Below are 281429 nucleotides of genomic sequence, written 5' to 3'. Positions count from 1 at the left end.
ATGGTTATATAAAGTATTTTTTTTAATCAAATATCAACCTTAATTTCAGATGCCCAAGTCATTGAATTACCAAAAAAGTCGGCAATATTTCATTTTTTAATTCACGAAATTAACATAAAGAGGGATGAGAACAGGAATGTTGGAATGACCCATGCAACAAAGTTGCTTTTCATCCTTTTCTTTTACTGGAAAACATTGCTTTTCCATCCATTTATATAAGGTGAGAATTCTTAAAACTATGTGCAAGACATTTTCTTTTTACACTGTATCATTGAACCTATGTTTTTAGTTGCATTGGTTATTATTATATTTGTAATATATACATGATTGATTATTAGCATTAGAAATATTAAATTTTGATTAAAGTAGAAAACAAAGGTGATTGGTGTTGTTTACACTCTACCTAGAACATGTTCAATGTAAAAAACATTGTTTTAAAAATGACTAAACTCTTATTTTGGGCTTTGAAAAAGTTTGCTTTTTGCATTATAGTCTCTAAAAGATTAAAAATATCAAATCAGTCATTGATTTTCATTTCTGTCGAGTATTTAAGTCTTTAAATTCAGATGCTATTAATAGATAATAACGGAATGCTGATATGTTATGTTAAGTGACATGTGCTATTGCTTATGTGGTAAAATAATGTTGACATGTCATGTTATGTGTCACATGTTATTAATTAAGTGTCAAAACATTGTCTTATGAGATATAATATATGTTTTTGTTTTATTTTAGTCTTTAAAATTATAACTTGTTTGACATTTTAATCCTTGAGATTGTTATTGACAAACATTTTAGTCATTGAAATTATAACTTGTTACTTTTTAGATTTGTTTTGCATTTTTTTTCATTTTTTTTTTATATCCTCTTTAGCTTCTTCTTGTGGGGATGTGATTACACATTCTTATTTTTGTAGCTTTCTTTTGTATATATGCATGCATTCATATCCAATATTTAGGTTTCACTTGAATATAAAATCTGGAGTTATAAGTGATGAAGTTGTTATTTGTGTGAGCGCAATTTATTACATAGGTGTGACTTGAAGATGATGCGGTGGGTTCTGAACAGCAACGACTAGTTTTAATAATGTTGCAGTTTATAAGGAGTTAGGATAATGACAAATGTTTCAACATAACTTTTCTATCATTTGACAAGTGCAAGAATTTCAATTCCTCTTCCTATCTTTTCCCTTTCTTGCAAAGCCACTAACCATCTTGCAAATGCAGTTTCACATGAACTTTCTCTATTATCTTTTTCACCAAATCCTCTTTCGATAGAATCTCAACCATCCTTCACTTTCTCTCTCTTAAGGGACTAAAATGCTCGACTAGTTATAATTAAAGGATTAAAATGAAACAAAATTATATATTATATCACATACGACATTATTTTTGTCAAGTAATCAATGACGTGTTACATAACTTGACACATCAACGTCATTTTGCTCTGTAAGCAATGACACGTATCACTTAACATGACATGTCAATATTTTGTTACTGTTCATTAACGACATTTGGATTTAGAGACTTAAATACCCAATAGAGATAAAAGTCATGGACTAATTTGACATTTTTATTTATTTAGAAACTAAAATGTAAGATGCAAACTCTTTTGAAGATAAAACAAGAGTTTAATCTTTTAAAAATTAGATTAGATTGGCCGATTCTGTTGAAAATTTGATAAGACACAGATTCAGACAACTTACATAATTGGAGAAGAAAATTTGTTAACAATTGGGTACTAAAGGTGGTGTTGAACGACTTTGAACAGATTTTTTTTTTTTTTTTGGAAAAATGGTGGTTTTTGCTTTTGCTAAATAAATAATTTTAAAATATTTCAAAAATAAATAAGGGGTCATGCATGGATATATTAATGAATTACTATTAACCTATTTATTAATTTTTTTTATCTTATACATTATGTAATATTTTCTTTTAATGGTTTTTTTTTAAAAATTTATATTAATTTTTTATTCAGTATATCATATAATATTAAAACTTATATTTATTTATCATTGGTTTGATCCATATTCAAATCGTAAACTGATTATATCGTATATAGTTAAGAATCTATCTTCCATATAGACTAGTTTCTTTTTTCTTTTCTTTCATAAAATGGCAACCCGCATAGGTATCCTTTATTTGTTGAGATATTTTTGCATAAAGTTCTTGCGATGGACCAGTAAGATCGATTAAAGTCGAGCAATTTTTACATTCCATAAAGCATAATTTGTTCCTTTGGTGGGAACAAGATTTTATATACAGGATTCGGTGGCGGGGCTTTACAGGTTATTTTGAAGGGGGCAAAATAATTAGTTGATATAGTCAAAATTTTAAAAGAATACAAACTAGCTACACACGCATGCATAAATTTTACTATCGTTAAACCATTAACACAAAAATAACTACAAAATTACAAAAATTCAAATGTTTGACATCATCAATAATTATATCTAAATTGAAGTTTTCAACTACTTTTTTAATACAAAAATGACTATTTATTTGCAAGAAATTTATCTATTCATCTTTTTTTCCTATAATTTGAAAATTTGTTAATGTTTAGACCTAGCAATAAACTGGAAAGAAAATTTAGTTTAATCTAAAAAGTTTAATCTCAATTTATTGAAAGAAACTGTTAGTACAAAATGTATGTACCTGCTGCTACAATACTCTGCCACTGAATGTATTTCTTGTTTTGAAAGTAGTGGGGAAGGAGTAAGAAAATCAGAACTCATAGGGCAAAATATATTATATGTATGGTGTTGCTCTGGTAAGGCAGGCATTAACACCCTAACATTATTTGTGTAAAAAAAAACCTCTCTTCTGCATAGCCAAGCATGTGTGTCTGTGTGGTTTCTACTTCACAGGTGCTGGTGCAGGAGCACTTCCACCACTAGTAGGCCTGAAAAACCAAACATCAAAGTGATTATCAGAAACTTCGGACATGTGATGTCACATCGTACATCATGGATCAACTGTTTGATGAAACCAGTAGATAGAAGCAGCCACTTACAGCCCCACAAATACTTTAAATGAATCATAGAGTCCCCACTGGGCTCCAGTTAGTGTTCCAATCATTACTATACGAAGAGGAAGGCCACGAGTGAAAAGACCCACAAGCCCGATCTTCTTCACAGCCTGCAAAATCAACAGTTACAAGACTCAATTTAGCATTACACAGAAGATGGTGAGTGAGTGCTGTGTTTGTTGTTACTATATACTCACATCACCAACAGTGGCTCCCTTGGCATTGTTGAGAAAGGAAACAAGGTTATCAGCAGGGTGTGAGACAATTGCACATAGTACACCTGCTATGTATCCTGCTGCAAAACTGACTCCAAGTTGCAAATTTTTGCTGCACTTTTCTTTAGGAGTTGGGATGACATTTTTGTATATCATTTCCACAACCGTCTCAAAGGAAGCAAATTTCATCATTGTGTCTGATAGGAGCCAAAAGTGTAAGAAAAAAGAGCAGAAAAAGAAAAGATATAACATATTGGCAAAATGCAAGTTAATGTTGCATAATATAGTCATGATGTTTTGCATCCCACAGAAGTGTAATGTGTATGTAGACACAAAAAATACAGACATGACTAAGAGAAATATTAGTGTTTATTTTCTTCCATAACAACAACCAAAGGCGAAATGGAAAAACCAATTTAAGGCATCATCCATTCATCCCATGCAACTTTCTAGACACTAATTATTGGAGAGAATACTAGGTTACTCTTTCTATAGTGCTAAAAATGTTATAGACTATTCATGCGATCATACCAACCAGAGATTGGACAAACATATGGAGTAGTTTTAACTTACATGGAATTTGACGTCCCCAAAGAGGAACGAGTCCTTTATACAACCTATATATACACATATCAATCATATCAAATTCTGATCGAAGTTGGAGATTGCGAAGTCTTAAAACACTGATACATGATAAAAAAGCAAAAACAAAATAATAGAGATAATTAAGGATCAACAACCATACCCAGAAGCACCCTCAGCCTTGATAAACTTGGGTAACCCATCTGACAAACCTCGAGCATAGCCAGGTTGAGTTTGTACACGAACTTTGACTGCCTCCATGGGGCAAAGTACAACATCGGCAATAACTTCTGCTGAGGCAGAACCAGCTAAATATATGAGTGTTTTGTACTTGGCTGCATTCTCAGGTCCTGCAAGATCTGAGTAATACTTCTTGAAGAACTCATAAAATCCAAACTTGCATGCTCCCTGAGCACTGTATCCAAGCAAAGTAGGCACCCATCCCCTGAAGAAACCCTTAGCTCCTTGCTCCTTCAACAAAACTCCAAATCCTGATGTGATGCTCTTGTACTTTACAGGGTCAATCTGAAATTAAGACCAAACATTAATTTGTATATAAATTTAAGTTCTGCTCATACTTCACGCCACTTATGCTAAGCATATGATATGATTTTGAAAAGAAAAAAAAAAGATTGAATGTTGTGATTCAGTTAAAAAAAATAATTAAGAAAAAAAGGTGAAGAGAGTCATGTTCATATGCGAAATCTGGCACAACACAATCACATTGATCATAGAATTGATAAAGTATGGCACTAGAATTGAGATTTTCTTTTCACATTACTTTGAAAAAGCCAAAAACTTTTGGATACAAACTTGAGGTAGCATAATATTAAGAGAATAATTTAGAAACTGGACGTAAAATTGTATACAATTATTTCTCTCTCTCTCTCTCTCTCTCTCTCTCTATATATATATATATGTATGTATCTTTTTTGTATGTATGCACGTATAAAAAAAATATTCCCCAAAGTCAAAGGGAACAAATTTTGGTTGGTCATCAAACATTTTCCTTAGAAATTAGAGTTCATATGAAACACGATTCATAGTACCATTTTCTTTTGAAGTTTTTCATATATATCTTTCCTAAGAGACAATTTTGTTCGATGTAGATGAAGAAACAAATCCTAATTTCTATTACATGCAACTCCTACTGGCATGTGGAAGCCACAAAGAGTTGGGAGGAACCATTTAAGGGGGTAACTGTTTTACTCTATTTCCCCCCTCTTTCATTAGACTCAAAGACTATCTTATTTTAAGGAAAACCAAGCTTTCCTTGTGACTAAGACCAACCGTCTCATTAGTATTCATTGCACCATTTGGAAAAACATCCATATAAAATGGTAGATAGACAAATAGTAGAATGAATGAAAGTGAGTTATGGAAAGGAAAGAGAAGAACCTGCATGTTGCACTTGACAAGATCAAGAGGAGTGACGGCCATGTGGGTGAGGCCACAACTGAAGACGCCACCAGCACTGCATGCAGCGTAGTAAGCAGGAGAAAACATGCGGATTCTCTCCTTGGGTGCATGGATCATGGGTGGTGATGATGTTGATGAATGTGATATAATGGAAGATGATGACAACCCATGATTGGTTTTATCCAAAAGGGAGAGTGCATTTGATGAATACAAGAATGAAGGGACAAGAGAGTGGTCAGAGGGAGCCATTGAGAATGGAGAAGAACAAGAGAGTTGGTGTGTGTGTGTGTGTGTTATGTGTGTCTAACTTCGTTTATGTACGTAGGAAAGTAGAAAATAAAATGTTGTTTGAATGCAAGAAAAAGGAGGCGACAAAAAGGGTGGTTTGTGGTTAGGAAATGAAGAGAGGATGAATATTGAATTTGCATAATGCATGTGATCTTCTCATCTCCCTAATTTTCGTGCTCTCTCATGGAGAACCCTTTGACTCTAACGCCTTCAATTTCTTGTCACTACAATTACGTTTCTTTTTCTCTACAAAATTAAATAATATAAAATTTGTGTAGTTGTTTAAGCATCGTTTCTATTATTTTAAAATTTTATTTTGATAATATTAAATGTATATTTTTTTTATCAAAGTAAAATTTTGATTTTAATTAAAAATAGGATATAAAATATTAATAGAATTGTAACTAAATTTTATCGAATAAAATAATCTTTTATAATATATTTGGTTCAATGGAGAAAAAAAAGAGAGGAAAGGAGATGATTTTTAATTGAGAAATAACAATTAAAATTCCTTGTTTGGTTTGATTTAAAGAAAAGGGTGGAGACTATTATAACTTTTTTTTTCCTTTTATTTGGTGGGTAAGGAGATGGAAGAAAAAAAAAGTTACTGACTTACTGTTATTCCTTATGGCATAATTATAAACAAAATAATTTTAATAAATTATTTAACAAAACACTGTAAGAGAAACTTTTATTCTTAGTCTCATACCATTCTTATTCATTGTTTGATAAGGTTGTAATTCACACCATAATTAGTTCTTAAAGCATTTATGATTTATCTATGTAATGGATTGTTTATTGTATCTAAATATATTATTATTTTTTATGTCACTCGTTTTTCTCTTCACATCACTTCTTTTTTTATTTTTTTATTTTTAAAAATTTATTTTCTAACATAAATTCTAAAAATTCAACTTTCCATTTCTCCAATAAAAACAATCAAAATGTTTTTCAGTGGCATTTGTACCAATTTTGTTCCTTCTGCGTAGCAATCCTCAAAATCGAAGTTTGTGTAACATTTAGTACTTTTCTTAAAAATAACTTTTAAACCTTGTTTATCTGATAAACTTATCACACATATAAAATAGGATAATCCAAAGTTTAATTCCACAAGTCACATCACCCTAACATGGTACGTTGCATTGCACTTGTTTTCATTTCAATGGAAAAAACGTGCATTGCTAAATTGGGCTTCATCATCAGTAACTAACTGATAAATGCCACGTAATTTTTGGATAGAATATTTGATTCCAAGAGCAATGTGCACCACTCGTTCATTCACATCTCTGATCACCCATAGCCACAGGCCACAAGAATTAAGATTATGCTAATTCCTAAATGACACTTTCTAAGTTACATGGATTTACTTTCCAACTAAGCACAACCATTACACTACTTTGTTGGGCCAAGTATCAAACACTTTCCACTTCATTAACCCAATCCCTATCTCTTATTCCTCTCTCTCTCTCCACCCTTTACCTTAGCTTCAATGGCCTCTGTTTCAGCCACTTTTCTCAGCTTCCAACACTCTTTCAAGCTCTCTACAATCACTAGCCAGGTTCGAAATCCCTCTCTCTTAATGCATACCCTTATTATTTTTAAAGAGAAAAAAGTTAAATTTTTAATATTTAAGTAAAGAAAAATATAGAAAAAGAAAAAATAATTAATTTTTTTTCTCATCCAAACAAATGTTATGCATGCGGCCATGTATCTGTTCACAATGGAGGGCACGAGTGTCAAAAGACTCTGTTGTTATAAATACTTAACAATTTATAGCATCCAAGAAAACTTACTTTCGGTGATTTTACAACTGAAAACAAACACATTTGTCTCTAACACTTCAATAGATTCATGTGCTTTGGAAAATGATGATGCCGTTTTGGTACGAGGGTAAAAGCACGAAATTACTTGAATGAAGTTTCACAATCAGAATGTACCTGTGAAACTTTCCTTGTGCACAAGTGCAAGACAGTGATAGAGATAATATAGGTACAGTTGCGAGCAATAGGAGCTACAGTGTATGAATTAAAAATAGGCAATAAATGCCTAAGAATAAGAGACTCCAACTTTTGTTTGGGGAACTATAAATTAGAAAGAAGAATGATAGAATATAATGTAGTATCTATTAGATATAAAGATGACTTAATACTGTGATCAAAGTCTTAAACCACGTGGAATTCTTCTTAATCAGCATCATCTAGGTAATACAATAGTTTTAACTAAGGATACATAAGATAAGGTACATTGAATATATTCTATTAAAAATTATAATTATTTTTAAAAAGTATATATCAGATCCAATGTATAAAAAAAAATTCCAATGTCTTTTGCTATTATAACATTCCTAACCACGATTTTTTTCTAAGTATTTAATTTAACTTTGAAATAAGAAATTGTATTGATGACTTATATTTTCTTTATTTTTACTACATACTTTTATACTTTTGTATGTCTATTAATCAATGACTTATTGTATGTCCTTAGCATTTTCCCTCTAATTATAACCTTATAAGGTAACTTAACAGTAAAAAAAAAAAAAACTTGATTTGGGTGATTAACAAATGCAGGCTTCTTACAGAACTTCAAGTTTGGGGACAGTTTCTATGGAATGGGGTAGAAGGAGTTTTCCTTCTTTGAGATCTTCCCGTTTTTGCATTTGTGCAGTAAGTTTAATTCCCTTCTAAACAGTAAATACTTTTTATCCCTCTCAAAACTTGCACTAACTGAAATTAACTTTGAATATTGTCAACTAACTAGGTCCAGGCACAACCTGAGACAATGCAGAAGGTGTGTGAGATTGTGAGGAAACAACTTGCTCTTACCCCCGAAACTGAGCTTACCCCAAAAACCAAGTTTTCAGAACTTGGTGCTGATTCCCTTGACACTGTAAGATCCAAATTTATCATCAAGCATCATTGATCTTTAATTCTCATGGTCCATTTGGTTGATTACCTATAACAATACTATACTCATTTCAATAAAAATATGTCTAAAATTAATTTTAATATCAATTTTTTAAATGTGAATGATTTATATACTGTATTTTTATTAAAAATTATAAAATATTACAAAATGCAATGTATCAATAACATTAAGTATTATAATTTTTAATAAAATTTTCTAATTTATTATTTTCTTATCATGTATTTTTAGACACACATTATTAATATATATCCTAATTATTTTAACATTCAAATTAGTGTTATTAAAATTAATTTGACCTAACTTTAAAACATAATTTATGATGTGGCAGGTGGAAATAGTGATGAGTTTAGAGGAAGCGTTTGGCATAAGTGTTCAAGAAGATGGCTCTGAAAACATCACAACTGTTCAAGACGCGGCTGATTTAATAGAGAAGCTGGTTCAAGAGAAAGGTGAAGCTAATTAAGAAGGAAATTGCATGGAAAATGCAGAGTGAGTGCACAAGTGTAACTCAATGATGAGGTTAATCATTTTGCCAATTTACGTGGCCTTTTTTTGTGCTTGGGCGTATTCTTTAGGGAGTAAATTTTTCTTCTGTGACTCTTTTTAACTTACTATTTGTTTGAAATGGTGATAACAAAATCTTTCTTTTTATCTTCTTTGATTAAAAACAAAAGTGAAATTGATTCGAAGAATATCTTATTAAGAAAAAAATTATTAGATAATTCAAAATCATGTACTCTCGGCTATTAATATTATGCCATTGATAAATTTTATAAATTATAGAAAAAATATGAATATGAATGTGTGTCACAATATAAATAATTGGAATTACATGATTTTAGACTATCAAACAATCACTTACTCGGATTAAGCAAATTTACAAGTAATGATTACGTAACTTAGGCTATTATTAATTTTTGCACAGAATAATCCGAAATAAATTAAAGTCATATAATATGTTTTGGAAGTCATCATGCTCGCGTTTCACCATTGTTTGATTATAATTTTAAAGAAGGTATTTAGTTGAATTACTGGAGAAACTTAACGGACACTTAATAAGATGTAAATTTTGTCATTTTTAATTTATATCCTTTAAAGTAAAAGATTATATTATATCTTTTTAAATACAAGTATTTCCATTATTTTATAAATTAACATTTAATATTGTGATTATATTTGTATTTGCATAAAAAATTATAAATTTATTAAAATTCTAATCGTCAATAACACTTATAAAATAACAATTATGGTGTATTTACACAATATACAGATTTTTTTTTCACTTTTTGTGTACTGCTCATTTGTGTTATTAAGCTATCCGTTTTTTTTTAATATACTTCCCACATTTTAGCGAAATTATATCCGGTTTAACTAGTGTATTTGTCTTGTATTACTTTTTTTTTTTTAAATACCTAAATTTGATAAAAAAAATAATTATTTTGAAAATAAACTAAATCAAATACAAATTTAAAAATGTATAAAATGAAAAAATAAAGTTGGAAGAGAGAATTTTCAGCCGAAAATATACAGTGATCCGCGTCCAAACGTAGGAATTAATATTAATTAAAAATTAAAACTCCGAGCTTCAGGCAAAACGACATCGTTTTGAAGTTTCTGCGCCGCCAAAATGTTTTTTTGTCTGCGGTATGATAAAGAACGTCATGGGAGTTTCTTTAACATGTAAGCGTCGTCGTTTACTCTTATTGGACTCACTACAAAACTGAGACAGACCAGTAACCAAGAATGGAACAACCTCTCTGACTCCGTCTCTAACTCAATTTTTTCTTCCATTTTCTCGAGAAAATCTAACTCCCAGAAAATCTCTCTTCTCCTATACTCAAACACATTCGCAGTGTGAACTGATGGATCGAAGAAGAACTGAGAGTTCAGTGTACCCGCTGCAGTGGAGCGGTTCAAGCATCGCCGGCTCATCGTCGCCGGCGATGTCTCCGGCTCACCCTCACTCGCGGCCGGCTCCCGATTCTACCGTCAAGCAGCAAAACATAACCACCAAAGCAGCCGCGCAGCGTCTCGCTCTGGTCATGGCGTCTCAAATGGTCGACAACGACGGTGACGACGGTGATGACGATGATCTCGTGTTCCGGTCCAGTGCTCCTTCTTACTACAATACCATTAGAAACGGCAACGGTATTAGTTCCATTCCTCCGATTTCGGCCTCGAGGCCTAATAGATCTCCGTCTCCTGTGGTAATTCCCGCTGCGATTGTTTCTTACGCTGCATTTCTTTATCGTGCTTATTTTCTTAATTTCGCTTGTTCAATCGTCGAAGATGAATATGGTTGTTTGTCCGAATTTTTTCGTTGATCATTGACGTGTAATTTCGACGTGTTTTTGATTGGTTTGGAGTTATGAATATTCAATTCTTTCGATTGAATTGCTTTTGAATTTAAGTTTAGGCAGGTGGTGAAGCTTGAATTCAGTTATGCTGGTGATAGTAATATTTGGTGGATTCATGGTTAATTTTAATTGATGCTGTAAATGAAGATTGTAATTGAGTGTTGGCTATTATGGATTCTTCAATTGGTCTCTTTAGTTTTCTGATAGGCTAATATATTTTGATGTTTTTATTAGTTAGGTTGGAACGTTGCAGAGGATAATCATTCAGTACGATCAACATCAGCTGGAAGATCGGCAGTGTCTATGAGCTCACCAACAGTGGTGCAACCCCGTAAATCCACTCTTCAAATGCCAGTGGCTATACCTCCAATTGATCCTTCTACCAATAGAAGTAGAGGCAGGTGGTAACATGTTCTTTTCATTTCTTATGGTTTTGAAAGCTGAAGTAACACGGAATAAGTTTATGCCTTATGGCTAGTTTATCATAATTTGAAAGAACAAGGCTGCTGAAACTGTGTAACTCTAGAGGATCTGTAGTTCTAGACTTCTAGTGGCACCAACCTCTCTAACGGGTGGAGGTCCCAATCCCTAACTTATGGTCTTCATGTTGCATGTGTTCTAATGAATTTCACAAGGAGGTCAAATACATGGGCTCTTGTCTTTAAGCTGATCAATGTTACCCTTTTGATGTATATGTAATTTACGCCTTTTGATGTATGTCTATGAGCTCAACCCATATTTATTTATTAAAGTCGTACACCTATCTGTATCTTTGTGTCTGTGTATATAGTGATGCGTAAATTAATTCTAGTTTATCGGCCATGGTAATATTGGTGACTCATGCTTCTTTGAATTTAAATCACTTGTTACAAATTCAGGTTTCCATCAGGTATTAGGCAACTTAACTCAAAAGACACAGGCTATCAGCGTGAAGTTTCTGCACTACGAGATGAAGTATAATATTTATTTGCATTAATTTGTGTCTGAAAACTAAATCTGATGACTGGTTCTCCTTATATGCTATTTTGTGAGCTTTATTTGCATAGATTTTGCATTGTAATCCTCGAGGATTAGTTTTGAAGTTGATTCATATTGATATTGCAGATCGATATGTTGGAAGAAGAGAATGAAATTATAATAGAAAAGGTATGCTCCTTTTCACCCAAACAAAGCTGGGTTTTTTTACCATGTTATTTCATGCTGAATTGAACACACATGCCTGATATATTTACAGCTAAGACATGCAGAGAAAAGACGTGAGGAAGCAGAGGCTAGAGCAAGGGAGCTTGAGAAAAAGGTGAATCTTGCTAGATAGTAACTAAACTTTAAAACCTAATAAAGAGTAGTACCAATATCAACATCAGATTTTGAATTACTATACTTTTATGAGCAACAATGTGCAAATGTTGGAACTAAGATTACTGTATACCCATCGTTGTTTCTCCATATGTTGAGTTTGCTGATATCTATATCATTTTGCTTGTGGCAGGTTGCTTCTCTTGGTGAAGGTGTATCCCAGGAAGCCTTGAGAAGGTAAACTTGCTTTAAAGATCCTTCTCCTTTGGTTGAACTTCTCTCTTGGGATTATTATTATTATTATTATTATTATTATTATTATTATTTAATGGTATTTTTGCAGGAGAGAAGCTGCTTTGCGTCAAAGAGAGGTATGCTGAAATGGATATTCGATTCCACAGAAATATGAAATGATGATGATTGAAATTTCATGTTCTGTGATCCCCCAAGCTGAATAGCCTCCTATTAAGCTCTTCTAATTTTAATCTTGAAAAAAAGTCTTCCTGCTTTACCATGAAGCGCTATGTGCATATTTGTGTAAAGGACCACGAATAGGAGGTAGTTATGCAGCCAGTTACATGATGATCTCTAAAATTTTTTATACCTAAACCTCTGTACCCGGCAACAGATTTCCCCCCCTTCAATTGTAGGTTTTGAGCGACAAGCTCATCAATGCTAGTTCTTTGGAACTTAGTGTTCTGTTTTTGGACTAATTATTTATGTTACAGGTTGCTTTCAAGGCTGCAAAACAAACACAGGATCGGAGAGATGCAGATATGAAAGTCCTTCGTGTGGAAATTCGGGTGATTTAGAAGAATTACGAATTAATTTGTAATATATGACTGGTCTGCCATTTGTTCTCTGGTCTAAATTATAACTTGTCTTTTTACTACCAGAACCTAAAAGATGATGCTGCAGCAGCTATAGAACAACAGCAAGAAGCTGAAGCTGAAGTAAAGGCTCTGAATACAATGACACAGAGAATGATTTTTACCCAAGAAGAAATGGTTTGTGCTTTCCAAAAAAATGAAAACTAACAGGTATCTTTTTTGCCGTTAGTTTCAATTCATTTCGTGTCTGTATTTCAGGAGGTAGTTGTTCTAAAAAGATGCTGGCTTGCTCGCTACTGGGGTCTTGCAGTAAAACTTGGTACCAAATAGCTGTTGCTTTCTACTGTCTACAGACAAAGAAAACTTAGCATAGCATTTTTCTCAAAATCTCTGTTTGCCTATTAACGTTAGGATGCTTATAATTATTCTTCCTCGCTTTATAGGTATATGTGCAGATATAGCACTGTCCAAGCATGAATATTGGTCTTCTCTAGCTCCTCTTCCTTTTGAATTTGTCACTTCTTCTGGACAGAAGGCTAAGAAGGAATCTTGGAACAAAAGTGAGTGTATTGATACTCCAATTCATTTTGAATTTTTTCTCTTAAACCGTGAAGTCTAATTGAAGGGCATGAATCAGGTGCTGATGATTCAGATAGGAACAATCCTGTTCGTGATTTGAGTGATCTCACTGGGGAAGGAAACATCGAAAGCATGCTTTCTGTTGAGATGGGTTTGAGGGAGCTTTCTTCACTACAGGTTCTCCATCAATATTATTAAATTTAATGCTTTGTTTTTGTGTTCAGTTCTTTAATACCACAGACATTTAAGATAGGACAAAACATGTTAAGGCCTATAATTTTCTTTTCATAGCATGGAACATCAAGAAACCAAAATTTATTAATATCATGTGTTTGGTCGAAATTTGACGTCATTTTTTTCTTTTGGTTTTTGGGTGATCTATTCATCCTTTATCTTCCTCCTCGATGAATATTTTGACAAAATTTGATTGTTTATAGGTTGAGGATGCTGTTGTGCTTGCATTAGCCCAATATAGGAGCCCACATTTTATTCGGCAGTCCATTTCAGGTATATTAATTCATCATCTTGTATCATTAAATTTCAACTTTTGTACTTGTTAATCAAACTGGTATACACTATTCTTTCATTTGATCTGTGACTTTGTAGTCAACCAGCTGTTAGTGCTACTTTGCACCATACTAACTGATCTTGGTTAAGGTAGTGTTTAACTTTTATTGTGGTCATGTTGAACTGGGCTTATGTAAGTAGAATATGATTTTATTAATATTGTTCACATTTTTACTCATTTCTTTTTAGATTCCGCATCACTTGGTGATCCCGAATTTGTGGAAGCATTTGGTAAGCAATAATTTTTTTTGTGTTTAATCTGATTTGCTTTACTTTCCTTGAGCTTGTAAGAATACAAACCTGTAAAATATTGTGTGTATGTCTTGTACAAATGCATTGTTGGATTTCTCTACTTGTCTTTTATAATTCATATGTCGTTACATATTTTCTTAATCGCATCTCTAATCTCTGTATTTTTATCCTTTTATAAAGGGTAAGATGGGATTGACTTTAAGACAACATAAACGAGCTATTTCTTTTAGATATATGATGGCCGTGTGATCTATGTTGGACGATGGCACTTCTAATTGTAAATTTCACGGTTTATTATCATTTTCACTATCTATCAACGAAAAAAATGAAATCACCCCATGCCAACTACAAATGAAAAGAAATAAAAATGACAGTATTTCACCCAACCCCAGGTTTAACGTATACAGCAAAGCATGTGAAAAACTTAATTGGTCATATTATAAGGGCGTGTGACAGTAAAGACCTTTGAGTGGAGCGTGTAAAGCGTAAACCTATAAATTAAGGGTGCTTTTCTTTGGGATATAGGCTTCATGTATGAGGCCAATGTTCATATTTCTGTTTGGATTATTTTCACTTATGATTCATTTAATGTAGCTATCATGTGATTTTTGTACGATAGTAATTTTTTACTCGAATTTAATCACCCAATTTTAAATTGTTACTGTCTTTTCATTAGTTTCCCCTACCCAAAACCCAGAAATCCTCATTCTTTGCAAAAAAAATTGCCACAAACTTAACTGAGTGTTTCCATTTTAAATCTTCACCCCTCAAAACGCCTATCTTAACATTAGATTTCACTTAGAAAATCAGAGAATCCCAAATTTTCTCCCTCTTTGAAACCGTAACCTCACTTCATGTATCCCTCAAACTTAATCAAAATTTCACTAAATTTTTGGTTTTTAAACATTTCAAATCATTTCATAAACCTTCAAATATTTTTGTAGAAAACGAGAATTTGTGGGTTTTAGGTAGAGGACAATTGGCAGAAAGATTTGACTGTAACAATTAAAAAAATCAGGCGACTTGACTCAAGAATGTGTTTATTTGGGGACTATAGTGTAAGTGAGCCAGAGCCTTTATTTTCGTTAATATATTACATAGATAATACAGATGCGACCTTGATGATTCTTCGTTGATTTTCTGTTCTGGGTTTCATCCAGAGTTAAGTGACGAGGAAACAGAAGATGTTCTTTTCAAAGAGGTAAGTTGGCTTATACTTGGAAGATTCTGACATTTGACTCACTGTTCTTTGCCAAAGTTATGTAAAAGAAATAGCACATTCATATCTACTGGCAGTTGTCTCATGTTTAGAAGATGCAAAGAAGGAACAAGTTTTCTAAATCGGATACTCCTACAAAATTGCGCCTAATTGACTAGATAAAATCGGAAATATTTTATCTTGATGGAGCTTTGTTTTTGTTTGTTTTTACTCTTAGAATGACAATATTCAAGATGAAATCTTAAAAAACTGTGTTAGAAACATTATTTTTTATATACTGTTAGTCTTACATCATGTATAGCAAAAGTAAAAAATTGCTGCATATTTTGTCAAACTTTTGCATGTCTTTCGGTGGCATTTATTGTCGAAGGCTGAAGCTTTGCCTATAAATAGCAAGCTTCCTTCGTTCATTTTGTGCATCCAACACCATTGAGTGTAATCCTACTAGAAACAATACCTAGTATATAGGGAGAAAAATACAGAGAAATAAAATAGTATTCTCCTGTGAGGTGTTCCTAGTGAATGAGTTTTTCTTGTTTTTCAAGAGAGAGTGTCATTGTTCTCTCCTTGTAAATTAGAGAGAAAGTGTAATATTTCTTTCACTTAATAAAATTATTTCTCTGGTTTTACCTGTGGTTTTTCCCTTATTTGTTGAGGGTTTTCCACGTAAAATTATTGTGTTCAGTTCCTCTTTTCTCATCTCTATTTTAGCTGTGTGATATTACTTAGTTGCTCTGATACCTAACAGTGGTATCAGAGCCAATGGTTCGGTAGGATATTCTTAGTATGCTCTGTGGTTGCAGCTTAGTCTAATTTTTCACATCAGAAAAGATTAATTCCTTGTTGTTAGAAAATCATCCTTGATTGTTGACGCTGCAATACTATTTACAGTTACTATTCACGATGTGGTTGTATACTTTTACAGTGATTGTTAACGTATACTGGAATTATTCTGGTGCGCGGTAAAAATATACAATATTGTTCACGTATACTGTACTATTTACGGTAAATTTGTGTAAACCGGTTTAGTTAAAAATGACGGTGAAATTTGAGATTGAGAAATTCAGTGGGAGTAACTTCTCTCTGTGGAAATTGAAGATAAAGGCAATTTTGAGAAAGAAAAATTTGTTTAGCAGCAATTGAAGGTAGACCCGCCGACATTACCGATGAAAAGTGGAAAGAAATAGATAACAACGTTGTTTCTACCTTGCACTTAGCAATGACAGATTCAGTTTTGTCAAGCATTGCAGAAAAGGATACTGCAAAGGAGATCTGGGATACTCTCATCAAACTATATGAGGTGAAATCACTTCACAATAGAATATTTTTGAAGAGGAGGTTGTATACTTTTCGGATGAGTGAGTCCACATCAGTAACGGACTACATCAACAATCTGAATACGTTGTTTGCTCAGCTTACAGCGTCAAATTTCACAATACCAGAAAATGAGCGTGCCGAACTTCTGCTTCAGAGCTTACCAGATTCGTATGATCAACTCATCATCAATATAACAAATAATAATCTTGTTGGTTGCTTGCACTTTGATGATGTCGCTAGAGCCATTCTTGAAGAAGAATCCAGACGCAAAAATAAAGAAGATAGTAAAGAAAGTTCAAAGCAAGTGGAAGCCTTGACGATGACGAGAGGAAGATCAACGGAGCGTGGCCCCGGTGGGAGCCAGAATCATAGTAGATCAAAGTCCCGAAGATGGAAGAACTTTAAATGCTACAGTTGTGGCATGAAGCGGCACCTGAAGAAAGATTGTTGGTATAACAAGAAAAATCCAGAGAAGTCTTCTGGAGCAAGTACATCTCAAGGGTGTGTTGCTAGTACCTCTGATAATGGAGAAATCATGTATAGCGAAGCAGCAATCAGTTCTAAAGGAGGGAGACAACTCACTGATGTTTGGATAATGGATTCAGGAGCGACATGGCATATGACTCCACAACGAGACTGGTTTTGCACTTATGAGCCTATCTTGGAAGGATCTATGTACATGGAAAATGATAATGCCTTAGAAATTGCTGAAGTTGGTACTGTCAAATTGAAAATGTATGATGATACTATTTGCACAATTCAGGGAGTATGCCATGTGAAGGGATTGAAGAAAAATCTATTGTTTATAGGGCAATTAGATGACCTCGGTTGTAAGACCCATATTGAAGGTGAGATCTTGAAAGTGGTGAAAGGTGCTTTAGTAGTGATGAAAGCAGAGAAGATTACTGCTAATCTATACATGCTTCTAGGAGATACATTGCAGACAGCAGATGCATTAGTTGCTTCAACTAGTCAAGAAGAAATGACGATGATGTGGCATCATAAATTGGGCCATATGTCAGAACGTGGCTTGAAGATTCTTGCAGATCGCAATCTCCTTCATGAGCTCAAATTGGTAAATTTATCTTTTTGTGAGCATTGTGTGACTAGTAAGTAGCATAGATTGAAATTTAATAAGTCTACTACTAGAAGCAAACATATATTAGACTTGATTTATTATGATGTTTGGGAGTCACCAGAAATGTCCCTAGGAGGAGCAAAATATTTTGTATCTTTCATTGACGATCATTCCAGGAGATTATGGGTGTACCCAATCAAGAAGAAGTCTTATGTATTTCCAGTATTCAAGGAGTTCAAAGCACAAGTGGAGCTTGAAACTGGTAAGAAAATCAAGTGCTTGAGGACAGACAATGGAGGAGAATATACAAGTGGTGAATTTATTGCATTTTGTAAGCAAGAGAGTATTCAGAGGCAATTCACAGTGCCACATACACCTCAGCAGAATGGTGTAGCAGAGCGGATGAATAGAACTCTCCTGGAGAAGGCAAGAGCTATGTTGGAGACTGCGGGTCTAGCCAAGTCTTTCTGGACAGAAGCAGTCAAAACTGTCTGTTACTTGATAAATAGGTCACCATCAACTGCTATTGGTCTTAAGACGCCAATGGAGGTGTGGAAAGGAAAGCTAGCAAATTATTCTTCTCTACATGTATTTGGTTGTCCTGTGTATGTTATGTACAACACCCAGGAAAGAACAAAGCTAGATCCAAAATCCAAGAAATGTATATTCTTGGGTTATGCTGATGGTGTTAAGAGGTATCGCCTGTGGGATCCCACTGCCCGCAAGGTTATTGTCAGCAGAGATGTAATTTTTGCAGATAATGAACTGCAAGGTGAGTAGAAAAATGATAGCACTTCTAAAGAAGCTACTACTGTGCAGATAGATAGAAAGTCTGGAGAAGATGATTCTTCTGAAGCAGAACCAGAACACGAAGAACAAGAACCAGATAATGTTGATGATGGAGAAGTTCAAAAATCATCACGTCAGACAAGAAAACTATCTTGACACTCAGACTATGTGATGGCAAGCCACGATGCATATTGTCTTCTAACAGAAGAAGGAGAACCGTCAACATTTCAAGAGGCTGTGAGCAGTTCAGATGTTTCTCTGTGGATGGCAGCAATGCAGGAAGAAATGGAAGCCTTACATAGAAAAAAGACATGGAAACTTGTAACACTTCCAGAAGGTCGAAAAGCCATTGGAAACAAATGGGTTTACAAGATCAAACGAGATGGCAATAATCAAGTGGAGTGGTATCGTGCTAGACTAGTGGTCAAAGGATATGCTCAGAAAGAAGGCATTGATTTCAATGAGATTTTCTCTCCAGTGGTTAGACTTACCACTATCAGAGTAGTCCTAGCTATGTGTGCTACATTTGATTTATATCTTGAACAGTTAGATGTAAAGACTGTTTTTCTTCATGGAGAACTTGAAGAAGAAATATATATGTTCCAATCAGAAGGCTTTAAAGAACAAGGAAAAGAAAACTTGGTTTGCAGGTTAACCAAATCTCTGTATGGTCTAAAGCAGGCGCCAAGATGTTGGTACAAGATATTTGATTTCTTCATTATGAGCCTCAAATACAATAGACTGTGTTCAGACCATTGTACATACTACAAGAGGTTTGATGATGATACTTTTATCATTTTACTGTTGTATGTGGACGACATGTTGGTTGTAGGCCCCAACAAAGATCAAATCCAGAAATTGAAGGCACAATTGGCTAGGAAGTTTGATATGAAGGACTTGGGACCAGCAAACAAGATTTTAGGGATGCAAATTCACCGAGACAGAAAAGATAGGAAAGTTTGGCTCTCTCAGAAGAATTACTTATTGAAAGTTTTGTGGCGCTTCAACATGCAAGACTGTAAGCCAATTTCTACCTCTCTTCCTATCAATTATAAATTATCCTCAAATATGGGTCCTAGCAATGAAGCAGAGAGGATGGAAATATCTCGAGTACCGTATGCATCAGCGGTGGGAAGCCTTATGTATGCCATGATTTGTACTAGACTAGACATTGCACAAGTAGTGAGAACAGTCAGTAGATTCATGGCAGATCCTGGTAAAGAGCATTGGAATGCTGTAAAAAGAATCCTGAGATATGTTAAAGGAACCTCCAGTGCTGTATTATGTTTTGGAGGATTAGAGTTTATTGTCAGAGGATATGTTGATTCTGATTTTGCAGGTGATCTTGATAAAAGAAAATCTACTACAGGCTATGTGTTTACACTTGCAAGAGGAGCAGTAAGTTGGTTATCTAAATTACAATCTATTGTAGCTTTATCTACTACAGAAGCATAATACATGACAGCGACTCAGGCATGCAAGGAAGCAATCTAGATACAAAGATTATTGGAAGAACTCGAGCACAAGCAACCAAAGATTACAGTGTATTGTGACAATCAGAGTGCCTTGCACATTGTAAGAAATCCAGCTTTTCATTCCAGGACAAAACATATAGGAGTGCAATATCATTTTGTTCGAGAAGTAGTGAAGGAAGGAAGTGTGGATCTACAAAAGATTCATACAAAAGATAACCTAGCAGATGTTATGACAAAGTCAATCAATACTGACAAGTTTAAATGGTGCAGGTCCTCCTATGACCTATCAGAAACGTAATTGCAGCAGGAAATGGCAAGAAGAAAATTTTTTTTTTTGAAAAGATCACAAAAGTGACTTTAAGTGGGAGATGATTTTGGATTCAACATAAAATTGTAATGTGTGAAGATATGATTAGCTTAATCATAATCTTCAAGTGGGAGAATTGTTAGTCTTACATCATGTATAGCAAAAGTCAAAAATTGCTGCATGTTTTGTCAAAAACTTCTGCATGCCTTTCGGTGGCATTTATTGCTGGAAAAAGAAAGGCTGAAGCTTTGCATATAAATAGCAAGTTTCCTTCGTTCATTTTGTGCATCCAACACCATTGAGTGTAATCCTACTAGAAACAATACCTAGTATATAGAGAGAAAAATACAGAGAAATAAAATAGTATTCTCCTGTGAAGTGTTCCTAGTGAATGAGTTTTTCTTGTTTTTCAAGAGAGAGTGTCATTGTTCTCTCCTTGTAAATTAGAGAGAAAGTATAATATTTCTTTTACTTAGTAAAATTATTTCTCTGGTCTTGCCCGTGATTTTTTCCTCATCTGTTGAAGGTTTTTCACGTAAAATTACTGTGTTCAGTTCCTCTTTTCTCATCTCTATTTTAGCTATATGATATTACTCAGTTACTCCGGTACCTAACATATACTATTTTTAACACTTTCATTGTTATTGATTGAAATTTATTAAAAACTATATAATGTAAGTGAGAATTATTAAATTAACAGTAAGAGCACATAATTAAGCTGATTTTCAATGAATTTTAGTTAATACAGAGGGTGTGTTAAAGAGTTTATTAATAGTGTTTTCTCAATCTTAAAAATAAGTAACCATGCATTTTCGATGACCTGTTTTGTTTAGAGTTGAATGTAAAATATAGTTTAATTTGAATTATATCGCATGCATATATAATTTAACATCCTTAGACCTTAATTTATAAACCACAAATATTTTCAGGCTTGGTTAACTTATTTTTGGAGAAGAGCTTTAGTCCATGGTGTGGAAGAAGATGTTGCAGAAGAGCGGCTTCAGTTTTGGATTAGCCGCAGTGAGCAGTCACCAACTTCACTTGATGCTGTCAACGGTAAACTCTCTTTATTCTTGTCATCTTCTTTTGTAGTGCTAAAGAGATTAAACAAAGGATCTTACCGACCAATGTCTTAACATGCTATTAAATACTTCCAATTACCTAAAATTTTGAAATTATTTATTTATTTTCAGTTTAATAAATATTTTCCTTTTCATTAAATATTTTTTCTTTTATTTCCCTGGGCAGTGCCCTCAAAGTAGTCGTTCGCATTTTCCTGAGTTAAAATTAAACAGTCCTGAAAGTACATGAGACTTTGTTCTTCCCTCTTACCAAATTGTTTTTATACCTGGTTTAGGATACCTGGTTTAGGAATTGTGTGCTGATTGGAAAAATGTTGTCAGAGGAAGCTTCCTCCATGGTTCATAATGCCATATAGGAAATTTTTCTTCATTACTTTCCCTGCATTATTTCCTGGATTTCTTGCCAGTTATGGAAATGAGTAATGGTACTCACATTCTAATCATAAGTACAAAAATCAACTCCAATTTTTGTGTTTTTTTTTTCGGACGTGAAAATAATATTACTTTGAATCAGGGTAGGATTACTAGGTTTCTCCTACATGCTATTGTGTGCTTTATTGCCGTTCTTTCATATATTCCAGAACACCATTGGTCAGGTGCAATTAGAGATGGTGAAGTTATTGCTTTAGATAAACTTGAATGTTTATTTGTTTATGAACTTCAAGCTGACGCACTCTGCTTCACTATAGTTGAGCGAGGTTTGTTGGAGTTGAGGAAGCTGGGAATAGAACAGCAACTTTGGGAAGTTTCTCGGAAAGAAATTGATCCGCGTCCAGCGTTAGCACTTGCCAATCATAAACTTTCCACCGAGTCGGAAGCATTATCCTGAAGTGGGAGTCCTTCATTTGTGGATTGATTCTTTGTCTTATGTGCATATTATTGGTTTCTTTTTTTCAATGTGTTTTTCTTTTGCGCACCATTTTTTTGGGGTCTTATACAACGGAATTAAGAATCTTTACGCTGCAGGAGAGACATTGGATTCTGTTCACCTTATGAGACTGAATTTTTCTTCAGCCTTTTAATTGAATTTTGCAGTTCCAGAATCCCAGCTTACTCCTTTGTCGTAAAATTGAAACGCCAAAGGATTAGACGCCGTTACTCTCGCTTTTGGGATTTTAATGTAAATTTTCCTAGTCATATATATTGTTAACTAAAAACTTAACATCCAAGCTGGTTCAACATGCTAATTAAGGTAGTCATATATGTTGTTAACTAAAAACTTAACATTCAAGCTGTTTCAACATGCTAATTAAGGTCCAATTCTAGGCCGTGCTGTTGGCTAGAGGATACATTTGATGCACAAAAAAAAAAAAAAAAAAACGTAAAATATTTACTAAAAACAATAAAAACTGGAAATGCTTTATTCTTTTAAATAATAAGAATACAGTAATAATATAATTTTAAAGTTGTTTTAGCTGTTTGATCACTGGACCCGTTCTAGTGAGCGTGATTTCTTTTCGGAAAACTTGGATACTCTACATAACATTACACGAATTAACGATTCTGAATATTTGTTCAGGTGGTACCATGGTGCTCAAATCAAGTTTGTACCAATCCCTTTCTCTAACCTGGTTCAGCTTGGTCGACGCCAACAGTGGCGGGTGACAGCACCCCAGATCATAAAAAGAAGGAAAACCTGTGTAATTAAATAGGGAAAAGTGGATCAGCCTTTTCTGCACAAGTTAGAAAACAAAAAGAGTGAACAAAGTAAAACTTTAAGTCCTTACTTTACTATGCAACTATCCAAAAGCAGATAATAGGTTTTGCTCTCACTCTCCAACACATTATCCAACTTCGCTGCTCCAAAAGGTCTTTCTAACCACTTCTACCGTTCTACATTATTTTAAATATATATTCAGCATGTTGTTGTGACACAAATTTCCCCCAAGCATGAAGAATAAACCTTGAATCATGTGGGTGTTAGGTGAGAGTGGAAATTGTGTTTGAGAGTCAATAGAATATTTTGACAATACAATAGAATGCCAAGAACACCAGTGACACTAGTGCAACTAATGATGAAAAATCTGAAGCCTTCTGAAAAAGCTATTAAGGTAGGGACCATTTTTTCTCCTTTACCAGTTCTTTGGGCTGCATGTATAACAGAACCCCACCATATATATATATATATATCACATTTGTCTTTTAATAGTTTGTTTGTTCTACAATTTATACTCACCCTCTTCAATTTTTTTCATCTTTAGCTTAAGGGAAGTTCGGTATATATTGTGGTGCAATGTAGTGACTTAATCAATTATGTTATGATTAGACCATTTCTTTTGCTCAACTGTACTTGGATAGGGTCCATTAATATCTCTCGAATATGTTTGCCAAACCATAAACATCCATAAATTGAGCAACTGCATGGCTAGCATACAGATTTAACACAGCTGGTGACCAACAATGAAAAAGCTAGCATGTAAGTGTTGAGGCCACGATGGGGACATGTGGATCCGTATAGGGTAGCATGTGAGTTTGTATATGAAAAGGAAAATAGAAGTGATGGATGAAGTTGGGGGTCGGAGAATAGTTGCTTAGTATCACCAGGACAAAAAGGTTTGGAAGAAAAGAGAAGAATCAAGGTTTACCTTATCATTATAAGAAGAGCCTTTTCGCAACTGGTCAATGGAACAAGTTCATTTCCACATAACTACATAAAGAAAAGTCTTATAACTACCAGGAAAATTTATTCACTTTGGATTTTAAATCTATTCATGTTTCAACAGTGTGGTCAAGAGGAAAGTCTAATCATTGAGCTTACTTAGTTCTTAAATATATACTACATTCCTGTATGAAAGGCAAGTAGGAGAGAAATTAAATGGTAAGTATATAATTCTAAGTCTTTTATGACTATTTTTTATGGTCAATGATGTATTTGAGAACTCTATATCACTAACTTCTCTGACATACCACGATACATGTAAAATACAGTGCCCATTACAGAACTAGGATTGCCCAATATTTCTTGGAATCTCCATGCAGTAGCTATTTTTTGCCCATACTTGTTGATCAAGAAAATTTAATCCATCAAACAAGTTTTTGGGAAAACCCAAAAGGAGCCGTGTATCTCTGCCTGCAACCTGCAATATCCCCCAAGACGCCATGAAGTACTCATATTCTCTGATGACTAAGGCAGGAATACAGAAAAATGAGTTTTTTTCTTCTTCTAAAATGTGCTAAATTAGTCATTTTAACGCATTATAAATTAACTCCCCCCCCTCCCCCTCCCCAAAAAAAAAAACATATTCTAATGTATGAAAAACAGTACTGAGACTGCGAAGCCATTTTCATAGAAAGTGACATTGTCCAGTTGGTGTGGTCAAAAACAAAAAGGTTACAAGGTATTTGTGGTCGATGTATCAACACTAAATAGAGAAAAATACACAAAAGTAGAAGTCTAAAAGAAGATCTACACACTGTAATTCTCTAGAGGGAATATATTAAGGCAGCCCTTATTCCAATAACAAATTTCTTCTTCATAGCTGCAAACTTTATACACTAACTCAGTTTCAAGCATTTGGAGGTCCAACCATGTCTACATACAGTTCTCTTTTTGCTTCAAGGTATATACAGACCCAATACACTCAGGTCCATACCCCTCATACATCTCTTTCAACACCATTTTCTAACCAGGCTGCAACTAAAGAATAAAGCAAAACTGTAATCATAGAATGAAGTAGAGGACAGTGTCCAATCACTTAGTGGCCCACATTTAACCCCATGCAAAAGTACTCAGTAACATTGTAACAATTTAAACACACTACACACTCCCATCTCTCTCTCTCTGATACCACTTTGCCTTACGTAGTCCTACTCTGTCCTGTTTTGTGAAAAATGATGAAATTGCCAACATGGAGAACCATGGCAATGACTGTGGTGTTGCTTCAGCTGAGTACCTTGAAGATCTTCTGTCTCTCTTCTCATGCAGATAGAATTGTTGGGCTTCCTGGGCAACCTCAAGTAGGCTTCCAACAGTTCTCAGGTTATGTTACAGTGGATGACATGCATCACAAGTCTCTCTTTTACTATTTTGTTGAATCAGAAACTGATCCAGCCTCAAAGCCTCTTGTACTTTGGCTCAATGGAGGTGTGCAATCCCTCACTTACTACAACTATATATAATGTAACGATACATGAAAAGTTAGAATTGAAAGTTCAAGGCTTTGGATAAAAAATATACGTATAATATTAGTATATAATATAGATAATTTAGTTTCAGAATATGGTTTTAAAATTTTTTAAAGATTATTTAAATGTATAAGCCAATTCCTGTTTTGTACAGGACCTGGTTGTTCTTCTCTGGGAGTGGGTGCATTCTCTGAAAATGGACCTTTTAGACCTAATGGGGAAGTTTTGATTAAAAATGAGTACAGTTGGAACAAAGGTACTCCATTGACCATTCCATTATATAAGCAAGAATTGCCCCAACATGATCTAGTTACTTTGTGATGCAGAGACAAACATGTTGTATTTGGAGACACCAGTTGGAGTGGGGTTCTCTTATGCTAAAGGTGGCTCTTCCTACAAGACTGTGAATGATAAGACTACAGGTAAACTATCTTCCATTACTATCAATTACTTTAGGCCTTTGTTTTTCTTTTTTAATCTTTTGAGACAAATATACTTCTCTTTAGAAAGCTCCTTTGAATCATATCTTCTGTCGAAAAAGGCAGGTACAATATGTATGAAGCTTAGGCTTTTAAAAAGTTGAGACAAAAACAGCAATTAGTGCTAAAAAATGTCACTCAACTTTTGCATGATATGATATCCTCCATTTGATATTCGTCGTCCCTTGTCCTTAACGGTAGCATTAGAATGTTATTATTCTAGATTTCAATATGCTAGTCCTTTGACACTCAAATAGTCATTATTCCCATCTGTCATCTGAAGCAGTACTTTTAATTTCTTAAGCCAGGGACAATCTTGTATTCTTGCAACGCTGGTTCAACAAGTTCCCCCAATACAGACACAAGGATTTGTTTCTAACTGGTGAAAGTTATGCAGGTATGTATGTCAGTCATGTTTACCTATCATTTCTAGAAAACTCCATTTCCTAATACAGCAATCACTATTATTTATTGTTACACATTTTTATTTGTAAAAAAATCAGGACATTATATTCCACAACTTGCCAAGCTCATGATTGAAATAAACAAAAAGGAGAAGATATTCAATCTGAAAGGCATAGCAGTAAGTAACATACTATTTATTTATCCAGCATGTTTCTTTCTTAGACTTAAGACTTTGCTAATAATGGTAATGTTAAAATGGTCTCTTTTATTGCAGTTGGGTAATCCAGTACTAGAATATGCCACTGACTTCAATTCAAGGGCTGAGTTCTTCTGGTCTCACGGGTTGATATCAGATTCAACGTACAAAATGTTCACTACCGGTTGTAATTATTCCCGGTATGTCAGTGAATACTATCGAGACTCAATTTCACCTCTTTGTTCGAAGGTTATGAGCCAAGTAAGCAGAGAAACAAGTAAGTTTGTGGACATATATGATGTCACCCTTGATGTTTGCATTTCCTCAGTGCTTTCACAGTCTAAAGTTATTTGTCCTCAAACCCAAGTGAGTCTTGGACTATCTCTTCTGGATATTTTTTCTATCACTTATTTTTTACTATTTTACTTATGCTAATTGTTTTTCAAATTGGCTTGTTCATTATGGCTTAAAGAATTTTTTCTCCTGTTTCCAAACAGCAAGCAAATGAGAGTACTATAGATGTTTGTGTAGATGACAAAGTTACAAATTACTTAAATCGACATGATGTACAAGAATCTCTCCATGCCAGGCTTGTTGGAGTTCGAAAGTGGGATGTTTGTAGCAAGTAATTTCTTCCGAATTTAGTGAAGAGTTTATCATTTATCAAATTAATTGGTTACTCTAATGGATTTTCTTAATTGGTCTTTGGAACATGAAAGACTAATAATCATAATCAGTTTATTTCTTAATTTACCAAAAAAACAAGCATTGACCTGCATTGTGTTGTTAACAGCATTCTGGACTATGATATGCTAAATCTGGAAGTACCTACGCTACCTGTAGTTGGATCACTTATAAGAGCTGGAATTCGGGTCCTAATTTACAGGTATTTGTTACAACTAAAATATTTCTTTCTCCTTGTTGATTGTATTTTTTCAGTTGAACCTGAAGGCTAACATAAGTTACATTACCATGTTTTGTTCTCACTATAGTGGAGATCAAGATTCAGTAATTCCACTGACTGGAAGCCGCACCTTGGTTCAAAAGCTGGCAAGACAACTAGGACTGAATACAACTGTTCCTTATAGAGTATGGTTCGAAGGCCAGCAGGTTCATACTACTTAACAACTTTCTTAACTGTGTTAAATATCTGCATGCACAACAATGATGGAAAGCATTTTTCAAGGAATTACAAATCCTTAAAACATAATTCAAATCATATAATTTATGTACACTATAAACTAATCTGAGTATGAAATATTTTAGGTTGGTGGGTGGACTCAAGTTTATGGTAATATCCTCTCATTTGCTACAGTCAGAGGTGCATCCCATGAAGCCCCTTTCTCACAGCCTGAAAGATCACTTGTTTTATTCAAGTCATTCTTGGAAGATAGACCCCTACCTGAATTTTTCTGACGCAACATTTTAGTGTTTTACTGATTTAGTCGGGAGATTATAAGTAAGCTTAAATTTGTACTACATAAATATTAAACGGATGTATTAACTTTGTAATATGTCAAAAGAAAAGTTGGTAAAAACGATTTGAAGGGGAAAGGGGTTGGTTTGGGGTCATAAGCGTTAGTTAATTAACAGGAAAACAACTTGAGTTCAAAGACATGAGAATTATGTGGTTTCATGAGTCACATGCCAATTAACTTCTATAATGGAGCCAACAAGGGGACCCTCCCACTTGTACCTTTGTTTTTGTGTGCTTGTTCGTTCATTTGGTTTATCAAATGTAACGGATCTTTGGTTTAAACAATTTCTATAAAATTGTAGCAAGAAAATGCAACTGGGTTCCTTTTCTAAATTTCTAAGCAAGCATAAAGAACTATTCCTGTTACATAATGTAATGTAGTACTGCCTTCCGTGCCAAGTGGTGCATAGACAAAAGTACTTCTCAAAAAGTAACAAAACTATTTTAAATTTTGGCTTAACAAACTTCTGCTGTTCTGCTTCTAATAAGTAATAATCACTCAGAAAAGTAAAAGCATGCAGAGTAGCAGTAAAATCCTTTATCCATTTTGCTCAGAGCTGGGTCAATAGGACTACTCCAATGCATAAGAAATCTAAAAAAAACAAAAAGATTTGAACTCAAACTTTTGTCCAATAGGGAAAATTTACCATTCACTATTAACATTCCACTTTCTAGATTATCATGGTAACTCAAAACAGTTATCATTTTTCAATAAAATGTAATGTACGTCCGTATGTATCATATCATACCAATTACTTTCATGAAAGATGCCTTGCTTTGTCCGTAAACAACAGTATGATTTTCAAGATTCAAGACAAAATGGGGTAACCCGCCCCTGTTTATGATCAGAATCTTTCCAACTGTCCACGTTTTAATAATAGCTCTAAACAGTGACCTTAATCTAGGGATCTATTAGCTCTTAGGCATTGACTTTTTTCCATTCATAATTACCATTTTGTAAGATTTTAATTGTACTTTAGTTTTTTATTTTTTAAAACTCAACACTTTAATCTTTGATAATAATGTAATTATTTGAGAAACTGCTTTGTGTCAATGAATCATATTATTATTAGAGGCTAAAAGTAATAATTTTAAAAAAAAATAAAAGATTAAAACAAACAAAAAAATTTAAAAGAACAAAAATTAAAATATCACATAAAAATATAGTAACCAAAAAATATATTTAACTTTGTTTCAACTATGTTATACTTACGTACCCTCAAAGTTTAAAACCATGTTTTGTCCTTCATGAAAACTGATGACATCGCCAATTAGAAACTAAGGATTATTCCTGTTTCGGCTGAAGACAAAAAATGGTTTATTGGGGGGAGCTTGTACTAGTGATTGCCTTCACTTTGACCCTATTTCTCTTCTGAGCAAATACTTGCAAGAAACAGTATAAAATATGCAATGAAGTGGTTTGCTTTACCAGCTCTTTACCGTACGAAGATGCCAACAAAATAAAGTTAGATATCTCATTTTGGTATCGAATTTGATGATGCTGCATGCTTAGCAGACTGCGTTTCTTATTAGTTGTCAGTATCCCATTTATAGGTATAGCTTATATTGATGGGTTTCTTTAGATCCTTTATTTTGAATTAATGTGTATATCTATATCTTATATTCAAGCCAAGTGTGTGTTTAGATTTATATTAAAAAATTTATAAGTAGATTCAATAGAAAAGTATAATAATATAGCGTTGATAAACATGAATTAGTCATTTAAACGTGAAATTAAATACACACTAAATATTAATTCTTAAATGGGAATACTTTTAAAAATAATTTCAAATGGCATTTTTATGAATTTTTTCAATGTTGCATATCTTTTTTGTATTGAATATTTTATTTTTATTATTTTATATTCTTTTTAAATATATATTTTTATTTGTTCAAACCAAATAAGATTATTGTAAATAATAAATACATCGAATTTAAAATTATTGATTGAGCTAAAATAACCCAATGATAGTTAATTTAGGGCCTCTGAGATGATTGTCTCGATTAATCATTACTACTAAACATTAGTATTAACTAATAACACATATAATGACTCTATTTTTTACGTACATGTAATTTATTTCGATAATCAAATATTATTATTATAAGTTTTTAAAGTACTAAATAAATAGTTTAGTATTTTTCTCTTAGTTAGTTATAACAATATATTCATAATATACTAATATAAATTAATAACTAATTAATAATAAATTACTAATGATTGATAATTTAAGTTAAATATTACACATTATGTAAACATGTACACCCATAACTATGAGATCTAGCTACTTTATAAACATAAGCAAGGACTCCATCTATTTATGTTGAGAAATGCATTAAGACTTAAAAAGAAACAGATAGACATTTAATTAAGAAAAAATTGTTTTATTGATAAATAAAAATACTTTATTTCTTAATTTTAAAAAATTATATAGAAATAAGACAAATAAATCTAGTTCACGAAAAATAAAAATAAAAATTAGGAAGGTACCAAATGAATCACCTATGGCCCTTTTTGAGTAAATCATATTTCCCTCGAAATATGACCCAAAATGCTAGTTCTGTCAAGCCCAAGAAGCCATTCGACACATTTAAAATAAATTATGCAAATAAAATTCGTTATTCGACGAAAATATAATTATTTTTAATAAAAACATATGATTTTAAATAAATAATTCGTATTAAAGTTTAAAGTTAAAGATTTAGGATATTAAACGTGTGATGTCTTAAGTATAGAATTTAATTTTGAACTGTGTTAGAAAATGATTTGTTGTGAGATATTATATTCATTTTAATAGTTTCTTCATCTCAAAACTCTTTTGTCCACCACAAAAAATAATGTGATCCCAAATAACCAGTAATTTACAGTTTCATTGTTAACTAAGACACATAAGAAACTTTTGTGAACATTATTTTATTTAGTTTCACTGGAGACTGTTACACAGTAAGCTATTTCGAGTAGGAACAGCCTCGTTACACATTTTTTGTTCAAACCCTTCAATTTTACTTAAATAAAAATTTTGATTCGATTAGAATGTTAAAAGAATGTTACTTTTATTCATATAGGTGCTTTAACCAAGGAATTTTATACAAAAATTTTTTGAATTAAAAATTAATTAGGCAACAAAAAATAAATTTTCTTAAAAAATGATGATCGTATATTTTTAATATATTTTTTATACAGTTCTATCATTAATTAAGATTTATGTGATTTTACTGTATGTATTTAAATAAAGATCTTAATTACATATTTATTTGATAATTTGAGCTTGTCATAAATTCCATAAAATAAGTTTAAAAATTATTTTCGTATTACATTCTTTTAATTATCTCTCACTTGAAATGATATTTTTTTATGTTGCTATAGAGTATATCATATTTCTTATTGTAACAGAATATATATATATATATATATATATATATATATATATGGAAAAAGATATTTTTATATGAGTGTAAGTATAAAAAATTTTATATTCAATTTGAACATTTTATTTAACTTACATCTAACAGTTAGTGAAGTAATAAATTATAACTCGTTAAATATAAATTAAATGAAAGATTTAGAATTAGTATAAAAATTAAATTTACACTAATATAAAAGATGACGTCCATTTATAATATATATATATATATATATATATATATATATAATAAACAATATACAAAAATATACGTTAAAAATATATCATTAACATTTGTGTTTGAATAATTTTTTTTGTTAAGTCGTCTTATGAATAGATAAAGTTAATCTTTTATTTTGATTGTATTTAAATTCTTTCAAAAATAATTTAACTTGATTACATTTAGATTCTAATCAAACAACATAAACATAAAATTAAAAAATAAATTTAAAATAATTCCATGCACAGGCATCTTATAATTAAAAAAAGTCCCGGTACACCCAAAAGGGGACAAAAGGGACCGTTGCAAGACCTGAATATTCATAATAAAACTTCATAAAAAAATCATATAAAAAATTAATGTGATGATGGTACTATAAGAAATAATAAATAAATAAATGAATCCAAAGGCATCACTATTCTATTCACCACAGATCATAACCATCATGAAAAAAAAGAGAAGGATCTGGCATATGGTGAAATAGTGATGATGCTCAAGATTTGCTTGGCTGAGACCTTTAATCTTCCATTCCATTCCATTTCCAAGGCCAACCAAACAATCTCACCTTTTTCTATGCACTTAGTGACCCACCACACCCTCAACTCAACAACTTCATCAACTTTTTCTAGTTCTACTTCTACTGTACTCTATACTGTTACTAATTTGTTCTCATACAACACCTGTATTCTCTTAAGCAGTGTTGGATAGTACAACACTTGGAACAGTATCCGTAGTTCCTATTGTGTTGTGTATCTTAGCTCCAAAATCTATGTGCATGAAGTGGGCATCATCATTACCATAATTCACAACCCTCCCAATTCTCTCTCTCACTCTCTCCCCTTAAAAAAAGCAGATTACTTTGCCTGATATTCCGTGCAATTTTTCTTTGGAATTTGACTTTGCAATCCCACGAAAACCAAATCTTTATTATACAAAATAACAATACCATATGGCAAAGGAGCAAAAACAGGTTCACAAATGACACCCTCTTTTGTCTACATAACATATTATATATATATATATATAATATAAATGTAAAATTTTAAAAAAATCTATAATATACTTGTATTCCTGATCATGGCTTTAATTTAGATCTTACATGCATGTTTTGTATTGAACTGTGATTGTAATCTGAACTAACTGGTAGTAGTGTATAGATAGATCCATTATTGGATCTGGTTAATGTTTTACATGAACATTAACATTTTGCATGTGGGAGTGGGAATTACAGGGCAAAGGCCAAGAGAAGGAATTGGAACTCCAAAGGGAAGAAACTGAGGTTGAGATTGAGGTTCCATTGCCTCTCACAGAGACTTCACGGGTCTGATACTTTCTTTTTTTAATTGGATATTCAATTTATGGCATTTTGAAACTGCCAGTGTAACTGCATGGATCAATGATGGAAAGTTCAAAGTTTGAAGCTTTTTGGCGTTGTTTGGGGAACATGGGACTTGGGCAATGCAGGTTTTGTATATGTTGGGAGATATCACTGCTGGGCCTGCGTTTAGGTTCACGCAATGGCTCCAATTGGTTCGTAAACGCACTGCTAAGTATCGTTCCTCTGGCTTCCCACACCGCATTTCCTCCACTATGCCTTCCACTTCTTGGTTAGTTACTGCTACTTACCATTTTCTTTCATTTTCAACATCCCTTCATTGGTTCTGTTAAGTTTTGGCGTTTAAGGCTTTTATTGGATGCTACAATAGTTTTTAGGTTTTTTTTTTCATTTATTGGGTGCTATAGTTATAAGGTTATTTTATTCTATTTTATTTAGTGGATGATGTAGTTTTAAGGTTATAAATGGGGGCATAGTTATGTTGCTAATGCTCATAATTTGTGTGCAGCATCAGAGAATCTATTGAGGATCCAAAAGAGGACCTTCACCCTGATCAAACAGAAATTAGCTTGTGGGAGAGGCTTGGGAAAGCTGCAATGTTGGATATTGAATCGAGCTCCTTTTCTTGGAACATGCTCTCTTCACTGCACCATACTGAACACAGCAGTAGCAATGAACATTCTGAGGATGAGATGAACAAAGCTCTTGAGGTTCATCGTTTTCTATAGTCGTTATGTACAAGCACTGATACAACAAATATTTTGTGTTTAATTCAATGTTGAGGAGTAAATAGCAAGCAGGGTTGATGTTTTAGATGTAACTTCTATGTCATAGATTGCCAACTTAGGTTTCACATACAAGCCAATGTGCACCCTGAGGATATCAGAGGGAGTAAATGTGGTTTTGAAAATGTTGCTAATAGTTTTAAAAGTTACAGAAAAAGGGTAATGATTTCTTGCTGGTTTAGCTTTTGTCCCATATTTTTTTGATTTGGTGCTTCAATGTAGGCATGAGCACCTATGCTGTTCATTCATTCTAGTGGAGTGTTAATATCCATGTAGACAAGTTTTCGTTTTTGGACAGACATAGTTTTGTATTTCTTTGTAGAACAAGATTCAAGAGAAAGTAAGCTTACATCAAATCTTTATTTTCTTAACTTCTCACTTAATGTCACCTGACTCTCCTCAGTTGTGTGCACGTAGGTAACAGTAAATTCTGGAGGGGTTGTCTTCTTTGTCTTTTTCAATTTCCCTGGGAATGCTGACGCTAGTCCAAAAGAAGCAGCAGCTGTTATAAAGATATCGTCATCAAGAATGGCAACACAGTCTGAACGTCTTGGTTATGAATTTGCCAAGTGGATGGGAGTCCAAACTCCACAGGTTGTTCCTTAGGTTTTATAACACACGCTCCACCACATCTGCAAGCTTAGGTTATCAGACTATACTTCCGCCATATTCACTCTTTTCTATTAATTGGAAGATGCAGGGTAGAGTCATTCACAACACAAGTTTAGAATGGCAACAAATAAAGGAAGCTGCAGAAAAAGCTAGAGAAGCAGCAAATTTTGAAGGTGATGAACTTGGTGAAGTGACTTGTTTCGAACTTTTGGAAGCACTCGAGCTCAGCCGATGTCTATTTTTTATGAGGTATGATAAAAATATGATCTTAATAAGTTCAGGTTTATAACATAATACCTTTGCTTCTTTGTCACTTCCAATTAATCTGGCTTAAACGAAGTGAACATTGCCAATATACAGCTTCTGATTTTTACTTTTTTACATTGAATTTCAATAAGCTCAGCACAGGACTGTTTGACTGATCTTGACATGCCTAAAGCAAATCTTTGAAATAGATCGTTGGTTTTTCTCATATACAAAAGTCCCATCACCTTGTGTAAAGCAAGTGTTTCGCCAGTTTCTCAAGCATGCTTAATAGAAGGCAGTTTTTCCTGGCATTTATAGGAAAACCAATGAAAGGTTAATTCTTAGGAAATTCTGATTGGTTTTTTATGTCCCTATGCCCTTTAATGATGCTGATCGTCAAGATTGGATGGGTAGAAAGCTGTTGTCTCTCTGAACAAAGGAAGCCTTTATAAAGGTTTCCACGACAAATAGCAGGCTTTGTCCTGCCAGGTGTGGTTGCATCAACATAAGGGCATGTTTAAAAAACAATATGCATAAAATTCTATTTTTTAAAGAATACACAAAATATCATCCTCAATTTTGTTACTTTTGCCACATAATGATGATTTTGTGTTTAGACTTGGTGTTGCTATTTCTAATGTGGCTTCTATACTGTCATATCCTCTATATTTACTACGTTCTAATGCAAGATTAAACCATCCAAGAAATGGTATTTTCAGATAAATAATTTAACAGTAATAATGTGATTTCAAGCGAGAACCACCTAGAAATAATTCACTGATTCTCTTGTTTTCTTCCACTATGAAACAATATATCAGAAATTGGTACAATGAAAAGAAAAATGTTTTATTTCTAAACCATTTCTGTGCTCACCTCATTAATTCCCAGAGAAGACAATGAAAGCAGTTAATATGGTATTTGTAGAAAGAGTTGTTATAGCTGGTAACTCATTTGCATCTTTTGTTGACAAAACATAGCTGTTCTTCTACAGAATAAATTTTGAATTTTCATTCTGAAAATTCACTGTCTTCTTGCAGTTATGTACATGGTTCACCTTTGCTTGAAAACTCCAGCGCATTTGAACGGGAATCTGCAGATAGAACATCAGCAGATCTTGGCAGGGTACTAATGCTGGACCTTGTCATCAGAAATGAAGATAGGCTTCCTTGCCGTGAGCTCAGATGGCGTGGGAATCCTGCAAATTTGTTGTTAGCTGAAAAGGCGATCTCTGGAAATACTGATACACTTGAAACAGCTTTTGATTCAGCAATTAATCGATATAGACCGAAGGTGATTAGAGCACTTCAAAAAGAAAGAAGGTCAACTTCAGTAGATAGCAGATTCAATTCTCATAATCCCAGTTTGATATCACAATCCTATGATATTTCAGAGATAACAGAATCACCAAGATCTGCTGACACAAGCATTAAAAGCCAAACATCAGGAGAATCACAGTCTCCTGACTTTAACATTGTAGCCATTGATTCTGGCGTTCCTCGGCGACCCCCTGCTGGAAAACGTGCAAATGATCAGGTCAATTACCCTAAGTTGGTTGAGTTGCTGATCAATAGTTCTGAGTATGCCTCAAACCTGTTATATGATATAACTGGAGGGAAATTAGGATATCCTCCACCAGGAGCCATGGATACAACTGATGTACATGCAAGTGAAACAACTTCAGTAGTTCATGCATTCCGTACTGGTTTCCGTTCTGCTCTTAGGGATCTGCAGGGATTCCATATATTCCTACTCACACTTCACCAAAGACTTGATACTTTGTTACGATCATTTATGAACATTATAAGCAAAATATCTTTGGGGGAATCTGACAAAGAGGATTATGTGGTTCCAGACTCACCTTCACTTGCTGCTGGCGGTACTTCCTCTCCAACAAGTAAGGAGAGGCCTGCTACTGACAGTCATCAAGATTTTATTGATTCAGAATCTCAGAGAACTGCTTCAAGGGCATCACCTTCAAGCAATAGAGATTGCAATGACTCTACTCCCATGTCAAGAGAAAGTTGGCATGGAAAGTTCTATAAAGGAAATGGGGAACCACTTCGTAGTCTCCGCTTGACAGCTAAGCTCCGTGACTTCCATAAATTTGCCAAGGTTGGTCTTGTAGGAAACATAACCTTGTTCCCTATTCACATGGTTTTTTTGCTGCAGTTGGCATAATCTGAATCGATGTTTTGATGCATTTGTTCCAATTGACTTTTTGGATAGATCATAAATAATTAGTCAGCAGCATATTGCTTTACTATGCAAAGCAAAACAATAGGACTTTTTTGCATGTCAATGTGCCCCTGTTGCTTTCATAAATGAATGCATGGATATTGAATTAGTTCCAGCCATTCTTATGTTGAAAATGCATGTTATTTCTCTGTTTCCTTGACTTCTGCTCTTGATGTTATCTTATTGCCTTAACAGATGTGATTACACTAATGAACATAGACCAGAATGTTGCCTGTTACCAAATTATTGAAAAATGGATTTTAAAAAAGTATTTATCAGGAGTTCCATTTCCCCTTTTCTCTGCATGTGCTAATATATAGGCAATCCTATGACTCTGGGCGATTGGTCAATAGGAATAGAAGAGCAATGTAATTATCTGTTTTCTTTTCCATATAAAACAGTATTTTTACCATGTTCCTTATTTTTTTTTTGTATACTGCTTCATGGTTTTCAGGTTGATGCTGAATCTAATAAAGAATTGGAACAGTGGAATGAAATGCTTAAAAGTGATGTCATCAAGCTATGCCAGGAGAACAATTTCAATGCAGGATTTTTTGAGGGTAGTGATAACAACAGTGTTGTTGATGCATATGAACTTAAGGTTATCTTCCCTTTAAAAGATTCAAAACTGCAAATTATAAGACTCCTTTCATTTGAGGGATTTCTAGTCATGATGCATTATCCTTTTAAATTTCAGGTTAGACTTGAGCATATCCTTGAGAGAATCGCATTGATATCTGATGCTGCAAGTACGGAGAGACCATCTGCAGTTACAAGTTGTCTGTTCATTGGTGGAGCACTGGCTGCAAGATCTGTATACACACTACAATACCTGGGAATCACACATATTTTGTGTTTGTGTACCAATGAAATTGGACAGTCAGAATCTCAGTTTCCTGATCTATTTGAGTACAAGAATTTCTCTGTAAGTCATATCCACTTGTCTACTTTTTACCCTCAATTATTCTTTTGTCTTATTTGTTGAGATTTTCTTTGAGATTCAGTTTAGTGGGAGTCCTTGACACCCGTCTTTTCTTTTCCTTGTTGATTATCCATGCATTTAGGATTAATCAAGTTAAATTTTCATTGAAGCCTTAGTTCATGTTCGTTTCTCACTTTAATAACTTCTTGAGTTTCTAATGACTATTATAAACTACCACTTATCCTAAAAGTTTATGTTCCTAGGTACATACATGACCATGAAAAATGTAATTATGAAGGATGATGGAATTTAATGTAATTATGAAGAATGGAGATGACAAAAATGTAAGAAGTCCATGTTCATGCTCTAAGCATGGACAATGTCTTGCTCTCGTGCTGAAATTTAATTTAATGTAATTATGAAGAATGGAGATGACAAAAGTTACATTGTTGACCAATTATGCAAAGAGGTTCTCATACCGTGTCAGCAAACAATCATCTCAATCCAAGTGCTTGAGTTGTTAGGTGCAAAGCCCATGAATGCTTTTTAGATCATATTTAGATTAAGATTTCTACCTTAGTCAAAATATCCCTAATCCCTCTCGTTAACAAATGATGGAATCGAGAAATGGCCAGGGTAAATCAGGTTTAAAATTTTCCTGCTTTACTAGCATAATAAAATTCATATTATGGAACTAGAATTTTGTATTATGATCTTCTATACCCCTGTTCTTATGCACTTTCTAATGTTCTTTTCTGTTAAAATTTTACTTTTAAGTTTTTAATTAGTTTCCTTTTGGGAATATGTCTTCATGTTGGTTATATTCACTATCCCATTTGTAACAGGTGTGTGACAGTGAAGAATTTAATATCAGCACCGTATTTGAAGAAGCATGTGACTTTCTAGATTATGTTGAGCAAACAGGTCAAAAAGTTTTAGTTCATTGCTTTGAGGGGAGAAGCAGAAGTGTCACACTGGTCCTTGCTTACTTAATGCTCCGGAAGTAAGTAAAAATGAAAATTTATCTAAGATATAGCAGAGATTGCAAAATGATACTGTCACCTAAGCCAATCACTGTTGCAATTGTAATTAGATAAGAGAATCTTAATAGCAAATATATTTACCACTGGTTTTTTTGGGTGGTGAACTGTATTAGTAGTGTAGTCATCAATTCTTTCATGGTTAAATGCTAGGAAACAATCTAATTATAATTTACCATTTGGCAATCATAAGCTCTTTGATGTGTTACATTATTACTGCTAATGAGTGACAGCTGCAAAAGGTTTTGGACTGAAGCTTTTCTGGTGCAGGAAGTATACTTTGTCGGAAGCATGGCAAGCAATTAAACGAGTTCACCGTCGAGCACAACCCAATGACGGTTTTGCAAAGATCTTATTGGAACTCGATAAGAACTTGTATGGGAAGGTTTCAATGGAATGGCAGCAGCGGAGACCAACAATGAAAGTTTGCCCCATCTGTGGGAAGAATGCTGGACTGAGCAGCAGTTCACTCAAGCTACATCTTCAGAAATCACATAGAAAGCTATCATCTGGGAGTGTAGATAGTGCCATGACAATGGAGATCCAAAAAGCATTAACAGCTTTGAAGATTAGTCGCAGTGGGAGTGTCAGTCCCACACAAAGGTCTTCTCATTCAATAATAGATGAATAGAAACAACAATTTCATATGTTTTTCACTGCCAAGGTTAGAAATTGATGGGGGTAAAAATCCAGCAGTCAATATTGCCCAAAGTGTGTTTTCTTTAGTTTTTCTTCTACATCAATAGAATTAGGTTCGGAAGTGGGTCTAAGAGCTGTCCCATTAAATATGTTCATTTAGAGTTGCGAATTGTCATAATCAAGTTTTTCCACAGGCCAACAAAAGGGTCAGTAAGGATATGATTGCCATTCTCTTACGCACATTCATATAATGAAGCATATTCCATTCGGAGAAATTGAATATTATAATCAATTCTACAATATTTAAATATTTTATCATGTAATATTGTAATCTTTCCATAATTTTATAGAGGAGTTGAATCTTTTTCTCATAATTACTCTAATGGTACATAATCAAAAATAAAATTAAAAATAAAATTATATTAAAATTTTATTTAAACTATTACATATTCAAACGTATAGAAAAAAAAAATTACAGTACATTCTCTTATCTACCCATGTAGATGAAGTTGTCAAGTGGCTATTATCATCATGCAATGGATGAAGATAAAAAAAATTTCAGATATAAATTTAGGGATCACATGTCTAACTAATAGTCTCAAGTGAAGCCTCAAGGGAATTGTGCAACATTAAATTTACAATTAGGTTCTTCATCAATTCAAATTTGAGTGAGATAATAGAATTTTGTAACTAGTGAGTTCGAGTTCTCTCTAATATTAGCTTTTTTTTTTTTTTTACCAAATACAGCAATTACATCTTATGATGTTATTTGATAATAATTTATTTAAGAATCAGTCAAGTTTTTCTTATGAAAAAATTAATTTATTTATGGCAGAAAATGCGAATATGTCAATTTTAACTATTTCTACTCAAAGTGTTATGACACCTTATTATAGAAAAAACATTTTTTCAAACACAACTGCAAATATTATTTACAAGAAAATTTTGGATAAACTTTTGTAATGTTTAGTTAGTTAATACAAATTAATGATATGTAATTATAAAGATCTTTTTTTAATAAATTTTTTTCCAATCAATAATTGTTATTTTCTTATCAAAATATTGCACAAGTGAAATACTAGTTAAGTTACTAAAATATTCTTATATTGTAATAAATTAGGCTGACGTGATTTAATTAAAAACTCATGTAATAACATTTTAGTAAATCATATTAACAACAGAAATTAAAAATAAAAATATATAAAAAAATAAATATTTTTTAGGAATATTTTTTAAATAGATTAATAACAGAGTTATTCAACACGTATTAAAAGTTTTAAAGGTCGAATACATTTTTATAAAATATTTTGAGACTAAGATCCACGTAACTCAAATATCAAATATGTTAATTTATAATTTTTATAAGTATTAAATTTAAATAAGCCACACATCACTAGGAAAATAGCTTTGCAATTTAGAAATAGATAAAATTATTTACTTAATTTTTCACTACATTTATTTTTCAACATTTTGATCCATCACATAACTAAGTTTTTAAAAAAATTAAAAATGTTACAATTTTAGCCCTCCAAAATATTTATTATTAAATTATTTATATTTATTAGCTTACGTTTATTCAAACACCATTATCTTAATGAACTAAATTTAGAAATTATATTTAATTATTTAATCAACTGATATTATCATAAAATAATTTTATACTTATTTAAAAATAAATCATTAATAAATTTTGATTGCCTTACAAAGAATTCAATGGCTTTAATAACAGTAATATGTTCAAAACTTATTAATTAGTAGTCATGTCAAGGACATGTTTATTTGGTCAAGTAGTTTAGACAGAAGTTATATAGCTAAACATGGTTTTAACTAACTCGTTGGTAGAACTCCGTACTAGTACATTAATTGGACATGGATTTGACGCTTTCCTTGTGTGAAAAATATTAAATTCCTAAATTTTAGCTTATTTGTTGTTATGTCCTTCCAACAAATTACTTAAGACATCACAGGAAATTATTGTCTTCACTAATTTACTCAAAATGTCACACTTATACTGATGACACTCTTCACTGTATTAGAGAATATTTGACAGTTAAGAAAATATGAGTTTATGCAAATATATAGATTGGAGAATTTGAAACTTTTTTTAATATGAATGATTGGATTATGACTCAATATAAAATTAATCATCCCTTATTTTTAGCTACACTATGGTAGATACAAAAGGTTAAGAATGATGTTTGCATTATTGGAAAAAAAAAATCTCAATTTATAAAATCATGTTTAATGTTATGAACCTTACCAATCAGCTTCATTTATGTGAATAAGTCCAACAATTTCAAACCTGCTTGGAGCACTAGGTTCATTGGAAGGCTTATCAAAAATTTGAATTCATTCTTAATGTTAATGGAGTGCTTAGAGGAGTCCAAGAAGAGGTGCTCTCGTTAAAAATAGGAATGAAAATTAGCTTAGAAGAACTTATGAGTTTATTAACATTTTTTACAATACACATGTTAAACTCAGTCATGCTTCAGGGTTAAAAATAGCTTGGAACATAAATATCAGACATCTCTTGTATTACTCTAACATAATGGAGATCATAAAACAAGTGATGGAAATTATTTCATTTTTTCACAAGCATGCTACTCTCATTTGAGATATAAACCCTAGTAATGTATATTTTTTAGTTAATTTTAATCTTCTTTTATTCTTTTTAACTTTCTATTTTTCATTTTTCTTCCAAATTTATTAGAATTCTAGTGTTTATAAATTTTCTTACCTTATTACTATTTTGGTGAAAATTGTTTAAGTTTGGATATTAATTGCAGGTTATTCAGCGCCAAGACACAGACTTATGTGTGCCAAGGCGCCACTCAAGTGTTACAATGTGCTCTCGGGTCATCCTGTGCCAAGGTGTAAGCTTGTGTGTACTAAGGCGCTTATCACGATTAGCTAATAAGGTTACAGGACTTTCAACGCCAAAGTGCAGACGTTTGTACACTAAGGCTCAAACTTACTGACATAGACAAGAATACATATTATGTAAGATAAAAGGGATTGTGAGACACATTGTTGAAGCATGATTTTTTTGCGAGAGAGAACCAAGGGGCAACTCTTTTAGGGCAGGAAGACCAAACCTATATTTGGGTCTTTGGAAAGAAAAATTGGAGAAGATTCTTAGACTCATTTTCTTCTCAAGAACATGTTTAAGGGAACTTCTATTTCTTTTCTTGTTTTCATTTCTGTGATGGATTACTAAACATTTTGTAGTTAGGGTTGATGGATCTCTTTGGGATTATGATGTAATTAGATTCTTGACTCTAGTTTAAACTTCTTTTGATGTTAGTTTGTAAATTTGTTCTTAATGCTTGGTATGAACTAACTAATCATGCTCTGTATTGATAAACCTTCTTGACATTGAAAAATAGAATGCGTGATTGTACTTCTTGATTTACTTGCCTTATTATTTAATTTTCTAATAATAGAAATTATTGGGTGTGTGATCTTTCGATTTCCTTGTACTCTAAAATTTCAGACTTATACATTTGGAATTAAGGAATTAATCTTTGTGTATGAGTTCAAAAGAATTTATATACCAAGGAATTAGATATGTATTAATTTAGTAGAAACTTTTTTTAACATCTTCAGAACTTGAACTAATAGGAAAGTTTAGTTTATCACATGAACAATGAGTGAAGTCTAATCTTAACTATCTTGTCATTGAATTTTCTTATTTTATTTCAAATTTTGTTGTTTATTTACTTGCAAAGTAAATTAAATCAATTTATAATTTAGAGTCTCATTCAATCTTAATCATATTTAATTAGTTCGATTTAGTGAATCAATAAGTGTTTGTATCAATCTCTGTGGGAATGATATTTTCTTTTTACTATATTACTTATACGATTCAATACACTTGATGAAGTGACTAAAAAAAAATAAACAAATTACCATCAGACACACCTTAAATAATACGTGCAAATTTTTTAGTTAAATTAAAAACTTTTTTATATTATGATTTCAAATGTTAAATCTGACCGCTTAAAATTATTTTTTCAAGCTAATGTAAGGAGAGTATCATATTTAATACTATAATTTTTTTTATTTTTTCTTCAGTTTCTTTGTTTTCCTCTTAAAAAAAAGATTGTAAATAAATTAAATAGACACATTTCAATTATTATTCTCGCAACCTTAAACATGTCTAACAATGATTTAAAAGTTAAATTAATATGAAAAATATACTTTCACTAAATCTTTGTATTGTTTGTGAAAACTTTAATAAGAACAATTGAAAGAGATTTAGCACATTATTTCATAACGAATCACTATTAAGAAAAGAAATCCTAAGAATCATTGTCAACGCTTGTTAGGCAAATGTCAGGTCACTTCGGTGTTCGGCAAAAGTTGAAGGACACAAAAAGGATCCTGTTGAACGACGAAAACAAAACATGGATCATGATACGTTTGAAAGAACATCACACGCATGCACCACATTCAATGCCCAACATTTTATATAAATTTTATACTTAGGAACCGCCTACAAATTCAAACGAGACCTCGTCATATCCATTCATAAAAAGTTACAAAAAGATTATCAGTTAATATGAGAACTTGTGACTAAATTATGGATTATTTAAGTGAAAACTGAGTTTGAAGATAGCAGCGATTATCTTACTTAGACGTCCTAATTACATTGCATTTTAAATGCCCATGGTCATATGCCTCTCTACCAAATGCCGCTTTAGCAATGGAAAATTCAAAGTGTAAATTGGAATGGCTCAGTGGCAGGATGAAGAAAAAACAAGAACTTACAGTTGCATATCATCATCGAAAAAAACTAATATACTGTAAAATCTAAATGCATTATATCCAAATCAGTGCAGATAAGTACATCATGCAGCCCAAACTGAGGGTATTAAACTGGAGTAAAGATCCTGGAACCACCAACGAAACATGGCAGATATACATGATAATAGCCACCCAACTTAACAAGTCTACGGCATAAGAAGTACCACCGCAGCATTATCTAGCCCCAAGAGGGAAGAGGGTATGCAAGAATGGAATAACCAACTTTACACATCAAAAGGTTAACAGTGGTTCAAATAAAAGCGTATATACTCCAAAAATTGTTGCTCAGGATTCTTCCTTGACAAAGAAACTCTGAGGCAAACAAAAATCTTCTTCATGATTAAGCATTTCAATCTCATCATCATCTGTTTTCTGAGGAAGAAAGATAAATCACTTTATCAGCTCTCAAAATCCAAAGCACTATGTTAAAACCCAATCCACAAACTAATGTCTTATTTGAGGGATAAATGATGAAAGTAAAAAATCGCAACTTATTGATAGCATACCAGCATTTCTAAGTTGTAGAACCGATCCAGCAATTGAAGGACCTCCTCAGAAGAGAAGGGTCTGTCAAAACTGAATGAAGTATATATAATACTAAGATTATATATCAAAAAATAGAGATCAAGCACATTATGTTTGATAATCAAACATGCAAGATAGACTTAAAAGTGGAAAGAACAAACCTCCTCCTTAGAAATTCCATCAGACCATAAAGAACAAAATGGCGATGTACTCCTTCATGGAAGCAAGACATTGATTGTAAGCATAAAAGTTGATGAAATTGGCAATAGCTTCTCTATGGATGAATCTTGACTGAATACAAAATCAATTTTATTAAGAGTAATCTAAGATAAGGCCATCTACCTTGATCTCATGAATCTGTTATTTGATAAACTGATGTAACCAAATTGCAACTTTTGAAGTTCATGCTTTTAGGAATGATTTCATGAAGGCCATACTGCCCCCACCCCAACCACCCAAAAAAAACATATTCCTCTAACTAAACCTCATTTACTAGGCAGCATGATGCCTAATCCCATGATTTAGTAGTACAACATATTACCAACTTCTATCAGGTCCCGACATCTTGCAACCTTTACTCTTCAATTAACATTACTATTTTCATTCTAGTCAGACAACATTACTAATTATTTCCTGCCATTTATCCATTTCAAAAACAAACCATATATTCACTTATCTATAACAAAATTGTTAGATCAAAATAATTCATGATGCTCAAATTAAAAGTGTTTCAGGGAATGTTAGCCCTTGACATGGTATCAGAGCTTATATAACCAAATAATAAAATTTTATTCATAAATTGTCCCCTCTTCAAGCCCAAATGGCATGAGATTGCTTATGAAAGATATAAAACCAGTTTTGCACCGTTATCACCCTGGTAAGACCAACTCTCCCAAAATATTACACATCACAGGCCCCATATCAAACAATTATGCAAATAAAATGATTAACTACAAAACAAAAAAATAAAGATATTTTTTAAAATACCTTGTAGTTTTATTGGAGGATAAATTTCAAGAGCTTCTAACAATCTGAGCTCCAGTTCAACCTGTGCTTGCTCCTGTCACCATAATCACATGTCAATTCCATATTCAAATTCAAATTTCAAAGTGAGTGAGTTAGAGTGAGAGTGAGAGTGAGAGTGAGAGAGAGAGAGAGAGACCTTGGGGAGAGAGGAAGCAGAGGAAGGAGGAAGCTTGCAGGGAGAGTGTACAGACATGCCATCCTGTTCCTCCTCTTTGGGTTTCCCAGCTCTTCCCCCGCTGCTCATTTATTTCTTTATATACTGATCACAAGACATGTCACATGAAGATAGAAACAGCACAGATTGCAATTGAAAAAGCAAAATGAAAAGAAAACGCAGCACTTCACATCCACAAAAAAGAAATTAAGCAATTAGCCAATGCCAATCACAATAAAAGTCTACCTCATGCCTTCACATAAATAATCTAGCAGACAGCATGCACAACTTCTTAATATCAAGCTTATGAATTGTCAAGTGTGTGAATAACCTCAGCTAATTAAGGTGCATTTTGATACTGAGCTTATTTAAATGCTTATTCAATAAGATTTTTTTTAAAATAATAGCTTATGCTATAAATTTAACGATGAAGCTTATTGGTATATGCTGAAAATAGTTAATTTTAATAAGCTAAGAAGCTTGTTAAAATAAGTTTAAAATGGCTTATATGAGAGTCATAAGCTAATTTTTATAAATTATTCGTAAACTTCTTCAAACGAAACCAGTGGAGCATATACTAAAGTGACAAAGCAGCAATTTGTTTGCTCCATTTTCTTGCAAGGACATTAGAGTGCAGATATAACCTGGATTATTTTTGAGAAATCAGCATGAATCATACTCACTGTTCCCAACATTCTCTTCCGATCGGAATAACTGTCATCACTTTTATTCGAACTAATTACATATTTTCTTACGATAGCAGAAAAAATAGTGTTTACAAATGAATAGAAATCTGGCCAAAAGAATCAATTATCTGTATTGGTAACTACATGCAACTACTCTATTTGTCCATGGATTGATCAATTATTGAGATTACGGTTTCCTTCTGTTTCGGGAAAAAAGGGGAAAATGAATCGGAAAAATAATGAAAGAAAAGAAAACACAGGGAACGAGAAAATTACGAGCCACAACGAGAAGTGAATAGGCTTACCGATTGAGGGGACGAAAGCGGTAACGGAATCAAAAACGGGGAATGGTGGCTAAGGCTAAGCACCGTAGCAACGACGAAGCGGTGTATAGCAGAAGAAAGCGTCTCCTCAACAAGCTCTTGCTATTCCTTCTTCTTGTTTCTTTTTAGAGTTTTATGAATTTTGTTCAAGGGAATAAATATAATAAATTTTTTATTAAATTTATAGTATTTAAAGTTATTAAAATTTAATGCAAAATATTATATGAATTTATTTTTGTGTGTCATTAAATTTATTAAAATCATTTTTTATTTTCATAAGAATATTATTATTTTTGGGTTTTTCATATTTTATTAAATTAAAATAATTATTTTGAAGGAAAAAATTAAAACATATTTTATAATAATTTTTAAATTTAATAATTTAAAAATTATATTTAATAATAAATATTTATTATATTGAATAAATTAAATTATTTTGCATATATAACAAAATTATGATCTTATTTTAAAATAATGTAAGAAACAAATAGTTAAATAACTTTTAAAATACACCAAAATAATAAATTAAATATATTATATTATATTATATCTTATATTTATTTTTAACTTAAATTATAAGATGTAATTTATATTAAAATATATATTTAATAAACTTATAAGAAAGATTTATTATATCTTTTAATTAAAAAATACTAAAAATAATTATAACATAGAAAAATTTATTATATCATATTATTTTATTTTTTTTGCTAATTTATATCATATTATATTATCATATCGGTAAAAAGTATCCTTAATATAAAAGTAGGCATTATTATTATTATTATTATTATTATTATTATTATATATATATATATATGGGAATTATTTTTTTTTAAATTTTTACATTCAATTTAAATTTTTTATTTAATGAATTATAATTTATTATTTATTTATTATTAAATATAAATTAAATAAAAGACTTTTAGAAAAGAGACTACTTATATAATTTATAATGAACTCATTCATTATCTTTATCAATTGTTGCAGAATAATCAGTCTAATTGCTGAGAATTTGCAGGATGATGCCCTGAGCAAATGCTGGCAGGAGAGAATATAAAGTGATAATGAATAGTGTATATTTAAACCAAGGCATGTCATCTTGATATTTATTAATCTGATATCGCATATCAATAGTTCAAATTTTGTTTTTAGATATAATTAAATTAAGTAGAAATATTTTAAGATGGAAAAAAGTTAAAAAAAATTAATGCATAAAGAATTACAAGAGAATAAAATTAACTTAAAAATTTATTTATTTATTACTGTAAGTACAAAAATAAGTAAAGTAACACTTAAGATTACCATGGCCTTGAGGATGATATTTTCTTATTATTAATTCCTCAACAAAATATGATTACAGTATCTATTTAAACTCATGCTAAAATATAAATGTAAACAACTGATAAAGCAAATAATAATAATAAAAAAAAACTGCAGCTTATTAAGCAAACAAACAGGAAATGTTGCTCAAATTTTAAGAGAGTTTTTATGATATAATTAATATTGGTAATAAAAAATTAAGCGTCAATAATGATGGAGAAACTGATATTAAAATTTTATCTTGATTCAATAAGTCTAAAAAGTAATAATTCAACTGCTAACATCGTCACATCCACACATGACGTACCCTATTTTGATAAGCCAAAATTAGAAGTTATTAAAACCACTAAATATTATGTGCTATCTTTATTTTTTGGCAAAGAAAAAAAATTACATTAACCATTATTCAATCTATAAAATTGACGAAGATGTTACCATAAACACCAAACAGATTAAGTCTAATTTTTATGACTAAGCTAAGCTCTTAGGTTTCTTTCTAAAATTCTAACACCAGGCTTTACCTTCCAAAACTTGTAACAATACCCGAAATCAAATGAAAACTAGACTTAATATATTTGTGAACATCAAGCATACAAAAAATTAAGTCAAAAGCATTTGGCACACGCGACCAAGAAGAAAATCAAAGCTTTAACAAAAGCATCACCATTGAATTTCACCCAAATCTTTGAAAATAAAAAACCACTCCCTCATGTTTAAATTATAATTCATAGAAACCAAACAAAGCACTGGACAGACAAACACAACAAATGACAAAAAATAAGTGAAAAGCTCGTCTCCTATGATCTCTAATGATTGCTTGTCAAAACTCCACTTTAATCTTTGATGCTCTTCAATTCTCTCCAGTTAAAATCCATTAGGTTTAGCTTAAAATATTAAATCCCTTAGCCCTCTACAGCAACCCACTTTCTAAAGCACTTTAAATTACTCTCAATTCATGATCAAAGATCACTACCCTGAACACCAAAAGCTTGGACAAGAGTAACTGAACTAAAAGAAAGAATTTTCTTCCTTAAAATATCTAAAAGATGGAATGTTCAAGAGTATTTTATATCAAAAGATTTATCATTTTCACATAATGCTCTCAAACGCATTTTCTTTTGGGTCTGTATCAAAGCCATTTTACCATAACACAACAATCCACAGGAGAAGGTTACGTATGGCCCAAATAAAGAGTATTTCTTTATTTGGTCCATAAAAAACAATGCTGGACATTCCCATTTGCCAAAAATGACACACCAAAAAAAAAATTGCAACCATGATGTTTATTCTTTATTTTGATGATAAAAAAAAAAAAAAAAAAAAGTGATCCATATGTAAAAGAAAAGTTGATAAAAAAAAAAATTCCTTCGCTAAAAGTTTATATATTTGTTAGAAAACATTTCGATATTTTAGAGGAGAAAGAAGATAAGATGAAAAGAACACTTTCCTTTGCACTCTTGATTTTATTTATATCAGTTAAAATTGATAAAAAAAAAAATATCAGGTTTGTTATTTTCCCTTTTTTACCAATCATTAGCATTATTTTTAAGCATGTGTTATAATTTTTACTGAAAAAAAATGTTAAAAAATCAAATTTGAAATTTATAATTCTTATAAAATAAAATAAAATAGTAAAATTTTACATAATTCAAAAAATACTTTATACTCTTTCAAAAATTAATTCCCCGGAGCTTGTTATAGAGTTTGGGATAGAAATACTAACATCTGTTGCTCGGATTAATCTAAAAGTTGCATTTCAACAACAACTATATGGAAAAAAGAAATATTGCATCAATTACTTTTAAATATGTTGGCTAAATAATTATAAATTATTTTCAAATTTAAACTGAGGATACCTAATTGTATTAAATATTTAGAGGGTGGGTTTTATTGACCATGTATACAGTTGCACAGTTTTATTTAATTATGAAATAAACTTTTATAAACATTCTTAACAAATCATTGCTGTTTTTTGAGTTAAACATTTATAACGTCCTGTGTTATTGTCTATCTTCATTCGGAAGTAATTTAAAACTTGATCTATTTCAACATCAAATTGTCGAGAACAGCAAAATGAACAGTCTTCAGATTTGAGGAAACAACAAGTGCAAGGGCGCAATTTAAGATTTTAGATGCATCACTGGACAAGTCGTTGAGCACATTGTAGAAACAAATAATGTGAGATGGCATACCCCACAAGACAAAGGCAAATAAAGTTGTATGTCCCATGATCACGAGGTTAGTAGAGAAATAATAAAGTGAAGTATCTCTCCTTTCACATACCTACACCACACTGCAAACTTATTTAAGATTCTTGTCTCTCTCTTCTTTTTCTAAACTTATTGGGTATATCTTATGATTTCAAATTTCTATTCATTGCATTCAATTCTGTCCCTGAATTACACATGGATGATGCAAACACATTGAGATTCACTGGGCCCAAATATACAAGTTCACAAGATTTGGTTTTATCCATTATCATGTATAATTTTGAACATCATGCCACTGCCCAAGAAAAAAGATTACAAAAAAGTTAAATCCATTTGGTTTTTTCTATACAACAAGTACGATGAGATTTCAAACATATCGTATAAATTATCTAAGTACAATTTTGGTAAACGATTGTTTCTAAAAAATACTCATTTTGTTTCATTAAAAAAAATTAGGTGAGAAAAATAATGATTTCTTTAAAAATAAAGATAAAATACTCTTATAAGATACAGGACATTCCTTTTGTTGTAAGCTAACATATGAGGGTAAATTAGAATTAAATTTCTTAACGATAATACTCTTTACAAAAATTATAAAAATAAAAATTAAATGATATTGATAGGGCTATAACAGATGTGTGTCCCATACCGAGGTGGATAGAGGTGAAGTGTTACGTACGGTTTTTGGGCAGTGACTGCGGCGACGATGAAAGGGTTCACGAGATACTTGAGATTGAGATTTGACATTGTTGTGTTCTGCTTACATTATCCCTTCAATATTCTCACTTCAAGCTTCTTTCTGTTTTCTACCATCTTCCTAAAATCGATAATGAAATAAAAAGTACCCTTTTTTAAATGCCAAAATCAACAAGATTTTAAGCACTATTTTATAGTAAATAATTTTCACAATCCATGAAAGAAGTATCATATCAGTAAAAGAAAAGGAAAAGAAAAGAGGTTTAATAAATAATATGATAGAAAAAAAAAGTTTAAATGAAATTACTTTGATTTTAAAATAAACATAACAATATTATTTTCAATTTTCAAAAGTGACATTAAAATGCTGAGTACAAATCATGAAGTCACCCATTCATGAAACTTCAAAATTAAAGACTACATATTAACATCATTTCTTAGGAATGAGTAATTATAGTGAAACGCTGGAAGCCTTTGCCGTGTGCATAAATAAAGTACCAAACTTCGTTGTACAAATTGTATTGATAATTAATTTTTTATAATAGGAAAATGCATTTTTTTTTATAATTTGGAGAAATGTTAATAAAATTAATGATTAAATGAGAGATGCAATAAAGAGAAAGCTAATGAGAAAAAACAGTTATAAAAACAAGGCAACTAAAGAGTGGTAGAGGAAGGGGATAAATGGATGAGGGTGGGTGGGTGAAGCTCTTGAGTCTCTTCCACGTAAAAATAATAATAATAATATTAATTTGAAACACTCACCAACCAACAAAATTCGTACATATGGTGATTTATTACACATTGTAAATGATACTCTTATTCTTACTCTAATACATGACACTAAAGCCAATGTTGATGCCCTTTTCCTCATGCAACCTTCTCTCTAGCTTCCCTTTGACTAACTCTACCACTTTAGCATATCACCAAACTCTTGTCTTTTCTTTTCTTCTCTTATCTTCCCTATGCAAAACTCACCATAAGCTTTTCTCAGAATAAAAAAACAAAATGATGTCTAAATTAGCAAACGGGGTTGCTTTGGCTCAAGACACAGAAGAACAAGACTCTGCTTCCGTTTCATGGACAAACTCAAATGCCAACATCAACACCGACGAATTGAGCCGTGTATTTGTATCATCACTCTGTGCTTATAAACCCATCATCTCTGGAATCAATGAAGAATGCTACGTGGCCAACAACACTACCCAAAACCAAAACAACCCTGATATAACAAAGGACATGGTCTTCTCACAAAACTTTGGTGACAATCCATTGCTCCAATCATTGGACACTTCCTCATCCACTGTGTTCACCCACCTCGACTCATCTCAGGTGCACAACTTCCTTACTCCAAACCCCATCTTTTCTTCTCTTCTCAGTGCCATCAACAACCCTTTAGAACATGGCTTTGACATGGGTTCTGAGGTGGGTTTTCTTGACCCTCAAGTTTCCTTTACTTCGAAAGTGTTGAACAAAGGTGATAATGCCTTCTTGGGTGGTGGCTTCATCACAGACTTCACCTCAAATAATAATAACCTTTTAGACTCACACCCCAACTTAGAAACTACGTGTATAATGTCCCAAGTGACACAAGTTGGTTTTTCGGGTCTTAAGAATAATAATAATAATAATAATAATTTTGATCACGAGGAGGGTTCTAGAAAGGCCTTGCTTCTGAACAAGTCCAACATATTGAAACCCCTTGAGTCCTTGCCTCCATCAGGTGCACAACCAACTCTTTTTCAGAAGAGAGCAGCACTTTGGAAAAACGTGACAGGTAATTACAAGGGCAGGTGTGAACTTGTTGGTGAAGGGAATGATGATAAGAAGAGGAAAACATGTAATGGAGAAGATGTTGAGGTTGAGGTTGAAGTTGAAGATGGGAGTTTTGATGGGTCAGGGTTGAATTATGATTCTGATGAGATGATTGAGAGTGATAACAATAAGACGGAAGAGAATGGTAAGGATGGTGGAAATAGTTCAAATGCCAACAGTACCATCACTGGTGTGGATCAGAAAGGGAAGAAGAAGAAGGGTGTACCTGCTAAGAATTTGATGGCTGAACGCCGCCGAAGGAAGAAGCTCAATGATAGACTCTATATGTTAAGATCCGTTGTCCCCAATATTAGCAAAGTAAGACTTCATTTCTTATATTATACACCCATCACTCTTTTATTCAATTATGGACTAGGGTTAATTAGTCACTTTTTTCTACTCTTATAGCGTGGCATCAACTTTATATTGTGTTATAGACCATGCATGATTCGTAATATATCCAATAGTAACTTCATCTTTAATTTGTGTCTAACATATATTAGGACTGATTATGATACTATTTGAAGAGGAAGTTATATATCATATCATGGCTTCAAAGTTTTAATTGTTCAATTTGTTTTAATGTGTTCTAGGAGGTATAATAAAAAATTAAGAGAGTTTGATGTATTGAATATTATAACATAATGTAATTTTTAATAAAAGTTTATTTATATATAACTTGTTACCGTTGTTTGCGCTGGATATGTATGATCGTTTGACGAATTTGGATTGAAATTAAGATGGACAGGGCTTCAATTCTGGGGGATGCAATCGAGTATTTGAAGGAACTTTTACAAAGGATTAGTGACCTTCACAATGAATTGGAGTCAACACCAGCTGGCTCTGCATTGACACCCACTCTACCAACACTACCATGCCGTATTCAAGAAGAACTTTGCCTCAGCTCATTGCCAAGCCCTAATGGCCAACCTGCCAGGGTAATATTGCTATATATATTCCCATGGCCTCCTTAATTTCTATTGCTATTTCTGGTTATGGATAACACAACTAGAAGCTATGATTTCTGTGTGCTTCAACGAGGAGTTGAACTCTTGCTTGTTCTTGGAATGGCATGAATAGTGGATCTTTTCTGGCTTCCTTATATATTTTTTCAAATAAAAAAATGATACATCAATTAATAATACTAAAGAACAGGGGCAACTATCTTACAATGAGAGAATTCTCTTTATTAAAGTATATTCCATCAAAGTATTTTTATAAGTGTAGTTCTCAACTTTTTTTATATAATTAGCATTTTTTTTTGTTTCTAATGATCATTAAATGACAACATGACTAATAAATGATCAGTTGTCGCATATTAATTATTTGCGTTATTACGTAGGGAGTGCACCAAAATATGTAAGTTGGATAAATAAAATTACAAAAAAAAAATTAAATTTTATAAAAATGTATATATTAAAATATATAATTTATCTCATTGACCTGTTATAAATATAGAATGGGACAAGTTAAATTTACTAAATTATTTTAGCATTAGGCTAGTGTCACAGTAAAGCCAAGCATTTATTTTATGAATACTATGTACGAGTCTTGTTCACAAGTAGTATTTTATTGTCATTACTTAATGACCAAAAAAATAGAAGATATTTAAGAAAATACACAATATTTAATATATTGGAAACTTAAAAAAGAAATCCTTAACAAATAGATGAGGGTAATAATTAGTATTTGACATTATTTATTAGTATTATTTGAGATAAACATTGTCTTGATGAAACCATTTAATTTGCTGGTGGTGTTTTAGGTTGAGGTTCGGTTGAGCGAAGGAAGAGGTGTAAACATCCACATGTTTTGCGGGCGCAAACCGGGTCTCTTGCTGTCAACTATGAGGGCTCTGGACGACCTTGGTTTAGACATCCACCAGGCAGTTATAAGCTATTTCAATGGATTTGCTATGGATATTTTCCGAGCTGAGGTGAAATCTTTATTCTTCAATCGTATGTTTCCCATTTGGAACTCATACCATGTGCATCCACCCCATAAGCTTAATAATAGATATTATCTCCAATCAATCCCCTATATATTATATGGTAATTGCTTTCATGTGTACATTCCCTAACTTTCTATTTATTGCTACGAACCTGACATGATAACCATAATCGACCATCGTAAATTCAATCTACGACAATATTCTATTCCGTGTATGTTAATGGTAGAAGTGTTAATAAATGCTATTATCTTTTTGCTTTTCCCGGGAACATTCCCCTTGCTTTGTTAATAAGGGTCAAATTCTATTGAAATAATACCTGGGAATTAAAAATAAGAGTTTGTCCAAGTTAACCTCGTGGATAAATAATCTCATCCTAGGTGAACTAATGAAATTAAAAAATTGAATTGAAAATTATACCAACTCCTTATTTAACTTTTTATAGACAAAAACTCATTAATCTAGGATAGAATTATTTATCCCATAAAGTTAGCTAGACAAACTCTACAAAAAATGAACATTAATAAAGTATTGAACATGTTTTATTTGATTTTATTTTCTGTCTGAGGGCTAACCGTCGCTCTCTTTCAGCAATGCAAGGAAGGTGAGGATGTCCATCTGGAGCAAATCAAAGCAGTACTAATGGATTCAGCTGGGTTCCACGGCATGACCTAGTGTTTTGTCGACAAGCATACTACTTACCACCATTTGAAATAGTCAATTTAACGCAAAACGTTAAGGTTTTTAATGCCAAGTGTATGATACAGGCTTTCTTATCATCCTTTCAGTTGATCTAGGAAAGCAAAATTTGACTTGTTTTACCGATTGAAAGCACTATTACTGTTGACACCCTTTGCAAGTTCAAGTTGAAACGGAAGTTGATGGTCTCCGTTTAGTTTAGCGACATTCTGAATTTGCATGTTGATGTCAAGCTTGATTCTACAATGTCACTGTCTTTCATCATTGTACACTTAGTAGGGACAAAGCTTTTTAAGCACTGATTTCCCTTTTTTCACCTCTTTAATAAATCAAGCTCACCAAAAAATTTGTTAATCTTTCCTTTTTCTAAGAACAAAAGGTGACAGATAAAAATAAGATAAAAAAAAGTGCTTTTACCAGACAACTGAAAATCCAATGCTGGCAGAAGCCAGGATAAATGGGGTCTCACGCATCTGCGGCAAAAATTAAAGGATTCGCCAAACAGAGTCCCCACTGTAGCCTACTTTTAATCTAAATAAATAATGAATTCCATGGGCCAAAGCTTGCTAGACATAAAGGACAGAACCTCCAAAAATAATTGGGTCCACAACGTGCTAACATAGTGTGTTTTATCAGCTGAAAAGTACAATCATTTTTTTAAAAAAAACTATTATTTTGGTATTCAACGATGGTGCTTTCAAGGAATGAAATTTTATCACGTAACCACTTTCCAGAAATCGCAGAGATAAGATGACCACATCACAACTAGCAGTGCCATCACTACGATTAAGCACGAAATACGTTTCACAAAAGAATTTTCAAATCCTCCATCAAGATTTCCAGACCCAAGTGTCCACTTTCTCCTCCCGTGAAACGACTTCAACTTCAATCTGCGCCGCTAATGCCAAGGACACGGTGAAATGGTGACAAAGCCCAAACAAACGAGAAATTAGATGCGAATTTTAATTACACGTCTAGCCAAAAGCATATTATACTTTAATATCCACAATGATTTCCACGGCACACATTACTATCACAAATTACCACTAAGACAATCAAATTTAAAATCAGATAACCGCCCTTGTATATGAACTTAATTACATTAATGGGTTGGGGTTCTAAGGATGCAAAGGTAAACTATGTACAAGGCAGGATTGATGAAAAATGCAAGGCCAATACACCCCTTATCACCTCGCTCAAGGCATAAATTACACATACTATATTAGGAGTGTATAACAAGGAAGGCATATATACTAATGCTACGAATTCCACGACACGGTCCAAAATTGGATGGATACTCATTCATGCCATCCATATTCTGATTCCAAACACAAAACAGTCACTTAATAAGCAAGTCAGATTCAGAATTAGAATTCTCTTCTTCAGGTCATATTCTCCAACTGGATGGCTTTATGACAGTCACCTACTACTTCCCACTCCAGTCTGGAATCTGGATCAAAACAAAACATATATACCATGAGATTCTTCTAGGAAACAGGATTCAAAATTATGGACAGCTTAAAAGTAATAAATGATCAAGTCACCTGGAAGCTATGGAAATCAAACCTACGGATTATCAGGTATCTGAAGCTGAATGATTGAGCTGACATTTAATTTCTTGTGCATCAGCCCCTTCACTAGCTGACTCTTCATTTCTTGAACTTAAGGTACCGGGGCTCATTTTCTGAATCTCCTCTTTGGGGTAGATATAGATTTTGCGGACCATTGCAACAAACTCCCTGAATTGATTATATAATTGTGCAACTGATGTCAATTTCAAGAGAAAAAAAAAAGAGTAAAATTTCACTTAAATAGTAAATCAAAAGTACAGTTACACAGATCCTTACTGCCACGGATCATCACCAACAAGCATCATATCACCCTCATTGTCAGTGTAGACAATAAGCCAGTCCTTTTGTGGAGAAGATAATTCACCCCCAAAATCAAACAGCTGATCCAATTCAGCAATTAATTCATCATAATTACTGAACTTTGTAAGGTCCACGGACCTACCAAGTGCAATCCCCTTCTTGTGAACCTAAAATAAAAAGCACTTGATTAATTTTCCTTGCAATCTTTAGTTGTTATTTAGTTAAAATCCAACATTGAAGGAACTCACTTTAGTGCAACTTCTAGCAGAGCCACCATGAGGCTTGGATTGAACATCATTTAAATGCGGCTGCGAAGTTTGCAGCAGCTTTTCATGGTCATCAGTCAGCAGACCATCAGACAGTTTTGATCCCCTCGAATGCTCAGACTTCTGAACATTTTCAAATTTGCGCTGTTGGTGTGATGAACAATGCACGTGGCCAACTGGCTGCTCACTTGCAACATTCCTTTGTGAAACAGAAGGCTCTGGTGCAATGGGGCTACTGAGAAGTGAGATGCCAAACAGCTTACAATCACCATCTTTATGCCTCGCAACCTCAGAAGGTTTTCCTGATACTGGTTTGGGCAACAGTTCTCTTGAATGAGGACTTTCAAACTGAGTTGAAGTTGGTGGTGGCATCAACAAGTTTCCGTGTGGATGCTCAACTTTATGTCCATGAAGAACAGGGTAGTCACCAAAGGCACTATTATACCTTATATTCCCTCGAACTTGGTAAGTTGTATCACTGGCTTGAGCAGAACCTTTTATATTAGAGTCCAAGAGACTGAGCGATAGATTAGAGGGCATTACAGACCATGGATTGATAACATTATGTTTTCCTTCACGATCCAACAGATGTTTCCTACCAGGGTTAGCTACAGGACCAGTTTGATCAACATACGATGGATGGGATGAAAGATCTCCGTGGGACCCAAAGCCTGAAAGCAGATCTGGATATGCTGGCTCGTGTCTTCCCATTGACATCCAGCCCTCTGATGCATACCTTCTTGAAGTAGAAACAACATCAATCTTTTCGTCATCTGCAACAGGTGGCCACGCAACAGACTTCTCTGCAGTATCAGATTCGTTGCTTTCAGCAAAATTACCTCTCAAGGTCGATAATTCTTGACCTTGCAAGACCCTTTGAAACCCACTTGCTGGCAAAGGGTCTATACTTACTTTAGAAGATGCTGTTAATCAACAACACATCAGGCTTCACACAATCGCACAACTTGCAATGATGTAACTCAGAAATATCAAAACCACTTAACCATACCTTCTCTGGTAAGAACAGACGAATCTGGGGATGATGGAACTGCATTAGATCGAGGTCTTTTAGCCCTGGGCATTGGTAGAGGATTTAGAGCCGGTGGAGCATGAGCAGGCTCTATTTTCCATTGGGAAACTCTTTCAGGACGAGGTATGTTAGATGTTTCATCCCATCTCACCTGGCAGACACATCACACATGAGGAACACCATTAAATCGTGTCCAATTACACAGTCACAGTGACAAGAACCAGAATACAACCTTAAGACTTCTCCATTTGGATTTTGGCCACCTTTGAGGGTCAGCATCTTCGATTCCAACAATGGTACCAGTAAACCTACAAATTTAACACATCAAGTCACGGAATTTCGTCTTTTCAAATTGTATATTCAATAACAATACAGTAATTCCCGGCACATAGACTGATCCGAGGCAGGAAAGAAATGAAGACAAACATACCTTTGCTCTGGAGCCTCTTCACCTTCGAATCTCATCTTAAACCTCATCCCAATGGTGTAATTGCTTTTAAGAGACTCCATGTATTGATCATATGGAACAATGAATTCAGCCGGACTAGTCCTGCAAAATAACATTTGACATTATTGCTGTAAATAGTGGGATAATCAACAAAAAAAACACTCAAATCACCCACAAGTAAGAACAAGGTGCAAACCTAGGCTTGTAATATACAGTGAACATGGTCCCGGTCCGTATGGCATGCCAGGCAGTTGCAAGGACACCTAGATGCATGCTATGGCTAGAGATAACAGATGATGGAACATTACCCTGCTGTCTCATTGCACGCCTAACCCCAACACGAAGCTCCCCGTTCTCACCCCTGGAAGTCCTAAATTACCTTAGTCTGATACCAGAAAAAGAATACCAAAAGCCAAAAACCGGTGAAATCTAAACCCCATTCACTATAACAAACCTTAAAAATATAAACGCATCTCCGGCGACAAGCCTCTTGGAGCTGACAAAAACACTCCAACCACTTTGCAGCAAATGTCTACGCGGTTGACCTGGAATCCTCTTCACTCATCAGTCACAAACGAAAAAAAAAACCAACAAAAAAACACATAGTACAAAAACAAAACCTTGTTTCACACATATTACAGAACCTCAAGACATAGATCCATAATTAGTAATTACCACGAAAGATATGCCTGAATCGCCACTCATTCCCATGCAGATCCTTAGCGACCAATTCCTGAGTAGGTGGCTGCTTTGACATATCCTGTCAAGAAACAACAAACAAAGGAGTCCTCGAACTTCAGCTTCAACAGAACATAAACACTAAGCACGTGGAAGAGCTAAAAGAGAAGAAAAACCAAACCAACCAGCGGAGGAAGGCATTCATCAGCGTGTCTTCTCAGCACGGAAAACCCACCATGAGTGCTTGTATCTGACGCCGTCAGCGTTTTACAGAAGGAATGCACGTGGAATCTTGGAGGCGGAGTCGGAGGAGCCTCTTTCTCCACCGCATTCTCATTTTGCTATCATTCAGATCCATTGCCCAAAACAAAGAACAAAATAAGAACCAAGTCGTTGCTCAACTACTACACAACAATAAACTACAGAGAGTGAATATCTTACATTTGACTCAGGAACTAAGGTCACCTGAGCAAACACCTCATCCGTGTCTGGCTCCGCCTGAAAAATTTAGTCCAAAACATAAGAAAAATTCATAACAATTCCATTCACCATCTTGGTTCAAAAACCAAAAAGTAAAGAGAACAGTACCTTGAGCATCACGTTGATAACCCGACAAAGGATCTTAGGTGGGAGATCGTACACCGGCATATGCTGTTCCGCTACCTGATTTGTCGACGCTTCCACCTAATGCATGTTCGTGCCATGAAAACAAGCCACCATGTTTACAAACATAAACCAAAAATAGATACCCATCTACAACAAATTTCACAGTACAACCCGAGTTCAAGTGAAAAAAACCCAACCTCCGGCGAAGAAAATCTCATCCCGGTGGCTACAAAAACACGATTAGCACTTACCTGCTCAATATGTCCTTGAGGAAAATAGAACACGCGCTCTCCTTCTCTAGGCACTGTGACGAGAGGACCCGCACACGCATGCCACAGCTCCCTGTAAAGGGCAGCTTCCGCGTCTGAAAAACCAAAAACTCGTTATCCTGACGCCAAACACGCCGCAAACTAACTATTTCTAAGAGGAAAGCCCCTTACCTCTTGTGGATGACGAAGAAGAAGCATGTTGACACTCTCCTGCACTATTTCTAGCATCGTTGTTTTCTCCTTTTCCGTTAACGGAATTTCCCTTGATTGAAACATCTGATGACGCCATTTTTTTGCTCACAGATCTCTCATACGAGAATTCCCTCGGGTTCTATGACATCTGAGGAAGGGAACAAGTTCTCTCCGATCGGGAAACGAAATTCTGAAAACTGGCAAAGATAAGAAGCAGAGAGGAAGCAGCACCAATTCCCAAAACCCTTCTTCAATTGACCCTTTCAACTACTCACTTTCTCTTTCTCTTTCTCTTTCTCTCTCTTGTTTTTCTCTCTCTTTCTGAGCTGATAAATGGTTGCAGTACCAGAACCACTGTCGGAGGGGGAGACTTAACCAGAGTGGTCAAAACAGCGTGCAATCATTTCAACCGCGGTCAATTCTTAACCACTCTAAGCAACCGGCTTCACCGGTGGACCCTGGCCTTTGACACCGGCTACAACAGGTGAAGCACTTTTCCTGCCAGGGAAACGCGAACAACGCGATCTCTTTTCATAAATAAAAGGCGGCTTCTCAGACACAGAAGGGGATACTACAAACGGCGTTAGTGTAAGTTGGGGATAGTGGAGAGGATATAGGATGGGGCATCAAACGGCGTGTGTCTTGACGGTCGCAGGAAAGTTGCTCTGTTTTTATTGGGAAATGGCGTTGTCGTGCTGTGGACGGGCAGGGATATGCTAATGTAATGAGGGTACGGGTAGAGAGGGCGCATTTAACACCCAACCGCGCAACTTAACCATGGTTTGGTTTGTTTCTTTTTCCTTTTTCCCAATTTTATGCATTCCATTTAATAAATCATAAATTCGTACTCTTATTAGCTGTTTTTTATTTTCTTTTTCCTTTTTTTTTTAATTTTTTGCGATAAGAACTTTGATGCGCCAGGGCAGTAGGGCACCACACAACTGTGAAGACTGAACAGCAGTTGTCGCCCCCATTTGTGCCCATCCCATCTTTCTCTTATCTCATCTCAAATATTTGCCCCTCTATTTATACAATTTTTAAAATAACTAATATTATAATGTATTTTACCATAATTTTGGTCATTAAATAAATCACTAGTTAGACGAACAAAAAGTCCACCACATATCCCACTCTTTTAACATAATTTATATTAATTTTTCCCGTTAATCTAATAAAAGCACTATAAATTAGCTGTTGATAATAGTAAAAAAAACAAACTTTTGCTGCTGTAAAGATTAAATACATTAATAAATAATAATTATATCTTAATTAAAAAAAAAGAGTTTAAATCTTAAAGCAGATAAATATTGAAAATGCTTATGCGTGTGCGACTTTAAATTTCTATATTCTCATATGTTCTCACACAAAATGACGCATGGCTATAAAATGACCCCAAAAAAATATATATCTTTTTTCAAATTAGCAGTTTAACATAGTACCATAAAATTATCAATGCATGTTGTAATAACTGTGAAACTCGTTTAAGTCAGATAAAACATTAATTAAACATTCGTGATCGTAATATAAAATTTGAGAGGAGGACATTCAATGGTGTTGAAAGATGAAATTTGGAAATAATTTAATTTTACCATTCAAACTAGAAATTTCTAGGTAACAGAACATCCTTTAAATTTGCAGTTGTTTTTGTAAATATATATTGCTTCTTTTTTCCAATTCTAACCTAGTCTCTGGTCAAGTTCAAGAAAGTTTATAAAGAATATGCAAGCATAAATAATTGCAAATACTCGTCAGCAAATAGTGAATTGTGGTTTCCTTTCTTCTTCTTTTTTTAATACGGAAGCATTTTTCTATTTTTAACGTTATGAAAGAGTCATAAAGCTAGTAATATAGATATGTACAAAATCGTTGAAAGATATTATGCATTAAAAAATCATTTAAACTCATCCATTATTTATGAAAACTTAATTAAATGTTAACTTTTTTCTTTAATAACGTCACAGGTGATACAAACATAAAAGTGTTGTAACTAAATAATAATATTCTTCTCAGTTTTGGTTTTTTTCTTATTCAAGGGAGTTATACTCCTAGGTTCAACCATATATATTTGAATTTACAAACGACAGATTAAAAAAAACAAAAATCAATGTAAACTGGCAAGATATGAATATTATTTTCTCAAATTTTATAGAGCTAAAAATATACTTAGTTTTTATATATACATAATCAGATTATCAAAATTAATAATATTCGTATATATATATCTTTATTTTTATGAATGCTCTGGCATTCTAAAGAGATCTATTGCTTTTTTTTTATTGAATCAATAATAAAAAACTATTATTAAATATAAATAGATAGTATTATATCATTAGACAAATATCGAGAGTTGTTTTTTATTTCTATTATTTAAATTTTTTAAAATATTAACATTTTATTAAAAATAAATTTAAAGTATAAAATATTATAACTTGTTATAATTTTAAAGAAAATTAATAAGTTAAAAAATCTTTAATCCAATTGACAATCCATTATGAAATAAAGAGCAGAGAAGGACATGTGTTGGAGTATTTGAAGAGCTAAACATTACAGTGTTGGAGTATTTGTTGAGTTAAACGTTACAAATCATGCCACCTTTTCTCCGAGAAAATATCTTCCCAGAGTCATGGTAGCCACGATTCCTACATGCATCGAATTTTCGCCTACAAGTTAATTACAACACGACACGTTCTCTTTCAACTTGCCAACACATTTACGTACCTACAAACCGTGAGAGACATGTATATATTGGGGGGACAGGTGATTAAATTGTAATATTACGCCAGATGGCAAAAACTTCAACAAAATTCCCTATCAGCAATGAAATTCAAGTCAAATAAAACTATATATACATATTTACATACACACATATTCCACTTCTAACTCAATTGAACCAACGTTGAGAAAGTTTAATTAAAACCCAGACACATCGGAGAAAAAAGTGAATTGTCATACGTGTTTGTTTGGTAATCCATTTCCTGTTTTGCCTCTCATATGAAAACAAAAATGTAAATATTTTTTTATTAAAAATTTTAGGGTTTGATAATATTTATTTATTAAATATCATGATATTCTATAATTTAAACAATTTTATTATAAATCAAATTATATTGTATGATTAAATTGATTTTTAAAACAAGTTTACCTTTTCTCCCTATACTATGCCAATTCAACTTAAATTTGTTTGTTTAATATTACCGGAATATAATTAAGGAAGGTTAAGGTGAGTTTTGAACCACGCAAAAATGTTGTCGCTAGCCTGTTGCCAATTAATGGCTACTTGTATGTTTGAACCATGCCACAAGAATATGTGGCAAGCATCAGACTTGTCAACACGCAAATAAATAAATGAACAAAAAATGGTTCCAAAAACTAATGACCAATGACACCAAAGTTTTTTCCCTTTATTTAATTTTTATACGCTATTGTTCCCTTGTATAAAATTAAGAATACACTGTTTACAAAGAGATGTAACGTGCACGTAACATTTTTTCCAATTACCTGTTATATATAACGAAAGGAACATGAAATGCTTGTCTAAAATATCCTAGTATTTTGCCACGATAAGCAGAACAAAAGTTACCTGAATTTTCATTTAATGATTCACTCGGGTTTGCTGGAACACATTTTATACTATTTTTTATACGCGGGGTATAAATAACATTTATCCCTGAAAACAGGTGATATAAACAAAGCCTATATATTTTCCTACAAGACTGAAAAATAATTAAGTTTATAGATATATTTACTAAATTTAATTAATTAAAGTATTTTTGAATAATACTTGTTTAAGAAATTTAAATTTCATCAAATACAACTAAATATAAAATAAATTTTATTAATTTATCTAGATATTTAAGTTTTTGTTTCTTCTATTTGTTTATTCTACACATTAGGTATGTAGATAAAGGATAAATTAAAAATGAAAATATTCAAATAAAAAATTTATTACATTAAATGAAACAATTTTATTTGTTTCATTAAAGTTATACACGGTAGTAATGCACATGCACACGTATGCACGCTTAAAATATGTCTAGTTGTTACTATATATCAATATTTTATGACACTTTTTGTGTTTTCTGTAAAAACATGCTTCTTGATTGCATTATTGGGTTTTGTCCATGCTTGTTAAACAAACTTTTGATATTCTTATACTATTATATTTATAATTAATATTTTTAATCAGATAAATTATTTTTTTTATCTCAATTTTTCAATAAAGAAAATTTATTCATACATACATCGTAATTATTTGTTTCAGAAATAAAAAAATTATAGAAAAAACTGCAGCAATTTTGAGGATTTTAAAGTAGAAGTCCAAAGTATGTAGAATTGCAAAATACACTTCCTTTCCTTATATCTTTCTATTATATTTATCATAAGTCCTTAAATTCTTTGTTAAAGTGTTAGTCATAATTTTCACATTATTTTCATTTTCAGTTATAGTTTCTCTTTCACTCTACTACTACATTTTCCTTTTTTTTATGACATTATCGCTAAAATAACCTTGAAGCCACATTCTTTTTATTCCCTAAAACTTTTCTTCTCTGCTTTTTTTTTTTTTTTCTAGAACTATTCTCCATTAAATCTTATGAGACATGGACACCGTTAGCAACCTTTACTCATCGGTTATCGAAACTATTTTGCTTTCCTTTAGCCCCTTGTATATAACAATTGTTCCCTCTAATCATCTTTTACTTCTCTTTCTCACAAGTCCCAGAAAATCTGTTTTATTTTATCTTTGAGATATTGTATTTTACATTTCCATTTTATTCTTATTTTATTATTCAGTTCCCAACCCTATTTTAATAAAAGAATTATAATTCTTGAAAGATAAAATATATGATTACTTTTACACATATAATTAATTAAATTTTTAAAAATGGTTATTTTTAAAAGAAATTTTGATTTGCGAAACCCAAAAATTTACCACAATACTAGACAACAAGTTTTAAAAAATTGAAGTTTTTATTTTATCTACAAAATTGAATTATTATTTTTTTGCTTTTCATTTTTTTATTTTTTACACAATTAAATATTTAATAAATCATGTGTTTGTATTTATTATTATCATTTTTCAGTTTTTAACTGCTGCTATTTAACTAATCTGATAAAGCAGAAGATGATTAAAAATGGTTTTAAATTTTTATATAAAAGATACTTTTAATTTCAATATGGATTCATTGACCAACCTTTAGTATTTTCAACAGATTAAAAATAGTATATATAATAATTTTGTTTACTTATTTATACAAGTAGAAAGAAAAATACATAATAAATTACAATTTTTTATAAAATTTTATTTCATTTTTATAAAAAATACTCATTTTCTCTACTTTTCTCCACATTGAGAGCTAAGTTTTTTATGTCTAAAAAAAAATCTTTCCCTCTCATTTGTCCTTTTCAAAAAAGAAAAACAAAAAGTTAATATTTTTATCTTAACTTTTTTTAATTTGCACCAACCTAACCATAGCCGTAGAAGAGTTAATGTCTAAGTTTTAATTTTATTTATGATTATATTTAATAAAATATGGAAAATGGATGGAAGTGGCCAAAGAAAACAAAGTATGTTGCCAGATTTTGATAGGAGAAACGGTAAAATTAGGACACAGGAGAAAGTGAAGGCGAAGGCATGTCACGTGGAGACACGGACTAGAGATTAGAAATGGGACCCACCTGTATTGTCTATTAGCACTATAACAGCTTCGTATGGTCCAATGCAGCAACCACAGGAATATTCCCTCCCAATAATGTTTTTTTCACAAACCCTCAATTAAGTATATTCAAGAGAGAGATCAAAAACTATATATAATATAAATAAATAAGTCATATATGCAAACTAATATTTAACTAAGGGAAAATGCACAATTTCTTATTTTATCATAAAATAATCCCTAGCAAAACCAATTATGAGTCAAGAAAGTGAATGCAGAAACTGCAATTCTCCAACCTCCCTTAGCTCCTGCGCCTGCTGAGTTGGTGTGTACTTAACTTTCTAGGCTAGCCTGTATATTTTTTAGGTATCAAAATATAAAATAAATTTTGATTTGATTAAGATTTGTTTTGATGATTATTGGTCACATCAATATAATAATATGTTATCCATCTTGAAAAAAACAAGCCTTTTTTTTTTCATAAAGACAATGTTTGAGTAAACACACATTTGAACCATCCAAAGTTTAATTTAATCGTACACTTTTCAAATTATCTTTTACTTAATAATAAAATAATAATTTCATAAGAACTGTGATGATTGATGTCATTATTTTTTAATTAATTTATGAATTTCATTTAATATTGCAATCTTTATATATATTGGTACTTTCTAAGTGTGGAATTTGGTCAAATTTAGGTTCAGAAGGAAATGTCCTCGTCTGGTGGAAACAAGACATGGTTGTCAGGTTACAAGTGACTCTATGCAGTGTTAAGACAGATATCTCTGCTAAAAAAAAACAATAATAACGATTATTATTAAAAGTTGGTTCTCTTAATTTTAATTATTGATTTTCAAATATTAAATTTTATAATTTGACTATTAAATTATATAATATATTTATAAAACTTGGAAAAATTAAATGTTCACAGACATATAATTTTATAGTAATATACGTTTATATTTAGATAATTATACTGCTTATTCAAATAAAGTTATATTTTTTACAAAAATTATATTTAAAGACTTAATTTACTCACTAAAATTTTTTAAGTTAGTAGTTAAAATAATAAAATACAATACTTATAACAAAATATTAAACAGTTAGATAAGTAATCTCTTCCTTTATTATTGTATATTTGTATAATTTTTATATGACATTACATTATTTATTATATTACTGTGTGTGACCGGTATTATTGAAATAAAAGAAAATGGCAGGAATATAAAAATGTAAAGAAGGTTAACATGATCACTCTTGAGTCAAATTAGTCTGAAATTGATCGAAGCAATTTCACAAGATTGATTAAAGTTATACATTTCAAAATCAAAACGATAAGTGTGTTTTTATTTATTTAGTTTTTTTTCTCTTAAATTTAAGTTCACCCTGGCCTCAAGCCATAAATGAAACAACCAGGTAAGGATCATTTTTATTCAGAATCTTAACATTTATTTTTGCCTAAGTGAGGAATGAGAGATTTAAATCTTTAGCCAATGCATAATAGGACCCATCTGTGATATTGTTGGACTAAATCGTTGTCTCTATTTGTCAATGCTTTCTTCTATAATGTGTACTTTTTTAAAATTTTAAGTTATATTTAATAAAAATAGTTTGTAATTTTTAAAAATGGTTTAAAATAATATTTAACTTTTAAAAGTTAATTATTAATATTTTTATTTTTTAGCAAAATAACTTATTATTTTATAATTAAAAATTTCGTATATATATATATTATTGTTTATTCTTTTCTTCACTTACACAATAGTCTTGTTTTTATATAATTATTTAATTAATTAATTTTAAATAAATAAATAAAATAATATTTTTAACATTATATTAATATAAAATATATTTTTTAAATTATTCAATACAAATTAATTAGTTGCATAATTAGTTTGTCAAACTATTTTAATTTTATAAACTATTTATACAGATAAATATAAGTTTTCAATTAAGCTCACAGATTTTAGATATTTTACTAAATACAATTTTAATTAACTTTTTAAATTACAATTTTAATATACCAGCTATTAGTATAAAAAAATATAATGTATTATATTGTTAGTACAAGTATTTGAAAATAATAATAATAATTTGTTTTGGATTGGTGTAAAACACGGAGATTAAATTTGGAGTGATAAATAAAGGTGGGAAGTTGAGGGTAGAGTGGGGTTAATGAATGAGTGTAAGAAGAGAAGAAATTGCAGTTAAGGAGGGGAGGGTGTATTTGATGTGACTGGGCCAGACATAAACGTCCACGTGTTTGAAGTATTCACTATCCTGTGTGGATTCACTTACACGAAAAAGAAAATAAGAAGAATTAGGACAAATCGAAGATGACAATGGAAGCAAGCAATGTGCGTTATTTCTTCGTCCCGTCTTCATCTGCACACGTGAAGGAGCAAAAACAAACCAGTAAAGCTATTTTTGAACCAACAGATAAAAAGCAGACACCTACAATTTTGCTCATTTCAACTCATTCACTCTTCATTGCTCAATGTATATTCAGACAAACACGTGTCACGCGTTAACCCTTTTCTTTTTCTCATTGCTTCCAAACACTTTTTTATTCCTTCGTAATTTTAAATGGATTCAACTCACAAGTCAATTCACGAGTTTCATTTTTAAAAAATTCCATTTATTTTTCAATTTTTAAAAAATCATTTTATAAAAGTCCTTGAACATGGGACCTGCTCTTACCAAAAGTGAAACAGCACACTTTGACTCGATATTTTTATTTATTTTTTAAAAACAGTAAATTTAATGCCGATGACGGTGACTGACTGCTAGTTATATTACAGATATAAAAAATATATTTTTTTAATAAAAAGCTTATTTAAATATCGTCAATAGCAAAGAAAAGCGTACGTTACGGGTAATTAATATTGCGGAGGGAAAATTAAAGCATTAAATACAGTTTATAATAGTTGCATATTTTAATTTGTTTTTTTAAATGTCTGATTGATTAATAACTATCCATTATGTTTCTTATAAACATCCATGAGTTGATTTGTATAAATGATTTTTTAAAAGTGTGTTAAAAAACATAGAATAAAAAATTGAAAAAGAAAAAAGAAGAGAGGAGAGAGATAGTTGTAAAGTGGGGCCGGAGTGGATGTCGCGTATTTGGATTACACCTAATATAAGTTGTGCTTCCTCTCTCCTCAGCAACAGCAATTTCCACGATCCCCTAACTATCCCTCTTTGATCCCTAACCTACAGACCAAACTTCCATTAGTTAATTTCAATTTAATCCCTCTTTTTCCCTTTTCAATTATATCTCCACACCTTATATATACCTATTTATTAATATCATTCACCATTAGCTTCACACATGCATAGGCTATTAGGTACACAAACGTTGCCATTATTAATCACCAAAGATGCCACCCGTTACTGTTATTATCATGTCATTATTATTTTGTAACAGAGATTAACACATAAGAATATCTATTTTTAAACTAAAGAGTGCCTTGAAACTATGATAAAAAAAAAGATAAAAGTATTTTTTTATTATATTAATTAAAAATTATGGAAGAAGTATAATCATATATTTAAAATTTATTTAAATAAGTAATTTAATTAAATATTTATTCAATAAATCTTGTATACAGAGATTTTCACCCATCAATGTCTTGTGGATTAAAATAAACTTACTAATTTTAAATCAAGAAATTTTATAAGAAAATAATATCTTATTGTTTATTTAAATTTTGAATTCTTTTCTTCCTCTTTTTACGAGTGTAATAAAGCAATCTTGAGACCACTTCTTCAAATACGAGTACTTGTCATAGTTCAAGTTAATCAAATGTTATACTAACTTATGTCGTTAACCGTGATGATCTTCCAAATTATTTTTAATGGATTTTACACAAAATTAATTATCATTATTTTTCTTCTTCTAATTGTTAGATGAAGATGCTTTCAAATATAATTAATTTCCATTATTATGTATTGACTATCACTTCAAAACTTGATTAGCTCTCTTTTTTTACCATGTGTCGCTTGAATGAGGGAGTATAATTGACACGTATAATAAGCGAAATTAGTACTAGTAATTTATATATCTTCCAAAATCAAACTAAGTTGTGTAAGAAATAATAAGATGAAAAGCAAAAATTATCACTTCATTTGTTTTTCTGTGTATTTATTCTAGAAAAAAATATCTTGATTCAAGGAGCAAAATAAGCTCGTCGATTAAACATGAACGACTCACTCTAAGAACCAAGTCAACCATAAAGTAACAAAATTCAAGCATATGTACCTTAAAGAAAAATGAGTTATTAGTCCAAAACTCAAGTTCTTTCTTGAGACAATGGGTCCTTCAACTCCAAAACCTGAGCATACCTCATAGTAGTGAGTTCTCACTCTAAAACCCAAGTCCTTTATTGGGACAATGAGTACTTTTATTAAAAAAAACTGACATTATCTATAATAATTAATTACTACTCTAGAACTGAAGTTATTTTCAAGGTAATAAGTCAGTCAAAGGTCAATAAAATTTAGTCGTCTAAACTAAGATAAAGAGTCACACTGCTCTAAAACATTGTTGTCGAAACCAAGGGAATGTATTGAGAAGTTTTAAAAATAAAGAACAACCTTAGGACAAGTCACTCTTCTAAACAATACGAAAACTCTAAAAATTAAGTACACCTTGAGGCAATAACTCACTCTTGCAAAAGATACCAGAACGTTTGTTTTAGCATTTCCACGAATGATGTTTTAGCAAATTTTCTTCAAATTATAAATTTGGTTTGAGTATAGTCAAACGTTTGTTTCAACGTACTTGTCCATTTGTAGTACATAGACTTCTATATAGCATGACAAAATTTTCGTCCCACAAATTTCTTAAACCTGATAATGCGTTTATCAAACCTGTTTTTGGTCAAATACTAATTAAAGTATAGAGATATTGAGCTTTTCCATTGGAGAATTTCACGGCACAAAATTTCAACTCTACACATCTTATGCCCACTAAGGTTTAATATTTAACACTTTGATATTCTAAGCCCATTGACATGAAGGAACAAAATGTTATTAACTAGTTGAAGATTGTATATATAAAAAATTGATTGTAGGAAAAAATGAAACGAATGTGAGTGCATATTCTATTTTGTCGGCGGTCTTGATTGACAAATAGTCCGTTACGGGGAGCTACGAGAGGAACGTTACGGACTTGAAACGGGGTTTGAATGTGATTAGGGGTGGAAGTGGAAGAGCACGTGGCGATGGAGCGAGTGAGTGGAGCAGTGCAGTTAATCCATTGGTTACGTCCCAATCCAATCACGCAGGTTGCGTGACGATGGTTGGGTAGAGATGGAGCAGCGTTACGTCATCCCCCACTACCCATATGCTACGTGGACCCCTTCTCTTTCATCTTCCTACTTCTTAACATTCAATACTACTCAATTAATATTTGTATTTTAAATATTTCTAAAATTCAATTATTCATTATGTTTCCATTAGAATTTTGTTCAAGATTTATAAATAGTTAAAAGACTTGCAGAATAATTAAATTTGTGACTTAATGCATTAAGAACTTTAAATTTCCAATTACAGTCATAGTTTTACTATTTTTAACATGTCAATTCAATTCAAAAGTTAGGCCTATTTACAAAATAATGCAAGAATATACTGATTAATTTATTTTAAATTTTAATATTTTATGTTACTCAATGCTTTTATAAAGCCAGCTTAATATTTACAATAAACATATTTTTACAATACTATTGTATGCACCCATCATTGTTTGTTTCTTTATAAATTTTTCAATATTTTGAAAATATTTTTTAATCATTAATTCTTCATTTTTTTTTATCGTTATTTTATATCAACAGAGCGAGCTAGATACTTTGTGTCTTCGACTTCACTAGTGCATAAAGACAATAGGATATTTAGAAAACTTGCCCTTATTGTTTGGTTCTATAATGAATTTGTTTAAAATAAATAATCTCATCTTTACTTAACTTTTTATAATTTTTTTTATTGATTCATCTGATAAAGTTATCTTATAAAATAATTCAAACAGACCTTTCTATGATTTAGATTCTTTTTATTGACAAGAAACGTAAAAACCAAACGAACTTAATTAAATTATTCAATAATATTATAACCAAAACTTAATGGCTAGATTTCACACACTAAAACCGCTACTCCCACAAATCAATTAGCCACCGTTCGAAGTCTAGCACAACTCTACTTGTTATTGATCGCGAACTAAGGTCGATCATGTCTAAATTTGAAACTAATGTTGATGTGATTAAAAAAAATATATTAATATTTTCTTATTATAATTTTTTAATATATTATCTACCGTTTCTTATAAAAAAAAGTTTATTTAGTTTCTTAAATAATACTTTAACATGACCTTAAAATAATTAGCAAAATTAATTCCACAGAACTAATATCCATAACATACCTTTATCTCACTTTATTTATTTGTATCACCATCACATTTTTGAAAAAAAAAATATTTTTATTTATAAAAAAAGATGCCACAGGAAAAAGCGGTGAAACGTTATTTTAAGATAAGGGTTTTTGGTTTTGGTTGCAAACTATGTCTAAGGACAATTTTTTTTTTTGGTTTTAGGAAATTACAGACTGGGCCCAGCAAATAAAACCAAAAAGAGATTAAAGAGAAATTCTCATTGGTGTAAGTAAAAGCAGGAAAGTAACAGAACAAGATGGACGGGGTTTTAGTTTTCCACCAAAGCCAAAGTCGAGAGGGCAAAGGGTAGTGGTGTACACGCATTAGAGTTTAATTATAGGAAAGTAGAATAATTATAAATATTTAATCACACGGTCTTTAATTAATCATCACAATTATAATTGACTATGGGTGTGAGTTATAATGCAACAAGACGCACAACTCCTTCACTTTTGGATGGCTTCCTTTGATTGATTTTTCTCAGGATCTCCAGTGATGGAATAAACTTTGATTGATTCTTATGCCCTGATATTTAAACAAGACCACCTTTGGCATCCTAAAGTTTTATTAATAAAAAACATATGTTTAATATATGAACATGCACGAACGTTTATTTTAATTTAGGTACAGATGCACGAGGGTTTCTGTCGATGTTCTGATTTAACCGACCGAATGTGGAATTTAAGATTTGAGTTGAATAGAAAAATTGCAGAAATTTGAGGTGTGACCAATGAGTATTGAGTACAAATACAATAGCAATATCACTACCGGCCATGCGAGCAGGTGGCTATCCATGTTGCCCACAATGGTGGGGTTTCAAACTTTGAATAACATTTTTTCACAGAGAAAAATAAATTTTATTCCTTTGACGAAAGCAATGCAAACGACTTGGTATATTATTTATAATAATGACCAATACTTCAATTAAAAAAACATTGTTGAGTTGAATTTAGAGTAAGTACATGGTTTATCTATCTCAGACTCGACTTTTAAACTTTGTAATCACTAGTGAGACCAATTCAATTAAAAAATTACGAGGGAAAGGTTGGTGTTATCTGAAACTTTAGGTAATACATCTTTTTCTACGTGATAAATTTAGCAAGTTTCCAGGAATCAGCATTAAAGAGCCGGCAAAGGAAAGAGAAGAAAATGCTCAAAAGCTTTAGCATTATTTAGGTCAAATTGAACTTACAGGAAAGTTTAATTAAGGAGTTTTGATGGTCAAGGGGGTCTGGCTACTTTGAATTTTGACTCGAGTAATGTCATTAACTTACTTTTTAAAGTCTGTTTTTAATATATTTATTTTTAAATTAAAATAGTTTATAAAAGTGATTAATTTATAGACAAATATTTTATTTATTTTAAAAAAATCAATCACAAAGAACGCGTGAAGATCATGTTAAAAAAAATGTGTCACTGGTATTTTTTATATGAGTAATTAAGCCTCCTACTGCACCAACCCCATATGTTGAGTATGCCCTTTAAACTGTGAGTAAAAAAAAAAAACTCAATACCTGTTTTTTATAATATATGTAACATACACACGATGGTGAAAGGTGGCTTTGATTAATTCCAAACAATGGTGAAAGATGTGAATATCGAAAATTTTGGAAAGATAAAACACAAGCATTAGCCCACAGTATTCAACTCCTTCTTATAGTCTCCCTCAGCTATTGACCAAAAAAAAAGTTCTCCTTAGCTAAGTCCATCACAGCGCAATTTACATATTTGTTTAGATGCAATTAAGATACTCTTATTTGTTAGGTATCCATAGATTTACTGGATGAAAATTGCAAATTGGATTTAAAAGAATGGTGCTCCACTTTATAACACTGTTTATGAAAAATCATAGGGTCTAAAGATAAGAATAAAAAGGGTAAGATGATTATTATAATTCTATATTGTTTTCTAGTGTTAATTGGGATCGCAATTAGTTTTTAAACAAGTTATTATAAGATATTGACAAGATTAAAAATAGAGACAAAACAGTAGAGTACATGTGCATAATTATTTACTTGGGCCGCTGCTGCTATTTTATTTATTTATTTTTTGGGATTATTTACTACCAAAAAACTTGGAACTCAGAGGACAATTTTGTTGGAGGTAGAAATAAAAAAAAAGGGTTAATTCTGCTTTGCTGTTTTTAGTTTCACGTTTTAGAAAAAAAATAAATATATTAGTAGGTTAATTAAATTTATATTACATTTAAAAATATATATAACTTTCAATGTACTTGTTTTAAAAAGGTGTATATCACTAAAAAAAGGGGTTAATATTGGCATGGCATTTGAAGTAGTAGAATACAGCACATAAAGATTAAAAAGAAAAGAGAGAAGGGAAGGCAGTAAAATTGAAAAGTGAAGGTCTCCTTTGTATTTATCGAAAAGCACAAATTTCAATATCCATCCCTTCATATTGAGTGAATGATGAAGATAATATTGTTATTTCAAAAGGAAGAAGGTACAGATCTTCAATACAGGGATCAAACAAGACGAATATACCATTCCTTTTTATCCAACTACATTTTAGCATAATTAATTATACCACTCCCTCCCTCATTTTGTCTTTTTGCAATCGTTCACTTTATATGCACCTATATATATATATATATATAGAGAGAGAGAGAGAGAGAGAGAGAGAGAGTCCGAATAATGTTAAATATAAATAGAATTTAGACCAAATATAAGTCTCTGAAGAAATTAGTACATGATTTACTTGTCTAAAACCGGTAATGATTTAATATTTATTTATTTTCAATTTTTATTTTTTTACATTCACGACAGATATTTAAACCGATTCATCCAAATTATAAATTCCACAGCCTTTGTAAGCAAAAGAATAGAAACAGAAACATCAGTAAATGTATTCACACAATAAATTTGAATGGGTCATCTAAATCTCTTTTACATTAATAAATTTGGGGAGGGGATCCATTCAGACCAATCATTTCAGAGGAAACAGCATAGTACTTTTTAGCTTCGAAGAGGTTGAGTGAGTAGATCTAACAAACATTAATAAATAATGCATTTTTGTTATCTTCTTTTCCTCATTTTCTTTGGTCATGGTGGATAACGTGGAAGAGTTAGGATGACAAGGTTTTTTTCAACATTGCTCGCATCATTCATTATCCTCTTAGAATAATGAATTATAAGCTTGCAAGTTGTGAATACTAAAAATAGGATGGCAAATATCACATGATTCAAATGCATGGTTATCTGAATTGGAAAATTGATTCTTCTTTTTTTCATTTATTGAAGATAAATTAAATGGGTATATATATATAAATAAAGGTCAATGAGGTACGTAGCCTAGCTACCATAGTTGTGATTCAAGTGTTGCCCCTCAGGCCCTCCCTCATGAATATGAAGCACTGAAGCAATGTTTATTCAACCAAATTGACATATTCTTTGTATATCAGTTACAATACCCATACCTTATAATACTGAACCATTCAATGTTTTGCTTCGTATTTCAAGTCATGACATGCATCAAAATACTCTAATAAACTTGTAATAATTATGAAGTGAAAAAAGCTGCATGACTGTGACCACGGAAGAAGGTAATAAGTAGTGAAGAGAAAGACAGTAGAATGAGACACAGAAGATTAGAAGGAATATATCAAGTTTCTATTGTTAGTCAGACAACTACCCTCCTTTGGATAGTGCTTCATTACACAGACCATCCGATCAAGTGCAGAATATTGTACACCATTTATTGCTAACTCTCCCTAACACCAATCCATCTGTTTATCTAGTTCAACTTGTATTCTCCAATAGTAGCTTTTTAATCAATCTTCCTAACATCTTTCTTCTGGAATATTTTTTTTTATCGTCAAGTCTGACCATTTTATTTAGATTTTTTTTTATCTTAATTATATATATATATATATATATATATTAAATAAAAATATTATATTAATAATTTTTACTTGCTTTGTAAATTATGAGTGCATTCTATATTTTTTCATATGTCGAATAATTTTTATAATTCATTTTATATTAAATATGTATAATACATAATAAGTGTTAATGATTGTTTAGAAAAATAAATATTTTTTTATTTCTAAGATATTAAAAAATTATAACTATAAATTTTGAAAAAGAGTATAAAATGTCACTTCAAATTTATGTGTATTGTAACAAATATTTATTATATTTAATTAAAATAAAAAATTATTATGCTTAAAGTATTTAGTAAATTTTATTAAGAATTCATTAATCAATATTTTTAAGAATTAAGCCACTCATTAACAAAGCCTAGAAGGAAGGGGTTAGGATAATATTTTATCTGCTGCTAAAAATGGAAACTCTAAGATTTTATTAGCCATTTATTCTCAATTTTAAAGGTTAATATTAACAAAACTCTAGTTCAAATAACAGTATTAGTATATCTAAAGGAAAAGACTTATGCATGATTTAAAATTTTGGTTAAGAAGCAAAACGACTTATTTGCATCCCGTTGGCTAAAAGTTAAATAAATAATATGTGAAAAGAACTTGACAGAAATGGTGGGCATCAATGATTCACATTGACACTTTTGATACACAACAAAATCGTACAATTCGGCAATTATCTACGTTGTAAAGTTTTATACCCAGGGAATGTATATGATAACGGTAAGGACTAGTTAATAATTGGAAACATGTTTATTGAACTCTTCGACTTGAGTAACTGCATCTAAACATGTGGACATGGGCGTAAGCACCTCTGATCTTCCATGTTTGAATTGTCGCGTGACTGTGAAGAAACAATGACACTGACAACAGAAGAATGATAATATTCAGTAAAAGCACGGATTATTGTTGGTCAGAACGGTGACAAAATGCTTCCGCAACAGTAAAAGTGCATTGCTTATAATACACTATCCGGGCATCAATCAATAGGTATCCCTCAAATTCATCCACATAGCAGAGGCATCACATATCTTAACATAGGCACGTAATTATTATGGATTTAGGGTATTAGATTGGAAGGATAGTTAAGCTTAGACTATGAGGAGTGGACTCAAGTAATTTAATGAGACGGATATGAAATTTATCCAATAACAGCGTGTGCTAAAAATAGATAGAGAAAAAAAATATATAACTACTTGCTACCGTAGTAATAAATTTGAAAAAATATTTTATATTTTTATAAATTGACAATTATAATTATTTTAATATTTTAAAAGTTAAAAATATTTATATATTTTTTAAGATAAATTACTAAACTTATTGTTTATAATATATATTTATCAGTGGTAAAATACTCACTTAATCATTAAGACTATAATAAAGACAACAATATTTTTATAATAAAGACATGTAGTTATTAACTAATTACTTAAAATATGTTTTGGAGAAAGTTTTGAAAGAAAAAAGAAAGACATATTTTTTAATTTAAAATTAAAATAATTATATATTATTTATAATAATAAATATATTAAATTTATGTCTTAATATTAATTTTAAATATATTTATTTAAAATATAAATTTATTTTTACCTCTCATCAATCAAATCCTTAATCAATTAATTCAACAAAAGTCTAGCTAATTAATGCCAACCAAACTATAACAAGAATAATACAGCATAAGTGGTTAAACACGCTTAATTCATCTTGCACTCAAGCCACTCATAGGATCTTAACTCATCATACTGCCATGGCCATTGAGAATACCACTTTGGTGCGAAGCACTATATATATAATTATTTCTGCAAAAAGGGTGACGCAGGTCACATCAGATGTATATCGTATCCATTTCCGCGGGCATCTACCACCTAAGTCCTTGATATAGGTTGGACAGGAAACGAAAGTGAGAAAGGAATTTGAAGTTAAAAGTAGAGAGTCATAATAGGAGGAGCTTGGCAAAGTGTGCAACTCATACGGCACTTAAAGCATTGGGTATCATGGTACCATTGAGGTATGATTTTCGATTTGGGCAGTGTTAGTTGCGCACACTAAAACATTACACTAACCTCAGACTCATTTATTTTAGTGGTATTTTGGGGGTTATTTTTTTCTTTTCTTTTTGGTTAAAGGACCTAGCTTCATCTCTATTGATTACAATTTGGGAAATTCATTCTTATTTTGGGTGTTCCATTTCAAAATGCTTATCTAGACGTATTATATATTCAATTTTGAAAGTAAGAATCAATGTTTTAAAATAAAATAAATTATATATTTTTTACAATAAAGTTTATTTATTAAAAGATGTAATATTTTTCACAGCAAAATGATGGCAATTTTTCAATTATTACATTCTAAAGACGTTTGTTTTAAAAGATGCATTTTACAAACATTACGCATCGATTTGTAATGTTTGATTTACATTCCGGAATAACATTTAAAAAACATTATGGACCTAAGTTTGACACATGGAAATGTTAGTTAAATAAACATCTCGAATTGTCAACACATCTTTGGAAATGAAGCAAATAGAAATCGAAAAGATTTATACTAAAAAAAACTCAGTCGGATTTTTTTCTTGTTTGAAAATGAGGTATTGATGAGAGTCAATTTTTTTAAAATTAAAGTAACATATAAACATCTCACATTTGAAAAAGTTACAAGGTTTAGATTAGTAATGAGAAACTTGAGCACTTCGCATGATACCGTATATTTAGTTTCACTATGTACGAAAAAACAAAAACGAGAATCACATCTAAATATCACTCCTTTTAAGTATGCATCATCATCGCCAAGACTAGTCCAAATTAAAAACTAATGAGTTTATATGTTACTACCTAATGAAACATTGAACCTAACGATTCTGTCATAATCAACAACTTAATTATGATCCACGTTTTGGGAACGTCGTCCCTAATATTTCTCTTCTTAACTGGGCCATACTTTAGATCCATATTTTATACTCTCTTTTCTTTTTGTTATTTTGTCTACTGTTTTTTCTTTTTCTTGTTTCGGTAAGGAACTTGCATCGTGCTGCATAATCATTAAAGTAACTTATATACAGTCCTTGGAATAAATGTTTATGATTCCCGTCCCAAAAATTTAAAGAGGATGGAGGGGGGCTGCAAAGTTGAACATTGGAATAGACGTGCAACTCCACAACTCCTTCAATTAAGAAGATAATAATATACAACATGACCCGATAAAACCAAACTGCAAGCTACACCTTCCATCGCGCTATAGTTAATACTCTACGCATGACTAGTTAGTTGGTCCTCAATTTTGTCGACAAGTCACAAACTAGTGGTATTTCAATCTGAAACATGGATTTATTGACTGCTTATAGCAACGCTTTGGGAATGTAATCTGCTTGCCAAAATAGTGAGAATTTCGTTGTCAACACGGCCAGATTCTGATGCGAGCTTAAGAGGAGTGTTGCCTTCTTTATCTGCGACATGTATATTGGCCCCCCTGTAGATTAATGGTAAACTAAGTCAATTTTCTAAGTAAACTAGTATTGAAGTCAAATATGAGTGAAAAAGTCTAACATTGGACAAAAATGAAGAAGTTGAGCAACATGAGCGATAAGGACCTAACAACTAGAACATATCAATCACGAACACAGCATATCCAGATAATATATGAAATATATTTCAATGAAACTGAAGTTTGAAATTGAAATGCAAAATTTCTCAATGCTAAAGCTAATTCATGGTCAAGCATAAATCTTATTTTTTGAATGAGATTCCAACAGCCTAATCTCAAGTCTCTGAGCTCTTGTTGTATGGTTATGGTCTACATGAATTATAGAAATGATATCTGCATATTAAAAATCTTACACCACCTCCGAATAGTAATAAAAACACACATTTCAATGCACTCTTTCTATCCACGCAATGTACACAAGTGATAGCATAGATGACATAAAGAGAAATGTTAGCAACACACTCTTATGCATGCTTTTTGTGAATGACTATTTTTTAAAAGGTTAAATTGTCTAGTAAAAATTGATCACTTTTTAAAATTTACTTTGACATTTTAAACACTAACTCCTCTCAAGAAGTGTGCTCAAAAGAGTGTGTTGCTAACATTTTTTATAGCATAAATATATGTAGCGCATATGAAATGATGCAGAATGCTTTAGTATTCAGGGTAACGAGAATTTGGGTATACCATATGATGAGTGAAAATGTTTGAGATATCTAAGGAAGTGACCAATTAATTACCGCATGATAAGCACATTAGCAGCTGCGGTCTTCCCTCTAATAATACAATAATGTAGTGGTGTCTGGCCTCTTGAATCACAAGCATTTATATCTACCCCATGCTGTAGGAGCAGCTCCATCATGCCAATGTCACCAGTTAGGCACGCCAGGTGAAGCACGCTAGAGCCATTTTGTATGTCCTCAATGAGCTGATTTCCACTTTGAGATGAAATGTTTAAATTACTTGAAGAAGCCATGTTTAAAGAGTCACCTGCACAACAGCTAATTACTTACTGGTTTTTCAACAACAAAATCTTAGCTGGAGTTGACATCTGGAATAAGACAATACCAGACAATGCTTGCCGACTGATGGCATTGAGATCCACATCCGACATGACAATATGCTGGTACACTGCTTTCTTGTCATTGGCACAGATGCTTTCCCGTACCTGTTGTGCCAGTGAAAGGAGAGGGTGGTTTTTCTCTGTGTGGCGAATAAATTTTTTCTCGGAATACTGCAATAAGAAACTATCAAATTCTCTTTTCCATATATTAAACTTCCGTCAACTAATGCTTCAAGAATAAGATTACTACTAAATACTCCCCAAAGGATTTTGGTATGCCCTTGTGTTAAACACAGTTGAAGCCATAAAAAAGACCGTAAACAGAGAATGAGACAATTCATGGTTAATCGTTCGAACTTTTCCTTCCTGTTTTGTACCAACATAACAAGTAACTCAAACCTTATTGGTAATATCACATTTAAAAGCAATTTTAGATATTATAATCCAAACAAAATTCATTTGGGTATCAAATATTACCATTGACTTATCTATCTAAACATAAAACTCATTCTCCTAGAATTAATTATTCTCAAAATAAATTGTACAAAAAAATTATCGAAACCCCCATCAACTTATTCCAAATTCTAGAAAAGAGAAAGGACCAAATGGGTTGAGTCTTGATAAAGAATACATGGGCTACTTTAGAGCATCTGTTCTCCACTTCACTTACTATAGTGGGATAACATCTGTTCCTCTATTTTTATTTTTTTTTTGGCAAAAAATAAGTATGCAACTTGAAAGTCCAAAACTTGCTGACCAAAATCTGCAGTCTGAACTAGAACACAATGTTGGCCGTTTAATATAACAAATTTATTAAGAACCAGCTCTCTCATAAGCTTGAGCTATTATGTGAAGACTGAAGATTCACTAATTGCTTTTTCACCTCTCTGGTACCTCTTCATCCTAGGATTTAAAGCATGCGCATTGCACAAACCCATTTTTTCAATGTTCTGAAATTCAACTTAAATTTAGGAGAATAGGGGAGGTGAGGATTGATATCTTGACCGTTCATGAATGATTTAATTTAATGTCTAACGACTATATAATGATTCATTTCTTGGATGAACAAATAATTCAACTGAAAGATATTCTGAAAGATATTGTCATATAGGTCACATAACTGGATATCAGCACATCATATATGACATATGCTGCACAGATCAAAATATCAGGTGCCCAACTTCCAAGAAGAGTCAATACCATAGAAACAGGTAATCAAAGGTAGAATTTGTGATTGATTGGCTATCCCTTTGGTGATTCCTTGGCATTCCAAAATTCCTAGGTACTAAAATATAATACATTTATTTACTGTTATTCTAAGTTGGAAAAGAAGACCAAGAATTCTTGAAAGGTTCTTAGATTACCTTTGCGTGAATGAACCTCTCCTTTAATGAAATAGCATCGTCATGTTTTGGTTTTCTTGCATGAAATAGCTCATCTCTGTTCTCCTTGGACAAACTACATTGCAAGTGGTTATTAGCATAAGTTCAAACACACAATCCCATCAATTTTTGCAGTACTTACTCAGCAGGGGCATCAACAATTTGCAAGGTACTTGTTGAATTCAACAGCTCTTCCCAAACTGAGTTTGCAAAAAGATTGCCTAGTGACTTGAACATACTTAAAACAGAGGGATCCCAGACTTTGACATCAAGTGTCAGTGATCTTACCTGCCAAAAATGTTTTCCAACTTAGCCACAAAAGTGAGGATTAAAACAGAAAGATCTTGTTTTCCCTTTTTAACAATATAAAATTGCTGAGAAATGAACACTTTTGAAAAAAGGGAAAAAAAATGAAAAGAGAGAAAAAAAAGAAGAAAGCATATTTAGACCCTCATTTTGAAAATGGATCTATAATCAATTGGTCAAACTGCTGGTAGAGCTTATATTTACAGGTCTTAGATGACTGTCAATTTACAATCACTTTTATAAGATTATTTTGCACAATCTTATTTAGTTTGCATCATTTAACTGTAGTCACTTTGTCTTCACATTTTGCAGTGTTTAGACTTGCTAGATGCAAAGATTAGAAAAAAAAAAAGAGTTCAAATATCGTGTCTAAGACATGCACTTATTTTCTCCGATTAATATCTTAACTACCGTTATCATTTTCTGTATATACATAAACAACAAACTTTAAAGTTTAGCTAGAAGTGAGGGCTTTGGGGTAGCTGGTTACAGGTTCTCTAACCCTGTCTCCAACTTGTATTCAGTAAAAGTTGACAAGACATGAAGAATATACAACACTAAATTGCAAGATTAAATGTGAAACATCAAGAACTTACTTTTGATATATGTACTCCAAGATTACGGTGAACACCAGAACATTCAATGCATATAAGGATGCCAAGGTTTAAGGAAGCCCAGTCTGGTTCAGGTTTACCACAATCAGCACATTTGTCATTCCCGCTCACCCTTCTAAGAACATCAATTGGCTTTTCACCTTTTATATTGTGTCTATGCAAATGCAAACTTCTAGATGCACGTAAGTGATTGTTAGGGGTAGAATTCTTGGATGCAGGTTTCGTAGTTACTGAGCAATCATCATCTGGAGAACTTTTCAACTTATCGATTTTGTCGTTGTAAGAATCACAGTTCTCTGATTGAGGCTGTCACATAATTGTTTTATAATTATAGTATTCAAAATAATGTATTTAAAAAAAAATATGGGTGTCAAACAATGTATTTAAAAGAAAGATCTACATACTGATCCCAGTGTCTGGACACTCAACAAGGAGGCAATTACTCCATTTATCTTTTCCATCCAATCCATCTGGTCCAATGCATTTTCTGCCTGCATTTCTTCGCTTACTGTTGTCAAAGGTAATAATAAAAGCCCAAATTAAGTACTGATGAAGTTTCAGAGCAAGTACCTGCAACGTATAGTTTTTTGATGGTGAAATAATCCTGAAGCAGAATCTTAAATCTGACTGATCGGCATCAACCTTGATTGTTGATGTCAGCAAGTTTACTGTATGACGTGCTATAGATTTTTCATCATGGACACCCCCATGGTAATGAGAAGAAAGCCATCGACTAAGAAGTCCAGAACCATTTTCACCACCATTATTCCTTTTTGGAGATGGTTGATTGCTGCCCTGTGATGATAAGCTCAGCTTTTATTTAGAAGAATAATCATAACCTAGTTTAGTGTATTAAAAGGTGAGTTATTCTTGGTGACTTACATGTGATGCGTTCCATGGTTTGCGGTAATAGTACAACATTCCTCGACTATCAAGAACAAAATACCTTCTTTTCCAGTCACCTCTCAAATTGGACGATCGTTTTGAAAGATATCCTTGTCGAATGATTTGAACCTAAAATTTGTGCATGGAATGCACAAATGATAATGGACAAGACTCAAAATATTTGTTTTGGATAGTAAAAGGACTCAGATTGAACGGTTGTAAATAGAACATACTCTGAGTGAAAGAGGAAAACATCATACTCTAAAATACCTTTCCATTGGCAGCAGATTCCATTACTACATCTACCACTTCATTTGATATCCTAGAAAACGGATGCGCAGAGTCTCCACTAGGAGAACCGTAAGGGCCATTTAAGGACAATCTACTTTCTTGATAAACTTGTCTTTTGTAGTCTTGCATTCTTTTATACAGTGCAATCTGCTCCTTATTGTAACTTTCTCTAGATTGATGTGCATAATCCATAACCTGCAACACAGCAGAGTCATATTTGGCATTCTACTCCTCACCTCTAAGCATCAAGTCAAGAAAAAAGGTTCACAAATTTCAATGACCATTAGTTATGCCCAGTCTTTGGACCAATGTCATGCCTTGTGTGAAGGACTAATAGGTCTTATAGTTTCTAAAAGAATTAAAAAAAAGGCACTTCAGGCGAAGGAAAGAAAATCTTCCATTCAGTCGATAAAGCAGGAACACCAATTGTAATTTCAAATAAAAATTTGTTCTATACTTGAATGGAAACATGCCACTATGGTTAATTGATGGGTTTCCTGTTTGGATGACCCTCCCAATGATTCAAGGTCTTGAGATTTGATGAAGTACACTATACTAACAATTCCAAATGTGTTATAGTCAAATGGTAGATACATTAATTGTGTGTTTTAGCTGCCTGATAAAAATGAATAGAAAAAAAATGTATATGTGGAAAATAACTAAGCATACTATCAGCAGTCAAGTTAAAATTAAAAATAGAGAACTAATGACAAAAAACCTCGCTAATGAAAGGCTCCATCTGATGTAATAGCTGATACCCCTGTAAAAAGGAGAACTTTTAGGCACAGCATAAATGCAATATTACAAAACATATAGGAAAAATGCCAAATATTTGACTATGTCATACACCTGTTGAAAGTATCGGAGATGACCGTCCATAATCCCAGCGACAGCCTCTAAAAATTCAAATCTCTTCTTGACCTCAATATTATTAAGAGCACCGACCTAGATGATTAAATATGACATGTAGTTAAGACCTAATGATATAAATCTTTTATTTTCAAATTAGCTTCTCTTTTGCAACTTAAATTACCAGATTGAAACGGGCCTCCTCAAACGATGCTCTTGCATCTTGCAATTCCTGGAATGTCTCTATACCAAATTAGATTCAAAAGGATCATAGTAACTCATGACATTCTATTGGACTAATTTATGCATCAAATATGCCAAAGAAAAGCTACTGGACATACCTCTTCTATGACAGTGGCAATATCAATCTTAGTGCTTTTTCTCAGTGACATGAACTTCTCACGTGCCTGTAGCACAAAATTCACATTGCCTGTGGGTTATGATCAAGATTCAAGAGATATGTAAGCAAACTTTCCATAATACTATACTACACACATACACGTGCGCACACTCATGCATGAGTAAAAATAGGTTGGGCCACTCGTGAAGAGCCTATGACCTAACCCCTATAAGACTTTGGATAGGTCAGACCTATTTACTAGACAAATTAGGTTAAGGGTTTTTATTTTTTTATTTTTAAAACTTCAGTAATAGTAATAGTAATATTAGTAACCCACTAGTCAAAATTTGCGAATTTTTTACAGAAAAAATATTAAAAAAATAAATATATACTAAGATGAATCCAACTCCAATATATTTACCCAACTTGAGACCGAATTCTGACATGTGTTTTGCTTAAATAGCCAAATTTTTATTTTTTATTTTTTTATTTTTATATAATAAAATAAATATTATGTATTTTTTATGTTTATATATTTATATATTGTGAAATTTAATAAATATTTAGTTAATTTTAAATAATAAAACAAGTTTTATTATTTGAATTATATTTATATTTTTATATTATGTGAAATAATAAAAAATATTATGTTAATATATTTTATTGAATATGTAAATCTGTGTTATGAATTTTTAATATTAATATTATAATATTATTTTGAATAAGTATTTGCTTTTTAAAAAAATAAAATTTGTATATCAAATGAATAAAAATAATAAAGAATATAAGGGTATATATTTTTTGAGTATTAATATAATAAAAAAAAATTAAATTAGTATTTTATTAAATAAAATAAAATTTGTATATAAGATGAATAAAAATAATAAAGAATATTTTGTTTATATATTTTTTCGAATATATAATTTTGTGTTATGAATTTTAAATATTAATATGATAATAATATTTTGAATAAGTATTTGATTATAAAAACATAAAATTTGTATATAAGATGAATAAAAATAATGAAAAATATTTTGTTTATATGTTTATTAAAATATATACTTAATTAATTTTTAAAATTATGGCTATTTGGGCAAAATACAGGTCAGAATTCGGTTCCTAAAATCACGAATTCTAAATCTGTACAAAGAATAAGTCTAGTTGAGTAAATATATTAAAGCTGAGTCTATCTGTGTATATATTTATTTTTTTAATATTTTTCTGTAACACTTTACTTTATATAAGTAGTAGTATCTATTAAGTGAGTTTCAATTTTGAAATGAATTTATTATAACTCATAAGAATCCATAAATATCTACAGATATTTATTAGAAAAAGAATTATAGATTTTTTTTAAAATAACCTGATTTAAATTATTTTATGTATAAAATTATAATTAAAATAAAAAATAAAATAATTAAATTATAAAATAGCATAATATTTTATTTCAATAACAATAACATGATAATAAATCAAACACATAAAAAAATCATAAAATAACTAAGTTAGAATATACTGAAGAGAAAAACGTCAAATTAGTCCTCCGAAGATGAATATGTACCAAATACATTCTCCAAAAGATTTAAGCCACCAAATTAGTATTTTAAAGATTTAAATCATCATCAGATAATTCCTCAAAGATTGTCAATAAATTTGTCCTTTAAAAAATTTAAAATGACACTATATTGGTTCTAAAAATGATTTAAGTCATGAAAAAAAGAATTTAATTTAGTGAAAAATTAAATCTTCAAAAAAAAAATTTAAAATTTCATTAAATTAATCCTTATAAAAGAATAAAGTGGTAGTAAAAAGACTAATTTAGAGACAAAAACTATAGAAGACTAATATGGTAATGATTCAAATCCTTGAATGATTAATTTGGTAGCTCAAATGTTTTTAGGACTTAGTGGTACTTTTATTTTTGGAGCACTAAGATTTAGGACATTTTAATAATTTTTATGTACATGTGTACTCGTGGGTACCTCAATACCCACCACCACCCCCATTACTAAGCAAATAGAAAAAAAAAAAGTATTAAATTAAACCCACAAGTACTTTTACCTGTAGCAGGTTTTTAATTGCAAATAGCTGCGAGTATTGATAAATTTTGTCATCTCTAAATAGTAGTAATATATTATTGCATTTAAATTTTTACTATAATGTTTTAATATACTTGATAGTCTACTTTTTTAAGATAATGTGTAAGGCTTTAAGTTTGTGTTAGCTAGGCTACTTAGAGGAAGATGTTTTGATCTATTTAAAAGGTCTTAATACAAAATAAGCTTTTATATAGGCTTTCATACCAGACCAAACTTGTTTATATAAAATCAGGCCAAACTTAAAAAAAAGTGCTATGTATGATAAAAAAACAGCTAGGTTCTAGCCTTAGATTTGAGAAACAAGCTAAGCTTAAGCCTTACAAAGTCTAAACTAACGCCAGTCATTTCTACCCCAAAATTGCAGCAAATTCAAATTGAACTTGAGATGTAAGCCACCAAATTAAATGCAAGTACTTCCTGAACGTAGCATCTCTGGAAATTGTGTGAGCAATTGATTATACAAAAACAGAAAAAATGCAAGTACTTCAAGATTCCATCAAATGAGAATAATTGAAAAATCAAACTTGGTATTGAAGGAAATTTGTCCAACATGCAAGTGCAAGGTCAATTTCGGTTTTTTCTTCAATTATCAAATTTAGATGTATATGCATGATGATCATTGACTAAGAAAGATCTTAACACTACATATATTGACAGAACAACGAATTGTGAAAAATAAATTATATTGATTATCTTATTCCTGGTATCAGTTAACTAGAGAAGCACTTATGCTTCTTCTCATTTAGTAAATTGTATAGCTCACAACTAGACACATGTAGAAGCAGCAAAGAAAATCTAGGGATGAAGAATTCATTACACTGTGTAACCTTGGAACGAAAATGAGAAATACCTGGTCATATACAAGGGCAGCTTTATCAAAACGCTTACGAGCTTCCTGCAACCATTGCTTGGAGTATTAGAAGAAAAAAAAGCTATACCAGTCATTGGTAATTTTCACCGTGAATAGTTTTGATTGATATTCTTACAATGAAGTTATTTCATCACAGTTTTTAGAGTAGTCATAATTTTGACTACATGGTTTCATTACCAAAATAAGATTGCAGTTACAAGCAAAAAATGAGGACATCTTTTAAATTTTAATCTTTTAGATTTTAATTAACAGAACAGTTATTCCCCTTGTGATCCTAGGAAGTAAAGCATTGTTCATTTTCTTCATAATGATGCTAACAGACTATGAGCAACATCTGAATTTTGGTTAAGAATACATTGTTCAAGATCTTTTCTTCAAGGAGAGAAAGGAAATGTTTGAACCTGTTGCTGTTTCTCAATAGTCTACAGTGAAGCTGCCTCTCCCTTTACTTTTGTTCACTTTAATGTTTGGGATTTTGTAGTGGGTAAAAATACTTTGTTACATTTATGGACAATTAATCAGTAAATTTGGTTATGATGCAAAGCAGGTTTGTTTGATTGAATTTATCCATTTCTATGTTATAAATGAGTCTTCATTTTTGAACAAGACTCATTTAGGAAGTATTTCTTTCATAATAAGTCACATGACTCCTCCTACATTGAGCACTTTAACTTTTTATTTGTTTCAAATGCTTTTATTTAAATTTCATTTAAATTTTAAATTTTAATTTAGTATATCAAATTAAGGATATATTTCCTTTTTAAATAAACTGAATTTTTAGATTGTTATAACCTTAATCAATTATAATTTGATTTTGATTTTTAAATTTTGATATAAACTTAATTTAGATAAACTTCTCAATAAGTATTTATAAGAGTAAAATATTATGTAATAAAATAAATTAAACTTCTAAGTTAAAATCAATTCATACTTCTTTATTTTTTTTTAAAAATTTCTTATTTAACTTTTATAAATTTTGAAGGAATAAGTTATTTTTAACTTATAAGAAATTATTTATTTATTTTTATATTAATTTTTTTCTTTTATAAAGACTTAACTAGAAGCTTACTCAACTTGATATTACCATATAAAAACAACGTTCTTAATTTCCATAATTTTTTTCCGAATTACCCCCTCAATTACTTCATTGATTGATTGTAGTCAAGGTATCTATATAAAAAAGTGAGTGAATGGGCTGCACTTGTTTATGCATTACATCATTTAGTGATATATATCCCTAGAGATTGAGTTAAATTATTAAACTTGTTTATTCTTTTCTTGTGTGCATATATGCTCCTATTTTCATTGATTATTTAAGTTGTTCCTTCCTCACTGCACAAATTAGTTAATAGTTACCCATCCCATTGTGGTATTAGTTCAAATATGTAAAACAGAACCAAACTTAGCAATTTCATTTCACTTGAGATTCCACATTGTGAAATACAATTGAAGTCTTGAAAGAGGAAGGGAAACATCATACTGATTTGCAACTTATATAGATTGGCCAGAGAAACTACTGGAGCTAAGCCATATCATTAAATATGATACCTTATGGTTGCATCGGTTTAATGTATTATAACCAACACTATTATGTATAAACATTTAAACAAAATTACTACTTACAGTATACCTTGACTTCATGGATGTCAACATTGACAATGGGTAGTAACCGACCATTGAGCATGTGTTCTACCTAAGAAGCCATATTAATTATCGTCAGATAGAAATATCAATTAGAACACTTTCCTCTAATTTAATATGGAAAAAAACCCCAGCCATCATGTTTCACCGATGTTCAAGCATTTATCTTACTATTATTAGTCAAAATTTGTTACAGCCTATGAACAAAACTGCCCTAGGACCAGGACATGGAACAGAGGCTATGTAGCAAGTTTTACTTATGATTTTTAAATGCACCTGAGCATTATAAATTTATTATTCTTCAGAATAAGTAAACTAACAGGCATATGTTACAAACAAGATGGTTGGAATTATACAAAAGGTCATCTCTAAACTCTATGCAGCCAGCAAAATAAAAGATCTGCCCTTAACAAAAGTATACATTGCAAAAGAACGAGAAAGACTGACAAAATCAGATAAACCATTACTTGTGACCGAAGAAGTTCCTTGTATGTACTGATTTCTCTCAAAGCAATAGTAAATTTGGTCATAACAGGTCCTGGAATCCCAAACAAAATTTATCAAAATCAATAGCATAGATAAAGTTTCATTCAATATAACTTAATGCAGTTATGTATATTCAGATGAAGCATCGAGGTTAGTAAAAGCATTGACATAGAGTAAAAATTTGAAACATGCTTTAGAATCCTACAGCAACTTCAACCATATTTCCTAAGGGATTTTGGAAGCTTGTTTATTGACTTAAAGTATCATGCATAACAATAGAACATACCTCAGCAACATAATGACTTGTTAGACTCAACATTTTCATGTCAGCCCAAGGTTTATATAACCCAAACTAATCTTCAAATAAACATATTTCCAGTTATCACAAAGAAATTCATTTAGCTCTCTATGAAACAAGACAAAAAGTGGGGAGAGAGCTATAAGGCTTACCTCCCAAAGCAACAAAATTAGGATCGCTATGCCCTCCTCCAAAATTTTCTATGGCACTTGCGAAAGCAATGTCTCCATCATATGCCTCTCCAAGCCCTTCCCTAAAATGTTTTAAACAACAGGCAATAAGAATTTTTAAGAATGCAAGGACTATGGCCGTATAATCAGTCATAGTGGTCAAAAGTCTTTCTAGATCATCATGATACAAATTTTGCAATACATGTAGGCGATATCTTTTGACAAAAAACATTTTTGCAGTCCATTTAGAGGGCAATCCTTCGTGCAATGCCAGCAACCTTATGACTCATTGAAAGTCCTCCTCAAACCCCGATAAATGGGAGCACTGTATACTGGAGTGCTTTTAAATCTCACATTTCACACAAAACAAGAAAGCCATTAACTTTATTTTTCCTATTCATACTCTATTTTCTGATATAACTCGTGAACTCAAGACCTTTGTGTATCCACCCCGTTCAAACATCTTTTTACTCTAATACCCAAAAATTGAAAAATTTCCAAAGTCATATGCTTAAAGAAAGACTCTTTACACATGCTTTGAGATATTTTGGTAAACAATGAAGCAGTTAGTACAAGAGAGGGATTTTGGCAACTGGGTTTTTTAAAAATTTCTAGGGATGGAAAGAGGATATAAGAAGAATCTCAATACAAGGTTGTATTTCATTCTATACGCATTTGCTTGCTTGCAATCATCATTTGTTCAGATATCAACCCAAGACAACAAGAATTATAGTGCTGATTGGATAACAGCATGTCTAAATTATCCTAATCTGTTTAGCGGTGGAGACCTCAAAGGTTAAGGGCCTCTAGTGAAAGGAAATAATTATATTCTTTAAGCTATCACGAATCCTTAATTGAAGGTTTGAAGTTTCAACTTCTACTCCCAGTGGTAGAACGAGTTAAAGGAAGTCAAGTCAGAGTGGAAGAGGGGTTTCCTAATCCTTTTTTTTTTTTTTTATAAATTTATTTATTTAAGTACCTTCCCAGTTTAAGAGTATAAACGAGGATCTTGTTGTCATTAAAACTCCACGTTCATCTGATCTTATAACTAATCCCACATAAAAGCTTAAAACCACATAACTCAAGTTAACAATGAGATCAATATGATGAAAAACTCACGTGTACTTTCGGCATCCTTTGTAGAATTTGCAGCATCTAGCGCGCAATGATTCTGCACTTTCCTCCAAGCACTGGAGCTGCATCCACAACCATTCACACGATTTATCAATTATAGCAACCTATTAGTTTTCAACCCTACCAACCACAAAACATTCTCTATCAACACTTTCCACAATCAACACAACGCGTCCTCTTCAATTTAAACATAGATGGATAACATCAATCGCAAAACGCATAATCTGGATATAAACGGCACCGTTTAGCGTATCGTAACATCAACGAACACAATCGTTCAATTCGAGAATCAAAAGAAGACATCGCCGAAAATTATAACGCGGAAACGAAAGAATAACAGGATAACCTGTTGGCGGAACATTGGAGTGTCATCGAGATTTGCGAATCGCATTTTTCAGAATTGAAGCTGAAGAGAATTCTTCTTGTTCTTGTTCTTCTTCTTCGGTTGTTTCGTAGAGAAAGGAATCGCTAATGTATCTATCGGTTGGTTGCAGAGAGAGAGAAAGGAAAATAAAAGTTAAAAAAAAAATGGTTCTTATATTAATATTAATATTTAGAGCGCGTTTGGAGGGAGCTTTGAAGGAAGGACGGTTAAGAGTGCTTGCGACATTTCATGTCTGTCGTTCACTCTAAAATTCACCCGCCTTTTTTCTTCTCTTTTGGGTTCCTATATATCTCCCATTTAAACGACGTGCCTTTGCTTTCGTTTTGGCAGTGCAAAACGACGCTGGAGCAGACAAGACACCTCTCACTCTCACTCACTCTTACATTCACTTTCCCTCCACAGCAAAGCTGCTTTGTTCTTTGAGGCATGCATGCATCCACCGTTTTCTCTCGGATGCATTAAAAATGGGTTGCTTTCATAATGGGTTCAGTGTTTAATGCTCCACGTGAAATTTGGAGGTACCATCCTTGTCCCTTCATTAGACACGGTAAATGTTGTCTAGAGATTCATCCATCGCTTGAATAATAACTAATTAATCCAACTCAGTTGAAGCCGATGAAAGCTACGAATCTGGAAAGCTCTAATTCAGCAATTACGTATGGGAGATTTAAAATAAAATAAAATAAAAACCAAGTTAACGACAGCATGTCCTCGGTGGTGGTACCAGGAAGTTGGCCGTAACTATATTCTTTTGCATTAAATAGTTACGAACCGAGACTTTAATGGCTAAGTACTTGGTTGGCACTATATTCTTTTTTTAATATATTAACATTAGTCTTCACATATATACTTTATTATTATTTTCATTACTTCTTTTTTCAAAATAAGTTAGCTAATTCTTATCAAATGATGACGTGATACATTAAATCTAATATAACAAACTAACGTGTTTTTAATTATGTAAATAAGAATGTCCCAACATATAGTTATTAAAAATATATTATTATTATTCCTTATATAATGCTTCTGCACGAAAATAAAATATTTAGGTTACATTTTAAATGTGCCACACTATGGTATGTGAGAGTTTATTAACCTATTTTAATAAAAAAAATTAAAATGAATGATAAATTACATATTTAAAATTAATTTTAATTTGTTTTCGATAATCAAATTAAAAAAAATATATTTTTATCTTTTAAGTAGTAGTTTAAAGTTTTAATTGCTAATTAATATAAAACTTCATATAACTACTACTTACGGTTTAAATCGCGGCTATTTACCAGCTTATTTGTTATTAACCAACGGGTAATTGCAAGTTAAGAAGCATTATCCATCCTTTGGATTATGGTATACGGGACCACTTTCATAAAGTAGAAGCTGTGTTATTGCTGGTGCTGGAGCTTTCAACATGTTTATCATTATTTTGGAGTTTGTTCTTTTCCTTGAACTTATTATGTTCTCTCTTTTCCTAAACATTTTGGGACCTTTAAAAACAACACAAGGTAAGCAACTGAGGGCATCAAGGAAGGGGCCAACCCTCATTATTTGTTTGCCACATGATGATCCAACAAAGCAACCGTGAGTTTAAACTATAATTTTTTTTATGTACAGATTTCATCTTTAATCTTGCGTTTTTTTATATTAGAAAAATAATTTATGTAAATTTTAAGACATTTTAATAAAGTTTTATTGTTAAGATTAATTTTAGTACATATTTTAATAATGTTAGACTATTGAAAACTAACTTTATAAAAAATAATTATACTAACTTTAAAAACACAAACATTTGATAGATCTCTTCTGTATTCATTGATGTGCTACCAGAAAGGTTGGTTTTTCGCTGAATTATTATATTTGGTACTTGATTTTAAATTTGATGAGTTTTGTGATTAATTTATGCAAATAGGAAATAGTAATGGATGATGAAAATACCTTCTTAAACACTGAAAGGGGTGGCTAGCTTTAAGTACCTACCACTTCACTTAACAAAAGAGTATAGGCCATGTAAATTTGTTGCTTTGGCAAGTAACACTCAATTTGAAAATGTTTTGATTTTGTTAAGATGGGACAACCTATTTCAGCTACGTTTTCGCGTTTTTTTCCCTTCAATTAGACTGACGTCAAGACAATTTTTGTATCAGGTTTTTGATTTGGGTGAAAAGCTACATATAAGGTGCTGCAAATGTAAATTGATTGCTATATTTTCAAAATTCGATATACCTTTTGTTCCTTTACCATGGGGAAAGTGCATGATGCAAGATTCACGTTTCAAAGTTTCTAGTCCCTTATAATACCCAATTTTCTTTATCTGTAATTTATTCATAGAAAATCTGATATTAGTATTACGAAACAAGGTGATCAAGCATCACTATAGTTAAGATTTCAAATGTCACTAATAATAAAATTTACATGTTATGCACGGATGGGCCCCTGTTTACATAATTTACCTCAAGTGTCACAGTTGCATGTTGCCACGTTCCAAATCTGTAAAAAAGTATAAAGTTTGACAACTTCATATTATTGCTTTTATATATTTATTTTATAATATTTTTAAAAATTAAAAAAATACTAACAACATATTCTTTTTAACACTTCTACTATTGAGTAAAATTTATTAAAAATTTGAAAAGTATAAAAACATTACACATAATTTTTAATAAAGTTTAATTAATAATAAAAAAAATAGTACATATGTTAAAAAGTATTACTACACTACACATCGAAAAAAGCAACCAACCTGAAAGTAGAAGAGGAAAAGGGATCATGATTTGTTGAGTAATATTGTCATTTTCTTCATGGGGGAATAACATTAAGTTGGTGGGTCATATTAAATATTTTGTAGTGTTTATGAAGATGAATTGTACAAAAAGATTCTTCTGTGGGAAGACGAGCACCCCAGGTAGCAGCTGGGGAAACCACAAGAAATTATAGAATATCTCTGATTTTTGTGTCATTTCTAAATTAAAACTAGACCTGTATCTCCATAATCTGCGTAACAAGTGGATATTAGAAGTCCACTTACAAGTTAATAAAACAAAACTTCAATTTTATTTCTCTTATTTACAAAAAAAGAAAAAATATCATGCACTAAACAGCAACACAAAATCCCTAGTCTTTGGTTCTCCCTTCCTAACCACCATGAATCATCTTTATGAGGACTGTTAGAACACCTAACTGGTCAGTGTTATCACCATGGATTCTCAAATACTAAACTTGCTAGCCCTTATACCCCTTTTCCTTTTCATGATTGTGGTACTAAAATTAGGGAGGAACCAAAACAAAACTGAGTCACCTCCTAATATACCCCCCGGACCGTGGAAGGTGCCTATTATGGGAAACATACCCCATCTTGTTACATCTACACCACACCGAAAGCTAAGAGACTTGGCCAAAATATATGGGCCCTTGATGCATCTGCAACTTGGGGAGATCTTCACAATCATTGTTTCCTCACCAGAGTATGCTAAGGAGGTAATGAAAACTCATGATGTCATCTTTGCATCAAGGCCTCAAACTCTAGCTTCAAATATGTTGTCCTATGGATCCACAAATATTATTGGAGCACCTTATGGAAATTACTGGAGACAACTACGAAAGATATGCACAGTAGAGCTTTTCACCCAAAAACGTGTGAATTCATTCAAGCCACTAAGAGAAGAAGAGCTCACCAATCTCATCAAAATTATTGATTCACATAATGGGTCACCCGTCAATCTCACTGAAGCAATACTATTATCAATGTACAATATCATTTCAAGAGCTGCCTTTGGCATGAAATGCAAAGATCAAGAAGAATTCATATCAGTGGTGAAAGAAGGAGTAACAGTTGCAGCAGGTTTTAACATAGGAGATCTCTTTCCTTCTGCTAAATGGCTTCAACTTGTCACTGGTTTGAGGCCTAAGCTTGAGAAGTTGCATCGAAAAATTGATCAGATACTTGAAGACATCATCGTTGAACATAAAGAAGCAAAGTCAAAAGCCAAAGAAGGCCAAGGTGAAGCAGAGGAAGACTTGGTAGATGTTCTCCTAAAATTCCAGGATGGTAACCAGGATATTTGCTTAACAATAAAAAATGTCAAGGCTATAATCCTGGTAAGGATAAAAGGTCATGCAGATCCTTTTTGTAAACATAGTCTTGTTCCTTGCTGTAGAACATAGATGAATGTTTAACACATACCCAAGAATATTTCACGTATAAGCTCTTTAAATTTGCGCAGTATTTGGCATATTGCATTGTAGGATGCCATCTTCTTCTCTCACTTGGATTTGGCTCCTAAATTGCACTTCAGAAGATAAAATGTAGAATTATGAACGGTGATTGAAAAATCAACAATTGATATTTTAACAATTACATGTAGTTTTATTTTTATCCTTTGATTTTGAAATAACAGTCATAACTCTACAGTTTATCATTAAAAGTTCACCCTCATTTTAAAAGGAGTCAAATCCGTGATTGTTTCTTTGGATATCATTGCATTAGCTTAACCTTATATATAATTACTTTTCAGGACATATTTGGTGCTGGAGGAGAGACATCAGCAACTACAATAAATTGGGCAATGGCAGAGATGGTAAGGGATCCAAGAGTAATGAAGAAAGCACAAGTTGAGGTGAGAGAGGTATTCAATATGAAAGGAATGGTTGATGAAATTTGCATTGACGAACTCAAATATTTGAAATCAGTTGTCAAAGAGACCTTAAGGCTACACCCTCCAGCTCCTCTTCTAATTCCAAGAGAAAATGGACAAGCATGTGAGATTCATGGTTATCACATACCTATCAAAAGCAAGATATTTGTAAATGCTTGGGCAATTGGAAGAGATCCAAACTTCTGGACTGAACCAGAGAGGTTTTATCCAGAGAGATTCATTGATAGTTCTATTGATTACAAGGGGAATAATTTTGAGTACATTCCATTTGGTGCTGGAAGAAGAATATGTCCAGGCAGCACATTTGGTTTAATAAATGTTGAGTTGGCCCTTGCATTTTTGTTGTATCACTTTGATTGGAAGCTTCCAAATGGAATGGAAAGTGAGGAGTTGGACATGACTGAGGAATTCGGAGTGACTGTTAGAAGAAAAGATGATCTATACTTGATACCTATTTCTTCTTACCCTTTTCAATAAGACAATTACAGTCTAAGCAAAAGCTATATAACCTTTGAATTTGTAATTTACCCATTTAGTACTGAAATAAGGCTTGGTTTATCTTCGTTGGTTTTTGAATTGAAAAGTTTATGATGCATCAAAATTCAGTGACAATCATGTTAAGGACCTTTATGCTAACAAGAGAAATTTAGTTGCAACAAATTGCCATGTTGCGTTATAAGATTAAATGGGGAACACACTACAAGGAAATATGTGCAGCAAAAGGAAAATGAATATTTTAATGAGGGTTGAGAAAGGTCGCATTGGTGTGAATGATTCTTTTTTTTTTTCTTGGTACTCTTTTCCCCTCTCCTTTTAGTGTATCCTCTTCATATTTCACTACTCTGATCTCTTATTCTCTGACTCACTTTAGCAAGTTTATGAATTCTAATTCGCGATATAAATAAAACTACAATATTCACCTCAATTTCTACTTGTGCTTCTCTAATTTCACTCAAGTGCTGCCATTACAAACTGATCATGGAAAATTTTGAGATTAGTACCTTGTTGTTTGAACTATTCAAATAATATTTTCGTATGCTCCATTTCAAATTTCTCCTTCAAAATTTTTCTGAAATTACATCCCAATCTCACACATCTTCCGATTCACCTCCAACCATTGTGTAAGAGGAAATGGGAACATGATTTGTTAAGTAATATTTTCATTTTCTTCGTAGACAATAACATTAAGGGTCTAATTAATTGGTTTGCAGTTAGGAAATGTAAAAAATAATTGTAGAAGAATTGACAAATAACCAAAGCCATGGATAGGGATGATAATGGGTAAAGTATCCAATGGGCACCCACAAAATTTATCCACAATAGGTAGGGTATTTACCCGCTATACGGGTACGGGTATGAGTGTGGATAAAAACTTACAAATTTTAATGGGAATAGATGCGGGTATGTATCTAAGTACCCATCCCACTCCGCATATATATATATATATATATATATATATATATATATATATATATATATATATATATGCTTGAACTTTATTCTATAATTATGTATTGAATTTTTGTATATATTATATTATTTATGTGAAGTTATATAAGATTAATATTAAAATATATTTAATAATAAAGTAAACCAAAAAATTTATTTTGGTTTATATTTTTAATAGAAAAATTTATTTACTATTTTTATATCATTTAATTAGGCTAATACAATTTAATTATTACATAGTTAATATGAGATTGATTTTTTTTAAAATATTATTTATATATGACACACATAAAATATTTTTTACACAAATATTTTTGTTAATAAAATCATATTGATGTTTAAATCATAAAGTGAATGATAAATAATAAATATTTTGTAAATATTTTATAAATTTTACAATCACCTACTATTACTGTAAACTTATTATTTATTAATAATATTTAAATTTTATTTTTATATTTTAATTTAAAATAATATTTTTTTATGCAACATATGTATTACAAGTACAATTATAGTTTATTGAATTTAAATAATATTATTCTTACTATTTATTCACGTTCAAAAAAGTTTTTGAAAAGATATAAATATAAAAAATTATTGTTAATTTTTATTTGTTAATTTTTTTCAGATAAAAAAGTATAATTTTTAAATATACACGTATATTTCTTTATTATAAAATTTTATTGTAACTATTTATCTTTTATTCAAATTCTTTCTTTTAAAATTTATATTTTTGATAAAATACTTTCGTATAGTATATGAGTTAAAAATACTAGTATTAATATATATATATATATATATATTATATTATTTTAATTAAATCTATTATTTTTCTTACAATTTTAAATTCAAAAGAAAAAAAATATTTTATGTATCCACTTTCTGTTGTTAGTATTGAACTTCTTTACTCTAACTCTATTCTCATTCTCAATGTCTGTTTTGTTAAAACCTAACAACTATGAAATGTTATTTATTAGAGTTAGTTGTCAATGTCGTCACAAGAAGTCACAAAGTGATCTCACACGAAGGGACAACCATTGTACAGATCTATTTCGTTATCACTCTAACATTACCAATCGATCAAATCTCACACAAGATAGGGTTATCACTGACAAATAACTTGTGTGTTTAGTTTCGCTTATTTGTTTCTAATAATTTTAGTTTAGAAAATTATTATATTAAGATACATTTAACATTTATGATTTTTGAATATTTATTTTTTATCTATATTTGTACCTTGTTTGGTAACTACATATTAAATTTTTGTATTATTATGCTATTTATGTGAAGTTATATAAACATATTTTTCTTTATAAATATTTTTTTCTCAAATAAGTACGGATAATGGATATAAGATGAGTATGCAGATATCCAGAGAATATATGTATGAGGATTAATATTTATACCTATACAAGTATGGAGCCAAATATAAATTTTTTTTTAAAACATAAATATAGAGATGAGTATTATAATAATACCTTACGTATACCCTACCTATTTTCATTCTTAGCCATGGAAAACTATTGATAAACAATGCTGATAAATGTCACCATCAATTTCAGTTTCGGCAACTTCATTACAGTGACGAATGAAAAAACAAACCGTCTCTATGATGATGGGCCATATTAAATACTTGTTAGCGTTTATGCAAATGATACAGACAAATATTCTTTTGTGTAATAATTTGTGTCATTTAAAATCAGAGCTGCACCTTCTTGTTTAATATTAAATTTTGAATAATATAATTATAAATATTTGAAATGAGTTATACATGATTGTTAAATAATATAAAATGATTTAATAGCTGAATCAATAGCTAAGTTTTATGATTTATAAAAAATTATTAAATAATACAAATTTAATATATATATTATTACTTTTAATTATATTAATCAATTAATTTTCTTCCTCAAAATGACCTGTTAAGCTCCGCCGTCACTGTCTATATTCTGCATTATGAGTGGATATTAAAAGTCAACTTACAAGTTAATAAAGCAGAATTTCAATTTGATTTCTCTTTAAAATAAATAAATAACACAAAATCCTAAATCTACAGTTCTCGTTCACTGTCCACTATCAGTCATCTTTAAGAGGACTATTCGAACTCTTGAGTGCTATCATCATGGATTCTCAAGCACTTAACTTGTTAGCCCTTTTATCCTTTTTCCTCTTCATGATTGTGCTGCTGAAGATAGGGAGGAATCTCAACAAAAATAAGTCAACTACTAAAATACCCCCAGGACCATGGAAGCTACCCATTATAGGAAACATACCCCATTTTGTAACATCTACACCACATAGAAAACTAAGAGACTTGGCCAAAATATATGGACCCTTAATGCATCTGCAACTTGGGGAGATCTTCACAATCATTGTTTCCTCACCAGAGTATGCTAAGGAGGTGATGAAAACTCATGACGTCATCTTCGCATCAAGGCCTCAAACTTTAGCTTCAGATATATTGTCCTATGGATCCACAAATATTATTGTAGCACCTTATGGAAATTATTGGAGACAACTACGAAAGATATGCACAGTAGAGCTTTTCACCCAAAAACGTGTGAATTCATTCAAGCCAATAAGAGAAGAAGAGCTCACCAGTCTCATCAAAATGATTGATTCACATGATGGGTCACCCATCAACCTCACTGAAGCAGTACTTTTATCAATATACAATATCATTTCAAGAGCTGCGTTTGGCATGAAATGCAAAGACCAAGAAGAATTCATATCAGTTGTGAAAGAAGCAATAAGAGTTGGAGGAGGTTTTAGCATAGGTGAATTGTTTCCTTCTTCTAAATGGCTTCAACTTGTTACTGGTTTGAAGCCTAAGCTTGAGAAGTTGCATAGCAAAATGGATCAGATACTAGAAGACATCATTGTTGAACATAAGGACGAAAAGTCAAAAATCAAAGAAGGCCAACGTGAAGCAGAGGAAGATCTGGTAGATGTTCTCCTAAAATTCCAGGATGGTAGTCAGGATATTTGCTTGACTAATAACAATGTAAAGGCTATAATCCTGGTAAGGTTAATAATATCTTGCAAATCTATGAAGATATTTTTGTTCTTTATGTTAGACAAATGTTTAAATACTAACCCCAGCATATTTCACACGTGATCTCTTCAAAATGGTGCAATAAGTGGCAATTTCCATGTTTTATTATTGAATGCCTTCAGCATATACCTTATTGAGTTTTGCTTCTTCTAAGTGGAGAGGGCACTTTAGAGGATAAGTGCGAAGTGATAACTGCTATTGGGAAAATCAAATTTTGAGATATTTTCATGACTTCATAGTTTGTTATATAAGTACACGTAATCTCATACTTCCATTTATAACCACACTTAATCGTCAAAAGTGCACCCCTCACTTGTTATTTTTTTAAGGACAAATCTTAGTTGCATTTGTCTAGATGTTGGTCAGTGTTATTTACTAATCAAAATTAGAGTTTTATTTTGGTAATTTACTATAACATTAAATGCAAATATTTTTCTTGAAATAAAACTCTAAATTTAATTAGTAAATAATATTAACAACAGCTAAAGAATAACACAGAAATGTTTTCCTTCCTTGGATATCCTTGCATTAGCTTAAACTTGTAAATAATTACTTTTCAGGACATATTTGGTGCTGGAGGTGAGACAGCAGCAACTACCATAAATTGGGCAATGGCAGAGATAGTAAGTGATCCAAGAGTAATGAAGAAAGCACAAGTTGAGGTGAGAGAGGTATTCAATATGAAAGGAATGGTTGATGAAGTTCTCATTGATGAACTCAAATATTTGAAATCAGTAGTCAAAGAGACCTTAAGGCTACACCCTCCAGCTCCTCTTTTAATTCCAAGAGAAAATGGACAAGCATGTGAGATTCATGGTTATCACATACCTATCAAAAGCAAGGTAATTGTAAATGCTTGGGCAATTGGAAGAGATCCAAACTACTGGAGTGAACCAGAGAGGTTTTATCCAGAGAGATTCATTGATAGTTCTATTGATTACAAGGGGAATAATTTTGAGTACATTCCATTTGGTGCTGGAAGAAGAATATGTCCAGGCAGCACATTTGGTTTAATAAATGTTGAGTTGGCCCTTGCATTTTTGTTGTATCACTTTGATTGGAAGCTTCCAAATGGAATGGGAAGTGAGGAGTTGGACATGACTGAGGAATTTGGAGTGACTGTTAGAAGAAAAGATGATCTATACTTGATACCTATTTCTTCTTACCCTTTTCAATAACACAATTACAGTCTAAGCAAAAGCTATATAAACTCTGATTTTGTAATTTACCCATTTAATACTGAAATAAGGCTTGGTTTATCTTTGTTGATTTTTGAGTTCAAAAGTTTATGATGCATCAAAAGCCAGTGACAATTATGTTAAGAAGGGAAATTTAGTTGCAACAAATTGCCATGTAGCTTTATGAGCTTGAATGAGGAACCGACTATAAAGGAATGTGTGCTGCAGAAGGAAAATGAATACTTTAATGAGGGTTGAGAAAAGGTTGCATCGGTGTGAATGACTCTTGTTTTTTCTCAGTACTCTTTCCCTCTCCATTGAGGTGTATCCTCTCCATATTTCACTACTCTATTCTCTTACTCTCTTACTCTCTTTTAGCAAGTTTATGGATTCTAGTTCGTGATATAAATAAAACGACAGTTCCTGAATTTCTACTTGTGCATCTACAGTTTTTCCTCTATTTGTTGCCATTACAAACTGAAAATGGAAAGTTTTGAGAATTAGTACCTTCTTCTTATTTGACTTTGAACTATTCAAATCATTTTTTTGTGTGCTTGACATCATATTTCTCCAAAATTCTTCTGAAATTCACCTGCAACCATGAATTCGTGTTTGAAGAATTAGCATCCCCAATAATGCGTTCATCATTTTAACCATCTTCGTGTTAATTGTCTTCATCATCATCATTCACAATTGAGCACATCGTAAATGTCTAACATTAGTACTCCTTTCAAATTCAAGGGAATCGGATGATCAGCCTATTATTATATATGACATATGTAAATAAGGGGAAATGTGTACCAAAATATGCGTTATGTTGACAATTACTATAATCTATGAAGTATTGTGTTAAGAGATTAACAGAAAAGTTGTTCACGGTGTAGTTTTAGGGGGTGTTCAGAGTCCCTAAAATTGATGGCATATGTTTAACATTGAGTTGAAACAGTTTATATTATTTTATATATTTATCATGTAAAAAATATTTATTTTTACTTCTATTAGAATCCTCAATATCACTATTACTATACGCATGATAATCTTTGCCTTATTAGAGAAATATAATAATTCTATTTTTTTTATCGACCATTCTAATGCTATTAGTATAAGGCTGCAACACAATGGGCCTTCATTTTGAGTTCAGGCTTGAAAAAGATGCGGACTTTGCGGCTTATCTTAGAGCTGAAGCCTAACAGATTATATTCTACAAAATTAAATGATAGATTGAAAAATGAGTGTGGGGTCCTTTTTTCTACCATTTTCTTCGGTGCGCGTTATTCTATGTTTGACCGGAGAGCGAAGAGAGGTTAACCAAAAAAAAAGAAAGGAACAAAAGAGAAGAGATAAATGAAAACCTCCAAATTGGCCTGACAGGGGGGATGCACATTCTTCCCCCCTTCCCCATTTAAGCTTTTAATAATTATTTTTTTATAAACAAAAAAGAATAAAGAAATGTTTAAAGAAAAAAATAGAGTAAAAAATATTTATTTTTAGATAAAATTTAATTGTTTTAAATTAGTATTTTTACATTATTTATTTTCACTCTGTTTTTTAAGTAAACGAGTGAAAGAAATTTCTCTACTTTTTCTTCCTTTTTTTTTATTCCAATAGTACATTTGTTTATTCTATTTTGATCCTTTGTTTTCTTTTCCCTTCATATTTTACATCTCTTCAAGCAAATCGATAATCATGTCGTCATGGTTGCTATTGCCACGTACCAGTTCGATCTAAATATTTGGAAACTATATAATATTGCATCCAAGAAAAAGATAAAAGAAGCCAACGAGATGGCTAATAATGCTACAAAGAGTCTTAAGAGGAAATGGGGACATGCCATGATTTGTTAAATAATATTTTGTATTTTATTGGACGGCCATATTAATATTTTATGAAGATGAAATAAACCGAAAGATTATTTAATGTGAGGTGTGAACTCATGCAACACGAGTAGCAGCACAAGAAACCACTAAAAAGCATAGAAACAAACCAAAACTGGCAAAAATATCCCAAGTTTACGATTCTCCTAAACAACATAAATCATCTTTATGAGGACTATTGGAACACTTACTAGTGAGTTCTATCATGATGGATTCTCAAACACTTAACTTGCTAGCCCTTACATCCTTTATCCTATTCATGATTGTGGCACTGAAAATAGGAAGGAATCTCAAGAAAACTGAGGTAACTCTAAAAACACCACCAGGACCATGGAAGCTACCTATTATAGGAAGCATACCCCATCTTGTTACATCTACACCACATCGAAAATTAAGAGACTTGGCCAAAATATATGGACCCTTGATGCATCTGCAACTTGGGGAGATCTTCACAATCATTGTTTCCTCACCAGAGTATGCTAAGGAGGTAATGAAAACCCATGATATCATCTTTGCATCAAGGCCTACTATTCTGGCTTCTGATATTTTGTCCTATGAATCCACAAATATTGCTTTTGCACCTTATGGAAATTATTGGAGACAACTACGAAAAATATGTACTGTCGAGCTCTTCACTCAAAAACGTGTGAATTCATTCAAGCCAATAAGAGAAGAAGAGCTCACCAATCTCATCAAAATGATTTATTCACATAATGGGTCACCCATCAACCTCACTGAAGCAGTACTTTTATCAATATACAATATCATTTCCAGAGCTGCTTTTGGCATGAAATGCAAAGATCAAGAAGAATTCATATTGCTGGTGAAAGAAGGAGTAACAGTTGCAGCAGGTTTTAAGATTGGAGATTTGTTTCCTTCTTCTAAATGGATTCAGCGTGTCACTGGTTTGAGGCCTAAGCTTGAGAGGTTGCATAGACAAATTGATCGGATATTAGAAGACATCATTGTTCAACATAAAGTGGGAAATTCTAAATCCAAAGAAGGCCAAGGTGAAGCAGAGGAAGATCTGGTAGATGTTCTCCTAAAATTCCAGGATGGTAATCAGGATATTTGGTTGACTGATAACAATGTAAAGGCTATAATCCTGGTAAGGATGATAATGTCTTGTAAATTGTTTCATTTATGAAGATAATCTTGCTTTTTGATGTAGAATTTAGATGAATGTTAATAGTAACCCCGGAATATATCGCATATGAGCTCTTCAAAATTGTGCAGTAAGTGGCAATTTTCCATGTTGTATTATTGGATGCCTTCTACATATCCCTGTTGAATTTTGCTACTTCAAAGTGAGGAGTGCACTTTAGAGGATAATGTGAAGTTATAACTGCTAATGGGAATATGAAATTCAAGATATTTGATAACTTCATAGTTTGTTACATTTCTGCACGTAATCTCATCCTTTTTCAATCAACAGTTACAACTCTACATTTTATCCCCAAAAGTGCACCCCTCAACGAAAAAAAGGAGTCAAATCCGTAATTGTTTCTTTGGATATCATTGCATTAGCTTAACCTCATATATAATTACTTTTCAGGACATATTTGGTGCTGGAGGTGAGACAGCAGCAACTACCATAAATTGGGCAATGGCAGAGATGGTAAGGGATCCAAGAGTAATGAAAAAAGCACAAGTTGAGGTGAGAGAGGCATTCAATATGAAAGGAATGGTTGATGAAGTTCTCATTGATGAACTCAAATATTTGAAATCAGTTGTCAAAGAGACCTTAAGGCTACACCCTCCAGCTCCTCTTCTAATTCCAAGAGAAAATGGACAAGCATGTGAGATTCATGGTTATCACATACCTATCAAAAGCAAGATATTTGTAAATGCTTGGGCAATTGGAAGAGATCCAAACTACTGGAGTGAACCAGAGAGGTTTTATCCAGAGAGATTCATTGATAGCCCTATTGACTACAAGGGGAATAATTTTGAGTACATTCCATTTGGTGCTGGAAGAAGAATATGTCCAGGCAGCACATTTGGTTTAATAAATGTTGAGTTGGCCCTTGCATTTTTGTTGTATCACTTTGATTGGAAGCTTCCAAATGGAATGGAAAGTGAGGAGTTGGACATGACTGAGGAATTCGGAGTGACTGTTAGAAGAAAAGATGACCTATACTTGATACCCATCACTTCACATCCATTCCCGGTCAGATAAACCAGATAAGCAACAGCTATAATCTGTTAATTTTGTTATTACGCATTTACTACTAAAATAATGCTTTGTTTCAATGTTGATTTTAGTAGAACTGAAGATTTTATAACGCATCCAAAGCCATTGACACCTATGTTAAGAATCTCCATGCTAACAAGGAAAATTTAGTTGCAACAAATTGGCATGTTGCTAGAACTGTGGTTTAATTATTATGCTTCACATGACGAAGACCGCGTGTGTGTGTGTGTGTGTAGAGTTTTTTGCATGCATTGTCTGCTTCACATGCAACCATTGGTAGAGGTCCTTTAACTGGCTTGGAATGCTTATGCAAACAGTTAAGAGGCCAACAAATGCAAAAGCATAAACCTGTTCAGTGGTGCCAAACTCATTGTAACCGTCTTAACTGTTTAAGATACTATATTTAATCTTTTTAATTATTAAAAAATAAATATTTAATATTTTTATTAAATATCTTTAATGTTTATTTTCTTTATTAATTCCTTTACCATTCACTATCATTCTAAATATATAAAATTGAAAGATTATTCTATTAATGATTAAATTAAATTATAAAAACATAAATCTTTAAAGTTTTCAATTTAAAAAGCAGCACAAATTATTTTAATTGATTAAAAAATTATTTTACTATGAGTTATAAATATCTTATAATGTTTATCGTTAATCAAAGAAATTTGTGCATTGATAAAAAAATTATTACAAATAAAAATTTTCTTAGAATAAATACTCAATTAAAAATATTTATTTAATTTGGCATGGAAGCTTAAAAGACAAGTATCACTAAACAAAAGACACTTGATTATGTAAAAATGAGAGTGCATTGAGTTAATCTCGCTGTAAAAAATTAAAACTCAAACTATATAAGATCGAAGAGCAGATTTATTTAGTACCAAACTTTTCAATACAAATAAATGCAAATTCATGCCCAATAATTTTTATTATTTTATTCATAAATAATATTAAATTAAAGTAATGAAACAAAAATGGAACCATGTAATTTGTATCATGTTTCGTCCAAAAAAGTAATCGTATCATCTGGAAATTTTCATTTTAAATTACTAGCTTTCAATGTGTTGATACTGAATAATTTTTACATGCATCTCATTAAACTGAAGCTTACTTTCCTTAAACGAGACTCGTACAGTTTAACAATATGATTGAATAGAGTGTGGTTGCTTTTCTCATACAAACAACAGGTGATTTGAAGATTTCACAAAGAAAATAGTTTTTTAATTACTAATTAAAAGCAGTAGCAGAGATTATGATAAAATGGTAAAATGCATGAATATGTATAAGAAAGTATAAAAACTTTTGAAACTTAATCCTTATTGTGCAACGAAGTTATAATCTTACACTATTTTTATGAGCACCCCTAGTTAAATAAATAAAATGATTATACATTGATGTAAATATTTGAGATATGTAAAATTGTAGCCATACATGAAGGTGCATTCATATGGATTCCTTTTGAAAAAATTACAAAACTGATTTTCTTAATTTACGTTTTAACATCGACAGATCTTTCTTATTCACGTTGGTTTGTCATACTTAGACATTTACTTTGATTTAATTTTATTTACTTTTCATGATTTTTAATTATTCATTTACTACACACATGCAAATTATAATTATGAAAAGAAAGATTGAATAATTAAATGATAATTTAATTAAATTTGTAGCCATGATTGTTCAGATTTTATATTAGTGATAAAATACATTATTGCATTGTCTATTCTAAATTACAAATTTAAACCCCTGTTATTATTTTCTTTTCTTCTTTAAAGTTTAATATAAATGTATTAATCATTGATTTTTAAAGTTTAAAATTAACATATTGATAGTTAAGTTGTACGTGGTATCAAACAGTATAAATACAATACAAAGTGCCGAAACACCAAGATTATTCTTACAAGAAACTTAATGTGAAATCATTCGAATTAAGGGATGCCCAATGGAAGGGTTGGGCGATTCTCAAGCAATAAATCAACCCTACGAAATTGCATTTGCAACAAATCATCATAGACTATGATACGTTTATTTAGTTCAATTGATTAGTGAGTGTTTGATTGAATTTTAACCAATAAACTTGATTTAAAATTCAAAGATTCTCTGCTGAAAGAAGAACCAAGAATTCAGTCAAAGCAAGGGTAAGGAGAATTAAGCACACCTAATTCAAGGTTAATTTCAGAAGCAGAATCAACCAAACTAAACAATAAAAACAATGATTGAATTTTGAAATCCCAAAACAATGAATTTTAGTTAAGTGTGTGTGTCTCTCACTGACATCATAATCAAATTGTATCCTAGCACAAATTGAAACAAGAACCTAACTAAGGAGACAAATTCAAAATTGCAATCATGATCTTGACATAAAAAAAAATAGAAAGCAAACTAACTCACCAAGAAACAAAATTAACTCCACGAGGCAGAAACCACCACAGAAAAAAAGAATCCTAGGTGGACCACAGCTCAAGAGAGCATGCATGTCCACGAAAGATTAATAAAAGGCACTTATAAAATTTGTGCTCTGCCCTAAATAACCAAAAACTTAACCCACCATGATATTTCAGTTATATTTCTCAAGAAATTGTTACTGTAAATATTATAACTGCATCTGTGGTAGAAGTAACAGCCTGCCCTACTTAAATCAAATGTTATAACAAAATCAAAATTATGACCGAATACAATCTCTCCACTGTAAATATCCAAAAGTGAACCACTCAAAAATTTTATATCAACATCTCAAAATTCATAACAATATTCAACAACGTAAACCACCAGATCAGTCGTTAATAATTGTTCAACTTGACTAACCAAATATTCTACTCATAAAGCTGCTCTTTGTTTTCTTCATCCTATTTTCAATAGGTGGGAATTCAATTGCGTTATAAGCCAGATCCAGCACAATAGGATTACGAGAAATTGCCTGGAAAGCTGGGGGAAAGGCTGCAATGCGTGGAGCACACTTCACATTTGAATCACCCACAGCAGACTCATAAACATCAAGTTTCTCAAGAAGGAACTTCTCCAACTGAAACAGGAATACATGATAGAATATATCAATAAATGTGAATCATGCAAATACTATTCAATCCCAATATGTTACAAATTCAATAGAGTCAAATCCTTCCCATATGATAGATAATGTAAAACAAAATGGGATCACATGAGAAATAGAAACTTATGTACCCGCTCAACTCCAGTCAATGATATATTGGAGATCCTTTCAGATATATTCTCTTGAGTTCTCTTCTCCTCCATGATCCCCAATGCATGCTCTATACAACTGTTAGATCGGCACTCACTGCACAAGTCCTCTAACTCTTTTATCACAGTCTGCTAAACCAAAAAACACGAAAAAAATTAAAGAAAATACAACAGTGATCAAATCAAACGCAAGGCTTGACTATTACTGGTATGAATGTTAAAATATGAGATTTGGCTCCTTTAAAGTGAAGGTGCAGAATTATATATGTTGATTTGAAAATTAAGGGAATGGATGTTAACAACATAATTTGTTATATATGCTTATTTAGTTTTTTATCATAATCTCAACTATTGATTTTCAATCAATAATTTCCCAGTAAAGTGCACTCCTTAATTTAGATGATCTAAATCACAAAATATGAAGCTAAAACAATTACCATTAACCCAATTAGCTCTCATCATAAATTTCAACATGCAAAGCATATCCCCAATTTAGGACAGATTACAAAAAACAAATTGGAGGAATTGACTTTACTAACCTGGAAACATTGTGAAGATTCTAAAATTGTGTGTGAAATCGTGTGAAGTCAATTGGTGACAAGAAGGAATTAAACAAAGGCTACTTGAATAAATATCTCCACTGACCCAAAATGGGTACAAAGATGGTAGTCTAAAGGGCCGGTCATCTGTCTAAGCTAGCCACAAGCCCCATGGATTGTCATCTTTAGATCAATGCCTGGTTAGAGATCATTATGCAGAAAGTGAATGCCAGCAACACCCTCTTTTGGCACTCTCTTTTCAATGCATTCTTTATTGTGAGACTCAAAATAGAGTGGGACCCATGTGATTTTGCAGGTCTCGATAAATTTCAGTCAATAATTAAAAAAATGTGTCAAAAAGAATAAATTAGAAAGTGTGCTACTAGCATTTGTTTAATACAAAATTCTTATGTTTAATTCTTTCCCTGTTGACAACATTTGACTTCACACTAAAAACTTCAGGGTCTCCTAATGGTTGCCAGTGTATGAAAAGATAGAATGGAATACAAGACAAAGCAAATTTTAGAGCCCAACTAGACCAAGATTGGCGTTCAAAAAACATATCACTGCAATAAAATAATGCTCTAGCATTGATCAGTATGGTGTCCACTAATCTGATCTTAAAAATTAAATGATTAAAATTACCTTATTATCACCATCTAACATTTGAAGCTTTCTTAAGGCATCATCAGCCAAATTTCGTGCATGACAGTACAAAGCATATGCTTCAGCCCTCTTCCCAGCCACACTATATGACTTTGCAACATAAAAGCACCTGCACACAGGTCATAAACATGTACATCAAAATAGATTACCTTCAGTTCAGGTAGCAACACCATCTCTTCAAAACACCAAGCACAGATTTAGCTGTAGTGGCAGCTAGAAATCACATATCTGCCTACCAGTCCACCACTCAATCCCCCCTTCCCTGGGGCCGTTAAGGAGGGGAATCTTGTAAATGGGATGAACAAGATCGGTAAAACTTAAAAGCATTGCAAAGGTAAATGATCATCACAGTTTGTCAAAGAGACAAACAGCAAGGCTTGTTGGTTGAACAGTAACTGGTGTGGTCTCTGCTCTTTTCTTTTACAAAATCCCAGAAGTGCTATTGGTATAAAACCCTTTTTATTTTAGAATACAAACTTTACAAAGTAACTCTTAGATTTTCAAAAAAAGATGAAAATACCATGTGTAAGCATGTCTACATCTGGTAAGCAATTGATTAAATTTTTAAGATCAGTAAAAGTATTTGCACCAGAAGCAAACCTTTCTGCTCGAAAAGCCAAACTTTTGCATGAACAAACTTCAGCAAAGCTAACTTCTTCTGTCTTTTTATCCCTTCCAGAACTGACTAAATCGGATAGATCAGCTGTATTCTGCCAAATATAAGAACCATACAAGCATTGTCATTCCATTTGAGGAGCATAGCATTAAGAAAAATGCAGCAGCCTGGTGGATCTTCACACAAAGAAATGTGTTCCAAAATGTGTTCATTAATGCAAGTTCACAAACAAAAACATGGATATCAACCTGTAGCAAGAGATCATATAAGCGAACAAGCTCTTCAGGTTTGGTGACTTTTTCATTTTTATCATCATGACGCTTTGCAAATTTACTCTTTGCAACCTTAACCAACAAGAGGTTGCGTTCAATGGTTCTTTCTCCTAGAACAGCACTGACAGCCTTATCAAGACCATTCAGATCATCTTTCACGCTTTCTGCACTTCCTGTAGTGGCCTAAAATGTACAGAATATAGAACATCAATTACATGTAAAATTTGTTGATAATTCATAGTTAACAGCAAAAACAAGAAGTTATCATACCAAATCAGCCCGAATATAGCCTCTGGCTTCATGATATGCAGAAAATATTTTGTCAAAAATAACAAGTCTTTTGTCTGCTGGAATTGAGTCTGCCAAGGGACCATGTATATCTTTCTCCAGCTCCTGAGCTGAGAAAATTATTTAGATAGAAGTGTTACTTGATATAGCTAGAACTATGTTGAGTTAGAGGAAAGGAAAGATACCATACATTAATTCACAATCAAATACATTTTAAGACTCTCCAAATAATTGTTGCATGATTCATAAATAAGAACCCCTCTCCCCCTATATTTGGCAAAATATAACATGTTTGAATTGATAATATATTTATCACAAACAAACAAAAAAACAGTATGCAATTGTTATTAGAAATTTAACTTACAATAAAATTTTGGCAATGTGAAATGAAGTCTTGGAAAAATAGATTGCAACAAATTTAAAAGTTGGCTCCAAATAATTGTAAATTTCCATTGAGCCAGACATCCACCATATTTAACAGGTTTGCACCACATTGGCCACCACATTAGCAATATATTCCATGAATCGATTTAATATCTCCACATTAACTAAGTGAAAATTTCAAAGTAAGGACCAAAAGGAGCAATATGGATGTCAACAGTGGGATAAAAGTCAAAAGAAAATTCCCACAAATTCAGGGATCAAAAAAATAAATTTTCATTGACCAACTATATTACCACAAGGAGTTACTTTGACTGCATCTACTATGATAAAAACCAAACATACTTTTGTTTTGCTGAAAACTCACCACCAAAATACCATGGCACTGTCACAGTCATTATTTGACAACATTGACAATAACACACAAGTTTTAGATGCAAACATTTTCAATAAAGAATTTGTCCAGAATTTGCATCATCAGCATCCACAAGGTGGAAAAGCAAACTTCTAACTCATCACAGTAGATGCCATCTACTATAATCAATATTGTAAATAATTAACTTTTAACACAACATACTCAAGAAAATGATGAAATAAAACACATGGAAAAGAATCACAGGCAGACTAGTAAAATTTATTTTGCAGAGTGGAAAAGAGAGTGCTAGGTGGATACACATGGGACAAAAGTGAGGTTAAGATTTGAAAAGATGATTGAGTTAATCAACAAATCACTTCATTTTCAACTTACTTGCTCTCTAATTTATAGCAGAAGAAAGCTACCAACCTTTCAAGATAGCAACCCTTGTTTTGGCATTTGATATAGGAAATCTGTGGCCAAGCCAAAGAAATTCTGTCATGGAAGCAGCTTGTTGAGATCTTGCCTCAGCCATGACAGCCTGGAACAAACACAATTAAATTATTAATTTTTATCATTGAAAGTGCATGCATGAAGCCTGTTATCTTTCAAAAGAGCAGCCTTCCAATTCAAATAATAGAGCTGGTTGAGACTCTTGAATGAAAATTGTAAAACACTGTACAAAGAAAATAATAGCAAAAATGACCTTAGGAGTATGAGAAATTACACAATTTTCTAAATATTTGAAAGCAAGTTGAATATGATCAACCACATTAGTTGCAAAATGGAAGGAACCACACATCAAGTTGAATATGCATCCACTTAGGTGTTGAAAGATTAGGACTTTTAGGAGTTCTTGAGTATTAAGGGGGATAATCCAAGATAGTTTATTAACATTTAAAATATCATCTTGTGTGTGCATTATTGAGCCCCCATTTGAATAAACATAAAAATGAAAGTCTATCTCTAGGCAACATGTAGTCATAAGTTATAATATGAACTTACTGATTTGCAAAGATATGCATATTACTTTAGTTGTTTTCTATATGAAAGAAATCTATACCAACCTCTAATTTAGCTTTAAAAAGGTCTAATGCGGGACCTTCCATATCACCAATGTGCAAAAGTTCTGAAGCTTGTAGATTTGACTGGCCAATTTTGTGAAGGCAGTAACGGATACTAGGTTCTAGTTCCTCAACTCGCTCACGACACAAAACTTGGTTATCAAGATCTCCATATTTCCCCAATTCCTCATATACAGCCCTATCAAATATGGGCATAATTAAAAACTCAAGGCAAGGTGAGCAAGAAATAGAAGCACTGCTAGATCAGACAAAATAAACAGGCATTTGCCAGCCAAAACATATATCATCAAATCATTCAAAGAATTATCTCATTCATCTAAGCATAAGCCTGCTCCTTTAATCTCCATTTCAGAAAAACAGCATCTATTTTGTATTCTTTTCAAAGCAGTATGATAGATCAAAAAGGTAGAGTGAATGTACCTAGCACTTTTGAAGTGCATTAAAGCCACATCCCAATTCTGATCTTGCTCAAACAATAAACTCCCCTTCATGTAGGATTCATATGCCTAAAATCCAGTGAACAAACAAAAGTGAAAGAATTTTCATTATTCATCAACAAAAGAAAAATAGCTAAAAAAAGAGAAACTGTAAAACCACCAAAGTATACATTTTGAAAAGCTTAAGGCTCCTAAACATTTTTAATAAATTGATAAATAATTATCAAACAAGTACAGAATAGGATATACAAATTAAAAAGGAACTAAAAACCATTATTTTTGGAATAATTTCTTTAAAAGTTAAATTTAGGGTGATTTCTAACTATTTGACCATGTAAAAGTCTTTTATGGTGTATCAAAGTTGAACTCTAAAATATATTCCATTTCCTGTAATTTTTCGTAGGTATCAATATGGTCTCCAAAATACTTTTTACTTGGAAATATTTCGGTGTATATTATTTCAGTCAAACAGTACACTCGCACTAATAGAGAGGGGAAAATAATATTCCATAAAGGCTGGTTACAACAAGGAAATAGGAGAGATTCCTATCACAATATCAGAGCAATTAAGGCTGATTACCCAATTTACAGAATATTTACAGCCAAATCTAATCAATCAGAATATTTACAGAAATAAAATCACAATAATATTTGTTGACAGATTATAACAGATATTGACTGATTATAACATTTTTTATTTCAAATTCATTCTACACTTCCAATTTAACACTAATTTTTGTGGATAATCATAGAAACAAGAGGCAGAATTTTCCAATTTGAAACCAATGTATTCCAGTAAAACTCATCAAATATCTTATCTATTTGAAAAGGATACAATATAATTTTAGTTTTAAGTTATTTATTCATCTAATGCTCTGTTTACAGCAATATCGCAAGATTATAGAAAGAATCAATAAGCATTTCCTCTTATGTATGTGTAACAATTTTTTTAAAAGTAAAATAATCTATATTACAAGGATTATAATGAACAACTGGAACTAAAATGAAATTTATCCGTGTTCCAGAACAGAAAGTGCATTTTAACTTTTTTTATTCTTGTGCGTTTATGCAAATCTTACTTTTGTAGCTTTACTACCTAAGATCAAACTACACACATAAAAAGCCTTAAAAGAAAACACAACTAAAAAAATTGATTCTATAAATAAAAAGAAATATAGACATTTGAAATGCTAGTGATCTTCTCTGAAGAAAAGGATTGAAAAAAATCTGTACCCAAGGAAGGGGGAATGAATAAAATACAGCAGAAAATTAACCATAATTAGAGAAAAAAAAATTTTGATATCACATATTTTTGTTGCAAAAAGTGACTAAAAGACACACCTCAGCCTCCAAAGATGTTCTAGAATCTGCCTTGACTGCACACAATTGTGAAAACAAAGTGGCCCATTTTACTGCTTTCCGCAACCGACCAATCAAATATATGCGTTGACGTGCGTTTGGGCCATTTGGAAGCTGTCTTTTCTCCATAGCATGACTCCAAGCTCTCTCTGCTGAATAGAGAATTAGGTGAAGAAACCTGAATTGAAACCAAAAAACTTTCAACATTAAACATGCATTGATAATTAAAAAGTTGCCAGGCAGACGAAATGTTTATTTTCCATTTTCCAGAAACTATTAAATACATTTTTGAAAAACTAAGGAAAGAGCAACCAAGGTCTAAATGATGGTTTATGGATAGTTTAAGATTCAGATAGTGACACACAAGTAATATGAGCTACAAAACTGCAAAGAGAGATATCTAAAAGTGGATCAAGCACAACAACCCCAGGGAATTATTACTCTACAAATAAAGAGCATATAAACCTTCAATCAGCGTAATCTCATCACAAAAATTCAGCCTACTAATGATTATTTTATCAGTGAATGCAGTAGAATATTAGACCTCTGATAAAGGTGTACATCAAAGTAGATACAAGAGGTGCCAAAAACCAACCCAAGTGACCAAAAATTTTACTAAAGGAATGACAAAAAAACCCCACATGGCAGAGAGAGGGGGGAAGCAAGGAAAACCAGGTTTCTGGTTTGAGAACATGGGGTGCTTCAGTATAAATAAAGTAAAAAAAATTCAAAACAGTCCTTTCATTCCACAAGCAATTTGGGCAAAATGTAAGGAAGACAATTTTAAATTTGACTGATCTAATAGATGGGAAATCCCATCAAAATGATTCTAATAAGACATTGACCATTTTTAAGGACACTGCAGAGGAGTCGCCATACCTCTCCACTTTTAAGTAGAAAACAAAGATTATCCTAATAAAATACTCTTGGCATTCCCATGGCAAACTACATGTGCACATCAGATGCTTCCTGGTAACTAAACAATAAAAGGTCAAGGATATTTAACTTAGGAGGCACTTCACAGAGTTCATACCATTTCAATAAAAAGTTAGGAAGTTAACCAAATTAAGTGGGTTATTCCTGAAGTACAGTGCAATCTTGCTCCTACAACAGGACTGCTGAGTGCTGAACTAATTTAAAATACTATATCTTTAATATTAACCAGGAAAGTAGTAGATTAGATTCCATAACTTTTAGTTTCAACTTTCAAGCCCCATCTTTAGAGTTTGGTTAATTGCACAATGACAACCCATCAACATATTGTTAAATTATTCAACAGGTGAATATCACTACAACTTCTTTTAAGATTTATCGGAGTTTTAATTGCTATATAAGTACCAGCACTTCATTCTTAAAAGAACCCAGACCTAGACACAACCTATTACAGAGAATGATCCCAGAAATAACTTGACAGCAACAGAGATAGTTAAGCCTAACAACCAACAGGAACCAATCTTTTACATCATTGCTTCCTATAGCACAAATTCAAAGTCAACAACAAAAGGATGCTAGACTTCTATAGGAAAAGAAAATACATTGTAAGTAAAGCATACCTTACTTCAGTGACAGTAGACTCAGTTATGTTTCTTTTTGCATATTTGCCACGACCATGGGTAAACTTCAATGATTTATATAACCTCCTCAAACGAGCTGTGCAATACCTCCTACAGCATAAAGGAAAACAAGCTTATCCATTACCAATCTATACATATTTTAACTCGTTAGTTAAAGCAACAGCTTGAATCAAGGTTTCCATAAGTTGTCTTGTTACAACTTCATAAATTGAACAGATAGTGCATAGTGCTAGGAGACTCAAGGTGTTGTGTTATATAGGAAAAAAACTGTTATCCGCATCATTCAGAATAAACCCAAAGCTGACATGTCCTCAGCCATTTTCACTGGTACAATTCAGTTGTTCAGTAATAGAACTAGTACATTGTACTTGTGGCTCTCCAATATTCTTAGGGATGCAAAATACATCTAAAGACAGAAAATAAAATAAATAAACAAAATGTTAGTTAGCATCAATTAATCAAATATCAAAATACGTACCGATAGCGAGTGTAATCTCCATGGCGCAAGCCATGCTGCATTTGCGCAGATTTTAAGAGCTGCAATACTGAAAATAAATAAATAAATAAAATATTAATTACAGCAATCATCAAAGTTTCATAGGTAAGAGGAATGGCATAAGAAAATGAATGGAACAGCATTGCACAGCGAAGGAGAAGACACACCGTTAATGGAGAATTTGGGAGCGATCTGATCAGAACTGATCGAGTTTGGAGCGTCGATTTCCATAGCGGACACTTGACTCTCCTTTCCCATCAAGTCTTGATTATTTCAAAACATTCACCGATCACCGATCAGAAAGAGCGAATTAGAGGAAGCATTGAGGTTTATACGATGCATTTGATTGGAGAGAAAATAAAATTAAAGCTCCGTTTAAGGAGCAACCAAAAACAGATCTCGAAATAAAGATAGGAAATGAGACAAACCTGGCGTGCGAGGGTTTCAAGTATCGTGAGAGTATTGAAGTTGAAGTAAAGAGGTGCAGCCACAAATGTGAGGTGCGTTGTGAGAGAAGGTCCCTCCGATTTCTGAAACTGAATGGAATTGTGGATGGGAGGAAGGAAGGAACAGAAAGACCCGCAGTAAACAGATACAGTATAGTCTACCCCAAGTATCCATGAGTTTAAATGGGCCGGGCCAGCATGTCTACTATGCTGTTGTATTGTCATTGAGTCACAACTGGCCCAACAACTTTCTGACGGATAGTTTTTGGCCCGTGATTAAATCTAATTAATTATATGATACTAAAAAAATCATCTCCACATAAAACTAATATGCAGTTTGATTCTATTCGGACATAATTTAAAAATCCCAACAAATTAAACGGTACAATATCATTTTTGTTTGATTGATTTCTTCCATTTTTATTTATTATTTTTTACATTAATTAATTTTAAATTTTAAAGTAAGTAGAAACAAAAATTAAAATGAATTTGTTAAAAAAATACAAAGATAAAATCGTAAAAAAAAATAATAATAAATTCTTAATGAAGAAAAAATCAATTGAAAAATGTAAATAGTAGTAATTGGTAATGCAATTCAATTTTTTAGTAGATAAGAGAAAAAAAATCAAAATAAAATGATTATTTTTTCATATATTGAACTTCCCTACCATCAATTTCAATAAATAATCTTAAATTTACTGGAGACGATTTTCAATCTTTAAAAACCAACAATTAGAAAAGCTTTCAACTTAATTAAAAAATATGCATACATATGAGTTTCATGTAGGATGTGTCTTATAGTAATTTATCAGTATTTTTTCAATCAATCTTTATATTTCAAGTAATTTTTAATTTCTAAAGCATAGATATAAGTTTAGCACGAATAAAAAATGCTTAAACTCAAAAGCTCATTTTAATCGATTTCTATCATTATTTTTAATAAGAACAATGAAATTAGGAGAGTTCTTCCAAATATTCTTATTAACATTAAGAGTGAATTCAGTTTAGTTCAATTTAAAAATAAAAGGTGAAAACTAAACTGAATCTTAGTACAAAATGTGATTTTGCGATTTTCAAATTCTTTAATAGATTTAACGGTTTAAAAACAAATTGGTTTGATGTTTAACGATGATACTTGCAGCAATGGATGAAATTGGGGTGATATAGGCTAGTTTAGGAGTAGGACCCACGAGAATCAGGGAAACTGGAATGCTATCTTATCCTGGATAACATTCCAACCACCTACTTCACTCCCTTCTTCACACTACAGCCCCATCACAAACCAAAATGGCGTTCTCATCATCCTTATGGTCTTCTCTCTTCGTTCCAAATCCAAACAGAACCAGCGTTTTCCCTCCATTTTCCCCCACCAATCACAAACCACATAAACTCCCTCTCTCAACCGCATTCGCCATCCCTCCACTCTCAACCGCCACCGCCGCAGACGTCTCCGGCGCCATCGACGGAACCACCATCGCGGTCGTAAGCGGGGGCTTCGTGGCGGCAGCGGCGGCGGTGCTCTCTCTGACGGACCCGGAGAGGCGGCGGCAGATGCAGGCGGAGGAGGTGGGCGGGGGCGACAAGGAGGTGGTGAGGGAGTACTTCAACAACTCGGGGTTCCAGCGGTGGAAGAAAATTTACGGCGACACTGATGACGTGAACCGTGTTCAGCGAGACATTAGGTTGGGGCATTCGAAGACGGTGGAGAACGTGCTGAAGATGTTGAAGGACGAAGGGTCGCTTGATGGCGTTACGGTTTGTGACGCTGGGTGTGGCACCGGTTCTCTCTCTATTCCACTAGCCAAAGCGGGCGCTGTTGTTTCCGCCAGTGATATCTCTGCGGCCATGGTTGCTGAAGCTGAGAAACAGGTTACCTTCCTTTCCTTTTCCGCTCGTTAACATTTTACTGTTTCCATAAGTTTGATCGACTATTTCTTCAAAAGAAAAATTGGCATACTTACAATTACATGGATGTGGTGATATATGAGATAATAGCTTAGTAATTAATAATAATGGCCCGTTAACTAAGTGGTTTTAAGATATTAGTAAGGTAGTGATTGGCCGGAATAAAATGCATAGGAGGTAAGGGTAAAAGCGAGTGAGTCTTGTAAATCTTTTGAAGGAAACACGGTGGTGAAGGGCTTCATTCAATTTGGTTTCCGTTTTTAATTTAATATTTTGTTATATTTTTTCTTTGTGAATCAGTCAAGATATTTCTCTCTTTTATTAAAATTTCTTATTTTTCCTCACATTTATTAAAATCTATTTCCGCCTCTTTTCTTCTTGAAATCAAACAGTCAAACATTGCAATAAAAAATAATAAATAAAAATATTTTATTAGAATTTCTGCTGACATTATTTTTTTTTATAAAAAGAGTATGTTGCCTTTTTTAATATTTTTATTTATTTATTTAAAGTATTTGTTAGTATTTATCATTAAATTATAATATTTAAGGTTAGTCAAGCATTGAATTTTGGGCTTATTTTTTCCTTAAATCAAGAAATTTTAGCTTTGATGGTTTAATTAGTTTATAATTCTTTTTTTTTTATTATTATTATTTTCATATTAATATAATATTTAATAACCGTTTTCATTTAAGAGAATGAAATAAATATAAGAAGGAAAAGAAAGAGAACGGAAGTGAAAGAATCTTCGAGCATCAAGTTTAGTTAAATGAGCTTGTTCAAGGAAGTTAAGCTCAAACATAATAGTTGAGCTAATAAGTAAAATGAATACCTGAGCTCCTGTTAACATGTTTGGATTCGTGTTCAGAAGTCCATGAATCTACGTTTAGTTCAATACTATTAATTCTAACTTCTGCGCTAAATCAATATTCATAGCATTATTAACGTATTTTCAAACACACGTTATTGTGATGAAAGTATGCTATTGCGGCGTGCCCTGATATAAAAATTAGACGAGCTCAAAAAATAATTCGCCATTCCTGAACTAAAACAGTGACTTCCTATTTGGTGCAGGCAAAGGAGCAGCTTGTAGCGAGTGAAAATGGAGCTGTGCCTGTGATGCCAAAGTTTGTAGTGAAGGATTTGGAGAGCTTGGATGGCAAGTATGACACAGTGGTTTGCCTTGATGTTTTGATTCATTACCCTCAAAGTAAAGCGGATGGGATGATTGCCCATCTTGCATCATTGGCCAACAACCGATTGATTCTGAGTTTTGCCCCTAAGACATTTTATTATGATCTGCTAAAGAGGGTTGGAGAGTTGTTCCCTGGGCCTTCAAAGGCTACAAGGGCATATCTTCACTCTGAGGCAGATGTAGAGAGGGCATTGCGAAAGGTTGGTTGGACGATAAGGAAGAGAGGCTTAATCACTACTCAATTTTACTTTGCTAGGCTAATTGAGGCTGTTCCTATGTAGTGTGGATTGGGAGGTAAGTTTTGTATAATTAGAGGAAATTCTTAGTGTAAATTGTAAGGCCTTTTATTTCGTGATTTTGTATGCTATGATTCTCCGCATATAATTCTATTATGTATATTTCTTCATAGTGTAGAAGATGCTGATGAATTGAGGCTATATTTTCTGGGGGAGTTGTTTATAATAAATTTGTATGGTAGGCAGTTACCAGTCCATTGTGTTGACGGAGTAGAAGCGAGCTCCCTTCATGTTGTTCCGAAATTTACAATGGTTATTAGTGAAGAGAAGTAGTTAGTTCTTGTATTGCCTTTTTGTTATAATATATAACAAAAAAATTTGGTTTCAGGCATGTAAGGTGATTAACAATATTCTGAAAAAAACAATGCAGATAACAATCATTCTGACACTTTAGTTTCTCTATTGTGTAAAATCTCATGGTGGCATGTTTAATGAAGAGTGGACCCTTGTTACTTTTGCATTAGAATGATAATTTTACATTAAATTTTACTGGAAAAACATAAATCAGATTATGCTAAATTCATTTTAACTAAAATTAATTTTTATAAAATCAAGATCATCCAAAGACAAAACATACACTTAAACTTTTTTTTATGACATGTTATATATCAGCTGATCACGGTAATGTATGTAAAGTATCAGTATAAGCTGTATATTATGTTATATTGGTAATACATATATAGAGTACCACAGTATGAACGAGAAGCAATGGACGCTATACTAACAAATGAAAAATCAAAATGGTTTCAGGTAAAATGCTGCCTTAAACACCACACTCTTTCTAAATCCTAAAAGGAATTTGGAAAAAATAACAGGTTTTGTGAGCTGCATGTAGAATTGAAAGAATTAACATTAACTTCATGAGAACAAATGTTAAGAAGGATAGTTTTCACGAAAAATAAAAAATATATGCTTTATAAAACTGAGGAGTACTAATGAAAAAGGTAAAAAATCGATAACAATAAACTTTAGTGCCAAAATCAACAGTAATAAGCAGATCCTTGTAAAAAGATGTGGTTTAGTTGCCCCAAAGGATCGGTTCTTCTGATCTGAAATCATTTACAGCTTGTCAGCAATTTTTGTGAGAGCATCTGTGAGCTTGCCAAGGGCTGTAACTAAGCTGTCAGTTTGCTGCTTCTGCTGGTCCCTAGCTAATTGGCAATTTATGTTCTGTGATCCAATATGGGTCTTTAGTATGTTAGAATTCCTCCTTAGAACTTTGATAATATTGTTGTTGAAATCTGTGTTGTCGGCGCTATCGTCTGATGTTAATCGCTTTCTCTTGTATCCCTCTTGGAACATAGCTTCTTTATGACATCCTGAACCAATATATTTTTGTTGAGATTACCATAAAAAAAGAGGCCAATAATGCTTAGGTTTTTATATGTTGTTGAATCACTTGTCAATCAATTAAACAAAAATAGACTTCATCATGAGTTTAAGGAGTGACCATGGACGTACAATATCAATGACTAAAGCAATATTTTCACATGCAGTTAATAGCTTGCAATAGGCAACACACGAGTAAAATACATGGAAATAACAGTAGACAGTGTCTGTCTCAAATGATATTCCACAAGTCCACTTTAGTTGATCCAGACTTAGTCAGAAAAAATAAGTTTTGTTTTCAACTATCAAATGCTCAATATATATTGCATTGGCTTGCCAAATGAAATACATATTAATGGTAATAAGCAATTTGATCTTTTTCAGCGACAGATGCAGAGGCAGAGCTTTATGGAAAGGGGTGTGTTAACAAATAGCTTTTTTTAAAAGGAAACGAATAGCTTTTGAAAAAGGGAAAACAGACAAAAAAAAATATGCAGTGATATATAAATATGCCGACCAAACGTTAGTGTAACCGCTAAATTTGCTTGATTTGTAACATCATGAGTCAAACTGAACAGTTTGAACAGCTTAAAAACTTGTGGACTTAAGGCTATAGGCTATGAACAGGAGTGACCAGAATCCGTAAATGACCACAACTGAGATGATTGGATTTACCAGGATCGTAGTTTCCTTGGCAAGAAGATGGTTGTTGCTGTTTCTCTGCAAATCAATCCAGAGCAACAAGAAAATAATAGGTCAATAAGAGAAGGGTAAATAAATGATAATCTGTATATCCTTTGGAGAAACAGAGAAAAAATTAATGAAGCTACACTGAAACACCAACACCTCTAATATTTGAAGTTTCATAAGTATTAGAACTTGCATACTTACACGTGCCCTAAACTATTAGGTATTCAATTAAAAAAATATTTGGGTTTGCGGTTCAGATATTTGAGTCGACACCTGCATTTGAACACTTGAACTAATACTCTAATATAAATGATCGCACATTAGTATTATTAAAAAAATTATTTTTTAACTTTTTAAAAACTTAACTTGAAATATAATGTAAAACATTTTTTAAAAAATGCTACTTATATTTTGTAAGGCTTGATATCATTTAAAAAATATATAAAATGTAATATAATAGTGTGAGAAGGTAAATATGATATAACTTTATTTTAATTTTTCATAAACAATCAAACATGTACATTATAAAATAATATCTGTTGATATTTGTTCTTAAAATTATTATTATTATTATGTGTGTACCCGCGCACCCTGTGTCCCAATATCCTATATTTTAGATATAAGTTTTCTCCAAGTGTCTATGTCGTATTTGATGTGTATGTTAGAATCCAAGCTTCATTGACAACCACATATTACAACCACATATTTTATTCCTAGTTTATTTAACCATTATACTAAAAACCTACTGAATAATATTTTCCCCACATCGTTTGAATTTATTTTATGATCCCTGTTCTGGGCAATAAAAATTGGAAAAGGACTACTCTCTGTCATTCTATTCTCTTAACATTGTAACTCTTTCATGTCAATTATTAATTTTGAGCAATACAAGCATACAGAACAGACTGTAATGGAATAATGCAACTTGGTACCTGAAGCAGGCAACGTGAGAGTGTGTGTCATTTTGAGACTTCCTCTGGTGCTTTTTTCCTTAAGACTTGATATTTTCAAATAACCGTTGACCATATTGCCTGTTATGTTTGTCTCCATGTTCTCCTCATCAGTGCTCCACCCCATTTTTTCACTTTCAACAATGGCCTCATCTTCCTCTTCATGATCATCATCCTCATCCTCCTTATATTTCCCTCCCACCATTCCCTCAACTTGATCACCATTCTCCACCTTTGATGTCATCTTAACCCGTGACAATGGAAATGCAGCAGCAGTGCAAACTCCTCCATCTAACACATTGTACACCACAGTATCAAAGAACCCTGGCAACTTCTTTTCTTTTCTCACATCACTTCTCATGATCCAAAAGGACTCACTCTCCTCCTTTACGCTTGACTCCCACTTCTTGATCTTCCTGAAATCAGTGAGAAGATTGCCCCATCTTTTTCTGCACTGAACAGCACCTCTCTTGACACCTTGTTGATGACAAAATGATGACACCAAATCCCATTTTGGATCAGTGTGAACAAACCCAGATGCTGATCTGTACCTACAAACCTGTTCTCCATTTTCGACCATTTTCTTAGCCTCTATGAGAACAAGTGTTTCTTGTCTTGTCCATCGAGGATGTCTTGTGGCTTTGGTTCTTTGGCTTTTAGGGTCACCCTCTATTGCTTGTCTTCCAACTGGGGCATTTGGAGACTCAGCAACACCCTCACAACTTTTCTCTGAATTTGGTGCCATGACTTGTCTTGATCACACGCTTTGTGTCACTGGAAGATAGACTATGAGGATATGATGAGAATAAAATGATACATATAATAAAATGTGCCTTTACTGTGAGTGAATGAACTTCCAAAGTAGGATGCGATATTTTTCGTGTAGGTAACTTCTTTCCCACATGTGATTGTTTTCCTAATATGACACTCATTTATATGGACACTCACAAGGATGCCCTTTCCTTCCAAGTAAGGAACCATTCACAATGGGCATCAAGAAAAGACCAAAAACTTTCTTTGGGAAAGTCAACGGAGACTTCATAAAGGTGCCCTCTACTCCCAAGTATTGAGCCATCATATTAGTATAAATACTTGGAGCTTTTACCAATTCTAACTCTTTCCTAAGTTTCTTATTTTTTTTATTTATTTTCTATTGGATAATGTTTTCAGAAAAGGCAAAGAATCGTATTTTCAAGACTTGATATCAAGAAATTATCTTAAAAGAGTAAGAGGGGTCTAATAAAATTAATAAATTGTAGCACGCTGCGGGTTTGGCAAGGAAATAAACACATATCTCACGTAAAAGGAAAAAAACTTGAAAAAAAATCGTCCATCAAAAATTGACATTGATTATCACACATTATTTTTATTCCATTTTATATCATCCTCTTTTCGGATTATAAAATAAGATAAATTTATTTTCAATGCTATTTTTTCTTTACCAAATATTTGCGTAAGAAAAGTATAAAAGAAACAAGTGTAAAAATAATTTTGCATGAAACATAAACGGCTCTTAATAAGAGTGCAAATGAGCTAAAATCTACCCAAAAATAATAAAAAAGGAGTGGTGGTATATGCTTTGCTATTAACGCCCAAGACAAGTGCCAAATTAGGTGAATATTTTATTTTATTTTTTTGGAGAAAAAAACAAACACAAAAGAAATGTTAGATAATACTAGTCAGATGTATGTTAACTTTTACTGTGGATTGAGCTTAAAAGTAAATATGTGTGATTTTAGTTTTCTCTAACCTTTTTCTGAAAATATCAAAAATTTCGATATTTTTACACAAAATCTTAATAAATTAAAATTATTAAATTATTTTAAACCTTCTTTTTCTCAAAACAACTTAATTCAAACATCAAATTTCAGTCAAATATTAAAAAATATTTTTTCTTTCATTGAATCCTAATATTATATCTTAAAAAGAATTCGAATCTTGTAAAATTGTTACTAGATTTTTTTACTTTTAAACATTCAAAGTGATTTCATATGATAAATTTCTCAAATATTTGGATAAAAAATAATAATTAGGTGGTTTTGGGTAGAGTAAAATTAACAAAAAGACCAAATTTTATTTTTCACAATTTTAAAAAGTAAAAAAAAACTTAATTAGTTCAAAAATAATTAAGATGGTCAAAAATAGATGTAAGTCAAAGAGACTAAAAATAAAATTAAACTTAAATTTAAAACAAACATTTATTCTTTTTGTGTTTTGTAGGATTATTTAATAATCTTGTTTAAAACGTGCCTTTATTCCTTTACATATTCAATCAAATTAAAATATGAAAAAAAGAAGGGAAAAGCTGTTTTGAAGTTAAGTTTTTGGTGAGTCTACTATTTGGATAAGATCTGAGCTTCTAGGTTCTAATGATTTACAATTGTTCTATAAATGTCGTCTTCTGGGAATATTTTTATGAATCATGGTTCTTAATATAAAAAAAAAAAAAATCGTAGGCTTTTTTATTTTGGGCCAGTAAGAAATCCTCTTAACATAACTAGCGGCCTACAACTACAACCCACTTAATGGTGTTTTTATAATCAAATTTCTTTTTCTGTTTTTTTTTTATGTATAATCAAATTTTTTAATGAGACGTTTTGTCTTTAAAAAAATATATATTATCTCCGTTTATCCCTTATTAAATTTAAATTTCCGAGTGATTATACAGAGAAAAAAAAAACCATTGAAGATAAAGTCGAGTTTTAAATTAGTAGAAAAAAATTTGTTTACCCAAATCATAAATAGGAAAAAATTTGTCCTAACATAAATCATGTGATTTATTCCTAATTGTCTTTTCTATCCTAAACCCACCACCGTACAAAAGACTAAATTTTGGAAAGGCAATGGGAAATTTCACACTGCATGTAGTCATTGTCATTGCTTTAATTGGATCCTAAACGACGAGAAATAAATATAATGAAATCTATTATTTTTAATCAAAATGATATATGGATTGAAAGAATAATAATGCCAACTAATCATATACATAAATATGGAATATGATATTTTTTATGTTCCATTTTGGAGTGTCAAATAGGTGAACAAAAATAAAGAAATGATATTCTATAGATAATGAGACGTGTATTTACAAATAACTAGTAAATTTTTTTATCAATCAAAATAATTGTTGTAGTTTTCAAACATTTGTATTATATAACAATTTATATTTATTATTAATATTTTTTATCATTTAAATACTATTTTTATGTATTTTCTGATTTTATTTTAAGTTATATTTGGTATGAAATTTTGAAAACTAAAAACCAGACAAAAATTTAAAACTACGATCATAGAATTGAAAATTATTTATAATTCGTAAAAGCTTCCAAACTTAAAATTGAAAACCATTTTCAAACGGCCATAAATTTCTCAAAGTTTTCTTAAAATACTGACAAAGTAAATCAATTGAATTATTTTAACCTTCATTCTACTCAAAACTATAAAAAAGAAAACAAAATTTTATATTCAGATTTTAATATTACATCTTATAAAATCCTTTAAATTTTATTTAAATTTATTATATTTTGAGTTCTAAATTTTTAAATAGTTTTAAATCCCAAATCCATCACAAATTTCTAAACCATGAATAAATTTATAATTTAAAACTGCAATTAGAAAAGAAAAATATAAACAGAATTAAATTCACATAATTTTCAAATATATAATTAAAATACATAATACAATGTGTGTAGTATAAATGGATTATATACAATGTCAATATGAATTGCAGAATTTGCAGTGTCTACATTCACTTAAGTGAAAATGCAATCTTATTCTACTATTCTTCTTTCTCCTTTCACTCTTAGATAATTTATATTGCTTAAGTGAATGTACGTAGGATTAAGCAAAAATTAGATAGAAAGTGTTAAATGATTTAAACAAATTTTAATTCACGTAAGTGTCTCTAATTTAATTTAAACAAAAAATAGACCGAAACAAATATTTATTAATTATTGTGAAAAATTTAAGCAAAACAGGAAATATTTAAGCGAATTTAAATGGACTTAAATGAATTATGTAAAAATGTTAATATTATTATTCTTTTTAGACATCGTTGACATGACCTTTATCTGATTTGGCATACTTATTTCATCTTCAAACTTTAGTCAAATAATAATTACTTTATCTTGGGAAGTCTATTCGAAATACCAAAACGGAAAGCTGAAAGCCTATTAAGCTTTTACTTTCCCGATAGAAAATAATAAAAGCATCGTCGAGTTTTGTGTCAGTCCAGTGAAAATGGTTTGTCACTTTATTCTACATGAAGAGGGCAACATCCAGTGCCTATTTTGAATACAGAATATTAATATTGTATTTTTAATATAAAAATATGAAACAATGCTACTAAATATTTACACTAACTTTGAGAGTTGAAAGTGAGACAAGCATTCATCGGGGGAATGGAAATTGTTGCATTCACTGGCAACAGCAATTGAATTTCCTGCAGCATAATGGATAAGGAGACAAAGGAAGCATTGCACAGATTCACTTCCCACTTTCCCAGGGTTACTTAATATTTTCTCACATATATTATTTTTCTATCACGATTGATTTAAAATTTATTCTCTTTTTATTTTTACTTACCTTCTAATATTAGGAGAATTCAAAGGAAAAGGAGAGTAATTTAAACTTTGTAGGGCATGCTTATAAAAATATATATCTTTATAATAATATTTTATTTTCTTATCCCTTACTAACCAAATTAGACAATGAGACTCACTTCAAATTTATCTTTTTCTTATTACTATCTCTTTTTTCTCTTCTCTTATCATCTGTTTAAACCAAACACATTGTTAGTAATCGGGAGTAATGCGTGAAAGACAAAATTATTCTCACGACCATAAGTTAAATCGAACAAATACTTAAAATTAAAATTCATATATATATTTTCTCACATATATTATCTATAAGAAGTAAACATGCTCGGAATATTAATAGCCATCATGTTAAGATGAAAAGTTGTGATTGATAATTAAAATATAATTTTATTAATTTTTTAACTTTGCTTAAAATTATACTAAGAAAATTTATTTTATCTTGAAAATTTATTCATTAAAAAACATTATTTTATCTTGTTTATTAACACATTTTCCCTGATTTATCTCGTACATCTCACTTTTTATGTGTCAATTCAATCCCAAACAACTCAATTGCTAAGAAAAAACCAACCACAAAAGGTTAGCCATTAACATACGACATACATACGACTCATATAGAATAAAAATATACACAGACAAAATAGAAAAACAAAAGGGATAATAACTGTTTCCGAGGATGATAATGTATATAGCCAATTTTATAAAAATGTAAAGTATTTGGATAATATTATCTTGTACCTACACTTCTAGTAGATAATTTTTTGGCTAAATACTAATTTTTTTTAATTGAAAAAATTTCACTATCAATAACATTATTTGATGAACTTTGTACTTTCTTTTCATCACAGTTGGTATAAAAATTTTACATTATAAAAAATAATAAATTTATTTTAATAGATACACATCACTTGTCATCAAATATCATGATATCATTTACATGGTCTTTGAAAACAAATTATAAACTTTACTGTAAAAGGATCTATGATCAATTAAATTGAGTTTCTGTCTAATAAATATTGTGTCTTCTTTCTTTAATATAATCATATTATATTACTCATATTTTAATTATTTTAAAAGTATACGGTAATTATATTTCAGTTTGAGCACAGACATTTGCTCCTGTTAAATAATATGTTAAATTTAAAATTTTACTTTGCAGGTGAACTGGTTTAAAGTTGTAATGTTTAAATCTTGTAGCTTAAAATCGGTTAACTTATAGTATTACAACTCAAGGTATTATTACTGATGAATTAATACATCATTCGTAGGATATTAAATATTGTTGGCTTACATTTAAGTCTATAGATTTGAATTGATTTTGATTCTTATATTCAAAAAGATTATTATTATTATTTTGTAATTGAAATTTGAAAGGGTAAACGATCAATTTTTAGTTTTTTCATTTTCTATGATATTGATTTAAATCTCTATCACTAGCAATGTATTAAAATATATATATCCAGTAAGATATAGTTATTTTAACCAATATTTAATACATTATAAACACTATAATTTAAACTTGTGAAATTATAAATTCTAAAAGCAAGTTTTGTAAAAACAAAAATGTGTTTCAACAAAAATAAATGTTGCTATTTTCTGTATTCTAACTAGTCTATATAATATAACAGAAGAGGAACATGGTGTACATAGTAATAAGCATAAAAAAAAATGAATGATAGTTTCAGAATAAATGATTGGCCATGTGATTGGGTATACGCGAAAATTTGTTGCTGATTGGTGGGAACTTGCAGGTTCATGAGCTAAGATTATCCATTCACACTACCCAAAGGAAGGAGAGAGGCGACATGCTCATATTCAATAGTTTGTTGCTTAAATAAACAAATCAACTATAATAGATAGGATTGATGAATAAAAAAATAAAATCAATTATTTAGCTGTGAATAAAAGGAAATAAATAATAGAAAATATAAATAAATTTGTTTATTGGAGGAGAATTGAGATGGAGATCGAATCCCAAATATAATACTGCATCAAACAGAACAGCTATTTTTTTTTTTTTTTTTTTTGGTAAACAATTATATGCATAGAAATTGTGGTCTTTGATCCCAAGCAAAACATTTTCGTACACGACACTCACCTTGATTAGAAGATGGTGAATACTGAATTGGGATATGAAACAAGGAACCCAAGAGATCCAATGTTCAAGAAAAATATTTATTTTTTCATAATTTGTTTTGCAAAATTTCTGAGACAATGCTCCTTTTAGTTGACTAATGGACAAACAGGAAATGAAAATGGTGTCATATTTTTCCAGAAAAGAAGGAGGAAATGCTCACGCACAGTGACTTTACCTTCATCTCATTTCAAGCACATTCGAAAACAATTTATAGTGTAACATAGTTTATTAGAAAAAAACATATTTGATTAGGAAAAGCTTGCAAGTTGTTACTAATTAATTGACTGGCAGAATGAAAGTGAATTAAAAATTTCTTATTGTTTGCAGCTTTCTGACAAAACACTTTGTTGACTATTGCATTTAATAGTTAAAGATAGAAAATTAGTTTAAGCCATTAAGCGGTAATTCGGTAAGCTTTGATGTTTAGAGGGGATGCGCATTGCAAGGTGTAAATGAACAAAACTTTACGATGTGTGCATTAAATTGATTGACTCGCAACTATAATTCAAATCACCAAGTTATTTAAAGAAATAATTATTATATTTTGGTATACGATTATTCATATATAACTTTTTTCAAGCACTTCTTTTAAAATTCCTTTTTTTCATTACAGAATCTAAATGATTATGAATGATTTCAAATACTTTATTATGAGAATAAAATCACCAAACTGATGTATATAATTACAAGAAAGATGCATGTATTTAGGAGGAAGCATATAAAACAAATAAATTACAGTAAAGAAGTAGGAGATGAGAAAATGAGGGAAAAACAGTAAAGGACAAAGAAGCTTGCAATGAAATTAATTTAAAGTTTATCCAACAAGAAAAGAAAAGAATCAAAATAAATTTACATCAGACGGCAGAAGAAGTAAGACAAAGAAAAAAAGAAAAGAATACGTGAACTCGTTAGGTTCCGTGTAAAAAAATAAATAAATAAATAAATAATAATAATAAAAAAAACAGAGTAAGAAACGCTGGTCGTATATATAGGGTAAGGTAAAGTGTCCCATTTATACATTTGTTTCCGTGTCATGTGCGGTCTTTAATTTTCTCTCCCAATTTTCATTTTATTTTCAAACCTAAAAAACACACGCAGAACACGACCGCCAGTATTTAGTATTTTTTTTTAATTGTTTCTTACAATTTTCTTTTTTAATTTTATTTATTTATTTAATCAAAGCCAACTAACACGCCTTTTCTCTTTCTCTTTCTCTTTCTCTTTCTCTTTCTTTCTGTCACAAGTCTCAAAACTCTGTTGTTGCGTTGTCTGATTCTCTCTGAACCGGAGCGTGACCGGCGAGCTTAATCTCGCCGGAAAATTGCCCTACGCTGGCTGGAATCTCCATGTTTTCCGGTTTGAGCTACCAATTTTGATTCCTTTCTCTTGCCCTCACGTTTTCTCGCCAGTGTTTGGGGTCCTCAGAAACAATCAAAAGTTAAAAGAATAAACAAAAATAAATTTGCTTTTCTTCTTTTTGTCTGAGGTGAGATTGCAAGGAAAGCAATGCGGAGAGAAGAGAAGAAATTTTTGAAGAAAAAAGCATGAGATCCCTTATTTCTTCTGAATTCCTTTATGTTGTAGGCTTGCTACAAGATTCAATTTTTTCCCTCTCTCTCTCCCCTTTCAAGAATTTCCTATGATAAGGTTGTTGAATTTTGTGGAGAAACTGAGAAAGAGAGAAATTATTGGTGCTGGAGAGAGACGGTGTTTGAAATTGAGGTGAGAATTTTGCTTGGTTTGAAATATTATAATTTTGTTTGTATTTTGATTTAGATAATAAAAGCCATCACTTTTGGACTGGTTTTCTCTTGTGCTCCAGGTATTGAGATTATATTTTTTGATTAGAACTTATTTATGTTCATCACTGTGTCCTCCTTTGAAAAATTGGGTTTTTGCCCTTGATCTGTTCATGTTTAAGGCTTTTCTTCTAAAATTCCATTTGTCTCATTAGGAAACCAAGGTGGGGCTTTGTAAGCTTCGGCTGGATGCCTTTTTATTTTATTTGTTTTGATTTTTTGGTTGGTGACAAAAAAGAGAAGCTGCCAGTTGTTCCTTTTGTGCTGTTGGATATGAATTTCCTAATTTTAATGGAGGTTTTGTTTCAATTTCATACATTTTCTTGGTTACCGAATGGTCCAATTGTATTAGGTGGTTGGTAGGTCAGCAACGATCTTTCTTCTTTTGCCAACATCAACCCTTTTCCGGTGGTGTTTAGTTGAAGATAAAACTGTTTTTGGCCTTGTTTTTTTTAATGATCTCTTTGAATTTTGAAATTAGAATCTAGGTACCATAATTCAAAACTTTAACTGGTTGGTTCTTCCCCACTTTTCTTTTTTCTTGTCTAATAGTCAAGAGCTAAAGTTAACTATATGTTTTGGGTTTCACATGGCCTAAATTTTTCTTTTGGGGGAGGGGGTGGTGGTTCAACATTAGCAGTTTTTGTTGGAGTGGCATGTTCACTGTTATATGTACTTTCCTTTGTCAAGCAATTGACCTTAATTTTATTTCCAACAGATGAGGATGAGTAGAGTTCAAAGAAGCTAGCAAGTGGGAAGTTTTTCAGCAATATTACTCTTTTTATAGATTCTCTGGACTCTGAGGCTGCAGGATGCCTTTTCAAATCATGGATCAGAGGGGTGTTTCTGCCTCATCTCACTTTTTTGATGACATCTCCTTTCGTTCTGAGGTATTTGTTATCCTGTCTATCTCCTTTTAGTTTCTTGGAACTCCTATAACATGAGCCCAAGAGTTTAATGATCATCAGATCCATAAAACATTCTACAGTTTTAGATTTGGGGTCTCCTTTTTCAAAATTTTATTCAGCATTTTTATGACCTTTAATGCTATTGCCGTTATGACCTGCTGGTTTTCTAAACTTGTCTTGAACTTTTTTTTGTGGGCAGAGGAATGTTGGAATAAGGAAGCCAAAATCCATTAATGAACAATACCCACAAGGTGAGGTCCAATCAATCCTGTATTTGTTCAAAATGGCCCTATATGTTGTACTGGTTTTCTCTCCAAGACCATCATTAATGCCCCCAAGATTTCTAACTAACAAATAGTTATTTTTGAGACATTCAACGAACTATTACAACTTAAGAAATTGACTAGTCACTTTTGTTTGGACATGTTAATTTTTGGATTATTTTCTGTATGTGCACCTTTCTGTATACTTTATATGATACCTCAGGTCTCAATTTTGAAATTTAGTACATTTCCAATTTATGGCTTTCAGCCAATATTTCTTTCACCTCTGTTTTGGATTTGTTCTAAATGTTTGGGTGCACATGGAATAAAATATTTTGGGACGTTTTAGTCACTATTCCTTTTTATATGTGTTATGTTGCCCCTGATATAATGATTATCAGTTATCAATATAATAAAGTACTTTGAATCTAAGTGATTAATGTCAAGCTAAAATCCGAAACTTTTTCTCCTATTTGTGGTAAACACCTAATTGCTGCAATTTTTTCTGAAATAATGTATGCATAAGCCTGCACCATGCTCTTGCAACTTCATAATTGTGGTATTGCTATTAGCTAAGCTAAGACAATAAAGGTGGTTTCATGAGTATAGATACTGTGCTCATGTATTTTCTTTCGATATAGATGTTATATGTGATTTTGTGACTTTTTATCATACTAATTTTGAAGGTAGCAGTATTCCCATCAAATTTTGTGTTTGCATCCATATTTGTGTTTGTCATGCATGTATATCAATTACTATACTACTTTAACTGAAAAACATGTTGATAATTGCTGGATAACTAAGTTGTACTCTATTCATTTTATCAGGGAAGAATGGAATTGTAGCATCACCTGGCAGCATTTTGAATGCTTCATCACCCCTTGATGTAACTGCAAAATCTGGCTTGCTGATGTCACAAACTAGTCTATCTGGGGAGAATATAGATTCCAAGGAATCATCGCATTATCATCCCAAATCATGGTCTGATGGTTTTCTACAGTCAGCACCTACCTCACATGGTTTAATTGGGAGCAAGATTGTCACCAATGCTGCCCCTTGTGAAAGTAGTTTATTCTCAAGCTCACTGTCTGATATATTTAGCCAAAAGTGTAAGAATTTGTTTCATGGCTACTGAACAATCATGTATGGTGGGCATAGTAGCATAGTTAAGTGATTAGCACTGATGTCCTTTCATCTTTGTAATACTTTTGAAACAATTTTCTGTTGCATCAGTTTTCTTGTGTATCATTGCTGCATATGAGCTTAAATGTTTGCTATTTTGCCCAATTTAACTGAAAAAAGAAGGGCATCTCACCCCAACCCCCATTGTGCCCCACTTAGAAAGTTATATTTTATCTGTTTAAGGTTTTCTGATTTTACATTAGTTAATTTATGTCCTTATCTGTCTGTTTATTTGCATATCTTGATGCAGTAAGGTTATTTGGGAATGATGTTCTGTCTGATCAGCCCATTACTGCTGGTTCTCCTCCTGAGGAAGAGCCATATAAATCTCTTGAAGAAATGGAGGCTGAAACTATAGGAAATCTCCTTCCTGATGAAGATGATCTGTTTTCTGGGGTTGTTGATGAGTTAGGATGCAGTTCTCATACCAGAGCGAATGATGACTTTGAAGATTTTGATTTGTTTAGCAGTGGTGGAGGCATGGAGCTGGAAGGAGATGAACATTTAAGTTCAGGAAAAAGAATGAGTGGTTTTGATGGAGATTATGGTTTCTTTGGAGGTTCAAAAGGAAAACTTCCTTTTGGTGAACAGCCTTCTAGAACACTTTTTGTTAGAAACATTAATAGCAGTGTTGAAGACTCTGAGCTAAAGGCTCTCTTTGAGGTGCGTCTTTATTCTTCTTTGCTTCTGGATGTTATCTTAAATTCTCAAGATGCATATCTGATAATCAAGCATAAATGGTAAATGGACTATTACGTTTGTTCTGGCAGCAATATGGAGATATCCGGACCATTTATACAGCCTGTAAGCATCGTGGATTTGTCATGATTTCTTATTATGACCTAAGGGCAGCACAAAATGCAATGCAAGCACTTCAAAATAGGCCATTGAGGTCTAGAAAACTTGATATACATTATTCAATCCCAAAGGTAAAATATTAATATCTTATCCTGAATGCATAATTCCATTTCCATTTCTATCATTTGGATAAAGTTGGTTGTGTTATTGCTTTCCTTATCATCTTAGTCCTAGCAGTTTGCATTACAACTATGTGCTTCGCCTTTTCAATTTCTTTTTGTTTCTATCTTTTATTGCTTTGGTTATATATGTATTTTAACTTGATGACATGTTAGGTCAATGCTCCAGAGAAAGATATTGGTCATGGTACACTGATGCTATCTGCTCTTGATTCATCTGTTTCAAATGATGAACTTAAAGAGATTTTTGGATTTTATGGAGAAATTAAAGAAGTAAGTTGTTCATTTGGTTTTCACCTGTTTTTGATGCTTGTGTTATATGAAGACAATATAAGATTCCTTAAATTTTATTTCTTTGATTGCAGATCTACGAATATCAAGAAATGAATCATCACAAATTTATAGAGTTTTATGATGTGCGAGCCGCAGAAGCTGCTCTTCGTGCATTGAACAAGATTGACATTGCTGGGAAGCAGATCAAGCTTGAACCTGGCCATCCTAGGTTTGCAACATGGTGGCTATACCCACTTTTTTTTTTAGTTTTAATTTCTTCTCTTATTTGTAATACACTTGTTTAGCTTTTTTCTGCCTATCTAAATGATATTATGTATATGATATTATTTCGGGCATGCATATCTATCCGCACCACTGCCACCACCTTTATTTTATTTTTTGGCTTTTAATGGGGTAGTGGAATGCAAAGTTGTACTTTTAAGATTTTTATTTTATTTTTTGGCCTTGATGGAGAATTAGTTATACTTTTAAGATTTTTTTTCTTCTCTTAACAACTATGGAAACCTTGCTTTTGTAGTTTGATGCAGCAGTCTCATAAGGGGCAAGATGAGCGAGATCTTGGTCAAAGTATTATTGACAACTTATCTTTGAGACAAAAGGGTAAGATTTCATCTGCCTAAATATATATTTTTCCTAGGAAGCAAAAGCTCCTTCTGGTCTCACTAGACATCATTTACAGCAACTGTGTCTTCTGGACTAATTGGGTCTGGCTGCTTGGAAAATGGATATAATCAGAGGTTTCAATCTGCAACACGGCAACCTTTGAATGCATTTATTGATAATACATTCTTTCATGCAAATTCTGGGATTCACAATGCTGTGAGAGGGGCATCTGCTGGAAAAGTGTCTGGCATTTGCGAGTCCAGTAGCTTTGTTGATGCAATGAAATTTGCATCTAGTCCAAGATTTCACCCTCATTCCTTGCCTGAGTATCGTGACAGTTTAGCTAATGGCAGTCCTTATAACTTCTCTAGCACCATTAGCAACATGGCTAGCAATATAGGTGCTGCAGCCACAGAAGCCTCTGATGGCAGGCATATTCCGGGAATGGGCTCAACTGGGAACTTAGCAGATTTTAGTTCAGGAGGTTAGTGTTGAAATGGTTACTGTCTAGAAATATTTGTACAGGAAGGGCTAATTTATTACAAAGGATAAAATTGTTTACATGAACAACATCCTAATTCCTACCAATTTAAATTTTACAATATTGGGCTTGATTGTTAAGGAAGATGCATAGATTTTTATCTTTCCTATAATTTTTTTATAACACCAAAAATATTGTTTCTTTTTTGGTAATACACTTAAAATATTTGCTACTGTCAAACGGTTGATTTGAATGAATTTATAATTGCCTGGCTATCTATGATTAAGCATTTTAAATTGATTATAAATCTTCAAGTTAGCTTTTGTACCAGCTTCTAAGTGGTTGGAAGTGGTAATTTAGGCGGACAGATTTGTAGTGCGGATTTAGCAGTTTTACATTTGAATCCTTGTGTGACATCTTTGTTTTATTTTGGGTCATTAGGAAATGGGATCCGACCACATCATGGACTCTATCATATGTGGAACAACACCAATTTGCATCAGCAACCTTCATCAAGTACCATGCTTTGGCAGAAAACACCATCATTTGCTAATGGTGCTTGTGCTCCGTGCCTTCCACAGATGTCAAGCTTTGCAAGAACACCACCTCATATGATGAGAACACCACATATTGACCATCATGTCGGATCAGCACCAGTTGTCACAGCGTCACCCTGGGAAAGGCAAAATTCCTACTTGGGAGAGTCCCCTGAGGCTTCTGGTTTTCGCTTGGGTTCTCTTGGAAGTGGAGGTTTTCATGGTTCCTGGCAATTGCATCCACTGGATTTTCCTTCTCACAACATGTTTTCCCACGTTAGTGGAAATGGCACTGAACTGACATCCAATGCCGGACAGAACTCTTCTAAGCAGTTATCACATGTTTTTCCTGGGAGACATCCTATGTCTTCAATGTCAAAATTTGATACTACCAATGAACGAATGAGAAATCTTTATCATCGTAGGAGTGAAGCAAACACCAACAACATTGATAAAAAACAATATGAACTCGACTTAGGTCGCATACTGCGTGGGGAAGACAGCCGAACTACACTTATGATAAAAAATATTCCCAACAAGTATGTTAATTGTCTCCCTAGTTTTTTGGATCTTCTTGCTGCTTAATTTTCAATCTACAACTGAATTTTGTGCTGGTAAAACTGTTAGTTACCTTCAAGCCATTATTTTATTTTTATGGATTATTTTAAGAGCTGACAATATATTTAGATAATTATGTATTTTACATTTAATGGTTTTATCCAGGTTGACAGCGGAGCATTTGGCTCTTGCCTTTTTTATTTTGAAGTGTTATTGCTCATGCTTGCTAATGCTTCCATACACACTTATGCATGCGGGTGTTCATTTGACATATACATTTTTTCATTATTCTCGTGATTTGAACTATTTCTGTATTTTATTTGTTATTTTTTTGGTAGATATACTTCAAAGATGCTTCTTGCTGCCATAGATGAGCAATGTAAGGGAACTTATGATTTTCTGTATTTACCAATTGATTTCAAGGTAAGTATTTATTTTTGGTTGGCTGATTATTTTCTTTGGAGAAAAAAAAATCATAAATATGTTTCTAACTCAGTTCTTCAATGATTGCCAGAACAAATGTAATGTTGGCTATGCATTCATAAACATGATTGATCCTGGTCAAATCATTCCTTTCCACCAGGTTATTTAGAAGTTCTTATGTAATTTTAACTCCCGCTATTTATCTGTGTACTATCAATTTGACTTCCTCAGTATTGATGGAGCTAAATAAGAAACGTTTTGCAGGCTTTCGATGGTAAAAAATGGGAGAAGTTTAACAGTGAAAAAGTAGCCACACTTGCATATGCCCGAATTCAAGGAAAAGCTTCTCTTATTGCTCATTTCCAGAATTCAAGCCTGATGAATGAAGATAAACGTTGCCGTCCTATTCTCTTCCATACAGATGGGCCAAATGCCGGTGATCCGGTAAATCAAGTTTGTTCTTCAGTTATATATATTTTTCAGTTCCTAACTGTACTTTACCAAGGAGCTAAATCTACTGTATTACATCTATGTTTCCCCCATATTTTGCATCATATATATGGTTTTACTGGTATTCATGGGAACCTATTGCCTGGTATAGTTAAAATGACGTGTTTGATTCCAATTAGAGGGGGATAACATAATTTTCAATCATAGTTAACCAAGAAGATTTTATATTTGGTTTCTATATCCTGTTCCTACCCTGGTACAACAATGATCTATTTTGTGTCTGCAGGAGCCTTTCCCTATGGGCGCCAATATTAGATTGCGACCTGGAAAATCTCGCACTTCTGGCAGCGAAGAAAATCGCAGCCAAGGGAGTCCTTCAACTTTGGGAAGTGGAGAGGAGTCTGCTAATGGGATAGATTCTTCAAGAAACTCTGACTGATATGGTCTGGGGCACTAACTGTTCAACATTGCAGCATAATGTGATATCAACCTCCCAAGTGTGTATATTGACATTTTCCTTTTATTCAAGAGAGAGAGGTAGGAGTTGGAGCCAGGAGGAAAAGAGGCTCACAAATTTTTTGGCCTATAGAGGAGCCTTGAACACAAGTTTTTTTGAGGCTGAGGTACATAACCAAAATGAAGTAACTGATTCTAGTAATTTTTTCTTTATTTTCATAAATTTTTTGCATTGAGTCCTCCTACCTTTCTCACAAGTTTAGAGAATGGCTTAACTGAAGCTCAAAATTTTGGCTAGCTGTGAACGGACGATGTCACAATTTGCATCGAGTTCCCTTCAGAATTGCGGGGTTCAAGGGGACTTTGCTGATTTTGTTCTTCATTATTGTTGTCTTCTTGTTTATATGTATTTGTTATTTTATTTTATAAATTCCAAGGCGTTTGTGCCCTTCTGGGATCATTTTTTGACTTTTTGTCCATAGAAGTGAATGTTGAGGAACATTTTAGTTTTATGTTACGTGTTATTTTAGATTTTGCTACTTCTCTTGCATTTCCAACCTCTGAATTCTTACGGCGTAAATCTATTTGTTTCTCAAATGTAAATAATGCCAACTCTTGGCACTTATTCTTTGTTTTTAATTTTAAAAGTTATAATAAAAATGAAAAAAATCAAATTTTAATTTTTTCAATTAAACAATAATTTGTTGTTTAAGGTGAAGCCCCTAAAAATTAAGATACAAGGAGCTACTTGAACTGTGCAACTCTTCAAGTTGCTTAGCTTGGAACTGTTTGTTGTATAAGAATACGTTGCTTATCTTATTTGTCAAACAATGCAACTCTACTGGTGGAACGAACAGTAGAAAGAACGATTGTATGGTTGAAAAAGCATCTTAAACACGTTACTAAGTTGTTATTAACACTCATCCACCATATACTTAGTACATTCTCAACAGTTAAAACCTTTTTTTTTATCCTTTAACCAATGTAGAAGATTTATATTTTTATAGACAAAGCTTAGATGTTTTTCAAGTGATTGCTATTTAATTAAAATGAGTTTTATATGAATAAAAAGTTGGCTTTTAAGGTTGTTGTAAATTATGAGATAGAACTTTAATTTTGATAAAATAAAAAATAACTAAAAAATCATAAGAAAACTATATCTAAAACTTGTTATTGTTTTATTCTATTTTTACAAGAAAGAAAAAAGTCGAGTTCCTTTATTAAAAAGGTTGCTTTTAAAATATTTGTTTAAAAATGCTAATAAAAATAAAGTTTAATTTTGATATATATTCTCAGTTTAAGTTTTACGTTTAATCAATTAAAATACATGATAAATATCTTTTTATATTGATTATTACAAAAGTAAAATTTTTTCACTTACATGACAATTTATGATTGAATAACAATATAAAAAATATTACATTATCAGTGCATTTTAATTAATTTCATAAAAATATATTAACAATATTTTTAATAAAATTGTTCTATTTTTAATTCTTTAATCAGACATTAATTAATATTGCAAGGGGAGGAGTAAACGACAGAAAAAAATTCCCAGTCTTGATGAATACTATATATTTTGTTTTACCCATAGGAGAAGACAAATCTGTAACCTCATGGTTTCTTGATTTATGATAGATTCCGCCATTCAAGGCTTCTTCTGTATTAACTAAGCAAAATGTGAGAAAGTCATTTAATGTCAAAGCTGTCATGATATTTGTTTTGTTTTTCAATGTCCCTTTCGAGATATGAAGCCCCAAGCATTGTACTATTGGACTTCCATTCATAATTAAATGAAAAATGCTAATCAGTCTATTAAGATATTGGTTTTTTTAATACATTTTTTATGTAATTCTTTTACTTTTAACTTCTTTAAGAACACTAAATATCAGTACCCTTGACTAATGACCAGATTAATGCGTGCAATGCACTTTCTTGAGCACCTCTTGAGAATGATTAGGCAAATAGGACAAAAATGCCTCACTGTTCGATTTGGTGATTATGAATGGCATTTCATGTGATGTGTTTGAAAGAATGTGTCGTAACACTTCCTATTGCAAATTCCATATTTTATATAAAAGAAATGAATCATCCTTTTCGATGTTCCTCATACTAAAAGTTGATTTAATGTTACTCAAGGATAATGAAACTCTGAATACCTGTGTTGTGTATGGGAAGCTTTTTATTTAAGTAAAATTTACTGAATCTTTTGTAAAATAATTTTAATTCTTCACTCAAATTCTTTAACTCCATTTTTTTTCCAGACATTTCTGAGAGGAAATTTATTTTATTCTCTCATAACGGAATTAAATTTGCCTAGCAAATATATAGATAAACAATTTTAAGAAACTTACAAGAATTAATTAACTTACTACATTGTTAAATTTAAAAAATTTAAATATATTGTAGGATTGCTTTTAAATTTAATATTTTTTATAAATTATAAAGAGTAAGGTTTTTAGAATATGAATCAATTACAAATAAACTGCAAGAAAAGAAAAAAAGAAGAAGAATAATACGTAGGAGCACATAGTTGGGAATTATCTTTCACACGTCATTCATCTAGGAGTTGTATGTTAAAGGACAATTTTGGAGGGAAGAATAAATTTGTATTTTTAATAAATATATTTAAAATAAATATTTTTTAAATAAAAATATTTAATTATATATTTATAATATAAATAATATATAATTTTTTAAATTTAAAATAAAAGATTGTTATTTATTATTTTCCCCTCAAAAACCCTCCAAACGTACCTTAGTTGGCAGTTACTATTCCTAATTATCAGTAATCATCCATATTACCACTAAATACAATATAATAACAACAATAAGCGCCTCTTCCCTTTCTTTCAAATTTGAAGAAGGTGGAGAGAGCAACGAGCAAGAGTAATAGAACTACGAACCCAAGAAGAAAAGGAAGCGAATGGAACTGCAGCAGAACGACGTCGTTGTGAATGGCAGGGATGAACACGAGGAAGCATTGCTGGCTCTCATACTACACCGCACCCGTGAAGTCAAAAGCCTTCGTTACTACATCTCCTATTACACTTCTCAGGTTCGCTTTTCTTTTCCTTTTTTCTTTAGTCATGTGAACTAAACATGTTGACAACGTTACTTGTTATTTTTTCCAAGTAAAACAACACAAAAATGGAATATTTGTATGGAAAATTATGAGTTGATTGCATGATGGTAAAAGACATGCAGCTTGAAGAAGCAGAAGCAAGGTTGCAAGAATCTAAAGCTAAATTAGCTCACTTTAAAGGCACTAGTGCAAGTTTACTAGATGTTGAAACTAAATCTTTGAAGATAGAGCATGGACCAAAAGGTGCCATTCATAAAAATGAAGGTTCCTCCAACAACTACCATAATACTACTTATAAGTCCAGGGAAGTTTCTAGTGATATGGAAAATGTTGAAGTCAAGGAAAGAGGGATCAAAAGGAAGTTTGGTAAGACATTGATACGAAGGGTAGCCTTCATTGTTGTTATATAACTTTGATCAGATCATAATCCATATCTAAGGCTAACTTTTGTCAATTATTTCTTTAATTTTTTAGGGCAGAAAGAGCACAAGGAATTGGCTGCTTTAGTATGTAAGAGTTCTTCCCCAGGCTCTGTCAATTATCAAGCAAGCAATCACTTCTCAAGTCTGCACAAGAGGAAATTGCGATGTATTGCTCTCTGTCCTGTGAATGATCAGCGTTTTGTGACCAGGTAGAAGGATAATTTCTCTATGAAAAAGATTAGGTTATGTTTAGATTATATAATCATTTTCTTATTGCGAAAAAGGTTATGGATATGTTAGGATTATAGTTTGCAAACCATTGTTTAGCACAAAGAAGTAACTATTCCCTCCCCCCCCCCCCCCCTCTGGTTGGTAGCCGAAGTCATGTTCAAACAAAGCGCATTATTGTTGATTGAAAGTTGACTCAACATCAAAATCAGTGTCCCTTTTTCTTTCCCTTCTAATTCTTCGTTTGCTAATCTCTTTTCATCTCCCATCTTCTGGTCAAAGGCATTTCATGCATTATTGGCTATTAGTGGTTTAAAAGCTCTTTCTATTAACTTGGGCATTTTTTCCCATTCTCAGTTTAAATTACAGTATTATGTCCATTATTTTTCTGGTGATACAAGTGTGTCATAATCTGATTTGCTTCTTTTTGGGCAATGATTGCAGTGCTTTAGATGGTGTGGTCAACATGTGGGAAGTTCAATCTTCGGGGTATGTTGAGTTTCTTTTGACCCTATTTATTTTATAATTTTTCTTATATGTTATATGTTGGTTGACTCAAGTATCAAATAATCTACAAGAGAACCGTACAAATGAATTTAAAATATGGATCCGCTTGTTCTTCAAGATAATGAAATATGTGCTTCTTGCTTATAATATCGTGATACGCTAGTGCATGAAGACATTTTTTTAATGTGTTTTTATATAATTTCCTATAAAAGAAGAGATTCATTGTTAAAATTACATGACTATATATATTTGATTATTCCTTTGAAATCTAGTTTCGAGTCACTTTATTTCCTCTTCAACATATTCATTTTCTTTTCAGGAAAATTCTTGATCATTGAATAGTAGGTGGTAGTAAATTTTATGAATGATTTGGTGCGTTCTGTGTAATTATCAAGTCAGTATCTTACGGTGTTCTAGCAATTTGCGATAGATCAGGTTACTGCATTGTTTGATAATTAATTCTGGAGAGCAATAAGATGGTACAGATTAAGTATTGAGAATTTTCTTTGGGGTCTTTTTTTTTTTATTTATCTTTTTAGCTTTAGTAAAAATTGTGACATCTGTCCAGTTCCTTCTTATTTTGTGCATGGTAGTTTAAGCTATGGCACTCAGTGGACTGTCATTTTATGAAACTTGGTTACCTGGTTTATTATTGCTTTTCTCTTTCCTCCCCCGGTGACAGTTTGTCCCTCGGTGTATATGAAGTTTTGTTGTAGAAATAACTTTTGAACTTTAAAAGATGTTAAATATTGTCACCTTATTATATATTTTTCATTTTATTTCTCTCCATCTTAATTTGTAGATCAGGAGCCTCTTTGCGTAGAACTATTGATTGTGTATCCCCAAAGCAAAGGAGATGGCCAGAAGATATAGCGTGGCACCCAGAGGGAAATCGCCTGTTTTCAGTGTATACTGGTGACAATCAAGACTCTCAAATATCAGTTACAGATTTGAGTAAAGAACAAGGAGGAGGGGTAAAATACCACTTTTGACACAAATATTCTGGCATGGAAGCAGCAGTTTAGAATTTGGGTTTTTTTAGTAGTTGATTAATTTGATATTATGTAAAATATTTTTGTATTTGACAGAGAGCACATATCAATTTCTTAGAGGACAAGCCTCATGTTAAGGGTGTTATCAATAGCATTGTTTTTCTGCCCTGGGGAAATACCAGTTTTGTAACTGGAGGAACTGACCATGCTGTTATACTGTGGAGTGAGAATGGTGAGAACAAATGGAAGCCGAAATCATTGCATAGGAATTTTCATACTTCTGCTGTCATGGGAGTTGCTGGTATGCAGCAGAAGCAACTCGTATTGTCTGCTGGTAAAGACAAGAGAGTTTTGGGGTATGATGCTCATGTAGGAAGGCAAAATTTCATGCATCTGGTTGAGAGTAAATGCTTGAGTGTACTGCCAAATTCATGTGACTTCAATTTATTCATGGTTCAAACTGGGTAAATTACATCTGCCTTTGGAGTTCTCTTTTGCTGTTGAATTCATTTATTAACTGAGTTTCTTTATCTATTCATAAGCTTTGCTATATTACTATATTAGCAGAATTTGCCTCGTCTAAAGTGAGATCTCACGTTAGAGAAAAAGAAGTAAAGAATCTCAATCATTGTTAAAAAAGTCAAAAGTTGGTATTGCATGTATAAAGTGAATTATTCACTTTACACATGCAATAAATAATGAGTTTTTAAAATCTACTCCTTGGGGATTTTTCTAATTAATGGTTGAGATGCCTCACTTTTCTCTCTCTCTCTAAAGTGAGTAATTCACTTTAGAGAAGTTGAATCCCATATCATATGATAAAATTAATGTTGTAATCAACATTCTTATGTTGTACAGTTCACTTTAAGTAATGGAAACAAGAAGGATTAGGTTTCGATTCCTTCAACCTGTAAACTTCTCACACTACTTGATGTGGTGCACACCTACCAGGCTACGAGTTTGTACCTCTTCATATGATATTTTAGTAGTCGGAACTGCAATCTTTGTGACAAATATTGAAATATTGACATGCTTACGACACCATAATGGTGAAAAACGCTGTTGTTAATTGATGGGATCAATTCCTAGACTGATGGTACCTTATGGTAGTTGCTTACTGGCCTATGGGCATGGCTTTATGCATCAAAGATGCTACATATTTAGGATGAGAAAATTTGTCTATGATATTTCAGCCTTCCCTATGCTTTCTAAATAATGACTTCCCACAGGATAAGGTTGACTACAGATTACATGATGACACCGTTTAGTCAAAAACCATTTTTTTTTCCTTATGCTTTCTGAACACACAAAAAATGAGAACATAACCCATAATTCAGTAGGGCTTTTTCCTCTAATTTTCCAATCAGGAGAAAGATTTTATTCTCACAATTCAATGTGACAATTAGTGTTCAATTTTGCCCTTCTGTTATTTATATTCTAGAGTGGCATGTGATATAATATAACGATAAGTTAATTGACAACAATTTTGCTTGTACCTTTTTGTTGCATGTAAGTTTATAGGAGATATTAACTGTTTTTTGTTTTTCCTTTTATTTGTTGCAGGACCCCAGAGAGGCAGCTTCGACTATTTGATATTAGATCAAAAGGGACAGAACTTCATGCTTTTGGATGGAAGCAAGAAAGCAGTGAATCTCAGTCAGCACTGATAAATCAGGCTTGGTCCCCCAATGGACTGTACATAACATCTGGTTCAGCTGATCCTATGATTCATATATTTGATATTAGATATAATAGTCGCAAGCCTTGCCAATCTATAGAAGCTCATCAGAAACGAGTCTTCAGAGCTATGTGGCTTCAATCTGTTCCCCTTCTGATTTCCATATCATCTGATCTCAACATTGGGTTACACAAAGTTGTGTAGAACAAGTCCAATGCTCATGTAGAGTGTCCTGTCTCATTTTTTGGGTGATTGAGAAGTTTGGTTGGAAAAGGAATGGCCAGTTATTTTATTTTGTAAAGGTTCTTATTTCACCATTTTTTGTGGGGTTTACATATATTTTCTAAACCAACCTGTATGTATGATTTTAATGACATTAGATAAAAAGGAATTAAGTATCTAATTACTTGTTTATACGATAATGACAAATATCCGAATTGTGCTTCCTTTCCTTGAGAGATGTTAAAGTAAATATTTATTTTATTTCAAGAATATGAAAATTTGGCATGATTTAATTCATTTTAATATAAACAGATCTTGAAGATGATTACTTATGAACAATTAAGTGCCTGTCTCCGAAGCAACTAGAACCAATTCCTTTCACATTTTCAACTGTCAACTTAACACATTGGGATGTGAAATGAGATCATTCAGATAATACAAGTCACTTGATTATATAATAGTTGTAATGTTATTTGTTTTATCCTTAATGGGTCCGAAATATGCATATTTCACATGATTTTGTTAGACACAACACGAGCCGTCCGTGGTTTCAGCAAATTCATATTCTCGTCCAGCTGCTGAATCACGTGTTTAAACGTTAAGGGATCTTAATGTCTCTGATAATTCCATTTACAGTTGAAGCCATGAGTATATGCATGTTGGTCATAATTTTTTTTTCCTTTTAATTTTTGTCGTTGCATGAAGGGAGGGACAAAAATTTTAGCGGAGGGAAGAGATGCCTTATTTAGTTATAAGAAGAGGAGAGAGAAAGTAAATGAGTTTATTATAACATATATAAGATAACTAAATATATCTATTAAATTAAGGATTATTTTATCTAACTTATTTAAAAATTTCTTTTCCTTCCGAATCTCTCTACTCTTAAGTTGAGCGAGAAGAGATTTTGACCTCCTTTTATTTATTTATTTATTTTCGAAAATATTAACCTAAACATATAAAAAAATATAAGAATTCCTCACCTGACCTCTCTTTCCCTTTATTTTTCAAGGGACGTTTACTTCAAAAACCAACAGGTATATAATGCCATATTACTGTGTCTTGATGTGCATAAGTGTGAGAAACTCATATAAGGTGCTGCAGTTATGATGTTGCAAGCACAATGGTATCAGCTACGTGTTTGATAAGGCAAGTTTTGAAGATGGAAGTCCAAGCATACAATTTGACTTTGTCCATGTGCTTGTCACTATCATGCATCCCGTCCTCTAGTGGTTGACTACTTGACTCCATTATCATTTTGCATGTTGACTAGGTGACATTTTGGTATACTAATCACTTAATAATGCGACCATATGTATTACCATTGTATTTGTCAACATGCTCTTTGGGCAGCAATTTTTTCTATGGACTCCGAAGATTCCGGTTTCTTCATAATTCTAACCTCATAAGCATAGTTTATAATTGGCCAAAATTGAATAATAATATATGGCAGCTAGGAAATTAGAGAACTATTAGTTTGTTAAGTTATGGATCAATTAACATCTAGATAAAAATAATTTAATTCATTTTTTATTTAAATAAGTAATATTTAGCGGGTCTTTTTACAACTAGAGTTGTTGTTTAAAAGGGGTGTTTTTAAGTTTAAAGGTTTAAAATTTTTGTTTGTGGTTTGTGGTTGCCGTAGAGCCGAAAAACTTTGTATAAATACAGCGTTTAAATATAGGACTTTTTATTAAATGTATCGACCTCGTACATGCAAACACAACTGAATCTTACAATATTATATATATGTTAATCCTTAAGATTTTCGAGACCTGAGGTTGATTGACCTGTCAAATTTTTTGACTTTATTTTAATACTCAATTTTTATAGAAACTGTCAAATTCTGTTAATTAATGATTGATTGTGAAAAATATTTTTTAATATTTAATTATTTCAACTAATTACATTAAATAATTTTATGTTAAAGACTAGCGTAAGGTTTGACTTAAACTTATTTCCTTTTATAAGACTGTATTTCTTAATTATAATTGAAACTAACAAGCATATTTAAATCTTAACACAAAAAGCTTTTCAGCATGAATTAAATCATACTATAATATTGGAAAAACAATCGAGTTAAACGCAGTAGAGGGAGGGGTGGGACCGTGTGAGGAAATGGTAGATGGAGGTGGGGTGCAGTGATGGAACACGTTCATGAACATTGAAAGAAAGATTAGAAGAAGGATCATGCGTGGTGTTCTACTTTTAGGGGGTCAGCAGAAAGCACGTCAAGCATTGCAGCTTATACATGCTCCTTCGCCACAGACATGCATGCCACTTTTCTCCCTCACACTTGTCCGGTTCCTCTCTCTTTTTGCTTGGTTTATATGTGTATGCATTATGCAAGTAAAAGAATGTCCCAAATCTCCAAATGAAGTAACTCCTTTCTTCACATCATCGGACGTGTATTATCATCAATTAATATTTTCTACCATTAAAATCCAAAACCATTTTCAGAATCAAAAGGAGAACGCTTATGATTAATTAATGGTTTCTAAATTGTCAATACATTAACGGGACCATTTGTGTAAGTCGACAAATCAAAGGGGAGGAAAAGCCCGTTGCCATGGATGTTTCGTGTTTGTAGGGTTACTCAATAATTTTTTATTAATTAATTCACGTATTTAATGGTGTTTCAATATTATATTTGACATTGTGTATATATATATATATATCCATGTCAAAAGTACTTTTTCAAATTCAAAAGAATAATAAATATTATTCCAAACTTACTGTAACAAAAAATATTACTTTCCCTTTTACTACTTCATAATGTGCTGTCGTCTAGACCTCAACTAGATAGTAGCTACCTACCTATATGTACAACATGATTACATTTACTATGAGAAGAAAATATGAGCTGTTTCTGCATGTCTAAAATTGATTTAGAGAAAAAAAAAATAGCATCCAATATATTTAATATTTCTTTTATGGTCTAGACATGCTACCTATATATCGAACAGTTTGTTTTGGTAATTCTGTTTGCAGAATAGAAAAAATAAATAAATAAACTCTAATGTATTTTAAGGGAATATTTTTTTAATTTAAATTTAGTCTAGTAAAAAAGGTACAGTTGGTATATCAAATATTAAGTATGATACTTTTTTTATATACAAATTAGATGTAGTTTAACATGAGTGGTTGAATAAAAATAAAATGAAACACATTTTTTAAATTGTACCAACTGCATCATTTTTTAGTTTTTGTAAATTCAAATTCAAAGTTTTTACTATTTTAGATTATACACTTTCTTCTTTTAAAAGTAAGACACTTAACTTAAAATATGTGGTAAAATAAAATAAAATAAAAACAGAGAAAAAAATTACTAAATAAAAAAGAACTATAAAGGAGTAGATATTATAAAAATATAAAAAAAATTGTTAGTTTTAAGGATGTTAGAGAATAAGAGTATGTTTGATTATCACAATAGTTATTACACACATTGCAAGTGAAAATCGTGAGAAAAAAAATTTCTTTTGTAAGCTTTTTTTTTTATTTAATTTAATCTAGATTTAATTCCAGTTGTGCACCTGAATGTGATAAATAAATCTATTACAAAAGATTTTTTATATACATAGAGACTTAAACTCGATATTTTTCTTAAGCCAAATTAAGACTAACCTTCGTCCTTCTTTTGTAAGCTTTATTCATACCAAAAAAACATACACTAATTCATGATAAAAATATAGTAGAAAATAGGCCTTTAATTGCAGGGTACAACTCAATTGATTTTTCTTTAAAAAAAAATCCATATAATCAAAGGTCAAAATAGGAAATTAGTTTTTCTGGAATGCGCAATAAACAACCACATACTTGTAGAAACCGCTATGGAGAAACTTAGCACGTATTATAGAGTAATAACATCATTAAAAAAAACGTGGAGACATTTTCATTATTAGGCATGATAGCATTCTGGGATTTGGGTTTCATTTGATACAGAAATTGTTTGTAGTTTTTATTTTTCTTAATTCGAGCTTGTTACTAAATATTCCAGTTTAGCGAAGGTTATTATATGTTTAATAATAATTGTACAAACCACACACACAATATGCTTAAAAATAATTAAGTAAGGGTCATATGAGGAAATTAGATGTAGATTTATAATCAAATAAGGTTTAAATATAATTAGTTAATCTCAAAAGAGATTTAGTTATCTACAAATATTATATCTTTTTTTAAAAAAAATTCAAAAGAAGACAACTTTTCTCAATATACCGTGAAAAAAAGTGAAGTTAAATGCAGTTAACATTTCCATAAAATTAAGGCTATTTAATAATTTTAAAATCATTATATGAAACCTTTAACGATAATAAATTTAAATTTGAGTATTAATGTGTTTATAAAGGGGAGTGCACTAATGCTCAATAATCAGACAAAAATAATTATGATTTGATATCAGATATACTTATTGGATGAATAACTGTTTGCGTCCTGCGTGCAATAATATTAAAGTTATCGTCTTTTTATTTTTTAATCACTCTTATATACCAAAAATATACAAAGAGTTTCATGGAAATTATATACCTTCTTCGTCAGTCAGTCCTAGGCTTAAGGAGTTACATGATAATGATTAATATTTTCAAATTGAATTTACTTAAATATATAATAATTTACTCTTGATGAAACATTCAGAAATTAATCTTAAATTCACAAATATACAATTAATCTATTGCCTTTTACAGACTTAAATATCTTTTTAATTTATATATTTTTGTAGTCTTTATACTTTTGGTTTTGTTTTTGTTTTTTTATTAATTTAATTTCACTAAAATTTAACGTATTTAAGTTTTCATTTAATAGTTATCAAGATTTAATTGTTAATTTTAAAAAAATGGAATTAAAGTTAAAAGAAAATAAAGAAACTAAAATGAAAAGGCTGTGACAATATAAACATCAAAAACATATTAAACTGAATTTATTGTGATATTTTATGGGTGAAAAAATTTCATGTAAGCATTACTTTACCAAATATAAATAAGTAAAAAGAAAAAAACTAAGATGTTAAAATGAAAAAGACTTTTGAATAATAATAAAAAAAATAACTCTACCTAGAGAGTTTTGGTATTTACAGTAATTTTAGTAGACTCAAATAGAATTATTTTTCGTAGACAAGATTATGGTGTTGATAAAATAACAAAGAGGGTCATGAACATGTTGAAAGAAATAAGAGGCAGAAGTCGATCGCTGCATGTGCTTTCCACCATATATCTTTTTTGACTTTGTCCAACGCTTTTAATTCCTTTTCTTTTTCATTTTTAATAATAGTCCTTTACCTTTTTTTTAATAAACCCCATATATATTATTTTTCAATTTCATTTCTTTTATTATATCTAATTCCACCTTTTTTTCTTATACAATTTACAAAGATAACCTAAAAAGGTTATTAATAAGTAGTTAGATAGTAAAAACTTTAAAAGCTTTATAAACAATAACCATACTTATTGTAATATTTGTATATTTTTAACTCATACATTATTAAAATAATTTTAAAATAAAAAATAAAACTCTTCAATAACATAGAAACATCTAATTCAATGAATAAGCATGGCCAAAATATGAAAGATTAATCAAATGTCAACTTCCTATTAATTTATAGCTTAAACTAAATGTTGATAGAGTTGCTTCTCAAACTACTTAAACTGTTGTTACGAAAGTCTCATTAGAATTGGAAATAACAATTTTATTGCTAATTTTTATAATTTCTTTGAATATATAATTTTTTTACAACAGAATTTTAGGATTATATTAGAGTTTAAAACTAATTTTTTGTAAGAAAATTCAATTAATTTAGATTGAATGTGATTCTATAAATACTATCTTCTTAGTTGTTAATTATTATAATTATAGTAATCTTCTGTACTTTGTAGTTAGTGAAATTAGAAGATTGTTGAGATGGATTAAATTTATCCTATTTAACCATGTTAAGAGAGAAACAAATCAAGATGTGAATTAGTTAGCTGAACTTTAAACTTAAAATAGCTTACCTTTCTTGTATTTTGATAAGGCCCTCCATCCTATTCTTCTAATGTTTAAATTTCAAGATATGTTATTTAAGTCTTTATTTGTTTTTTAACTTTTAAGCTTTATTTATTAAAAAAATAAAAAATTACTTATTACTTTTCTTTGTATTTAAATATTAAAATTACAAACAAAAAAGCTAAAAAGTAAAACTTAACTATAATATTTCAATTATTTGTTGTAGTATTTTCAATAAAATAAAATAAAATTTTACTTTATCAATGTATATTATTTTTATGTTGAAAATTGTTGAAATAAAATTATAATTATAATTTAAAATAACACAAAAATATTATAATTTCTTTTTCTGAAAATGGAATTTACTTTCTTATTATCTTTATTACATAAAGAGTGATAAAGTGTACAAGAAAAATAAAAGATAATTTGGCAAATTACAAAGTAGATAAATAATAGGATATTCAGGATCCGGTTTTCTCGATATTCCTTTCAATTTCTGAGTTCGTAGTCTTCGCGGTCACCTACTACACGTTTACTTCAACGCCTGAGAGAATTCGAATGGGTAACTGCTGCTCCGATGTCGCCGGAGGCCGTGCGGCCGTCGGCGGCACCGCCGGCAGCCACTTCAATCCAGCCAACGCTCCAAACGACGCCGTCGATAACTTCCTCAGGTCTCGTGGCTACCACGGTGTCTTCTCTCAGATCGAGGTTCTCACTTTTATTTCCACTCTTTCTTCCTATTTGTAAATTGGTTTCACTACATTTGTCTTCAATTCGCTCTTAGTTTAGTGGCTCTTATGGAAAAAGAGCGCGTAACGGTGGCCTCTTTTCTCTCGCAGTTGTCGTTTTCTGCTTCTGGCTTGCGTGATCGTGATGTACTCTCCAAGGTTTGTCGTTTTAACCGTTTCATGAATCTCAATTGTCAAGCTCCTTGAAGGCGTTTTATATGATCGTTTTTTTTAACCAAAGATAAATTAAAAAGTTAGAGGAATCCAATTTTCCCTAATTAATGTGAATCTCAGTTTTATGCCAGCTTAATTGTCTCTTGTTTGGACTATTTATTCGATGCGTGTCTTGTTATGCACATCCAGGAAAAATTAATACTAGGAAAATTCCTTAGCACTTCGAGAATAGTTGGTTGTATTTTTCTTCTAAAATTTCAGGCAATAATGCAAGGTGATTTTCTCCCTTTTTTACGAAAATAATTTGAAGTGAGCATGAAAACTGAGGCAGATTATCTCAAACAGAAAAACTTAATAATGTACTTTTTGTTCTGGAGGAAAAGAAAGTATTCCAGTAATGTATCCTTGCATCATTGTAATAGATGAAGGCATACTAAACCACATGGATCAATGAGGACAGTCAATTGTCCCTTTGATTGTACGGATTGGTATCCTTCAAATACAATGTTATGCTTTTAATAGCTAATATTCTCATCAATCAGTAGCATGATTATTGCATGACTGTTCATTGCTGTAGAGTGATCCAATGGTGGTTCTTTACTCAAGAGGAAAAAACAGAGCGCTTGAGGAACTTGGCCGGACAGAAGTAATTTTGAATTCGTTAAATCCTAAATGGATTACTAAACACACTCTCATTTATCATTTTGAGGTTGTTCAGGTTTTAGTGTAAGTTTAAACAACATGTTTTTACTTCTTAAAAGGCATATGAGGATCTTGTTGTTTCACGAGGAATTGTTCTTTGATATTTCTTTCCTCGCAGGTTTCGTGTATATGATGTTGATACTCAGTTCCACAATGTAGATGTAAAGGTATAGTGTTTTTTACATCATGTACATTTTATTTCTTTTTTTTTTTTTGGGGGGTAAGATATGGTTCTAATATATATTTTAGGCTATCTGAGATTTTTTTAATGTACCAAGTGTCAAGTGGTTCTGAGAATCTTGTAATCTTATTTGTATTAACTTACTGCAAAATGTATAAAGTTATTCACATTGATAATGATATCACCTGACTTGAGATTTCACATGTAACTGTTTAGATATAAAAAAATTTGTTTTAAGCCTCATATGTTGCTATTGTATCAGTTACAGTTTCATTATTTTACCCTGGAGACTCCAACGTTCCCACCTTTTTTAGTTCAAGATTTTATTCAATAAAGAAAATTTACATATGCAATATGCTACAGAGCTACCTTTTCTATGGATGTGTAAATTTACAGTTTTGCAGCATTTTAAGAGAGAAGTAAAATTGTGCATGGTTGATAACATGGATCATTGGATGAGACTTTTTTATCACGGCTATTTTCACAATCAGACCATTTACCAGTTGTTTCCCTGACAAAAATATTAATTTGCTATCTGGACATTTTTACTTGCTTGTTCATTAGATGTGATATTCATATGATGTTCTATATTGCATTATTGTAACTCTAACTAGTCCACATTAGATTCAATAACATGTGGATAGAGCACGAGTATGAGTCCACATTGTAACTATCTGGATGACTTATGCAGATGCTTAGGCTAGAAGAGCAGCAATATCTAGGTGAGGCAACCTGTGCATTATCTGAGGTAATGTAGAGACTGTTAAACCTTTGTTGACTGATATCTGACACCTAATAGAAAATTCATTATGCACTCAATAAAGTTGTTTCTTTACAACTACTCTATCTCACACTATTACTGTTTTTCTCAATATATGGTGCTTGAAAATGCTTAACCTGTCAATTTCTGGAGTTAATAGTTGATTAGGTAAGTACCAAGCATATTGAAAGGTTTTGAATCCAAGAAATATATACTCAAATTGTATGCCCTATGAATTTCTGAAATAGCATCCCTGTGAATGAACCCATCAACGGTTACAATTTGGCCTGTGCAGATAATTACAAAGTCTGATCGATCATTGACATTAGATTTACACAGAGAAGATTCTATCAGATCTACCCAATCCCAAAACTGTGGAAAGCTCTTGGTGCGTGCAGAGGAATGTGTTACCTCAAAGACTACAATAGAGATGATACTTAAGTGTTCTGATTTGGAATACAGGGATCTCTTCTCAAGAAGTGTATGTCTTTATTTATTTATTGTTTATTTGTTTGTTAGCCATTACAAGGAACACCAATAATTGCATAAGACATGTTTTTCTTTATCCTGCAGGATCCCTTTTTGTTGGTATCAAAAGTCGTGGAAGGTGGTGCCCAAATTCCAATTTGCAAAACAGAAGTTATTAAAAATGATCACAACCCAGCATGGAAGCCAGTGTTCTTGAATATTCAACAAGTAGGAAGCAAGGTATAAAACTTACATACAGTCATGTTTTGGTCTGTTGAAATTTAGGGAGTATTTGAAAAAGAGAAAAGGGAGAATAATTTACTAAATATAAATAGGACTGTAAATAAATGTAATGTAAAAAATTCACTTAATATTCTGATTCATACTAATATTTTATAGTTCATCTAGTACACTATGGTTTTCTGATTGCTAAAGACAAAGCAGAATCAGTGGAGGAGAACATCACAGGATAGAACATGATAAGATTGTTAAAACAACAATAAGACTTATCTTGTAACAATGTGCATAGCTGGCATATTCTTATATAGTCATATCTAGTTTTGGTTGCCTATTAAAGTAAAGAACCATAAAATGTTCCTTTTGTTTTCAAATATTCTCTCAAAGGAAAGGTCACTGGTTCAATTTGTGTTGTGTTTCAAAAATTGCACTTTTTTTTTAATAAAAGAAAATGATATATTTCAAAATGTTCTTTTTTCATTGTCAGTGACTCGATAATCAATTACTCTAAAAGCTTAAGCTGCAAGGTTGAGGGGTGACATTTTATCTAACACACCTCTGCCTCCATGTAAGGCCCCATTTAGCTTGAAACATGCTTAGTTCTACTTTACCTTGTGTTGAAATTCAACTTTTGTTTAGAAGTGTGTGGCAAGGAATGAACTCTTGATCACTTGTCATAAAGGCTTTGATGCCATGAGTCATCTCAACAATTGACTCTCCTAAAAGCTTAAGCTATTAGGTAGTGGCTCATGAATGCTTTATATCTAATAGTTATCTTTTCACTTCATGTCAATGCTTATTATCAATAGTTTGGGTTCTGGTTAGTTTTAACATATAATGAAGGTATACTGGTATTATTACATTGACTACAGTCCTCTGGAAGCATGAATATATTGTTATCATAAGGTTGGCTCAGTGCATGAGACTCCCACCTCTATAGGGTCCGGGAAGGGTTGACTTACACAGCCTTATAGTGTGAGGGGGATGTTGTTTCCATGATTAAAGTGACCACTGAGTCAGTGGAGCAACAATGATGTTGCAGCAAGGATCACTCTGCATTTATTGTTACCATAAATAATTAAATATGGAAATTTGCCCATACTTTATCACATAACTTCTAACTCTTTGGTATAAACCAACTGAGGAAGCTATCTCATTTTCGTTTTTATTATATACAGGAAAGTCCTTTGATAATAGAGTGCTATAACTTTAATAGCAATGGCAAACATGATTTGATGGGGTAATCAGAAGTTTCTTTTTTCTTCTATTTATCCTTTATCCCTTAAATATATTTCTAGGATGAAATGGATAATATGATTGTTTATTCTTGTTTTATCAGAAAAGTGCAGAAATCTTTGGTGGACTTGGAGAAACTTTATTCTAGTGGCCAAGGAGAAAATTTACTTTTGCCCACTGCTGTGGGTCATAATTCTCACAACAAGGTTTTATTATATTAAAATAAGTGTATTTTTATTAAGAATTCCTCTATCTATTCCTAAAAGCATGTTTAACTATAATGCAGATGTTAAAGAGCCAGATATATGTGGAAAAATTTGTTGAAAGTATCCAATATACTTTCCTGGATTACTTGACCGGGGGATTTGAATTGAACTTCATGGTGGCCATTGATTTTACAGGTACATCATATATCTCCAAACTTATTGTGCCTAATTATTTCTGGATTGCAACAGATGTCGTCATCACTACTGTGATATATTTGTGCACGAATAAAATAATCAAGTGATGGAGGGTGAGACAGTAAAGTTTTTGCTTATGGTGTTTGTAATATGAGAATTTGCTTTTAGTTGTTTGGGTCTTAGTATGATATTATTAATTGAAAATTTTATATTCTATTCCTATCTTGGATTTGGATTTTGTGAGTTTTAAGTTTATGCCACAATCAGTAAAATTATGTTTAGTTGAATCCCCTATATCTATCATAATTCATAGGATTTTCAGTCTTGGCAGTCGAATTTATCCATAAGAAGTGCTGGTGTTTATCAATATTTTCTTTTCTGTTTTGCATCACTAAGATTCCCATATAGCTATATTCACTGTCCTTGCTATTTCTCGTAAAACTTGCCTGAGATGAAATTGTTAACTTCTCTGAAATGTTATTCTGATGGATGGATTGTGCTTTTGAAATTTCATCTAGTTACTATAGATATATTGGCATTTTCTTAGTTTTTCCAATAGCCTTGTATCATAGGATTGGCCTTGGAAAAATCTTTCTTCTTATGGTATGAGCTTTACAATAATTTTTTATTATGAAAGAATTACGTTAATGTTACAAGTCTGAAGTTCAGTATGAATTTACTATTATTTAGCAAATTTACTCTCTGGTTTTGTCGTCCAATTTACCAGCAAGCTAGTGGTTTAATTGTTAAACGGCCATCATCCCCAGTCGTCGCTAACACTTAGATTACAGTCTCCACTAGTGTGCATGGTCATCAGGCTGTGTCCCGTCTGCCTTTAGGGGAGCATTTGTGGGTTCCCCAAAGTGGTAGTCCTGTGGCCCCTGGTGTCCATGTCCATAGCTGATATGAGGTTGACCATCTGATCATCCTCTCTTTTTCTTCCCCCACCCCCCAGCATCCTTTTACTTTGAATTTTACTGGAAAATTAACCTTATCAGATACATTTTACACTTTTTACTAACCTGCTGATTATGTATGAGATGACAGAGATCCCATGTATTTTTATGGACTAACCTCTTGTTAACCAGCTTCAAATGGAAATCCACGCCTTCCAGATTCTTTGCATTATATTGATCCGTCAGGACGGCCAAATGCATACCAGAGGGTAAGAAATGATTCTTGGTTTGAATTTCTGAACTTTATTTGGTACTGATCCATGTTGTACGGAATTTTCTTTTGTAGGCAATTTTAGAGGTTGGGGAGGTGTTACAGTTTTATGATTCAGACAAGCGATATCCTACTTGGGGATTTGGAGCACGGCCTATTGATGGTCCTGTCTCTCATTGTTTCAACTTGAACGGAAGTAGTCATTACTGTGAGGTAGAAATGCTAAATCTGATCTTCCTTTTGTTGTCATATTGAGATAGTTCTATAATAATTATAAGTTTCGGTCTTTTCCAGGTGGAAGGCATCCAAGGAATTATGATGGCATACACAAGTGCCCTGCTTAACGTTTCTCTTGCAGGACCTACTCTTTTTGGACATGTCATAAGCAATGCTGCACTGATGGCCAGCCAATCGGTAGCAAATGGGGGAAGAAAGTACTTTGTTTTGTTAATCATCACAGTAAGAATTAGAACATGCAGTTTTAAATACCATTTTTACATTAGTTATAATTTATGTTAAGTTAAAATTTAAGTGCAACATTATAAACACTTTTAATGTTGTTTCCTAATCAGAGTTAGAGTTTCATCTCCATAATCTATTTAATGAAAGTTAATATTAAAAGTCAGCACATCAACATAAAATATTTACTCATATCACTAGGGTAAAACTCTAACCCTAATTGAAGAACACTACCAACCATACTGATGTTAAGTTTCTCCTTTTATATTAAGTTTGGGAGGTGGAATGGGGATTCCATTTCATGCCCAGTTGAGCCCATTCCACGGAACAAGCATTCTTATGTTAGCAAAAGAAAACATGGATTCAATGTCTGGTTTAGTGTATTTTGAAAAAAGAAAATTGTTTATTTTTGTCGACTTGTTGAGAGAATTTTTAAAAAATAAATTATTATTTCTCTAAATTTAAGGTGTACCAAACATCCTACCAATCTCATGCTTTGTTCCATAGAATCAGGAATCACCGTCTGTTCTAAAGATGTGGGGTTGGTGTTTCCATGCCCCCTTTCAGTATTGAGATTTAAGTTCAGTTTGCTAATGCTAACATACCCTAATTTAATTTATAGAAAGACATTAATTATTTATGTCGTTTGTAAATTCTAATTTTGTTTTAAGTTTTAACCTACCTGTCATGTCTTACAATTAACTTTAAATGCTTTGTAAAATTTTCAATAAGAATAATTGTGTACATATATGAAAAATCATAAAAAAATTAAAATTTCATGAGAAATTTATGAACTATTTTATTTAAAATATTGAATATTATTTTCCTCAAATAAAACAATTTTTTGTTCTTTATTTTGTTGTTAACTTATTGTTATAAAAATTTGATTCGAAGATTATGATGAGAAAAACTAACATTTGCTTCTCTTTAATCTTATTTTGTAAAATCAACGTTGTGTGTACCAAACGTGACTAGTGCTTCTTCAATTGTTTCTCTTTAGCATGGCTTGACTTATATATATGTAAGGCATATCCGAGGTGTACCACATCATTTTGTTCCGTATACCAAAAATCCATGTCTCCCTTCTGTGAACTTTATAAGATTTTTGCATCACCTTTTGTTTTCCATTGCTGGGGCTGAAATTTAGCTGATCCCACTAGGATGGAGTGGTGACAGATCTCCAAGAAACAAAAGATGCTCTTGTTAAAGCATCTGATCTACCCCTATCAATCCTTATTGTTGGGGTAGGAGGAGCTGATTTCAAAGAAATGGAGGTATTTAGTCTAACAGGTTGCTCTTTGTACACGCAGTTATGATTTTTTTCATCTGTGGCTTTGAGCGGTGTGTCTGATATAGCACCCCAGGGCTTAATGTAAGTTTTTTTGTTCAATGTCACAGATTTTGGACGCAGACAAGGGAGAGAGGCTTGAAAGTTCATCTGGTCGCGTTGCTTCACGTGATATAGTCCAGTTTGTTCCATTTCGGGATGTTCAAAGTACGTATTACTTTGCAAATTATGACTTTGTCAAATGATTTCTAACTTATCAATCTCTCCCAAACTTCTTCCTTTTGCAGGTGGAGAAATTTCAGTAGTTCAAGCACTTCTAGCTGAATTACCTACACAATTTTTAACTTACATGCGGAGCAGAAATATCCAACCGACTCTCTAGTCGTGTAAAGTCTGTACATTAAAAATTGTTCTATTCATTGATCATTGTGTAATTTCAACGCTTCGTTCATTTTCAATGGAAAAATATCGCTTAACGGCTGAGAACTCAGCGTTGTGGTAAATGTTAATCAAAGGGTCAAAAAGGGTTCGCCAAGAGATTTGTCCGGATCAAGCGGTGTGGTTGGAATTTCCTCTTTTTTTTTTTTTTTTTTGGGGGGGGGGGGTTTCTACTGTCTACAAAATAAATATATTTTTTAATTTTTTTATATTATTTTTTTCTTTCATTTAAGAGGTGACTTTATTATTATTTAATACTTATTATATTTTAAATGAATTTTAAATATTACTTTTTTAACATTCATTTTTTTCTTACATGTTCTTTTTAAGTAATTACTTTTATTTCTTTTAATTAAGACAACTCTTAGTTATCTGTTCTTTTAAATGAATTTAAATTATTTATATCTTTGCTTATTCATTTAGATTAATTATATACCTCTATTGTAATTTAAAATATTGTTCTGTTAATTTATGTTATTAAAATTTATTCGAAATGGAAGATACACGTGAAATGTGTTGTATACTTAGAAGTTATTTTACAATTGAGGTTCGTTTTTCCTTCTAGTTGAGAGGGAAAACTTTTCTTCTAATGGAAACCCAATGTTATTAAAAAGTTGTGACACCATTTTTCTTGTAAGTCGATAATTTGCGGAAGTCTTTATAGATAGAAAGTTCATGTCGTATCTATATTCCTAATTTCGGCAATAGTGAATCTTTTGATTAACCCAATCTCAAGTCATGATTGAGGATTAAGGTCTGAACTTTGTCTTAATTAAAAAAAAAAAACGTTAAATTGCACTGCAATTTGTCTCCTTGTATACTTGTGAACGTTCACCATGGCGTTTGGGAGTTGGGACGACGAGTTTTAGAAAAAAAGAATGAGTCGTGTTTTTTTTTTTTTAAGAAAATTGTTTAATAATTTTCAAATATAAAAATAATAGATTTTTATACACATTTTAATTATCTCTCATAAATTTTAAATGACGCAAATATTTAATTTAATTTTTAAAATAATTATATTACCTTTTTTATTTTCTTTTCAAATCCCTGCCTCTAATCTTATCATTAAGGAATTAGGAACCATTTGCATGTAAGGGATCTTTTTTCGCAGAAGAAAACGAACAAATTCTCAACGGGCTCCAATGTGTCATGGGTTTGTGACGCTCGGCCATTGTAAATAATGTTATTGAATATGCATGCATGATTTTTTTACCTATATTTATTATTGTAATGATTTTCATATTTAGCATCTTTGATTGTAAGTATTGTGAGACTTTTTTATTTATAAAATACAAATAACTTTGTTGGAGCATCATCATCGATGTTTTCTACACGTGGTAAGTGATTTTTTTATAAATAATTTCTTAAAATGTGGTTTAATAAAATAAATAAGCAGCAAAAAATTATTATTTTTTAAAATAAAGCTATTAAAAGTATTCGCATTTTTACTTTTACACCGTTAAAGGGTCGTCTGATTTTTCTTGATTACATAATTATGAAAATTTTGTACTATGAATGAAATGCCTTAGTTCTTTGTTTAAGAACCTTGGCTCCTGCAATGCTTTATTATTTCATCGTAATGTAATTTTTTTTACAATAAATAATGCACCATATTTGAATTTAAAATATTTAAAACCGGTATATTTGCTTAACATGAGATATTGATACATTATATATGTATTTTAATCTGGCAATAATTGTAAAAATAATCATTACTTTAAAGTCAAGTTAGAAAACAAAACAAGAATAAAGTACACAGATGAAATATGATAGTCTAAGACCACCCCCCCCCCCTCCCCCAAAAAAAATGATACAATAAATTTCTCTTCACATGACAAAAAGCAGCAAATCACGTGAACCCTAATTAATATTTCGAATAGCACATAATTTTATACACTTATAGTATATCCTAGTTTTATAAAATAAACATTTATTTCCTTTTAAAACGCTTCATGCATTCATGAAAATGGTTTCTAAAATTTAAATTAAAAAAAATTATATATTAAAATTCAACGTATAATATCATCCTTTAAAAAAATTAAATGGACTAACTAATAGAAATATACGTGACGTGTTATATATTAGTCACATGACTGCTAAGTATATATGCCTTATTAATGATATTGAGGTATGTATTTTTAAGATTTATTTAATGGAACTACTTAATGTTTTAGAAAGCAATTTGATGCGCAACAACATGAAAGTTAGGACAAGTTTGTTAATTAATTTACTAAATTGTGTTAGATATTATGAACTTGTACATTAAACTTGTTTTTCTGTAAGCTTAAGATAATTTGTAAGATAAAATGGAGAAATGATAAATGAAGCTTCCACAATAAAGTGACGCGACATCATTCTATAATTACGAACTTAAATGAAAATAAATCGTTAATTTAAAACGATTATTGTATTATTTATCCAATTTATCTCCAAACATTGTTGAGCTCACCACCTTTACCTTGTTACTCTCTTTTCATAACTGTCACCTTCATTTCCATCACCCTATACAAACACTATCCTTATCCTCTCACTATTACATCACCTTATTCATTTTCCTATATTGCTTAAATATTATTACATCTCCTTATTCACTTGATATATATTATTTATCATCAGTCATCGTATATAGTTAAATATTTTTTCTTTAAAATTTCTTCCTTTTACCCACTCTAAATTCACTCGTAACTCACACCTTCACCGTTTAACTATCATGCCCAATGTATAATTTGTGACTCTCAAACTATTCCGTAACTGATTCAAAATAATCTCCTTTCTGTATAATACCAATAGCAACCCACCCTTGTCACATTTATAGTAACCCACGAACACAATGTTGCATCATCCTTCTCATTTAAACCAATGTTAATATCTTTGATGACCACCTCAATCAGTCTACAAAGAACCACCTTAATGGCACCTTAAACTTCATCATCCATGTAGTTCTAACCATTGTATAGTAACGTTGGGGTTTGGTGTCGCAGCTTGATAGACAAATAAAATTTTGAGAGGAAGAGTTAATAGTGTCGCAGCTTGATATTTAAGGTTGAAACCTATAAATCAAGATGAAAATTGGAAAGGTTAGTTTATTATTGCATCGTAGACTCATTTTTGTTTAATTTTGCAACTATATATGGAATGATGCAACGCATTTCTATCATGAAAACTTATATGTAAATGAGTCTAATGTGCAAGCCTATAATGGTATTGTGGATTGTTATGGAACTTGATTGCAAGTTAAGAAAAGGAAACCATGTCATGCAATGTCAAGTTCTTTTAAGAAGTAAAATTGAGAACATTACAAATTCAATTTTTTTATTATAGATTTAAAAGACAAACTCTCTCTTACGTTAGATTGTATATCTTTTAGATTCAAATTTTACCCATAATCAATTATATTTTGTCTTATCAAGAATAACGTGAAAATTATGTTGCAAAATCATGATGACATCTCACAAAAGTATACATTATTGTGAATATGGTATATCTTTAATACATGTTCATCAATATTCCTTTCATATCTTTTACCTTATATTTTATTAATTTATTACTTTAATTAAGGTATTTGGGATTTAACGCGTCTCTCTTACATTTTTTTTTCTAACTGTTTATGAATTATCTAATAATAATTGTCACAGTTTCATCATATAACATATATGGTTTCTAATAAGGTACTATATAACAAGTTTATTTTAAGCCATGTCTCTCTGCCTTTAATCATTCATTTTTTTTATTTATCAAATTATTTTTATTTGTATTATTTTGTTATTTATGATAAATAATGATAGACATTAATATTTCATCTTTTAATAGGTAAATTTAGTAACTAAACAAATACATGTACTAGCCTCATATCTGCATGGGTAGTAACTTTAATCTTCATACCCATACTCTCGTTACTTGCATACCCATATCTGCATCTATTATTTATATTTTTTTAAGAAAAAAAATATTTATAAAAAAAAATACGTTTATATAACTTCACATAAGTAGTATAGTAATATAAAAATTCAACACGTAGTTACCGAACAAAATATAAATATAAATAGAAAAAAATATTCAAATATCAAAAGTTCTAAATATCTCTTAATACAACAACTTTTTAAACTATAATATTTAGAAGCCATAAGTAAAATTGAACATATAAGTTATTTGTCAGCAATAACCTTGTCTCGTGTAGGATTCAGTCAAACAATGACGGCATTGAACTGGGCGACAACAAGATAAATCTACACAATGGGTGGTCTCTTATGTAGGATTTGTACATTGGGTGACCTCTTATGATAATTGATATAATATGTTTGAATGACATAAATGTTGAGAATGAGAGTGTGACTAGGATAGAGAAGATAAGTACTAAGACAACAAGGAGTAGACATGAAAATTTAGCATAGTTAAACAATATAAAATAGTAAATAAATATTTCTATTAAAAATATGAAAAAAATTGTATGATTTATTTTATTAATGAATATATTTTATTTTAATCTTATAAAACAACTATTTATATATCATGTAAATATCTATTTTTTATTAGATAGATTTTTAGATTTTCATATATGCATTCTTTTATTTTGAGTAACTTAAGTATTTATATTAAATTTCTCAATCTCTTATTTTACATAAAAAATTTGAAAACAAATAATGATAGATTGAAAAGCAATATTACTCAAAAGTCAACATAGAAAATTTGTCTATTAAAAAAATAAATAATTATGACTTATAAAAAAATTGAGTAAAAAATATAAGACATAAAATTATATAAAATAGTGAAAAAGTTAATTATCTGTTGTTCTATTTCATGATTCTCTGTCATGTAAACCAGTGAATGAATTAATTATTTGTTGCAAAATATCATGTAAAATTAATATTTGAAAGGAGAAGGTAGAACAATATTTCTAATTACTATGATACATTTTACAAAGAGATTCTTCTTCTTCCCAAACACATAGTATTATATTTTAAAATTAAATGTTGATTTGCACTTGGTAACTTCCTTTGATATTCACATAAACAAGATTTATTATTAAAAAATTATACTAAAAATATAACAAAATAAAGAAGTCTACAATATTAATAGAGTATTTTAACAATGTCATATAAACATGAAATTATTCACATTGTAAACACATTATGTAAAAAATACGATAAAAGAAAGAAAATAAAAACTAACTTTATTGAAAATGACTTGATAGTTAACATTTATTCTTAGTAAATAATGAAAAAAATACATAATAAAGATATGTAAACAATAAAAAAAATTAATGAGTTATGAATGTTATACATTGTAAAAAAAATATAAATTAATATCATATACAATCATTTATAAAAAATTGTTTGTATAACTTCACATAAGTAACATAATAAAACAAAAATCTAATGCATAGTTATAGAAAAAAGTTTAAACATAGATAAAAATTTACATAAATAATATAATTAATAATATATATAGAGGCAAAATTTTATTACACTAATATGAAAAGATTTTTCCATATATATATATATATATATACACGCGCATGTATGTAAGGCAAGGTAGGTACTTAAATACTTATAATTGCACTCATTCCTATTAAAATTTAAAGATATTTTTCTATACTCATACTTTTATCCATTTAATGCTACATATCTTAACTGTTATGGGTAAATTTTACAGATACCCGTTAGATACTTTACATATTATTATCCTTATTTATTATAAAAATATATTTAATATTTTTAATTACAAAATTTTAATAGATTATACTCCCCCTCCCTCAATAAAAAAAAATTCATACTATATTATTAGTTTTAAGTAACGTACCATATATATAAGCACTAATTTAGAGGATATACAGTATTGCGAAACATGATGTTAAATCAGCAAAATATGCTTGAGAATGTAAACTATATTTTCTTTTAAAATTTTGGAAAATTAAATTTAGATTTATTTTTCTAGTTAACTCATATCGAGAAAGGTCACGTAATTTTCCTTGTAAAACAAATGATGGCCTCCTCGATCAATCTTAATAATGATCGCAAGATCTTTTTTCCTGACATTAACAGAAGCAGCACGATGTATTAATCGTAATGCAACACATGCAAGTGGTAGGGTGAAAATTGAGGAAAATTAATTATAGTGGTATCATTTTGAAGGTACTACCTCAATCATAATGATAAAACTTAGAAGAAAAAGAATAGAAGGCTTGAATCCCTAGGTCCATGGAGGTCCTGAAATATGCTTGAGGGATTGATCTACCATACACAACAAGTACAAACTTTGATATATTTAAAGATTATTTTGTGTCATATAGTTTTATACCATACATAATCTAGCACTTTCACATGAGACTTAGCATATGAGTTCGAAGCAGCTTACTGTCTCAACAACAATAATAATTGTTAATAATAACAATAAAACATAACATGTCATCACCAAATAAACGGACAAAAATTGTTTTGAAAAATAAACGGACAATAAAAAAAGGGAAAAGGGAGAAGAAGAATACTGGGGAAAAGAAAAGACTTTTCGCGTCCCCCTTTATTCTGTTTACAGTCATATAAAAATCATTGGAAAAAACCCTAGCTTCTTCCCTCTCCTCGTTTTAGCTATACTTTTTCTTCCTTTCCCTGATCGGCTTCACGTTAGTTCGATTGCTCCAAATATAACACCATCCACATACTATTATTAGTTCGATACAACACACTTTACACACCCTCCCAGTCATAATCAACGAAACCATAATGAAAGATATGTAGAGTTGATACTCAGAATCATCACAAAAGGGCAAAGTTAAGAGTTACCTTGCTACTTTGAAACCTTCTATGTAGTTTAATTATCTCAGTTGCTAAAGTGGATCGAAAACATGGAAAGAGGTCACTTCCTTTGGAAGAAGAAGAAGAAGAAGAGAAAGAATTAGAGGAGCAAGCGTTTCCAATTTATTCTACACGGTCCCAACAAGACATGTCTGCTGTGGTATCTGCACTTGTTCAAGTCATTGGTGGCAATCCAGTGCACGAAGATCCAGTAACAGTAGTGTCTCACTCCAGTGTTTTAGGGAATGAACAATCCCAACCAACACAACATCAAGGTATGTGCCTTGCCTCTAACTATATATGCCATAATCATATATTACTATATGTATGAAATTTATGCTTATTTCTTCATATATTACTATGAAATTTAATTTAAGGAGTAAGAAGTATAGAATTCGAAGTTAGGGTTGATGACTTTGGGCACGATGACCAAGTCTCCTCTTCTCCTTTTCTTTTCTTAAAAACCGATCCTGGGTCAAACCCGAAAATGATATATTGATATTTCGTGCTACTTTTAACTAAAGCAATCTTTAGGGTTTCTTGATTTGTCTCTCAAAATCATCATGTTCCCCTGCAACTAACATGATGTGTGGTATACTTGAATTTGGTTTGTTTACATTACTATGGTCACAGTTTTCTCAATCTTGTTTCCCACTTCTATATTGGGTATAAAGTGTATTTTACATTTCACCACCCCTCTTTATACCCATGTTAATAACATGTAATAAAATGTCGAGTGATATGAACCAAGATAGAAAAGAAAAGGCAAAGGGATAACAGAAGTGAAAGACTGTAAAAATGTTAAATGAAATCATTGAAACTGCTTTAAACTCAACAATGTTGGATTAATTAGTTTGTTTTCTCATTCCAGCAACATTTTCACCCTTTCTAATATAAATATATACTCTTTACGAGACATAGGCCTGTTTGTATATAAATATAATTCTGTTTTTTTACATTAATTTTTTTCTCCAGCCATCCAATATACATTCATTAGAAATTAAGGGCGCACAAATGATCATAGACGGTAGATTGATATGTGAAATTGTACAAAGCTAAGCCAACAGAATCAAACAGACGCATTTTTTCAAGACAACAATATTTTGGTGACTCAAACGAAATTTTGTAATGAATATAGACAAACTTGCTATTATATAAACACCACACATCCAGACCCTACTTTACACATAAAACTTCCATTTTTAAAAAAATGAAAATATGAGAGGTAAAAATGAATAACAGTGGGTGAATATTTTATTTTTTGGTTGTAAAAGGTGAAAGAGAATGAGTGCTAGAAAGAAAAAAGAAAAAGAGAGATATATTGATGATAAAAAGAAATTAAAAAAATGTGTATAAAAATTAGAATCCAAAAAAGAAAAGATATCCCTTGTATGTCTTTTCCTTTTTCTTTCTTGCTATGCAATATGTGCACTTAGGATGACCGCTCAAATAGAGCCTAAGTTCTAATAACGTCAGTTGAAGGAAAATAAATATCTATCATAAAAATATAAAATAAAAGGATTACTTAGTACCCAGAAAAAGAGGACAGTTTGTGTTTATTTCTCTTTTGAAAATTGTTTCTCTAACATAAAAATATCATTATCGATGACAAAGTATAATGTTCATTTCACATTGCTTTTGTCTTACAATTTCTTGTAAAATGCGATATCATCTAAACAAAAAAGGTTACTTTCTAATGAGTCTAAAGAATAATGTAAAAAAGGCTAATGTGGAATGATTAAAATTCATAAAAGAATATGATACTCTAAAAAAAATTATTTTTTTAGTTTGCTTAAAAGAAAAGAAAAATACTGTGAATAAAAGAAGATAGCGTGCATGATTTTTTTCCCTTCACTTCTATTACATTATACCAATTTTGTTGGGGAATAAAAAAGGAGAATACATTGACTACTATGGATAACTCTTAAGAGGCATTTTTTTTTATACATCCATTGAGGATTAAAAAAAATAAGAGAATTAATTATATAATATAATAAGAAAGGAAAGTAAAAATAAAAAAATGCAAGATAAATGTAAAATTTAAGAGAGTCTAAATATCAAGGTTTTTGTGTTAATCTTATTTTATCATTTAAATAAAAAAAATTGACATAAACGTATAGTATAGAAAAAGATGTGCATCTAAATTATATTATTCATGCCATATATTTTTATCATATTATTTTTCTCTCTTTTTTCATGTGATGTTATTTATATCTTGTCTTCTTATCCCTCTGATAAATTGTAACATGGAAATTATTGTTTGTTGAATGATATGGAGATGAAGGAAACGTTATAAGAAGAAGACACTACAGAGGAGTGAGACAGAGACCATGGGGTAAATGGGCCGCAGAGATTCGAGATCCCAAAAAAGCAGCAAGAGTTTGGCTCGGAACTTTTGACACTGCCGAAGCTGCAGCCATTGCTTATGATGAAGCAGCTTTCAGATTCAGAGGAACCAAAGCTAAACTCAATTTTCCAGAAAGAGTTCAACTTACTGGGCAATTTGGTAATTACCTCACAAATCGTCCACAATTCCCTGCCACGTCACGCACTTGCACCAATGATCATCAAACACGTAACCCATTTGCTCTTCCTCCATATCCTTCTCAACATGCAATTAATAATAATTTTATGCTTTGTTTCTATGGGAGTGACACGTTTGTTTCTTCTCGTCCCTTATCATCATCAGCTTTAGCTTCGTCATCTTCGGAACCATCTCAGCCTCAACCAAAAGAAGACCTTCCAACCTTTTCGATGCAATCTAAAGGGTCGTCTTCTACTTCTCAGCCTCCTAAGAGTTGGAACAGTGATTCGGATGCCAAACCATGAAGATTATTTTCATGATTTATGCGATCGATATATTTTCATTAGAGTATGGTATTTAACTATTTATATTATGCTATTAAGGAATTTTTTGCTTCTATTTCAACCCAAGTGAGTATTTATATAATCTTTTGCATAACAATACGTAAATAAATAAGAAGAAAAGATAATTTATTTTTCTAATATAGATGATATAATAGAGAGAGATAGTATTGTTGTAAAAAGTTTTATAGGAACATGTGTGCTTTGTCAATGTGTATATGTAAGTATATATGTTTGGTTTAATTAAAGTTAATAAAAATAATTTTTGCATATGTGTATAAATTAATCTGAATTACATAATTTTATTAAAAAATGTAATTTTTTATTGAATTAAAAGTGTAAAATTATTTTGTTAAGTTGAAACCAAATAAATTTAAGGAAATAATTTTAAGCAAACTATAAAAAACAATTATTCAATGTTCTCATTTAAAGGGGTTAAATAAGTAGAAAAATATATAAAAAAGAATTGATAAAGTAAATATTTTCGTTCTAATTTCCATGAAATGAAGAAAGAAGGTGAGAAGTACCATGATTTAAGACTTCAAGTCCCGTGGTGGGCATGGATGGGACGAATGCGAAGAAAGAAAGAGGTTGAAGAGAAAAAAGACAAAGCATAGTTTGAATGATTCTGGCTCTGGAATGCAGCAGCTAAGGATATAAAACGAACAAAAAGAAAGAAGCAAGTTTGAACACGGAGACATTATTTCTGACCTCTAATTTTATCGTGACTGCGGAAACCGCGTCGCAATAATGATAACGGATTTCTTTCATTTCGTTTTTTAATTAAAACTTACATGATCGTTAGTAAGTGTTTTAAGGTATTGATTAATAAATCTATTTTTTAATATTTGTCTGTAATAAAATTTAATTCATTAATCCATTAAATATTATAATTGCTAATAAAATAATATATTTTTGTTCTTTAACTACTACCTTTAAAACCCTTCTTAGTATTTGCCCTTAAAACTTTCTTCCTCCTACCCCTTTCGGCCACCGAAACTTTAGAAATTTGATATGAATGAATCAAACAGCATATATTATAATGTGTAAAACGGAAGTGGACTTTAGCAAAATTGTTGAGAGTTAGATGGCGTCTAATTAATTAACATCAATTAGTTTAGTGTTTGCAAAACAACATAACATGAACTGATTAGACTTTTTGACTTGAGCTGAATGCTATTCTCACTTGCAATTGTAGCTTCAGAGTCACGATATCAAGTCATTAGTCAATACACAACACATTCCGGTCAACCCAAAGTTGAATTGAATTTGGATTCATATTATCACTTTCTTCATTTGGCCTTCCTTCGCTGATTGTTATGTTCGTCTTATGTCAAACTTTGCGGCCAGTGGCCGTATATTACAATTCACAACATCACAATTCATTCCAAATTTCAACTTCCTCCATTATCATCAATTACTCTCTTGCTTTTTGGGGGGTAAACATCAGCATCAACCTTTTTTTATACACGGATTTTTAATATATATTTAAAGATACATGATAAAAATATATGTACAATAATTTTTTATTAAAATTAATCAGATATCACATAATTTAATGTATTAATAATATTACATATTGTAAAATTTTTTTATAAAAACTACTATTTATACATTTTTTTTATTTTATATACTAGACGAACGTTAAAAAAATTATTTTATAAATATCACTAGTAAGGTTATACAACGGGGAAACAACGGCAACTTACATTGATTTTCTTTTATAAAACCGATAAATGAACTAGCAGTGGATCTAGATTTTCGTTGACTTTTTCTGTCCTTACGGAGAGATGGGTGAGTCATAAAATTTAACTTGTATTAGTGTGTCTGCTAGCACGTTTAATTAGCTTTGCACACTTTTCATAGTTACGGTTTCTTATAAGCATAGATTTTAAATGTTAATCAATGTCTTTAAATTATAAGTTTAAAAATTAAGAGCAGAAATATTTTATAAAAAGATATCATCAATGTACCTTTATATAAGTGATCACTGGTTTTTAATATATACTGTCAAATTTTAGCAATAAATTTTGAATAAATTGATAAATAATTATTACTATTAAACAAATTAACTATAGAAGGTTTTTATAGTTTAATTTGTGATCTAAGTTTGAATCATAATGTAATTATATTAAATATTCAAAGAAAAGTCTTATTATTTATAATAATTTTACCAAATTCAATAAGAGTTGCTTTCAATAGAAGATACTCGTATTGTAAACACAAAAATAACAGTAAATTATTATTATTTTTTAGTATATTCATCTTAATAAGTTTGAATTTCATAAATATAAAAAGATTTTTAAAAAATTTTGCATTTATTTCAATTATCTTTTTTATTTTTAAAGAGAATAATCTTTAATTTTTGATTAAAATTGAATTTATTAATAATATATTCACTTATTTTTAAAATGATTATGTTAATAATTTATAATTTTTAAAAAATATATCAGCAGTATGTTTAGGAATTAAGTTATAGAAGAAAAAAGAGGAAAGGAAATAAAATTATTAATTAAAATAAACTTAGTGTATTAATAATTAATCATATTTTATAAATATTATATAAATTTCTTAATTTAAAAATAAAATAGTTTCGCTTTTTGCTTTCTTTTAAAACACAACCCCTAAGCATATTCTAAAGATAAGTCTTACTAATATGCTTCTTTTAAGAAAATAAGTAAATACAAGTTAGTAAACGTATGTGAAGAGATAGGGACGTGGGTTTTGAAGAGATAGAGTAATAGTTTTTATATGTAAGAAGATTTAAACCCTACTTTTTACATTCGATGTCTTGGGAGTACAAATTTTGATGAAGTTTGAATATGATTATGCGGTGTTTTGGATGTGCCTAGGAATCTGCTTTCCTTTTTCATTTTTTGGTTCGATACTCTTTGTTGTTGGCATTTTTAGTCGGATTATGGTCAAGGATAGAAAACGCTATAAAGTAGCCCAAGTTGAAACACTGATGGGCTCCAATTTTTTTAATATAGTAAGTCTGGCCTGCTTGAACTTGAGGTCAGTGAGATAGACTTGCTTCAAGACAGTTTTTATATGCCCAATTTTATTTTATCAACATTGCAATGGGTGATGGGCCCAAGGCCTAACAATATATAACAATACCAAAAAGCCTCCAGTGGGTGACGGGGTCAAAATTATCCTAGGCCCAGTCAGAAGTCTAGGGACCAGAAACGAAGTTCATCTTTATATTACTCCACAGCAATAGTCATCCAACATTGATCAACACAAAATATATTATAAAAACCAATTAAAGATAAATAGTAATCCGGGTTTAATTTTTCTTAACTAAAAGTCCATAGAATTGTATAAAACCTTCATTAAACACTTCAATTTTTAAAGCAAAATAATAGTAAGAAATAACCTTTTCATAATAAAGATTTTGCACGGTGCATACAATGAAACTAGAACAAAAGGTTTATATATACTTGGATTAAATAAAGTTTAGAAAGGAAGGTGGGCAGTGGCAACAGAGAGAGAGCTTGGAGCAACGTTGGTGTTCCTTTGAGCATGACAAAGTTGACGTAGTTTAGTTGGGACATACCAAATGGAAAGACGAGGATGAGAGTTGAAGATGGCATCAATGTCCCAACCTTGAAGCGATGCTATGGCGACAAGGGGTTTATAACACGCTTGCCTCCACGCCCCAACGTTCTCCCCTCTCTCTTTCAACGCCCTTCTCAACTCGTTCGACGCTTGCTCATCCAGACAGTGCAAGGCATAACAATGCACGTAGTGTCGCATTTTCGGCTTGTTAATGTAGCTTGCTCCTGCCTTCTTTGCGTACCTAAATACCTCGTTTGTCACCTGCACTTTCTTCTTCGTATTAATAATTATATCATGAAACAGAGACAAAAATAAAGGAGATATAAGAGGAAGAGAATCATATCAGCACATCATATGATGTGTTAAATTTTTAATTTTTTTATTAATTAAAAAATGTGATCACGTATAACATAATAATTAATCAGAATTATAAATATGCTGCGGTCTTCTGCTACTTATGTTTTGTTTGGTTGCGAATAACAAAGTGTTTTTATTATTTAATTGAATAAAAAAATTAACTTTAAAAATTAAAAATCATTTTTTTCTTTTCTTTTATTTTTTTATTTAAATTTAAGTTTTTTTTTTCAACTTTCGTCAGTCCTACCAAACAAAATAGGGTAATAAATTTCTTGTCGATACGGGAAAACGAGTACGTGTTATGATATTTATGGGTGCATGTAAGAATTCGGAGGATGAAAGGTGTGATAAGGGCCATGCACGACTTTGACTCGTGGATGGTTGTGCTTAGTTTGGACTTGGGGATAAAAAGGCCATCTGGTTCTGCCTGGTAACTTTTAAAGGAAAATGGTTGGTAGAGATTTATTGAACTGCATCCCCTCAATGTGATGGATTTTTTAACGCTTTTTATTGTATTTTTATTATCAAAAACTATAAATTTTTGTGTAAAATTTATTAAATACAGATTAAGATTCATATTGTTTTATAACTTTTACTTTACCATAAAAAATAACTTTTTAAGAATATTTTATTCATATAATATTTTCATAATACTTTTATGATGTTTTTTCTCTATTTCTTTCTCAACAATTAATCTTATCCAGTAAGAATTATGATATTTATAACACTCAAAATTAACGTTATATATAATATCATATATTTTTTTTATTCTCTACTTGTTTTTCATTTTTTAGCATTACATCAAATATTTTCTATCAAATAATATTAGTTGTGTCTTTTGTGATTGTATAGACTTTTATTCAATTTCGTGGTATGAAAATGACTTCTCTTTTCACAATAAAGTTACACTAACATGCATGAGCGTGAGTACAGACCCAGACAAAGTATTGACTTGAGCAAAACGGGTCACGAACTACAGAACTCAGTGACTCAGTGCAAAAGCAGGAGAGAAACTGACATAAACGAAAGAGCAATGATATTTTTACTGTGAATGGAAAGGTGACAAACCACGTAAGAGAAATAGAAAGTTAAAAAAATGAAAAAGTAGAGATATAATAGATAATAGTTTTAAAATTTTTAATTATATCTTATTTTTATTATTTTATCATATCACTAATTATATATATTTTTTATCTCTTCTTTTTCACACTCGAACTACAAATTTAAGAGATTTCAATCATTAAATATTGATATAATAAGAAGATAGATAAAAAGAAGAGGTGGGTAAAAAACAAAAGGTGAGAAAAAGTGAGTGTAAGAATTAAGAAGATTGTTGTTGTTAATGAAATGACAGAATGACGATATTAATATACCTTGGTAGGGCATTTTTCACCACGGTTTTTGGCAATGTTCTGAACCTGAATCAAGAAGTCACGGCATTGGTCATAGAGATGAAAAAGATAATCAAGGCCGTTCTTCTTGCCACGTGCAACTTCCCCAGGCTCGGTCACAATGAATGGGTGTTCTCTTTGCCTCACACAACCACTGTTATTGTTCCCCCCATCATCATCTCCTTCTCCTTCCTCCTCTTCAGCCTCTTCAAGATCACCATCATGCTCATTCATCTTCCTTCTCCTTCTCCTTCTCCTATTTTGCTGCTTCCTCCTCTCACCGCCACTCACCACCCCCCACGCGCTCCCTCCTCTGTTCCCTATCACCTCTTTTTCTTGTTCCACTATTGCCTCCTTCGACAACCCTACACATACATGTATGTGTGTCATAATACCTCCTTTTCCTCATTAACTACACAAATACAGGCATACTCACAACAACAAGAGCATGTTTTGGAAATAACTTTCTTATATGAGAATAACAACTCATGTTTATTATTAGAACGAATAAAAAACTTAGTTTTAACTAAATAAAATATATATTAATTTTAAATTAATTAGTTTCACCAATCTAACAAGTGTAAAATACAGTATATTTTTATTAATTTTAAAAAAAAATGCTATGTGAATTAATCATTTTTTTTTAAAAAAAAAAGATGGTTTCATATATATCTTAAATAACAGACTTTTAAGAACAGTAATTTAATATAACAGTAGCACTAATTAGTTAAACCTCTTTGCAGGAAAATTTTGGTGCAGTTCCCTTTGCTATAGCTAACTCTATCTAGCTAGGAATAGTCAAAGCCTTCTTAAATTTAGTGTAGGAAGTATTTGATTTTCACTCAAATATAACACTGTTATGTTATAAAGCTTAACAGAATTTATTTATATGTGCTAAAATAGGGATCTTTGTAACCGAAACTATGTTAAAAGATGGTAAAAGCGAAGTGCACCTTCTTGAGAAAGAGCATCAAGAGCGTTGATGGTGGTGCCGTCGTTAAGGTTGCGCCGCCGCATGTCATCGCCGTGGATGCGTCTTCGCTGGGCTCTAACTGCGGCTTTGATGCCGTAACGTTCACCGAAGAGGAGATCCCAGCGAAAAATGTGTGAAAGGCTGTTGATCATGTCGTCGAGCTCCTCCTCCATCATGTTGACGAGTGTGCTCACCGTGAAACCAAGCTCCGCCACCTTGGCCGCCGTGTGGTATCTGACGCCGTAAGCGCGGAACAGGTCCTCTAGCTCCGTCGGTGCTCTAGGGGGAGCAATGGAGTATTCTAGAAGCGGGACACGCGTGCAGGGCGCCATTGGAAGAAATGTTCGTGGGTCCCACTTGAATAGGTTGTTGGAGGTGAATGCGTCCTGATCCATCTCTCCGTTTCGAAAGTGAGAATAAGGGAACAGTTTGAGGTGATGTGATGTACTGTTTGGATGGAGATAAGAAGAAGTGCCGTCGTCGCGGGAGTCGTATAGTTTCTCAGTTTCATTATTTCAAGATAACAATTTAATATTCTACATATTATGCTATGTATATATTTTTTATTTTCACTTATTTGATAATCACATCATGATTTTAGAAATTTTATCTACCGACTTCTTTTGAATATATATTTCGAGAGAAAAGAAAAAAAAATCATGTCAAGGTAAAAATAAAGTATTTTATATATATATATCGCCTAGCTAGAACAGTAGATATTTTGCAAAAAAGGTATTTTTTATGTTAAGAATACTTATAATGTAGTTGAATGAACTCTACACAATAAGGATTTTTTTATAAGTTTTAATATTTTTTAAAATATTTTGAAAAAATTCATTAAGAGTAATGTATAGTTACTAATGTTGGCATATATATTAAACTAAGAACTCATGATCACAAATATTTTGAACATCTCATGAATAAAATAACTAATTTAATAGAAACAAAATGTTTAGTTGAATTAAGATCTTCTACGGTCGTACGTAACTGTAAAATATCTAGACCTATAAAACTACTTGGGTACTAAACACAAGCAAACGTGAAGTATATATAATACTGAATATTTTGGATTCGCAACGATCGAGTAGTAATAGGAACCCTATAAATTTCATTAGTTGTATTTGAAATTTGAAAAAAAAAACAAAAAAACCATTACATAGAAAATTTGTTCCAACAAAGGAAAACTAACAAAGACAGAAATCAATGAAGATTACTAGCACATAGTGTTACATCGTTGGATCTGGTGAGGCCGTTGATGAAGCTTAAGGCAGTTCAACTTACCTCGATTTGGTGAATATCTATTTTTCCATCGTTAAGATAATAAATTAATTACATATTTATTTAATTTATTTTTATTATAAATTATTTTATCATATTTTCTGAAATACGCTCTAGATGCACAAGTTTTAAAATTTATGAAACATATACTATCAATCACTTGAATCTAACTGGCAGGGAATTATTTTAATTTAACTTGTAAATTGAAATTTAAATATGAATGAACACAGCTTCGGTAAAAAATAGATGTGTTAAGAAAGAAAAAAGAAAACTCATGAAGCCTATAATTTACTAGCCTAAAAACGCCAATAGTCAGATTTGCAAGTGCATCCCCTGCTGGTCTTCTCTGAACTAAACTGCAAAAGATCAATGTTCTCTGAATATTGTTCAGTTTAGTTGTGAAAAAGCTTTTGCTTACGCGAGGGCACAATTTAATTCCAATAAAACAAATTGACTCCGAAACACGAAAATAAATAATCAAAACCTGTGTACAATTGAAAACGACAAGGAAACCTATAGACTAAGGAGGGAGGTAGCTAGGTTGCAGAGCATCCACGAAGCACTCGTTACTTTAATGTGTTACAAAATCAGAGAAAATCTCACTGAACTGTTTAGCTTTTTACGAAGCACGTATGCTCTATACGACAACACACCACAAACAGCTAAATATAGTAAATTCGTGGACATTAATGCATATCCACACGTAAATACATTTCTATATTTTTTATTAATTAACTCATTATAAATAAAGTTACATTATTTTCCTCCATTTACATTCAGCTATGTCATATGGGAAAGAAAGTCATGCCAATGACCATACGGTTTAACCAATTAGTATGTTTAAAATGAAAAGAATCGATAAACTGTATATTTTCGTTATAAAATCTACTAAATCAACGAACAAACTGCATATATGTTACTAGGGTGAAAATTTCCATTATTTAAGAATGAATTATTCTTTATTAATTTAGTTTTTATGTGAAAAAATTAAATTATATATATGAATACTCAAATATTAGTATAATATGTCACATAAAAATAATACTTATAATTTGGTTTTTGCTAAAAAAAAGTACTGTTTTCCATTATAAATTTTGTTTATTAGTAAATGACATTTTTTGCATTGGTGAGAATACCTATTAAAAAATAAGGATATGTTCAAAGTTTAATTCTAATATTTTTAAACGTGTAGTTTGATGTAAATCACAATTTGATTTGATTTTTGAAAAATAGGGTGAGTGAAAATGAAGATGATGTAGCGTGAGAATTAGAAATAGTGGAGTACGAAAACAGTGATGCAGAGAAAATGCAGAAAGGGTCAGCATGTTCCAGTTGGCCTTACGTGAAAAGCCTGCAGTATGTGTACTTACCAAGATGCAATATCCCACTCCAACCACATTGCCAACACACTTTAATGTTTAATCGCTAATCACATTCACGCTCCAGACCCTTCCATCTCCTCCAAGTGCAGGTGATTAATGTTTATTCAAACAGGGAAGAAAGTGATAACCAACATATACATACGAATTATCTGATAGTTTTATTTGATAATTAAGATAAATTTAGATGTGAGCGTTTAATATTATAATAAATTGTTCATGGCAACGCGTGTGATTAGTAGGCACTAGAGAGAGCTGAATCGTTGAGTGAAGTACATGACATGTCACAACCTTGTTGGTTCTCTTGTACGCTTGGGACCAAAGTTCAGTGTTCTAAAAAGAAGATAAAGCTGATCCATGCCAAGTGCTAAATCTTGTTATTTATGCAAATTCTCTTTTCACTTATAAAATATTTATTATTTTTTCACTTTTTTATTTCTTAAATTTATATTCATCTTCCAAATAATTAAATAGAAAAATTATTTAAATAAATTATGTACAGAAGACAACCATCCATTACTGAAAAGACGGTTGCAAAATTACTAATATATCATTTATATTTAATTAAACATAAACAATAATCAAACATACTTGCAAAATTACGCAAGTAACATAATGAAATGCTGAGTCTAATGAATTATTCGGCAATTTTTAAAAAAAACTATATCTATGCTTATGTTAAAAAATACTTTGGAAAACAATCAAATAGACAATTCGGAATACTGTCACAAACACATCAAGCAATATATGATATGAGAAAAGTATATATTTGTATATTAAATTCAAATGGATTTGAAATTAACATTGCATTTCCAGAACGTTCTATCTAGTCCTTACCACAAAAGTAATGTAAAATTTTGTGTGTGCATACATATATATATATAAGTGATTAAAATAATGCCAATCCAATGTACTTAAAAAAACTAATAACCATGAAAAATATGAAACCGTCGGAGAAGAATGAAAGCAATTAAAATAAAAAGGATAAAAAAGAGATATAGAATTATAAAAAAAATTGTTATTTAAATGGATAAAAATAAAAAAATTAATCATTTGAGTGAGCGAAAAATATTATTTCTAAAAAATATTATTTCTTAATATGGAAATATTGTCACCCAGTTTTGATTCCTAATTCAAATTCAGTTTTAGGCAGTTATGCAATATTTAACTTTGAAATCAATAGTAATAATTTACCATTATTGTAAATTGTCTGTAAGTATTAGATGCAGCATTTAAATAATCCAAACACTTTAGGTTAAAAATCATTCCTGTAAGTCAGAAAAGTGAGATGGAAGTTGTAATTCCCAAAATCCCTACTGCATCTACTTTTTCACTTTTAATAATTTCACTCTTTTTTTATTCTTTGTTTCTGTTTCATTCTTTAACTTTAGTCTACCACAAATATTTAAACACAAATTTCAAATCCTCAAATGTAACTTACATAAATATCACAATCCAAGTTACAAATTACCTCATTTACTATTGTTATTGCCTCATCATGTTTTATTTATTTTACTTTCTCTTTATTAAAGCAGGTTTTCAACATAAAACACAGACATTTTATAATAGAAAAAAAGATTAAATACATTTGAATGTAATTTCAAAATAACAAATTTAATAATGAGACGTAATTCGGACACAGAAATCATGTAAAAAAATTAATTACTATAATAATTTCATAAAATCTAATTATAAAAATTCAATTGGTATCAAATTTTTATAAAAATGTTTCTTCTAAAATTGTGCCCGTGCATTTTTGTATGGGAAGAATAAAAATACACCCACACACAATCAACATCGTGTGGAGGAGCAAAATAAAAATAACAAAAGTAGACAGGGTAGATGCTGTAAACCAGGAAACACGTTGCTGGATAATGAGCGAAAGCCACTTATCAAAATTCAATAGTTTTTTTTTTTATATATAAATATATACATATCAGTTTCGTTTAAATTAAATTGGATCAAATTTTAAAATTAAGTCTAAAATTGGAATAAACTAAATGAGAATTTGATTGTTTCGTTATCAATTTTTTCAACTTTCAACATTTTGATTTTATTTTTACAATTCACATTGAATATATAAACATCTCTAACTTTATTCCCTTAAGAAAATCCAATATACTTAAATTAGTCAAAATATAAAGTCCCTTGTTTCTCACAAAAATCCACGCAAAGAATTTACTTAGGAATTTTTTTTTTGTTTTTAATTTTTTAAAATTATATTTAAAAACAATTTTAAAAAATATTTTTTAAGAAGAGAATGAAAGTAAAAATTATTTATTAATTTAGATTTCAAAATTTCTTTTAAAATTAAAAAAAACACCTGAAACTATTCGTGTTTTTTAATTTTAAAAATAAAAAAAATTTAAAACTCATCTTAACAAATAATTTAAAAAAAAGAATTTAAAAAAAAACAGAAAATAAACAAGTCCTTGTAATTTAAAATAAATTTTATTCGATTTTTTGTTGGTATTTGTGATTGATTTTATTTTCTTGGGTTGGACAGATATTTATTTTTATAAAACACTGAGAAGATGACGTGATTATGGGCTGATGAAATGGTCGCTTATATTGGGCCGTTAAATGTTATCTAACGTGCGAGAACAAGGAGCTCTTATGGTGGATGGTCAACGACCTCCTTTGGCAACCGCTACCGTAGCTAACACGTCATTGTTAAACACCATAAATTTTGCCGCTTTCATTAAGTTCAAACAAACTTTGTCTAATATTTACGATCTAAGCAAAAACAAAAGTCCTATAAGAATGGTCGAGCCTGACAGCTGATCAGTGTGTTTTAGATTTGAACAAAACTAAAGTGTAGTGTTAATGTTAATATTCAATCAAAAATTGAGTTTTAATTATAACATGTACAAGTAAAAATTGACATTAAAAGTTACTACACGTTATAAAAATAAAACCGAAATCTTAGTTGAAGAACATAGTACTCATAATACTTTGCTTAATATATCATTTTAAATGCATTTCTTATAATTGATAAAGAAAACTATTAAAACTCATGAAATACCATGAATTTTACTCAAAATTTTATAAATTTTAGTTAATATAAATAATTTATCAGCGATCATATTGCTGAGACTATTTTACCTACAGTTTGGGCTTGTCAAGACCAGCTGCAAGTGGTGAAGAAGGTTTCCTTGATTTTTAACATACAATGGGCTTGTGCCATTAATGTCGACCCTGCATTCCCTATGGCTATGAATGTAAGGGGAAGAGCGAAGGACTACAAAAACCAGCATTTAAACGGGTCTATATTTTTATTAATCTTAACCCATTTAATAACCCTCATGTTAAACAGCTTGACCCGCGAGATTAAATCCATATACCCAGCTCTACATGGATGGCACAAAGTAGATTCTTAAATACTACTAGATCTGAATTTCTCCTTTGAAAGTGTAAACAATGACCAGGTTCATGTGAAATAGCATTCTGCATCATAGCCCACATCAAATTTTACTATCCGTTGCTCTAAGTTTCGTTTGTTTCCTTTGAATGTATCTGCTGAGACAACCTGAGCATCTTATTTTACTCAAATCTTTTACTAATGATACCTTACACAAATGTGTAAAATGATACGAGTAAAAAGAAAATGCCAAACGAAAACATAAATAGGAAATAGAAGCATTAGTTAATATTTCATTTCTTTTGCTGATTATATCCTTATTTTGGCAGTGGTCACATAATCAGCTATCCTGAATCGGGACTAATGGTAGTGGGCCACCGTAGATCTCTGGAAGCTGACTTTCGTCTATGTCTTCTAGCAGTGTTGATTTCACTTTATTGCTCTCCACAAATACTATCTGCAAGAAAATCTAACTTGGTATATACTTTCCTTCAACATTTCAAACACATACTAATATAATGCATTTAGAAATATTAAATTTGAGAAAATCACCTTCTTCTTGGTTTTGTTGTCAATGAAGGGGTAAATAATTTTCCACACTGTCATAAAAATATATGGTGCATGGACAATAAACAACTTGCCCAACCTTTCGGGGTAATAATCCTGCATGCATCCACAAAAGAACCATAAGAATGTATTAAACATAACTCCAATTTCTCACACACAAAACATATATTGAAGATCCTCGGAACAAGATGCTCATCATTCCTCAAGTTTTATCTTAATATGAATAATGGATAAACTATATACATATATATATACCTGCAAAATAGATAGAGCACTCCCGTATCCACGCATGTCACTGTTTGAGTATCCCCATCCCTGAAGTTCTGCTATACCTACAAATTTCTCTTGCCCAGGTGGCATACTGATATGCCAAATGGTAAGTTAATTATACTATCCATATGCAAAGCTTTTAACCAAATTCACAGTTCTAAAAGCAGGATCTAGAATAGAACAATGGGATTACCTTGCACATAGTTTATCAAGACCATAGACTACAAACCCTGTATTACAGATAAGTTATATATTTGTCAATTGTCATTGAAAAACTTGTTTGTGTTGAAACAAAATATCATGCATCACCACACTAACCGTACGAGAAATTGACCACACTCGGATGTGTTTTGTATATTAAAGGGTAGTGTTGATTATTGAGGTATTTTAATTAAATTATACAGTTAATAAGATTAAGTGTGTTTGTAAATAAGTTGTTTGTTAACATAGAACCAGTACAAAAACTAAACTAACAAGATTAAAATAAGCATGAATACACAAGTATTTAAACGTGAATTTAAGCACTGGAACATGCATAGGGATTAAACATACGTTTGAATTCATCGAGACCGCCATCTTTGTTTTGAAAATGATTTCTACCGAAGACAATAGTTATAGGTCGACCTATCTTATCATGTCCTTGGGCGAACATCTTGTCTTGTGCAAGTTCATTTGGAACCTCTGACAGAGATATAGAACCATTTGGAACAAAAGAGTGTCTCCATTTCAAGTATTTGAGGAACATTGCCGAAGCCTTTTCCACATCTAAATCACGGGCGCGCAGGAATCTTCTAAATGACAAATCATCCTCTTCCTGCAACAAAAAGGTTAGAGAATAAAAAGGTTAAATAACAAAAGGACCAAATTTTTTATTCAATAAAATTATAAAATCCAAAACTAAAAGGAAATAATACTTCATGAGAACTAAAATCTACACTTATAAAATTAAAAGCATTAAAAAACTAATGTTTTAAAGTTCAAACATTAAAACTGAAATCGAGATAAACTATATAGATCTGAAATTTTCTAAGCAATGTACTGTAATTCTATTATTCAATATCACTTTTATACTTTCTCTATTTCAATTATGATTCGCAAAAATATCAACAATAATGGTTTGTAAATATTTTTTGGAATATTCAGAAAGATAAAAGTAACAAGTTTATTAACCACAACCTTAAAAATTAAATTTAAGTAGTGTACATTCTAATTCTTTTATTTGATAGCATTTTTATAGTTTGTTTATCTTAATTTTGGCTTATAAATACATCAACAGTAGTGTATCCAGATAGATAAAAATAAATGTGTTAATCTCATTTTATAATTTAAGTAATTAACCATAACATTTTATTAAAATAAAATATTTATCAGATTAAGATATATAATAAAAAATTAATAAATTATTATTATTATTTACTTAAATAAAAACTTAAAATTAAGATTTGAATATATGTAAAAATAAAAGAAAAAACAATGAAGGTAATAAATTCATAATATGATGTAGAGAGAGAGAAAGGGGTAATTTAGCTGTTCAGATATTTATAAATAAGATTTTATTTTTTTTCTCTTGATAATGCCAACCTGTATCACAGGCTTGTTGCATTGCATGTTGCAAACTTAATTGATGACAGTGACGTAGATTTTGAGTGGGAACAGTGCAGGGAACAGTGCAGTATCGTACTCTTGTTGGCAACTGACGCTGACATACCGTATGGGTCATGAAAATTACGAAAATGTTTTCTAAATAATATTGAGATACTTTAATATTGTTTTTAAAATGTGTGTAAAAAAACTGAAAAAATTAATTATTCACAATAATAAGTATAATAATGTTTTTTTATTATTCAAATAATAAAACTGTAAAAACTAAATAATTATCAAATTTAATATTATTAATAATTTTTAACATGTATAACGTTATATAATCAAAATTTAGTAAACTATATTTTTATTATAATTATAAAATTTAATATTATCAATGCATTATAGTCTTTAACTTCCAATAAAATTTTACTTAAAAAATATCATATTATTATATCAATAAGACAATTGCTCATAAGTATTTCTGTAAATAATTTTGTTATTGAATAACTAATAACTAAAATTATAAGCTTTTTTTTTCTATTATAAATAATGTTATTTATTAACATAAAAATTATTAAATGTTATAATTGTCTCGGTAATATAACCGTTATTTAATAAAAACTAAATTATTGATATAATTATTATAATTTTACAATAATAATATGATATATTATAGATATTTGAGAATCTGATAGTATATATTTGTTTTTTATATTAATCAAATTATTTATTGAAATAATATACTGTAGAAATAATATGAACTGTGAAACTTGCTATATCAATACTAAAAAAATTATTTTGTTTTAAACAATAGTTATATCAAAAGTAGTCCAACTTTAAATTATTAGTATAATATAACATTATTTTCTCTGAGCTGTGTATGTATGTTCAAGTGTATATATTTTTTTATATAATGTTTTTTCACTTTAATTCAAATATTTTTGTTATATTCAATGTTAATTGCTTCAAGTAATAATATTGTCTCAAAACTATTACTAGCAGAAATCAAAATAAAAATTATTAAAATTATAAAAATTAAAATGTTAAAACACAAAGGTTGAAAATAAAATTTAAATGATTATTGAGATAGAAATATATATTCAAACTACAATACTATTTGAACAAAAAACAGAAGCTACAATAGTTTTTTAACAATAATTTATTTTTAAATAACATGTAAAAATATGCTATGAAGTACAAGTTAAAATTCATATCCTATTTCAAATAGTATGTTATAAATTGATGAGAGAATTTCATTTGTCAAACATCTCAAATTTGATTAAATAAAATAAATCAATGAAATATACCTTTACTTAATGAAATAATAACTTGCCTAATATACACTTAAGAGTTTGTTTGTTTTTTATTTCCAATTGTGTGAAGACAAAGTTTGTGCAAAAGTCATTATCACCAGATTTCTGTCAGGTTCAATTTATTTTTTATGGGCAAGCTCAAGTTAGGTTTTGATCCCTTATGAATAATGAAAATGAAAGACATTGAATGAGGTAGTCATAAAAGATTTAATTAGTTATCATGTTAGAGAGAGAGAGAGAGAGAGAGAGAGTTTAGATATAGAGCAAGAATGAAATGGGGGAATTTCATTCCACTTGTTGTCATCTCTGTTTTTATCATATTTCTTCTGCTGTTTAGAATGATGAAACTATCATTTTTGTTTTTCTATTTAAAATTTGATCATAATGTATTGAAAGCGTAACTATTTTTAAAATTAATATTTAATCATATAATAGTATACTAATAAAAATTATTTGTTATTATAATAATTAATTTATATTTAATTATAAATTTGATTCTTCCACTTGACACTGTTTTTAACTTTTATCTCTTTATAAAAAATTTTACATTATGATCTCACATAAAAAGTTGTATGTAGATTGGTTCTAACAGCAATAAAATATTTTTAAATGAGAAATAAAACATTTTTCCTACATTCTATTGCTAAAGGTTTAAACAATGTTACAAAAACTATTTATTTTAATTTCTATTACATTCCATAGTGCTATATTTCATTCCATTTCTCTTATCTTAAAACATATAAACTGTTTTTGCATACAAATACAATTTTAGCATCTGGAACGTTGGTCAATTTGTTAAGAGTTGTTTTATTTTTTAATTTATATTTTTTTATGAATCTTATAAAGATATATTATTTTCCTGCTTTTTATAATTTAACCAACTTTTTTTATTGAATCATACAATCTTAAAATGTTCATTAAATAAAATTTACAAATCTCACACTTATATATCTCATTAATTTTTTATTAAATATGTATGTCAATGACATTTTTTATAACCAATAGTTGCTTTAATCTTGAAAATTAAATTTAAATGTTTAAAAGTTAAACAAATTTATTAAAAAAATTATTACGTTAAAATCATAAAATACAATAAAAATACTATTTTTAACAAAAAAAAGTACTATTATTACTTGTCATTTACTCTAAAAGGTTGAAACTAACAATTTTTTAATAAAAGAACTCTCATCTTATCTTACATTTATATGAAATTAGAATTCGGTTGCGGAAACTGCATAATATATTTAGACAAAATTTTATATTTTTACTTAAACAAAAATTTATTAACTTAAGCAAAAATACAAAATACCATAAGAGGACGGTGCAGTCCTAGAATTGAATCCAAATCTATTTACATGCCACTTTAACTTTCTTAAAGCATAGAATCAAATTTAACATGATTGTTTATGGTAAAAGTAACTTGAAATTTATAACTAGGATGCTTAATATGTTTGAACAAAGGATCATCAAATGAAAAATGGAAAGTATTATTTTTATATTTTAAATATATAGTATGTTTTTTATAATTAAAAAAATATTTAATTTTAAAAAAAGAGAAGAAGTATATAATAGACATTAAATAAGCCTTTTATTTTTATAAATATTGTTATTTAAAATCAATCTTCATAAAAAAAATTATTATTTAATTTCTAATATTTTAAAAGACCAAGAGATAGTCTCTATCAATAATTAAATACCAGCAAAACTTTAGAATTATAAAAATTAATTTCTGGCCCCTTTAAAATACTAAAAATCAAACACTGACAATTTTTTTTAATAAATCCAATTATAAAAATGACAACTTTTACAGCACACCTTGTTTAAGTCAACCATATGTATTCTTGAAATATGTACAGGAAATGATAAGTAGAGACAATTTATTTTTAAAAAAAATCCCCTAATTACTTTTTTTTTTTTTTTTCACTTTCAAACTCCACTTCTCTGAATTGAGGTAGAAACAGAGGAACGGGGGTTTACCTTAGAAGAGGGATCCCGTGTTTGAACGAGTGCTTTCATGAGACGGACTTTGGCGACTACAGTCTCAGGGCTATCTTTCTCTACTCGCGCAATTGCATACCCCAAATTTTCGTTGGAATCAAACGTTGTTTTCTCTGTCATGTTCGCTGCCTCCCTTGTCTTTGTTCTCTCTTACAGAGGGAACCGCCGACAAAGCCTGTAGTGATGATTGTGTAGGTTTCTATCTCAGAATCGAAAGAAGCCCTCTGAGGTTTCCTTGAAAGTTCTAGGCTAGCTTGGTTGTGCAACATGTTGATATATAGTACATCATATATGGTGTATTAACCAAAGTTATTATTACTCCAAATTAAATGCTTGTTCCAGTTCTGTGACAGTTGCGGCCCACCCTTGATATGGATGTTGAACAACTTACTTTGGAAATTTATTAATTTTCAGCCCTAATTCTGGTGTTAACGACAAATTGGTAATTGACCGCAATATTGTTAGGAATTGCGGTATCTTAAGATATGGATATATTTAATAAGGGGTTTTGGGTCATTTAAGTGTGCACGGTTCCTTTTGGAGGATAGAATGTTAATTAAAGTAACTTCACTTTTTTTAATTTTATAGAAAGTAGTTTAGCTAAGTTAATTCTACAAAAAAATCTGCAATTTTTTGTAAAATTTGTGGCTCTTGTTGGATGATGAAATACCAGTTTTCATATACGTCATTTGGATGAGCAAAAGTAAGTGCAAGGTGGCAGAAACTGTGTACTTGGTTTTGGTGAACAGGGTCACCCAAGTGCATGGACAAGGGTATCCTACGTATGAGGGGCATGGTAAACGCATCTTTGCACCGAACTTTTGGGGTAGATGCGTAACACCGAAAGTGGACCTTTCCTAATTCTTGCATCACCATATGCTTGGGAAGGGTACATGCAGTCTACCATTTTTTCTACTTCTGTCTGGATAGGGACAGAGAGAAATTCAGAAGAAAGGGAAATGAGAGAAAGAAAGGACTTTTCATATTTTCAAGGAAGAAAAAATTAATTTTTTATTTTATTAAAAAATCACCTCAAAATTAGAAAAACAAACATAGGAAAGGAAGACAAGGAATATGATGATAAAAAAAAATTATAATTTTTTAATATAATATATTTTATTTATTTATTCAAATAAGTGAAGATATTTTTTTCTATTTCAACTTACACAAATAATTTTTTAAAAATTTATTTTTACTATATTTTTTCCCTCTACTTCTTTCATCACTCGAACCTCTTTATCATGTATTTTAAATTGAAAAATGTGATTTGGTGCAATTTGAAGAATGTTTGATAAAATACATCTTGCATATTCATAAACAATAAACAATTGAGTAAATTTATTCAAAACATTTTAAAAATTTTCAATTTATACATTTCTTAAAGATCTCAACAGCATATAAAACTTGACATAAAAATATTTAGACAATGAGATTTCCTTATAAAAACTATTCATGAATGACTACATGCAACCTTACATTTAGAGGGCCAAACAATATAAATTCGTAGCATTTTTTTCTACATAACATGATTATTGACTCGAGAGTTGTATGATTTGAAAAATATATGCGTAAAGGGTTTCAAAACCAACTTTTAAACAGTATCTTTGTTTAGTTGCTTGTTGAACTAAATTTGCTTTTCAACAATTGCAAAGGTCTTAGGGGGACTTAATTTAATCTTTCTTCTTATGGTTTTTCTTTCTCATCAATGATAGTTATTGGAATTATTATTTTAAATATGGTATTTAAAAATTACATATACAAAAATATGGTATTTTTAAAAAAATTACAAAAATATGATATTTAAAAATTGTCATTGACAATTTTTATGTAAGTACAAAAATTCGGAGACAGAAAATTAAAAAAATAACGAAGACTTAAAAATTGTCAATATCAATTTTTTAAAAGTAAAATATTAAAAAATAATAAAATATTAAAAATCGTCATTAATAATTTTTGAAAAATGTGATTAAAAGTGGTTAATAGAAATTTTAGAAACAAAAAAGACCATATTTTGATAATTTTATAAAAAATCCCATATTTTAGTTTTTTTTTTAAACCATAAAAAAAAATTTGACCCTATTGCTCTAATATTAAAATAAACTACCACACCAATAGAAAAAAAAAACTACCATACCATTTATGTCTGTATAAATAGATATTTATGAAATTATTATATCAATTTATTTTTTCATAAATCTTCTTGTCTAATTTGTCTTATTATTCTAATGCTCTCATAAGCTTAGAAGATGATTTTATAAGAAATTTTCTTTCTTTAATATCTTGTTATATAATCTCTAGTTTATGTTTAATACTAAAAAAATTATAAAGGATAAACAAAAGAAATAAAATATAAGCGACGTATTTAAGTTTGCAAGAAGGGAAACAACTATATATTGTCAATATTATTGAATTTATATTTGAATAAATAATGGCAGTTAGAATACATGGTTAATATACCTTTTAAATTAATCGTTGTAAAAATTAAAATTTCTATTGATATAATAGTTTATAGTTTAACGGGTATAAAAAAATGATATTCTTTTTAAATTAAATTCTTAATATTTTTATGTTTTTTATTACATTTATTATATGATCGATATTTTATTTAACACGTGTGATCTTTGAAAAAAAAAGCAAAACTAGGTAAGTGATATAATCCAAAATGATTGGATTTGATTATGATCGTGTTAACTATTAGCTGTTTAAAATGAAACAAATTGAAACTAACCTAATTATCAAAACGCATTCCCATTTTGGAGGCTATAGAAATGTTGTAATCGGTCGATCCTGAAAGAGCGCATCTGAGACCCGATTTTTTAACTCACTTTACCACATAAATATCTGTTTTCTATTTGAGTGAAGGTGAAGATAAGTGATCTATCAATACAAATAAAATAATAAATATAAACAACGTAGTTTCTTTTTAAGAAGTGGATCGTTCTATGACGTTTTGTGATAGTGAAATTCGATTTATTTTAATTGTAATGTGAGACCCATTTAGTAAACTTTTTAAGTTATATAATTCAAAAGGAGAGTTGCTTGAATTATAAAGTATAAAAAGTAATTAAAATTTAAATATTTTGAGGTAAATTGCAGCGTTGAATATGAGTTGACATGCTAAATAGAAGGAGTGAATCAGTGACAACCTAGCCAGTAGCCAGATTCTTATAGATATTGACAAAACGGTTCAACTCGACAAGTTCACCGCTTAAACGTCATTTTTTATAAGAAAATTCATCAACTATCCAACTCTTCTATTAAATAAATGTAAGACATATTGACTTGTCAGATCAAATACTTTTTATTTAAGAGATAATACTTATTAAATGATTTTTTTTTTAAATAATAAGTATGGAAAAGTTGTCAAAGCCTGCTACGGAAAAAGTTGTAAAAAGTATTAAATTTTATTATAAATTATAACTTAAAGTATAAATCACAAATTAAAAAAATATAAAGTCATGTAAAATAAAACAATTCATATAAATTTGCTGTGTTTATTCTGGTTCAAGATCCGTATGATGGTTAGGTTATTGTCTATAGGATATATGACCATAACCGGTTCATGATTAAGACGAGTAAGGCAAGTGTCTAGACCATATATAGGTTGGTTTCCTTTGAATCATGGCAAGTATTTTTGAATTTTAGTGCGTAACTCACTTCGTTAATAAATGCACAGGGCTTTACTTTTTGGGTCTAAGAAAAAATTATGCATACAATTTTAGATTAAAAAAGTAAAATATTCATTTTAAGAAATTATATTTAAATTTTAGAGAACTTGTCTATATATATAATGATAAGGCTTCAAAGGTAAATTTAGTATAAAATTTCAATAGCCTTGATATGTGCGTCGTACAGTTTTTGCCGAACAAGAAAACAAGCGCAGTGGTATTTATGAACATAGAGGCAAAGTACTTAGAAGAAAAATATAATTCATTCAAACTTAAGAATACCGTACACTCACCTTAACATGCAGAAGATGCAGCAGATTCACACGTTTACGGTACAAGGCTCGCAAAGTCAAAAATATTTATGAATGAGCATGCTTTGGTATATGAAAACTTTATCATATATTAATTTATACCCATTTTAAATCTTAATACTTTTTAAATATTTTATGTTTTTAACATTATAATAAATCATTATTTTTATTTAATATTTATTTTATAAAATATTAAAATATTATTAGAGAGATATAATAAATTTCATTATGTTACGAGGCTCGATGATAATCTAAGAAATCTCTAGAAAAAAGCTATTTCAGAGTCAATACTCGAATGCAATGAACGCATATACTTCTTATATAAAAACTCTTATATTTAATATAAATTTTTTATTTGATTTATATTTAACAAGTTATAATTTATTATTTTATTAATAATAAATTAAATAAAAAATTTAAATTAAATATAATAATTTTTAAACTTGTACTAATATAAAAAAACTATTATATATATATATTATAAATTAAAAAAATATAATTATACAAAAATGTGATAAAAAAAACTATTGTAAAATACTGTTTTTTAAAAATTTTATTTCATCCTTGAAACGAAACATCGTGCCTCGCCTACGCGGACCATTGGGCCTTTTGAATGTTTTTTTTTTCTTCTTAAAGATGGTTTTTTAAATTATTTAAAAATAAAATTTAAAATTTTAAAAATAAAACAAACAATCCCTTAAACTTTGTTTTTTAAATAAAATCTGACAGATAAAAATTAATAATAAAAAAACTAAGAATAACTTTTAAAATATTTAAGATCTTAATTTAAGTATAAATTTTAAACTGAAACATATTTAATTAAAACTAACTTTAATATTTGATTTTTAATATAATATTTGTTTGCTTCTTAACCGATTTAATTCAAATTCAACATGACGCACTTAAATATAATAAATAAATTTATCATTAAAAATTTTATTTAAACAATATTAAGTCACTTGTTAATCATATTAACCTCTGTTAATAATTTATAATATAATTTTAAACATTTAATTATTAAAATGTAAATATTTTAATTTTAAAATTTTAGTTGTAGTGATAATATTTAGATTTTTTTTCTTTTTTAAAACCTTGCATATTATATTTATTAATGTTATTAATATCTATCATCATTTTGATAATATTATCACCATTCCTGTTATCATTCAGTATTAATTATTTTGCCATGTCATTATATTTCATTAATATTGTAATAATTTATTATTATTATTATAAATATTTGTTTCTATAATCAATTTTTTTTATCATTGATTACCATTATTATAAAGCTTAGCACAAGCATAAGGCCATTATAAATTATGCTCCTCGCTTCTAATATTTTAAAATAAAAAGAGCTTCTAAGAATAATATTAATTTTTTATATTTATTTCTTCAAATCAAGTATGGTTAACTAGTATATAAATATCAAAATGAAAAACTTTTATGTTCATCATCTAATTATGACATATTTTTTCTCAAGTAGTAATAAATTTGCCTCTTATACCTATTACTCGTACAATACCTATAAAATAATGTTGACAATTTATATTATTTCAGTGTGAATTAATTTTTTAAATCTATTTTTTTTAAAACTTAACATAAATAATATCTCGCTAAATTTTAAATAGATTAATTTTAATGCCAATTAAAATAATTCAGTAAGAGATTGTATATCTCAAAAATGCCTAAAAAATACAATCAGGCAGAAAAATTATAAATTTAGCGTGTTATTTTAATTATTTTTTTTAAAAAATGTTTTTGAAAAATTTCTTTAGATAAAATTACAAATAAATAAAATAAAAAAATATTTAAATAGTAAAATACTACAAGAAGACTATAATTTTGTTATCTTATTTAAACGAGTGAAATATAAAATAAAAGAATAAATAAATATTCTATTTCTTATACTGATTAAAAAAATTTAAATTGAAAAATTTTCATGATATTGTTTATCTCAATATAAAATTATTTATTATATTTTACAAAATTAAAATAAAGTATATATTATCTTTTTATTTTTATTCATTCAAATAGTAAAAAAATTGTCTCTCTCATATTTCTTATAAGTGCTAGTGTTGTGATGCCTGTAGATGGGACCTTAGTGTATCAATCCGGAACACATTTTTTTTAATCTTTGCGAATAAAATAATTGTGAAAACAAGAGGAAAAACATTGAATTATTCTGATTTATTTTTTTAGTATTTCTTCAATTGAAACGGAAGGTTGGGGGGATTAATTTAGATTAAAGGTTGAACTCAAGAGCGTGACGTAGTTGGATTTTGGTGCCTAAATGGTTGTCTGAGATGGACTTTTCATCAAACCTTACACAAAGAAAACCTCACTGAACCAGAAAACTTTGGAAAATCCATCTCCAATTAACCTTCACCATCTTCTTCTTCAATCTTTCAACTTTGTTTCTTCAAAGCAAATCCACACTCTCTGTTTGTTGGTCCTTCACTGTTCAAATCTGTCTCTCTCTCTGTTCCTGCTATCCCTTTCCTTCTCCAATCTCTTAGCTCATCCCTACGAAGAAGCCCCATTGACAAGAAACCTCTCTCAACTACTTTCCCCTGTGACCTCTCACCCTTCATCATTTCTTCACCTTCTTTTGCTGACTACATTTGACTTCCTTATAATACTTACTTTCCTACCTTTTCACTTGCACCCTCGTCACCACACATCTCTTTTCTCATATCTCAAGTTCCTCCAATCAAAAGAGGTATCTTTTCTCGGGGAACAAAAATGGCTATTTGGAAATGGGGTCTTTTGGGGCTTATTTTTGCTGATTTTCTATTTTCAATTGGTGCTGTGGAGCTCAAGAGGAATCAACCCACTGAAAGAATCTCAGGTGGGTTTTATTTTTTTGTTCTGATTTTGGTTTTTCAGCTTGTTGCTTTGGTTGCCATGTTCCAATTTTGTTGATTTGGGGTTTTGAATCTTCTGATTGTGATCGATTTAGTTTTATGTGTTGTGTCTGTGGTTATCATGAATGTGATTAAGATCTGCTTTGGATTGAGGTTGATTAGGATGTGTTGTTGACTTGTTCTTGCTTGAGGTGTTATTATTTCAACCACGAAAGCGTTGCTTCTTCAACATCGAACATGAGTATTTATTCTAAAGATCCAAATTTTGAGGTGCCAACAGTAGTTAGATACGATAAATACTGAAATTAGGTAGGTTTTATCTCCCCAGTTTTAGTGGGTTGCTTCTTTGACATACTTCCTATGGTCCAATACTGGCAATTAGGTTAAGAGTTTGGAAGATGAATAACTGCATAGGTAGTGAACCTTTTATGCTTATGTATGCGAGATGACGCCTTATGATAATTAATAGTTTGTGCTTGATTTCCAACGAATATATGAAAATTAATCAGAGTATCTGAGAAACGGAATTGGTTGGTTTACCCACCCTTGAACTTGTTCACACTAGAAATGGTAGATTGGTAATATTGTGTCTGTGTAGGCTTTGTTATTTCTATAGATTGATAATCTTATGTATCCAAAGGTGTATCTCTTATATAGGTTGGTGAGAATATAATGTATTGTAAAATGCAATTTTAAGGTTTTCTTCTGAGTTTCAATTTTGATAATGGAATCAAAATATAAAAATTTCCACTGGTTCCCTCTCTCTCCCCAAGAATTGAAATAAATTATTTTGTTTATCAACAGAAACTTAACTTAAAAACTGAAACTCTATAATTTGCGATTCAGCAGAATACCTCTATTTTACAATACCTTTCTCCTTCTCTTGCATTTTGAACCATATAAGGCCAGAAAGGGGAAAAGTGTAACCAAAATATGAATGCTGCTCCCTAACAGTACATGTATTTAAATCTTTTGAAGATATTAATATCAATTTTCCACTGTGATATATAGATTTTGAAAACATGACATTAGTTTGGATTTCAATTCATTGTGGAAGTAGCTAGAATGGGGTTAGGTGGAAGAAGATATATACAAACATATACACATCCTTGATCCCTTGGGATTTTAAGCTGTCTTGTGTACTATTTCTTGATGAATTACATTACATGAAGCAATTCTATTTCTGGAGATACACTATAGTCGAATACACTTTTTCTAAATTCTGTGTGTATATTTTATAGTAGTATATATTTCATTTTATTAAAGATGATGGTATAAACTTGTTGTGGTTGAACCAAATTGCAGGGAGCGCTGGTGATGTATTGGAAGATGATCCAGTTGGAAGGTTGAAGGTATTTGTTTATGAACTTCCGAGTAAATATAATAAGAAAATTCTGCAAAAGGACCCAAGATGCCTTACCCATATGTTTGCTGCGGAAATCTTTATGCACCGGTTTCTCTTATCTAGTCCTGTCCGAACCCTTAATCCCGAAGAAGCTGATTGGTTTTATACCCCTGTATACACCACTTGTGACTTGACACCAAATGGCCTCCCTTTACCCTTTAAGTCACCACGAATGATGAGAAGTGCCATACAGCTTATTTCTTCAAACTGGCCTTACTGGAATCGTACCGAGGGTGCGGATCACTTCTTTGTGGTACCACATGACTTCGGAGCCTGTTTTCATTACCAGGTATGAGATTTAGCATATAATTTAAAATTTTATTACTTATATCACCTTCAGTGATACTTAAGTTTTGAAACCAATTGTATTCTGCCTTGAGAAGTACCTCTTATTCCACTATTATTGCTAACCATGGATCATGTAACATGGACTTTTTGTTATATTATTTTATTCCAGGAAGAGAAAGCAATTGAAAGAGGGATTCTTCCACTGCTAAAGCGTGCTACCTTGGTTCAAACATTTGGACAGAGGAATCATGTGTGCTTGAAAGAAGGCTCAATTACCATTCCTCCATATGCTCCTCCACAGAAAATGCATACCCATCTAATCCCTGATAAGACTCCCAGGTCCATTTTTGTATACTTCCGAGGACTATTTTATGATGTTGGAAATGACCCTGAAGGTGGTTACTATGCAAGGTAGGCCTTATTACAGGTTTAAAGGAGAGAATCTGAATAAGTGGCCTTTTATTTTTTGGGTATTATATCTGCATCAGAAAGCTGGCTTGCTTCCTTTTTACTAAAATGCATTGAAGAATGACTTTGATTTTATGTAATTATTGTACTTTGTTTAATTATCATGGCCTAAAATTGGTTCTCTCTAAAATTCTAATCGTAAATCAAGTATGCATGAAGTTTGGTGCATCGAAATGATGCTTTCATAATCATAACAAAACAAACTCAGAACAGTAAATAATCCGAACTGATCAAATTGTCTGTGTTTTGCAATCTTACAGAGGTGCAAGAGCAGCAGTGTGGGAGAACTTTAAGGACAATCCCCTATTCGACATCTCTACTGAGCATCCAACCACATACTATGAGGACATGCAACGAGCTGTATTTTGTCTATGCCCACTAGGATGGGCCCCTTGGAGTCCAAGATTGGTAGAAGCAGTGGTATTTGGCTGCATCCCTGTTATTATTGCAGATGACATTGTTCTGCCATTTGCAGATGCAATCCCTTGGGAAGAGATCGGCGTGTTTGTCGACGAAGAGGACGTTCCTAAGTTGGATACCATATTAACATCTATCCCACCAGAAGTTATATTAAGGAAACAGAGATTACTTGCTAACCCTTCCATGAAGCAAGCAATGCTATTCCCGCAGCCTGCACAACCTGGAGATGCATTTCATCAGGTTTTAAATGGACTTGCGCGCAAGTTGCCACATGACAGTAGTGTTTTCTTGAAAGCAGGGGAGAAGATCTTGAATTGGACTGCTGGCCCTGTGGGTGATCTTAAACCTTGGTAGCAGTTATGTTAGTTTTCTGAGTTCATTATGATTCTTTATATATTTTTCTTGCTCAATCCTCCCAAAGTGTTCATAGGGGTTGGTAATTCAGATACTTTTCTTTCTTTTGATTGTAAATTTTGATATTTTCATAGACAATTCATTACATCATGTAATCCATTTTGCCACATCATTGAAGTCTCAATAGATGCTTATCACTTCTTAATTCCCGGCTGTAGAAGTGCCAGTTGTCTTCTGTGAATTTTGTGCTACAATCAGTGATTGATTAGAATCTCAAATTGGTCCTGAAAGGCAGGAAAACCTTAAATTTGATATCTGAAATGGCGATATGTTAAAATTATATGCTACAACATAAGGTGATTATAAATACTTCATTTTCCTTCCACATTCTTAATGAAGTATTACGAGGGACAATATTGAAGTGGTTTTTTAATCTTTTTGTGTTGAACATTGTAATTGACATAGTTAACAATATATTAACGTGTTACACTGTATATAATGTGTTATATCACCATCTGGATGAAAGATAATTATTAAATTCTAGTTGAAGGATTAAAATCAATAATATATTTAATATTTAGAGGATTGATTTTAATATTCTTTTTAAGAACCAAATAAAAAGACTCCATCTTCTAGTCATAGGTAATTTGGAATAATCATATTATGCATTTGATTAAATTATATTAACTGTATGCCAACAACAACAAGATTATTCCTAATTTTTATTTAAGTAGAAATAGCGTTTGGCTGGTTTATGTTCATACTGGATGAAAGCTATTGAGTGGTGGTGACACGTAATTCTATTATATTCTCTAGCTAGGCACCGGTGGGTAGGCAGTCCCATTGGATGTATTTTGATGTCTACCTTTCTCTGATTGTTATTTAAATTTTGTAATTGGGTGTTTTAGATTAAAATTTACTAATTATCAAAGATGATTCAACTAAAAGGAAAATATTTTAAAAGAACTTCTAAGACTTCAAAATATTAAGTGCTATGTCACACGCTTCTTATTTTTGTTCTTTTTCAAGAGAGAGTTCAAAAGGGACCTCTGAGGTAGACGTAGAAGATTACAAGCAATCTCGTTGGAAAGGGAATTGAGAAAAAAGAAGGAAAATGGGGCATTTTCGTTGCATGCCCTGCAATTTTATTAATCGAACTATTTAAGGAGACGAATCTTTTCTTTCTTCGTTAGGTGTTTTGTTAGGTTGATCTATAGGAATAATTAGCGTTTCTCCTAATCCAATTATATTTTGTAAACTTTTATTAAATTCCTTTAGTTATTTGATAATTTAAACAGATAGTTTGTTGTTTCTTTGGATCGAAATATGATAAGTTACACACTACAATGAAAAATGATCAACCGTTTATGAAAATATGAAAAGAGTAAATAGTTTAATTATTGATGATAAATATTATTTTATATAAAATAAAACTTTAAAAATCAATTATGAAAATGTGAAATTTAAGTTAACATTTAATTAAAAGCAATATATAATATAGAAAAAATAAATTTATAAAAATATGATTGTTTAAAAATATTTTTAAAAATACTATCATATGAAAATACTCTTAAAAGTGGTCTGATTCAATAATTAGTACTTATAAATTATATATAAATTAATATTTTTAAAATCTTAATTAAAAATATAAAAATTCATAAATCTGATAAAAATAAATAAATTTATCATTAAAAAAATTAATAAAACGAAAATTTATTAAGGGGATGAAATTTTTATCAAATTATTAGAACGAAATTCAGCAAATAATGCTATTGGCCTAAGTAACTTTTGGACATTCCATGGCTTCAGCATTGCCCTCTATCAGTTGTTTTCATACCTGCATTGGTTGTCCAGTACCACGGTCTTGTTTTATGACTAGCACATGTTGTGTGCACAGCACACCCATGAGGTTTGTTACCTCATCTCATAAAAGGGTTGCACCATATCCATATATATATATAAGTTAAACTTGCTCTATCTATGGCCTTATCCTTTTCTATCCACAGCTTGCAGTGTTTAGGTGGAAGAATGGATAACAATAATGGGACAAAGATCAAAAGAACAATACTGCATGATCTCTATGAGAAGCAAAGACAGAGTCCTTACTATGACAATATCTGTATCCCTGTTTCAGATTTGCATCCATTGATTGCTTCTGGGATCAGAGGTGTCACCACCAATCCTGCGGTATTATCATTTTTCTTCAGTGTTAAAAAAGAATATTCTTTTGCTTTTAGTTTTGATCTTATCTAGTTTCTGTGTATTGGCTTTACTTTCACAACAATGTTTGTTTGTTTCCATGTTTCAGATTTTTGAAAGAGCTATATCATCATCAAATGCTTACAGTGAGCAGTTGAGGTAATTTTTAACTTGTTCTTGGATTTACCGTGGATTACTTCTCTTTGCAAGAATAGAAAGTTAAATCCTTAGCCTTGGTCATATATTCTTGTTTAGAAGATGCATTTGCAATTAGTGCATTTTTCCTTATGGTTTTTAAGCAATAGAAAGTCCAATAATCCAAAAAATAGAGGTGGAAGAGACCAAGAAAGAGAGAGCATTAAGAATATGTAAATGGCATAAAAGAAAACATGTTTTTTTTTTTTTTGTGTTTAATCCCAGTGGCGGACTTCATTTAGTGAGAAAAGGTTAATATTAACTCTTACAATTGTTTTAAGTAATTAAAAATAGTATGATTTTACTGAAAAAATAATTATTATATTTTTATATTTCTAATGTAATAAATATCTTATTTTTTAATAAAATCTTACCAGTGTTGGATACTAAAAATCAGTTGTAAGAATTTATGTTAACAAAGTCGTTATTGTTATTATTATTTATTTATTTTTGCTCTATCTGACATGAGTAAGTTGTCAAGGAACATTGCTTTTGCTGAGTAGGAGGCGTGTATTTTGGTTATGAGAGGAAAGCAAATTTTCGTTAGTTTTTTGAAAGGAACAGCTTGTTGGATCTCAATTAGCAAAAATAAGTACTGCAGTTCTACTTTGCCAGAACATGCAACTGATGCATGATAACATTTATTTCTGGGTATAATATAAAATATTATTCATTTGATTTTTGATCAATCAGGGAATTAGTAGAAGCAGGGAAAGACAGAGAAAATGCCTACTGGGAATTGGTTGTGAAGGACATACAGGATACTTGCAAACTCTTGGAGCCAATTTACAATGAAAAAGATGGGGTAGATGGATATGTATCTGTTGCAGTTTCTCCCAAGCTTGCAAATGATACAAAAGGCACAATTGAGGCTTCAAAATGGCTTCATAAAATGGTTGGATATCCAAATGTTTATATTAAAATTCCTGCAACTAATGAATCCATCCCTTCTATGAAGGAGGTTATTTCTCTGGGAATAAGTGTAAATGCCACTGTAAGTTTATAATGTGCATTTTGATGTCACAAAATTTGATCATTTAAGGATGAAGCAGCAATATGCTCATACTTTGTGTATTTGAACAGCTCATATTCTCCCTCCCTAGATATGAAGAAGTAATTAATGCTTACTTGGATGGCCTTGAAGCTTCTGGCATGAATGATCTCTCCAAGGTTACAAGTGCAGCAGCTTTCTACATTAGTAGAGTGGATACTATAATTGACAAGAAACTTGAGCAAATTGGCACCTCTGAGGCTCTTGATCTCAGAGGAAAGGTGTGAACCACTTTGTTTTAAACTTTAGTTACCTATTTTCCTTTTACTTTTACTGAAAATGTTATAACAATTCTTTTAGGCTGCCGTGTCTCAAGCAGTCTTAGCTTATCAGCTTTACCAGAAAAAATTTTCTGGTCCAAGATGGGAATTCTTGGAGAAGAGAGGTGCCAAGAAGCAGAGATTGATGTGGGCCTCAACAAATGTGAAAAATCCAAATTATCCTGACACTTTTTATGTTAATTCTCTTATTGGACCAGACACGGTAAGTCATATCAGTTGCCTTGTTTTTACCTTGATTGGATGACCATATTATCTAAAGAAAATGCTAACATTTGAGGACAAGTATTCTCCGAAAAATTATTTATTATTTTGAAAATATGAAAATGTAATAAACGTTATTTTTTTTAATAAAAATATATTATTTATAAATGTTTAAACTTAATGTTAAGGGTTGAGGTTAACAGAAGTGATAGTCTAGAACAGATTAATGTTGGTGTTTAAAGGTATATAAAGTTAAAGATCATTCATTACTAGGTTGCTGAAATTACCTTGCCATTCTTTGGTGCCTCTACAGATTTCAACAATACCAGACCATGCTCTTCAAGCATTTATGGACCATGGTGTTGGTTGTAGAACCCTTGATGCAAAAGTATCAGAAGCTCAAAGCATTTACAATGCAATTGAGAAGTTGGGGATTGATTGGAGTTCTGTTGGATCACAACTGGAACATGAGGTGCTGAATTCTTTCACAAAAAGCTTTCACAAAAAGCTTTGACAACCCATAGACCATGCTTTCAGGTTAATCAGTGCAAGTCTAAGTCAAAAAGATTTGGCTCTTTATTTTCTGTGACTCTGGACTCTTGTTTATAATGAGATTGTTTGCTACTTTAGAAGCTTAGAACTTTGGCGTGTAACTAAAATAATATTATGAACTAGTAGGTTTAAATTTAACAATTTAAAAGTAAATAAATGAAATAGTTATGCAATTTACACAGTTATATAACTTTTTAAACATATATAATTATTAAAATTTCACTTTCAAGTTATTCATTACAAGTCTATTGGCCAAAAATATTCGACATTTGTCAGCCCTATTTATTTTAAAATTATTGACGCTGTCAAAGCATAGAACTTGAACACATTTTCTTTAAATATTTTTTAGCAGATTTTTGTTTTTTTATGAAAAAATCACTAAATTATTTTAAAAGAATTATTAAGAAAAAACCAAACAATGATAAGTAATTTAAGTCTATCTATCCCTCCTAACCCCAGCAAATAATCCTGTTTAACTCGATTCTGGTAACTATGTTTACACTAATGCATGCCAGATATTCAACATGAAAGAAAAACCAAATTTCACATTGGCGAGGTAAAGAACAATTCATAAACACTACCCAATTCAACGTTGACTTGACGATCATATTCATGATGACACGCTCGCATTCACCACAATGCAGAGACACTGATAGCTTTTCCTATTCTCTTCTCTATAATCCATTCGCATGTTCATCTTCATGTCATGCTGCACTTACTGCGTCAACAAAAATATTATTTCTTATTTTGAGGCGTGATTTCTAAAATTAAAGCTTTAAAATCTACTTTAATAATTTTTCAATTAAAAATAAAATTACGATTTTCTTAACCTCAACTTTTAATATTACGTTTAAGCACAGCAAAATATTTTTAAAAAAATATAAACTTAAGTACATTTTTAATTTTATACTTTAATAAATTTTTAATTTTACTCTCTTCAAATTATTTGTATTTTGTTTTGTACTTTTTTTTTATAAATTTTTATTTTTAGTCTTTATCACTAATATGTTAAAATTAAATATTTACATGCGGCGATAGTATATATCTTAATGAAACGTATCATAATTAAAAAATCGTTAAAATGTGAGATAAAAACATATTTTATAAGCTAAAAATATATTTATATAGTAATTTTTTAATAAAATATTATTATTAATTAGTTAAACTGAAAAATATTATTTTGAATTATTGTCTTGTTACATGGTCATCTGAGTGGAAGGAGCAAAAAGTAACAGCGATGCACATTGAGGATAAATGAAGAGGGTGGGAAAGAAGAGCCATTTGTTGTGTGGAAATTAGAAGTGTTACCAACGCCACGCTTTCCACGTAGGATTGGGACACATTCACCCTTTCCTTTCCACAACCATTCTCTTATCTTCTTCTTGTCTCTGTTTCTCTGTGACACTCAATAGAGAGAGAGAGAGAGAGAGAATGGCCTTGCAAGCACCTACCCTTCACACTACCCCCGCCGTCAATGCTGCTCTACGACGACCCTTTATCAACCCTTCTGCTCTCAAGTCATCTTTCTTCTTCTCTGGTTCACTCAACCTTTATCTTCATCCTAATCATCACCGCCTCACTTCAGCACCGCCCAGAATTTCCATGCGGGTTGCTTCCAAACAAGCCTATATCTGTCGCGATTGCGGGTTACCCTTTTTCTCATTTTTAATATAATATATGGGAAAGATTATTAGACATGAGTGATATGAAACAATTTGATGTTTTTGTTTTATGTTAATTGATGCAGGTATATATACAATGATAAGACTCCCTTTCAGAAGTTGCCTGATAACTACTTCTGCCCTGGTAATTGCTTCTCACTACACTCTCTCTAACTCCCTCGCTAATGCAAGGACCTTCAATGTACACTACAGGAATAATTGAATTTTGGTTATTGGTTAGTTGTCTATTCAAAGTGCTCTCTTCTTCGTGCTGATTCTTCACTACACGAGCTTTGTAAAGAGAGAGAAATGGCATGTGTATTAAAAATGTACATTTCAATCTTGTTTTGCAACTGGGAGCCCAACATTTTGTGAATAAATTGTTTTGCAAAACTAAGGTAGTTGCGTTGAATTTGAACATTTTTAGTCTCATGTCATGATTTAAGGGCTGCTTGATTTAAAGTTGAGTAAAATTAATTTTGACGTGTTTGGAATGAATGTCAAAATTAATCTTTGTTATAGATTTTATGACACAGTTTTTTTGATTAAAAAGTGTGAGAATTAATTTTTTTCAACTGTAAAATAAACAAGCACCAAGTGAAAGGGAAAAAATTACTTTTCCTTTGAGCCAAAACCATGGTTTGCAAACTATAACCCAAACACGATCTTGAACTCTTATAATGAATGATACTGATAAGAAAGGAAACTGCAGTTTGGAATGATTTGAACTGAGGGGCAAAACAACAATTGAAAGAAGTAGATTAACTGCATTATCATAGCCGTAAATAAATAGTGTTTTGCAGTTTGTGGTGCTCCAAAACGAAGATTTAGGTCCTATGCACCAGCTGTCACAAAAAAGGCCAATGACACGGCTGTTAGAAAGGCACGAAAAGCTGAAATGAAGAGAGATGAATCAATTGGGTGAGTCATCAATCTAACATTATACAATAAATTTTGCATTGACATTAACAATGTTTTCTCTGTCTGGCATTATATTCCCCAGCTTTAATTGGCATTAACATTACACAATAAATTTTGCACAGGAGGGCACTTCCTATAGCAGTTGTCGTGGGAATTGCAGCGCTTGCTGGACTGTATTTCTATCTGAACACCCAATACTAAGCTGAATGTTCGATTGCAGTGCCCTTCAAGACTGAAACATGGAGTTAAAATTATTCTTGTTCTTTCATTTTCTTTTGTTCCTTCAGTTCTAAGCACCTAGAATGGCCATGCAATTAATGGTACAATTGTTTTGAGAGAGAAGATTGATGATGTTTATCAACCCTGGCGGGTGAAGGATGCAATATATTATGTAGTTATAGAGGGGAGAATTGATTTGCTTTGTTGCCATTAACGTGATAAGAAGCATTTTATATTTTCAGCATTGTCAAAATGGAAGTAAAAGAATTTTCTAAGAAAATTATGTAAAGAATTTCTTCTCCAAGAAAGTTCAACGATTATGTTACATTTTCCATGACACAGAATTCTTCAGGTGGAATGCAATGGTCTAGTCATAAATTATGTGCTTGTAGCAAATAAAAGATTCTTGGTTTGATTATTGCTGAAGTGAGGAGGGCAAATCTTCTCAAAATTATACGAGGGTTTTCGAGCATCTTGAAGAAAAAGTAAAAGAAATCTAGCACTTTATTGGCCATGTAATTTTTTCAGTATTTTCTACTGAAGAGCAAATACTGACATTTGACAGAAAGATCAAGATAGCAGTGAGACGCTATTCTCGGGTAGCTAAGCTATGTAGCGAAATTATACGTTGTAGCTTAATGCAAGACTTTCATTCGACATAGAAAACAAATAATTAGAAGTGTAGGTTGGTACACACCTTATAACTCGAGATACCCCAATAGGAAAAATTTCTTGTTACTTGCTGCTCTTATGTTGGTTCTATTTGCACTTAACCATGGAGAAAAGAACAATTTGTGTAGACGTAAATGGAAAACAATTCCATCAAAACTATTATGGACCTAAATGAGCAAATTGGTGGTGAATCTGTCATCTATTTAGCATCTTCGTACTGATTTATAAACGGGTATTCATCCAACAAATCAATTAACAAGCATCCCATCACAAAACAAATGACATAAATTATTCGATATATTTAATAAAGTGCTTTCGCCATTCTCACAATTACTTAGCATACGCAGGATGGGGTAACTCTCTCGTCAACATATCATGAAACCCACTGAGAACAGCAGCTTCTGAATCCAAGAGGGCACTACTACTTTTGTTCTGTGTCTCGTCCTCAACAAAACAGTAAACAGGAGCCTGCCAGTTTTCATCCTCAAGCACCGCTCCAACCTCAAATGTCATCACATGAGCAACCATCCCTACACCACCAAAATAACTAGCACATTTTATTTATATAAAAAATTTAGATTTCCTAGTGTTTTCGAATTACATGAAATGATCGTGTTAAAAAAATAAAAATATAATTTTGACTAAAAAAATGTCATAATTAATTAAATTTACTAAGTTAAAAATACGTATAAAATGTTCACAAGTTCTTTCAAACAAACCCTTAACTCTTTTAAGGTAAGAAAATGTATAAAGTGAGAAACTAATACTTTGGGTATCATTAATTTTGAAAAAATATATTTTATTAACAGTAGATAAATCCTTGTTTTCTGACTTTACATTTCTTCTCTGTTTCTTATTTTAATGCGAAACAAACTCTTATTTGCTTGACTTAGCAAAGCTTTGAACTAGCCCAATGGAAGTTGAGATGCTCGTTTTGCCAGTAAGTTATTTTTATAAGTTATTCTAAATATAGCATTCAATCATATTGAGTATCAAGATATATTTAGGGTGAAATAATATAATATTCAGAAAATATAATTAAGAAATTGTAGAATTAAATAAATGTTGAGTATGATGCTATGAAATGCGATGTTAGGCAACAACCAAGCGTAGAGAATCGAAATTGATAATTCAACTAACCGGAGAAGAAGATCCACTTGACGGGTCTTCGAGTGCCGACATCCTCGTAGTACCAGATAAAGTCAACTTTTTCCCAAACATTACAGAGGAAATTGTCAACATAGTCCTGACCCAAGTAATTAGCACCGTCGAGCCAGTTAGGGCGGAGAATACCAACGTCGAAGTGAAGGATCTTGCAGGTTTCATTGAAGGGAGGGAGAGTGTAGATGAAGGAGGTGCCATTGTTCCATTCGAGGTCGTATTTGAGGACTCCCAGTTGATGTTGGATGATGTTGAAGTTGCGGCCATTGGGCCAATCGTACCATAGATCAGTCTTCTGAAGAGAACCGCTTCGGTTGATGAAGAGCACTGAGTGGAACTGGTGAGGCCAATCAGCGGGAATTGGATCGTTCCCTTTCGAGTTTGACGCAATTATTAATGATGAATGTAGAAGAAAGAGGAACAACAACAACAACAACAACCCGTAGTAAATGGGTTCTCCCATTGCTAATAATTTGCGTTATAGGAGGAAGGAAAAGAAGATAAGGAACGTGCTTTTTATTCTTCACCAATCACTCCACATTTCACAGTCGACAGTAAATACCTCAAAGGAATGAAATCATATTTATGCTTTTTAAGTCATTGTTATTCTAATATTTTGTTTGGATATAAAAATTTACACAATTATATTTTTCATTAAATCATATTTAGACTGATTTAAGAATAAAACCTAATTATTTAAGTTTAATTAACTTTTTTACTCTAGATCAAATCATAAAACCATCCAAAAACAGTGAATTACAGTAAAATTAAATTATAATTTCAGACAAACCATTTACAATGCCAAAGGTCACACTTCCTAGAATTACCACCGTTAGAAGAGTTTAAACTAATAACTTTGCATGCTGGTGCAGGTGGGTAGCTCAGCCTTACACAGGTTTATAACCTTTCTGGCCTCCCTGCTACCGCGCTTTCTTTCCACCACACCACGCCACTCAAACCAAACGCAAACCACTTACCATATTTTGAATGGATGAATTTTGTGTTTTATTATATATATATATATATATAGAGAGAGAGAGAGAGAGAGAGAGATTTCTTTTGTCTATGTTCTACTTGTAACATGTATTTAATAAATTTAGCAATTTAATTATGATACGAGGAAAAAGGCAAGATGGTATATTTTAAGTAACAAATAATCAAACATGCAGCAACTTCCTTTCCTTAAGCACCAGTACTTACTGATTTGTGAAGCATCAGATATCTAAAAGAACGAACTCATCACTGAAACAAAATGACTTCAATCAGGATGCAAAATAACAACATTCAACACAGTAAGACTTCCAAGGGAATGATCATCATGAAAGTGCCTCAAATAATCTTCAATATGCCGCCACATTGACAAATTGTTTATCTTTTCACCTCAATCTTTAAAGACAAGAGTAGCCCTTCAAACGCACTGTACCGATAAGATTTTTTAAACAATTCTTTTCCTTTGGACTTGTTGAAGTGGGTTCCAATATATTAATCTTCTAATCCTAACAGCTTAAAAGTTAATTTCCCTTCTCTCTGCAAAAAACTTGCCAGTAATTGCTTGGTCAGGAAGAAGAGAAAGCCACACTGCAGTATCAGCACCTACCTCAACTGTGATACTTCCTGTATAACCTGTGAGAGCGGTTTTCACCCAGCCAGGGCAATAGCAATTAATATAAATCTTTTCACCATCTGGTCTCTCAGAAAGCTTCTTTGCCATAAACCTTGTATATGCATTGACTGCTAATTTTGACACTGAGTAATCAGTGAAAGTTTGAGGCCATCCTTCTGAGGCCCAAGTTCCATCTCCTACTTGTTGCAGAAATGTTGATACAATCCCATCAATTAGTTCCTCTGAAAGGGATTCCACAACGCTTAGTTGCTTTTTCAAAGCTTCGTTCTCCAATCTCTGTATGATAAATCAGTTTTTAATCTACCACAAGTTAGTGTACAATAAAAACAATTAATTGTCTTACTTAAAAAAAAACAATACACGTTTTAATAAAAATTTGATATTAATTTTATTTAGTATATCATTTTCCTTGAATGATTCAAAATTAATTTTACTTAAAAGTAAACTTATCCTTGTAAAGAAAATTGTTGATGCTTTTTTGTATAAGGAAACAGGAAATTTGCTTTGCTCAAATATACATTACCACTATTTCCAATGCTTCTTTAACATGAATATTTATGAATGGGAAGTAATATGCGTAGTGTATCCCCAGTGAATGGATATTGTAACATTACTTGTACATGAATGAAAATTTATATTCAGTAAACAAAATACATTGTATACTTACATTTCGTTTGCCATTTAATCGACCTAGACGTGAGCTCACATTTACAATACGAGCACCAGCAGAAGATGGCTTCATTAGTGGAATCATGGCTTCAATTACACGCTTGGTGCCATAATAATTTGTATCAATAACCAAACTAGCATTTTCAACAGAGTTCTGAGACCCAACATTGAAATTAATTCCCGCGTTATTTAAGTGCACATACATATATCATATTATTGCTTAGAAACATATAATAAGGGCATTTGTTAAATTTAACTACATGCCATATATATGTATATAGTCATTTTGCTAGTTTTTGAGGTATCTTCTCTGTTCAATTTCATGTTTCCTTGATCAAATAAGAATAAATTCAAGTCCCTATTATTTATTGAACATGGTAAAAAACAGTGCAAGTTGAGTAGATAAGCTAAAAGAAAGGATAGGTAGCCATATGTTTTAGAAACATACCAGAATATCCAAGCCACCATAATTTTCCTTCAACCACTCAGTGAATTGGTTGATAGAAGAAGAATCTAGTACATCAAGTTGATGACAAGCCACTTCTTGCAGACCACCTTCTTGCAGGACCTTAATTGATTCAACACCAACACTAGCATCTCTTGATGTTAGTATTACAGTTACCCCATGATCAGCTAGCTGTCTAGAAATTTCAAACCCAATTCCTCTATTTCCTCCGGTAACCACAGCAATTGTTTCCTTAGACCACCACCTATATATGCATAAGCACAAGATCAAAAGACACGCGTTAAAAGAGTGTTCTCTAATTCCATGATTAAGAACTGTTTACGTTTGGTATTAAAATCGGGGTCAATGCACAAATCGATTGCTATTTACATGCATACCTACTAAATCCAAGGTGGGTAAGAGAGACATTGCTACACTTTTGGATACATTTTTTGGTATATTCGTCTAACTTTCACGTGAATTATACTAAATAAAAGATCAAAGTTACTTAATGGAATCCATACCATTCAACTAAAATTAGATAATACTGTTAACTAAGAAGTGGCCCATATATTATTGTAATGAACCTAAATAAGATAAAATATTAACAACACTTACTAAGATTGGTTGTTTTTCATAAAATAATATTTTGCCGATAGTAAAAGTCTTATTCAGAAGTGTCTTGTAAAAAGAATGATAAAAAACTTATGATGCAAACTTAAAAAGAAAAAATATTTTTCATATTTAAATTCTTACCTATTTGGCAAATGATCATTAAGAATTTCGAAATGGAAAATGATTGAGGTAACAAAAGAATTTTGACCAATTCGATCATTTGCTAATGATAAAAATCGTTGATCAGCAAATGTTTTGTTGCACATTAAATGAAATTAATTTAATCAAGAGGCTGATTGATTATTTCTCAAATTCGAGCTAAATAGCAAAGCTACTTTGAAAAATTTATCCTAATCAATGAGAAGCTGTTTCATTACTCGGTTGTTTAATTTCGATATTCATAATTAGTATTCAATGGTGATAAGGTTATCCTTGTGAAGAACTATATGAAAATGAAAGAATATGAAGCTATGAGAGGGTAATTAATAGAAAAGGCAACCTCTGGTGATCAGCGTATGGAATGGTCCTCAAAAGAGATATCTCTTGCAACCTCTTTTCTTTTCTCTCTATAGATTTTTCTTTACTGTGCCCCATGTTTTTGTATCTATTGATTTAGCAACAAATTGAACCTTGAAAACTAGATCGGAGGGAATTTGGAAAATTGGGATGTTGAAGTTGAAAGAGAAGGATGAAAGTTGTATGATGCACACACAGAAGCCAGATAGTGCAAAGGAAGAAATGGGTGGCGTTGCATGCCACGTTGTTGGTCTAAGCACATATGTTGGCCTTTTGGTCAAATGTGTAGAACTAGACTTCAGGCAACAAATCTACTTAACTTGTGTCTGCAATTTTCTTATATATTCATCAAGTGGGAGAATAAACTTCCACCAAATTGATTATTAATGTTGGATCCAACTTGTTAGATGATATTAGAGGGGAAAATATAATATATATATATATATATATATATATATATATATATATATATATAAACTCTTCCATCTAATCTAAATCTTTCGTTTAACTTAAATTTAAAGGATTATAATTTATTACTTCACTAGTCATTAAATTTAAATTAAATAAAAAACTCAAATTAGATGTAAAATTTTTTAAACTTACATAGGTAAGAAGATCCTTATATATATATATATATATATATATATATATATATATATATATATATATTTATATATCCATTTACAAATGTAAATTAAATTATAACACTCATAATAAAAGTATTCTACTCGACTCAATAAAATTGTCTTCCATAAAAGATATTTATAATTTTTAAAAAAATAAGATTGAGTTAAATAAATTAAATGTTAAATTTACAAGAAATTACATAACATACTTAAAAATTCTTCAAAATAATCATATAAAATATTATCATTTAAAAACAAAGGCTTATGTTTTATATTGAAATAGATTAACGGTGGAAATGAGAAATAAAATAATATCTCAAAATAATTTAATATAAATAATTCTGTTTTTTTCTTCCATATCCGAGAAAAATAAATTAAGAAAGAAAACATTTTGGCCACTTTATTTTTTTTAATTAAATTAAGCAGGATAAAATAAAATAAAATTATATCTCTCCTCTCTTATCCTCTATGTCAAAGGAACTGTTAAAAGAAAAGGAATAAAATAAAAGTCTCACACAATTTCTTTATTAAATCAAGTCGTCTGAAGCATGGTCCAAATTAATGCATTGTTCGTGACGGATCATCATTAATTTAATATATATAAAGCTAGTGCATAAATAATTTAAAAATATCTGACTTTATAACGTGTGGTGTCTATTTAATTTTGAAATTCAAATACAAATCAATGCTCCTCCTTAGATTGCATCGGCATAAATTAGGATAAAATGGTCAAGTTTTTCGTGTATTGCAGGGTTTATTAAATTCAAATAATTTTTAAATACAATTTTTAAATGTTTCATTATTATTTTACATTTTATAACTTTTATAAACTGTTAAATAATTTAATTATTGATAATAAATAATTTTTAATTCAATAAAGAAATATAATTTTAAAATATAAAATTTAAATTTCAAATATTGAAAACTCAATCCGTGAAATGTTGTCACATGACAAAAAAAAATTTAATATTTAAAATAATTTATTTAAATTAACTGCTTAAAATACTTTTATTCCAAAGTTATAATTCACAAATTATACATAAACATAAATTATTATATACGTATTTATATAAGTGTGAAAATAGAGTTTACACATATTCTTAGGCAGATCTTATGAGATGAAAACAGTAGTCAGTTTAGCCATGACAGGGTTATTAATTTTTATTTTTATTTTATCAAAATAAGCACTGTAATATTTTTCTTTATATTATTATTTTAAATTTACTTTTGTCTTTATATTTATATCTACATAGGTGATATTTTCAGTGTCCATTTTTCATATATTTTGATTACTTACCCTATTTGTTACCTTTTCATATACACCTCTAAACAACTATCAAAATGTTTTTTTTTAACGACTGGTTGTAAATTTTTATAAATATTTTAAATGAGTTTTATTAAATTAAAAAGTTGAGTTAAAGTATTAAAAATATTTTTTTATTAAAAAGATACATTGATTGCATTAAAATTATAAAATAATAATAATGATATATTTTTTTAATAAAATTTTATTATTTACTAGTTATCTAAAATCATTCTTAATTCTCAAGGTGATTTTTTTTTTCTTAAAATATTTTTGCTAAGATTTGATTTCTAAATTTTTGAAAGCAATTAATTTTAATCTCTATCACTAAGCAAATTTTACTAAATGCTAAGTTAATCACGGTAATTCAATTAAACATTGTCATAGGAATTTTAATTATCATTTAATAAAATTTTAGTCCTTATAAATATTTTACAGAATTTGGTTTCTATTCTTAAAGATATTTTTATTTGATTTATATTCTTATTCTTTTAAAATTGAATAATATTAGCCTCCATTGATTAAATGATTTTTATTAATGCTAAGTTGGTAAATTATAATTCAAGTCACTATTGTCTTGTGTACTGTGTAGTTAATACCACACTGGTGTGTGACAATGAAAACAAAAAGTAAAAAGAAATGTAATACTCAAAAAAAGGGTAAAGTAGACAATAGAGTGTGTGCGGTCAAGAAGAAGAAGAAGAAGAAATAATTAAGATACCCATAATAATGATGGTTTACATTAGAATTAGAATAAACTAACTTGGCATTTAACAAAAGTTATATAATGTTGAAGGCCAAAATCATTCATTTTGAAGAGGTTAAGAATTAATTAGCAAAGAAAAAAAATGACCAAACCAAATAAAAATATAAAAAACAAAGCTAAACCAATGTCCTAACATGAATTAAAAACGCTAATTCCAAAGACACTGATTAATGAATTAAATATGATTTTTATTAAAAAGTTTAATATATCTTCAGCAGTAATTTTAATAAAAATTATACTTATTATTTTTTAATAAATATTTTTAAATTATTAGCAAGCAAAATCTTAAAAACATTTCTAAAGATTAAAACTAATTGACATGTGATAATATTACATTAGATCACCATTAATTAACTTAACATTTATAACGATCAGAATTTATTTATGATTTTTTTTTTACAAAACATAATATATGTCTAGCTTTCGTCAAAACAAAGTAATTTAATTAAATTCATTCAATTAATTGTTTCTAATTTATTAATTATAATATATAATATGATAACAATTCAAATTTTACCAAACTCAGAAATTGAACGGAGTATTATCAAAATTAAAATAATTATTGCGTAAAAGGTTGATACATTGAATTAATATAAATAAACTATCCTATCTGAAAAATATAGTTGGAGCATTTATATATCTGATTTAGGTATATTTTGAATTATCTTTCTAGCAATATACTGTTTAAATTTTAAAAAACATCATTATACACTAAACGATATTTATTATTTAATTACTTTCAAATAATTCTTTAGAGACTAATTATTTAGTAATTTTTTTCATAAATCACATGTATTTTTACTATAAATATTTATATTTGAATCGGATAGGATCGTTATTAACTACAAGAGTATATCTATCTGTTTTGTTGATATGATTAAGAAACCACATTTTTTTATTTAAAAATTTTAAGAATAACTCTTAATTGACTAATTAAGATTATTATTATTTTTATTTTGCTAGACAAAAGGATTATTTTTAAGTCACATAATTAATTATTTTTAACATTTTATTATAATATATTTTGTGATAAAAAATCCAAAACTTGTTAAACTAAACAATTGGATGAAGTATTAGTAAAATTAAAATATTCTATGTATAGAAAATTGGTATACTGAATTAATATAGATAAGCTATCGTTATTCTTTATACATCAATAAGAAAATGTGAGTACAGACGATTGATTCACTGGAGCTAAAAACGTGTTCCTCGTGTAATTTTATTTTTAAATATAAATATTTAAATTAAAAAACTACTATTCGACAATAATCGAAGTATTTTTAAATTGGACAATGTACGATAAAATAACACGTTGACATATTTTTAGAATAAAGTCTCAAAAGAGATATATTAAAGATCATAAATTACAAGTTAAAGATAAATTATTAATTTATACCACATTTTATCGTTATCTTAATAATAAAAAAGTATAAGATAAAAGAACAATATTATCTTATAAATAGTTTAATATGTACCCAATATACTGGATAAAATAAATATTTATTAATTTTATATCTTATCTTTACTGCTCAACAGACTTTACGTATATAGATTTTTTATTTCACATACTGTGATTTTTAAAAATTTGTTTAAAATCCTCAACATATTTTTTGAAAAAAAGTTATTTAGTTATAAATTCCTGATAGCAATAAGTTAAAAAAAAAAAAAGAAAAACGAAAATCTTGTATGAAACAGGTGCAATGGAGATAGCTAGATAGGAATATCCAAACTATAATATCCCCTTTTCTTCTCTCTCTCACTATCTGCATTAGCATAAGAGGGATAACAAACACAATCAGAATCAAAACTTACTTGATTTCCTTATCCCTCAGTCACAATGGAAACCTCTCTTCTCTCTTATTTACTCTGATTCCGTTTCCACAATATCTCAATCAAAAACACTGCATAACGCATTGCCTTATTTATTTACTTTTTTTTTTTATATATATAAATACTAATGTTAATATATTAATTGATGCACAAATTGAAACCGTTCTCACCCATTGCAGTTTCAGGTACCTTATTCTTCTTCTCCTTCTTTCTCTATGTTCTCTTATTTTTACTCCACTGCACACTATTCTTAGTCCAATCAGCTTCTGATTAATCTTTCTGTTTTTCCTTTCTTTTCTCCTTTGACTCACTCTTCAATTCAATCGCTGTTTTCTCTCTCAGTTGCTGGTTTACGACTTTTCAGAATTTGACCCTTATAGCTCCGGGAAACCGCTTTTCAGATCTGGAGCCAAAGTTAGCATCTTTCTGTTCTTCTGAATTCAAATGCTCCATTGGGTATCACCAATTCGCGAGCTTCTGAAATTCTAGGTAAAGAGAGCATGTCTGGGGCAGGGCAAGCCATAGACATGGAGCACGTGGGGTTTCCGAAAGCGAAATCAGCGGCGGCGGCGGCTGCTGCTCCGGCCGCCGATCACGGCCGAGGGAAGAAAACGGGTCCGGTGTCGATGGATCACGTGCTTCTGGCGTTGCGTGAGACAAAGGAAGAAAGGGATCTTCGTATTCGGAGTCTCTTCAATTTTTTTGATGCTGGCAACACTGGGTATTTGGATTATGCACACATTGAGGCTGGTTTGTCTGCACTTCAGATACCTCCTGAGTATAAATATGCTAAGGAACTGTTCAAAGTGTGTGATGCTGATAAGGATGGAAGGATTGATTACCATGATTTTAGGCGTTATATGGATGACAAGGAATTGGAGCTTTACCGCATATTTCAGGCTATTGATGTGGAACACAATGGCTGCATTCTCCCTGAAGAGCTTTGGGATGCACTTGTCAAGGCTGGTATTCTTTTAGCCCCTTCAATGCCACTCACTTTGTTTATTGTGCTTGTGGTGTTTCTTGCTGTTTATTTGTTTATGTTGTAGGTGTTGTTGTTTGCTATCTTTCCTCTTCATCATTATATGGTTTTTCTATTTAGTGGTGTAAGTATGTGGTTGACATTTGATGTTACTCCTTGACCTTGCTTTGCCGTTAGTTGTGCCAAGAAGGTTTTTACTTTTTGATCGGACATTCGGAGGCATAAAACAGTTATGCGTGAGAAAATGTTGAGTCTTGTTGAGGGTCTGCAGAGCTTTTGTATTTGTTATTTATGAATGTGTGTCTCTTTTGAAGAGGTACTCCTGTATTGTTTATAGATTGTTTTTTTCAAAAGAGAAATTTGGGAATCATTCTTTGAATCCACATGGCGCTTTGGGTATGTGAAGTCTGGTTCAACTTCAACCTTTGATGGTAGATTCTATTGCATATTTGTTATTTCTTTAATTGCTTAGTTTTTTCCCTTTTTGTACGCAATGATCTGCTCTGTCCTTTTTAACTAATATACGTTTTCTAAATGGTTTTCCTCCTTGCCTTTTGTGGAAGTCGCTTCTATTCTCTCGTCCATTTTTTATTGTAAGCCTATTCAGCTTCTATGGTGCAGGGATTGAAATTGATGAGGAGGAGCTTGCTCGCTTTGTGGAGCATGTTGATAAGGATAATAATGGAATTATCACTTTTGAAGAATGGAGAGATTTTCTTCTACTTTACCCTCATGAAGCAACTATTGAAAATATATATCAGCATTGGGGGAGGGTGTGCCTTGTTGATATTGGAGAACAAGCTGTGATTCCTGAAGGTATCAGCAAGCATGTACACAGGAGCAGATACTTTATAGCAGGGGGCATAGCAGGAGCTGCTTCTCGTACAGCAACTGCTCCTCTTGATCGTCTGAAGGTGGTCTTACAAGTTCAGACTGGGCGTGCTTCTATTATGCCAGCAGTGATGAAGATATGGCAACAAGATGGTTTATTAGGGTTTTTCCGAGGTAATGGATTGAATGTTGTTAAGGTAGCTCCAGAGAGTGCTATCAAGTTTTATGCTTATGAAATGCTGAAAAATGCAATTGGGGGTGATCAAGAGAACAAGTCAGATATTGGTACTGCTGGAAGACTTTTTGCTGGTGGTATGGCTGGTGCAGTTGCACAGATTGCTATCTATCCATTGGATCTTGTCAAAACTCGGCTGCAGACTTGTGCTTCTGATGGGGGAAGGGTTCCTAAGCTTGGCACACTTACAAAGGATATATGGGTCCAAGAGGGACCTCGGGCTTTCTACAGAGGGCTTGTTCCATCTCTTCTTGGTATGATTCCTTATGCAGGGATCGATCTCACTGCTTATGACACCTTGAAAGATATATCCAAGAGATATATTCTTAATGACAGCGGTATGATATTACTGGAACCACATTCTCTATTGAACTTAAGTGATTTTATTTTAACATCTTGAAATTTTTTAATGATAACTTAACCCTTGTAAAGTATACAACCTTTGAAACTCAAAACTTTTTGTTCTTTTTCTACTCCATAGAACCTGGTCCTCTGGTACAACTTGGATGTGGGACAGTTTCAGGGGCTCTTGGAGCTACTTGTGTCTATCCACTGCAGGTTATTCGTACAAGGTATGAGGTTGTGTCAGTAGTAATGTAATTTTTCTGCATGTAGTGGGGGGTGGTATCAGTTTCATACTTTTAAACTTGTTTTCTTTTTTATGTTTTATGCATGGTCTTTGCTGATGTTACATTAATCATACTTCTCAGACTGCAGGCACAACCTACCAACACTTCTTGTGGATACAAGGGAATGTCTGATGTATTTTGGAAAACTCTTAAGGAAGAAGGCTTTAGAGGCTTCTACAAGGGACTCATTCCGAATCTCCTCAAAGTTGTGCCAGCTGCAAGCATTACTTACATGGTTTATGAAAGTATGAAGAAGAGTCTTGATCTTGGTTAGCGTGTCGTTATTCCCTGGACAGCTAGCTAATATCAAATATTATAAGAAGTATCGAATTGTTGATGTTGACGAAAAAGAAAAGAGATTAGTATTTAGTAGTACTCTAGGCACTATTAAAAATAGTCATTCTTCTGAGGATATGTTAAACACGATTTTGTAGTCAGAAAGTTTTTCCCCATGCTTATCTGAACTAAAACGTTGAGAAATTAGGTTGAATTCTAGATATACCAAGGTAATAGGGGTTATCCTTTTCAATATATACTTTGTCCACTATTTCCTATAGTCAATAGCAATGATACATAATTCTGTTTCTCCTCCATTTTCATGTTACTATGAGTGAATAAAATTGACGGGTGGCATCTTTCTGCGATTTAGGAAACCACAAAAAATAGATTCATTTTCTGCATAACTTAGTTGACAAAATGAATGTTCTTATCAGTTGCCCAGTGAAAAAGATTCGGTTGTTCACAGCTCTCTGTTGAATGTACTATGCACCCGACACTAGATGCAAGTGCAAAGAACTTGTGTTGAAAACGAAATAGATATTATTAACGAACTTGGGTTAAGTACATCGAATTGCTTATGGCCAATTTGTCTCTACGTTTTATCAGAGAAACACTTTTTAAAATGGTTTTTCCTAAGCAAATATTTAAGGCTCTGATTGGTTGTGTTTACGAGTTTCAGAATTGTTTTTTCAAGAATTAAAAAAAGAAAAGAAAAGAAAGGCCAAGTAATTGAGATTCTTGACTGAGCAAATAAATAAAAAATAATAAAATGATTTTTACTACACAAATATTAACGTATGTTTCCAAACGAAATAGTTTAGACCTCGGACTCGGTAATTATTTTTGTATGCTTTACTACTCTACATGAGGAAAAAGATGTCTCGCTTGGTTAGCCTAGCCACGTGGATTTCAAGAGTCACTATGATTTTCATATGTCAAATTTTTGCTACTGTCCTTGGTGCTTTTGGGCAGAAAAATCCGTATAGACATATCTAAGTATCTTTTCAGTCTGACGGGAACGGGGAAATCACTTTCTCTCTTAAAGTATCTTTCAAAATGAATAATGACCTTTATGCAATATGGAAATACACTGAACCTCTTTCCGTAGTAATTTATCTGATATTGACCCTTCTATTGGCTTGTAGTTTGTGGAAGCATTCAGTGCGCAATGCCTAATGCATTCATTCCTGTTTTTGACATCACATCATGTTAGGTACTTGGGTTGTGTGTCTTAATATCACGGTGTTAGGATGCAGTACATGAATTACTGATTGCATAAACCTTACCATACGATTTGCACCATGATTGTTCATGACTTCTTTTCACTAGCTTGGCATAATGGAGAGGTTCTCCTGAGTATCCATCTTTGGAATATGTTATTTTTAATGAAGCAGACTGATTTTAGAAAGTCAATAAAAAAAGTAATCATTTCTTCAAAATTATAGTTTGCATATTCGAAACATGGACCTGTCACATAGCACAAATTCGAACAATAATAGACAGCATAGAGTAAATGTTGACAATATTCATTTTTCTTTCTTAAAAGTCAACCAATAGTTTACCACTTTATTCATCGCTTCCAACAAAAACAGAGGCAAATATTACATTTCCTATTTCTCAAATCACTCGCTGCCCCAGTTTCTGTTGATTGGCTTCTTAGCAGAAGCATCTATTGGACTATATTTATATAGAAGGTTTCATTCAAAATGACAAGTCTAAAGAATGGACAGAAAGATAAACATAACAGTAAATGAGCCCCATAGGCCATAGCAACAAAAACAAACATAACTAGCTTAGTCACCAGTGCAGGTGCAGCTTCGTGAATTGAACCTGGAAGAAAGGCTTTGCCTTCCCTTAGCCTTTATGAATTGCCTTTCAAAACTTCTCTCGTCAAAAGGAGAGAAGCATAGTATTCAAGAACTTAACTTAGTTGTCATCTTCATCTTCACTTTCTTCTTTCTCCATACTGGGATGTTTACTTGGCTTGGCTAGTAGATTAGATCATGGGTGGTTTCTTATTTCCCTTACATTCAACCATATATAACCACTCCAAAGGCACATATACTTAGGAGGATTACCTTCAAATTCCAACATATTAGGGAATAGAAAAAGCAGACAAAAGAGAACAGATAAGCATAGGCATAAAATAAAATAATAAACTACATTCCAGTCTTTCAAAATTATTCTGTTATAGAGTATAGACACACAGGCACACACAAATGCATGAGAATATTATTGTTCTTCTGCTTTGGACAATTTGTCAAAATATTCCATAGAGCATTGTTATGCCACGTGGGCAAGACCGACAAGGAAGGGAAAATAAAAGATTAAGGATGGGGAGGAAGGGTTTGAAAAACAGGTAAAATGAAGTGAATAAATGGTATAATAATAAAAAGGTGGTTAAAGTAATTATAGGGACAAAACAGCCAAGTGTAAAGAGAGAAGAAGGTTGTAGATAAGCACTTACATATTTTATAAATGTGCCACAATGGGCTGGCACCACCCAATTCGTACGCATGGGCAGAGAATGCTTTCTGAGAGGATATGTGCCCAAATCACATTGGCACTAACAATTCCTTAGTGGGATTTCTAAATTCGGTAACGAGTGTACTATAATTAAAGCCAATACTCTACTTTTTATTTTTTGTTTTTTTTATTAGGGAGCTTCTTCATAAAACAGCATAAGGATTAACAGGTATTGTTCAATTTAGCCTATCTGCGAATCCCACATCCTTTCCCTGCTCACAGGAATAGCAATTATTGGAACCCCTCATAATAAAATAATTCAGCATAGGTGGTCACTTCCTTCTCCTTGACAGGGGTACTTTTAAGCCTACTTTGGCTAGATCTTTACAGACTAATCCCGGGCTCGTTCTTTGAGTCTATACTTTGCTTTTGACTTTTGAGTATTGGTGGTTGTTGCTAATGAAAGCTTTTAGAAAGTGCCTCGAAGAAAATACTTGGCTTTGATTTTTTGCTTCACATACACAAAATGTTGCCTTCACCTTGTAAATCAGCTTGGTGTTGGTGATGTTTTCCGCACTTTTGTACAAGGCTGAGGATTTACCATGACCAAGAAATCAAACACAAATTTGTACAAGAATGAGAACAATTCTTTTCTCCTCTTACTTTGTTTAGCTCTCGAGAACTTCATACCACACACATTCTTAGAGCAAGTATGATGCAAACTCTAAATAATGTCACTATCTGATTTAAAGAAGTTGTTTGTTTATTTTAGTGAAAAAGTTTTTCTTTATTACTATAGAAGTAGTAATGTTAATTACACACAAAGTATAATTATCATAAATAATTGATAATATTATTTTTAGACCATAAATATATATTTTATAAAGTATAATTTTGATTGAGTCTTAGATATTCACACATAGTATGATTAACTCGGTTAACAAAACATTTTATTTTATACATACAAGACTTAAATTTGAAATCTTATTTAAGAAAATACAAACATGTATTACTTTAAATTAAAAACTGGCTAATAGTATTAAATTAATGATAATAAAAAAGGACGGGGAGCAATAAAAGAAAAAGAAAAAGAAATGTAAATGATAAAAATATATTAATATAAAAATTATGCATGAAAAATATTTAGCAAAAATAACATACGGTACAACCCACAAATTTTTTTTTGTCCAGTGTATGAAAATAAATCCGAATAAGAAAAACTAAAATTAGAATTTTTGTTTATTAGTTATAAAATAATCTATGAGGACGTGCCGGAGTGGTTATCGGGCATGACTAGAAATCATGTGGGCTCTGCCCGCGCAGGTTCGAATCCTGCCGTTCACGTGTTTTAATTGTCATTTTAAAATGTTCCCAAATAGTATCTTCTTTATAACAGCGAGTAGTATCTTCTTTAACGTGGCCCAATGCTTCGGAGTAGCTTGAAACTAACAAAGCAATGCAAATCGATGAGCCAACTACAGCAAGTGCACGGCCACACAATCACCAGCGGTGTCTTACCCCTCTACACCCTCCCAATCTTAAACAACATCCTCTTCACCCTCACTTCTTTGCTCACTTCCCCTAACACCACAAAAACAACAACCTACGCACTCTCGCTCTTCCATTCCATCCCAAACCCAACCACATTCACCTTCAACACCCTCATCAGAATCCACACTCTCCTCTCTCTCCCTCTCCATGCTCTCCACCTCTTCTCCTCTCTCCGCCGCCTCTCTCTCCCCCTTGACTTCCACACCTTCCCCTTTGTCCTCAAAGCCACTGCCCAACTCCCTTCCCTTCCTCTCGCTCTCTCTCTCCACTCCCAAGCCTTCAAGTTCGGATTTTTAACCCATTTCTTCACGCTCAACTCCCTCATTCACCTCTACTCCGTTCACGACCGTGTCCACGATGCCCACAAGCTCTTTTGCGAGAGTTCCTACAAGGATGTTGTCTCCTACAATGCCATGATTAATGGGTTTGTTAAAACTCGCCAGATTTCGCGCGCGCGTCAACTGTTCGACGAAATGCCCCTGCGAGATGAGGTGTCTTGGAGCTCCATGATAGCGGGTTATCGACACGTGAGACTGTGTAATGAAGCCATTGTGCTTTTCAATGAGATGATGGGTTTAGAGGTTAAGCCGGGTAATATAGCGTTGGTGTCGGTTCTCTCTGCTTGTGCTCAGTTGGGGGAGTTGGAACAGGGTAGGGTCGTTCATGATTACATTCAAAGAAATGGGATTCGAATTGATGCGTTTTTGGCAACTGGGTTGGTGGATTTGTATGCAAAGTGTGGGTGTCTTGAGACTGCAAGGGATGTATTTGAGTCGAGTGTTAATAAAGATGTGTTTACGTGGAATGCAATGCTTGTTGGGTTTGCAATTCATGGGAAAGGTTCGGTTTTGTTGCAGTATTTCTCTAGAATGATTGCGGAGAGGGTTCAGCCTGATGGGGTGAGTTTCTTGGGTGTGTTGGTGGGGTGTAGCCATGCGGGTTTGGTTCATGAAGCTCGAAGGGTTTTCAGCGAGATGGAAAGTCTATATGGGATTCCTCGTGAGGCCAAGCATTATGGGTGCATGGCTGATATGTTGGCGAGGGCTGGGTTGATTGAAGAAGCGGTGGAGATCATAAGAGGGATGCCAAACGGGGGTGATGTGTTTGCGTGGGGTGGGTTGCTTGGTGGATGTAGGATACATGGGAATGTTGATATTGCAAAGAAAGCAGCGCAGCAAGTGATGGAGATAAAGCCTGAAGATGGTGGGGTTTATTCTGTCATGGCTAATATATATGCACACACCGAACAATGGGATGATTTAGTGAAGATTAGGAAGTCACTGGGGGCTAACAGAAGGGCCACGAAGATCACTGGTCGTAGTTTGATTAGACTGAATAATGTTACCTAGCTAGATGCCGATCATATTGCTAAAGGCGGCGCAAATCAATTTTTAACTTCTAACACCGAAGACCATGACTGTATAGATCAATCGGTTCTTCGCATAGATTTAATTGTAGCTAATTGTTCTTTTTCTACAGTTTATTATCAACAACTTGCATAAAGAAAATATTACTTGAACAGCTGAGAAAGAACACTTTTAAGTGTCTTTTTGTAATAGAGATGTAGTTTTAAAATGGGTATATATAAAAAAAGTATTTCTCTCTGCAAAATAATGTTTATATTTCCCGGCCAATTAAGTATAGTTGAAGAATTAATTTAACTATTCATTCCATATCAAATTTCTAAGTTAGACTATCACAAATTTACCCAATCCCTTGTTGAGACTATACAAACAGTGCGTGGCACTTCCAGAGGCTTCTATGGATATCGTGTCAATTGTAGATAGTGACAAGTGTCCTATCGCTTCGTCATTCTGCTACGTGGCTCCGGAACCTTCTTCCTCGCCCGAGACTCATATCGCTTTCTGTACGAACCACAATCCATCAGACTATATAAGCACGGTACCAGAAATTCTGCGACAACAACTGCATTAAGCAACGAACACGAATTGCTACATACCTAGAGATACTCTTGCCAATATGGTTTTCAAGCCTACGGTACGATTTCATTCTGGGTATTATATTATAATGTTTTGATCTTATTATTAAATGAAATAATACTAATTAAGTTGTATGGTATTGGAACAGACGGGTAATTGGTTAGCAATGCTAAGGAACGGTTTCGGAGGGTCTAAGGTTGCATACACAACCTCAACAGCGCCGAAGATGAAAGCGTATGCTCCTGCGGCCGATTACGGTAACGTTAATCAGCAATACCAACAACATGGGAAGTCAGCGAAAGGGGACTTCGTGTCGGTCTACGTGGCAATTGGGATGATTACTTTGTCGACAGGGTTAGGGCTTCACACTGCGTGGCAACAGCTGTGGAATTCCCCAACCGTGCGTGTGAAGAAGCAAAGGAGAGAGACTCTTCCCGAAGTGGTGGAGCCTGAACACGTGGCAGAGGAGTCTGAAAAGTTCGTTAAGAAATCGTTCTTTAGGAAAGTGGCGCACGTGCAAGAGCGTAGCTACCCTGATCACCACCATATCCCTAATTCCGTTCGTAAAGATGCTTATGCTAATACCCCTCGCATCGAGACTCTTAAGTCCGTTGGGGTTGATCCCTCCCACGTGTGACTCAATAGTCATAGATCTCTCTTGTATGTTGCTTTGTGCCTTTTAATATTTAGTTTTGTGTTAAAACTGCTCTATGATGTACATTTTGTACAATAAAGTAAATGTAAATTACTCTGTTAGCAATCTCATAAGGAACAATGTTTGGCTAGTTATTTACGCCTCAACAAGTTTGAATTGCATGGGTGATGGGTCAATCGCGACAACATAGGCAGGCTTTGAGGATAGCCCAAGACGGGAACGGCCTGTCTCTACGTGCCATGGTATCCATATTTTGCTTTCCAATTCGCCACCTCTCTTTCCACCAATGTCCTATCCTGAGACACTAACCTCCCATGCTTTGATGTTTACGTCCAATAATTTTTCCTCTGAATGGGATGCTAAGAACAGTGCCAAATCTTAACTGTGGCCGTTGGAGAAATATTTGAAAATCTGATCGTAGTTTACCTGGGTTAACTTCCGACCGAAGATAAATATAGCACTTTTACAGTCATCATGTGCAATAAAAATTATATGATAAATAAATTACAAATAACAAGGTTAATTTGGCTGCCAAAAACAAAGTCATTCCAGTACAAGGTTATATTTGAAATTTGCAAGGTATATAGCTTCCTACTCTAGTAAAGCGTACATGAGGATCCTATTAAAAAAAATGGACCAAATAAGACATGCCTGATCAAGGAAAAAATTATTGTGTGGTTTGCAACCATCAAGTGTCTATGGTCTCAACCAATTATTATGCAGCACATAGTCATAATTCAATTAAAAAAAATTAAAATTTTCTGTTTTTCACAGGAGGATTAGTCAGAACTATACATATGTGGTCCTAAAATACATAGTAGTTCAGGGGCAGCACAAGAAATTGCTTTAGTTTTTGAGTAGTTCCAATGTTGGATATCCACGAGGGTTCTGCTTCTAGTTGACGCGGAGCTTTCAAAGAAGTTTGGTTGTGTAAGTAAAGTTGCATTTTAAGTTACTTACAAATTTTGCTAATATAAGGCTCGAGTACCCTGCATCTAAACTATATTGCTTTGTGTCTCTTCATACAGGTTCTAATACAAAAATTTTGGAAATTAAACGTCTTCTGAACTCTCTCCCTCAATACTCATTACTCAATAGACAGAATTTCTATAAGGTATTCTTTCATAAGAAGATCTTGGGGGTTGAGGGTTTGAAAGACGTTTAGTTTTTTTTCCAGAATTTATGTAAAACTAAAAGGCTTGGAGGAAGTAGAAGTGAATTCAAAGTTTTATTTTCGTGAACTACATGGCCAAACTTGTCTCTGGTTTAGTGATTTTGGCTTATTCTTGGGCTTACTCTTTCACCACATATGCTTAATTGAAGGCCTCATGAGATGCATGATGTTGTTCTTGTGCAGGTATATATGGCCTCAATATTTCAATGCAATATTTCGTTGCACACTACCTACCGAATGTATAAAATTTAAAACAATTTTGCTTTTATTCTCCATATATGCATGCATTCATGCGTGGACTTGGATGCACGCAACAACATATTCGATAAGGAAATGCATGCTAACGCATTTGGTTAATGAGTAGGACATCTCTTTCACACAAAAACACCACACTTTGTACAATGTTCAATTATTTTTATTATTTTAGACAACTCAACTAACATTATACTTGAACTCAACAACTGCAAAAAAGGTTCTTGAATAAATTTCATAACCTGCCACACCAAATTTATGCAGCAATCAAAAGTAACATACAATTGATAAAAGTATGGTGAAGAGATAGAAGGAGTGACTAACCAAAAGTTAAAAAGCAACCAATTTTATGACGTAGAAAATTTGAGATGTTCTTTAATGGTTAATCGATATTATTAGTATTGTTAGTTGTTTTTTTCACGAGGCATTACTCATAAAGTTAGTTTAATATATGATAAAAGTAATTGTGAGACTCACCAGAGTTGAAAAGAAATTAATGCTCACTCTACCTATCGATGTTATGATGTGAAAATTTTGAGATGCTCTTCGATGGTTAATTGGTATTATTAAAATTATTATTCAGTTAATTTTTCGTGAGCAATTATTGATAATTTTACTCTTAATTTCATATATAATGAAAGTATCATGGGCTCACAAAAAGTTGAAAAGTGACTAATATGCGCTCTAACAACTGGTACTATAATGTAAAAATTTTGAAATGTTCTCCAATAGTTAACTACTGCTATTATAATTGTTATTTCAGTTGTTTTTTCATGAGAAATTAAAGTAATTTTTAATGTCTTAAAATGTGATTTCACCACTATTTTTCTAATGATGATATATCTTTAGATTTTATTTATATTTTTTATTTAAATAAAAATGCATTTATAATATAAAAAAGTATTGAATTACTTTACATTGCAAGTGTTTTTTATTTTTTAAAATCATAAAAAAAATATTCTCCTTTAAAACTAATTTGCTCAAGTATTCAAGTATGTATTAAGAAGCTAAACAATTTTTTAATTGAGCTTATTTATTATAAATAAATTTTTATCCAAACTTATTACTTTCTTATATTATTCTAAGTTATAGGCATAAGTTCATAACACACCGAGGAATATTTAAAAAAGAAAAAAAAATTTGAAGTAAAAATTGTAAAATTGATTATCTTATAAGGTTGGAGTTTGAAACGGTGTAGCAGTGCAGAGCACGGGAGTGATGCTAAACGACAACGTGGCAAGATATAACTGGGCACTGTCACGTAGCACGTAATATGATTGGTTGAAACAGCTCGAAGGCCTTACGGAGATCTATAAGTGCTTTCGTTTCCGAAAAAAAGTGATATTTAAACACTCTGTAGAATATATAAGAATTAGAATTGGAAAATATTGTTTCATTTCAGGGTTAGGGTTTCACTGTAACTGTGCAAAATGGGAGAACGAAAGCGACTCCCTCTGGGGATCTTTGCGGTGCTCCTCTTGATTTCTACCTCTTCATTCCAGCTTCTCTACGCTTCCGATGATGCCGATGACGCGGTAATTATCTTTTGTTTTTTATTCGCTTCTATTTTTGTTTATGTGCGTTGGATTATTGGATCTTCGTTTTTGTGAGGTTGTAATTGACGAATTGTTGTATGTGGATTTGTTTTAGATCTTCTACGAGTCATTTGACGAGACTTTTGAAGGCCGTTGGATTGTGTCTCAGAAAGATGACTACAATGGTAACTACTACCGACTCAGTTATTTCGTTTGAATTGTTTGTGTTGTGATGAATATGCGTTGTTTTTTTTAGACGCTATTCTTATATTGTTAAGTTTTAAAGCGAATTTCTCACACACATACACTCTGCTCACTCACTCGCACACACAGTAGATGATGTCGCTCAACTTATCACAAACTACTCCAAAATCGTAATATTGTACAGAAAATGCATTGTGGAATCCAAGGAGAAAAAGAACTAAAAGCGTTTATGGTTGGATGAAATTGAATGATAATCTTTCTGTATCTATGATTTTAGACGAGCAAAACCAATCCGGAAAAGTGTAGTTGTAGTGGTGGATGCTAATAGTAGGAACAGTAGTCATAAGGGTCTGATAATGGAGTGCATAACTGAACTCTGGTTAATGAGTTAAAGGCTTTCAACTGCTAAAAAAATACGGAAATATTGACATCATCCCTGGGCTGTTTAAGGAAGTGAAAACGAAAAATATTGTAAAAGAAAGTATATATCGTTTTTATATTTCTGATGTGATATAAATTTTATTTACTACTTAATGTTTTACCGCATTTTGATATTTATATCAGTCCTTCCTAAGGGCTTAATTTAACCTATCCAATAAATTAAAGGTATTTTGATATGAATATTGCTTTCTTTTCCAATAATTACTTTGCTTTTCGTAACCAATATCTTTTGGTATTTTTATGCATAGGTTAGCATTTATCCTAGTGTCTTGAGGGCACTGGATAAAAGATAGAATATTTTATTAAGAAAGAGTTATTATATCAAAATAAATAAATGGTGTTTGCTGTGATACTGGTAAACTTGAGAGGGTATTCTATACCCTCTTTAGATTAATGGTTGTGATTCCTTTAATATCTTAAAAATGACAGGGTGTTAATGTCTTTTCTAACTGTATTACTAACTCTATTATCAATCTATATAAAATTAATGGTTAGAATTGTTCCACGTGTAAGAGAGGTACTAAACTCTCTCACTTACCCAGGTACCATAGATTTCACCTAAATTAAAATTGATGTTTGCTTATAGAATGTTGTCAAATAACTGTTATGGCGTATGGTGGCGAACCATAATGGGAATTGGTGGCAGTTTTCAAGCTTTCCGTTATGGGCATGACATTTTTTTGGCGGCGCACCATAACGGGAATTGGTGGCAGTTTTCAAGCTTTCTGTTACGAGCATGACGTTTTTTTGTGGCAGCTTCCATAACGGGAATTGGTGGCAGTTTTTAAGTTTTCTGCTACGGGTATGATGTTTTTGGTGACGATGCCCGTTACTGCCACATGTGATGCTAGTAACGGCAGCTATGGCAGAAAAATGATGTTTTTTACAAAAAAAATGGGTTGGGCTGTGGACCCAACTTCAGAGAAAGAACCCACGAGCCAAACCTTAATATCCATTGCAACTCGTCTTCACCTCTCTTTTCATCTCTCTTCTTCGACCTGTCTAGATCTTGTTTTGTTCTTTTTGTGCAACCTTTCATTCTTTGCTCTTCTCATGTTTTTCTGATGAATGTTGCTGCATCTCTGGCGACAACTACACATCTCTGCAGTTGCTCTGCCATTTCCAACAACTCCGTTTTTTTCTGTAGCCTTTTCTTTTTTTGTTCTTCTCTCTCCTTTTTTCAGTTTTTCTTTATTTTACTCATTTTAGGCTTTTCCTCTCCCATGTCTCTTTTTTTCTCTATTTTTCCATAAATAATTTCTCTCTTTATTTCAGCTTTCCTTAAGATGGCTCAACAAGAATCTTCATCAAATTTCTCTCTTTATTTTGTATTGAATTATGTTTTATGCTACTTATGTTTTGAGTTAATTCCTTTTTATTATTTCTTGTTACTTATAATTTTTTTAATATATTCTATTATAGCTACCATGGCGGCTACCATAAATTTATAGCAATTTTTTTCGTTTCTGCCATGACCTATCATCCGCTGATGATGACCTTGGCTTATACTATTAATAACAAAATTGCGCAATTACTCTTAACTCCTCTTGTATCAATGTTTAGTACAACCATACCTTAAGGGAGGTGAATGAAAGGTGAATAGTTTAATGGAAGCAAAATGAGAAGTTTTTATTAAAAGAATTTTGTGAAAAAGGAGGCCATTTACTACCTTTATTTCTAAATAATGGAAGCATTTAATATGCATGAGAATGGTGTAAAGACCCCTAAAAATAATAACAAGAGTCCTACTAATGAGTGTGGAAGGACACTAATAAAAGGGTATTTAGTACATTTTATTAAATGTTTTTAATTACTTAAAAAAGGAAAATATTGAATTATAGTGTGTTTTTATAATAATAAAACTTTTTAACGAGTATGTTTTACTTTACTTTTGCTTCACTAAACAGTGCCATTAGATAGTACCGTAATAGTACCAGTTAGCATTTTTTCCTAGTAATAATGAGGGTTTAGAGTTGCATGACCGCTTTAAAAAAATCAAATGATTTTAATTTTGACCAATTGCGGTGGGATCTATTGAATATTTGTCCTGTGTGTGTATGTGTGTATCCTAAGACATGCTTTTAGAGTACTTCTATTACCTCGGAACTTATTGCATCTTTTCTGAATGTTATGGCAGTCATTGACTTTAGCTCGTTTGATGATTATGAAAATATGAGTTGACTACACATATGGTGGTTGTCCAACCATACCATATAGAAATCAATAAATCATATAAAATTGACAGGGGGTACTTTTATATGATGAAACATTGGAATCTGTGTTTCACTTATTTGTCTCCTTAGATTTTCATATATTCACCTTGTCCTTAATATGTTATTTTGGAGAATTTTTGCCTCTTTCATGGGTCAGTTTATTGGTTCCCGTGCTAGTGAGGTGCATAAATGAAGTAATTGGATGAAGTGGATAGATGTTTTATTTTTCTTTTTTTTGCTGGGGCAGTGAAAACATAAAGGTTTGAGTCTTACACCTTTTCCAGACTATGCAAATTCCACTCCTCTTCTAGTAGCTTGGTAGATAATATATTCATGCAAACTTTTATATAATATTTTATCTGTCTGTATGGATTCTAGGTATTTGGAAACATGCTAAGAGTGAGGGGCATGATGATTATGGGCTTCTTGTCAGTGAGAAAGCAAGGAAGTATGCTATAGTTAAAGAACTTGATGAGAACGTGAATCTCAAGGCTGAAACAGTTGTTCTTCAGTTTGAAACTCGCCTTCAGAATGGCCTTGAATGTGGTGGTGCATATATAAAATATCTTCGTCCACAGGAGGCTGGATGGAAACCCAAGGAATTTGACAATGAATCTCCATATTCTATCATGTTTGGTCCTGATAAGTGTGGTGCAACGAACAAAGTACACTTCATTTTCAAGCACAAGAATCCCAAGAGTGGGGAGTATGTTGAACACCATCTCAAGTATCCCCCTTCTGTTCCATCTGACAAACTATCTCATGTGTACACTGCCATTTTAAAGCCTGACAATGAGTTGGAAATTTTGATTGATGGGGAACAGAAGAAAAAGGGGAATTTCTTATCTGCCGAGGATTTTGAGCCTCCTCTTATCCCTCCCAAGACAATCCCAGATCCTGATGATAAGAAACCTGAAGACTGGGATGAGAGAGAGAAAATTCCAGACCCAAGTGCAGTAAAGCCAGATGACTGGGATGAGGATGCACCCTTAGAAATTGTTGATGAAGAAGCTGAGAAACCTGAAGGATGGTTAGATGATGAACCTGAGGAGATAGATGATCCAGAGGCAACCAAACCAGAAGATTGGGACGATGAAGAAGATGGTGAATGGGAAGCCCCAAAGATTGATAACCCAAAATGTGAAGCAGCCCCTGGATGTGGGGAGTGGAAGAGGCCAATGAAGAGGAATCCGGCTTATAAAGGAAAGTGGCATGCACCACTTATTGAAAATCCTGCTTATAAGGGTATCTGGAAGCCTCGGGATATTCCAAACCCTGACTACTTCGAACTTGAAAAACCTGATTTTGAACCTATTGCTGCTATTGGTATTGAGATTTGGACAATGCAAGATGGCATATTGTTTGACAATATCTTGATAGCTAAAGATGACAGAATTGCTGCGTCATATCGGGAGACTACATGGAAGCCCAAGTTTACCATTGAGAAGGAAAAGCAGAAGGAAGAAGATTTAGATGCAGGATCAAGTGGTCTTGCTGGCTTCCAGGTAACGTTATTATGCCTTTTTACCTCCCCTACCCCCAATTTTAGATTTTCCACTTTCATCTCTCTATTTTTACTTTCCAGCGTCATGTCTTGCAGTCCTCATGCCTGTAATTTTACTTGTCCTTTCAGAAGAAGATATTTGACTTGTTATACAAGATCGCAGACATTCCCTTCCTGAGTGCCTACAAGCTTAAAATTTACGTAAGTGATAAAAATAAAAATATGTCTATTCCCACGGAACCTTACGACATGTAATATTTATTTCACTTGTTGGCATATTACTCGAATTATATCCTCTGCAGGATCTAATTGAGAAGGGTGAAAAGCAGCCAAATCTCACTGTTGGAATTCTTGTAGCCGTTGTGGTTATCTTCTTGACTATTTTCTTCAGGCTCTTATTTGGTGGGAAGAAGCCCGTAAGTAGTGGAACAATATTTTTCCCGTGAAATTTATCTCACTGATATTCTTTTATATTCTCGTCCCTGGTAATTTGCTTAGGACTCTTATGTTCATCTCTGGACTATGTCTCTTATTGTTCAGGCAAGGGTGGAGAAGACAAACGTTGAACCCGCAGAAACTGTCACTAACCAAAGCAGTGTTGAGAATGAAGAAAAAGAGGAATCATCTGCCGCTGCCCCTCCACGTCGGAGGACAACAAGGCGAGATAATTGAAATGATTGAAACTTGCAGGGGCGGCCGATAAAGAACATTACCGCACATAAATTTTGAGCATAGTTGGACATTAGGCCAATTTCAGTAGTAGCACTTGGTTGTTATTTTTCTCCTTCGCCTTTTTAGAAAGATGGTGGTATGCACGAGTGTAAATCAGATATTTTGCGTCCTGCTGGTGGTGGCTTTGGAAACTCGAGTATTTTAAGCTAAATGAGGTTGTACGATTATTTTTCCTGGTTTTTTTTTTCCAGTAGTGTAGCACAGAAATCAATTCACCTAAGCTATATTCTCGTCGTTAAACTAAATCCCGATTGAATCATGAGTTATATGCGTGATTCTACATAAAGAATAGGTGGGCAACCTACAGCAGTCAGTCAAGTCAGTCCATACTTCACTATTAATTAACTTTTGAAAATGTTATGTATGACTAGATTTACTTTCAACTGTGCACGTCAATCATTTATAAGTGGTGCGAAGTTTATTTTGAGAGTAGAACATTTACCTTAAAACATGTTTACATCTTTTGAATATTTATAAATGTTAAATTTTATTATAGAAAGAGTATTATTACATTAACATATATAAAGTTTCTAGAAAAGAGTAGCCAAATATTTTTATCGTAGAAGTAATTGATTAGGCAATAATTTTTTTTTTCTATTTTGTATATAATCTATTAGCAACCAAAATTGTGTTTGAGATTAATTGTAGAATGAACACTTGAAATAATTCAAATTTTAATTGCGAAGGAGAAATACCTCAAAAATGAAAAGATCTCAAATCTCACGTACCAATAATGAAAAATGTTTATAGGTGGGGGAGTGAAAGAACCCCAAGCAAAGGAGAAATAGGTGTGGAAGAGAAACATTTTGAGCTGGTAAAATGTTAATAATTTTTTCTCTCTCCAAAATTAATAACATATGGCTAAGAGGGAGTGGCACGTAAGACATCACTATATTATTATTATTATTAGAGATAAAAGTAATTGAAGTGAAATACGTGTCCTGCTTATCCATTAAGTAAGACAAAAGCTATCCCATTTGTCTTGCTAAATAAAAAAGGCAATAAAATCAAATTAATTGCATCAACAAATAAGAATATGTGGTCGTACTATTCTAGACTACCTGATCAGCCCAAAAAACATAATCTAACAAGCGCCAAATTATGTTTCTCTAGTACAATTTTGTATCTATTCCAACGTAGTCACTTTTATGATACCACAAATTTATCCTCATCCTTGAGTTTCAAAATATTAAAAAATAAACATCATTTGAAATTTTATCAAACTATCAATATAATAATAAAATTAATAAGACCATTAACAGGTTAAAAACAATAACAATTAAGTTCAATTGAAGCAATTTAAGAAAAAATAATTGTCAGGCAGAAGGCTCCATCATCGCATGAAACGGTGACATGCAAGAAAGTCGAATGTGCAAAATTGTCGAAACGGTAGCAATAATCTTTTACGTTCAACGAACGATTCTCAATTTACACAAGTCTTTAATCCTATTGCAAACATATAATAATTAATGCAAGTGCTGGAGGGAAATGATCTTTTTTCACGCAATAGCTATCCCTAAAGGAAAAAGAATCCCCCAAAATGATATTACACTTAAAATGAACAGCGATGTACTTAATTTTATTTAATTTAAAATGCATAATAATTTTGATCCATTAAAATTTAAGAGTTGATATATCTGCATTTGTTTGACCTATAAACGAAATTATTCCAAATAGAATTGAGCATAATAATATTAAGTGCAGTAGTTTGTGAACCACACTTTCTAATAAAAAATAAGTTGAAGGTTTTAGTAAAAAAGAATTATTATTTTTATTAAAAATAGTATAAATGTAGGTTAATACATAAATACTAGCAAGACATCTCAACTATCTTAAATTTTTATAACTACGAAAAAGTGAATTAGAAAGTGTGTTCCTGCTACCAGTGAATTTATCTTAAATTTGAATGTCAATTTTTTTTGGGTCCACGAATGTCCAGTTATTCTAGGTTTATGATTCAACGATATGTCTTTCTTTCCTGCATTTGACCTTGTCTCTCAAGTCTCAATTAAAGAAAGCTCTGCAAAATTAGAACACAACTTGAAGCCAAAAACAGAAGAGATACGATGTCAATCCTCTAGTTAAAACATTCTTTGATTTTAAGTGCCATTAAACTTTTCATCTATGAATATTTGATGGGAGAAAAAAAAAAGGTCAATCCTGAAGATATAGGTTTTCTTTCTCATGAGCCTAGAACGCCAGTGACGTTGGGATTGTTCACACCTTTACTGTCTTGTACAAAGGAGAAAGGATATGAATGAAGACCCTTTTCATTTTAAATGTCATAAAATTATTCTAAAGAAAATGCTGCCGAGTAAAAGTCAATCGGACTACTTAGCTCGTTTCAGCCTCCAAGTTTTATCAAATCGGGATAAATAAAAAGTCATTTTTTATCCATACAACATATTAACTCAGTTGACCAGATTAGTCCAAATCTAACAAAAGAAAAGGCCAAATGCGTGGGAGAAATACTTAAAAGTAATTCAAACCTAAAATTTAAGGGGTATAATCAGACCACCTTGGTCGATCCAACAACCATTTTGCCACCTCTCCTCGAGTACAAAATCAAATTTCGGATTGCACATGTCGAAAAACGTAATTGGTTGTTAAAAAACCATTTGATTTGAAAAGAAGTGCAAGGAGATAACAAGGGCATAGATAGGTTACCGGTTATGAAAATGTCACCCAAAGCAATTATCCCATGAAAACACCTCCATCATTTTCTAGGACTCCAAAATGGATACATACTTGATGATTCCACTGATACCCCAAGTGCCTATTATATCTATTTTAGTATTTCTGCGGCCAAATATCTTTACCATGAAAATAATCACTATCGAAATTCAACTAGAAAACCAACCGCCGAAAGAGAAAGAAAAGGGAAAGGCAATTTATTAAAAGGATTAGGTTTTAATTTCATTGGTAGAGTAAAACTATTTTTATTTATTATCCAACCATGATTGCTACATTAATAAAAAATAGTTTGACTAATAAGTACCAACAAACTCTTCATGACGTAACAAGACAAGATTAAAATGATTATGTAAAAAATAATATTCTGACAATGAATTGAACTTTTAACTATTCTAAGAAGACCCCCAAAAAAATCTCAAGTTCAACTACGCTAAATTATAAAACATCTCTGCTGTCCCGATTTTTTATGTGTATATATATGTGTAAAAATACACCTGCCATATGCATCTTTTATTATAACATCCGTATAAAAAATTGTCTCCTCAACCTCACAACAAAATTTAAAACAAGAAAAAGAAAACAAAAACTGACTAAGGATTAAATACGGCATTCTTTCCCTCCCTACATTGAAGTAAAATGTTCTTGCCTATAACTTCACTGATTTTCTTTGATGATGTCTATATTATAATTTACCTCCCCTCATAGAAATACACTCACCTCCGGCCACCGGCCTTTCTAGCAGGAGGAGCAGTGTCCTCATCATCTGACTGGATATCTCCATACTGCCACATTCCACGCCTACTGGTCCGAGCTTCTCCCTGGAACATCTCCAAATTTTCAAGGGCCTCTTGTTTTTCTTTTCTGTCCCGCCTATTTCTTTTTTCTAACCTTGCAAGTCCTTCCTGGAAATTTTCACAAAGAAAACAAAATCAGATATGTATGCATGGTAGGCAAAACAGATGCACATACTCAAACTATATGCCACTGAAAGCAATTCAACCAAAGGGGTGAGTAGCAATAAAAACCTTTAGCATGGCAGCATTAACACTGATCTCAGAATCCACAGCAACTAGAGTTACGGCCAGAACTGTCCCAGTACCCTGCCCTTTCATTTTTCCTCCGGATGTATCCCTCTCCTCCACCTTGGCCCTGAACTCCTGTCCACTGTTTAGAGTTTGTTCGCTCAAATACTCAGCTGCTTCTTGGCCAAAGTCCTCGTCCAAGTTTGGAACCTTCACATATGCAAGGCTGCACAATTGGGCAAGACCAGGAGCAGTAGATACAGATGGATCAAGTGGCCGTAGTTGACTGTAAGGTACTTCTTCTTGATTTCCATAATCAAGGTAGAATACTTCAAACATGTCCTTAGGAGATTCAACTTGTCCTCGTGGTCCATTGACTATCTGCACGATTCCATACCCATTCCATGAAGTTAGAGTGAACACAGACTAGGTGACACGAGTGATACTCCAACTACTTTCCATCTCATCAACTCTATTCATAATATATAACATTGAGAAAAGGAAATATCTGACTATATAAAGTCATGCCTCAAATTCAGGCAGGAGAAAAAAAAATCTAAAAGATTGTGCTCAAGATAAAATATTGTTTGATGAGATGAAGACACAGCAGTAATTTTGTGCGTTTAAAACTCTACTAGTTGGCTTTGACTAAAGGAAAAGAGGTTTCCATGACTTGAGAGGTGCAATACTTCTCAGCAATTAAATGCCAAATGTTTTCATCCATTGCCTGTCAATGTCTTCAGCCTATTACAGAACTAAAATTAAGAACTTACCATTGCTCGATACCAAGATTTATCTGCACCGAAAAGACAAAGGACTGTGTCACCCTTCTTAGGATTGAAAGCTCCAAGCAGAGGAGCTTCTTGAAGGTTCAAAAAAGAAAGCTGTTGCTGAATGGATGCTATCCTTTGATCCCCAACAGGCTGGACATAGAATTTACCCCCTCCCAGGACTTCTGTTACCATTACCTAAAAACATATATACATGTATGGGGCAAATCAATCAGCATTTTGAATACCAAAAGAAATGCCATTTATGAAACAGTATGCTAAGCACCTTGAGCACTTCTTGTTTGTTTTCTACGGGTGCACCATTAGATACTTCCTCCCCTTCAACAAAATTTTCCCAGATCTGCAATACAAATCACTTTAGAACAGGAAACAGGAAACGAACAGGGGTAATGTCAAGCATGGTTTGGGACCTCGTCCTCCTTACTTTCAGCTTCTGCCTCTTGGCAGATTGTTCAGCTTGCTCCAGAAGTTGAAAATCAGGAATTCTGTCACTGCCAAAGGAGGTTTGAAGTTTTGCAAGACCAGCTTCAAGTAGTGTAATTGCCATATTTGTCCTTGACTCCCATAAGGAACCCAAGAAAGTTCCAGTTCTATCAACAGTTTCTACCTCAATCTGAAAATTATAAGTAAAATACATTTAACTAAGAAAAAAATAATTAACATGAAGAAATTTTCAGTTTGCAGAGGAACACCTAAGTACCTCAACATCTCTCTGCATTATCTTTCGCCTCATTAGTGCAATTGCTTCATCAGAATATGGCTCATCTCGACCAGGACATCTGACACCAGAAAAAGAGAAAGCAATACTGCAAGTTTCTTTTGGAATTAACAATTTAAAACGATGGCCACTGAGGACATATTCCACAACAGCAGGGATTTTTCTACTTCGGTGCAGGAAAGGCAAGAAATCTTTGGCTTTCTTTGCTGATGCCTAAAATGAATCAAAAGGGGAAAATTTTTAAGAATACTTAAGATTAAAGGTAAAATTTAGTCCAATCATCAATTTTCTCACTGTGGTCAAGTCGGTTATATGCATGACGGGAGGATCCTTGGCAGAGTGAATCCCTTTTCTTCCAGAAATAGCTCGTGATTCAGCAGCAAGAAGAGCATCATAGTAGTTTGATCTCTCTTCAAAGTCACGATGTCTAATGACAGTTCCAAAGCCACGGCCAACCACCAGTTCAGCAACATTCATCCCTGTTTGCTGACTTCCAGCAGGTGGAACAGATGAAGGGGCATCATCACCTTCAGCCTTAACAGTGGAGAGTAGGAATACCGATCCAAAGTCCATTGCTCTAGCTTCAGGAGCTGTTGATGAAACTGCAGATCCATCTGCTGGACCAACCTTTCTAGAATATTCCATTTGAACATTCACCTAGAACAGGGGTAATCGGTTAATTATAACTATTCTGCAATGATATCAATATAAGCCATTATATTGTATGTTCATACTTGACGACCAATGAGGCGTGTTCTCAAGAACTCCTTTGCTTCACGAGCATAAGGAGCTGGCTTTTCATCTCTACGAGGATTGCCCATTTTTGGACACCTAATACTTGAAAGGTTGACTCGCCGTTCTGCCGATGGACTGCCATATGGAATTGAATCATCAGCAACAATGATGCAATCTCCACTAACAACCTCAACCACCTGGAAAAAGAGGAGTCCAAATATTCTAGACTTATATGACTTAAGATTGAATTTATTTGGGATAAATAAACTAATGATTTGGAAAAAATTTACCTTTCCTGTAAAATTCTGGTCATGTATTGCCTTTGAGTTTGTAGCTGGTGGTACATAGTTTGTCCAAATCTTTAACCTGTTTTTCTTTGCCTGAAGCTCTGAGGTCTTCAGCTTCCGCTTTGCCTCCTCTTCCATCATATTTGCACTCCATTCAACATATTTGGCAAAACCCTGTATGATTGAAGAAATCAAAATGACAGATTTTCGGGATAGTTTAAGTGGAATATCATCAGATTAAGAGACATGGGACAAACACTCAAATTCCCTCCAGAAAACTTTAATTCATATCCCTTAAGCACAATTACCAAAGCTCATGGATGAGAAACCAAGGAAAGAGACTCCAACTAAAATGTCAGGCAATAGAGTGTGTGAACACGTGTGTTGGCTTATTACATTAAATATATATGTCAATCACAGAGACCCAGATCCAATTATGGAACCCCCCCCCCCTCCCTCAAAGGAAGTATGCAAGATGCTACCGGCCTGTTGCTAATTCACATAAGCCAATGTAGTCATGCAAAAGTGGAAAATCATTGCAGGAAATATTACAAGTCCAACAAGAATAGAGTTTAACAAACTAAACCATGGTAATATCACTGCACAAGTGAAGCACACACATTTTCCACAAGCTCCAATGCCAGGTCTTTTGCTGAGTCACCATCAGGATAATACACTGACCCAATCAAATTGCTGAACTTATCAACACCTTCCAAGACAATTCGAACCTACATACCCACATGGTATTCAGAAAACATGCAGAATGAAAATAAGCAATATAAATTACAGAAGCAGATTACTCACATCTCGACTCAATACTCTCATCTCAGTGAAGAATTTAGCTTCAGGTGCAAAAGGATCAGCCGCAGTTTCAGTAGACGCTGATGCTGATGCTGCAAGTCTTTGGGCAGATGTAAGTGGGGCACGAGGTTCCCCAGGAACATCTCCATTAGTTTCATCAGCTGTCACCTCTGATTCAACAACAATTTCCGATGCAGCTCTTCTTCCCATTAGTGGGGCCTAATTTAATGGAAAAACAATTATTTGCATGTTTAAAAAGGGAAGCAATGTTAGCAACAGCATTTATGATATATACCTGAATTCCAGCAACAAAAACTTGGACAAACTGAAACTCGGGGAGCAGATACACTCGCAGGGTACTGCCATCGCGAACCTGCTCAACAATTCCTTCCATAGGTCTGCCCTTGTTTGCAGCTAATAAACCCATAGCATCTAAGTTGCTAGGGTCACCAATGGCCGATGGTGGTAGATTTCTGATGGATGCCTCCGCAGCACCAGGAACCTGTATTCAGCCACAAAATCATATATAGTTCACTCATGACAGATTTCTTTATTAGAATTGATAGGGGCAGGAATTAAACTTTTCCATTTTATTTATTTTCTTTCACACTACAGCATTGTCCTGTCAGGTCATTTTGAATGGAAGTGTATGAAGCTATTTATATAATATATTGGATGACACTGACAAAGCAAAACCTTGTTCTGTAATTAAAACTTATTTTGTATGGTAACAATAAAATACTCATTTCCACAATATGCAGGTGATTTACATGCAACATACAATTAAGTCACCGTTGAGATAACATCTGCAGTTAAGGAAACACTTTACATCAGCAAAGACAACAAACAGAGACCATGCCAGTTTCAAGTACACAAAGATGCCATAAGAGATAGGGGCTTGCATGTAATTTTAAGAATTGCAACTAACACATTCCTCGTTTGTTGTAACTAATGCACACCTTGTTCACCATGACAGTTTTTATAATTGCTTGTTATGCTATTTAACTGCCTAGAGCCTAACAGTCCAACACTAAAAGATGAAACTCAAACAAACCTTGCTCCAACGACCAAGGCCTTCTTGTTTAGCTTGTTCTTCCAAGCGTAACAATTCTGAAAGGTAAGGACTTGCTTCTCCCTTCTGTTGCCCCTGCTCTCTTATCTGCACCAACAAAACCACAATAACACAATTCAGCAAAGCAGAAATATTCAAACATGGCACATCCACTCAGAAACACACGCATTCAACCTTTGCCCATCCTGCAGAAACAACCAGCATTGCAACATTCTTATCCCCAATAAAAACAGTGCCAAAGTCACGGTTTATCGATGGCACGCTGTAATCAACCCTGAAGGTCACCTCCTGCTCCAATCACAATTATCACATACCAGGTAAGAGACTTAAGAGTGCTTTTATCTTAAATAAACAGCAGACTACCAGAGTAACAAAATCAGAGACTGCAGTCTGCTTACCTTCCCTATACAGAGCTTCCTTAGAAACTCTCTACTTTCCCACGCAAACGGCTCATCTACACCACCTCTGCGTGCCTAGCAAAATTTTCAAACAAAGAACTTAATTCTAAACACCTCCGCAGCAGCAACCTTGATTTCCAAATTGGAATACAAAAACCATCATACCACAACATTAACCCAACACAATTTTCAACATTCAGCTAGAGCAAGACATGAATGAATTAAGCAAAATTACCAGTCTAGGAGCAATCAGAGATGATAAAGTGATGGTTTTCTCAGGTAAGGGACCAGGCTTGGAGGTGGACATGGCCATGATGACCAAGCAATCCCCTGAAGTAACAGCTTTCACCCTTCCTCTGTACCATCCCGTGGCTCCAGTCGCTGTTGACGCCATTCGCGATCTGATATCAACACACAGAGAGATTCAAACAACGAAACTTTTCTTTCAATCTATCATACATTTATGATAGATCCACAAGCAGAAAACACACATGCATTAACAAAGCAACGAAAATCCAACAAGTGCACGAAGAGAAACCAGAATTGAGATCGGAAGACAGAAAAAGAAAACGATGAAATTGAGGAAATGAATAGTGAAACTGAAGATCTGCGATAATAAGAAGATTGGTAAGTGATAAAAGAATAAAAACCTTTTCAGAGGAGACGAGGATTCGGCGGCGGTGGTTCACGATTCAGGAGAGAGAAACATATAAAGAGAGAACAATGGTTTGGTTGTTATATAAATGGCAACGGCAACGGTGGAAGAGAGTTCAATTTTACAAGTTGGAAGTGAAGGTTTAGTGTAGCCCTCTATTCTGGTAAAATTACGGAAACTGCCACAATGCACTTCCGTTCTCCCAGTTAATGACATTCTTAATTGTACATTTTTTTTTTCCTTTTCTTTTTAAAACAAAATGGGCAAATAATACTACTGGTGACTGGTTTGCCGCTCCTTATACTATTCTACCCGACAAGAGTAACTGACTCGCTTTTGACGCTTATTCTGTTCTCTTGGTGTGTTTTTATGGCGGCATTGGGGTCATAACTTGCAAGTTTTGGAGCTTTGTATAAGGAAAATTCAAAAGAATTCCTGGTTGTCAAAATTAAACTCTTTATGATCAACTATTATTCCTTACATTTTATCTGTGCAAGCAACTTAGTTAAAATAGGTCAAACAAGTATAAAAATTTGTTTAAAAAAAATGTGAATTTTTAATCTAAATTTTAAATTTAAATTTGTATTTAAATTCATATGTAGGACAAGTCATATATTTTTAAATTTTATATTATATATAAAGAGCATATAAAATTTTAAATTTTACATTTAAATCTTTCTTTTTATTTTTTCCTTTATTTATTATTTGTTATGATAAATTTTATATTTAATTATATTTGTTTTCATCTTTAAAACTAAAAGACTACAACTAATGAGTACATTTGTTGGTTTACAACTTCTTAAAAACTTAAAGTTTGCAACAACTTACATTAAAAGCATATTTTTTTACATTTATTTTCTGACTCAATAATATTAAAAAATTGTCAAAAGAATTTATGAAGAATATAAATTTTTACGGTCATAATAATGATGATATAATTGACTTACCAAAAAATATATTTTTTTAATTTTTAAAAGTTTTAAACTCGGTAATAGATTAAATGTAAATATATATTTTTTAATTAGCATATATTGATAAAAAAATTAATTAATTTAAAAATTATATTTGGTGAATATCTATGATATATATTATAATTGATTAATAATATGCTTTTTTTACTAACAATACATTAAAATAAACTATTATTATGATTTTGAAGTTGATTTTAGTATATTATAAGTATAAAGTTTATAAATTGATATACTTTGACAATTTTAATGGTAAGAGATAATTCATGATTAAATTATATTGTAAAAAATGTTTATATTATTAATATATTTAATTTAAATTATTATTAATATATTATCATAAATTAAATGATACTTTATAACTTCCTTCGTCTCACGGATACAAAAATTATTCATAATAAAGACACTTGTTGACTTTCTAAATATTGAAAAAAAGATAAGAGAAAATATTAGCATGAAATGAAAACACGACTATTTTTTATCAATTCGTGGATCTGATTGCGGTGGATCTTCCATCATTATTAAAAAAAATTAAAAACTATATATATTACGAAACGAAAATTTTATTTTACACAACACAATCCAGCATAATTTCCATCCTATTATTACCATTTCCACTTTCTCTTAAAATCACAAAACAAGAACACAAACACCGTCGCTAGAAATACAAAATTTTTTAGCAGCTGCGAATACTAGCATTTTCAGTCGATCATTTACAAAATAATAAAATAAAATAATACACAATTATTTCTTAAAATTAGAAACTCAAATTAATTTAACCCTTAAATTTATAAAAAAATATTTTAATATCCGGCATTATTAAATGAGAATTATTTTAGTTACTAAATATTAAAATAGTTAAAATTTGGTAAAAAAGAGTTATATAATTTCAAGAATTAAATTAACTAGTTCTCGTAATTTCGGAGAATAATTTGTCGTATTATTATTTGAAAAATAGTTTTTTCTTTCCTTATAACTCGATCTCGTGTGTCTTTTTTCAATTCCCTGAAAATGAGACACTCGTATATGCATATACAACAAAATCTTCCGAGCTATAATTGATATATCAGAGGAAGCCGTTCTAACCAGTTGCTCAGAGACCCAAAACCCTGGGAGGGTAAGTAACAGTAACTGAATCAGGAATCTTATCATTTGGACCAAGATCATCGATAGGTGGACGCTGTTTATGGTGATTGCTGACTGCTTGGTAAGCCATTGCCAAAGCCAGAGCCTAGAAAAACAAGAGAGGGGGGGGGGGTGTTATATAGAATAACAAAGTGAGGACCAAGTCAAAGAATAAAAAATGTAGAAGATACCAAAGATAGATTGCAGTCACAAACATACAATGTGATCACGGTTAGGTGGAGCATAAATGCCGGTAGTGATTGTAGTTCTTCTTCTACTGCCACCGGGTGGTGGATCAGAGATATTCTTAAATCCCGTTGGCACCACTATCACTGGTAAACCAACAAGATTTCCTAGGCAAACTTTCTCCCAGTCAGTTGCATTGCCAATGAATGCATCTACGGTGAAGGACTCTCTAATTTCTTTTATTAGCCTTCCCCGTGCTCTTTGTGCCTGCATCATTTAAATCCAAATCCCAACATATTATATTTAAAAACGCTTAGCTAAGGTGTACTAAAACCTATTTATAGTAAATTTTTATTGAAATTATAAAAATATTATATAATTTACTATATTAATAACATTAAATGTTATCATTTTTAATAAAAATTATCACTTTTTATTTTTTAACATGTGTCTTTTGAGTACAACTTAAAAAATCATATTTATATATCAGAATTAGCCCTTAGAAATTTTTTGATTTAAGTTAAATTCTTCGTACATTGTATTTTAATTCCCTGTTTAAGGTTACCAAATAAAAGACCTGTATATAGTCAACTGCTGGAATTATGCGAGCACGGCGTAGTTCAGTGGGCCACTGATCTTGGGCTTCGTACACATTATCTTCACCTGAGCGTTGCCACCGATCAAAGTGAGCCAGCATATCAACATCCATTGTGAAATTTAAGATACCTTGAACAGAATCAACTGTGTAATTCAGCTTGAAAGGGACCATCTTGACTCCCTCAGATGCAAGAACATGAACAACCTGAGTTGTCAAAGCAAAAGAGTTACGATTTTCATGTCTTACCCTAACAGCATTAAAGAAAATTGCAAATGTCTTATGGAATCTGGCAATATATAATGCCAATGCTTGAACCATATGTCCGAGCAAAATTACTTGAATAGTTCTGTAATTTAAACATCCGAAAATGGACATCATATATACAACTATTTTAGTCTATTTCTTCCTTTTAATATTTTTACGTACACATATCTCGAAAATACTCCCCAAAATCAAAGGGGACAGCTTTTGGTTGTTTCGTAAAATATTTTCCTTGCTTGAATGCAAGACTAACCTCCATTTCAGCATCATCAAGATATCCAACAGTCAATTTTGTAATATCAACCCGGAATGGATCATCAAGAGAGCTGTGTTTTGATGAGAGATCATTAGGATCTCTTCCCCGGACAATATCCAGAACAACAGCACAATCGGTAGCAGATCTACAGAAAGGGCCAAGCTTATCCTAATAGAAAGATTACATGTCAGTTTAACATTAACATCAACCTAAACAAAAGAATGGATAACTTGAGTCTTACCAAGCTTTCTGATATGCTCATTACACCAGTTCGACCAATAGTACCAAAAGTTGGCCGCAATGCTGTCACTCCACATCGAGCTGCAGGATAAGTTATGGATCCTGCTGTTTCTGAACCAAATGCAAATGGAACCATACCTGTAATGCTATTAACAACGTCACATAACTGAATAAATACACCAGCCATTCATGGGTATAAAGGAAACTAGAATAAATTTTAAGCACATTCTGACCAGGAATTGATAAAATAAACCATATAATGGAAAGGACCTATAAAGATGATCCAATATGAGCAGGCATGGATTAGGTAAAAAATGAAACAAAGAAAGAAAGAAAAGTGCAGGCATTAATAGATAACATCAGAAAATGAAAAGTACCTGCGGAGGTGCTAGCTGCAGGTCCAGCAGATGACCCAGTAGAAAATTCCTCAATATTCCACGGGTTCCTAGTTCTGCCACCAAACCAGATATCATCATATGCTAATGATCCAGAAACAAGCTTCGCAACAAGAACAGCCCCCGCAGACTTCAACCTGTGTTGAAAAACATTGTCAACTATACACAAATTTGTAGCCCATAAATATAATTTCTTTTTGTAGATTTACATTTGTCATAGATAATATTACCTTTTATAAACCCAAGCTTCTCTGTCAATTACTTGACTTTTGAATGATGTTGACCCCCAGGTCGTTTTGTATTTGGGCACTGATATTATGTCCTTCAATCCATATGGAATTCCATGAAGATGTCCTTGTACGAAGACCAACATTCAACGTAAAAGTAAAAAATCTTTTGAATGTATTAAGTAGAAAGTAAAAGTTAAAAATTACTTTTGAATGTTCACAACTTCATAGTTCACATGTTTGGGGGAAAAAATAACTACCAAGATAGACTCCTTGGCTAAGCAACACATCTGCTTCTTTCGCTTGTTCCTGTGCCCACTCTTCAGTATAAGTCACTACGGCTTCAAGAGTAGAATTGTACCTGGTGTTCATTTGATGCGACAGTTAATCAGGAAGATAAGTTTCCAATACTGGAATTCATATAAAAACACACACACACCACACCAACACAAATACACAATACATATTACAATAATTCTACCAAATACTACTTTTTTAATCGCCGCAAGAAGATTTGCGTGAGCTCCTGAGAAGTAATTTGTTTTGTTTTGATGAGTTCACCTAACTCAAGAACCTGGTTTGAAACATGGGGAAAAGAACCATTCATGAATTAGTAACGCATGAAAAGATGTCAACATCAGATATATAACCCAAGCCAAATTAGTGGTCTGTCAGCGATGTACCACTTACACTCATAAAGGCAATATCTTCTTCAGATTTAGGTCTCTGTATCCCAGAAATGGAAGGATACTTGAACCTTTCGTTTTCACGATTAACTGGTTGATAGTCCCAATCAGCATTGAAAACTAAAGGAGAAGGATAGTGCAACCCCCCATTTTCAGAAGCTACAAGTTTTCGATTGGCTTTTATAATTGGAATATTGAACTCGCTTGCACCCTCAGCAATCTCCTCAATCTAAGTGGAAAAGAATTAGTCAACACACCACCAAGCATCATAGTAACAACAAACTTACAAGTCAACGAAAATACCTGTTTATCCTCAAAGAAGTTGGCATCAAGTAGTTCTAGGGAACATCTTAGGCAGGAAACATTACATTTCTTCAGTGATAGTTGAATTTCCCTTTTACTTTCCTGATTGATTACACAACAAAGAAAACGGGACATCATAAAAATAACAAGTTATAAAGGAATGTCACAGGTCAAAATACTCAGCGCTTGAGCTTTGGGCACCAAACCAACGTTACATTTGATCACATTAAACCTTCGTTATTGAATTTATCGCAGGAAAAATGCCAGAAACAACCTCTATCCAACACTCTTTTTCTCTACCATGGGGTGAAATCCACGGGTGACCCACTAAATGAGGTGGGTCTCACATAACTCTATCCGATAGTGCTAAAAGATTACGTTAAGGAGTGTGTTGGTGACATTTCCCTTGGTACAAACATCCAAATTAAGTTGTTGGTTATGGTCTATACCAAATGCAACATGGCTTTTACTTTTTATGGTAATTTGGTACGCAATCTTTGGCGCTGCCGTACGAATGAAATGGACTAACTGTCCACATTCATAAGCAATCAGAAACTAACCTGCACTTTCTGACAGAAAATTTTCCATATTCTTTTCATGGTTCTCACCCGTTGTACACTTGTCAGGGTTCAAAAAAGCATTGCATTTCTTTCCGTACAATATCTAAAGGGAGAAAGGAGTCAGAGAAACTCTATCTTTTGGTTTCACTCTCCTGTTGTACGTACAACCATCGAATAAAAACTCCAGAAACGAAAAAATGCAACTCTCGAGCAAACAAAACACGAGTATTAGAGTATACGAAGAGTGAGAAAGTTACCATGTTTGTTAGGTTTGTGTTGGAATAAAAAGTTGGTGAGTGCGATAGCGAAGAGAAAGAGGGTTTTGAAGGTTGAGGAAGGGCGACAGCTGAAACAAGAAGAACATTGCAGAAAATTACGGTTATGATAGCCACTGAAAAATGGAAGATGTTTGTGCCACCGCTTCCACGTGTCCATTCTGTAACTGCTTCTCTAAGACACTTGTTCTTTGGCATGGTGCTCTCTTCTCTCAATCTCTCACTCACCTTCTGGACTCGGATAAGAGCACAACTGTTTAAGTTAGGAAAGCTCTTCTTTAGTAGCTTTAATGCGGCCGGCGATCGCTGACTTACGTAACTTTTTTAAAACTTATTTTAATTTTTTTTCTTTTTTATGTTTATTATTAATTTGGTTCCTTTCATAAGTAGCATAAAAAAAAGATTCAAAACATTAGAAAAGTTAATTAAAAAGTCATGCTATAACTAAAGAGTATGCTAAACTTTTAAATTATGTAGTTAAAGGACTATCTATTCTTTCTTACCTGAAATTGAATAATGCAACATGTCAACCTTAAATGCATTGGTCTAATTACAAGTAATAAATAATTTCATATTTTCGTCCATCACCAATAAATTATCCAAAAGAAACTAATTTATTCAATAGACCCAAAAGAAAAATTGATAAACGCTGTGCGATGATAAAAGAAAATATATTATTAATCAAAATATGCATTCTATTGTGTCCATTGAATGAATTTAGAGGGGATTTGGATTTCGTGCAGTGAGATCGGATTCGAAGGTACATTTTTTAACAACAAAAGCTTGTAGGTCCGTTTGGTGGTTTGGGTAGAATAAAAAGAATCGGATTAAATTAGGATAGGATAAAATAAGTTGTTATTGTATTTAATGGTTGGTGTAGATTTAATAAAAAATATATGATATAAATATACAAAAAATAATAAAATTAATTTTTTCTACATTTATTAAATTAATTTTAATTTTTTATAAATTATTTATTTTAAATTTATAAAAAATATATAAAAATAGGAAGAAAAGAGAGGAAAGAAAGAAAAAATATAATAGAATAAATTAAAAATATTTTTTTAAAAAATTGTTATTTTTTTTTCATATCCTGTATTTTTATGATAAGATGAATAACATGATAAATTAATTTCATTCTTATAACTTAACAAAAACTTGACTAATAATAGACATGATATGTTATTCTATTACATTTACTTTTATATCTATTTTACTCGGTGAAATAAATACTTATATCATTAGAAAATGAATAAAATTAAAATATCATGTTAAAAATTATATTGTTTTTATTAAATTATTTATAAAAATTATTAATCTACGTATAATGAAGTTATTTGTCCATAAAATAATATACAAAATCTTCTTAAAAAATGTGCACTCCATTCCACAGTCGGATGCAAATTTATGGTAAATTGGAGTGGAATGTTTGTCTAATGACTTGACGAATTTGCTTACAAAAGAGATAAATTGTGCCTTTAAAGGTTGATTAATTGAAAAATAAAAGTTAACTTTGTGATAAAATATACCTATATGTAAAATTTGTTAGAAAAAACTTCAAAAGAATTAGCCTAAAAACTTGGAAAAAAAATAAAAACAATTTAAGTCCTCACAAATCTAAAATAAGAGGATAAAGTACGTAATTAAGTCAAATAAACTATTTTTATTAGTTCAATTTAAAATAAATAACTTGACATCAATATATAACCTTAACTTTTTATCCAAGATTAGATTTGTTAAAATTTCATTTCAACAAACTAAAAAAAAAAATGAAGGTTAGAGTAATTTATTTATTTCTAAAATATTTGAATATTATTAAATATTTTTTATATTTTAAAAATTTATTGTTAAGTCCTGAATTTATAAATTATTATTTATTAAAATGTAAATATGTATTAAAAAATTTAAATAGCTCATGAACTAATTAAATGATTAAATTAGTAACTTGGTATTTTGATTATTTAAAATTTTTCAAATGAGTTAATGTACTTGGCAGAATTTTAACAAATAATTTACAAATTTAGAGATTTAAATATAAAATTAAAAATCATAAAAACTATTTAAAAGTTGTTAAATCTTATCTTAAATAGATTATAAATTTATTAAAATTTCCAATGTGAATTATTTAATCAGTAATTATTTTCTAAATATACGGTTTACACTTTTAAAGAGTAGAAGAAGTGTAGAGCCCAGATGCATCATGTGATTGAATAAAACGCATATTCATCATATCGATCGCAGTTGATTTTTGTCAAATGTAAATTAAAAAAAAAAAAAAAACTTAAGTTAGCCCGTGTCCAATAAAATACAAACACGTGAGTGCTTGATAAACTTACTTTTGTTTTTTTGTCTACCAAGTGAAAACAAGTTAGTAGCATAACTTATTATTCTTTTAAAAAGAACAATTGTAAAAAAAAATATATATGTACAAGCAAAGTTTGGTTACTATTTTAAGAATGGTTTTATTAACATGTATAAAATATTATACAGATAAAAAATTATATATTAAAAGTTACAATATTTAATAATATTAGTAACACACAGATTAAAAAATTAGTTTATAAAAAATATTTATTTTTATAATGGTTGGATGACTATTTTATTTGCTTTGTATGATAATAATTAAAAAATATTAAAAATAATTTATTTATATTTAAGAATGACAGAATCAAAATTTTTATATCATCAATCTATTTTAATTAAATTCTAAAATAAGCGAGGATAGACACACAATTCATCAACGTTTGGAGACATCAAATGAATTCTAAAATAATCTTGTGTGTTGCGTGAGTGTTTTTTAAATTTCGTAAAATAATATAAATAAAAAATCAAAGAGAATAATAATACTTATTATTATTAATAATACATGTTTTATTTTATTAATGAAGGATAAATCAGAGAGAGAATACTTTAAAATTTTAAAAAACATACAAATAAGTTATTAAATTAAATTTGAGAATGCAAATAATAAATTATTTAGATGTCGTGATCGAGGCTTGGGAGTGGCAAACGATCATTATAAAATTTAGGAAATGAAGTATAGCACGTTATCAAGTGGATATATTATTGTAGATATATTAAAGCAAGTGTAGCAGTGTTTAGAAAATTTTCATACACAGGTTGGGGACATAATTTATATGTATTTTTTTTCATTTTTACTATATAATTTTATTAAAATAAATTTTATTTTATTATAATATAATTTACAACCACGTCATAAGGCCTAATATAAAAGTATTTTATTAAATAAATGTTTAACTAAGTTGTGTATTCAAAATTTTACATTACTTTTTCCTTTTGTTGAGCTTTTCATGTTATAAGTTATTTCTCCAACTAATTATATTAAATATTTTGCATTCCAATCTCTCAAATAATGCATTTTTCTATTTATTTTTACGTTGTTCTTTTGTACATCACTTTTCGGGATTGTAATGCGTTTATCTTTAATTGGTTTTAAACAAACATATATATTTCCTAAATTCACTAATTTTTTGCAACTTCAACTAGAAACAAAGTCCCTTTTAAATCAAATTGTTAGTCAAAATTAATTGTTAATCAACATTGATGGCTCAATTTTTCCGCTTGATAGGCACCGTCCAATGATTTGTCAAATTGCTACAGTCGCTTGGTAGGCACCGTCCATGATTTGTCAAATTGCTACAGTCAACATTGAAAAAATAACGAGTTACTGTAGCAGTTTTTTTTCCTATAAAAGGCAATGAATTACGAAAGGTCGAGATACGGAAATCGATCATTCACTGATCAGAAGAAGAAATTTGAGAGTGTTATTTTGTAGCTCTTATTTCATTCTGAGAGAGTATTTATTGAGAGAAAAAATAGAGTGATTTATTACTCTTTATTCTCATAATTTTAGAGGACTTTTTGTACTCTCCCTTTTACATAGTGAAATTATTTTACTCGTCGTTATCCGTGGATTTTTTCTCTGATTTGGAGTTTTTCTCACGTTAAAATTTTGTCTCCATTATTCTCTTACTTCTCTTTATTTTCAATTAAATTCGATCCAGTCTTCCGCATTGCGTTGATACCCCCAACAAGTGGTATCAAAGCAGTTATTTAATTGGAAATGTCTACCATTACAAAATTTGACATTGAGAAGTTTGATTGCAAGATTAGCTTTTCTATTTGGAAAGTCCAAATGAGAGCCGTTCTCACTCAGAACGGATTAAAGAAAGCTTTAGATGGAAAGTTAAAAAAACCGGCTTCCATGACCGATGAGCAATGGGATGAGTTGGATGAAAAGGCGCTTTCAGCAATCCAACTTTGCTTGTCCAAGGAGGTTCTACGTGAAGTGACCGATGTAACCACCGCTGCGGAATTGTGGTTAAGGTTGGAAACTTTGTATATGACTAAAAGCCTCGCCAACAAGCTTCGTCTCAAGGAGCGATTATATACGTTCCGTATGATAGAAGGTACTCCCATTCAATCTCATCTTGATGAGTTTAATTCTATTATTATGGATCTACAAAATATCGATATTAAAATCGATGATGAAGATAAAGCTGTTTTGTTGGTTGTTTCTTTACCTTCTACCTACAAACACTTCAAAGAAATTATGTTGTATGGTAATAATGATACCTTATCCTTTGAAGATGTTAAATCTAATTTATTATCCAAAGAAAAATTTGATCTTGAAATTCATTCTGAGGACAAGGGTGAGGGTCTAAGTGTTAGAGGTAGAACTCAAGTCAAAGGGAGTACTAGTCACAAAAATAGTAGATCCAAATCTAGGGGACGAAAATCCAACACTACCTGTCGTTATTGCAAAAAATATGGGCATGATATTTCTGATTGTTTTATCTTAAAGAAAAAAGAAGAAAATAAACAAAAGAAAGAAAAAGGTAAACAACCTGTTGAAGCTGCTAATATTGAGACTGATTCTGATGGAGATGTTATGGCATCTGTTGTCTCTTCTGACAAGAGAAGTAAAAATAAGTGGCTTCTTGACTCTGCATGCACATACCACATGTGTGCTTATAGGGATCTATTTACCACTTTTGAACCAATTAATGATGGTATTGTCTTAATGGCTAATGATACCCAATGCAAAGTTGAAGGAATAGGTACTATTTAGATCAAGGCTCATGATGGTGTTGTCAGGACTCTGACTAATGTTCGCTTTATTCCTGAATTAAAGCGGAATCTTATCTCTCTTGGCACCCTTGAATCTCTTGGGTGCAAGTTTTCATCTGAAGGTGAAGTCCTAAAGGTATCAAAAGGTGTCCTTGTTTTGTTGAAAGGTAACCGAGTTGGTACTTTATATTTTTTGCAAGGTTCTGTTGTGACAGGTTCAGCAGCTGTATCTTCTTCTATGCTTGATAATGATGTCACCAAATTATGGCACATGCGCCTGGGCCATATGAGTGAAAAAGGCATGCATCTTTTGAGCAAGCAAGGTCTCCTTGGTAATCAAGGTATCGGTAAGTTGGAGTTTTGTGAATATTGTGTCTTTGGGAAACAGAAAAAAGTAAGCTTCTCTACTGCAACTCACCGTACAAAGGGTATTCTTGATTACATTCATTCTGATCTCTGGGGGCCTTCTAAAGTTCCCTCTTATGGAGGACGCCGTTATATGATGACTATTATTGATGATTTTTCTCGCAAAGTTTGGGTTTATTTTCTCAGGTATAAAAATGAGACCTTCCCCACTTTTAAGAAGTGAAAAACTCTTGTTGAAACCCAGACAGGGAGAAAAATCAAGAAGCTCAGAACGGATAATGGATTGGAGTTCTGTGACGGTGAATTTAATGAGTTTTGCGCAAATCATGGAATTGCTAGACATAAAACCATTCCAAGAACACCCCAGCAAAATGGTGTTGCAGAACGAATGAACAGGACTCTACTTGAGAGAGCTCGTTGTATGCTCTCAAATGCTGGGTTATGGCATCGACGTGAATTTTGGGCCGAGGCAGTATCAACTGCTTGTTACTTGGTCAATCGTTCTCCACACTCGTCACTTAATTTCAAAATTCCAGAAGAAATTTGGTCAGGTAATCCTGTTAATTATTCCAATTTGAGAATCTTTGGATGTCCTGCTTATGCACATGTCAATGATAGCAAATTAGCTCTAAGAGCTGTCAAGTGCATATTTCTTGGTTATGCATCTGAATCTAAAGGATATCGTTTATGGAATCCTAAGTCACAAAAATTAATTCTCAGTAGAGATGTGACTTTTAATGAGGATGCTTTATTATCTTCTGGAAAACAAACTTCTGTGATTTCTTCTACTAGTACTAATAATCTGCAGGGTACTAGCGAGAAGGTGGAGTTGGAGTTGAAATCTACAACTCCTAATGTTGATGTTCCATCTACTTCTATCAATGAGTCTAGCGCTGATATTTGTGGTGATGATGATGTTGATGAGATTACCACTTCTCCAATTCAGCCGCAGGAAGAGGAGTATTCCATTGTCCAAAACAGACCAAGAAGGACGATTACTAAGCCAGCTAGATATGCAAATTATGCTTATGATGATAATTTAATTGCATATGCATTATCTGTTGCACAAGAAATAAATAATGACATTGAACCAGCCAGTTATACTGAGGCTGTTTCTTGTGCTGATTCTTCAAAATGGCTAGTGGCTATGAATGAAGAAATTGAAAGTCTTCATAAGAATGGTACTTGGAGTTTAACAGAACTTCCCAAGGGCAAACGGCTTTTGAAATGCAAATAGGTCTATAAGAAGAAAGACGGCATTCCCGGGGTTGAAGATCCTAGATGCAAGGCACGATTGGTTGTTAAAGGTTTCAGCCAAAAGGAAGGTATTGACTTTAATGAGATTTTCTCACCTGTTGTTCGTCATACCTCTATACGTGTTTTGCTTGCTTTTGTTGCTTTATTTGACTTGGAATTGGAGCAACTTGATGTTAAGACAGCTTTTCTGCATGGAGAGCTGGAAGAGGAAATTTATATGGAGCAACCTGAGGGATTTATTGTTTCTGGTAAGGAGCATCTTGTCTGCCGATTGAAGAAATCTTTATATGGACTCAAACAAGCTCCGAGACAATGGTATAAAAAGTTTGATTCCTTTATGATTGGGCAAGGTTATTGCAGAAGTCAATATGACGACTGTATTTATTTTCAAAAACTTCCTGATGAATCTTACATATACTTGTTACTATATGTTGATGATATGTTGATTGCATCACGTGACAAGTCTCTGATCAGAAAATTAAAAACTCAACTCAATAATGAGTTTGAGATGAAAGAATTGGGTGCAGCTAAGAAGATTCTTGGTATGGAGATTTGCAGGGATCGTCAAGCTGGTAAATTGTTCCTATCTCAACAAAAATACATTGAGAAAGTGCTTGACAAGTTTAATATGTCTAATTGCAAACCTGTTTCTACTCCACTTGCTACACATTTCAAGTTATCATCTGATCTTTGTCCTGAGACAAAGGAAGACATGGAGCGTATGTCACGCGTTCCTTATGCTAGTGTTGTTGGCAGTCTTATGTATGCTATGGTATGTACTAGACCTGATTTAGCATATGCCGTTAGCATGGTGAGTCGGTATATGCATAATCCTGGAAAGGATCATTAGAGTGCTGTAAAATGGATTTTTCGGTATCTCAAAGGTACTTATGATATTGGCTTGGTATTCGATAGAAATCATGCAACAACTGAAGTTACAGGTTTTGTTGATTCGGATAATGGTGGCGATCTTGACAAAAAAAGATCTCTTTCTAGTTACATATTTACTCTCTGTAACTGTGCTATTAGTTAGAAAGCTCAGCTTCAGTCTCTTCCATCATTGTCTACGACTGAAGCTGAATATGTTGCAGCAACAGAGGGTGTGAAAGAGGCTCTTTGGCTTAAAGGTCTGATTAATGAACTTGGTCTTACATAGGATGTTCTTACTGTGTTTTGTGATAGTCAGAGTGCTATTTACTTGACCAAGAATAACCGCTATCATGATAGGACAAAACATATTGATGTGAGACATCATTTTATCCGAGAAATTGTCGCTAAGGGTGAAGTCGTGGTTCAGAAGATTCATACATCTGAGAATCCAGCTGATATGCTTACTAAGCCTCTTCCAAAAACCAAGTTCCAACATTGTTTGGACTTGGTTGGTCTCTACAGCACTTGAACACCCTTTGGGGTTTAAACGACGTCGAGCAATTTATCAAAATTGATCCAAGGTGGAGATTGTTAGTCAAAATTAATTGTTAGTCAGCATTGATGGCTCAATTTTTCCGCTTGATAGGCACTGTCCAATGATTTGTCAAATTGCTACAGTCGCTTGGTAGGCACCGTCCATAATTTGTCAAATTGCTACAGTCAACATTGAAAAAATAACAAGTTACTGTAGCAGTTTTTTTGCCTATAAAAGGCGATGAATTACGAAAGGTCGAGATACGGAAATCGATCATTCACTGATCAGAAGAAGAAATTTGATAGTGTTATTTTGTAGCTCTTATTTCATTCTGAGAGAGTATTTATTGAGAAAAAAAATAGAGTGATTTATTACTCTTTGTTCTCATAATTTTAGAGGACTTTTTGTACTCTCCCTTTTACATAGTGGAATTATTTTACTCGTCGTTATCCGTGGATTTTTTCTCTGATTTAGAGTTTTTCCCACATTAAAATTTTGTCTCCATTATTCTCTTACTTCTCTTTATTTTCAATTAAATTTGATCCAGTCTTCCGTATTGCGTTAATACCCCAACACAAATGATATCAATATTAAAAAACATAGAACGTAGCATCTTGAGAAAGAGTCGAAATCCTCCTTTCTGTAACTATGAAAGCAGATTAGGTATTTCATGTGAGGAACTTTGCATCTTGATGACTAATTAGGAAGGAGTCAAGATCCTTTCTAACCTTGACACAGTTCTCTCTAAAAATTGATAAGAAATTGCATGCAAAGAACTTATTGTGAAACAATTATAATTTTTTTAGATTTTATCTAAATCGAAGCAGTTGCCCCCTTTGGCTTATTGCAGCCGAATACATCTTATGTATTTTTGTACACGTAACGATGACCGTGGAATAGGAACGGAATGAATTTTGATAAAATAGAATGATCGTTTTCAACGTAGTTTGGTAGCTTTTGAAATGAAATAGTGATTTCGAATCATTATCTGTTTGGCACACATCAACACGAAATCAAGTTAAACTTGATAACATAAATATCACCCTTGAAAAATATAAAGAAAGCTAATACTTCTGATTTATTTTTGTGAAGTTAGTAACCTGTATACAATATTTTATATTTAAGATAAAATATTTCATATATTTTTATGATAGTTAATTGTTCGATAATTGTGATTCTCATATAAATAGTTATTCTTCTTTATAATTTTGCCTAAATTTCCAAAATTAATCATAAAACGGGTAGACAGAAATTAAATAAACAAATTTGAAAAAAAAAGGAATAAATATAAATAATGTTTGACACAATTAACTACAAAATAGTTGAAAGTTAAAAAAAAACAATAAAGTTGTTGCTGTATATTCTATTATATTGATAAACATTAGAATGTATAATCTCGCAGACCAAAACGTGACATTAAAGTTTGATACATGTCATCGTCCTTACCTTAGCCCACAGATGCAGTTTAGTTGAAAGACTTCCACAATCCAGATCACAACCCGTGTAGGCTGTTGCGGATTGTGGTTGCAAATATAATAAAGCCGTAGTTGCTTATCTGTCTACAAATCTAGCATAATGCATGCATTTAGTGATTTTCCAATCATAAAAGTCAAATTGTTGTAAAATAATTACCATATATTTTTCCAATGGATGGATATATGGTTCTATTGGCACGCCTTACTTGGTTTTGCCCGTTATTCGTCAAGTCAAAACTCATATTCATGCGTTACAACTTACATTTTCTTTCTGGCACAAAAAACGTTACACAAAAAATAATAAATTTTAAAACCTACCTAACCCAACATATATTGCTAAAATTATCCCATCCCCATTTTAAAGTCTTCAATCAATAACATTTTCTGATTTTCTCTCTAAACTTCATCCTCACAAAAGCATAATTAATAAGGAGTAGTTGTCTTAGATGGAGGGTCTTCTGCCGCTGGTTTATAGAGCAATCAAGAAGCACAAAACTCGTAGGAAATATCAGTGTCTTTCTTCTGGAGCTGCTATAAGCTACAACATGAACATGTCCGAGTTCTACCCTCAAATTCAAGGGCATGGCTTGCAGGAACCTTCAATACAAAAAGTGGTTGATGATGGTGCAGACAACATTGGTTATCGGAGATATAACTCTGTTAGAGATTTCTCTAATAATGGGTTCTCTTCGCCTCAACGAAGATCCATTGCTGCTGGCTCTCCTACTTCGAAGCAACTCTCGGGATTTACGTTGTTTTCATGCGTCACTCGTGTGTAAGGTGCATCCTCTGTGCGTGACTGTGTTGATATCCCAATCGTATTTGTTGCAAATGTAAAAAGATAATTATAATGGTTTGGCCTTAATAATCCAGATAAGTTGTGCGTGTTGATTAGGTTCCATGTGTTTATTAAATATTTGATCAATGAAAACTCGTGTTAGTTTTGGATGTCATTAATGGTTTGGTTTCAAACAAAATTTGTGTTTAGTTTCGGTTTGGTTTGGAATTCTCTAATTATAGTTTGAACTTAAATGATACATATACAAATTACAGTCTGCGACTACATAAATTCATAACGAACTGGTAACTCTGCATCAGAAAAAAAATTTGCTTACAATCATGAGATTCGAATCTAGTTCCCCGGTTTCTGTGAAAGATCGTGACCTTCTTTCTCTTATTTCTGTTCTGATGTTAGGTGGATCGATGCCACTGATCACCTTTTTCCCTAAAGTGAAACAATTTAACCATGTGATTTTGAGGTTACCGGGGTAAAACAATTTAAAAATATATTAACAAACTCCCTAAAGGGATTAATTAAAAAATAAAAAATAATTAAAAATTATGATGATAATATAATATTTTATTTTATTTTATCAAAATATTGACGAATCTTGACCATTGCCACATATACCCATTAAGTTACTTTGATGGATGATGAACAGATTTGTTAGTTTTACAATTTTTATATTTTCAATGAGTGAATTATGCTTATTTTTTTTTATTAAGAGATGTTTGAATTATATTATCACCTTCTTATTTTAAAAATTATAAAAATTATAAATTTTTTCATGGTATAAATGTTTAATCCGTTTTTGTTGTAAAACCTCTCTTAGCAGCAATTTTTTAATCTTTTAATTGCTCTCATCAGTTATCGTTGTAGATATAATTAGTTTTAAATTATTATTTTGAATTTTGGAATTTTAGGGAATAATATAAAGATTTTAAGTGAAGTTTCAAAATCAAATATAAATATTAAAAATATTATTTTTAAATTATTATTTTGAATTTTGGAATTTTAGGGAATAATATAAAGATTTTAAGTGAAGTTTCAAAATCAAATATAAATATTAAAAATATTATTTTATCTACTAAAGTTTAAAGAAATTAATGACAATACGTTATTCAAAATTAATTATCATTAACTTTAAAAGCTGAAGAGGGAAAAATATATTTTAAGAGGTTTATTTATAGTTACTTACTACTATTAATAAACTTGTTCGATTAAAATAAATTATAACGCACATTGATCTTTCAGAAAAGGACAGTGTAATAAAGATTTTTATTTTTTAATTTAAGCATCTTGCGAACAAACAACGTATTTTACTTTTTTTGAATTAAAACTCGTATATTATGCTGTACTGAATGCATTAATTTGTTCAAAATATTTTGTTTTGTTTTGTTTAAACAATTTGTTCTATACATTATTAGATATTAGATACGATTCAGGTAAGAAGAGTTTGATCTTACTCTATAATTTCATGTATTTGGTCTGAGATATGTTTGAGATAATTATAGTTTTATTATATTTTTTAATGTATCTCGAACATATTTTTGAATAATTTCTATTTTAAAGTATTTATTGGTTTTTTAATCAAGACATTCGTTAACAAGACTGATTTTAACTAAATAATTTAACTCAGTCCCATTTATTTTTTTAATTGTTTTTCAAATAGAGTATAACATGAGCCACGGCATAATTCAACTTAGAAAACGTGACAGAATCGACAACTCTACTTAACACCATAGATTTCACGATAAGATATATACCAGAAAAATAATATTGTATTTTGATCGTAATTCAAAACATAAAAATCAGTTCGATGGGTCAACGAGTTAGTATAAAATAACAAAAATAACAATTTATTAGTGATTATGTCATTTCAATAATTTGATTAATGTTTTTCGTACTCTGATCAGCCGCCTTCTCTTTGTTCTGGTCTGATGTTCATTATCTTAGAGTAATTTGTTTAATACTACTACTTAGAAACGGTCAAAATTTGTTAAGACGGCATATGAATCCACTTCCAATTAACAAGAATTGAACTCAGTCTAATTTGTTATGTTCATTTTTTTATCACTTTTTACATGCACTAGGTCAAAATCTACCGTCAATAATATATTTTTTGTTGATTTTTTTTTTAGTATGTAGGTTCTATTTTAATTGGAATTGAGCGTAAGAAACATTAACCTAACACAAAAAAAGGAAATAGCATTTTTTTCTCTTGTGATGCGAACAATGATTTATCAAGTAGTTAAATATAATAAATTTAATCAACATTTTTATGACATTCATTAATAAATTTTATTTTTTTTTTATATTTTTATACAACCAAAGCGGACAAATTTTTTGGTTCCTTCAATTTTAAGAGAGTATTCTTTTAAATATATACACATGAAAAGAGAATAAATAAGAGACAAAGATAAATATTTATAATGTTAAATATATAGTATCAATCATTTAACGTTTGTTATTAAAATAAAATAGTTAACTTATTTTTTTCAAAATGAAATGAAAATAATTTATCACTCAAATAATGTAATTTTTGTTTTTTTTTCTAATAAACGGAGTTTAAAGCCCAAAGACAAAGACGAAACTAATTACAAGATCTGGGAAAGCTAACACTTGAAAAATCCTGCCTAACATAGTCAACTAAAAAAAAAGGGACACTACCTAAGATTGTATAGTTAAGATGATCTTATTGAGCCAATCAGGCTAACATATCTGCACAATGGTTAGCTTCACGATATACATGAGAATAATGGATGAAAGGTAAATCTTGTGATAGTGTATGAATACTCTGAACCAAGTAAGGATATTGACCAACATAGCCATGGTTATTCTTGATAATTTGGAGAGCTTCCTTATAGTTAGACTATAAAATTACATTCAAGTAACTATTAACTCTAAGAAATTGAAGACCATGAAAAACAGCCCATAATTCAGCATCCAAGAGAAAACAACAACCCACTTTGCACATAAAGTCCTTCAGAAAAACTCCATCAGGACTCCGAATAAGACCCCCACAAGCAGCTACACCTGAACTAGCAAATACAGAACCATCAACATTTAGTTTAATATAACCTGTGGGAGGAGGAGACCAGACCAATTGACAAGCGCAAAATCTTTTAGCTTAGAAAAAGGACCAGAGTCCCTGCAAGTAGGGACTAAATAAGAAGCAAATGATATAGATTGATCAATCAACAACCAAAGGGAATAGAAGAATTATTAAAAATAAAAGAATTCCGATCAGACCAAATTCTCCAAAGCAAAATGCCAAAAATCATATTCCAATGCTTAAAATTATTAGCTTTTTGCTAAGAGAGATTATCGATCAACCAATTACTCAACCCCATACTAAAAAACTAATACTAATCAGTATTAGAAATCAACAAGTTCCAAACCTCAGAAGCATATGAACAATCCCATAAAACATGCATAATTATTTCAGGTGCAGCAGAGCACTTAGGACAAAGATCGTAGTAAAAAATACCTCTATGAACTCTTTCTGCATTAGTTAATAATTTACCATGAGCAATTTTCCAAAGGAATAAATTAATCTTAGGTGGTCTAGGCCATTTTCAAACCAAATTGAAACAACCATTATTATTATTACGAACAGAATGACTATCCTTATACAACAAAACATAAGCAGATTTAATAGAAAATTCACCATCCAAAGACTGAGACCAAATAGGAATATCAATTCCCAACTCTTTATTGGGAGAATTTAAGGTGACAATTCTTTGACAAATATGAGGAGGCAACAAATGACTAAATTTATCTAAATTCCAACCTGCAGGAGATACAAATAAGCAAACAAGAAGATCAAAATTAGATTATGGAATAAGACAAATAGTAAACTCCTTTAGATTGCTAAAACCAGGGATCCAATTATCAGTCCAGAAACTTTTATACATTCGATCCCTAATTTTCCAATCAAGACAGCTATAGAACTTAGGCCAGATATGAGCTAAAGCCTTCCAAGTACTTGAAATTTTTTAGTTCTTATTCACAACAAAAGATCTCCTAAGTTGAAATCTATATTTAGCAATTAGGGTTTGAGCCCAAAGATCATTACAAGAAGTAATAAATCTCCAACCTAATTTTATTAAGTAAGTTGTATTTAAATTTTGAATATCTCTGAACCCCAAACTCCTATATTCTTTAGGAGCACAAATGGTGGACCAACTTATTAAATGACATTTCCTCTGCTATATAGATCCCCAAATAAATTGCTTGCACAATTTATTAATCTCTTTACAAACAGTAAAGGGAATTATATGAGTTTGGAGATAATAAACATGTATACTCATTAAACTAGCTTGAGCCAGAGTAACTCTCCCAGCCATTGATAAAGACTTAGCTTTTCAAAGAGAAAGTTTCTTCTTGATTTTATCAATTAAACTATTATAACAACGATTGCTAGGTCTAATAGGCAGAATGGGAAGGCCAAAATAGGAATCAAAAGTAGTAACTCTTCTTATGTCTAAAGCATCACTAATCTGATTAGCTAATACCCCATCAGTGTTATTTGAGAAAAGAATGCTAGATTTCATCCTATTAACATGCTGACCAGCAGCAACAGAACAAAACTTCTATAGAACCTAATTAATTTTAATGGCTTGATCAATAGAAGCCTTAGTAATTAAGAGTATATCATATGCAAAAAAGAGGTGAGAAATTTTAGGGCCATTTATATTAAAAGAGAAAGGTATTAAATTCCCAACTTCAACCTCATCCTTTATGCAATGGGCTAATCTTTCAATACATTACACAAACAAATAAGGAGATAAAGGATCTCCTTGTCTAATTCCTCTAGTAGGGAAAAAGTATCAGTTTTATTACCATTCCAATTGACACACATAGAAGAGGAGGAAATACAATGGTAAATGAGATCAACAATTTTAATATCAAAACCAGCCAACAATAAAGTATCTTTAATAAAATCCCAATTTAGTTTATCATAAGCCTTTTCTAAGTCAAGCTTCAAAATCATAAAATTTCCTTGTCTCTTAAGATTATTAAAAGAATGAACAATTTCTTGTAAGACGACAATATTATCAATCCTTTGCCTTCCAGTAATAAAACTTCTCTAATTATCAGAAATTAAATAAGATAAACATCCTTTAATTCTATTTGTTGAAATTTTTGTAACTACTTTATAACTAACATTACAAAGAGAAATAGGTCTAAAATGGTGGACAAATTCAGAGTGATCAACCTTAGAGATTAAGGTAATAGCAGTTTGATTTACTGTTTCTATAAGTTTTGGTTTCTGAAACACATATTGCACAAATTTGAAAATATAAGGATAAAGAATATTCCATTGAGATTTAAAACATAGAGCATGTAAACCATCTAATCTAGGAGATTTAAAATTTTCAATACTAAATAAAGCAGTCTTAACTTCTTCAATTGTTATAGCACTATTCAGCCTATCTATATCACTAGTTTTAATGGGGGAGAAAGAATTGACACTAGAGAGTTTATAATGAATAGAACTGGAATCCATATAAAGCTTTATAAAAAAGTTAACTACCATTTGCTTAATAATTTCAGGATTAAATTCCCAATTGCCATCACAGTTCCTCAGAGTTTCAATCATATTATAGTTTCTCCTATGAATAGCAACTTTATGAAAATAATTGGTATTTTTATCCCTTAACCTAATCCATTTAGACTTGTATTGATGGAACCAATATATTTCTTCTTGATCAAGAATTTGTTTATATTCCAACCAAAAATTATTCATAAGATCATAAAGATATTTATTCTCAACACTAGTCAGTTTACAAATAATTCCGTTAATTCTATTTAAAATTCACCTTTTACGGTTAAAAATATTACCATAAACAGATTTATTCCAAACAGAAATGTTATCCCTAAAATTAACAATATTCTCATACCAAGAATAATTATTAGACCAAGACATTTTGACTTGATTAGGAAAATCAAAATGAGATAACCAAGAGGCCAAGAATTTAAAGGAAGAGCCACACTTATTACATTGATTAAAAGGTCTAATTTTTAACCATAGTGCAGCATGATCAGACTTAGGAATTACAACATTTATAAGAGAACTAGATGGAAAACTTTCCCTCCATAAAACATTAGTTACTACTCTGTCCAATCTTTCTTTCAAGGTTCCTCGCTGCCAAGTAAAAATAGTACCCTTAAAATCTAAATCGACTAAGCCACAAGTATCAAGGCAGGTTGCAAATTTAGCAATATTATTATACCGCACAGGCCCCTCCAACCTTTTCATTATCAAACAAAATAAAGTCCTTAGCCACACACCAAGGCATATTTAAATTGTTATTGATAATACACATTACCACCTATCCTAATTTCAAATGAATAGCATATTTAGATGTGATAACCACATAAATATTTAACTTCTTAGTATTCCAAAAAATCAAATACCACCAGAAAAACCACAAGCATCAACTTTAATACAACCATCTAAACTCATTCTTTTAATAATAGAATCAGCCCTATCCTTGCTAACTCTAGTTTCTAAAAAGGCAAGAAAATCTTGGTTGTATAATTTCACTAGATCATTTACTAATCTGTAAAAAGTTTTCCCTCCAGCACCTTTACAATTTCAAAACATAGCATTTATTGGTTAATATTCTAATTAGTTTGTTTGTGCAAGATTAGCACAATACAAGTTCAAATATTTATCTAAATTAGACATATTATTGTTTGGAACAGAATCATTTACAATAGTGATCTCATAATTAAGATTAGGAGGTTTATTAGGAAGAAGATAGTAACCTTATTGTATAGTAAGATTTTGATTCTCATCCACACCTAAAATATCCCGTATGGATCCCCCTCTTTATATTTTTTATTAAGATTATCTTCAAACCTTTTCATTAACATTAAAACCTCTTTATTCCTACTAAATTTCTCTTCCAAGATAGAATTAGACACAAAAGATTTATTACACAAACTACTTTAATGTTTGATCCTCAAATTTATTATTTTGTTTACTGATTTTGGAACTCAACTTATGCTTTCCTAAAACTTTAGAGTTACTCAATTTCTTATTTTCTAAAACCTGCTTAAGACTTGACTGAATATGATTTTAGGAAAGAAAAGTTGAGGTAGAAGAAAATATTTCAATTGAGACACTAATTTATAATTTTTGTTTCTGTTAGACAGAATTTATTATTATTATTATTTACTATTTACATAGTTTTAAATAATTTTTAACTAAAAGTAAAATTTAAATTTAAAATAACCTGTCTTAAAGAATATCAGGGTGAAAATGGGAAAATCGACACTTTCATTTCAAGTTTAAATAATTAAATCTCAAGCGCCGGGGCTTTCTGCTAATTCCGCGCCAAACCAAAGAGAGATTGTAGAAGAAGCGAAATGGTTCAGTTGTGTTTCGTTCTGGACCTGCGAAGCTTGGCACCTCCATTGCTAGGAGACTTAAAGCAGGTACAGCGTTTTAGACCCTCACGATAAACTCCGTCTTCCCAGTAATCTCAACCTATATGCTTTCAATTGTTGCTTTCTTCTCTGAACTCTACAATAATCACCGAACCCCCGCGCAATCGCGTCATTCCTAACAGATCGAAGATTTCTGAATCTTCGTGTCTCAATTTTCAGTCGCTGCTTCAACTCGCTAATTTCTATGCCATTTCGAGTTCGTCCTCGGGCAAATCGGCCACTATCAGTGACAGGATTGGTTTGTGTTACGTTTTCAAGAATCGCTTATCTTCTTCCGACGAGGTACTTTTCAGAACCGAACACCGTTCTCTAATTTATGAATTGATTGCCAAATTCGAAATGCGCGATACGTGGTTGTGTTACAATCTCTACGAGTGAATAACAGAGAGTGAATCTGCTGGTAATGTAGTTGGTGATCGCGTACAATCCCATAGGAAACTTCAACCTACGCGATTTCCACCACGCTGTTAACAACTTGCCATACGATGCTTTTCTGCCTGATATTGATAACATTTCTGGTCCTCTCTTTCTCTCTGGAGATATTATGTATATTTTCTCATTCAGTTAGTGAACATGCATTGACTGCTTTGAAGTTTTGTCTTCAGATTTAATGATTTCAAATGTATTGAGTGAGAGAGTATTGTATTCGTGGCAAGGCAAAGATATAGAGAGAAAAGTAATTGTCATAACTTCAACTTTGCCTGAAGATGTGGACTCTATAATGCAAAAGAGTCTCATGGTGAGTCAGTGAGTTCATGGCATGGATTCTATGCTTTTATGTGGTGTAACATGATTTCTCTTTTGTCCAAAAACTTAAAGTGATGTTTTCTTTTTGAAAGGATGCTGCAGATAAATGTGTTTCGGTTGATTTTGCTGTATTTCAGCAGAAGTCAAGCCATCTGACTGACACTCGTGAAAACATTAATAATTTTCGTCGTTGCATTTCTCATCTTGACAATTGCTCAGTTCAGACCTATATCCCAGGTTATGTATATGTACCGTCACGATGTGTTATAATCAAACTTAATTTCGTATATAATTTCTTTTGGATGTAGAATTTCAGCTATGGCCTTCAGAAACACAGAAAAGATAATTATCTCTTGCAATGAACGAGTTAATTTTCCTAAATTTGGACCTAAAAATTTTATGGGAAGCGTCTAAAAAGTTGCAGATTTGAGAGTATTCCACAGCCTGGTTAAAAGATGGCTGCAGGTTTTGAAAGATGACATGGAGGAGCCACTGCTAGCTCGTCTCATTTTCAAGGACGATCTTTTTGATTCTGTGAACCATATATTCTGCAACCTGGTTGCACCAGCCAATCCAATAACCAACAACTTCAGTGAATGTCAGGTAACAGTACTCCCAATCCATGTTGACGGACCACGTCATCAACTTTTGGCATACATATAATTTTGTGTAATTTAATTGAGAAGTAACATGTCTGTGTTAGTTGTTTACCTTAGAATCACACATAATCAAGCACTAAATTACTAACGCGCACCAAATAGTGATTGCCACTGATTACTGACATATGGTTTAAAGGAATGTTGCTCTAATGGATCACCCATTCTGAGAATTGTCATTTTAATCTATGTCCTTTTCTAAAGATAACAAATCCACCATTTGCTTATGATGCAACTTATTTCTAGGCTGTTGATTTTCTCCATATGTATGTTACTCTTAAAAAAAGTTTTGAGTTCTAGGCATATTTCATTGGACACATCATAATCAGTACGGTCTTATGTCAACTTTGAATGTAAGCAGAAAACGTTAATGCTGTACCATCACTGAAAAACAATTCGGTAGTTATGGCAATAATCCAACGAATATATTACAGCAAAACTATTGCATATAGTTTTTGTCGTAGCAATCAACTGCTCAATTAAGGTTTTGTCATTCATAAATCCAAACGCAAACTGGAGACACTATCCTTGTTTGGAAAGAATATTAGTTTTACACTAGGCATTTTAATGAGACCTGTCATATCTTAAACAACGTCAAGTAAATCAATATCACAACACTAGGTAAACCTTAGATGGAGCATAAGAAACTAGAAAACAATGTAATCATGCAAAATAGTTCCATTTTCTGCATCCCCACCTTATATTGTTTATTAAATAATTCTTCCTTTCGAATATCTATTCCATCATTTATCATGAAATCTCGTGCCATCTAGTATCTAACGGAGATCTATTTTTATATTTTAGTTTTTAGTTTCATTCGATTTAAAGGAAAAGGAAGAAGCATTGATTGTTGGAATTGTACATATACAGACATGCAGATGTCATGGCATACCTTTACGGGATGCTGAAAAAAATTTCAGCAGACATTCTTGTCCAGTCACTGGCTGCAATCTGGAAACGTGTGATGTTATTGAAAATTCTGTTCAAGTTGGGGAAAAAACTATTCTGTTTCTTCCCTCATTCTATAGTTCCCTGAAGCTCCTGCAAATTACTTCACCAATCAATATTACTGTTAATGAGAGAATAAATTTGACATCTCTTGACGAAGGTATGCATTTACCTATGGTCTTTCATCTATAACTCTAGTTTATATCATTATGCAACAAAGATTTGACTTTTTCCCCATTTCAATTGAACTCAAACAAACACTTCAAGAGTTTAATGCAACCTATAGGAACTGCTGCTTGATGGAGTGATTGCACAATCAAATTGATCTATAATAATAACCATTAGGAGAGGAAGAAAACATTTTCACTCTTTCACTTCTTCCTTTTCTTCTTTTCAGTTCAAATTTTTTAAGTGTATTTCAACCAATTTCATTCCTTTTTTATGACGGAATAGAGTGACTGATAAAACAATTCTGGTACACCATATATCTTGTTCCAAACCCCTCTATAAAGAAATTTGATTTCTTCATTTCCATTTTTTTTTTCAGGTCTTGTAATGGGGGCTTCCTTTGTTGTGATACCGTCCTCTTGTCATGTGATTGAAACCACTTCGGATGATGCTGATCAGTCAGACGTGAATGCTCAAAGTGTGTAGAAAGCTCCACTCCCCCTTTTGAAATTCTATTTAAATGAGCCATCATTACTCCTGAATTGCTGTCAAACGATGTATATTGGTAAGAAATTCTTCACAAAGTTTATGTTTCTTTCATCATGGTTTATTATTTGGCAGTTTTTAGAGGCCTTTCAAGCATTCTACATTCGATGGACCAAGGCTTGATATGCTGTACAAGTTGTGATTTAGAAACAATGGCAGAGGCTCATTATCGTTGCTATTATATTCTGCAGCCATCAGATACTGGACCAATGCTTATGAGGGTAGGAACTACCCCCCTTCTGCAACTCATTATCCCCTTGTCCTCTGCACATTAACACACAGTAGAACAATACTAATAATGCCTGTCACATTTCCGTGCTATAGAATGTATGTATTCTGGCTTGTATATCCTCGAGGTGATTCATCAATTTCAATTGTAACTCCCATCAATATCCATAAAACATGCAGCGCCTTGCAGGGGCTGAAGAAGTTCTACGAGTCCCTGACAGTCGATTAGTTGATTCATCGATCAATAAGGAAATTGAGAACTCTGTTCAAGCCTGTTTGCTAAAGGTTAATTTAAGCATTTTCCTGAAAATATCTTTTCTTTTTCCCATCCAATAAGAGACTGATGGAGATAGATGAGATTTAATGTTGGCATTATTTTGACAGGATCATCTGTTGAGAATAACTTTACCCTTCATGCATTAAATTTTACTCTGCGTCTCTTCACTGTGCTGGGCGCTCTAAATATCTGAATTTATCCTCTAAAATTTTGGTTGTTCCTCTAAAATTTTCATATAGTGATCTTTTACTAACATCTTGAGTGCTGGAAGATAATTTCACCAATTTTGCAAAATCTTGAACGAGTTATGGTTACTAATTTTAGATGTTAAATTCGAATTGAATAACTTAAATATTTACAAACGTGAATAAGCTGCTTGTATTTTGGAATATTGAAACCAAACATGCTTGCAGATCGAGCTTACAGACTATGACCCATTGCTGCATGCAAGAGGCTTTCATGAAAAACTAAATTTGCTTGTCAAGGAAAGCCTACAATTAGGGTGAGTTTCTACATCCAGTTGACGTGTGAGAATGAATGAAATTAAGAAAACGCCTCTCAAAACAAACGTTTTTTCTTTCTTTCAAAAGAAATTAAAATAATGAGAATTAACACGCTTGGACATGAAAATTCACTATTCAGAGTTTTCTAGATGTTTATTAATTAATAATGATATTATTACGTCGCAGGTCAGTACTTTCTAAATTAGAAGGTGCATTTTTGGAACTAAGCTCAAGTCAACAACCTTCGTCGGAGGTGATCCGGAAAGCAGAACCAGACACCGGTGTCATTATTGAGAATGAGAAAACTTTGCCATTGGATATGGCGGAACAAGGCGACAAAACCTTGGCCTGCATTACTGAAGAATGGAACCAATTATTTGTAAACGAAGAACCCAAGTTGTACTCTCCATCTTGTATGTCAGAGGCCAAGTTGGGTCAATCGAGTGCATCACCCCGAGACGGTAATAGGTCGCTAGACAGAGAAACTTCAAGGATTTTGGAGAGATTGGAGGTTCCGAGGCCATTAAGAGCAAAAACCGCCTCTCCTGGTTCAAATGAAAGTTGCTTTAAAAATACCAATGTGCCCACGAAGAAGCCTCTTATACCATTCCAGCCAACTCAAGATACAGAACAAGTCTTTGTCGGCAGCCAGCTAATGAAACCTAATTTCCAGAGGCAGAAAAGGAAACATAGATGAAATGATGCAACTCTACGTTCCCCGAAAACTTGTCTTCAGAAGTGGATAAGGTCAGTCTATTTCTTCCCCCTTTTCTCCTGCGCTACAGCTGATTTTTCTAAGCAAAACATGCGTCAGCTATTCAAGGGAGTGTGAAAATGTTTTAAAATTTTATGTTCGTTCTTGTTTAAAATAAGAGATTAATATTAAACTTGACTTACCAGAGAGAAAAGACTCTAAAATTTAAAGATTTTATTTGAACAAAGTGTGTTGGAGCATATGAATTATAATAAAAAAAAAACAGATGAAAATTATGGAGTAGAAATTAAAATTAAAATAATATTATATTTTAAAATTTTAAGTTCAGATACATAGAATTAATTTTATAGAATGATAAAAAATTAATTAAAATATTTTTTATAGAATACAAACTAAGTAATAGATATTATAAATTATTTATGATCATAAAGTATTTATTTAATTAAGAATTATCATATTATAATACAACTAGTTACGTAATTTTTTAAAAAAATGAAAATAATAAAAACAAAAATATTAAAGTAGATAAATAGTCGTGTAAAAGAACTCAATTGTAAATAATCGTAAATATGAAAATATTAAATTATTATTTATAATTAAAAATATTAAAAAATATTTAAAATTATTTAGTTACATACAAATAAACTTTTTGAATGACTAATAAAAATAATAAATAACATAATTTTTAATTTGATAAAAAAATAGAGCAAAAATAAAAAAAATTAAATAAAATTATTTAAATATATTTTTAATTAATAATATTCATAATAATTTAATTTTTAATCAAATTCAACTGTCCTGTGTGATTCATATGACTAACTTTACTTAACTTGATAATTAGATCGTGTTTAATTATTGTTGGCGTATGTTTTTACAAAAATAGAAACTGGATATCGGGGATGAACACTAGAAGTAAAAAAGTCGTAAGAATAATAGATAGCCAACTAAAAGATTTACTTATTTTATATTAATAAAAGATGGTAACCAAGAATAAAAATAAAATTTATATTAAAAAATGTGACAATATTTTTTTAAAAAAATTAATGCATTATTAACATAAATTTTAATAAAAAATTATTATTTTTTAATAATTCCTCATTTCAACTCATTGATTCTTCAAATTATACTACCTTTACTTTTTTATTTTTCAATTTTTTTAAATTGATTTCTTTATTAAATTTTATTCAAATATAGCAAGATTATTAAATTTGATTTTTATATTATAAAATAATCAAAATAACAATATAAATTAATTTATATTATCTTATTTTATTTGATTTAGAATGACGGTAAAATTAAAATTTCATAATTTATTAAAAATATACAATTTTCAATTTTTAAATTATAAATTAAAAATTAATGATATTTTTTGTTATTTTATATTTATCAGTTAATTCAACAACTAATTTTATTAAATATTTTTAATCTAATAAATTAATTTTTTAAATTTAAGTTTTAACTTTTATCTATGTGTCCCATTATCCGTTATTTCATCAAGGATATTATTTATGAAATAATCTCCTAAATTTTGCAATCAATCAACTAAAAGAGAAGAGAGATTAAATTATAAAATTTTAAGATGTGTTTGAATAGAATAATTTAAAATATTATAAAAATTTCAATTTGATAAATTTTATGTAAAATAAAAAAATTTAAATGATTTGTTTTTAAAATTTTTTAAATATATTTATTATAACTAATATTTTATATTTATTATTTATAACTCATTTCACACTTAACTCTTGAATATTTTTTTATAATTTACATATTTTTTTAAAAAAATTATCCAAACTTATAACACAATATTAAGTTTGAGGTCTTTAATCATTGAATTAAAAAAATAAAAACCCTTGTGGTATTTCTCCTTAAATTTACATCGTCACGATGACAGCAGACACATTGACGGGGGGCATCCAACCAGACGTCGACACCTTTTACAATTGGCCAACTCATCATTTTTACCCGTTTAGCCCCCGCTTGCCTTCGTCCTTTTACTAAGGCATCACAAGTAACAACCATATGTAGAAACTTATTTGTAGGCTATCAACAAAAGGGCAGTACATGCAAACAATGTAATCATCTAGTTGGGGATCAAGGTGGACAACTCGATTGTTCCACAGCTTCTCCTGTTATCGATATTTCCCCCATCTTATCAGAAATTTTCTTTATGGAAATCGTACTTGGTGGATGTGTTGTGTGAGAAATCCAATGCTAGCTGACGAAGCACTTGGGTGAGGGTTGATGGCCCACAGTAAAATACCCCTGCATTACATAAAAGCATGCTGTCTCTATCTATTCCGATTCAATGATATGCCTTAAATTCAATGAAACACGTCAAAATTCATAAAGATTGATATTGATCGAAAGCATTTTGACAGAGACTGTTTCATGCAAAAAATAATAATCAATAGTCATCCTAATATCATAATATGCAACTTCTGATAAAAGCATATTCTCGTTGATCAGCAATTATTGAAGTGTTTTTAACTTTGCGCCACTGATGGAAAAAACAAAAGCAATGTCAGTTCAAGAAGTGGGAACTCACCAACTCGGGCATGTGGATGATTAAGCGCAATGCGCTTGTACACACTGCGCCAGTTGGGTTTGGCAAAGTGAGACATGACGCGTGTGCCAGAGACGATGTCCACTCCATTCTTTGCATGGTTTATAGACTGCAACATAGCAATAAGAGCAGAGCGAGCGTCACCCTCTTCGTAGACGCTGGTGCAGTAGCTATGGAGCTCAATCACTCCCCTTCTGTCCCCTTCTGCTACTTCGTTCATCACCCCTTTAAACCAGTCAAAAGAACCCTGCTCTCTAGTTACCCAGTAAAAGTATGCCCTCCGTGTCTTGAAGTCATTGGACCTGGGCCCTTTTTGTTGGGCCATAGTTGGTGATTTGGCACGACCAGACCCACTAATTCCCTCTTCAATTGCGGTCCCCTCCTCCTCTTCCATGTCCTTAAAATTATTCACCATGTCCTTTAGTATACTTATCATTGGTGTAGCTCCTATTCCAAGCCCCACCAGCAAAACCACCTCATACTCCCTGTAGTCTTGTGCTGGCGCTCCATACGGACCGTCGACCAGAACTTTAGGAAAAGTACTGCATATATTTATCACATGATTATAATCAATCCATTCAATTCTTATTTAAACGGCTATTGTTATTATGCAAGAATAATATGATCGGCTCCAATCCTCACCACCTGTGAAATTTCTTTTGGGTTATTTATTTCTTTTATTTTATTTTTAATTTTTATGAATTAAAGATTAATAATAGTAAAATTCCTTTTTTTTATATTCTAGAAAGTAACTAGAATATTAGTTAGGAATAAAAATAATAATTTTATTTAAAAATATATTAATATTTTTTCACCATAATTTTTAATATATTTTTAATACATTTTAAAAGTATATTTTTTAATCTGTTGTACATGTTAAAAAAAAACCACATTTTTAATACCTTATGAACTCTTCTAATTAAATGCTTGGAATGACTACTTACATGCAGAAATTTTCAATGGGAGTCCTTATCACCCCTAATCTTTTTTAATTGGAAGTCCAGACAACCACTCCTTTTCCCACAAGTGACAATAAAATTTGATTATAAATCCTTAGCATGTGAGACGGTGCCCTGGGAATCTCGATAACCAAACCGAAATCATCAGGCATGTTCTATATTATGCTTAAGTTTTGTTAATTAATTTCAAACCCACTTGCTGGGCCATCGACGCAGGCATCAACTACTGCATCTGTAATTTTCTGTACTGAAGTCAAAATTCGGGGAAGGTTTTTCTAGATCTGGTACACAGCTGTCTGTGAGTGTTAAACTAATTTCCACTCACGTGTCCTTAAGTAGCATCCTAAGTTCCTAACTATAGTTGTAGGTTTCTGGGGAGATTTAAACCCCTATTTTAGAAGCCAGGTTTATCAACACGGATCTCACTTCTTGTCATTCTCGAACAAATAAATAAAAGAATTAAAGAATAAACTACGTAGCAAAAATAGTTAATATAATAGAAATAGTTAGTTCAATTAATAAGTAGTTAATTAAAGAAGTGAAATTTTTATGTCAATTATTAAAATGATAATTATTTTAAAACAAATTAAAGTATATTAACATTCTGTTAATTGTATTTATAGTTGATTTGATTAGAGTAACCGGTGAAATCCATACAACCCATTGTATGTTGATGTTATCCCCAACTTTTTGAAGTGTAACTTTAGATTTTGCATGTTAGATATCCATCACACAATTTCCCTAGTTCAGAAAAGAAGGGCTTACGTTGGGCTATTTTCTCCCTTCAAGCATTCAGCTCTTAGAAGTCCACTTTGCCCATTGAGGGGTTGCTGGCACGCCTGAAAGAAACCAAAGCAATATATAGTCTTGTTAATTACAAGAAACCCTCATTTTAATAATAAGATAAAGGAAAACGTTTAACTTCAACTCTCAGGCTAATTTTAAACAATTAAAAGTAGAATATATATATATATATATATAATAAAATTTTATTATTTTTGTGTGTTTAAAATTGGTCTTAAAAGTGAAATTAACATAATTGTAATATAAATTAATTCACCTGTGAGAATTTAGTTTTCAGACTTCGAGTCCAATCACCAAGTATTTTTATATGAACGCTAAGGTAATCATCATCAGGGGCGGAAGTTATGGAAAAGGGATGCCTGTGCATGCATATTCAATGATATGTATGAATTAGATACTCTGAAATAAAAATATAGAAGTGGAGGAGGCTCCAGAACCTCAGGGTTATATGATGGTATTTAGACGCAACATGTCATTTAGGAGGAGTTTCTTCAAATGCATACCATTCAACTGGAGACACGGCAGCACAATTGACAAACATGTATTGTCCACTCTTGTAGCTAAACCCCTGGGGCTTTGACATTTGAAGTGCCAACACATTTCCAGGGTAAAGAGTCACCTTTAAATTTGGCAGTGAAAATGTGATTAGATTTAAACATATGCATATCAATAATTGATTTTTAATTAGTAGATACTCACCTTCAATATTTTGACGTACTTGATGCTCGATCTGAGTGCTCTAATCAGCCTTTCCAAGCCATAAATGGTGATGGGAACAGCAAGATACATCCAAGTCTACAAAACACAAAATATTAATTGCATGTGAAACGATTATCTTTCAGCTCAAAATAACTACATAAATATGCAAAAGGGTTAACTGAACGTGCTAACCGTTTTCTTATACCATTCCTTAGTCAAGTAAAGTTTGATTCCATGCACAACCAACATGGCATAGACAAAGATGAAGAGGTGATGGGAATACCAAAAGGCATTGAAACCTGTGAATTTGTTAAAGGGTTTGGGTAGTTTGGCCCGGCCTCTCCTGAACCTAGGATTGGCCAGTGTAAAGGCTATTGCCATCAGCACAACCATTATAATCCCAGTTACTCCTTCCCATGATTTGACAAAATGCCAATAATTTGACGGTTTATCACCGAAGAAGGGTTTCATGAGCTTGTACTTTTCATCGCTTGCATGAAGAAGGCGAGGAAAATCACAAGTAAGATGGTAGATAGCATGTATACCAACCCCAATTGCTATTGCCACTGCTATCACCTGCACACAAAAAATTGCTCCAATTTATTCCCCTGAAAATTTTTATGCCTTATTGACTTGTGAAAGCTGATAGAAACCAACAAACATATAAATTAAAATTGATGTTCTCTTTTCTTGTCACTCCTGAAGGAGCAACCAGAAGTAAAAACTACCTTGTGGAAGTTGAGGTTGTCATCGAAAGGAACTACAACACCTAGCTTGGTCTTGTTCCTGAGCCAGGTGATGGTGTTCCGGCAAACAGGTAACAAGATAAGAGCCATGTTCAATTTAAGTGTCTCACCTGCACCTTTTGCCATGCAAACACAATGGCCCATCACCTCATAGGCAGCTCTTCTCCGATACTGCACGAATTTATAGGCAAATAGCCCTAACATCACACCGATCCACAGTGCAAGTACCCAAGATCTTTGCCAATTGTCCAGCAAGATGTACTTGGCATCTCTACACCATCTCATAATTGGACTGTCCACAAAAGAAGGCTTAAGCCTTTGGCTTAGCATTTGGCTCAGGTACTTACTTTCTCCTCTTGTGGTTTCCTCTGGTCCATGCAATAAGAGGGTCTCCAGGTTGTCTATCTGTTTTCCCAATAAAATATAGCCAAGCGGTTAAAGAAATTAGGCGGAGTGGAGAATTCAATAGTAGTGAGTGGAATTGTTGCAATCTGGAGATCACAGGGTAGGCTATTTCAATTACCATGATGTATCCTGTGTCATCAGGGTCCAGTTCTTCCATGATCAAAGCCGCATATTCCTCTGCTTGTTTCTGGATGTTTGATAGCTTGTTGGCAGTGGCACTCAGGCATATAATCTGAGACCAGGATTCATCACATATAATTAAGGAAGATCTTAATCTGATGGAAGGGAAATTGCAGACTTGCAATTTTGCTGATAAAACAATTTCACACTAGTTTTGTCTGTTGAACAAAACTTGGAAAGTAAAGTCGTACAGTTAGTGGTGCAGAACTAATGATGGGGTACCTCTTTAATTTCTTCCTCGTTGATTCTTCCATCTGCATCTTTATCAACCCTGCATTCCAAATAACATTGGTGAATGGTGATATGTACTTACAGGGAAATTCAAACAAATGCTTCATTGTTTATATTAACCAAAACAACGAATTACATGTCAAAGAATGTTTTGAGCCTAGTATCAAAACTCTGGTCAGAAATATGGTCCCAGAATTCCCTCAACTGGGTCTTGTTAATAGAACCCCCCTGAATACCCCTCTGCCGAGCAAGAGTATCAAAAAGCTTTTCGGCATAAGCCTCAGACTCCTTGTTCAATCCTACAATCAAATCCAATGATATACTCAAAAACTACTCTATATTCATATTCCTGTCACTTAAAGCAAGAGGGTGAGGTACCTATGCATTGTGCAAAGAGAGCACGAGAAAGATATCCATCAGTGGTAGCAGTGAGCTTGTCAAACTGCTTCTCCACCCCACTCCATCCAGCACCAACATCAGTCTTGCTGATAAACTTGAGTCCTGTTAGAGCATGACCCACTGCAGACTTGGTCCTTTCGAAGTTTTTTGGTGCCGGTTTGGAAAATGATGCCAAACGCTTCAGCTGTTTCATGCGAATAGTAGCATTCTGAACCACTGAGGAACCAAATGAGGTTCTCTTCTCAAGCTTTTTGCCCATCAAACCCAATTTCTCTTCCTCTTCCATCATTTCAACGCCAGCAACAGTTTTAACACTGTGTAAGGCAACAGAACCACCTTGGATGTCCATGGTGACCTCAACATAGTGTTGTTGTTCATCTTCATTCTGGGATTTGATGCGACTGTTAAGGTCAATATCAGTGCCAGTTTGTGACTCTGAATCACTTAACTTGGTGCTGTTCATGGTAATCCTTTCGGCACCAGCGAGTTCTATATCTGACTCATGGTGTTGAAGATCGGCAGAAGCCCCTCCCATGTTGGTGTTGTTTTTGTCTGATACACACTGACTCGACAACACTTTCAGCTCTCTCTCTTCACACTCATTTGTTCCTCTCTTAGCTGCCTGCTGGCTTTCCTCACTATATGTACGTAGGATACATCTTGCTGTAGACAAGAATGACAGCCATGTTCGTAAAGGAAAAAGCTATTTAAAGTTACTTTATTTTCATCTGTCTTTATTAAGTATTTAGCTTATCTAAACTACTATGCACTTCTTTGGAATAAACAATGTATAATTCTATTTGTTAGCATGACTTCGTAATCTTGACCATTGCATCCAGATGATTTTTAAAATTGGTTAGTTTAGCTTTTAAAATTATAAAAGAGATATTATTTTAGTTCCTAAA

The 281429-nt window shown here is 31.7% G+C and overlaps 36 protein-coding genes and 1 non-coding gene across 76 annotated transcripts in view; 24 read left to right on the top strand and 13 right to left on the bottom strand.

Annotated features, from left to right (window-relative positions):
- LOC113854114 (poly(A) polymerase I-like) overlaps nucleotides 1-435 on the top strand; it is a 5800-nt gene extending 5365 nt beyond the window's left edge. The window contains exon 14 of the mRNA XM_027484971.1: nucleotides 1-435. This exon is cut by the window's left edge and continues 553 nt beyond it. The gene's annotated coding sequence lies outside the window, so the exon portion shown is untranslated.
- A 2420-nt stretch (nucleotides 436-2855) lies between these two features.
- On the bottom strand, nucleotides 2856-5492 carry LOC113855726 (mitochondrial phosphate carrier protein 3, mitochondrial-like). The gene is made up of 6 exons (XM_027487355.1): nucleotides 5223-5492; nucleotides 3988-4349; nucleotides 3816-3859; nucleotides 3225-3439; nucleotides 3013-3137; nucleotides 2856-2901 (listed from the first exon to the last, which is right to left on the bottom strand). The coding sequence occupies exons 1-6, from the start codon at nucleotides 5490-5492 to the stop codon at nucleotides 2856-2858; spliced, it is 1062 nt and encodes a 353-aa protein (XP_027343156.1).
- Nucleotides 5493-6929: 1437 nt separating this feature from the next.
- Nucleotides 6930-9031, top strand: LOC113855308 (acyl carrier protein 4, chloroplastic-like). Its single transcript, XM_027486894.1, has 4 exons — nucleotides 6930-7089; nucleotides 8099-8194; nucleotides 8289-8417; nucleotides 8785-9031. The coding sequence occupies exons 1-4, from the start codon at nucleotides 7021-7023 to the stop codon at nucleotides 8917-8919; spliced, it is 429 nt and encodes a 142-aa protein (XP_027342695.1). The 5' UTR covers nucleotides 6930-7020; the 3' UTR covers nucleotides 8920-9031.
- Nucleotides 9032-11102: 2071 nt separating this feature from the next.
- Nucleotides 11103-22492, top strand: LOC113855245 (coiled-coil domain-containing protein SCD2-like). Its single transcript, XM_027486799.1, has 15 exons — nucleotides 11103-11214; nucleotides 11692-11767; nucleotides 11918-11959; nucleotides 12048-12110; nucleotides 12303-12346; nucleotides 12453-12480; nucleotides 12838-12912; nucleotides 13006-13116; nucleotides 13198-13258; nucleotides 13383-13505; nucleotides 13577-13695; nucleotides 13956-14025; nucleotides 15498-15538; nucleotides 21452-21578; nucleotides 22294-22492. Exons 1-15 carry the CDS (start codon nucleotides 11117-11119, stop codon nucleotides 22431-22433), a joined length of 1218 nt encoding a protein of 405 aa, XP_027342600.1. The 5' UTR covers nucleotides 11103-11116; the 3' UTR covers nucleotides 22434-22492.
- Nucleotides 22493-25435: 2943 nt separating this feature from the next.
- Nucleotides 25436-28225, top strand: LOC113855725 (serine carboxypeptidase-like 45). The gene is made up of 10 exons (XM_027487353.1): nucleotides 25436-25688; nucleotides 25884-25985; nucleotides 26056-26151; nucleotides 26513-26605; nucleotides 26712-26791; nucleotides 26888-27175; nucleotides 27307-27434; nucleotides 27603-27695; nucleotides 27802-27919; nucleotides 28076-28225. Exons 1-10 carry the CDS (start codon nucleotides 25436-25438, stop codon nucleotides 28223-28225), a joined length of 1401 nt encoding a protein of 466 aa, XP_027343154.1.
- A 4140-nt stretch (nucleotides 28226-32365) lies between these two features.
- Nucleotides 32366-39917, top strand: LOC113855343 (dual specificity protein phosphatase PHS1-like). The gene is made up of 11 exons (XM_027486951.1): nucleotides 32366-32880; nucleotides 33142-33231; nucleotides 33375-33517; nucleotides 33755-33956; nucleotides 34449-34625; nucleotides 34732-34892; nucleotides 35927-37001; nucleotides 37579-37725; nucleotides 37822-38049; nucleotides 38892-39049; nucleotides 39357-39917. The coding sequence occupies exons 1-11, from the start codon at nucleotides 32860-32862 to the stop codon at nucleotides 39715-39717; spliced, it is 2763 nt and encodes a 920-aa protein (XP_027342752.1). The 5' UTR covers nucleotides 32366-32859; the 3' UTR covers nucleotides 39718-39917.
- Nucleotides 39918-44490: 4573 nt separating this feature from the next.
- LOC113856111 lies at nucleotides 44491-47382 on the bottom strand. Its single transcript, XM_027487788.1, has 6 exons — nucleotides 47228-47382; nucleotides 46219-46341; nucleotides 46044-46116; nucleotides 45218-45269; nucleotides 45038-45107; nucleotides 44491-44903 (listed from the first exon to the last, which is right to left on the bottom strand). Exons 2-6 carry the CDS (start codon nucleotides 46324-46326, stop codon nucleotides 44817-44819), a joined length of 390 nt encoding a protein of 129 aa, XP_027343589.1. The 5' UTR covers nucleotides 46327-46341; nucleotides 47228-47382; the 3' UTR covers nucleotides 44491-44816.
- Nucleotides 47383-52322: 4940 nt separating this feature from the next.
- Nucleotides 52323-56285, top strand: LOC113855189 (transcription factor ICE1-like). Its single transcript, XM_027486722.1, has 4 exons — nucleotides 52323-53607; nucleotides 54030-54227; nucleotides 55055-55225; nucleotides 55829-56285. The coding sequence occupies exons 1-4, from the start codon at nucleotides 52483-52485 to the stop codon at nucleotides 55910-55912; spliced, it is 1578 nt and encodes a 525-aa protein (XP_027342523.1). The 5' UTR covers nucleotides 52323-52482; the 3' UTR covers nucleotides 55913-56285.
- On the bottom strand, nucleotides 56057-61990 carry LOC113855188 (auxin response factor 2B). Of its 16 annotated transcripts, XM_027486712.1 has the most exons (16): nucleotides 61568-61640; nucleotides 61276-61463; nucleotides 61087-61199; nucleotides 60818-60913; nucleotides 60671-60727; nucleotides 60415-60570; nucleotides 60227-60311; nucleotides 60006-60096; nucleotides 59748-59912; nucleotides 59534-59653; nucleotides 59336-59411; nucleotides 59083-59254; nucleotides 58056-58996; nucleotides 57784-57974; nucleotides 57481-57675; nucleotides 56057-57386 (listed from the first exon to the last, which is right to left on the bottom strand). In XM_027486712.1, exons 2-15 carry the CDS (start codon nucleotides 61391-61393, stop codon nucleotides 57513-57515), a joined length of 2544 nt encoding a protein of 847 aa, XP_027342513.1. In that variant the 5' UTR covers nucleotides 61394-61463; nucleotides 61568-61640; the 3' UTR covers nucleotides 56057-57386; nucleotides 57481-57512. The 16 variants fall into 16 exon arrangements, 12 of the variants coding, with proteins under 12 accessions (XP_027342513.1, XP_027342511.1, XP_027342512.1 ...); XM_027486710.1 differs by having other exon boundaries at nucleotides 61033-61199; nucleotides 61276-61804; XM_027486711.1 differs by having other exon boundaries at nucleotides 59748-59921; nucleotides 61276-61780.
- Nucleotides 61991-80050: 18060 nt separating this feature from the next.
- LOC113854491 (ADP-ribosylation factor GTPase-activating protein AGD3-like) lies at nucleotides 80051-93832 on the bottom strand. Of its 2 annotated transcripts, XM_027485499.1 has the most exons (20): nucleotides 93525-93832; nucleotides 93164-93240; nucleotides 92027-92127; nucleotides 91558-91628; nucleotides 91080-91142; nucleotides 89429-89473; nucleotides 86481-86546; nucleotides 86324-86371; nucleotides 86140-86235; nucleotides 86009-86050; nucleotides 85270-85485; nucleotides 84997-85128; nucleotides 84685-84909; nucleotides 84519-84605; nucleotides 84097-84420; nucleotides 83337-83482; nucleotides 83177-83270; nucleotides 81818-81983; nucleotides 81490-81739; nucleotides 80051-80734 (listed from the first exon to the last, which is right to left on the bottom strand). In XM_027485499.1, the coding sequence occupies exons 1-20, from the start codon at nucleotides 93567-93569 to the stop codon at nucleotides 80593-80595; spliced, it is 2436 nt and encodes an 811-aa protein (XP_027341300.1). In that variant the 5' UTR covers nucleotides 93570-93832; the 3' UTR covers nucleotides 80051-80592. The 2 variants fall into 2 exon arrangements, with proteins under 2 accessions (XP_027341300.1, XP_027341301.1); XM_027485500.1 differs by lacking the exons at nucleotides 93164-93240; nucleotides 93525-93832 and having other exon boundaries at nucleotides 80052-80734; nucleotides 91073-91142; nucleotides 92027-92097.
- A 2626-nt stretch (nucleotides 93833-96458) lies between these two features.
- On the top strand, nucleotides 96459-99095 carry LOC113854923 (cytochrome P450 71D11-like). Its single transcript, XM_027486259.1, has 2 exons — nucleotides 96459-97658; nucleotides 98075-99095. Exons 1-2 carry the CDS (start codon nucleotides 96759-96761, stop codon nucleotides 98690-98692), a joined length of 1518 nt encoding a protein of 505 aa, XP_027342060.1. The 5' UTR covers nucleotides 96459-96758; the 3' UTR covers nucleotides 98693-99095.
- Nucleotides 99096-101722: 2627 nt separating this feature from the next.
- On the top strand, nucleotides 101723-104320 carry LOC113855273 (cytochrome P450 71D11-like). The gene is made up of 2 exons (XM_027486843.1): nucleotides 101723-102686; nucleotides 103280-104320. Exons 1-2 carry the CDS (start codon nucleotides 101787-101789, stop codon nucleotides 103895-103897), a joined length of 1518 nt encoding a protein of 505 aa, XP_027342644.1. The 5' UTR covers nucleotides 101723-101786; the 3' UTR covers nucleotides 103898-104320.
- Nucleotides 104321-105801: 1481 nt separating this feature from the next.
- LOC113854879 (cytochrome P450 71D11-like) lies at nucleotides 105802-108382 on the top strand. Its single transcript, XM_027486170.1, has 2 exons — nucleotides 105802-106879; nucleotides 107327-108382. Exons 1-2 carry the CDS (start codon nucleotides 105977-105979, stop codon nucleotides 107948-107950), a joined length of 1527 nt encoding a protein of 508 aa, XP_027341971.1. The 5' UTR covers nucleotides 105802-105976; the 3' UTR covers nucleotides 107951-108382.
- A 1812-nt stretch (nucleotides 108383-110194) lies between these two features.
- LOC113854538 (signal recognition particle subunit SRP68) lies at nucleotides 110195-119826 on the bottom strand. 2 transcript variants are annotated; one of them, XM_027485568.1, is made up of 14 exons: nucleotides 119669-119826; nucleotides 119408-119503; nucleotides 119223-119289; nucleotides 118724-118834; nucleotides 117153-117348; nucleotides 115795-115880; nucleotides 115357-115552; nucleotides 114719-114830; nucleotides 113536-113663; nucleotides 113242-113448; nucleotides 112978-113087; nucleotides 112357-112486; nucleotides 111155-111301; nucleotides 110195-110996 (listed from the first exon to the last, which is right to left on the bottom strand). In XM_027485568.1, exons 2-14 carry the CDS (start codon nucleotides 119496-119498, stop codon nucleotides 110775-110777), a joined length of 1803 nt encoding a protein of 600 aa, XP_027341369.1. In that variant the 5' UTR covers nucleotides 119499-119503; nucleotides 119669-119826; the 3' UTR covers nucleotides 110195-110774. The 2 variants fall into 2 exon arrangements, with proteins under 2 accessions (XP_027341369.1, XP_027341370.1); XM_027485569.1 differs by lacking the exons at nucleotides 119223-119289; nucleotides 119408-119503; nucleotides 119669-119826 and having other exon boundaries at nucleotides 118729-118834.
- Nucleotides 119827-120836: 1010 nt separating this feature from the next.
- On the top strand, nucleotides 120837-123487 carry LOC113854464 (magnesium protoporphyrin IX methyltransferase, chloroplastic). The gene is made up of 2 exons (XM_027485452.1): nucleotides 120837-121555; nucleotides 122666-123487. The coding sequence occupies exons 1-2, from the start codon at nucleotides 120974-120976 to the stop codon at nucleotides 123065-123067; spliced, it is 984 nt and encodes a 327-aa protein (XP_027341253.1). The 5' UTR covers nucleotides 120837-120973; the 3' UTR covers nucleotides 123068-123487.
- Nucleotides 123488-124141: 654 nt separating this feature from the next.
- On the bottom strand, nucleotides 124142-126796 carry LOC113855724 (trihelix transcription factor ASR3-like). The gene is made up of 2 exons (XM_027487352.1): nucleotides 126034-126796; nucleotides 124142-124401 (listed from the first exon to the last, which is right to left on the bottom strand). Exons 1-2 carry the CDS (start codon nucleotides 126794-126796, stop codon nucleotides 124142-124144), a joined length of 1023 nt encoding a protein of 340 aa, XP_027343153.1.
- A 7181-nt stretch (nucleotides 126797-133977) lies between these two features.
- On the top strand, nucleotides 133978-142262 carry LOC113854468 (protein MEI2-like 1). Of its 7 annotated transcripts, XR_003502767.1 has the most exons (17): nucleotides 134017-134508; nucleotides 135304-135475; nucleotides 135693-135744; nucleotides 136584-136865; nucleotides 137189-137601; nucleotides 137709-137867; nucleotides 138072-138188; nucleotides 138281-138417; nucleotides 138727-138809; nucleotides 138889-139296; nucleotides 139735-140368; nucleotides 140726-140810; nucleotides 140902-140970; nucleotides 141075-141254; nucleotides 141547-141703; nucleotides 141790-141883; nucleotides 141980-142252. XR_003502767.1 is itself a non-coding variant. In XM_027485464.1 (15 exons), the coding sequence occupies exons 2-15, from the start codon at nucleotides 135398-135400 to the stop codon at nucleotides 141697-141699; spliced, it is 2850 nt and encodes a 949-aa protein (XP_027341265.1). In that variant the 5' UTR covers nucleotides 133983-134508; nucleotides 135304-135397; the 3' UTR covers nucleotides 141700-142253. The 7 variants fall into 7 exon arrangements, 4 of the variants coding, with proteins under 4 accessions (XP_027341266.1, XP_027341265.1, XP_027341264.1 ...); XR_003502768.1 differs by lacking the exon at nucleotides 138889-139296 and having other exon boundaries at nucleotides 133993-134508; nucleotides 142015-142253; XM_027485464.1 differs by having other exon boundaries at nucleotides 133983-134508; nucleotides 141547-142253.
- Nucleotides 142263-144642: 2380 nt separating this feature from the next.
- LOC113855723 (U5 small nuclear ribonucleoprotein 40 kDa protein-like) lies at nucleotides 144643-148832 on the top strand. The gene is made up of 7 exons (XM_027487351.1): nucleotides 144643-144774; nucleotides 144924-145167; nucleotides 145276-145432; nucleotides 145896-145940; nucleotides 146761-146932; nucleotides 147047-147414; nucleotides 148514-148832. The coding sequence occupies exons 1-7, from the start codon at nucleotides 144643-144645 to the stop codon at nucleotides 148830-148832; spliced, it is 1437 nt and encodes a 478-aa protein (XP_027343152.1).
- Nucleotides 148833-155240: 6408 nt separating this feature from the next.
- On the top strand, nucleotides 155241-163271 carry LOC113854069 (protein BONZAI 1-like). Of its 3 annotated transcripts, XM_027484905.1 has the most exons (17): nucleotides 155486-155534; nucleotides 155666-155713; nucleotides 155990-156002; nucleotides 156306-156454; nucleotides 156549-156597; nucleotides 157303-157359; nucleotides 157667-157852; nucleotides 157945-158079; nucleotides 159255-159316; nucleotides 159416-159518; nucleotides 159599-159713; nucleotides 160802-160878; nucleotides 160956-161093; nucleotides 161175-161339; nucleotides 162500-162613; nucleotides 162738-162834; nucleotides 162915-163146. In XM_027484905.1, exons 4-17 carry the CDS (start codon nucleotides 156315-156317, stop codon nucleotides 163007-163009), a joined length of 1533 nt encoding a protein of 510 aa, XP_027340706.1. In that variant the 5' UTR covers nucleotides 155486-155534; nucleotides 155666-155713; nucleotides 155990-156002; nucleotides 156306-156314; the 3' UTR covers nucleotides 163010-163146. The 3 variants fall into 3 exon arrangements, with proteins under 3 accessions (XP_027340704.1, XP_027340705.1, XP_027340706.1); XM_027484903.1 differs by lacking the exon at nucleotides 155990-156002 and having other exon boundaries at nucleotides 155241-155534; nucleotides 162915-163271; XM_027484904.1 differs by lacking the exon at nucleotides 155990-156002 and having other exon boundaries at nucleotides 155306-155534; nucleotides 157303-157333; nucleotides 157716-157852.
- A 6276-nt stretch (nucleotides 163272-169547) lies between these two features.
- LOC113855395 (ethylene-responsive transcription factor ERF114-like) lies at nucleotides 169548-172990 on the top strand. 3 transcript variants are annotated; one of them, XM_027487025.1, is made up of 3 exons: nucleotides 169548-170131; nucleotides 172135-172431; nucleotides 172546-172859. In XM_027487025.1, exons 1-3 carry the CDS (start codon nucleotides 170005-170007, stop codon nucleotides 172683-172685), a joined length of 564 nt encoding a protein of 187 aa, XP_027342826.1. In that variant the 5' UTR covers nucleotides 169548-170004; the 3' UTR covers nucleotides 172686-172859. The 3 variants fall into 3 exon arrangements, with proteins under 3 accessions (XP_027342826.1, XP_027342827.1, XP_027342825.1); XM_027487026.1 differs by having other exon boundaries at nucleotides 172135-172362; nucleotides 172546-172814; XM_027487024.1 differs by having other exon boundaries at nucleotides 169551-170131; nucleotides 172135-172990.
- Nucleotides 172991-176180: 3190 nt separating this feature from the next.
- LOC113856282 (protein UNIFOLIATA-like) lies at nucleotides 176181-179398 on the bottom strand. Its single transcript, XM_027488034.1, has 3 exons — nucleotides 178984-179398; nucleotides 178013-178395; nucleotides 176181-176543 (listed from the first exon to the last, which is right to left on the bottom strand). The coding sequence occupies exons 1-3, from the start codon at nucleotides 179396-179398 to the stop codon at nucleotides 176181-176183; spliced, it is 1161 nt and encodes a 386-aa protein (XP_027343835.1).
- A 5543-nt stretch (nucleotides 179399-184941) lies between these two features.
- Nucleotides 184942-191097, bottom strand: LOC113855219 (phosphatidylinositol transfer protein 3-like). Of its 4 annotated transcripts, none has more exons than XM_027486764.1 (6): nucleotides 190733-191097; nucleotides 186411-186672; nucleotides 186052-186088; nucleotides 185844-185949; nucleotides 185574-185684; nucleotides 184942-185478 (listed from the first exon to the last, which is right to left on the bottom strand). In XM_027486764.1, exons 1-6 carry the CDS (start codon nucleotides 190871-190873, stop codon nucleotides 185362-185364), a joined length of 774 nt encoding a protein of 257 aa, XP_027342565.1. In that variant the 5' UTR covers nucleotides 190874-191097; the 3' UTR covers nucleotides 184942-185361. The 4 variants fall into 4 exon arrangements, with proteins under 4 accessions (XP_027342565.1, XP_027342564.1, XP_027342563.1 ...); XM_027486763.1 differs by having other exon boundaries at nucleotides 185018-185490; nucleotides 190733-191001; XM_027486762.1 differs by having other exon boundaries at nucleotides 185018-185478; nucleotides 186384-186672; nucleotides 190733-190992.
- A 5949-nt stretch (nucleotides 191098-197046) lies between these two features.
- Nucleotides 197047-200731, top strand: LOC113855005 (probable beta-1,4-xylosyltransferase IRX10L). The gene is made up of 4 exons (XM_027486419.1): nucleotides 197047-197580; nucleotides 198902-199290; nucleotides 199459-199700; nucleotides 200018-200731. The coding sequence occupies exons 1-4, from the start codon at nucleotides 197475-197477 to the stop codon at nucleotides 200529-200531; spliced, it is 1251 nt and encodes a 416-aa protein (XP_027342220.1). The 5' UTR covers nucleotides 197047-197474; the 3' UTR covers nucleotides 200532-200731.
- Nucleotides 200732-202435: 1704 nt separating this feature from the next.
- Nucleotides 202436-204972, top strand: LOC113855721 (transaldolase-like). Its single transcript, XM_027487350.1, has 7 exons — nucleotides 202436-202440; nucleotides 202538-202718; nucleotides 202840-202889; nucleotides 203619-203919; nucleotides 204009-204197; nucleotides 204277-204459; nucleotides 204772-204972. The coding sequence occupies exons 1-7, from the start codon at nucleotides 202436-202438 to the stop codon at nucleotides 204970-204972; spliced, it is 1110 nt and encodes a 369-aa protein (XP_027343151.1).
- A 1336-nt stretch (nucleotides 204973-206308) lies between these two features.
- LOC113855126 lies at nucleotides 206309-208502 on the top strand. Its single transcript, XM_027486617.1, has 4 exons — nucleotides 206309-206656; nucleotides 206758-206816; nucleotides 207475-207592; nucleotides 207715-208502. The coding sequence occupies exons 1-4, from the start codon at nucleotides 206442-206444 to the stop codon at nucleotides 207791-207793; spliced, it is 471 nt and encodes a 156-aa protein (XP_027342418.1). The 5' UTR covers nucleotides 206309-206441; the 3' UTR covers nucleotides 207794-208502.
- Nucleotides 208503-208697: 195 nt separating this feature from the next.
- On the bottom strand, nucleotides 208698-210158 carry LOC113856200 (uncharacterized protein At4g14100-like). 2 transcript variants are annotated; one of them, XM_027487924.1, is made up of 3 exons: nucleotides 209777-210158; nucleotides 209624-209689; nucleotides 208698-209013 (listed from the first exon to the last, which is right to left on the bottom strand). In XM_027487924.1, the coding sequence occupies exons 1-3, from the start codon at nucleotides 210105-210107 to the stop codon at nucleotides 208814-208816; spliced, it is 597 nt and encodes a 198-aa protein (XP_027343725.1). In that variant the 5' UTR covers nucleotides 210108-210158; the 3' UTR covers nucleotides 208698-208813. The 2 variants fall into 2 exon arrangements, with proteins under 2 accessions (XP_027343725.1, XP_027343724.1); XM_027487923.1 differs by having other exon boundaries at nucleotides 209624-210158.
- Nucleotides 210159-211148: 990 nt separating this feature from the next.
- On the bottom strand, nucleotides 211149-213591 carry LOC113856532 ((+)-neomenthol dehydrogenase-like). Its single transcript, XM_027488378.1, has 4 exons — nucleotides 213497-213591; nucleotides 212385-212647; nucleotides 211936-212129; nucleotides 211149-211544 (listed from the first exon to the last, which is right to left on the bottom strand). Exons 1-4 carry the CDS (start codon nucleotides 213589-213591, stop codon nucleotides 211149-211151), a joined length of 948 nt encoding a protein of 315 aa, XP_027344179.1.
- A 4378-nt stretch (nucleotides 213592-217969) lies between these two features.
- On the top strand, nucleotides 217970-221370 carry LOC113854420 (calcium-binding mitochondrial carrier protein SCaMC-2-B-like). 5 transcript variants are annotated; one of them, XM_027485380.1, is made up of 5 exons: nucleotides 217970-218223; nucleotides 218381-219004; nucleotides 219642-220424; nucleotides 220568-220658; nucleotides 220797-221358. In XM_027485380.1, the coding sequence occupies exons 2-5, from the start codon at nucleotides 218539-218541 to the stop codon at nucleotides 220987-220989; spliced, it is 1533 nt and encodes a 510-aa protein (XP_027341181.1). In that variant the 5' UTR covers nucleotides 217970-218223; nucleotides 218381-218538; the 3' UTR covers nucleotides 220990-221358. The 5 variants fall into 5 exon arrangements, with proteins under 5 accessions (XP_027341181.1, XP_027341184.1, XP_027341183.1 ...); XM_027485383.1 differs by having other exon boundaries at nucleotides 217975-218223; nucleotides 219642-220340; nucleotides 220797-221370; XM_027485382.1 differs by having other exon boundaries at nucleotides 218052-218223; nucleotides 218440-219004; nucleotides 220797-221356.
- Nucleotides 221371-224722: 3352 nt separating this feature from the next.
- On the top strand, nucleotides 224723-224804 carry TRNAS-AGA. The gene has a single exon. It is a non-coding gene; the product is annotated as a tRNA-Ser (tRNA).
- A 103-nt stretch (nucleotides 224805-224907) lies between these two features.
- LOC113856132 (pentatricopeptide repeat-containing protein At5g61800) lies at nucleotides 224908-226736 on the top strand. Its single transcript, XM_027487816.1, has one exon. The coding sequence runs from the start codon at nucleotides 224927-224929 to the stop codon at nucleotides 226358-226360; it is 1434 nt and encodes a 477-aa protein (XP_027343617.1). The 5' UTR covers nucleotides 224908-224926; the 3' UTR covers nucleotides 226361-226736.
- LOC113856133 lies at nucleotides 226157-227713 on the top strand. The gene is made up of 2 exons (XM_027487817.1): nucleotides 226157-227009; nucleotides 227100-227713. Exons 1-2 carry the CDS (start codon nucleotides 226992-226994, stop codon nucleotides 227586-227588), a joined length of 507 nt encoding a protein of 168 aa, XP_027343618.1. The 5' UTR covers nucleotides 226157-226991; the 3' UTR covers nucleotides 227589-227713.
- Nucleotides 227714-230373: 2660 nt separating this feature from the next.
- LOC113853727 (calnexin homolog) lies at nucleotides 230374-236174 on the top strand. The gene is made up of 6 exons (XM_027484296.1): nucleotides 230374-230567; nucleotides 230683-230752; nucleotides 233804-234930; nucleotides 235059-235130; nucleotides 235232-235345; nucleotides 235470-236174. Exons 1-6 carry the CDS (start codon nucleotides 230463-230465, stop codon nucleotides 235599-235601), a joined length of 1620 nt encoding a protein of 539 aa, XP_027340097.1. The 5' UTR covers nucleotides 230374-230462; the 3' UTR covers nucleotides 235602-236174.
- Nucleotides 236175-237344: 1170 nt separating this feature from the next.
- LOC113853535 (ribonuclease TUDOR 1) lies at nucleotides 237345-245027 on the bottom strand. Of its 2 annotated transcripts, XM_027483943.1 has the most exons (17): nucleotides 244830-245027; nucleotides 244415-244580; nucleotides 244180-244254; nucleotides 243956-244069; nucleotides 243764-243868; nucleotides 243005-243211; nucleotides 242713-242928; nucleotides 242529-242636; nucleotides 241912-242082; nucleotides 241621-241818; nucleotides 241181-241543; nucleotides 240869-241099; nucleotides 240593-240781; nucleotides 240434-240508; nucleotides 240151-240345; nucleotides 239381-239758; nucleotides 237345-239257 (listed from the first exon to the last, which is right to left on the bottom strand). In XM_027483943.1, exons 2-17 carry the CDS (start codon nucleotides 244571-244573, stop codon nucleotides 239069-239071), a joined length of 2973 nt encoding a protein of 990 aa, XP_027339744.1. In that variant the 5' UTR covers nucleotides 244574-244580; nucleotides 244830-245027; the 3' UTR covers nucleotides 237345-239068. The 2 variants fall into 2 exon arrangements, with proteins under 2 accessions (XP_027339744.1, XP_027339745.1); XM_027483944.1 differs by lacking the exon at nucleotides 242529-242636 and having other exon boundaries at nucleotides 244830-244929.
- A 1261-nt stretch (nucleotides 245028-246288) lies between these two features.
- LOC113854626 (glutamyl-tRNA(Gln) amidotransferase subunit A) lies at nucleotides 246289-251185 on the bottom strand. Its single transcript, XM_027485749.1, has 14 exons — nucleotides 250897-251185; nucleotides 250080-250181; nucleotides 249781-250005; nucleotides 249582-249664; nucleotides 249351-249451; nucleotides 249094-249217; nucleotides 248846-249000; nucleotides 248470-248606; nucleotides 248226-248396; nucleotides 247691-247915; nucleotides 247147-247380; nucleotides 246880-247033; nucleotides 246829-246846; nucleotides 246289-246321 (listed from the first exon to the last, which is right to left on the bottom strand). Exons 1-12 carry the CDS (start codon nucleotides 251110-251112, stop codon nucleotides 246896-246898), a joined length of 1911 nt encoding a protein of 636 aa, XP_027341550.1. The 5' UTR covers nucleotides 251113-251185; the 3' UTR covers nucleotides 246289-246321; nucleotides 246829-246846; nucleotides 246880-246895.
- A 9769-nt stretch (nucleotides 251186-260954) lies between these two features.
- Nucleotides 260955-261287, top strand: LOC113855720. The gene has a single exon (XM_027487349.1). It carries the CDS (start codon nucleotides 260955-260957, stop codon nucleotides 261285-261287), a length of 333 nt encoding a protein of 110 aa, XP_027343150.1.
- A 7382-nt stretch (nucleotides 261288-268669) lies between these two features.
- On the top strand, nucleotides 268670-273520 carry LOC113855719. The gene is made up of 12 exons (XM_027487348.1): nucleotides 268670-268738; nucleotides 268910-269032; nucleotides 269160-269268; nucleotides 269344-269489; nucleotides 269590-269734; nucleotides 269922-270100; nucleotides 270982-271261; nucleotides 271649-271747; nucleotides 271891-272036; nucleotides 272224-272328; nucleotides 272734-272822; nucleotides 273010-273520. The coding sequence occupies exons 1-12, from the start codon at nucleotides 268670-268672 to the stop codon at nucleotides 273518-273520; spliced, it is 2001 nt and encodes a 666-aa protein (XP_027343149.1).
- A 1750-nt stretch (nucleotides 273521-275270) lies between these two features.
- LOC113853729 (respiratory burst oxidase homolog protein C) lies at nucleotides 275271-281185 on the bottom strand. Of its 4 annotated transcripts, XM_027484300.1 has the most exons (14): nucleotides 280702-281185; nucleotides 280504-280644; nucleotides 280262-280424; nucleotides 280117-280165; nucleotides 279833-279946; nucleotides 279292-279714; nucleotides 278756-279139; nucleotides 278564-278659; nucleotides 278368-278483; nucleotides 278121-278223; nucleotides 277826-277899; nucleotides 276447-276643; nucleotides 276084-276410; nucleotides 275372-275800 (listed from the first exon to the last, which is right to left on the bottom strand). In XM_027484300.1, exons 1-14 carry the CDS (start codon nucleotides 281057-281059, stop codon nucleotides 275691-275693), a joined length of 2655 nt encoding a protein of 884 aa, XP_027340101.1. In that variant the 5' UTR covers nucleotides 281060-281185; the 3' UTR covers nucleotides 275372-275690. The 4 variants fall into 4 exon arrangements, with proteins under 4 accessions (XP_027340098.1, XP_027340101.1, XP_027340099.1 ...); XM_027484298.1 differs by having other exon boundaries at nucleotides 276444-276643; nucleotides 280504-281185; XM_027484299.1 differs by having other exon boundaries at nucleotides 276084-276403; nucleotides 276452-276643; nucleotides 280504-281185.
- Between the last annotated feature and the right edge of the window lie 244 nt (nucleotides 281186-281429).

Source organism: Abrus precatorius, unplaced genomic scaffold (genome assembly GCF_003935025.1).
Source record: "Abrus precatorius isolate BTA unplaced genomic scaffold, Abrus_2018 Scaffold11, whole genome shotgun sequence".
Lineage (NCBI taxonomy): Eukaryota > Viridiplantae > Streptophyta > Magnoliopsida > Fabales > Fabaceae > Abrus > Abrus precatorius.
This window is presented reverse-complemented; position numbering and strand designations above follow the sequence as displayed.

Bases quoted from the DNA above. Each gene is read 5' to 3' on its own strand.
- LOC113855726 (XM_027487355.1), bottom strand. From the start codon at position 5,492: ATGGCTCCCTCTGACCACTCTCTTGTCCCTTCATTCTTGTATTCATCA. The intron at 4,350-5,222 runs GTTCTTCTCTTT...TCTTAATTTCAG, and splicing joins TTGTCAAGTGCAACATGCAG to ATTGACCCTGTAAAGTACAA. The intron at 3,138-3,224 runs GTGAGTATATAG...TTGATTTTGCAG, and splicing joins AGGGAGCCACTGTTGGTGAT to GCTGTGAAGAAGATCGGGCT.
- LOC113855308 (XM_027486894.1), top strand. From the start codon at position 7,021: ATGGCCTCTGTTTCAGCCACTTTTCTCAGCTTCCAACACTCTTTCAAG. The intron at 7,090-8,098 runs GTTCGAAATCCC...TAACAAATGCAG, and splicing joins TCTCTACAATCACTAGCCAG to GCTTCTTACAGAACTTCAAG. The intron at 8,418-8,784 runs GTAAGATCCAAA...ATGATGTGGCAG, and splicing joins GTGCTGATTCCCTTGACACT to GTGGAAATAGTGATGAGTTT.
- LOC113855245 (XM_027486799.1), top strand. From the start codon at position 11,117: ATGAGCTCACCAACAGTGGTGCAACCCCGTAAATCCACTCTTCAAATG. The intron at 11,215-11,691 runs GTGGTAACATGT...TTACAAATTCAG, and splicing joins ACCAATAGAAGTAGAGGCAG to GTTTCCATCAGGTATTAGGC. The intron at 12,347-12,452 runs GTAAACTTGCTT...GTATTTTTGCAG, and splicing joins TCCCAGGAAGCCTTGAGAAG to GAGAGAAGCTGCTTTGCGTC.
- LOC113855725 (XM_027487353.1), top strand. From the start codon at position 25,436: ATGATGAAATTGCCAACATGGAGAACCATGGCAATGACTGTGGTGTTG. The intron at 25,689-25,883 runs GTGTGCAATCCC...TGTTTTGTACAG, and splicing joins TGTACTTTGGCTCAATGGAG to GACCTGGTTGTTCTTCTCTG. The intron at 27,696-27,801 runs GTATTTGTTACA...TTCTCACTATAG, and splicing joins ATTCGGGTCCTAATTTACAG to TGGAGATCAAGATTCAGTAA.
- LOC113855343 (XM_027486951.1), top strand. From the start codon at position 32,860: ATGGCAAAGGAGCAAAAACAG. The intron at 34,893-35,926 runs GTATGATAAAAA...GTCTTCTTGCAG, and splicing joins CGATGTCTATTTTTTATGAG to TTATGTACATGGTTCACCTT. The intron at 38,050-38,891 runs GTAAGTCATATC...CATTTGTAACAG, and splicing joins TTGAGTACAAGAATTTCTCT to GTGTGTGACAGTGAAGAATT.
- LOC113856111 (XM_027487788.1), bottom strand. From the start codon at position 46,326: ATGAGCAGCGGGGGAAGAGCTGGGAAACCCAAAGAGGAGGAACAGGAT. The intron at 45,270-46,043 runs GTATTTTAAAAA...GCTTCCATGAAG, and splicing joins TCCTCCAATAAAACTACAAG to GAGTACATCGCCATTTTGTT. The intron at 44,904-45,037 runs GTATGCTATCAA...TTTCTTCCTCAG, and splicing joins TCTACAACTTAGAAATGCTG to AAAACAGATGATGATGAGAT.
- LOC113855189 (XM_027486722.1), top strand. From the start codon at position 52,483: ATGATGTCTAAATTAGCAAACGGGGTTGCTTTGGCTCAAGACACAGAA. The intron at 54,228-55,054 runs GTAATATTGCTA...GTGGTGTTTTAG, and splicing joins CTAATGGCCAACCTGCCAGG to GTTGAGGTTCGGTTGAGCGA. The intron at 55,226-55,828 runs GTGAAATCTTTA...GCTCTCTTTCAG, and splicing joins TGGATATTTTCCGAGCTGAG to CAATGCAAGGAAGGTGAGGA.
- LOC113855188 (XM_027486710.1), bottom strand. From the start codon at position 61,393: ATGGCGTCATCAGATGTTTCAATCAAGGGAAATTCCGTTAACGGAAAA. The intron at 61,200-61,275 runs GTAAGGGGCTTT...TTGGTTTTTCAG, and splicing joins TTCTTCGTCATCCACAAGAG to ACGCGGAAGCTGCCCTTTAC. The intron at 58,997-59,082 runs GTATGGTTAAGT...GTTGATTAACAG, and splicing joins GTCTGTTCTTACCAGAGAAG to CATCTTCTAAAGTAAGTATA.
- LOC113854491 (XM_027485499.1), bottom strand. From the start codon at position 93,569: ATGCGATTCGCAAATCTCGATGACACTCCAATGTTCCGCCAACAG. The intron at 86,051-86,139 runs GTGTATGACATA...TCCTTTTTACAG, and splicing joins ATCTCCGATACTTTCAACAG to GGGTATCAGCTATTACATCA. The intron at 84,910-84,996 runs GTAAGTCACCAA...TTATCATCACAG, and splicing joins AACCATGGAACGCATCACAT to GGCAGCAATCAACCATCTCC.
- LOC113854923 (XM_027486259.1), top strand. From the start codon at position 96,759: ATGGATTCTCAAATACTAAACTTGCTAGCCCTTATACCCCTTTTCCTT. The intron at 97,659-98,074 runs GTAAGGATAAAA...ATTACTTTTCAG, and splicing joins ATGTCAAGGCTATAATCCTG to GACATATTTGGTGCTGGAGG.
- LOC113855273 (XM_027486843.1), top strand. From the start codon at position 101,787: ATGGATTCTCAAGCACTTAACTTGTTAGCCCTTTTATCCTTTTTCCTC. The intron at 102,687-103,279 runs GTAAGGTTAATA...ATTACTTTTCAG, and splicing joins ATGTAAAGGCTATAATCCTG to GACATATTTGGTGCTGGAGG.
- LOC113854879 (XM_027486170.1), top strand. From the start codon at position 105,977: ATGATGGATTCTCAAACACTTAACTTGCTAGCCCTTACATCCTTTATC. The intron at 106,880-107,326 runs GTAAGGATGATA...ATTACTTTTCAG, and splicing joins ATGTAAAGGCTATAATCCTG to GACATATTTGGTGCTGGAGG.
- LOC113854538 (XM_027485568.1), bottom strand. From the start codon at position 119,498: ATGGGAAAGGAGAGTCAAGTGTCCGCTATGGAAATCGACGCTCCAAAC. The intron at 118,835-119,222 runs GTACGTATTTTG...TTTATGCTGTAG, and splicing joins GGAGATTACACTCGCTATCG to GAGGTATTGCACAGCTCGTT. The intron at 113,449-113,535 runs GTATGATAACTT...TGTACATTTTAG, and splicing joins GCTATATTCGGGCTGATTTG to GCCACTACAGGAAGTGCAGA.
- LOC113854464 (XM_027485452.1), top strand. From the start codon at position 120,974: ATGGCGTTCTCATCATCCTTATGGTCTTCTCTCTTCGTTCCAAATCCA. The intron at 121,556-122,665 runs GTTACCTTCCTT...TATTTGGTGCAG, and splicing joins TTGCTGAAGCTGAGAAACAG to GCAAAGGAGCAGCTTGTAGC.
- LOC113855724 (XM_027487352.1), bottom strand. From the start codon at position 126,796: ATGGCACCAAATTCAGAGAAAAGTTGTGAGGGTGTTGCTGAGTCTCCA. The intron at 124,402-126,033 runs GTACCAAGTTGC...ATATTGGTTCAG, and splicing joins TCTCACGTTGCCTGCTTCAG to GATGTCATAAAGAAGCTATG.
- LOC113854468 (XM_027485462.1), top strand. From the start codon at position 135,398: ATGCCTTTTCAAATCATGGATCAGAGGGGTGTTTCTGCCTCATCTCAC. The intron at 138,189-138,280 runs GTAAGTTGTTCA...CTTTGATTGCAG, and splicing joins TTTATGGAGAAATTAAAGAA to ATCTACGAATATCAAGAAAT. The intron at 138,810-138,888 runs GTAAGATTTCAT...CATCATTTACAG, and splicing joins CTTATCTTTGAGACAAAAGG to CAACTGTGTCTTCTGGACTA.
- LOC113855723 (XM_027487351.1), top strand. From the start codon at position 144,643: ATGGAACTGCAGCAGAACGACGTCGTTGTGAATGGCAGGGATGAACAC. The intron at 144,775-144,923 runs GTTCGCTTTTCT...AAAGACATGCAG, and splicing joins TCTCCTATTACACTTCTCAG to CTTGAAGAAGCAGAAGCAAG. The intron at 146,933-147,046 runs GTAAAATACCAC...TGTATTTGACAG, and splicing joins GTAAAGAACAAGGAGGAGGG to AGAGCACATATCAATTTCTT.
- LOC113854069 (XM_027484903.1), top strand. From the start codon at position 155,385: ATGGGTAACTGCTGCTCCGATGTCGCCGGAGGCCGTGCGGCCGTCGGC. The intron at 155,714-156,305 runs GTTTGTCGTTTT...TCATTGCTGTAG, and splicing joins ATCGTGATGTACTCTCCAAG to AGTGATCCAATGGTGGTTCT. The intron at 162,614-162,737 runs GTATTTAGTCTA...TCAATGTCACAG, and splicing joins CTGATTTCAAAGAAATGGAG to ATTTTGGACGCAGACAAGGG.
- LOC113855395 (XM_027487024.1), top strand. From the start codon at position 170,005: ATGTCTGCTGTGGTATCTGCACTTGTTCAAGTCATTGGTGGCAATCCA. The intron at 170,132-172,134 runs GTATGTGCCTTG...AATGATATGGAG, and splicing joins CCAACCAACACAACATCAAG to ATGAAGGAAACGTTATAAGA.
- LOC113856282 (XM_027488034.1), bottom strand. From the start codon at position 179,398: ATGGATCAGGACGCATTCACCTCCAACAACCTATTCAAGTGGGACCCA. The intron at 178,396-178,983 runs GTGCACTTCGCT...ATGTATGTGTAG, and splicing joins TGATGCTCTTTCTCAAGAAG to GGTTGTCGAAGGAGGCAATA. The intron at 176,544-178,012 runs GTATATTAATAT...AAGAAAGTGCAG, and splicing joins GTGAAAAATGCCCTACCAAG to GTGACAAACGAGGTATTTAG.
- LOC113855219 (XM_027486762.1), bottom strand. From the start codon at position 190,873: ATGACAGAGAAAACAACGTTTGATTCCAACGAAAATTTGGGGTATGCA. The intron at 185,950-186,051 runs GTAATCCCATTG...TTGGCATATCAG, and splicing joins CTTGATAAACTATGTGCAAG to TATGCCACCTGGGCAAGAGA. The intron at 185,479-185,573 runs GTGATTTTCTCA...ATTTTCTTGCAG, and splicing joins ACAACAAAACCAAGAAGAAG to ATAGTATTTGTGGAGAGCAA.
- LOC113855005 (XM_027486419.1), top strand. From the start codon at position 197,475: ATGGCTATTTGGAAATGGGGTCTTTTGGGGCTTATTTTTGCTGATTTT. The intron at 197,581-198,901 runs GTGGGTTTTATT...ACCAAATTGCAG, and splicing joins ACCCACTGAAAGAATCTCAG to GGAGCGCTGGTGATGTATTG. The intron at 199,291-199,458 runs GTATGAGATTTA...ATTTTATTCCAG, and splicing joins GAGCCTGTTTTCATTACCAG to GAAGAGAAAGCAATTGAAAG.
- LOC113855721 (XM_027487350.1), top strand. The intron at 202,890-203,618 runs GTAATTTTTAAC...TTGATCAATCAG, and splicing joins GCTTACAGTGAGCAGTTGAG to GGAATTAGTAGAAGCAGGGA. The intron at 204,460-204,771 runs GTAAGTCATATC...GTGCCTCTACAG, and splicing joins CTCTTATTGGACCAGACACG to ATTTCAACAATACCAGACCA.
- LOC113855126 (XM_027486617.1), top strand. From the start codon at position 206,442: ATGGCCTTGCAAGCACCTACCCTTCACACTACCCCCGCCGTCAATGCT. The intron at 206,657-206,757 runs GTTACCCTTTTT...TAATTGATGCAG, and splicing joins TATATCTGTCGCGATTGCGG to GTATATATACAATGATAAGA. The intron at 207,593-207,714 runs GTGAGTCATCAA...AATTTTGCACAG, and splicing joins AAGAGAGATGAATCAATTGG to GAGGGCACTTCCTATAGCAG.
- LOC113856200 (XM_027487923.1), bottom strand. From the start codon at position 210,107: ATGGGAGAACCCATTTACTACGGGTTGTTGTTGTTGTTGTTGTTCCTC. The intron at 209,014-209,623 runs GTTAGTTGAATT...TTGGTGGTGTAG, and splicing joins CAAGTGGATCTTCTTCTCCG to GGATGGTTGCTCATGTGATG.
- LOC113856532 (XM_027488378.1), bottom strand. From the start codon at position 213,591: ATGGGGCACAGTAAAGAAAAATCTATAGAGAGAAAAGAAAAGAGGTTG. The intron at 212,648-213,496 runs GTTGCCTTTTCT...ATGCATATATAG, and splicing joins CCATACGCTGATCACCAGAG to GTGGTGGTCTAAGGAAACAA. The intron at 211,545-211,935 runs GTAAGTATACAA...TTTATCATACAG, and splicing joins GATTAAATGGCAAACGAAAT to AGATTGGAGAACGAAGCTTT.
- LOC113854420 (XM_027485380.1), top strand. From the start codon at position 218,539: ATGTCTGGGGCAGGGCAAGCCATAGACATGGAGCACGTGGGGTTTCCG. The intron at 219,005-219,641 runs GTATTCTTTTAG...TCTATGGTGCAG, and splicing joins GGATGCACTTGTCAAGGCTG to GGATTGAAATTGATGAGGAG. The intron at 220,659-220,796 runs GTATGAGGTTGT...CATACTTCTCAG, and splicing joins CTGCAGGTTATTCGTACAAG to ACTGCAGGCACAACCTACCA.
- LOC113856132 (XM_027487816.1), top strand. From the start codon at position 224,927: ATGAGCCAACTACAGCAAGTGCACGGCCACACAATCACCAGCGGTGTC.
- LOC113853727 (XM_027484296.1), top strand. From the start codon at position 230,463: ATGGGAGAACGAAAGCGACTCCCTCTGGGGATCTTTGCGGTGCTCCTC. The intron at 230,753-233,803 runs GTAACTACTACC...TATGGATTCTAG, and splicing joins TCAGAAAGATGACTACAATG to GTATTTGGAAACATGCTAAG. The intron at 234,931-235,058 runs GTAACGTTATTA...TTGTCCTTTCAG, and splicing joins GTGGTCTTGCTGGCTTCCAG to AAGAAGATATTTGACTTGTT.
- LOC113853535 (XM_027483943.1), bottom strand. From the start codon at position 244,573: ATGGCGTCAACAGCGACTGGAGCCACGGGATGGTACAGAGGAAGGGTG. The intron at 242,929-243,004 runs GTATATATCATA...CCATTAAATTAG, and splicing joins TTTTTGTTGCTGGAATTCAG to GCCCCACTAATGGGAAGAAG. The intron at 241,100-241,180 runs GTGAGAAAATTG...GATTCATTTTAG, and splicing joins ATATAACCGACTTGACCACA to GCATCAGCAAAGAAAGCCAA.
- LOC113854626 (XM_027485749.1), bottom strand. From the start codon at position 251,112: ATGCCAAAGAACAAGTGTCTTAGAGAAGCAGTTACAGAATGGACACGT. The intron at 250,006-250,079 runs GTATTTTCGTTG...TTTTCCACTTAG, and splicing joins ACTTCTTTGAGGATAAACAG to ATTGAGGAGATTGCTGAGGG. The intron at 248,607-248,845 runs GTACTTTTCATT...ATAGCATTACAG, and splicing joins TGCAGCTAGCACCTCCGCAG to GTATGGTTCCATTTGCATTT.
- LOC113855720 (XM_027487349.1), top strand. From the start codon at position 260,955: ATGGAGGGTCTTCTGCCGCTGGTTTATAGAGCAATCAAGAAGCACAAA.
- LOC113855719 (XM_027487348.1), top strand. From the start codon at position 268,670: ATGGTTCAGTTGTGTTTCGTTCTGGACCTGCGAAGCTTGGCACCTCCA. The intron at 272,329-272,733 runs GTTAATTTAAGC...ACATGCTTGCAG, and splicing joins TTCAAGCCTGTTTGCTAAAG to ATCGAGCTTACAGACTATGA. The intron at 272,823-273,009 runs GTGAGTTTCTAC...ATTACGTCGCAG, and splicing joins AAGGAAAGCCTACAATTAGG to GTCAGTACTTTCTAAATTAG.
- LOC113853729 (XM_027484297.1), bottom strand. From the start codon at position 281,059: ATGGGAGGGGCTTCTGCCGATCTTCAACACCATGAGTCAGATATAGAA. The intron at 278,484-278,563 runs GTGAGTATCTAC...CCAAATTTAAAG, and splicing joins AGTACGTCAAAATATTGAAG to GTGACTCTTTACCCTGGAAA. The intron at 275,801-276,083 runs GTGAGTTCCCAC...TATGTAATGCAG, and splicing joins TCATCCACATGCCCGAGTTG to GGGTATTTTACTGTGGGCCA.